The sequence below is a fragment of the Camelus dromedarius genome, chromosome 6 (assembly GCF_036321535.1).
Source record: "Camelus dromedarius isolate mCamDro1 chromosome 6, mCamDro1.pat, whole genome shotgun sequence".
Classification (NCBI taxonomy): domain Eukaryota; kingdom Metazoa; phylum Chordata; class Mammalia; order Artiodactyla; family Camelidae; genus Camelus; species Camelus dromedarius.
In genome coordinates this window covers 61,147,363-61,435,720 of record NC_087441.1, presented here as the reverse complement: position 1 = coordinate 61,435,720, position 288,358 = coordinate 61,147,363, and the positions used below count along the sequence as shown (strand labels likewise).

Below are 288,358 nucleotides of genomic sequence, written 5' to 3'. Positions count from 1 at the left end.
TCCTTTAAAACTCAGTTTTCAAAATTGACCTGTGTATACTGAAAAAGATCAATAGCAGGAGAAATAATAGCCCAGGGAAATAATGCAATTCAAATATACCAGGTTTTGGTAGAACATGTCTTCATGTGAGGATTGCATACTAGTTGGAGACCAAACATGAAAGAAAAAGCAACAGAAGAAAATTTTATGAGAGAGAATGCTCACAGTTCCACTTCAGTGGACTCTGAATAAAGAAACAATTGTGAGTTCTTTTGAAACATTTCTTGCCTCAAGCCATTATGAAGCATTTACACTATGCCTTTTACAAAAAAGTAGAATTAAATTAGATTTTTCAAAGCTCCACTAACTTTGCTTGACATACAGTTCCTTGGTTACAGATTTAAACACCTCTAAAATTCAGAGTAAACATTCTCACCTACAGGAGAAACACTCAGGATGAAATCACACATTCAAAACATTAGCTTGAAACTCACATAGTAAAATGTGTGAGGAGAGAATATTCTAATGACTAAGGTGAGGAATATAGTCAAGGTGGTGCCTTTATCCTTAAGGAAATGAAGAAATGTGGTAAATGAGAGTGAAAACACAGATATCATTTATAAAGCTGTGAATTGTTTGCTTCGACTTTCTGTGAATTAAATAAACTTACAGGCAAGCATTGGATGTCATTGAATCTTTAGAGGAAAACTATTGATATGTTATTCTACTCAGTTTTTCAGCTAATCTATCAGATAGGTGTTGTTACAAATGTCTCTCAAACAACTAATAATAATAATGATCAATTTAACACACTAAGCTAAGTTTAATATTACTAGTTCCTTATGAAAGCAAACATTTTTCCAGAAGTACAGCAAATAGGTTGGACTAAGTCAGTGTTTCTCAAACTGAAATCCACAGATGTATCCTCAAGGGAATGCCCAAGTACTATGAGAAAGTTATTATCGTCTTTCTATTTTAGTGATAATCTTTTTTTTAAAGTATATGAGTCATCTGGATAACTGCCTTACTACCAAGACTGCCCTATAATGCAATATTGTGTTTGTGTTTGCATTTGCAATCCTGTGGTGCCCAAGGAACACCTGTAATCATGGTATTTATTATTATGCACATGTCAGGCAACAAGTGTGACCACCTTTCTATTGGCATATTCTAACATCAAAATGACTACATTTCAAGGAGAGGGTAATAGCTCAGTGGTAGAGCACATGTTTAGCATGCAGGAGGTCCTGGGTTCAATCCCCAGTACCTCCATTAAAAACAAATAAAAATAAATGACTACATTTGCTTTTGTTTACCAGTCATAGATTAAAGAAATTTTTTTCTCTTTTACAATTTAAAGACATTTTTATAAAGTAGACTTCATTTCCTTAATTTACATATTAAATTGAAATTGATCTAATATTATTTTTAAACTGTAGTAAAGCAGAATGATGTGGTTCTTGCCACAGGCTAATGGGAAGAAAATAGATATAAATGTAATAAATAAATGATTCAGTTTGTACCAAGTTAAGTTACATGGTACCACAGCGGCAGTGTGCAATGAAGGGTTCAGAGTGGTTTGAACAGAGAATAGAGGTGCTAGGATTCAGGTATCACAACGCAGACTGAACGCACCAAACTAAAAACAAAGCAAATGACAATAAAAACAATGTGGCAGGCAGAGTCAAATGCACTTTGCTTACAAACATATTGCTCATCTATACCAATTGTTAGGATACATGTAGCAGCCAAAACTCAGAGAAGTGTTTTGGTTGAAAGAAAAGTTCTGTATCTCCAATGTTGGGATGTACCATAAATTTATAGGACCATTCAATAGATCGGTGCTTTCATGTGAGATCATTTTCTAAAAGGCAGAATCAATATCAATTGTAATAAAGGCTCAAATGATGGTCCAGATCAAAAAATCAGATCAACAAATGAGATACAAAACCAGAACACTTTTTGTATTTTTATATTAAATTCAAAGTTATAAATTTGTTTTACCAAATAGTATGTCATACTGAATTGATAACTAGTCTTTGCCTGGGTTTTATAAATGTACCTATTTAACTATCATCATAATAGAGTTTAAGTCAACACCGAAAACGGAAAGAATTTTTCCTTTAAAGGAGGCCATGCTTTAATCCAGTTTGAGAAACCCTGCATAGATGAAATCTAAAATGTTTTCCAGCTATACTTTTCTACATCGCTAGCTTTTTATCCTCATGACCATGGACCCCACTGCCAGCTGGGTATCTTGCACAAGCAAGCTGATGATGACCATGAGCTAAAAAGAGAATGAGGCTCAAAAAAATCAATCTGTCATCACAACTGAGATACTATCACAAAGAGACTGATGCCAAGACGCTCGGGTCTCTTTCAGATAAAAAAGACAATGTGCATACATGTTGGATATCATCAAATTCATCTCCTTCCTTCAACATGTATTATCCTAAAAAGAATTATTTTTATCAATAAAAATGAACAAAGCAAGTTCCCCTGAAATGAAAGTGAGTGGAAAGTTAATGAATACAGCCTGTTCATGATTCCACACTGTTTATCAAAGATCCGCCGCTAGGAAAAAAAAAATTATCCAGATCTCTCTTATCAAAAATTTTCAGGGAGCACAAGGGAAGTGGCAGGCAGCATTCTGGCCTTGCTGGGCATGAGTGTTCATGCCGGCTCTATTTTTCTCCTTGTTATCAGAGCTGGCAGTCAGTCATAATGAAATTCACATTTCCAGTGCTTCTACCTGAGATCCTCTTTGAGGAGAGTTGAAATTATTGCTTATTGCTTGTAAGTCTCAATATTTGACTATCTTTGGTGATTCTTATTAGGTTTTCTTTTTAAATTTTTAATTCCTATTAATGCCAATTAATAACCAAACATATCAAGTTTTTAGCGGTTAGGACTATATATAAACCATATAAACAACTAATTTCTACTGTGTAGCACAGGGAATGATATTTAATGTCTTGTAGTAACCTGTAATGAAAAAGAATATGAAAAGGAATATATGTATGTGTGTGTATGACTGAAACATTATGTTGTACACCAGAAATTGATGCAACATTGTAAACTGACTGTACTTCAATTTTTTTTTAAGTAAAAAAAGAAAAAAAAGGTTCTGGCAGTTAGGAAGCACTTGCAGGACCTCTCATGTCCTACTGAAGTTAAATGGAAACATCGTGCAGAGAAGGTGATATTTACTACCAAGATGATTGAATTCAGGGTGAATTGGCTTGTTTGCAACTTCTAGCTTTTACTAAACCAACCCAACAACAAAACCCAAAACAAAAGCTTTGTGAACTCCTAAGGTTGGGCTTGTTGTCTGGCTGGGTGCTGAGAGTAAGAAGCACTGCACACAGAAATAAATGATAAGGAAAACGGACCTGGATTCTATAACTATCTTAGTCTGGGTTTTATGAATGTACCTATTTAACTATTATCATAATAGAGTTTAAGTCAACACCGAAAGCTGAAAGAATTTTGCCTTTAAAATTCTTTGCTGTGAGGCCAGGGTCTGCAGCACAGTGAGGTTTTCTGTTTCTCCACCGGGATTTTGAGAGGATTATAATGCATGGTGTTTATGAAACATCTGCTACAGACAAAGCACTCAGTATAAGCTTTCCTGGGGAAGGTGTATCTCCTAGTGGAAGAGTACATGATCAGTATGCATGAGGTTCTGGGTTCAATCCCCAGTACCTCCATTAAAAAATAAAAAATAAAAATAAGTAACTAAATAAATAAACCTAATTTCCTTCCCCTCAATAAAACAAACAAAAAAACCAAGAAATATAAAAAAGATTAATCTCAAACATAAGAGAACAGATTCTAAGATAGGTAGGTAAAATATGTATATATAGGTTGTCTTTATTTTTCAATACTATTATTATTACTGTAATTATTATTAACACAGTACCTGGCACTGAGTCATTTCTGAATAAATGTAAATTCTCATCCCTATGGCTCAGGTTACAAGAATCATTCCTCTGAAATTTAGTACATGGCACTCAGTAGACCAAAGATGAGCTCCGGCATTTCTCACCCTTACTGCATCCCCCCTGCCTAGCCTGGGCCCTCTCAATGCAAATTAAACTCATGTTGTCTGGAAATATCAGCTCCCCTAGAAGTCCTTGAAGACCTTGTGTCTCTCCCCTCCACTCATCCTTCTCCCTGCATCAAGATTAATGTAATTATAGGAGGAAGGGATAGCTCTGTGATAGAGTGCCTGTCTAGCTTGCACGAGGTCCTGGGTTCAATCCCCAGTGCCTCCACTTAAAAAACAAGAATAAATAATCCTAACTACCTCCCCCTCTAAAAAGAAAAAAATGGAGGAAAGATTAAAGTAAACTACACTTGCATGACTCTTTACAATTTAAAAAATGCATTCACCTACATTACTGCATTTACTTCTTTTAATAGCTCTTATTTTATGTCCACTTTACAGATGAGAAAAATTAAGGTTCAAAGAAATTATAACAATAATAATAGTAAGTAACATTTGTCCCTAGCACTGTGCCAAGTACTTTACATCACTCAGCAAGTCCTTAAAGCAAGTCTAGTAGTGTGTGGGCACCATTCTGGGACGAACCTAAGACCCTGGCCTCACCCTTTTCCTTGTGCATACATACCCTGTACAACCCTTGCTACTGTGAATCTGATGGTTTTCTTTTTTTTTTTTAAGCTTAACATTTTCTATTGAGTTATAGTCATTTTACAATGTTGTCTGATGGTTTTCTCATTGAAGTAATTAAAAGCGGAGCTGGTAACCTCTTTTCATAAATAGCCATTGTCCTAGCCCTTTCCTCTGCCCCCTACCCTCCCATCTCCTCAAAATTCAAGCACTGAAGAATTAACCGCTGGCACAGCACACCCAGAAGGCACTCCTGAAGGGCTGATGACTGCGCCTTTACCATTGATAAATGTTTTTGATATTAACTCTGATGAGAAAGGCTCCCTGAACGTCCCTGATGTCCTGATGTCCACCTGTGTCCTTTGTGCGAAATGTATCCTTTGGATTTATCTCAGTAAAACATAACTTGCATATGGTTCACATCCTATCTGCCGAACCTCTCTGGGATTATATCAGGTGCATGATGAGGTGGTTGTAAGTGGCAGAACCCTGCAGGCTGTGTTCAGAGCCCTGGCTTTTGGCAGAGCACCATTCGGTTTTCAGACTACAAGGCTTCTGATTTTTCTCTGTTTCTTCCCATGATATCAAACCGTTGTCTGCTATTCCGTGTAGAAGTTAGTGTCACACAGCAGAGGGAATGACGGCTTTAACCTATAATGACACATTTTAGGGTGAGTTAAACATGGAGAACAGAACTGAAAATGGCACTTCAGGACAGAGTAACATAGCTCTGTCCCATACTCCAAACATAGTTAAAAACAAGGAAGTTAAAAAGTGACTATGTAATATCACTTACGTGTGGAATTAAAAAAAAAAAAAGGATACAAATTCTATTTACAAACCAAAAATAATTTCACGGACATAGAAAACAAAGTACGATTACAAAAAGGGAAGGGGTGGGGAGGGATAAATTAGGATTAACAGACACACACTGCTATATATAAAATAAACGACAAGGACCTACTGTATAGCACAGGGAACTGTATTCAATAGCTTGTAATAACACATAATGGAAAAGAATCTGAAAAGAAAATGCATATATGTATGTATATGTGTAACTGAATTGCTTTGCTGTACAACTGAAACTAATATTGTAAATCAACTACATTTCAATAACAATTTTTATATAAATAAAAAAATAAAAAGTGCCTATGTAGCCAATCTTGATACATCATCGTTCATTTACTACAGTTTTTGCTCTGTCTTGAAGAAAAGACTCCTGCTCTTTTCTCTGTCTACTTACTCTTCTTTCCTGCAAAGCTCTACCAAATGTACAATCTACATTCTAAATCCTCAACAGTTAGAAGCAGGATACAGGCTGACACACTCACTTCCTCAGGAATAGCAGTCTGCAGGTTGATATCGTGGGAAGAAACATAAAAATCAGGAGCCTAGTTGTCTGAAAACATTTACTCTAAAGACAAAAAAACAACAACAACAACAACAACAACAACAAAAAAAACCCTGCACATCTCAATAGCCCCTAAAGTATCATTAAATCAGAACAAATTATAATGAAAGAATTTTCATTATAATTTATTTATTCGTTTATATATTCAAGAAGAGTTAACTCAGCATCTAGTATGTATCAGGAAGTGGACTAGTTGTTTGAGATACAACCATGAATGAGACAAAGTTCCAGTTCATTAAGGTTACATCTAAATAAGGACACATAGTATTTTGTTTTGTTTTGTTTTGTTTTTGTTTTTTTACTTCCTTCTTTTTTTAAATTTTACTTATTTATTTTTTTATTGAAGTGCTATCAGTTGTAATGTGTCAGTTTCTGGTGTACAGCACAAAGTTCCAGCCATGCATATACACACATATATTCATTTTCATATTTCTTTCATTAAAAGTAATTACAAGATATGGAACACAGTACCCTGTGCTATACAGCAGAAACTTTTTTAAAATCTATTTTTATACATAGTGGCTAACATTTGTAAATCTCCAAACTCCCAAATTTATCCCTTCCCACCCCCTTCCCCCGGTAACCATAAGATTATTTATTATGTCTGCAAGTCTATTTCTGTTTTATAGATGAGTTCATGGTGGGTTTTTTTTTCTTTTTTTTTTTTTTTTAGATGCTACATATGAGTGGTATCATATGGTATTTTTCTTTTTCTCTCTCACTTACTTCACTTAGCATGACCATCTCTAGGACTGTCCATGTTGCTGCAAATGGCATTAGTTTACTCTTTTTATGGCTGAGTAGTATTCCATTGTATAAATATACCACAACTTCTTTATCCAGTCATCTGTTAATGGACATTTAGGTTGTTTCCATATCTTGGCTATTGTAAATAGTGCTGCTATGAACATTGGTGTGAATGTATCTTTTTGAATTACGGTTCCCTCTGGATATGTGCCCAGGAGTGGGATTGCTGGGACCTATGGTAAGTCTATTTTTAGTTTTTTGAGGAATCTCCATACTGTTTTCCATAATGGCTGCACCAAACTACATTCCCACCAGCAGAGGACACAGTATTTTAATACAATACAGTTGATTACAATAGAATAACAGAGAAAGGCAAAGAGTGCTACAGCTTCACCAAGGCCAGGAACACAACATAGCAGAGGAAGCTCAGGAGAGGCTTCCCAGAGAAACTGGGGCCCACCAGAGGGCCTGAGTGATGAGTAGGAGTTAGCAGGGAAAGTGGAGGCTCGAGGAAGACTATTCCAAGCATCAAGAATAGTATGTGCATCTGCAAGTCCCAAACTCCCATATCCCTCACCCCCCTCCCCTGTACCCCACCACAGCCAGTAACCATAAATTTGCTTTCTACATCTGTCTGTCTCTGCTTTGTAAATAAGTTCATCTGTGCTATTTTTTTAGACTCCACATATAAGTGATATCATATTTGTGTTTGAAACTAACACAACATTGTAAGTCAACTATACTTCAAGATAGATAGATAGATAGATAGATAGGAATAGTATGTGCAAAGGTCCACAGGAAAATAACAGCCCAGGCCCAGCTTTATGAGCACACAGCTTGTCCACAGGCCCCCATGCTCAGAAGCCACATACATACACACACACACACCAGATTTTTTTAATATTCTGCTCTCACTGCCTTGAAATTCTTAATGATTTTATCTCTGAACTTGTGTTTTTGTAAGTGAAGTCCAATAAGACAATGAAGCATGTGTGTGAGCAGAGGACATACGATACATGCCGCCGCCACCCCAGCTGCTCCGTTTGCCTGTAGCATCATCTGACACACAGAATTCCAGCAGACCCACAATAGGTGAAGCTCAAAGAGACTCCATCACTCCCAAGTTGGGATGACCTCGGGCATGTCGCTTCATCTTCATGTCCATTCTTCTGTTTGATATAAAGGCCTAGATAGAAAAGATGATCCATAATGGTGCTGTTGTGATTCTTAATTTCACAACAGCCAGCTAAATTCCTGAAGCTACCCCCCAAAATGTTGATTAAGGGTCCTGGAGAGGACCCTTACGCATTATGGCCTTTGCTGGCCCTGTCCTATCCAACATGTTTATCGATAGCTTGAGACAGAGATGAAATTTCTAGGCGGCACAAAAGTAGACCAGATGACTAAAATACTGAAGTGGACCCCAACAACACCGGGACCAAAGCCAATAAAGGGAAATTTGATGTGACTGAAAGGAAGACCCAGGCTTTATCTTCCTGACATCTGCCATTGAGACCCCACGAGCAGCAAGCCTTGCCTAAAACACCCCCGTGGCTTTGAGTGTGATATGAGCTAACAGAGCGTGAGGGCCCTAGAATTCAGGTGACCTGAGTTCAGAGCAGTGTCCCAAAGAGAGCGGCAGAGGAGATGACAGAGCCCGCCCAGGCTGCAGGAGGCGGAAAAGGCAGCTCTCTCCTCATTAGAATCCGGTTACCTTCTGAGCCCCTCAGGATGTGGTGGGAACATGCAGACTTGGATTTCATACCAACCCAGTTTTAAACTACTAAAATCTCAATTTCCATAACAGCCTCAGGAAGTAGGTACTATAAACATCACAAAAGGTTTTTTTAAAAAAACACATGGTAGCAACAATATAACAAAATGGCACGAAATAACTAAAGAAACAAAAGCAAGAAGAGAGAAAAGGTCAGGATAACCGTCACGGTGATTGCGTGACCTGGTCATTCTCCTGCTTCTGATGCACCAGTTACTCAAGTTCCTTTAAAAGAAATCAATTTTTTTAAGGTTTTAGCTACACATTGCCACTGGGTGGCGCTCAAGGTCTACAGGAACATCTTGGAATTGCCGGGAGCCAGTCAATAAAAAGCGGGCAGCCACTGACTGCTTCTCAGACATACTCAGAAAACATTTAAAATATTTTCCCTCTGGTGTTGACGCATAAAGAAGCACAAACACCGAAGGAAAGGAAGTGGCCATCTTTAGGAAGAAAGAAAGCATCTCTGCGACTGAAACAAAACAAAACAGACCAGCTAGGAAAGAGGCAGCCGAAGCAGATTTCAGATCAATAAGGCGCGATCTCCTTTGGCTGAGAGTGTGATGGGCGGCTTACAATAATGACAGAATTGAAGTCCTTGCACAGAGGGTTGTTGGTTTTTTTAATCAGCTTTTCTAGTTGCACAGAGGCGCTTGCCTCTTCTGCAGCTATATTTTGCATGTGTACACTGCGTGGACGTGTGCGACTTAGGAACATAGTTAAACAGGTTTCTATAAAGAAGGCCGGGGACTGCCCCTGGGGCCCAGACAGTCTGTCTGGCTCCAGCAACTCTCCCCTTGGGAAAATCAAATACAAAATGCCGCTCAAACAACCAATTATTGCACTGTTTTAGATAAGGCAGCTTGCACTTTCCCCCTTTGTCAAACTCCTGAAAGGAAGGGTTGCGGACCAGAAAAGGAAAGAATAATGAGCTTTTCATGATCTATAGGGCCTGTGCTGAAAGGTCCTTTGACAAAGAGAAGATGGGAATCAAGTGAGTCCTGACTGGCTCTAGCATTTTCTTTCTTAGCTATACTAACATTTTTCCAATGTTCGGTTTCCTTTTATCGTACTGATTTACCTACTACATGTTTAACAAAATGTAGTTGGGAAATACCAAAATAGCTGGTGGTGCCGGACAATTAAAAAAAAAAAAATAGCTGACACTTAATGAGGTTTTATTGCACGGCAGGTGCCAAGCAATCTACCTCCTCGCTCCTTTTAACACTCACAGCAACCCTCTAAGGAAGGAATTTGTATCATCTCCACTTTGCAAATGTGAGAAAGAGGCCCCAGCGAGGTTAAGCAACTTGCACAAGGACACACAGCTAGGACACGGCAGTACTTAGCTCAGACGCATCTCTGCACCAAAGCACACCCTCTTCCTTTCCCATAAGCACATTTCACTGAGATTTCAGGATGCCCCAGTTAAGGAACTCAGCCTGTGGGAAGGTGTCCTCATTAGGAGCTATCTTGCTGGCCCTGCCCGGTCGGCCCCTCAGTCCCACAGAGCAGCGCTGCCATCTGAGGATGAAGGAAATTCGGAATATGACCTATGTTTTCTACTGAGTGTGTATTTTCTTTTAGGTGAACTAGAGAAACTGGTGCTTCGAAAGCCAGAATGTGACCAGGTCATTGCAGTCCCCTTGGCTGTTATCCTCACCATCTGTATATTAATTTCTGTAGCTAAAGGTCCTCAGCTTGGCCTGGGAGATGTTCTGCGGGAATTTTTCACAAGAACAAAGCTGGAGAGAAGTCCTCTTCCAGCCTACCAGGAATCTGTATTTGTGGTCCTGAGAGGCTGGAAATTTAAGTGGAAGGATCTAAGAAGATGGAGGGGTCAGTCCTAGATTTCTTGGGGTGGTGAGGTATGGTTAGAATTGCCAAAGGGGGAAAACAGCCGCCTCACTGGCACCAAGCTCTGAGCAGGTGGATCTTCCCTGAAGGCTCTAGCCAAAAAAACACGCCAGCAGCCTCTTAGGATGCAAGGGAGACTCCTATTACCAAGAAATATTAGGAATGATCAAGAAAGAATATACCATATACATATTATTTAAATGGTTTTAACATTCTTGACTAAGGAGCTAGACTCTAATTAAGTACCAGGGTCCTCTGGCCAAAAAGTTTGTAGAATAAAATATGTGCTTGCTTTCATTAGCAACTCATTGCTCTTCCAAACATTGATCACGCTGAAGAAAAACATAGCAAGGGAGCCCAATCTTGCAGTGTTTTCAAATACCCCATGATGCCTGTATTGGTCCTTCCGGGTAGGCAATACTGCAGAAGCCCAACAGAACAAAGATGAATTTTTTCCCTCATGCTGCGTGTCCACTCCCATGCTGCAGGTGGGGAGCCCTACTGCACAGAGTCTCTCAGGGACCCAGGCGCAGAGAGGCTCCACTGTCTGGAACATCACCCTGAAACAGTGCCTGTGGGAGGCAAAGAGAATTCACCTCAACCTGGAAGTGACAAGTCACCCTTTCACTCGCAACTCATTGGCCAGAAGTGGTCCCACAGCCCTACCTACCTGTAAGGGAGAAAGTCTATCCAAAATGTCTTAGACACACTGCCCTGTGTCTCTGCTATGGGCAGACATCAGTGTCCACTGCTTCTGGGAAAGGTATAGGGACTCAATAATGTACTTAAATAAGTCACACGTGGGAAGAATAGAAAGCCCAGGTGGATGACTTCAGTGTGTTTAATTCCTGGATCAGAAATTAAATTCCTCCTGAGCCATATCAACATCTGTCTCTCTGGGTTAAAATACACATGGAGGCCTTCTTTGATGTTTTGATTCATGGAATGATTACAGAATGTGACTCAGTGGAACCTTTTCTCTACTTTCTGAATAAAGAATGGTCAGACAATAAACACTGGAATTTGTTTGGCCAAGAGTCAAGTTAAAGACCTAACATTTTCATTTATGTTGTGACTTCATGGAGTTGTTATTTGTGGTGGTAGTGATTTTTTTTTTGATCACCTATGTCCTAAAAGAAAGAAAATGCATTAATAAGAACTCCATAACCAGCTTTCTTCACATAAAACATGTGAAGTGACAAATGAATCTCCCGGGAAATTCCTCTCGTTTGAGTGAAGCCAAAACCCCTGAGACTAAAGGCCATAGTCCTTGCTGCTTTCTCGTGCTGCTGCTTAGCTCAAGATGTTTATTCAAGAGAGTTAAGGGAGAAGAAATGCAAAATATAAGATTTTCAAGCAGTGCTTTGCAATTACAAGTAACACCCTTAGGGAAACGGATTTCAAAAGGAAGAATGGATGACACTAGTCCTCATTCTTATTTGAGTCCTTATAGCAAACTGAAGAGGACTTTTATCATCACCGGGAGCAGCATTTTTCAATCAAGGATGCACATAAGAAATATCTGTGGAGCCTTAAAGGGTACATATACTTGGACTGAAGCATCAGGGATTCTGATTCAGTGGTCCTGGGGTTGGGCACAAACAGCTGTAATGTAATTTTTAAATTCTTAGATGATTTTTTTTTTGTAATTAGGAAGCAAAGTTTTAAAAGTATGATCTCTATTATCTAAAGGAAAGTGGAATTCTGCCTTTTCTTTCCCTGTGGAATTTACAGTCACTAATAATACATCCTCCATTTATTCAAACAGGAAAACTGAGTCAGACGACCAAGGCCCCACCACCACAGAGTCATTATTGGAGCTGAAATTACACCCAGGATTTTCTCAACCCATAATCATGCCCGATTATTTGCAGCCATATAAGTGATCATTAAATCCTGCTTATCAAAGTGACTCTCTGATTGTGTCCGTTCTTTATCTGGCTCTGAGCAGACTGTCAGTGTGTGACAGCAGAACAATTAGTGTTTACCTTCTTTTTGTATTTGGGGCAAAAGCAAATCCGGTGTGACACAGCCCCTGCCTACCTTCACTCAGTCCAGCCACACCAGCCAGCATTTTCTGCCTCAACATGTCAGCTGGTCTCTAGACGGGACAGACCTGGATGGGCAGGAGCGTGGACTACACGGCCCTTAGCATGGAGCAGCATGGCAGGGATGCAGTGGTGGGCTTTGGAGCCACTGGACGAGCCTGTGCTCCACTCAGGGGTGGCTGGTCCGTGTCAGGGAGGTCCACCACTGAGTAAGGAGGGCAGGTGGCACCTGGTCACCGGGAATTCAGAAGTAATTGAAATCTGGAGAGCCACTCCAGCTAGACTTTCAGAGTCTAGAAAGGCATTGAATTCAGCCCCACATCTGGTTCTGAGTCTCCTTAAAACTAAGGCAAAAGGACAACAAGCTGACTTTAAGATTCATCTTCTGCTCTAATAAATACGGAAAATTATCTTACATAAATGTTTAATGAGTTGAAAGGTAGGAGGAATCTGTGACAGGAGTCATTGGTTAAGAAACATTTAAGTAGTTTAATTGACTTCATTAATTTTTTTTAATGAAAACATGGATATGTCTTTCACTGACCTTCTTATTTTTTTATACCTCCATATTTTATTCATATTTTCTTAATATTTACATAATGTCCTTTCTTCTGTATATATATATTTTTATTGAAGTATAGTCCGTTTACAATGTTGTGTCAATTTCTGATGTACAACATAATGCTTCAGTCATACATGAACATACATATATTCGTTTTCATATTCATTTTCACCATAAGTTACTACAGAATATTGAATATAGTTCCCTGTGCTAAACAGTATAAACTTGTTATTTATCTATTATATATATATTAGTATGTGCAAATCTTGAACTCCCAATTTAACCCTTCCCACCTCCTTCCCCTCTGGTAACCATGTTTGTTTTCTATGTCTGTGAGTCTGTTTCTGTTTTGTAAATAAGTTTGTTTGTCTTTTTTTTTTTTTTTTTTTTTTTAGATTCCACATATAAGTGATACCATATGGTATTTTCTTTCTTTTTCTGGCTCACTGACCCTCATATAGATTGAGAGCAAAACTTTCCCAAGAGGCAGACCAGCCCCTTCGTCATCTGGGCCTCACCTACACATGGCCATGGGCCCCCACATTTCACAGCCCACAGCACTGAGCACCCTGCCTGAGGCTGGAGCATGTCCTCACTCACACTCACAGGAGGCTGTGTCCTGCCTCAGAGCATGAGGACAAGGCATTGCTTCTGGCCAAAAGGTCCTTGGTCCTCCTGTTCTGCCTTGTGAAGACATGTTTATGGGTCAAAGCTCGGCTTAGACATTATCACCTGTCAAAAGTGTTCCCTGGGGGAGGGTATGGCCCAATGGTAAAGTGCATGCCTAGCATTTATGAGGTCCTGGGTTCAATCCCCTAGTACCTCCATTAAAAAAGTAAATAAACCTAATTACTACACCTCCAAAAAAAAATTTAAAAAAAGAAAGAAAGAAAGAAAGTGGTCCCTGCCCCAGGCTGAGCCGATTCCCCACCTCTCTGCGCCTTGTTGCTAGTCCACCTCAGGGCACACTCGGGGCAGCCAAGGTTGAAAATCAATGTCTTAGAACTATTATTGATTACACATTTATTTGAAATTCAACAATTCTATCTTTTTCAACTCCAATAGGCTGAATCCAAGTGAAAGAAAATGTAATGGTTTTTATTAAACAGAAATATACAGTGTATCATGTTGGTCTGCGTGTTTATCCTTCTCTAGGTGTATCTGTTTCAATATCTGATTATGCTGATCGTTTCTGAGTCATGGGATTATGAGTAATTTTTGCACTTTTTTATGAAGTTACTTTATAAAATTCAATCATTCTATAAAATGAATAGTTGTTTTTAAAGAGGCCTTCTGACTCTCCCATCTAAAACTGAGCACCCACCTCCATGCCATTACCCTCTACCACTGCATGTGATGGATTTTCCCCATAGCCCCTCACCAACAATTTGTAATTCTATACTTACTTACTCATTTGTTTGTTTTCTGTATCTGCCTGTTAACTATAAATTCCAGGGAAGGACTTATTTTTATGTTATTTGACTCACCAAAGTACACTCAAAATCTAGCTCAGTGCCTGGCACAGAGCAGCTGCTCAAAAATCTTTGTCACTTAATGAATGGGTGGACATATGAATACGTAATATAATAGAAGGGAGTCCAGCATGCCTTGGAGAAAAAAAAAAAGAACAGGAATAAAGTTAGAGAGGATCCCAGAAGGCATCAAAGAGAAGAAGACACATGAACTGAGTCTGGAACAATTAAATAATTTTCCTGAGCAGTGAAGAAGGAAAGCTTATAAAAATAAATACAAATTAAAAAAAAAAATATATATATATATAGTGATACATTTTTAAAGAAGATAAGCTTTCCAGGCAGTGAGAATACCCAGGACAGGTATACAGAGGACAAAAGTTGGCTGTGGCCAGAAGATTGGCAGGGTTATAAGAGGAAACAAGGCTGAACAGATGGATTGGAGCTCATTTTAAAAAGCTTTAGAAGTAGTGGGGATTTTAACTTACAAAGAAGACAACCTGAGAGCAAATAGACAGAAAAAAAGGAGGGCGAAGGGCGAAACTCCCGGAAATACCTTCGTAAGAGAAGTAGAAAGAAAATGGGTTCAAACAGAAGAGTCAGAGAGAAGGAAAACCAAGGGAGGAAAGTGTAATGAGAGGCAGGGAGAAGATTTTAAGGAAGAAGAGGCCAAGAGTGTCAGATGCTGCAAAGAGGCAAAAGCACTAGAATTTGACAAATAAACAGATTGATCATGACCATAAGGAGACTCAACACAGTAGAGTAGGGGATGCAGAAATCAGATTAGAAGGAGGATGTTTGTTAACTTTTTACTTTGTTTTGGTTTGGTTTTGGTTTTTTGGTGGGGGGAGGTAATTAGGTTTATTTATTTATTCTTGGAGGAGGTACTGGGGATTGAACCCAGGACCTTATGCATGCTAACCATATGCTCTACTACTTGAGCTATACCCTCCTCCCTAACTTTTCACTTCGAAATAGTTTTAGAATTGCAGAAAAGTAATAGTAAGTAATAAATTATAACTTTGGAGACATAGAGAAAGCTGGCAGTCCCCGCCTTCACCAAGCAATCACAATGAACATCCCCAGTAACAAGGTGTTATCAACATCACAAGCTCCTCAGAATGGTGTGCTGAGGACCAAAAATGCACAGCCTCAATCTGATCATGAGGAAGCATCAGGCAAACCTAAATTGAGGGCCAGTCAACAGAATAGCGGGCCAGATCTCTTTGAAAGTTTCCAAGTCATGACAGATGAGGGAAGATGAGCTGTCACAGATGGGAAGAGACACAAGAGACACCACAACAAAATGCAAAGTAGGATTCTTGGATTGGATCCCAGAATAGAAAAAGAACTGTAGTGGAAAAACTGGTGAAATCCAAATAAAACACATGAGTAAATGAGCCTACAGATACGAAGAAAAAAAAAGATATTACCTAGTGGCCCTTTTCCCAATCACAGGAGAGAAAAATGGACTTGGCGGAATGAACCTATGAAAATGCTTATAAATATCCTCATGTTCACTAATGTGGAACAATACAGACAGCAATCCAGATGAGGAGAAGTTTAATGCCATGTCACACATCTTAAATTAGTAATAGCATGGACTATGCAACTAATTCTATTTTCCGTTCTTAGTTTGCTAAACATTCTTCAGGATCTCCCTTTTCTGAGTGTTCTATAGATGCTTTGGGATATGCTTTGCTTTGTTACAAATGGCAACCAAACACAGCCTTTTTTTTAATCTGGTCATCATCCCACTGTTTCCCAACTTTTCATTTCATGGCACGGGAGAATTAGGGAAATGATGGGGTGAACTGGAGGGTACTTGGGGATGCCCAAATGGGGCTTGGTTAAAAAAAAAAGAATAACTATAGTTATTAGTGAGTATTGAGAAATCTACAAAGTAGCTAAATAGTATAAAACTTTCAAATAAAATATTTTCAGATATTTTAATGAGAAATGTGAGCTTATTTCTTTCTCACTTTTTGTCAAGTTTTACATTTGAAATGACCACATGAACTTCATCATCAAACTTTTTAATGACACTCTTCAAATTTTTCATAGTCACTGCTGACAAAAACTGTGCATGGAAGGAACAAAAAAATTCTTAAAGTCATTATTTCACAACCATTTAAAACTTTATAATAGTTTAAATTATATGTAAAGGACTTAATAGCTTTTCCTTTTCTTTCATTAGCGAATGTCATGTTGAAATCTGTGCAATAATGTCAATGCATTTGAGCTTATCAAAAATTTTTTGAAGTATAGTCAATTACAATGTTTCAATTTCTGGTGTACGATGTAATGTTTCAGTCATAATTATATATACATATATTCATTTTCATATTCTTTTTCATTATAGGTTACTACAAGATATTGAATATAGTTTCCTGTGCTATACAGTAGGGCCTTGTTTGTTTTATATATAATAGTTAATATTTGAAAATCTCGAACTCGCAATTTAATCCCATCCCACCCTCTCCCCCCTAGTAACCATAATTGGATATTTTTAAATAATGAAGCTATAATTTGCCAAGTGCCCACGCATTGGAGCTTTCACCCTGCAGCTAGTTGGATGCCACTAAAAAGGGCACAGCAGAGGCAAGTGAACAGAAGGATCCCATCCATATGAAGACAGTAGTCAGCTGGACCCATCTTGCCAAGCATCCTGGAAAAGCACACCTGCTCCCCTGCCCCAACCCCTGCCCAAGCCCCAGTCCCAGCCCAATCCACATCCCCGTGTTCAAAAGTGCAATACACCACTTGTCCACCAGGGGCAGCAGTGCCTCTGCAGCTGCCTGATGGGATGGAGGAGTTGGCAGTTGGGGAGAGGGCCACTCTCTGGCTGCACGGAGTTTTGCAGTGCTGGGGTGAGCTCTTGCGTCTTCAGCTTTAGGAACCACGGGGCACACCCAGAGCTCACTCTGCCCATGCAAAGGGTGACTACGTCCCTGATGTTCTGACTCTTCCACATCAGAGAGCGTTCCAGAGACATATAGTCACTAGAAAGAACCAGAATTTAATTTTTTTGAATTGAAGTGTAGTCTACAATGTGTCAATCTCTGGTGTACATTATAATGTTCCAGTCATACATATAACACATATATTCCCTTTCATATTCTTTTTCATTATAGGTTACAAGACATTAGATATAGTTCCCTGTGCTACACAGAAGAAAGTTGCTTATCTATTTTATATATAGTAGTTAATCTTTGCAAATCTCAAACTCCCAATTAACCCCTTCCCACCCCCTTTTCCCCAGTAACCATAAGTTTGTTTTCTATGTCTGTGAGTCTATTTCTGTTTTGTCGATAAGTTCATTTCTGACTTCTTTTTTCTGTTTTTAGATTCCACATATGATTGATATCATATGGTATTTTCTCTTTCTGGCTTACTTCACTTAGAATGACAATCTCCAGGTCCATCCATGTTGTTGCAAATGGCATTATTTTATTTTTTTAATGGACATTTAGGTTGTTTCTCATAATTTAATTTAGATAGTCAATACATTCTCCCCCTAATACCCAAGGTTAAGGGTTTAGTTCATCCTACCATGACATCAACCCAAGCATCCGCCAGCGGATCCTTGTATGCACACCCTTTCCCCTTCCTCCATCTTGTCAAAGCTGGGTGCTTTTCCAGGTCAAGGCCAAGTTTCCTTTCTTCCCCTTCCTTCATTCCCCTGAAGCCATCTTGGGCAAACCTCTACTTCTGCTCTGCCTCCCAATTCCTCTCCATTTCCTAGGCCTGGCCCTAATGCTGGCTTTTTCTAATAGCTCCAACATGAGTTGCAATTGAGAAAAAGATGTGTAGAAAGAATTTCACACATTCTGAGATTCTACTGACTGTCAACTTTGTTGGGACTCAATTACTGTTCACAGACAATTTACAACTGAATAAGTAACTGTAATTCAAACACACTTTCTGATCAAGAGCATTTGGAGAAAACTGATGCAGTTTTTTTGTGCTTCCCTACTTTTTGCAAACATTCCATTAATGAAAATGACTTTAAAGCAACAGAATGTCTTCTTTGAAAACATTCTTACAGATTCTCAATCATGTGCCAAGCTTTCAGCCACTTCTTCAGAATGTCCTACCTGACCCCATTTCCCTCACTCTCTTTCCAAAACCTCAGCTTTCAAGTCCTTCAGACGAGTAAGCCCTGGATGTCAGGTTCAGTAAGAAAGTACTTTTTGGAATACATACTCTTCGGAGGGTCAAAAGAAGAATTCATTAAAAAAGATCCAGCAGTTATTCCTTTTTATATCTCCCGTTTTGAAGTTTGATGCAATAATTAACTTCTCTCTTTGCTCCAAAAAACCTCAAACCTGGCTTCAGTTCTTTGTGAAAACAGTGTTTAATATTTACAATTCCATAGGCTGTGCAGGTTTGAACAGGAGAATGTGGAAATCCTACTTAGCTTTCAGAACAGAGAAGTCTCTTTGTGTTCTCCTAATTAAGTTCAAAAAGGAAGTGTCTGAAGGAGTTGTTGAGTGAATCAAGAGAAACTATAAAGGTGAAGTTGAAGTCCACACTTCTAGATAGAACCTCAGTGGACAAGTCACACAGTTCAGGCTTCAATTTCTTTTAATGTGGTGGCTTCTCACCCGGGGAAAACCTCCAAGAGCGTTCTCCTCTTCATTACCCAGGGAGAAATAGGTCCTTTGTAGGTAAAGCAAAAATTTTATACCTTGAGAAAACATTGGCATTTGAAAGAAGCATCACAAAGCTGGAGCCGGGCAAAGCCAGGTGCTGGGCTGCACCGCGCAGCCCTGCAAGCCCTGTCCTCGCCCGGCTTCAAGAGTGAATAAAGAGCTGGAGTGAGAGACAGAAGGCATCAGTGGTTTCATGAATGGTGAAATCTTACATGTCTGAATCAAAGTTCTGGAGTGACACTCCACTGTGTGCAGCATACAGCAGGTGAGACGAGGTGACAGTCTTCACCCCCAGGAAGGGAGAGGGGTCACCAGTTATAGGGAAACTTTTGTCAAGTTTGCTCATCAGTTACTTGGGAAACTAGCAGAGAGTCACGCCCCTCACTGCCCCTTTGATAAGCTACCCTGGTGGAGATTTTCTGATCTAAAGGTCAGAGCAATCACTAGCTGGGATGGGGGCAAGTACGTAGGAAGGTCAGTCATGTGAGGAGGGTATAGGTGAAGCAGGGACTGGTGGGGCAGGGATGTCTGGAGAGCAAGAGAACAGCCACCCTGAGTGGTTGGTCCTACACCAGGGTCCCATGCATTCTCAGTCATATAGCCCCAAAGCTTTTTGTGCCCCTGTTTAGCTGGTTGTCAAATAGGGATGGTACCACTTGTCCCAACTTGCAGTCCACTAGGGGCTGAGTGAGACTGATTGAGGCATCAACTCAGAGGTTTCTGAGAAAGTTAAAGTGCTGTACTAAATTAAGGTGGTTTGATGTCGATTTATTTTTTATCAAACAAGCAGGCCTCTCTGGACCTCTTGAGGTTTGCAGTTCTAACCAGCCTCTTCTTGTCAGCTTCATGGTCATTTACACATGGATTCTTTGATTTTTCCTTCCTATTGGACCAGATTATGGGCAATTCTTTTAGTTCCCTCATAGATGGCCAGGGCAAAAGAAAACAACCTGGGGCAGTATTTCCTCCAGAAGCTTCCCAACAGTGTAAGGATAATAAAGACATAAATATTTGGACTCTAAGATGTCAACTAAGATTCTCACCAATTTAAGACATCATCTCTCCAAAATGCACCAATAGTCATAGTAGGATGATGAGATTATGGGCAGGGCTTGTAAGATTGCACAGTGTGGGCACTGCACACAGGTGCCCAGCCTGGGGTGAGGGCGGCCTGATATCCACTTTTCTGTGCCATTTAATTATGAAGCCATTTACTCAAGATGCTCTGCCTGCCCAGACAGACATCTTTTTCCGTTTATACAAAGGCTTTCTACAGGCTAGACGGCCTGACTATGGGTAATTACTTAGATTCCGTCGGTAGTTGGGAGCAATAGAAACAAGCAGAGTCAAAGCTTTTTCCTTCTGCTTTAATCCAGTCCAGCCACGACTGAGGCTCCAGACTCCTCTTGTGGCCCTTTTTGCCTCCCCTACTTCCCTCTCACACATTTTCCTTCCCCCAACTTGTCATGCCTGCCTCATGCTTCTTTTCTTCCCTTCCCTCGATCTCTTTCCCTCCCATCTTTTCCCGCCCTTTTCTCTCATTCCCAGGAGACAGACAGGAACCATCCCTGATTTCCTGACCTCCTCCTTGAGCCCTGGTCAACAGTGACACCCCTGCCATCACTTAGGAGTTTCTACCCGTGGTCAATTCTCAACACAACTACAAAGTAGAAGAAATCTTGCTTCTTTATTTGATCCCTCGACCGTCCTGCCTGACACCCCTCCCTCCCTGGTAGACAGGATCCAGGACCCGCAGTGCAGACAGACCTGGTGGTCTGTTTAACTCATCTTGTGGTGTTAATGGCCAGCTGTATTTCCCCAGTCAGAGGTGCTGTCATTTAAGAGGAAGGTGCGTGGGATCCCATGTTTTAGCCATAAAGAAGGAATCTGAAAGCGGAGAGTCTGGGGCAGCTCTCTGGCTGAGGTGAATCATGGAGCAGTTTTTTGCAAAGAAGCGCCCCTCAAGCACGTGCTTACCCTGTGGCACCACTTTTAGGCATTTTTCACAGGGAGGCTTAAAACAAAATTTCCAGCCTCCACGCCCTCTCTCTTCCTCCTCAGGCTTATATATCTGAGACTGTCATCTTTTCTCCAGAGGGCTCCTATCAGAACTTCCTAACTGACTGTCCCAAAACACATCACACCCGCTTTCTCAGCCGGGCTGGTCCAGAATCTATCCTTGGTGGTCCGGCATCTCTTCCTCACACCCTCACACCCTCCAGAGCAATCCTAGCCACCCCTGTGGTGTTGATGCCACTGGCCATGGGTGACCCTCAAGCCCACACCTCCAGGCTGGAGGCCTTTCCTAAGCTCTGTGTCTGTCACTGTACACGCTGCCTGTTAGACACGTGCACCTGGTACCCCCAAGACACCCCAACTCAGCGGGTCCCAAACTGAACTGTCATGTCCCCACTCTGATGCTACAAAAACCTTTTCCAATTCCCAAGTTTGGGGCACAGTCATCCAGCAGCTGCCCCCTAAAAGCAGGAGGCACACTCACAGTCATCTCTTTGACTCCTCCTAGTTCCTCCCAAATCCACCCCTTCCTCTTAACCTCACCCTCGCTGCCACAGGGCACCACCATCTCTTGCCAAGACTATTTTCCAAAGGCCCCAACTCCTGAGCCCATGTCCAGCCTCTCACCTTCTCAAATCACACTTGACTTGCTGCCACAAAGATTTCTCCAAAGTGCAAAGCGGAGAGTGTTACTCCTTAAATAGCACCTCTCAAACTCCTCCACGTAAGTACTCCTAACGCAGGAAGAGGGAACCCGCTCCCAGGAGTTTGGGGACAGTCAGAGAGCAGGATCCAGAAGGCTCCACCCACAACAAGAAGTTTCTTTTTAAGTCACAATTTTTTACCCCATTTTGGCAATTTTCTACTTTATAACGTATGTGTTTCTGTTTTGAAATTAAGATAACATTGCTTCCAAATCTTCCATCCAAATTGATCCTACAGAAATCTGCATGTTTATCCTGTAGCTTCAGGAACCTTCAGGCCCACTAGTTTGAGAAGCGAGGGTCCGAGCTGGAATGCACACTACTTTGCATGTTATACAAGGACCTTCTTGGCGGCGGCAGCCCTCCAACCAGCTCCCTGCAGTCCAGGCACACTGAACTGCTTGTGATTCTGTGACCATCGGACTAGTTCCCATCTCAGAATATTTACCTCTGCTGTTTCCTCTCCCTATTGAACCCCTCCCCAATCTATCTACTTATCTTCTAGACTCAGGTATCACCTATCCTGTGCAGCTCTCCATGACGAACCCCAGAAGATGGACTTAACCATCCTTCTCCAAAATCCGTACCTCTCCCATAGTGTATCTCTCAATAGATCTTAGTTCTTTGGTTATGGCTTTTTCCCACCAAACTGTGGGTTGCTTCAGGGCAGCATCTGTGTCTTATTCATCTTGGCTTTCCCAAGACCAGCGCCATGGCCGGAACGCAGTTAGATGAGAGGTCAGTCTGGCCAAGACATTTCACCCGAGTGCTCACTAGGTAGATCTGACGGATCTGAACGACCTTGGGGATGTCCTCTTCCTCTCTCATTACTCCCTCCATCCCCTCTATCAAATGGGGTGATCCCAGATGGACAAAGGCATTACAGTCAAGGAGGTATCGTTAGCTTTCCTCTCCCGCTGATTCCTCCTACAGGCTCACAAGACCTGACACATAGTAGATTCTCCATGAATATCTGTTAAATGTGTGAATGAACAGATGAGTAGCACTATTGCTTTCTCGAATTAAGGTGCATTATAGTTTCTCAATCTTATCTTCCATAAAATCCTGAGATCTCTGAACCCCATGATCTAACAATGTGCCAGGACTTATTAGACATTAAATAAATATGTAATAAATGAATGAATAAGTTAAGAAATGGGTTTGTGTGCATTACAGTTTCTTTAAGAGTACATGCCCTCATTTTGATTTTTCACCCTAACATCTGGTGTGTCTACCAATCTGTTAGGAATTGGTTTTTCACTCAGAAATGGAATCTTGACAAATTGATGATAACTGAATTTTTTTTTTGAAAGCCCAATCTGTGACCAGTGTGATTTTTTTTTTTTTAATTTCAGGCTCCTTTAGGAGTTGAGCTTTGGCGTGGCTTTGATCTCTACCATAGCTAATATAATTTAATGGGTAAAAACCATGGTCCTCAAAGCAGGGACTATCTCTGTTTTTAAGTATAAATGCTCAATAAATGTGACTTTGAAGCATGACCCTGCTCTTAAGCATTTGGACAAAACTAAATGAAACTGACTGATCCTCTTCCTAGCCAACAGTGGGTGCCCATTGAATTCTTTGCTTATCGTTTTTTCATACCCATCTGGACCTGGATGTGGAATATAAGAGGATGCTATCCCTGCCTTAGCCACCATTCGGTTACAACCTGGCTGCCAGGGACTAATAAGATGTGCTTTTTTTTTTTTTTTTTCTTGCCAGATATAAGCCAAGTTGATAGGAACTTCAGCCTGGGGAGGATTTTTGTCTTTACCAAACCCTAGAGCAGCATTCTTCTTCTTCTTCTTCTTTTTTTTTCTGACTGAAAACTTCTACCAGTGAAAAAGTTTCTGACCAAACATCCCCAATACATGCCTAATTATTTCTTTATAAATTTTATACAAGCATGACCATACTAATGTATCTGTACTTTTATAAAACTCATGAAAAGGGGCATCTTAAGGAGTGATGTAGAAATGAATATTCTAGAAATAAAAGTTTTATTTTCTTCCTTCACCCCAATTGATCGTGTCATCACCCCCTGGCTGAAGGACTCACAGCTTGCTCTGGAAGGCGTGGTGGGAACAAGGGTCTTCAGGGTCAGGTCACAGAGTACATAAGGGCCTGGCCAACCCACTGGCTCCCTCCCTTCAATTAATCCTATCAAAAACAACTGGCTTGAAACTTTTCAGAAAAAAAAATTAGAATTCAATGATAGTATGATGATTTAAAAGACTTTATTTCCAGTGGAACCAGCTTTTTATGGTCATGCTAAATGCTGTAGTTCATTACAACTAAAAAGAGCTAGACTGCTGATTATACCGCAGGATAAAGAGAAAGGCAATAAAGCTGCAATCTAGTCTGAAAGCGCGTAAAAATGGTATGGTAAGGAAAAGGGAGGTTTTATCTCGCAAAGCCATAAACCCTGAACAAATTAATTTTCCATTCCAGGGAATGGGCAGTCATCAACACAGCCCTTTGCGAAACATTTAAGATTTGTGATAATAACAAGTACTGCAGTGGCACTCCGTGTGGTTCTCCACCCTGGCGTTGCCCAGGACTGTGGCCTAAAGGGGAAGGGAAGGGGGAAAAAAGATAGATGACAGCTAGATACATATAGATAGGTAGGTAAGCAAAATTGAAAACTGTTAAATAAAATTGTCTGTAGCCAGCTGAACTAAACAGATGCTTGCCGTATTTGCATACTCGTCTTTTCAGCTGGCATCTTCGCTCTGAAAGGTTAGGTCTGCACTGTGCTAATCTTCTATGCTGTCTCCCAGCCTGTCCCTCATCACCTCGCCCCTATTCTCTTCATTCTGAATAAACCCAGCCTCTGCCCACAAGCTTGCTGACTCTTCTGATTAAGGTGGCCAATTGCAGCCCTTCCCTCTCCAGATACCCAACCAAGGATGGGTCACTAGATACCTCTGGCATTAAGCCCCACAAATGGGCTCTGGGGACATTTCTCTGGTAGAACTGTTAGAAAGTTTCTGGGGCCCTTTAAGTTCCCACCTTGGTAAATGCTTTGGCCACACAGCATGTGGCTTCTGAGGTGATGTTCTTTGGGACCAACATTGTCTTCTTGGATCTTGCTGGAGTCGGATACGCTCTGGAGAAGCAGCAGCCCATGCACTGATAGACGGGGGCACCCAGCTTAGAAAAGTATTTGTTTTCCTTTAGCTTGCATTCTGGGCAGACTATCACAAAAAAAAAAAAACAAAAAACACAAAGAGTAAAATACTCCAAAATTTTTTTAAAGGAACTATGAATTTTTCCTTATTATGGGGTGATAAATATTCCTTTTTCTATTGGAAATAAAAAGAGATTGAATAAATAAATAAATAAATGGTTTGGGGCTGTATGTTAACCTTCATGCACAGTATCTATCGCGCTGATTACAGTTATCTTCATGGGAAAACAATTTTTGCAGCTATGCATGGGAAGTCTCAATAAGAGTCGTTTTTCTTTCTTTAAGCATGACTTCTTGATCTCAGTGCTAACAGTATGCCTATAGGGAATGCAAACGTGACAAGATGAAAACACCAGGTTCATCTGAAAGGAGAATTTTGCCCAGAGGCAAAATGTTTTCCCCTTTAGAACCTGCTATTGTTTTTTCCCCCACAGAAACTCCAAATACCAACAAAGGAAAAATATGTTGGACTTAAGAAAGCTTGGTGAGTGGGACAGCCTGATATTAGATCAGGCATCTGCATTTGGAAACTAGAATTAAAATATTACCACTTGTCTAGAGAAAAAACATCACCAATAGTAGCTCACAATTTCACAGCAGATGGAATTATATTGGCTACTATATGAGATTTTTCAGAAAATACAGCAAAACAAATTTACTGCATAAAATGGTTTTGTTTTCTCACTTGTTAACTGATATGAAAATTCATCGACAAAGGCAAATCTTCTGGGAGAAATGTAAAAAACAAAAATGAACTAAGCTAAATAAGGAGCATTTTCTGCTTGTAAAACTCAGATAAAGAATAATCAGGATTCTGTTTCAGATGAAAATGTACAGACTGCTGTTTAAAATGGACATGTAAGATATCATTTCCACTGTACATTTTTGGAACCTAATTTAATTTTATGTTCACAATATAAAAGTGCCTAGATATATATCCAGCAGCAAAGATTTATCACATTTGAAAAGGAGGTGGAAATATAATTAATAGAGTTATTGATGTACATCTAGAAATGTGTGCTTTTCTTATTACTGCAAACCCAAGTTTGGTCACACACCCTGCATTGTAAACTCTCCATCAGGAAAGGAATGGAGAATTTGCAGAAACACAGACAATACGGCCAGAATGACAGCTGCGTACTTTCCGTAGTAATCCATGGCTCTTCTGCAAAACAGATATGGGGGGAAAAAGTTACTCTAAAATTGGCTTACCAAGAACAACAACCAGTAGTTTGCACATTACTACTACGAAGTCATCAGTGTCTTGACCCCTCTGTTTACAGCTTCCAACACACTCTAAAGCCATGTATAAAAAAGCAATTTCTCTTTAGGAAAGAGATAGATAATTGAACCTTCCCATTTCTCGCATCAACCAGTAAAATTGGGTTTCATGATAACAATAATCAATTCTCTTTTTTTAATCTTAACATCCTCTTAAGAAGCCTCAATGTTCTTATTTATAAAGCATGAAACTTCAACATGGATGGATAGATAGATAGATGAATGAGCTTATATGTGATTTATAAAATATACAAGCTTTTGAGGACTTCCTTCCCACCACCACATTGCCAGGTGGGAGAACAGAAGGAAAGGACAATGTCTCTCCTGCTTTTTATTCACTAGTGGTAGGTGAACTGTAAGGCTAATTATCAGTGTGCAAAGTAAATGCTAACCCAGTAATGTGGCAAGAGTAGACAGCGGAGAGTATTAATCAAAGCCTTTCTAAATGCTTTTCCTGACTTGTTGTAGATACGGCTTTACCTCAGCATTCTGAGTGCATGAGAGCAGGCTATGCAAGGTCAGCCGAGTGATCGACCATATCCAGGCATTGACCTCACTGCATCTGAGAACTAGGTTGTATCCCTACATGTTATAGAAGAATCTTGAGTAAGATAAAAGGGGCAGGTTTTTTAATCCCCATTTGTAGTGAAAATGTTATAGATTGCTTATGTTCAAACCATGGAAGATAAGAAAGACAGAGAATCATTACTAATACAAAGAAAATTCAGAACATTTAAAGAATTAACACCAATCTTACAGAATCACTTTCAAAAAAAAAAATAGAAGAGGGAACAGTTCCCAACTCATTTTATGAGACCAGGATTACCCTGACACCAAAACCAGACAAATATAGAACAAAACAAGAAAACAAGAGACCGGTATATCTCGTGAAATTAGATTAAAAAATCCTAAACAAAATAATAGCGAATTCAACCCAGAAATGAATAAGAAGAGTTATTCAACACAGCCAACTGGAAATAATTCACAATATGCAAGGCTGGTTCAATATTTGAAAATCATTTAATATAATTCACCACATCAATAGAATAAAGAAGAAAAATCATTTGATTATATCAATTGATACAGAAAACCATTTGACAACATCCGATACTTCTACCTGATGTCTATAGTTATACACAAGTCATTATGAATTTTATGTATCTTCAACCATAATTAACATGGAGTAAATATTGCTCTAAGTTGGTGGTTTTCAAAGCGTGATCTGAGGACCCTAAATACTTTTAGTGGGTTTGTGAGATCAAAATAATTTTCATAATAATACTAAGATGCTATTTGGGTTTTTCACTCTCATTCCCTCGTAAGTGTTCAGAGAAATTTTCTAGAGGCTATATGGCATATGAAATTTCAACAGATTGAAGAAAGAAGTGCGTGATGGGGGAGAGTATAGCTCAGAGGTAGAGTGCATGCTGCACAAGGTCTTGGGTTCAATTCCCAGTACCTCCATTAAAAAAAAAAAAAAACCTAATTACCCCCCCGAAAAAAAAGAAGAGACAAGTAAACAATAAATAAATATAAAATTTTTTTAAAAAGAAGAGCATGAGAATGTAGCATGTCCTAGTAGCCCAGCGCTTTTACAATTTTTTCAAAAAGATGAGACAGTGCCATTCTTCTCACTGAATTTTTGTTTTGGAAATGTCATTTTTTAAATAAATATATGTTTGTGTTAACATGTGATGGCTTTAAAGTTGTTGCTTTTAAATGCATAAATATTTAAAAAAATTTTTCCAACATAATTCTGAATCAGTAAATACTGATAAATATAATTTCATTTAAAAAAAAAAGTTCTTTGGGCGCTTCAATAGTTTTTAAAAGCATACACAAGTTCTGAGACCCAAAAGTTTAAGAACCACTGCTCAAGTGATATACAAAGCCACAAGGAAAATTTCAGAATTGAAACTGGTTTCCTTTTTAAACTAGTATCATTTTTGTGCTTTGATATTGCAGCCCATATATTATGAAAATTCAGCATTATGCAGTGAACAATTATATCAGAATGAATTCAGAGAGAAGTGCTTATAACAAGATCACAGAACGTGAGCTCTCAAAGCCAATGCATATGTTAGGATTTTCTTTATGATAAAGTGAAGAGAAGACTGAAAAAGCAGAACTGCAGTCACCATTGCTTCAGCTTTAATAACAGAAATGGCTTTGTCTTTATTTCAAAAGGAGATGAGATTAACCAAGCAGAAAAGGATTAACCCTCAAATTCTAGGTGTTTTTGAAAACATTTTAATAAATGTTTTCATCATCCTAATCACCTTTAAGTCTTTCTGTTTTGGAATTTGGAAGAAAAACATTAAGATCTGGGACAGGAACAATAATTATGTTCAGCTGGGATTTATGCTATTTTGCAAAACATGCTCCATCTAAATCAGATGTACTAATCTCAGCCTCTTGCTATTCCGAGTTAGTATCTTGCAGGCATCACAGACTCTGTATAACCAACCCTGCAATGCATTTCCAACACCCACTCAGCAAGCTCCACCTCCTGCCACCTGCCACCTGCCACATCAGAATGACATGAGGCCAAGAAAATGTGTGTGTTCTCAACTTGACCCGTAAGGCCTTTCTCCCCCTTCTCAGCCCACCCACTCAGTCTTTTAAGGAGATGCCCAGCCTCCAGCTTCTCTGTGAAAGTTTTATCCAATCCCAAAGTAAGAATAAATAACTTCCACTGCATTTACCTATCACTGTGCTTATAATTTCTAGATGAAGTTCCACAGTCCGTCCTGAACACTAGGCAGTTATGTACATGTTTGTCTTTTCCATCCCTTCTTAAGGGTGGAAACTGCCCCCTCTCTCCTACCACTACCCTAGCACCAGCCCTCGTGAAGGGTGGATGCAGTTATGTTGCATTGGGACTTTAGAACAGCAATAAAAATATCAATCAAAAGTTGCTTGTATAGAGCTGTCATTCATACTGAGGAACAAGATAACTCTTGAATGACAACTTAGAATAAATGTTTAATAAAATAAAATATTTTCAGATAATAAATTCATTGGAGACAATGGTATTCTCACTTAGCTGTAGAATTCGTAGCTGGCTAATATATGAATCTCTAAGTGTTAAATATGCCAAAAGTAGGAGTCATTTTATGCTAATATTTAAAAATGATAAGAATTCAAAAGAAAGCTGTAATAAAAAGCATATATAAAATCTTCAGGGTTTCAATTGAGTGTCTCTTAGTTTGTATCAAACTATGTATGTACACAAATTTAGATTCTTAGTATCATATGACTCCATGAGATTAAAAAAGTGTTCTTGAAATTATGAAATATTATTGCCATAATGTACTATTATTTAACATGTTTACATAATATTATATGTTGTGATTATATATAATTAATGTATTAAGTGATTTATAAAATATGTAAATCCCACTGTACCATACACACACATATATAGACATCATTATATATCTGTATATATCTCTCTATATGTATTGACTCACCAAGTACCATACACATACATGCCAACCCCGTGTAGGAAATGGGGTACAAAGATAGACACACTATTTTATGATGTGGGAGTGGCAAAGTCATACTGCAGAGGGAGTTTAGATTGAGAGATATTTTTGCAGCCACCCTTGATAAGTACACCTGACATAGCAGTGAAAACTTAGAGGCAAAGAACAATAAGGCAGCTTCCCTTTGCAGCTCTTCTGCTGTTTTTATCACAGAAAAAAAAGTATTTATAAAGTAAGGTGCCAAGACTGAGAAATCTGTAATCCCAGCCTGTCTACCCTAGTATTGAAAGGCTTCAAGGCAAATTAAATATATATATGTGTGTGTGTATATATGTGTACATGTATGTATGTACACACACACATATATATGTACATATATATATATATATAAGATTGTTCCAAGAAGATGACAAACACTTGGTACAGTGTGACATCCTGTCCTTCATTTGTTTGCAGAGATGCTGCCATTGCTCCCCCACTGCCAGAGTGAGGTTTTCGATTTTTCTAATGATGGTGGTGATAAATGGGGTGACTCATTCATGCTCCCCACACCAGGAAGCCTAGCTGACTCATAGCACAGTTTTGAGATGACTGGCTGAAAGTAGAGGCATAGATCTTTGTTAACAAAACAGACTAAATCTAACCGATTTCTAGAGGGTTAACCTAAGCCTTCACCTCATTAGCCCCATCCAGCCCAGCTAACCACCAAGGACCAGAAAAGCAGGCTGCCTTCAGTGAACAATCGCTAATGAAAGAGACCCTTGAAAGCAAAGCCTTTAATCCTCGGCGCACTGCCTGGCATGAGATAGGAGTTCAAGAATTGTTTGTTAAACAGAGGAGAGGTCTGTAAGTTTTAGCATCTTGCCTGGTCCAGCAAAGATACCAGTAGTTTAGCCTGCATGAAAGATCTGGTGGAGAGTCACAAGCGTAAGTGGAATGTTCGGAATCCTTCATCCCGCCAACTCCCACGGACAGGTCCCTGGACAGGCTCACCTCTACCTCCTACCGAGTGACCACCTCTTGTCTCCTGGTGGACGAATTTAAAGAGTCTGGAGTCAGTGGTCAGGAAACTCAGCTTGGAGTGGCCTTGCCTACTAGTGTTCTCTCTTTGTTTGCTCTAGTTGCATTAAGTGGGTTTTTACCCTGTTCTTGTAACATATTTTGAACCGCAGGTCTGGCAGCAAGTGTCTTCTATGAACCCATGCTCCAGCCCCCAACCTCGATAATCCTCCAGTTTCCCAGTTCTTCCAAGGAGACGTTCAAATATTGCTCCCAGGCACTAGAGAGACCTTGAGACCCATTAACACATTCACTGATCATTTACTCTAAAGGTAGTGACAAAGGATGGCTAAGAGATTAGGGGGATGGACGAAGAGAAGCTGGTTAATACTCTCATGATCTGCCTCAAAACCCCTCATCCATTCTTTGGTATAGATAATTAATGTTTTCTTTATTTTATGAAAAGATGCATTTTGGATAATTTGACAGTTCAACATTGTGAAGTGCAAAATATAAGGTCCAGATTGAACATCTGAAAGATTTAAAGACTTTGAATAAGTACCTGCTACATGCCAGGCACTGTGCCAAGTAGGGATGACACAAATATGAATAAGTTTCTTGCTCTCTGACCCAGATACAAAGGCAAATAACTACGAGTTAGAGTGATGTGAATGCTGTAATAAAAGCATTTGTAGACGTTGAAATTGATTGACTGGGGACTGGAAGATGGAGAGGTGAAAAACTAATAAGAATAAAGAACCCGTACTTCACAGGGAGAAAAAACATGACAGTAGTAAATACGTATTTTACTGTTTTGACATTTGTTCAAGAGTTTCAGGTATTCAGTAGTCCTCATAATTTCCCCAGCCTAATCACAGAGGTTGCAAATAGTGTATCCCCAAAGTGCCCCAGTATCCAGAGGAAACTAAGTCACAGAGTTCAGCAGCAGTATTTGGGGTGGAATTTCTGTTTATCAATCACTTAACAGTGTTTTGTGGCTTCACAAAATTTTTAAAGGGAGCCACCTTGTTTTCCAGATGAAACAGAGAGAAAAAGAGTGAAAAAGGGGTCTCAGAGACCAGAGTTATATAAAACACAGCTTGTATAGCTATGCTTTGCAAAAGGAAGAAAAAGGGGGGAGGGTTCCATAAAAAAGAACAAAAAAAAGATGACCTTTAAATATTTATTCAAAAAAAGAAAAAGAAAAAGAAAAAGAGTAGGCAGTATTTAGAAGGAAATTGAAGTGCTCACAGAATTATAAAAATTTCAATTTCTTGAAGACCATTCTTGTAACAATCATATTTTGAGAAGTTTCTTTTCTTAATTGACTAAATTTAAGAGGCTTATAATAAGATGTACACTTTCTACTTTAATTGTTATTTAAAAGCACTTTACGATGTTAACATAATATGTAGTTAGAATCTTAGTTCTTCTATTACCCTTCTAGTTTTTCTAGCACATCAGCATTTTTTAAACTGTCTGCATGCTAAATCAACAAGAAATTTTGATAGGACAAACTCTGTGCATTGTAAAATATTGTTTTAAATGAGAAATTCAAATATTTGTTGTTCAAAAATAACCATTTTTTTAAAATTAACATTATTGCAGGAAGAAATGCTATCAGGAACAAAACATTGAATAGTATCAATTTATCACTCAGAAAAGTGAAACATCCAAAGGCCAGAAAAGTTTTATATGCAGCATTATTATATCACTATAAGAAACTTTCTTGTAACTTTTACGATTTGTGCATTATGTTTTGCTATGCTTATTTCGGCAATTTGCATACAATCTTTTGACACACCAAGCATCATTCCCATTTGAAAGCACTAAAGCACAGAAACATATTTAATTCACCTTATAGTCTTTCCATAATAGGATAGACAGGCTAGGATTATAGATTTCTCAATCCTGGCACTTTACTTTATAAGCATTTGTTTTTCTGTGATTAAAAACAGAGCAGACCTGCAAAGAGAAGCCTCCTTATTGTTCATTGCCCCTAAGTTTTCTCTGCTATGGCAGGTGTACTTTACAAAGACAGCCACAAAAATATCTCAGCCTACATTCCCTTTGCAGTATGACCTTGCCCCTTCCGCATCAACAAGTGGTGTGTCTATCTTTGCATCCCATTGATCTAGACGGGACCTATGACTACTCACACCAATGTAATAAGGCAGGAGCAACACTGGGCCAGTTGTGGGGATATCCCTGCGTGGACCAGGCAGTTCCTGCTTCCTGCATCTTAGAAGCCAACTGCCTTGTAAGAAGTACTACTACTGTGAGACCACCATAAGAAAAGAAAGCTAAGATACATGGAGAGGCCCTGGAGAATGAGAGGCCACATGGAGAGAGAGAGAGGGGCCAAGAAGGAATGAGTGAAGAAGCCATCTGGACGACTAGCCCTGGCGAGCCTTCAGGTGACTCCAGCCCCAGCTACTATCTGATCACAAATGAATGAGAAACCCAAGTTAAGAGCTGCCCAGCAGAGCCCAATATACCTACAGAACCCTGAGAGATAATAATCACTTGCGTGAGGAGCGGGGTGTGTATAGCTCAGTGGTGGAGGGTGTGATCATCAAGCACAAGGTCCTGGGTTCAACCCCCACTGCCTCCATTAAACATAAATAAACAAATAAGCCTAATTACCTCCTTCCCCCCAAAAATAAATAAATAAAAAGAAAGAAACTGCCACCTTAAAAAATAAAAAAAACAAAAGTTTCAAAATTGAAATAAGTACCCAAAAAAGCCTTAAAAAATAACTTTTGTTTTATCTGCTGTTTTTCAGTACTTTGATGCACAGCAATACTGGAACAACTGCTCTCTCTTACAATAAAAATTTCTCCTCCAGGGTCTGAGATAGGGGACTCCAGTCTTTTCTCTCCACTGTCTCCTGGTACTTTTCCTCCATGGGGGTTATTTATATGACACATATTCAGTTCATCTATTAAGGGAAATCTAACAAAGTGTGAGGAAAATTTTGGAGTTAGCATTCTACACAGTTTCTGCCATATTGAATTTGGTAATAATAATAACTTCTACTCGAAAAAAGAATGCCTACCGTTAATTGAGCACCTGCGTGTTCTCGGTACTCTTTTGAGCTCCTTGAATACACAAATAGATTCAATACTCATGACAACCCTGTGAGGTATTATTCTCGTTTTGGCAGATAAAGAAATTCCAGAGGTGAAGTAACCTATACAAAGTCACAAGATCCATCACTGGCGGGGCCAAGATTTTAGAATGTATCTTTCCAATTCCAGACTCCAAGCTCTGAACCACACTTCATTATGCTGCCTTCAAGTCTTTCTGTTTCACAAAGAACTTCTTAAATGTTTTGTTTTTCAGGTGGTACATTCCTAAATAAAATGTTGACGTCTTTTTTTAGAGCAGCATTTTGTGGTGCTAGCTCAAGTATAACTCACTGACGTAGTTTTTATTTTGCATATTTGCTGACAATACCTTCTTTAGAACAGCTTTAAGAAAGACATTTCATTTGGATAAAGAGGCATCTGACACCCAATCAAGTTACGAGGACTAGCATTTGACTGGTGGGGAGTGGGAAAGCTGGTAGAAGCATTGGCTTTCATATCCATTCCCTTGTTTGGTTCTCTTTTTATGTTTCTCTGGAGAAAGTATTATTATGGCACCTATTTTATAGACTAGGAATCTATGCTTCTGAGAAGTAAAAGGATGTGCCAAAGTCACCTGGAAAGTGATCTGATGGCATGATAGTCCCCTTACTACCCTAGCCTAGAAGTACACAGTTAATCCATTTCCTCTCTTAGGACATGGATTGTGCTGTTACTGTTGTCTTTTCAAATTCAATTCAATCCAAATTCAATTCAATTCAAATTCAATTCAAGTGGGAGTGATTCAACTCCCACTCCAGCCTAAGCACGCGCTCTCTCTCTCTCTCTCCCCCCCTCTCAGTCCCCAGTGTATTAAGGATGCTGGAGCATTTCTATGATGTTATTGCTGAGTTTGATGAAGCAAGAAATTACTGGATTACTTTGTGCAACATTACAATGCTGAAATGTTCCACACCAAAACCAGAACTTGCAAGGATCATAAGTTGATAGCAAACTACTCTAAGATTCACAGTCTATAAAAATGGAAGTTTGGTGCTGTAGGTCACACTGTTCTCAGTGGAAATATTAATTGATTCCTGTATATTTTCTCTTTGTGAAAGCAGATTATCTTGATCTACTTTTGAACAAAATGCACTTGTTACCTTCTAATTTTACTATTTCTATTTCCCAAATCTTACTATGAGTTTTCATGGAAACGTGAGTCCCACCTTAAAAAGAAATACACAATGAAAATGAGAGTCTGATCTGGAACATAATCAATGGCTTTTCTAACATTGTTCACCTGCTACCCTTTCCAGCAGGAAATGGTGAGAAATATGACTCAAAACTTCAAGTTAAACCAAAACCAAAGTTAAAGTTGAAACGAAAACACATATATTTTCCATAAATGATAATTGTTCTTTTCTTTTTAAAATAATTCAATAGGAAACTATTACAATCTGTGTGACTGATATTTTGAATAATTAAACTGGTGTTAAGTCAAGTTATTATTTAAAGACGTCTTCAGAAACTTAAAAATATTCCTCTATTCTAATATAAAGTATCTTACATTTGAGTGGGGAAAAGACTGTAGAGCTTAGGAAACAAAAATTCCTATAAAAGTGAAATGGAGCTCCTGTATTCTTAAGGGATCCACATAGTGTCAGCCCATAATTCTTCCATGTGCCCAAATCCTGATCCTCAATGCTAGTAAGAAGGGACAAAAGGAAATTTTTATTTTCTAGTCTCAATTGCTCAACCAGCTGCCCCTTCAAGTAGTACTAATACAAATATAATTAAGATTAGCAAACATTTCTAGAAACTCTCATCAGAACAAACCAGTTAGACTTAGCCAAGTGATTTAGAATCACAAGGTCCATCAGCAATAGTGAAAAATACTACCAACTCTTATTTTTGTAGCATTTTATGAAAGAAGAAAAAGGAAATGATGATGTTCAAGAGATTTTGATGTTATAATTCAATTTTACCCAAGAACATCTATTCAAAAAGATATCAAAAGCTATGGTCATTGGGATGAACAGGTGAGCTGTGTTACCACTGGCCAGCTGCAAGATACAGTTGTGCATCGTTTAAAAACTGATGATAAAACAATATCAGCAACTTATGTAAAGTCTACTCCCCCTCTGCCTGACCCCCAGAAGCCACTCAAAAGAATGCCTTTCAAATGACATCCAGTATTTCTTGAAGAAAATTTTTAGGTACTGATAGGCACTCACACAACTCAGCAGGAGAGAGTTGGTTTCTAGCTTCTGTTAGATAAAATCTTAGCCTGTGATCACAGACCTCAATTTTGCAGACTTCCTCCCAGTTCAATCATGAGTGCTGAAAAGAGAATGTGTAAATGCCTGCTTCTCTTCTTACTAAGATTTATGCACAACCAGCTCCCTTGTATTCACAAATATTTTACTCCTCAGTTAAAATCCCCCAATTTTTTCATTCATATTACCTTCCTCTGGATTTTTTGCAGGATGTATTCAGGGCAGTTGATTGTGGATCTGAAGAGGGATTTTTAGCTTCGTCTTGTGATTTCTCAGTAACTGCAGCAGTTAATAAAGTCCTCACCTGTCTTTTATACCAGCAGAGTAATAAAAGCTGCATGTTCCCACTCACATCTAAGTCCAGGGAACAACAGTAAATTCCATCCAATGATTGAATGGTACTTTGTGTAATTACCATGACATCAATTTGATCTTATCTTGTTTCAACCCTTGGATCATTTTTTGTTTTGAGCCATTTTCAGGTGGTGTTGACTGCAAGGTCAGCCTATGAAATGAGAGTACCCTGTTATTTGTTCCATAATTTTATCAAGACTTAACACACAACATCCTGAAAGTTGACACTTTCCTATAAACAAGGCCCTACAAGTATCACATTTAATTAGCTAAGTACCTGCTGTTTACTTAAAACAGAGCTGTAAATTTCAGATAATAGACAGAGAGCATTCTAGGCTTACAACATTATTCCGGTAGAAAACAGGCAAATAAAACACATACCTATTTAAAGACTTCTAAAATTAAACGTGCACCTGGATTTAATAAGGATGCATGGAGAAGGTATGAGGCAATGCTGAGAAGGACTGGTTCTCAATATTTGTGCCTTTCCCCCCGCCCTCATTTCACTGTTATAAAGCTCAGTTTCTTCCTAAAGCAGAAAATACATGTGTTACAGCTTGCCAGCCATGGGACATTTAGCCCCAAGGTTCCCAGGACAATGTCTTTCTAAAATCTACCAAGTGCCTCAGGCTACGGCTGTGGCTGCTTTTATCCTCCGTTTAGGATTAAGCTCCTGACAAAGTTTTCTGTCTTCATCTACTCTGCTCAATGCCATTTCTGTAGGAACTGACTTAGACACAAACTACCAAATACCTCCCCAGGGTGGAGTTTAGAAGGTCCCCGGAACACAAAAAGGAACTCTTATTTAACATAAACTGTTAGAGCTGGTGAGAAATCCAGTCCACTCATTCATTTAGAGTTACCTCCCAGGTGCTAGAATTTGGAGTGCTCATTACCCACAAGGCAGACTGGCTAAAGACACTGGGATGACAAGGCAAATAGCCACATTTACCAGGCAAAGTCCCGAAAGCATGTCATGGCACAGAGGGAATGTCAGGAACTTCTTCGCACAGCAGTAGGACACCGTGGGGTACCTACAGGCTATGCTAAATGCGTGAATTTTTTACTAATGAAGTTTTGCCATTTAATACACTGAATTTTTAAGAAATAATCCCTTTTGTAAATGTTTCATAGGCTTAGTTGATTTGTTTTATAAAACATAATTTGATCTTTCTAATACCAAAATACGATGATCACAAACACTATGCCATAATCAGAACCGCTGAGGTGTGTGACATCCTAGCTTTTCCAAGTGGCTTTTCCTTCCATAATTTAAAAGATCCATTACATGATTTTAAAATTTCAAGCAATACAGAAGTATATACAATGAAAAATAAGTCTTCCTCTTACCTCAGAGTCCTCTCTCCCATTCCCAAAGGTATCCATTTTTAACAACTTCTTAATGTTTCCTCAGATGTTCTATGTATATAAACAGGTTTTCAGGGGTGTTGCTGTATGCACATAGAAACATAATATAAGCACTTAGTGCCCTGATTTCTCTCTTCTTTTTAAATCTAATAGTGTATCTTGGTGGTTTTTTTCCTCCATATCCAAATATACAGCTCTAATCATACTTTTTAAATAATACAAAGTATTATGAATCATTAATTACTTAACCAGCCCTCTAAATGATTATTTGGATTATTTCCAGGCTTTTAACTATTACAAACAGTGCTATAATTATCATCCTTGTTCTCATGTACAATTATAGTTCTAAGGTACACTTTTATTAGTGGAATTGCTGGATCAAAGAATATGAGTATTTTAAACTTATATAGTAATTGCTTAAGTACCTTTCTCCGCCTCTCCTTAAAGCTGATGTCATGAAACACATTATTTTTTGTGAATAGATGATAAGAGTGTCTTATTTTCATTTATGTTTATATAATTTTGAGCAAGGTTGAACATCATTTCATAAACTAGGTCATTTATGGATTTTTTTCTGTAACTGCCTACTCAAAAATCATTCTCAAGTTTTTAATTTTATCTTTAATTTTCAGCTTGAGTTTTGACTCTTTTATGAAGTTTCACCAGACAATAATTCTTAGGTAGTCAAATATGTCTATCTTTAACTTTTTGACTTGTTGGTTTTATGCAATGCCAAGACACTAAAAAGAAGTACTTGTATGTTATTCTCGAGTGGATACAACTTTATTTATTTTCAGTTTAGATCTTTAATTCATCTGTAATTTATTTGAGGTTGAGAAGTGAAGTAGAAATTCAGCCTCTTTTTAAAGCTAAATGGCAAACCAGTTGTTAAAATACCAGGCAGGAACTAATCAATCTTTTTTTTTTTCTCAATTAATATGAAATGCTACTAAATTCCCAAATATTTGGGGGTCTAGTTTTGGGTTCTCTATTACGATTCATATTAATAAAAATGTTCAACAAAGGATAAGTATTTTAAATTTATTAAGATCATTAAGCATTAGATTTACTTAGTGTGTATCCACCAAGTGTACCAACCTAAGTGTATCACCAAAGAGAAATTAGACATAAATCATATCCTTAAATTGCTAACAATCTGGTGCTATAAATTTAAAATATTGGGATTTTTTCCCCCTGAATATTCTCTTTGACTTGTCCTGAGGCTACTAAGACAAAACTCTGATTTCCTAACTTCCACTCAATTCTTTAATGTGTATATAGCTCCATCTCTGGTAGTCTGTCCCATGTTTCGTCTCAATCCAATTGATCAGTCTGTTTGTTTAAAAGACAGATTCCTGGGTCCCATCTGGGACCTACTGGATCAAAATCTCTGCCTGCTGAGTGGAGGTATTTGCAATTTACATACCAAAGCCTGCGAACCGTGATGGTGCAGCATTGTTTAGTAAGCCAGCAGTGTTGTTAAGGAGCAATATGGTGTGTTTTCATCTTCCGCTGCCCCTGTAGCACAACTAAATTGAAAATGGTGAAGTCATTTGTTCAGCTCTGTGAGCTTCCACTTCGTACAAACAGCTGGGACCCCTGGCTACAGGGAATCTGCAATAAAGATAAGCCCGGAGCACGGAGCAACTCTCCTATGGCCACAGGAACAAACTCAAGCAGGAGACAGTTTCTTGGTGGAGATAAGGTTTTTAATCAGCAGCAGCAGGTACAATGACTGACAGCCTGAAAGGACAACCTGAGACGTGATGTCTAACACATGTGGCGGCAGCATTCTCTACCCAGAAGTGATGGACAAGATGCACACCAACTTGACACATGCAAATCAGCCGAGAATACTCTCTGCTGTTTCCGTCAAAACAGCGTGGCCTGATCAATAATGCAAACGTCTTGTTTCTCAGGCTAACAGCCTCTGTCATTTGAACCCTTGGAGAGATTTAAAAAACAAAAAACAAAAAACTGTCGATACATTTATGCCAGTAATCTTCCTCGAGTCTGAAATGTCAATAGACTAGGCAAATAATGCTGAAGATGAAGGGAGGAGAATCTCACAGGTGAAAAGTAATTTGTTTAACATTTTCCCATTTCTTTCTGCTTTGCACATATCTCCTCCCACTTCCATTTCAGAAAGCTTTCGGTAACAGACTATAATGAAAGACTTCACAGGAGAAATCGGTTTTGTGCAAAAATTTAAAAATAAGCAATTGTATTGATAGAGCAGTTTGGTTATATTCACAGGGCAGTAGGAGAGAGGAGAGTGAAGCCCAAAGGCCCTCTGTACCTCGCTTTGCAGGAGAAGTCTTAGGAGACATTAGATATGATACAGGGTTTGTCTAAAGCATCTCCATCCTAAAGGGCCCAGCTATTTTGCTGTGAGAGGTAAGGGTGCTACATTCAGAAAACTGTATTTTCCCTCTGCGTCTGTATAAATGGCCATGTGCAACTTTAGAGACAGTGAAGAATTTGGTGGGAGGGAATCCCAGCTACTTTTATTAAGTAAAAGAGATTTCCTTTGGACGAAGCTTTGCTGTGGGTCACAGGAGCCCTGTGATTCCTTCAAGAAGGAGCCCATGGTGCCAGCTGTCCCGGACTAAAGTCTTGGCTGCTATTCAAGGAAAAATATGTTTAAAGGGAAAGAGGGAGACCTTGTCACAAACATTATCCTGACACTCTCTCATCACATAACCAACCATCCCTACCCCGAGCTCTAGCTGAATTGGAGGGTGGAAGGATTCTGTCTAATCTCAGCGTCTAAAAGCTGCCTAAGCCTCATTTGGGCTGATAAGTCCCAGTCACTGTTCAGATAGTGGGAGACTGCTTCTCACCAAGATGCCTCTGTATTTCTCCAGACTTGTAGAGGTAGTAGGAATCCGCCATCACCCTCCAGCCCTCTCCATCCTCATCTATTTCCCACACTCACTTCTCCAGGAAAACCGTACTCTCTGGGATCTGGGGGCCAAGTAGGAATAAGGGAACAAGCTGCCCCCAATTCATTGTTCCTCTCTATGCCTGAGCAGATTCCACGGGAGTTGTTTTAACTGTGTCTCTCTGTGAAACACTAAAGGTGGGATCTGAGGTGGGGGGAAGGGGGAGAAAGAAGAGGAAGAGTGGAATATAAGGAAGTTGTATTTACCTGAAAATTGCCAAATGAATAGAACACCATAAAATACTGCAAGAGGGTAGAGATGGAGGGAAACCAGCATGGAAGGTGCAGTCTAGAGCTCAGAAAATGGGGAGAGCACAATTGTTATCTGAGTACGTGACCCCCGCTCCCGACCACCCCCCCTCCAAATACAATATTTTTATTTAATTTTGTTTTGAAAATTATTTATATCCTTTGAGATAGAGATATTCTGGATATGGTCCCAGAAATAGGATTGGAAGCTGTGGCCTCAAGCACAAAGCATTCAAAACTCACCCTCTCTCATAGTTTCACACAAAATCTCTGTTCCAGACCTGCCATCTCCCTTGAGCGTCATGCCAGCATCTTTGTTCAGTGTACTAACTATCTATTGCCCAAACTTAACAGCTTAAAACAACAAACATTTATTATCTCACAGAGTTTCTGAGGGTCGGAAACATGGGAACATCTTAGTCAGGTGGTTCTGATTCAAGATCTCTCCTGAGATTGCAGCCAAGCTGTCAGATGAGGCTGTGGTCATCTCAAGGCACAGTTAGGGCAGGGAGCCCACTCCCAAACTCACTCACTCGGTTGCTGGCAAGCTTCAGTTCCTTACTAGCCAGGGTGGACAGGATAGTTACCAGGTGAACCTCTCCGTAGGACTGCTAAGAACATAGCAACAAGGTAGCTGGTGAGGGTGGGGGGAGAGGGAAGAAGCATCCCAAACAGCCACTGGAACTCTCATAAATTATTAGTGGGAATACAAGTGATATTGTCACTTTAGAAAACAATTTGGCAGCCTCTTGAAACAATAAATATATATTTATGTTATGATCCAGCAATCTCTCTCCTAAGTATTTCTCCAAGAGAAATTAAAACTTGTCCATACAAAGACCTGTATGTGAAAGTTGACAGTAGCTTTAAGCAGAATAGCCAAAAACTAAAAATAATTCTATTGTTCTTCAACTGGTGAAGATATATACAAAGTCTGGCACAGCCATACGACAAAATGCTATTCAGTAATAAAAAGAAACAAACTGCTGGTATTTGCAACACACAAATGAATCTCAAAATCCTCATGCTAAGTAAGGAAGTCAAGCACAAAGAGCTAGACACAGTATGATTCCATCTATATGACATTCTGGAAAAGGCAAAACTATAGGGAAAGAGATCAGATTAGAGTTTTGGAGATGAGGCGAGGGGTTTTTACTCTAAAGAGACACAGGGAAAATGCTCTGTTTGAGTGTAGTGGTAGTCACATGACCATATACTGTTGTTGATACTCGTACCATACATCTGGAAAGGATGGATTTTACTGTGTGTTGATTATACATCACTAAGGCAGACTTTAAGAATAATAAAAAATAAAGGTGGGAAGGACAAGAGAAAAGGCATGGAAGTATGACATATGGTGCACACTAGAAAGAGACTACAACAGTTCAAGGTCACAAGAGCATAACATTCAAAGAGAGGAGTAGCAAGCAACAGAGTCCTGAGCTTTTCACTTACGTGTCCAGCTTGCACCTCAAACTCAATATAACCAGCACTAAAGCCTCCACCTGTCTCCCCTGGAAAAGTACCATCTTGCCTGTTAATAATGTCATTTTCCCAGTCACCAAAACTGTAAAGCTAGAGTCATTCTCAACTTCTCCCTTCACCTGTCTCACCAAATCCATGCTACTCTCTTGCAATGCCATGGTTTTTGTGGTTTTGGTGTTGGCAGCAGTGGTACAATGATGACAGTCAGGGTGTTTCATTTCTCTCATGTACCATTTTTTTTTCTTACCCCCATTGCTCTCATATAGTTCAGGCTTTTAGTTCTTCTCACCAAGATTGGAACATGGCAGCCCTCTAACTAGTCTCCGTGCATCCAGTAACTCTCTCTTCTTGCCAGACAAGTCTTCTGAAAATACCAACCTCATCCTACCACATCCTAATCAATTTTGATTGAAGCTTCAATGTTGGTTATATTGAGTTTGAGGCAAAAGCTGGTCAAGGTCAACGAAAAAGACTCTACTTGATCCTAATCTACTTTTCAAGTTGATTCCTCAATACACTCAGGTCAACAACCGGCTTCAGAGCCAGCCAGCTTGATGTGTCATTCCCACCTATATGCATTTTCTGCAGAATAGACCTTACAGCTCTGTCTGAGTTGCCCTCTCCTGCCCTCTCCATGTGTTTAAATCCTCCTCTTCCACCATGACTCAGCCCAAGTCCTACCTTCCCACTGTCACCTCTCTCTCTCAGTAGAATTCTTCAAGTCACACTGGCTTCCTTCTCAGAACTCTGCAACCCTGATTCTCCCACCCGGCTTGGGTTTAGTGGTCATATTGATCATGGTATTTCTACAGCCCTCAAAAGATTTCAAAGCACCTTCCTATTTACCATCTGATTTGAGGTCTTCTCAACAAATCTAGGAAATTACTCCTGTTTCAAAGATAAAACATTTGAGGCTCCATAATGCACAGGGATTTGCCGAAGGGCACACAGCTAAGGAGAAGATTTTCAATACATTTTTCAAATGAACAAATGAAGACAGAGCCAGAAAATTAACTTAGCAATCAAGAGGAAGAGGCAGGATTGTTGTTTGTTTGTTGTTGTTTGTTTGTTTTAAAATCCCTATAGGCACAACCATAAGGTCTTTGAGAAAGGATATCTAGTTTATTTATTTTTTAACACCTTTACTGTGGTATGATTCCTGTACAGTAAACAACACATATTTCAGATGTACAATTTGATGGATTTCGATAGATGTGTACACCAATGAATCCACCACCACAGTCAAGATAGCTAACATTTCCATCACTCCCCAAGAGGGAAGCAAGACTGTTTTTAATGGAGAAAAACTATTTAAAGTCAGAAAAAGATTATGAAAGTCAGAATTTGACCGTGATTGCATTCAAGTAGAGCACACGGTCTGCTGGGCTTTTGCGAGATTGGTTAAGAGACAGTAAAGGGCAGAACTTAACCTAAACAGTTCAAAAGATGAATTTTTAGTAAGCTTAAAACTGGAGAACTATACCCTCAGCAAGCACTTATTTCTGCCTTTGTGCCCGTTGGAGCTGGCTGTGTGGGAGAGTTAAGTGCTGCGTAAAATGTGGGATTAAAATTAAAAAGTTCTGAAGTATATTTTTAGAGAACAGAAACAATTAAAATTAAATGTAACTCCAAATTCAGTAAGTAGAGTTGGCATTTAAATTGGCTGTTTAATTAGCAAAATTCTATATGATTAAAGTAGTCACTTGAAAATGGCTTTCAAAGTAAAGCGTTTTAACATGCTCCAATATTTAGATGATCCACATCACTTGATCTTTGTGTTCCCCTCTGGAATTGACTTGTTCTGCAGTTTGAGTTAAGGAGCTCCTGGACTCGTGTTTTAGAAAGGAGCTTATCAGAATGAAAGCAGAAAGTGAGTCTTATTTGACACTAAAATATACCAGGCCTTGAGATGCTATTAGCATCCTCATTGTAGAAAGGAGTATAGGGAGAAATCTTTTTCTTCATATTGAAGGTTTGGACCCTTATCTCACATTCCATCTGAGGTACTGAGTTGGGGATTAGCTTTGAGGGCACTGTTGAATCAGAATTCTTGAGGTTATGCTTTTGACCTAAAACATTTTTTAAACAAAGGGCACATTTTTTTAAAATCCCTATATGCACAACCATAAGGGTCTTTGAGAAAGGATGTCTAATTTATTCAATTTTTTTTTCATTTAAGCTACACCAAAACCACAACTTCTTTATTCATTCATTTGTTGATGGACACTTAGGTTGCTTCCATGTCTTGGCTATTGTAAATAGTGCTGCTATGAACAGTGGGGTGCATGTCTCTTTTCAAAAATAGGTAAACAACAAGGTTCTACTGTATAGCCAGGGAACTCTATTCAGTATCTTATAGTAACCTATATTGAAAAGAGTATGAAAAGGAATACACATGTGTGTGTGTGTGTGTAATTGAATCACTATGCTGTATACCAGAGACTAACACAACATGTAAATCGACTATACATCAAAAAATAAATAAAATAAAATATCCTTTAAAAAACGAAAAACAAAAAAACCATGACCAGCAGAAAAGAATCCAGTTTTTTAAATTCCCCATGGCAGAGAACACCTAGATATTCACCAAATACATTTCCTCTTCCTGTGCACCCCAATAAACCACACTTCCCAACTCCCTTGCACTTAGAAGGGACCATGTGCTTAGTCCTTGTGAATGACATGTGAGAGAGATGTGCCCTGGCCCTGCGAAGGCAGTTAAGAGGGATGCGCCTTCCCCATGTGCTCCCTCCTCCCCTGTGTGCTACCTGGATGACACCAGGTTGCCTTTGAGCTGACATGTTGAAGATGGCAGAGCCACAGCATGGAAGGAGCCTGATCCTTAACAGACTGTGTGCAGACTGCCCCCCATACACACACACTGATGCACAGTCCCACACCCTCCCATCTCCCACCAGTGACCGCACTGATCTTCGAGGTGACCAAGAAGTAAATTATTATGATAAGGCACCGGGGTTTAGGGGACTGTTTATTAGACCACCAGGTGTTGGTCCACCTGCTAGCTCTACACTCCCCCCAGAAGAACTGTCTGCCACTCTCACCCACCATACAGTGTCTAAACAATGCTGTTTCATGGCCTTTTGTTCTAGTTGCTGTGCTAGAAGCCAGTGGGTCTTAACCTTCTTGAAGCCGAGGACTTTTTCAAACCTGATAAAAATGCAAAACCCCTATCCTTAGGAAAATAAACAACTGCACTCATGCACAAAATGTTGCCTAAAACTTCAAGATATTTTCAGAATCCCAAGCTCATCAACAGACCCCTCGGGCTAGGATCCCCGCTGTTAGCAGGGAGTGCGTTAGGAATGTGGAGGTGCCCTGAGTAAGTATTAAGCTTATATTATTTTCAGTCTTCCCACCTTTACTTGTCATCACCTTCGTATACAGCTGCCCAGTCATACCCATGTCTCTGATCTTTGAATTTTAAAAATGCAGAAAATTTAGTCCTTCAACATTGATTTTTCCCTCCCAGAGCAAAGATGTCAGTGTAACAGTCCCAAAGCCAAACATCGATTCCGTGACCAGGCCTTTGGATTTCTGTATCGATTGTGAGCAGTCTCTGCGTCAGAACCATTAGCGATGTGACAGTCAATATTTTCTGCCAGGCGCTGTGCAATTGCTTTTGGAAACAGAACCTTAACTCCCTAGCATGAGCCTTGAGACCTTTTCAGTTTTGCACTGTCAAGCTCTCTAACCTCATTTCTCCTCAGTCTCCTGCGTAAACTTTTTGTTCTTAAAAAATCACACTGCTCATGGTGCACTGAATCTGTGGCTTTTCTTCATGCCTCTGTGACTTTGCCTGGAATGTTCTCCCTTGACTGTCCCCAAACTCCTATTGTCTTCTAAGATTCAGCTCATGCACCACCTTTCTGGTCATCACCCCTGGCCTCAGTACCCATCACACACAGTGAAGATTTGCTCCTCTACCTCTCATGAGACCGTTAGCTCCTTTCAGGAAAAGATTATATTTTATTGAATACGCTTTACATAGTGTAGGACCTGACATGCATCGAAGCATGCCATGTTCTCCAGGAAGTCAGCTTTGAGGCAGATAGTTAGGGACACATGAAGAAAATCAACCCAATGTAACATCCCATGGTTTAGTACTAGGGGAACACACAAGATGGAATAATTCGTTCTGGAGGAGTGGAAGGTGATAAGAAAAAAGGGAGGGAAGGAAAGAAACAAGGAAGGTTTCACAGGGGGAGGGATTTTTGAGTTGGGTCTTGAGAACTGAGTTAGAGTTTACTAGAGAGAAGTCAGGAGGGCTTTGTTCTGGATCTCCCACTGGGACCCCATATGGGGAGGAGCTCTACCTCATTCTTGTAGAACCTGATCTTTCCTAGGCTTGCCTGGTTCTCAGTCATCTCAATCCTTTGTCAGCTCCACTCTCCCCAGGGTTCATCCTTGAATATCTTCCTGGTTTATCTGAAATGCTGACCACCCTGGACCAGGAGTGTGGCCCAGGAGGCCTGTCTTCTCTGTGAACGTGGCAGACATGTGCAAATTTGATTTCTATGACCTTGGCTTGGAAGAACTGAAGTGAGTTGTCCCACCTGTAGCAAGAGCGTAACTGAATTCTAAGTGTGATTCATTAGGTCTTCTTGGGTTGTAAGTGTTAGAAAGCCATTCAAATTAGTTGAGGCAAAAGGTAGAAATTTTGGAGACTGTGCTGACTCTTGTAACCTAACTGTAAGAGGCAAAAGTACACCTCGGTCTCCACCCTCTGCTTCCGTTTTAGTCTCCCTTCCAGGGGGCTCCATTCTTTTTCCTTTATGCCAGCCTCTTCTGCACCTCAAGAAATATGATACTCCTGATGGGTCCTACACCTCACATGTCCATCACCATGGGTGATTTTTCTCAAGTTCCGAGGCAAAAAAAAAGAAAAAATCCAGAAGGACGCTGGCCTGACTTAAGGTCAGATTCTTACTCCTGGACCAATTATGATAGGGTAAATCATGGTCCTCTCGAAGATGCCCACATCCTAATCCCCAGAACTTGCCTTACATGGTAAAAGGGATCTTGTAGTTGTGATTAGGTTAAGGATCTTGGAAGAAAAAAGATTATCTTGGATTATCTAGGTGTAATCACAGTATACTCACAAGGGTCCTTATAATAGGGAGGCAAGAGGATCAGAGAGAAACAGAGAGATGTAAAGACAGAAGCAGAGGTCATGGAGGAGAGAAGATGCCACACTGCTGGCTTTGAAGATGGGGGAAGGGATCACAAGGCAAGGAATGCAAGAAGCCTTTGGAAGACACAAAAGGCAAGGAAAACACATTCTCCCCTAGAGCCTCCAGAAGGAATGCAGATCTGCTGGTACCAGTTTTTTCGAACGATTTTGGACTTCTGACCTCCAGAACTGTAAGATAATAAATTCATTTTGTTTTAAGCCAGTAAGTTTGTGGTACTATGTTACAGCAGCAGTAGGAAACTGATATACCAATCAAATACACCCGGGCAGCTGGCTAAGATTCGTCCACCTTGAGTTGGATCCTACCTCACATTGATCTCCTACGACCAATACCATCCATTAATAGTGTCTGCTTCTGGGCTACATCGGAAATCCAACAGATACGGAGTTATCTTTTTTATTTAAGCTATTAAACTTCCTTGACTATTCTCAATGTCTAAAATTTCTTCACTGTAACATGACCAATAAGGGGAATTAAAGCTAAGGATTCTAGTATCTTGACTTCTGAGTCATGTTTTTATTACTTTATTTTTTATTTATTTATTTATTTATTTTCTTGGTAGGGGGTAGATAATTAGGTTTCTCTCTTTTTCAATGAAGGTGCTGGGGATTGAACCCAGGACCTCATACATACTAGGCATGCACCCTACCACTGAGCTATACCTTCCCCCTCGAGTAATTTTAATATATACATTCTAAAAAGAATTAAATGTTATAACACATATATTATATGATGATATAACATTATAAGATTTAACTCTCTGTTCAGTCACTATAATTGATGGCCTCTCATGGACCAGACACCGTCCACCCAGATGCTGGTGATTATAAACAAAAATTTATATGTGAACAAATATGATCTCTGCTTTCAGTGTGTGTATTTTGAATAGGAGAGTAAACACTAAATAAACATACATAAATATATAATTACAAATTATAATAATGTTCTGAAGGCAAAGAGGAGACAAAACATGAAATAAAATTTAAAGGGAACAAAATTTAGCTGGGAAACAAGTCCAAGAACTTTTAGAGTTTTTACTAGTTCAAGATAAAAAAAAAACCATCAGAAATAAAGGTGAATTAGCCACACTTACCTCGTTTATCCTTTGGTAAATGTAACACTTACATTTCCTGAATAAAAGGCCACTCTAAATTTTGAACATATAGCTTCTCTTTTATGTTGTTGTATTTTTTGTTTATTCTAAATAGCCCACTAAGGATTGGTGGTGACTTCCTGTGAAGCCTTATCTTAAGCTTTCGGGTGAGCCAATCTTTATGATAGAATATATTTATCTAAAAGGAAAAGTTCTCTGTTAATACGTTGGAGCACAGAGTCTGTGTGTGCTGAAAGTCAGCAAGTGAGAGGAATCTAGACAGAGCTCTGGCTCTCCTTCTACCTTGGATGTAGTCACAGATGATACCGTATTTATTTCCTCCCTGTTTTCTCTCAAATTAAATGTTTGGACTAAAGTTATTATTTTTACCTTTTAAAAATTTCTTTCCACGGTTTACCAAGAAGCCATTTACACTTGGGGTTGGTAAAAATTAAGGCCGTGGGAAGGGTAAAGGGATCAGGAGTCTTCCTGATTTTGTGGCTGGCTTCTTGCTCAACGATGACTTCTAAAATTCAGCTCTTCTGCTTCAGAAGCAAGCTTGCTCCTCTAGCCTCCTATCAGTGGATTGCTGACCCCATACACATTGCTGCCTCTCAGCAGACGGGGCTCTCTCCTAGCAAGGAGTTTGATAAAGATTACAGGAGTCAAAAAAGCCACAATTAGTAAGACATCTGAAACAAGCTGGAAGATGCTGCTGGCTCCTTATTCCCTACACATGGTTAATCTCCTTAGTGATTTTTAAAATGGGAGAAAGAAATCACACACACATACACACACACACACACACACACACACACACACACACACACACACACACCCCATCTTGGATTACAATACAGTCTGAATTTAACCATCAGATCACATCTTATAATGAGGGCAAGCTCTGGGGCCAAGTAAATTTGTAAATTAAGCTATGGAATCTCAGATCTTTGTCAATGAAACCATCATCATTTTCATCACATTATGAGTGATTTCTGAAGGCCAGAATCCAGACTAAGAAGTTAATATGCGTGATATTGCCATAACCATTTCTCACAACAACTCTGAAAGATCAAAACCTTTATCCCCATTTTACAAGTGAGTGAAAAGACACTTAGAAAACTATAGAACGATGGAGCCAACATTAAAGCCCAAACCCTAACTTTCCACATCCCAGGATGCTCTCTGACTGCATATTACTATTATTTTCATTGTTTACTGACTTTAAAAGCTCAACCAAAATAAATAATAGTACACTATTTTCTGACTCTAGATTGTTAAGCCTTAAACACTGTTTTGAATGTAGCCAAATTGTTTTCCTTCATTAACTCTACACATGTAAGCCTGTCATTTTAGATCCCAACACTAGTTTAATCTTCTTTGTCAAAGAACAGTACTTTACCCTACTGATTTACTATGTCTTCCATCCAATGTGTATGCCACTTCTGTGTTTTTTAAACTAATGCTGGCTTTCTCAAACCAATATTCATTGTGAAAAGAAGGAATTCTTTAGAGAAAGCCATTTCACTATTAACGTTTTTAAACTCTCCTTTTACCTTGTGGAGAAAATCTATTACAAAAATGCATCCTTTTTTTTTTAAAGACATAAACATGAAAGATTGGAAAAGGAAAAATGCATTAGTTGACATATACTGGGTTATACTGTGATAAAAATTAATCCTGAATTCTCAGTGGCTTAACACAATGAAGATTTATTTCTTGCTCATACTACATGTCCATCACAGGTTAGCAAGAATCTCTGCTCCAGGATGGGAGGGTATAGCTCAGTGGTAAAGCATGTGCTTAACATGCAGGAGGTCCTGGGTTCAATCCTCAGTACCTCCGTTAAAAAATAGTCTCTGCTCCATTCAGGAACCCAGGCTGCCCAAGACCCACCAACTTGTAGGTGCTCCATGTGGAACACATAGCTTCCTCATTTGGGAAAGATGAGAAGCGGAAAATTACATATAGGCTTTTGATTGCTTCAGTCTGAAGATCACTTTTGCTCCCATTTCATTGGCCAAAACTAGTGCCATAGGCTCACAAACTACAAGGGGGCTGAGAAACGTAGGAGAGTAAGTGGGACATTTGGTAAGCATTGCTGTGTCTGCCACCAATGATACAATAATCCTCTCATCCTTTATTCGTCTTTCTCGTCCTTTGAGAACAGTGTAAATTATTGGCCAAGCGGCAGGAACTCAAATAGAAATCCTTTTTAAATTGTGCTGTTTTATCTTTTATGCTCATTTAAAATCTGTATCTATTTGAACTAGCCTATGAATTAGAGCTTGAAAAAGAAGAGTGGTTTCTTGGCATGCCAGCTAACAGTTTCCATTGAGGCAAAGCAGGCATCTGCAATGCACCTCCCCTTTTATATTTTCACCCTTGTGATTTGACAGCACTTTTCCATGATCTGGGTGCATGACCCCACCATGAAGAAAAGAAAGGTAAACACTCTCATCTGTAGATGACATGTCTATTCAAACACTCCAAGAATGGCTTTAAGATAGAATCAACTTTCGTATCACATTACTTCCCTCAGAAGTCTAGACAGCAAGTATTCTAGAATTAAAGTCAGTATTTTTGTTCATTATCACCCAACATTGCATGAGTTCATAATTTTAAACTCCATAAATCCATTTATTGATATTTTACAATCAGTTTAACTTAATATGTTCACCAAGAAATTCTATTTCTTAAATGTATACATTCTCTGGCTCCTTTACCAAAATAGTTTTACAGCCAAGGCCATTGCTTAGTTATAGCTGCTCTGAAGTTTTTCCAGAATGAAGTAATTGTGTACATGATTAGAGTGAAGAACTTTAACCTTCTGAGAGCTCGTTTGTCTGTGTTTTAGAGCTCACTATTATTACTTTTTGAGAAGAATCTTGCCCTGCCTAAAGATGCCATCACAGCTATCTCTGTGCAGAGGTGAGCTGACTGCCTTTTGAGACCCCTAAATTGTGCTCCCAGCCAGTTTGGTGTTAAAAGTTGAGGCTTGTGGCTTTACACATTGAATAATTGCTGCTCTCCAGACATTTGTCAGGGAGTATAACCTCAAACCCACTGCTGGCCCATCCCTATCCAAACTCCCAGAAAGGAAAGCAATATTCATGAACGGCTACCCTAAGAACGTGCGGGCTATCCCTTCATCTCTCTTATTACTCAGAGTGTGATCCCAAAACCAGAAGCATCTCCATCACCTGAGAGCTTGTTAGATTTGCAAAAACTGAGGCCCCCAACTCAGACCTAGAAAATTAAAATCTGCCTTTGAACAAGATTCCTATGCACAGTAAAATTTAACAAGCACTACTGTAAACCACACTCCTAACCATGAGTATATAGTTCCTTGGATGGGCCTCAGGAAGACTGTGAATTCCTTGACACTGTATTTAAGGGTTGTGCATGTGCACTTGTGCATTTTCTGTGGAGATATTGCATGAATGTCTTCAGATTCTCAAAAGCGTTTGCTTCAGACATATTCACATAAGGTTAAAACCCCTAACTGTGGATTTTCTAAAATAAATTTCTTTGGTCTTGACTAAAGCATCAGAGCAGTTTGTACCTTTATCATTGCTCTTAGTTATCTGTTGCCACCTAACAGATTACTCCTAAATTGCGTGGTTTAAAATCACAAGCATGTATTAAATCACAGCTTCGTTCAGGAACCTGGGAGTGGCTTAGCTGCATGCTTTGGCTCAGCATCTCTCAGAGGATGAAGCCATATGAAGACTTGACTAGGGCTGGAGAATCCACTTCCGAGCTCCCCTGCCATAGCTATTGGCAAGAGGCCTCAGTTCCTTACTGGCTGTTGGCTGGAGAACTCAGTCCCTCACTTGATTTAGTCCCTCCATAACCCACCTGAGTGTTCTCTCAAACAACAGCTGGCTTTCCCCAGAGTGAGTGAACCAAGAGAGAGACAGAGTGAGACAGGAAGCCACAGTGCCTTTTAAGACCTGTCTCCAAATCACACACCATCATTTTAGCCTTACTTATTCCATCGCACAACGTTTTTGCGAGGATTGGATGACATAAGGCATGTAAATAAATATCTTAGGTATTTCTCACATGGTAATTACTTAGTAGATGTACCTATTGCATTGAAGGCTACTGTAAGGAGAAGTCCTATGAAGATCACTGTTACATAAACTGTAACAGTCTCGTTGAGGACACTGTCCACTATGCTTCACAGCAATGTCTTCACCAAAAAAGCCATGGGAGGATTTCTATTTGGCCTCAGTGAAATGAATGGATAATCATTGCTTGGATATTTTGAGTCAGATGCTTGTGGATTTCTTGTGTTGACTGCTAGAAAGCACATAACCACATTCATGGTCTGATCATAACAAGGAAATGGAGACCCCTTTAACAAGCATTTTGGGTTCCAATCTTGCTCTTGCTTTATGATACTTTCCTATCCTATATTCCAACTACTTTGATTCTCTTACATGTCTAAAATAATGTTTTATTTTGTTTCATTATATGTAATTTTACAAGCTATTAAAAACCTCTTTGGAACCATGCAAGATATAAAGCAATCTTTTTAATTTCGCTAATAAGAAAGCAGGCATTAGTTATAGGAAATCTGACCTAGCATACTCGCTTCATAAGTGGAGAGATATGGAATCTAAACTTTTTTTAGTAATAGTCACTTACTGATGAAAACTGTGAAAGTCCCCCACCCCTGCCCATGCATAAACACACAGAATTTTTAGCACAATTTTAGGGGGCTTTTGTAGCACACTGGAGCGCATCCACAAGTCCCGGTTGAGAACCAGTCTCTGTGGAGTGTCTCTGATATTTAATTCAGAGGATTCATCTTCCCTCTTCCAAAGCACAGCCTTCAAATGGGGTCTGCATGCCCCTGGGGTTACTCTAAGACTTTTCAAGGGATAAAGTGGCATGACTAGTTTTTGGACCATCAATTTCCAAATCCTCAGATTCCACAGGCATTATTTTCTAAATTTGATCTGCCTGGGAACATGCCACATTCAAGACATGATGCCTGTTTTCCTTTCCCACCTACTTTCCTTTCCCACCTACTTTCCTTCACCTTTCATAACAGCATTTCCCCATATTACAAAATAAAGACATGCTTCTCATGCATTCAAAACTTCCTATATTTTACTGCCCTGAGAGTAAAAGCCACAGAGTGAAAACATAGGGGGAATTCAAAATATCTGTGTTGATGAAGCTATCTTTAATCAGGATACTGTTACTGAATTTGTCAATTGGACCCATGCCAGTGTCAGGGCCCAGGCCGAGACCCCTTGTCTCTGCCAGGAAGTCTATTTTTCTGCTCAGATTCACAGAGCCAGTAACAAAACTGAAGCTGAGGCTGGACCAGCACAAGCTTTATTCAGTAACAGAAGAATGGAGAAGCAGGAACTCAGTTTGCAAATCTTCTCAACCCCATTTGGGCAAAGACACCAAATGTAAAGAAGGGTTGAGGTCAAAGGGAAGGAATTGGAAAGAGTGGGAGGAATTTTCATAACTTATCCAAGAACAGGGTTGTGGTTTGGCCCCAGCACTGATGCAATCCCCCTTTTCAGTCCTTGCATGGGCTCGTCTGGTTGTTGTCATGGCAACTGTCAACTGTCATGGTGTCCGTGGGTGTGTCTTTTTGCATGCTAATGTATTACAATGGACGTATAGTGAGGCTCAAGGTTTACTGCAGGTCAGATCTTCTATCTTGGCCTAGTCCGTTTTAACCAGTTCTTGTTTTTAATCTTTGCAACTTCATCCTGAAACTTAGAAGAGAGTAACTGGTTTCCATTCAAGGGAGGGGCACAGGTATGACTGTGGGGCAACGGCCTTGGTAACAATACCTTAAACCCAAATAGACCTTAGCACACTTCTCTATCTTAAATCTGTATCTATTAAGAGTGAAGCAAGGTCTTAGATATCTCTGTTGGGATGTTTCAGTTTTAGATGTATGGTGTAGTGGAGCAGCAGAAGTCATGGCAATTTTTTGCTCAACAACCTCAACCCTTCCATTTTTTATCTATTTTACAAAACGCATTGCCCCTGAAGATAGAGTCTTCTGAGAACAAAGCAAAAGCGTCTCAGTAAGACAAAAGTAGCAGTCTCTTATTTCATTTAGTAACAAACTCCTGGCAAAGCTCCATGACTTATCTAAATACGTTAGCATTAGAATTAGAAAGGAATAATTGGTGGGATACAGACTAACTCTTATATTTGATTTGAAAATGAAACCATATTTCTTCTGATGGAAAGTAAATGTGATTGGGCTCATTGGTTTGACAAAAGGGCTGGTTTGGCTAATCATTTTACATGTCAGATATTTTCCACAGATTGAATAAACTAAATGTAAATATCCAAGGATGTAAGAAAAAATAACCAAGTCACATGTAAGATAAAATATTGTATTTGCAAAATAAAATAAAACTATGCCAAAAGATAAAAAATATATTTCCAAAGGGGAATTGACATTAACCATTTTTCAATTTTCCCAACCCTTTCTGAGTATGTCAAGATGCCTCTAAGTTATCGAGTAAGAATAACAAATACTCATCTGATAACTCTGACTGAGGTCCCTTGGGGTATTCCCAGAAATGAGAAGACTCTAATGACTGAGTAACAAACACTTTGCAAGTTAGGAGGTTTCTAATTCTGTGCTTTTGACAAAATTGAAAAAGCACCAAGCAGAGTTGTCAGTTACAGTATTTTTAGCACTTGAAAACTTGAAAGAGATTTTAAAAATTGAGTAATACTGCCAAATAAAACTTCTTCCATTCCCATTACTTAGGGGAATAAAGATTTCTCAGAGATGACATCATTAAAATTTTTTAAAAATTGAATACAATTGATTCTGAAAAATCCATCTTCTATTAATAAGTAATAGTTATTCATAGATGCATGTAAAATGTGAGTGGTAAGAATCACCACATCAAAGGATTGCCGTGAACAGTAAATAAACTAACACAAAAAGAATGTAGACTATGCGTGGCAAAAAATTAGCAGAAATATTTGTTAGTTATTATTATTATTATTATTATTATTATTATCATTATTATTATCATTATTACCCTTGTGCTTTGCATAGAAGTGACAATCATATGAATTACAGCAATCTCCACATGCATTTCCAAAATGCTTTATGCTAATAATAATTTATCAAACCATAATATATGTATGTTGTTTTGATACATTGACCCTAAAAATAGTTTTTGTGGCAGAGAAGTATGTTAGGATTGAAACTGAGCGGAACTCTGTGGGGCCCTTCTGGGTACAAAGTCCTTCATGTCCTCCATTTCTTGTTTGTAGGAATCAAGGAAGGAAGGGAATGCAGGGACATGGAAGAAATAGTCAGGAAACAATAGTGCAGCTCTGGGGCAAGGTCCTGGTTCCTCCAGAAGGAACATACATAACAATATCTTTGAGTTCTTCTGCGGGAACTAAGGCCCCACCCGTTGGATGATGGTAACCTCAGGCTGAGCACCAGATTCCTGGAACACCACCCTGTGACCTTACCACCAACCAGTCAGAAGAAAGTCACACACCTTGCAGTCCTCACCCCAAATTTTGCCTATAAAAACATCTCTTGGAAGACTACCGGGGAGGTCAGGGTGATTTCTGAGCACAAGCCACCTGTTCTTGCTTGGCCCTGCGATCAACCTTTCTCTGCTCCAAACTTCAACATTTCGGTTTATTTGGCCTCACTGTGCATTGGGCACAGGAACTTGTATTCAGAAACAGGATTACCCACCAAAGATTTTCCAAAATTAAAATACATTATGTTAGGATAAAATTATGTGGGGAAGTGCAATAGAAATAAGTTTGAAAGGAAAAGGTGACAATGTAAAATTCCTATGTCAAAGAAGATGTTCATATTTTTTAAATGGCTTATGATAGACAGCAAAGCGGTATAGCGTTTGGATTCCATGTGATAAATTTATAAGAGTGATGTAACCATTTTAATGTAAAATATCATATTTACTGGTGATCATTTTGTAACGTTTAACAGTTTTGTGCCTAGAACTAACGCAGTGTTGTAGGTCAATGACACTTCAATTTTTAAAATAAAATAAATGAATATATCAAACTTAGAATATGCAGGAAATCACACACTTTGCAACTACTTAAACTTGATGAGAAATTTTCATTACCTAAAAAATGTATGGACTGGGCGCATCTATTAAGTGCTATGAAGACCATTGCCCTGGAGGTCTGTCTGGCTTTCCACTCAATTCTGTCTCCTCTGCTTACATTGTTCAATTAGCTTCTCTATCATCAGCATTAACTGTTAAAGGAAGAGCCCCCAAGCAGACATCTCCCTCCCTCAAGCTTGCATTTTAGTTTGTATTTCCAAATGCTTGTGGAACGTCTCCAGTTACTGTTCTGCTATCGACCTCAAACACAACTTGCTCAAACTGAACTTATTTCTCTTCCAAATTCTGCTTTTTTATTCTATATTTATTAGTGCATTTTTTAAATTTACAAAGAACCTAATACAAATGGAGTTAACCTTAAAAGGGGATTTATTGGCTCATACAAATGACACTTCCAGTGAGAGGGATAGATGGAGCATGGCTGGCTTTAGGACTCTTTTTCTTTGAAGCCCAGCCTCCTTCTGCAGCCCCTGCCACTCTGCTCCCTTCTACCTTGCAGGCATCAGTCACATGTTCTGTGTAATAGCAGATGGCTGCCACAGCCCTGGACTTAACCATCTCTGAATTCTAACTTGGCAATCAAAAGCATCTGCCTCTCTCCCAAAAACCTCAACAACAGACTCCTAGTGTCTTACAGCCTCCCTCGGGGGATCGGTCACTTGTTGGTAAACCAATCACTGGGGCCAAGGGAATGGAAGCCCAAAGACAGCATCATCTGGATCACCTACTCCATGTCCCAGAGCTGGATGGAATCCAATGCATGAGAGGTACACAGACTGAGACTCTGAGAGGAGATTCCAAACCAAAACATGAGGGCTGCATCTACAACCAAGGCGTGTGGATGTCGGGACACAGCTCAGATGTGCACTCTACAGCCTCACTTCGACTGCAGCTTCGTTCTCCATTTTTCTGATAATATCACCACTTTTCTTGGAACTTCTTTTGACTTTTCCTCTTTTGATCCCCACACTTATGTGGTCACCGGTATATGGTAGTGGTTAAGAATGAAGACTGTCTGGGCTTAACGCCCACCTCTACTCTTTCCTAGCTCCACTCTTGCCTTAGTCTCTTCATCTATAAAATGTGGGTAGTAATAGTACTGTCGACTGAAAAAAATACACAACCTAAAAGTTGAGAATTATGTTTTATTTGGCAGGCTTTCTGAGGACTTCAAGCCCAGGAGACAGCCTCTTAGATAACTCTAAGGGACTGCTTCAGAGAGATAAGGGAGGAGCCAGGATATATAGGAATTATTGCAACGAAGACCAGATAATCAGAACATCAAAAGATTACTGTTAATTAAAGAAAACCAGATATCTCAAGTTTAAGGAATTTAGTGCTTTTTTTGTGTATGGGAAGATGCAAGAGTCTGGGCTCATTGAAATCATCCCTTGGATGTGCACCTGGCTATCTATCCAGGGCCAGTAGACTGTGCTTTCCCATCCTGAGTCTCCTCAGGGTGCACTGTTAGGGGTGGCTGCAGGGGCTGAGGGCTTGATGGTGGGCATCCTGTTTGCATCCTGAGTTCCCTCAGGGCTCACCTTTGGGGCAGCTACAATGTGATGGCTTGATGGCTGCAACATCCTTCATTTACTGATGTGGCAGGCAATATTTTTCATTCACAGTACCTACCCTCTTCATGGGGTTGCTGTAAGATGTGAATAAGCCAATTCACATAAGGCATTTAGACAAAGACATAAAAACTGCTCTATCCATATCAGCTATTCTTCTTCTTCTTATGTGTAGACTTGGCACAGAGGTTACAAAGATCAATAATAGGGGCACGTCAGCACAAGCATACCAGCTCCTCCCTGGTCCCACACTGTTTTTCCAGTTTTATCTTGTTAGGATCAAACATGAAATTACTCTGGGAGCCTCTTACCTACTTTTCCGTATATTCTTTGTATTTCCTATTTTCTGCTTCTCCATTCTGTTCAGTTTACTCATTTTTCCTGAAGTGCCCCTGCTTTGTATGTCTGGGTTTGCCATGGTTTGGTGTTGGTTTATAGTTCTTTTGCTCTGTTATAGAGGCATGCTAAAATACTTGCAGGCTGGGTTACTGCGACCTCATCAAATACAAAGACATTTGATAAAATTGTGAAAATTTTGGGCATGTCCTTCTGACCAGCATCACAGGGCAAGACAGTCCCAGTGGCTCTGTGCAGGCCTGGTCACCATGAGGAGATGCCTCCCTAGGCAGCTGTAAGCGGGGAGGCCCTATCAGCTTGTCCGCATGCGATACTTTGTACAGCCCAGATCCTATGACATCCATTGTCATGGAGAAAGGATAATTTGGCACAACTCTATAGTTCTTAATCAAAACTAAGTTTGGGGTTTTTTTTAAAGTAATATAAATTCATAATCCCACAGCTCTACATCTGAAATCTAAAAATCTCTTAAAACTGAGATTTTATTCATTACTCATTTGGCAGTAAAACCCGACCCAGCTCAGACTCATTTGGCAGTAAATCCTGGCCCAAACTGAGGAGATCATTTATAACCTTTATTTTACTTTGTGTCAATATTTATGTTTTGCTGAGAATTATTGGAGTGCTTGATTACTTGGTTACGAGTTACTTTCCTAGAGGAGATATACTATGTGTGTGTATATATATATAGAGAGAATTTGTATATAAATACTTACATATATTTATACATATAATATAATATGTATACAGAGAATATATATTATATATAACTATTATATTCTCTCTCTATGTCTAGTTATGGCTTTTGGTGGAGTTTAGGAAAGTAAACTCATAATCAAGTAATCAAGCACTCTAATATTTTTTCAGCAAAACATATATATGTGTGTGTATATACATAGATAGATAGATAGGTAAAATTTTTCTAAAATTAATACTTAAAAATACTTTGAATGCTGAAACACATCTGTCCCCAAGAGTTGCAGATATGGGCTTGTGAAACTGAACAGATATAAAAAAATCTATCAAACACAGTCTTCCTTCCAAATTTCCAGTCATAAATGAGTCATGGGGATGTCATATACAGCATAATGACTATAGTTAGTAATACTGTATTTCGGGGAAGGGTATAGCTCAAGTGGTAGAGCGTATGCTTAGCATGCATGAGATCCTGGGTTCAAGTCCTAATACCTCCATTAAAAAACTAACTAAATAAACTTAATTACCTCCTCCACCAAAAAAAAAAAATACTGTATTGCATATTTGAAAGTTGCTAAGAGAGTAAATCTTAAAAGTTCTCATCACAAGAAAAAAAATTCTGTAACTATGTATGGTGATGGGTGTTAACTAGACTCATTGGGGTGGTCATTTGAAATTTGTTTAAATATCAAATTTTTATGTTGTACAGCTGAGATTAATATAATGTATGTCAATTATACCACAATAAAAATTTTTTTAAATACAAAAAAAATACAGTCTTCCTTTCATCATGCATTTGACCTACTAGATAGGCCCTGGGGTTGAGGCTGGGTCTAGAAACATTTTAAATGAGTAATAATGGGCAACATACAACTAATTTCCATTCACCATTTCCTGTTTGCTGGAAACTTTTTAGAATCTCCTTCACGTGTAATCTCAAGGAAATGCTAGTGAACTTGTTTGACTTTTCTGGAGATAATACATGCACCAGCTCTTACACTTTTCTTGTGCCTGCTTCTTTAGTCGAATGTTAAAGCCTTTCTGCTTTTATTACTCAGGGCTCTTACTGATACCCCGGAATCCCACTGTAGGCCTGAAGGGTGTTTCTGATTCACTTGCCCTTTTAGAGGCATTTCACTGTCCTTTGTTCGAACAGCTATAACAGGCTGTTTCCAACATTTGGATTTTTTGTTGTTTTCATCTTTGGTTCTCTAGCTCAGGCTTTCTAAAATCCTATTTTTCTAATCTGCCATCAATACTTGTCATTTTCCTTTTTTTTTTTTTTTTTGATTTCTAATTCTCTCTCTTTCCTTAATTGACCCCTAAATAATCATTTACATATTTTGGAAATAAATTTCTCACGATTATCAAAATGCACATGAAAATGAAATTGAGTGTATTAGAATGTCCTGTAAAGGGAAGTTGTCCTTAGAGAAGGATTGCTGGCTTTACAATATAATTTGAATATAATTTCCAGCCATTACTTTCATGCAGACAGTCCCTGATTTTATATATATGCAGCACAGTCATAATAGTTTATGAGATATGTGACTTTTCCCAAAAGATGAGACTGAGCATTTCTGTTCCTGGCTTATGAGCAGCTTTGATAACTTAAATAGTTTATCTCCTGCACATGCCCTCACACCCAGTGCAAGCCATTGTCCAATCTGGAATTAATTTTATCTTTTAGTCTGATCAGTCTTTTAGTCTGATCATCCTGAAGGTTCTCGACACTATGCTTTGGAAGAAGGCTTTGCTACAGAGTCTGGCATTTGCTGTGGTAGATGGTTCAAATCGTGTTAGATTCTGCCTTTTTTTTTTTTTAGGTTTATGCTGATTCAACTAGACATACACATCCTTCAAGCAAAAAAAATCATGAGTTCTGTGTAAGCGACAATAATTAGGGGTACAAGATTATTTTTTTCCGCAAGACTGGCAGAGGAAGTTTGTGATCTATACAAATTGCAAAAGCATGACCCCAGGAGAGGAAGATATGAGACTCGACCCCTGAGGTAACCTTCGGGGCTCCTCTGTCATTCGTGCATAGTTCTCTTCTCTCAGCAAATACTCTCTTAAGTAAGTAACAATTGGTGTCTCTTTGCCGCTGGTATTTTAAGATTCGACCCAGTTCCAGCCCTGATATGATGATGCGTAACAGGTAAGAAGCCAAAGTTTATGTTCATCACAATGTATTCCTGTAAAGTAAATAATCAATTGACATTCAGGAAACATCTTCGTGCTGGTAAGTCCAATGCTTCAGTCTCCTCCGGCTGCCACAACTAAATACTGTAGACTATGGGGCTTAAACAACAGAAATTTCTTTTCTCACAGTTCTGAAGGCTGGAAGTCTGGGATCGGGGTGCCAGTGTGGTCGGGTTCTGTCTGAGGAGGATCCTCTCTCTGGCTTGCAGACGGCCACCTTCTTGCTGTGTCCCCACACGGCAGATAGGACAGGGCCAGCTGTGGCATCTCTCCCTAAAGGTCACTAAATGCATCACAAGGTTCTCAGCCTGATGACCTCATCTAAACCTAATTTACCTCCCAAGGGTCCTATCTCCAAATACCATGACAATGGGAGTTAGGGCTTAAACATGTTAATTGATGGGGAGAAGGGGGCAGGGTACACAATTCAGTCCTTAACAGCTTCACAATACCTTTTCCAAGCAAGCGACAAAATAGTTATGCAGAGGCTAATTCCTATGGGACAAGCACCCAGAAAGGAGTGATGTAGCAATAGAGGTACAGGTGCAAAGGCTTTATTGTGAACGCTGTACACACACACACGCACACACACACACACACACACAAGCACGCACAAATGCACACATGATTTCACAACATGGCATCTGAGAAATTTCCCAAAACTTTAGTGCTTAGTTCTTTTTTTTTAAGCTTTATTTTTTAAATTTAATTTAATTTAATTTGGTGGGGGGAAGTAATTAGGCTTATTTATTTTTTTAGAAAAGGTACTGGGGATTGAATCCAGGACCTCGTGCCTGCTTAGCATGAGCTCTACCACTTGAGCTATACCCTCCTCCCCTAGTGCTTGGTTCTTAACATAAGCAGCAATACACTCTCCTGTTTGTTGATTTCATTAGAGAAATTTACATTTCAGAATCATTTTTGCTGGTTTTTGATGATTCCGCCTGAAGACTAGCCAGAGAAACAAAAATAAGGTACATTCTCCCCTGGCTGTTTTGCCTGTTGAAGTGAAGTCTCCTTGTATTATCTACACCCACAGCTGAGCCTTCAGAAAGACCACGGTTTTCTCACAATGGTCTTTGCCCATTACTGGGTTGAACCAGTTAAGGGAAAATGAGTTATTATCATTTATCGTTAGTTCTTAGTTCTTTTTGGTTTCGGCATGTGATCACGCTTCAGTGGTTGGTTTAGCCTAGAGAGAATTCCAGAAATAAAAAGATTATCCTTTTGAAGACCTATTTTTTCTTTGCTTGTTTTTTGTGTTTTGAGTTTATTTTTACTAATAATCAATATGTCTCCTCCTTCTACCCCAAACCTATCACCTCCATAAATCTTATTTCATTGAACTCTGAATTTTTCTTTTTCTCTGGCTCTTAAAACATGTACTGTATGGGCTATACAATAATTTCCTCAATAGCTCCCTAAGGCAGTCACACAGAGCAGTCAGTAAATATTGGATTGATTCATGGATACTCTTTATAAATATTTCTAGTCTGTTAATTATGAATCTGTTACACAGTTTTTAAAAAGAGAGACAGAACAGGAGAGAAACAATTTGTATGCTTCTTCCTGGAAGCTTCTTTATTGTTTATACCACTCAAAGCATCTCATCTGACCCACAGGGCTACCTGGCAGAAAGCAGGATACCAGACACAGTGACTCCTGGATGCCCGACTTGACCTGGAGAGTCTATCAACATCATCCCTCTCCCAACCCAGACTTTTGTTTGGAGAGGTGAGACCTCCTTTCAAGGAACCACTCATCAACATTTACTCTTATTTTCTTTCCACTGTACCCTTCCTCTCCCAGTGTAAGATGAAAAAATAATTTTTTTTAAAATTTGCTCTCAGATAGGAATGAAAGGTCAGGGCAGAGTGGAACTCCTTTATCAAGTATCCTTTCCAGTCTTTCTGCTTTATACTTGGTCCTGGAGAGTCAAACTTTAAAAGCAAGCAAAGAAATGAACAAGAAGTTGCTGCCTTAGTTCTCTGGTTCCATTATCCTCGGGGCAATGGTGGTCCAACATCACACAGCACAATTGGGGCAGGGTTAGGGGAACAAAAGAAAATGCAGGGGACCACATCCATTACTACTTTGAAACATCCTTCAGGTGCAGATTATGGTGATTTGGTTCAATATCAAAGGTCATCTAATAATTATTGAAATTATTATTAAAATAATACTTTAGAGAAACAGAATTTAATAATACATTTAAATAATACTTTTAAAAGAATCATAAAATTATCTTTGTCCTAGATTCCTTCAGGTTTCTCCAATTCTTAGCTCAGGCAACAACTACCCTATCAACAACTTTTTTTTTTCCTTTGGAAGTCCATTAACAATGTATATCTATAAAGTGTGGTTTTGATCATTTGGTTGCTGTGAAGAGCAGTAGTTTGCTTTCAGCAAAGGTGACATTTTGCCCCTAATCAAGCAAGAGAATAGCTGTGTGAGGAGCTGTTATCTTGGTGTTAAAAATGGAGACTGTTCCTCTAACAAAGAATGTATTTGCAAGTTGTTGATCTCAGGGGAGATTTAGAGGAGGAAGTTAATATTTTCTTGCTAAATTCTCTTTTACCATAATACTATAGATTAAAGGGCATAAATAATGCAAAGGTTTGTAGGAGTGAAAATTATCTACATACAAAGAGCTGCAGGAAAGTAAATTTAGCTGCTGAAAGATACATGTTATAATGTTTTTTATTGAGAAGTGGTTAATATTACATTCTTCTCCCAATATTTCTACATTCTTATAAAGCTACTCAACTATGTTACAACAGGAATTTATTACATTCATTGTATTCCCATTAATCTTTTAAAAATAAATATTATATTGCTTTTCATTTTATTTCACCGCTATTGTTTTTCTGCTAAGCAATGATTTTTACCGTGAGGCTGAAATCAATAGAAATTTAACAAGTGCTGTACATAGGTTTATCATCAGTCAGAAACCCCAAGGACCTAACAAAGCACTTACTAAAATTGAATTTGAATTCATCCTCGCTATTGTATATTGTGAAACCTCTCTTAGAGGCTCTGGTTTATTTTACCCAGAAAATGATGCAGTTCTCAATAATAATTGACAAGAGATTTAAGGAAATGTAATTCAGAAAAAAAAATTTACTGCACATAGCTGGAAAATGAAAATGTGGAACCCTTTGCTTCCACACTCATTCTGCCTTGGTAATATAATAGAGAAGGATATTCTGAGACCACTTTGGTTTTATGTAACTTTTACATAGAAAACCTTGATTTAAAAAGGAGGTTGGAGATAGAGTATCTGCTTTTCAGGAAGGCAAAACCAAACTAACATTTTTTAGAAAGATGCAGAGATGACAAAGGTGAGTTGGATAAAACATGAAGTTGCCTTTGGTTGTCTGATTATGCTGCCTATCCCTCAGTCAAGAAACTGAAACAGGACAAGCCAAAAACTTAAAGGTCAAATTATTAAAACAATTGCAGCACTTTAGAATTAGAATATGGCACTAATCACTACTAGGAGTGGAAGGGAAAACATATAGTTAAAACTCAAGAAAGTTGAAAATATGGCTATAGATAGACCTATGGATCAAGCAAATCTAGCAAACAGTGAGGGCTCCTGGTGCTGACAACCAGAAGACTCCAGGTATAAAGATGCAGAGATGCCAGAGGTGAGCTGTTATGCCAGGACTTCAGATTTTTCATCCATCAGTTTCCTTGTATAATCTTCCGTAATCTGGTGCCCTCTTCGTTTACCATAGCCCGTCACAGTCCAGCTTGCCGTGCTTCCTTGGGTTCTGGAACCCACCTGCAGGTTTCTCCCACCTGCCGGGAAGAATTTTACGGCTGAGTGTTTACCAAGGAATAATTCTCACTTACATGAACACAGCACAGCGTCAACAGTGCTAGAAGCACTTTCCTTTCACTTAAAGAAACTTGCAGCAATTATTATTACACATTACCCGTACTAACTTGAACTTGATATTGTTTGAAATGGCAATGCTGCGTGTATGTGCATATGTACAGTTATAAAGGAAACTTCTCAGGGAATGTTTTGACAGTAGGGAAAAGGAAAAGAAAGGAAGGGAAAAAACACTTTGTAGAGAATAAAACTTAGCAGCTAGAAATAAATCTCTGCAAGAAACGGGGAATTTTGTAGGCCTACCCGTAAAACCTCTGGGCTCACAAACCCTTCTGTAGTCAACCTGTCTTCTCCATAAAAGTTCTCAGAGGGCTATCCCTCCTCCTTCTCCTGCCTTTGGGTTTATAAATTAGAGTCAGGGGTATTTTGTTGAAAAGGACCAACAAACCAAAAGGGGAGAAGGCCCATTTAAAATGTGCAGTTTATGAAAAATCATGGTCTCTGGTCAGGGTCAGAGAATTCTTGCTTCGCTAAGGCTAATATTACTTTTGCAGAATATGATACAACTTAAATATGTGGTAATCTATAAAATGTTAGAAGAAAAATCAGGGTAACAATCATCACTCCAAGTTTACTTGGTATTTCTTGAGAATAGGGTGATTTTTCAGAGCCTTAAATGCTTACAACTGAAAACAGCTTATATGAATAAGAATAAGGTAGATTCTTACCAGATCAATAACTTGTTTTCAGGGGGCCAAGTTCTCATTCTATGTAACTATGGAAATCAGCTTACACAGGAAGGCAATCATCCCCAGAGAGAACTGGTTACAGGTGAACTTTCTGATACTGCTAGTGAAATTAAAATTCTAAATCCAGCTATATTGATTGAATTCAACACACTCTAATGGGCGTATGCATCCATTTTGTAGGCTTTATTTTAGTAAAGGGAAACAAAGCACAAATAATATGACTGAAAGACTTATTTGGTTTCTAAATATAATGCCACTGAACAAATGCAGAAACGTCTGGTGCATCAAGAATCTGGTTTAATGTAATATCCTTCAGCTACCTCCAGCAGTAATGCATTAGCAGTTGGTTTTGATAAATTATTATCTGAGTCAAATTATTGATATTTTTTCTAACGTCTATCTTAAACATATCTATTTTAAAGTTTCAGGTTGTTCCTAATTATACTAAAATTTGTCAGTTTAAAGACAATCTTCCTTCCTTATATGATGTTAACATTTGCATTAGCTTCCTGTGACTACTGTAATAAGTTATCACAAACTTAGTAGCTTAGAACAATACCAATTTGTTTCCTTATAGTCCAGGAGTTCAAAAGTCCTAAAGGGGTCTTACTTTGCGAAAATCAAGGTTTTGGCAGGGCTACATTCCTTTGGGAGGCTCTAAGGAAAGAATCCATTTTCTTGCCTTTTCCAGTTAGTAGAAGCTGCCGCATCCCCTGGCTGGCGGCTCCCTTTCATCTTCAAAGCCAGCAATGGCTAATCAAGCCTTTCTCACATCAACTCATTCTGACCTTCTCTTCGGCCTGAATCTTCCACATGTAAAGGATACTTGTGATTACACTGAGCTCTCTCTGAGAACAATCACTTTATCTTAAAGTCAGATTAGCCACTGTAATTCCCTTTGCGACCCTAATTCTCCCTTGCCATGTAACCTGACATAGTCACTGGTTATAGGGATTAAGACATAGACATAGACATCGGCATAATTCTGACTATTGTTATCAAACCAAATTTGGGTCCATTTACCCACATGCAGGAAACATGTACACACTGGGTTCTAATGAAGAAAAGTGCAGCATTTATTGCAGGTGCCAAATAATGAGTACGAGCGGCTAGCGCTCAAAAGGTCTGAACTCCCCAGTGATTTTCAGGAAAATGTTTTCAAAGACAGGGTGATGGAGAGGATTGTGGGGTATGCGATCAGCTCCTGGACATTCTTCTGATTGGTTGCTGGTGAGGTAATCAGGCGTCAACGTCATCAACCTTCTGGTCGGACCTTCTGAGTCTGTAGTCTACGTCCTTGAGGTCAGCATACTGTTAACTTCTTTCACCTGGTGGGGGTTTCATTTATCTGCAAAACAGCTCAAAGGATATGGCTCAGAATCTTATCTATAGCCCTTGAGGAGAAGCTAAAGTCCTTGACTTTGTTTAATGGCCAAACTATTACTATTTTGTCCTGCTTGACTATTTTCCTTTGTTTCTGCATTTTCTCACTTTTCTCATTAAATTTATTCGTTGAAACTCAGGGAAGGCCTAGAAAGCTAAAGCTTTTCCACAAACAAGAGGCAGGCAGAGGACGTAGGTGTAAGGGTAGGAGCCTGCCCTGGGAAGGCCCCATAGGGTCCTGCTCAGTTACAACTATCAATACACTCCAGTATTTATTGTAATTTATCACATCATCACAGACTCATTTTTAGACTAAAATATATTTTAACTTTAAAAGATCTTTGTAGGTCACACTCTGTTATGGGTTGGATTGTGTCCTTCAAAAAGATATGTTGAAGTCCTAACCCCTGGTACCTGGGAATTTGACCTTCTTTGGAAATAAGAGTCCTTGCAGATATAATCCAGTAGATGAAATTGTTGTGGGGAGGGGTGCTAGTCCAATATGATTAGTGTTCTTAAAAGAAGCAGAAAATGACATGTGACACATAGATACATAGGCAAAACGTCATGTAGACACACAGGGAAAAGGCTATGTGATGACAGAGGTGGAGATTGGAGTGACGTTGTTTTCAGCAACAAAGTGACATGATAGTAATGACTATTACCATCTGTTGGATGCTAATAAAGTGCCAGGGATAAGTGTTTTCTGAGCATATTTTCATGCAGTTGCCACAATTACAGATTGTAGGAATTATTATTATCCACAATACAAATAAGAAATAGAGAATAAAAGAGAAAGTGGCTTACCTAATTCTCCACCCTTAGCTCACTGCAGATTTGGGGGCTCAACTCTTCTAGATTATGTTGCCTTAAAGTCAGAATTATCCTCAGAAAAACAGCTCTAGCCAGAAATTCTTAGCACAAAATAGAAGCAGCAGCAGAGGTAAAGAGGCTAATTAAGAAACCCTTTCCTAGAGAGATTTCTGAGAGCCACTGAGGGCTGACTTTGAGAAGGGAGAAGAGGTGATACAAAGATTTATTTGGCAAGTTTGATTGCACATAAGGAAAGGGGAAGCAAAAAGTCAAAGCTGAAGTAAAGATTTGGAACCTAAGTCTTGGAAGGGCAGTAATGCCCTAAACAGAAGTAGGATAACAGGAGAAAGCTTATCCTGGGTGAAAGCAAGGGTGGGAGGGGAACTTATGGGTTCATTTTGGGATTGAGATACCAGAAAAACATAGGTGATGCTGTCCATCAGGCAGATGGAGATGAGAAGCTGAAATCAGGGAAATGTTCAGATGGGAGATACTGATTTGGTAGTCACGTTCATAAAAATAAGAATTAAAGCCATGAAAATGGATGAGATTGCCACAGCAGAGGACATAATGAGAAGGCTGATGGCAGAAACTTAGAAAAACATTTAGCAGCCTGAAGGAGTTTCTAGTGAGATCAAAGAGTCAATGTAACAGAACCACGTTATGTCGCTGGAGGCAAAAACAAAGAAAATAATTAATCACTTAATATCGAGAGCAACTAAGACAAGTTCAAGTCTTAAGGATTTTAGAAGATATGCCTCCCCCTCCCCCCATAGAAACTCAACAGTGGTAAATGTGTCAAAGGGAGTTATTTTCTGAAATAATTGTACAGAAAACGGCTTTATGAGATCAGAGGTGGAAATGAAGAGCTTAGGTTTCAATTCATGAAGGTCTTCACTACAGATATTCTGGGCATCCTTCTTCACACACTGCAAGGCACAAGTATGAACCTGCAGTCATCTTCAACGGAACAAGGGGCTTTACTTTTACTATGTTTGGAAGGGAAAGTATTTGGAGTAACCGTGAAAATTCTTAGTGAAAAAACCTTATATAGGAAAGTAATGGTGAAGCAGGTACCCTTTTAAAACTAGCCTTTTGCTTCCTATATATATAGCTCAGTATATGAAAGATACAAAATACTCCAAAATCTTGCTCATCATAAAGCTAGTTTTTCATAGTTACAGCATTAGAACCTCAAATGAGTATGTACAGAGCAGTTTCTAATAATTCTGTGAGGAGCAATGCTGATCATTTGGAAGTTGAAAAATAATGTTTGACTTTAATCTTGAAAATGTATTTGAAGCACGTTTGATTCATTTTTAAGTCCTGGTTTTACGCATTTGACAGGAAACCCAAGCAAAGAGAAACCATGAGAAATTCAGCTTTACTCCCCAGGTGTGTTGTACCAGTCAGCGCTCAGTGAGAAATGATTCTTACTCTCTAAATGATGCACCAAAGCTGCAGACAGTTGAGTGCTTGTAGGTGTTCAGTTACTTTCTACACTTGAAATAGGGCAGAGCACCAAAGAAGGAAATCCTACAGTGGGATGAAAATGAAAGCAGGACTTGAGCATATCCTGAAGCAAAGGTAAACAAAGTTACCTCCTTGGTTCACTGAATATTTCATATAAAATAAATAACTCTTACTAGAAATCAAGTCATTTACTTTCTGTCACTAATACAAAAGGGGAATAGTATACCGGAAAGTCATTCTTTTGGCTGAAATATTAAATAAGAAAAAAAAATGAGCTGTGTTTCAATTTTCCTTTATTGATATAAGAGAATAAGTTTTCCCCTGAAAGGTGTATTTTAACATCTAAGTTAATAAGCAATTTCAAGCATAGTATATTCATGAAATTTTATATTCATATTATACAGAGTTAACAATTGCTTAAAATATTGTCTCTTAAGTGAATAAACAAAATAGGAAATGAAAGAGGAGAAATAAAAACCAATACCAAAAAGATGCAAAAAATCATAAGAGAATACTAGGAATTGTTACATGCCAATAAACTGGACAATCTACAAGAAACAGACAAATTTCTAGAAACATACAGCCTGCCAAGATTGAGCCAAGAAGAAACAAACAAATTGAACAGACTGATTACTAGGAGTGAAATAGAATCTGTAATTTAAGGAAGAAAAAAAAACCTTGCAAACAAAAGTCCAGGGATGGATGGCTTCATTGGGAAATTCTATCAAACATATAAAGAAGAACTTATACCTATCCTTCTCAAACTATTCCAAAAAACTGAAGAGGAGGAAACACTCCCAAATTCATTCTACAAGGCCACCATTGCCCTGATTCCAAAATCAGACAAAGACTACCAAAAAAAGAAAATGACAGGTCAATATCTTTGATGAATATAGATGCAAAATCCTAAACAAAATATTAGCCAACTGAATCCAACAATACATAAAAAGGATCACACACCATAATGAAGTCGGATTTATTTCAGGGCACAAGGATTGTTCAACATATGTAAATCAATCAATGTGCTACACAACATTAACAAAAAGGAAAGACATAAATCATATGATCATCTCAATAGAAGCAGAAGCATTTGACAAAATTCAACATCTATTCATGATAAAAACTCTCATCTAAGTGGGTATAGAGGGAACATATCTCAACATAATGAAGGCCATTTATAACAAACTCACAGACAAGATAATACTTAATGGTGAAAAGCTGAACACCTTCTCACTAAATTTAGGAACAAGACAAGGATTCCCATTCTCACTGCTTCTATTTAACATAGTATTAGAAGTCCAACCCCAGCATTCAGACAAGAAAGAGAAATAAAAAAAGTCCAAATTAGAAGGCAAGAGGTGAAACTGTCACTATTTGCAGATGACGTGATAGTCTATATGGAGAACCCTGAAGTCTCTACCTAAAAACTATTAGAACTAATAAGTAAACTCAACAAAGTTGTAGGATACAAGATTAACAGACAGAAATCTGTTGTGCTTCTATATACCAATAATGAAATATCAGAGATAGAAAGTGAAATCTTATTTTAAATCACATAAAAATACCTAGGAATAAACTTAACTAAGAAGGTGAAAGATCTACACACTGAAAATTATAAAACACTAATGGAGAAAACTGAAGATGATTTGAAGAAATGGAAAGATATTCCATGCTCTTGGATTGGAAGAAGCAATATTATTAAAATGGCCATATTACCCAAACAAATCTACAGATTTAATGCAATCTCTATCAAAAGACCCAGGAAATTTTTCACAGAATTAGAACAAATAATCCTAAAATTTATACAGAAACCACAAAACCCAGAATTACCAAAGCAATCCTGAGGAAAAAACAAATCTAGAGACATAACCCTCCCAGACTTCAGACAATACTACAAAGCTACAATAATAAAAACAGCATAATATTGGCACAAAAATAGATATATAAATCAATCGGACAGAATAGAGAGCCCAGAAATAAACCCATACACCTATGGTCAATTAATCTACGACAAAGGAGGCAAGAATATACAATGAAGAAAATACAGGCTCTTCGAAAACTGGTGCTGGGAAACCTGGACAGCCCCATTAAAACAATGAAATTAGAACATTCTCTCTACATAAAAATAAACTCAAATGGTTTAAAGACCTAAATGTAAGACATAACACCATAAAAATTCTAGAAGAGGACAGAGGTGAAACACCCTTGACGTAAATCAGAGAAATATTTTCTTGGATCAGTTTCCCAAGGTGAAAGAAATAAAAGCAAAAATAAACAAATAGGACCTAATTAAATTTAAATACTTTTGCACAGCAAAGGAAACCATCAACAAAATGAAAAGACAACCTATGAAATAGGAGAAAATATTAGCAAATTATGCAACTGACTAGGGGTTAATATACAAAATACACAAATAGCTCATACAACTCAAAATTTTAAAAATGAACAATCCAATCAAAAAAATGGGAAGAAGACTTAAACAGACATTGTTTATAAAGAAGACATACAGATGGCTAACAGGCACATGAAAAGATGTTTAACATTGTTAATTATTAGAGAAATGCAAATCAAAAACCACAAGAGATATCACCTCACACTTGTCAGAATGGCTATCATCAAAAAGTCTACAATTAACAAATGCTAGGGAGGATGTGGAGGAAAGGGAACTCTTTCACACTATTGTTGAGAACGTAAATTGGTGCAGCCACTATGGAAAACAATATGGAGATTCCTTGAAAAACTAATAATAGAACTACCATATGGTCCAGCAAACCACTTCTGGATATATATCCCAAAAACACTAATTTGAAAAGACACATGCACCCCAACATTCATAGCAGCACTATTTACAATAGCTAAGACATGGAAGCAACACAAATGCCCATCAACAGATGGTTGGCTTAAGAATATGTTATACATATATTTATGACAGAGTAACATTCCATTATATATATAATATATAATGTTATATAAATGAAAGCCAATATATGCATGTTCATATATGACTGAAGCATTATGCTGTACACCAGAAACTGACACAACATTGTAAACTGACTATACTTCAGTAAAAATACGTATACAAAAAAAGAGGAACTCCCTCCCCCCCAAAATTCTGTTTCTTAAAATGTTTCTTAAAAATGTCATTCTTAACTATATATATAGATATGTAAAATAAGCTTTTTATAAAAGGTCATAATAAAAATAGCTCTTTTCTTTGAGGAAAAAAGATGCTCAATTTGACTCAAAATTTAAGAAATGCTCATCAAAATGAGATATGATTTTGAAACTATGAAATTTTTTTTAATTGAAGCATAGTCAGTTTACAATGTGTCAACTTCTGGTGTACAGCACAATGTTTCAGTTATACATATACATACATGTATTCCTTTTCATATTCTTTTCCATTACAGGTTACTACAAGATATTGAACATAGTTCCCTGTGCTATACAGTAGAAACTTGTTGTTTATCTGTTTTATATATAGTAGTTAGCATCTGCAAATCTTGAACTCCCAATTTATCCTTTCTACTCCCATCCCCCCATATCATAAGTTTTAAACTATGAAATTATTTTATAGGCTTAACAAAACATAGTCAATTCTACTAAGAATTCCTGGAAACTAAATTCTTTCACACATTGTTGATGGGACTATAAGTTGGTCCAACATTTTGGAAGGGCAATTTGGCAACATCTGACTAAATTAAAATCACAAATTGCTTTGATTCAATAATTCCTCATTGAGCAATTTATCTCATAGATATTTCCTTGCTCAAATAATCAGATATGTGCACCAGGAAGACCCCTGAAACAATTTTATAGTTAAAAAAAGAAAAGAGAAAATAACTTAATTGCTTATCAATGAAATAATTAATTAAATTACCTTCATTCATACCATGGACTATCATCTGGCCATTAAAAAGAATGCTGATATGGAAAATTTATAAATGAATTATTAAGAGAAAAAGATGAAGTGGAAAACTGCCCAAATGAGTCGTATGAGTAGATTTGTTAAGAAAGTAGAGTGGTAATAAGCACACAAACGCTTACATATGCAGAAAAAAGTTCTGAAGAATAAACAAACTATCGCTGAGTCAAGTAACAGGGTGGAACTCTATTCTCCAGGACAGGAGTGAAGAAAGATGTTTATTTTTTATTTTATGTCTTTCTTTACTATTTGAAAATTTTACCCAAACATGAATTATGTTTATAATTTAAAACTTTATGGCACCTAGTTAGCAATTACAAGAAATCTAAGGACCATGGATAATGGAATTCACAAATCCAATTTTACATTAATTCTTTCTTCCCTGTCCACTTACCCTTATACATATGGAAAAATGCATTTTATTAAGACTGATAAATACAGGGAAATTTTTGAACTCTCTTCTCCAGTCCTTTCATACCTCTTCTGATAGGGCTGTTAAGAAGTAATCATGTTGTTCTCCTCAACCAGTAGTCTTGCTAAAGAATGCATGAGGAGGAGGTTGAGAAATGCATGTCTATGGAGAACGCACTTCCTGTGTGCCAAACATTAAAATGGCGGTTTAGAAGTCAGATGATTCACAAAACAAAGGCTTTGGATAATTAGACTGATTAGAACAAATAATGAAGAGTTGGCTACAACTTTTTAAAAGGTGGTTTGTGCTTGCTGGTGGATGGAGCAAGAATGAGGGTGTCCAGGCTTTTTTTTTTTTTTTTTTTAATACTAAATTGGTACCAGCCCCATGAGTTAGAGGGAAGGAAGGGAAAGCAGAAATTGGACAACTTCGGGTCTGGAACAGTATGAATAGAAGGATCCTGAAGTGATGGTTAGAAATGCAGGTTTCTAGGACCCAACCCCAGTCTACTTAATCAGACTTCCTAGAGTTGCAGCTTGCAAATCTGCATTTAAGTCAAAATATTTGAGTGATCTGTATGTACACCAAAGCTTTAGAGATTCTGCTGTAAGAGAATTCAGATCCTGAAGCATAAGCCCTACCTGAAATCAGAGACAATCTTCTTACATTTATTTTCTCCTTAGATTCCCTAGGAAGGTAGTAAGGTCCCATATTAAGCAGTGCACTAGGTATTAGTGGGTAAACTCATGGTGAAGAAATTGAGAAAAGATTCAGTTATGTTAAGAAAACAATTGGATTGAAAATTTGGAATCTCTTGAGAAGATGACAAGAAAAAAATCAATGTGATAAAACGTAAGAGCAAAGACAAAATTAAATTAGATCTAAAGCACAGATTAAGTTTATGAAAGAGGATAGAGCCAGCATTTCTGCAGTTCATCTGATACAGTGTAACAACTGAGCATCTATCTTGTCTTCGTTTGATTCTACTTGCTATAACATTTGATTACAGATACTTTGGTTGATAAAACACAGATGCTCCAAATATTAGAAAGCCAGCTGTAAACAAGCTCCTAAATTTAGAGAGCATCATTGCTCTTCCTGTAGAGTCTAGGAGATTTTAGATAACAATGAGAATTAGTACAAATTCATATCCGTGACTGCCAAAAGTAAACTGAATTGAATTTAGTTCAATGGGCATTTATTGAATACTTTTTAAAAAATGGGGGTAATTTGGTTTGTTTGTTTGTTTATTAGAGAAGATAAAAGGGGATTGAACCCAGGACCTCCTGAATGCTAAACATGCGCTTTACCAATTCAGCTATACTTTCCCCCTTAAATACTCATTTTTACCTTGAAATGTGCCATAGGGTATTCAAGAAGGAAGCCTGGATATAAGACACAGTCTCTGCCCTCAAAGGGCTTACAGGCTTGTGAGTGTGGCTCATCTATAACAAGAATAACTGTCATAAAAGACAAGATAACAGATTTCAAGTCAAAATGCAGTAAGTGGTAGATCAAAGCTACATGAATTTTAAAGGGTGGTTGTTTTTGTATGGGAAATAGGGCTAAAGGAAAGCAGAACAAATCAATCAACTTAACTCTGGTGACAGATGTGTCCAGACTTCACTCCACCAGGAAGACAAAGGAAGAGTTCACAGAGGAGCTCTGGTTAGAGAGGAAGTCAAGAGGTTGAAGATGTGCAGAGAGGAATAGTGAGTAAGAGAGCATTTTTGTAAAAGTGTGATAGAGGGTAAGTGATTGGTGGGACTGATCCTGGTCCAGTGTATGAAGAGAACATGAAATACTCAAATTGATACTAACTGAATTATTATTTTTGTTGTTATATGGAAGAATATGTCTATAAGAATCACAGAAATCAGGGCACAGAAATTGGGTCCTTCCTACGAACAAATATCCTACAGGAGTCCCCCTGCACCACCACATTGCTGTTGGGCAGGACTGGTGGGACAGGGCTCAATACCGGAAGAAAAGCAGTAGTACTTAGTGGGAGAATTTGCCACCTAGAACCTGTTTGGTCCATGCATGGGTGGGCCATGTTTTATAGGCATAAAGGCTTTGAACCTCTTTTCAAGGGAAAAAAGAGAGAGATTGTATATGCCATTCTATAGTATGGAAGTTATTTATTTACTTATTTATTTAAACTTTTTATTGGAGGGAGGTAATTAGCTTTATTTATTTACTTTTAGAGAAGGTACTGGGGATTGAACCCAGAACCTCATGCATGCTACATGCACTCTACCACTTGAGCTATACCCTCTCCCCTACCCCAAAGATTTTTAGACCAATGGAAACACTTTGTATGACATTTTAACAATGGATATCTGTCATTATACTTTTGTCCAAACTAAGGTGAACTGTGGACTTTGGTGATTATGATGTGTCAGTGTATGTTCATCCTTAGTTTAGAAAAAAAGTACCACTCTGGTAAATAAAAGTAACATCTATGCATGTGTGTGGAGAGGAGGTATATGGAAATTTCTGTACCTTCCTGTCGATTTTGTTGTAAACCTAAAACTGCTAAAAAAAAAAAAATCTTAAAAACCAGAAAACTCAGGGTAGACATTTTTGACAAAACTTTGATTCCAGTTATATACATATATTACATGTGTATGATTGTTGAATTGTGATGTAAAATGTATTTTTTAGGTCAAAAAAGTTTGCGAGCCACTGTAGCTAAGTTACACAGGCAAATAAAAGCAAAAATTAACCTCAAAAAACTGAAAAAGAATCACAGAAATCAGCAAAACTCCTAGGAAGAGAGACCCATGCATTTGCAAGTTCATCGTACTTTGACATTCCTGCTCTTAAAAATTCAGATACCACATAAGTGATATTCTCTGATGGATTTCCAATGAGGTAAATGAGATACAGTGACTAAAACTTAGAAATATAAGAAAAGAGTCACTTTCTATATATCTCTCTTTGCTTCTTCGGAGAGATACTGTGAATCAATGCAAAGATTCTCTGCAGAGACAGTGTGTATCACATTTACACCTCCAAGATTTCATTATGCTTTGTTTTGCAGTTATTTTCACCTTGGTTAATTTGTGCTTGAACAATTCAGGCTCTAATAAAAGCATTTTCCTTAGAATGCTTTCTTATTTGCACTTGGTTGTTACTCATGGAAAGAAAAAAACCTAAAACAATCCAAATAAGCAATACAAATATCCTTCCTCATTTAGTTACCTGTTCATTTAAATATATATGCTCTCTTTCTGGGAAGAACTCAAGGACTAGAATTAATCCTTTTAAATGTGGGCCCAGTGTTTCTGGTGCCTTTGGAATCATTTCCATATGTGGCACTGCACCTGCCTCATGTCTTCAACATTGATTGGACTCCCTTCGCTGTTTCTCTCATGAAAAATGTCTTCCTCGGAAAAATGTGGTGTGTTTTTAACCGATTCCAGTAGACCTTCAATCCATGCTCCCTCTGTGTGTCTGTGGGCACAGGAGTGGTCCCCAGACTCTGGGGGGTACTTTCTAACGGGACCGATCCCCAGACAGACTCCGGCCCTCACCTCAGGAGGCGGCCTGGCTGGCGCAGGCGGCCAGCCCCTCGGAAGAGAGCAGGTAGAGCCTGCCGGGACCAGCAGCCGTACCCGCGTCGCGGCCTCCGCAGGACAGACTCTAGCATCGCTGCCCGGTCGGTTTCCGGAGCCCCGGCGCCCCGCCGCGCCCTGGAGAGGCTCCAGCATCCCTCGGCCTGGAGGCCCCGGGAGGCGGCGGCTCCCGTGCCAGGAGCCACAGCCGCTGTGCGGCCTTGATCTGCAGCGCTGGGTGGAAAAGCCGCGGCGGCTGATGTCGGGGCTGCGGCTGCAGAGCGCCGGCCCCCGGACGGAGGACCAGAGCACCCGTGCGGCTGCCAGGCGAGCGAGCTCCGGGCTGTGCCCCGGGAGCCCCGTCCGGCCTTGGCCAAATGGGGACCCGAGAATAGGGTCAGTCGAGCCGATCGGAGCCAGTCTCCGCCCGGCTCCAGCCCTGCGCCGCTTCCCGGTCGCGGTGGCCAGGGAGAGAGCCGGGGAAGGGAGAAAGAGCGGCGGGAGGGCAGCATGCTCTCGGCTCCGCGCTCTCTCCCCGGGAGCGGGGCGGGGGCCGGGCCGTGGGGTTGCTCTCCGCCCGGGGTCGGAAGGACCTGCCGCGCCTCAGCCCTGAGCCGTCCGCCGCGCCGGCTGCATCCCTGGCGCGGCCCTCTGGCTCTGTTAGCCGGCACGACTCGGCTCTCTTCCTGACCCCAGGCCCTGCTATTTCAAGAATTTTAGGGAAAAAAATGTGCACCGGCGAGGTGGGGGCCGGGGCCGTCCGGGGAACTCGTGAAGCAGGTAGGCAGGCGCGGCCTGGACGCAGAGACATCTGTCCCCTAAGGGTCTCCCCAGCTTTACTGATCGCAGGGGTGGAGTAGTGTCTATTTCTGTCTCCCTGATTTACACTGAAATCGGTTCTCTTGGGAGTAAAAGTCCATATGATTGTATCACGTCCGTAGCAGTCGTGCTGTGTCCAAAATGGGCACGGGCAATCGCGGCGCAGGCACTGAGTCCCCCAGAGACGCGGAGTTTCTTGGCCCCGGGGCTTATGCTTGTTTTCTCGATGGAATGGGCCTCCGAATTCCCCCAGGAACGTCTCAGTAAGTAGGGGTCTGTGTGTGCGTGTGTGTAATGATTCCCATGAAGACAGACTTAGGTATTTAAAGAACAAATCGACCTAGGTACCATAAGCCATGTGTACTTGTTGATATATTTATTTTTTTAATGGATAAGAGTGAAATTTTTGAGATCGCCAAGAGAAGGTTGACTTGTCAAGGGATATAGTATTTCCAGTCCTCATTTAACTAAAACCCCTGCACTTCCGTAGAGATTAGGTGGACATTCCAGTCAGCACCTTAGACTACTCTGGTGTTCTGAGTTGAATCTACATGCATTTTCTTAATTGAACACTTGCCTCATGTACTGCCATTGCACGTCACTCTTCCACAAAACTGTAAGCTTCTCCAGGGATAGTTTTCACTCACCTTTGACTTTCCCTATATCAAGCAGTGCCTGCACTGAAGTACTCAATAAATGACTGTTAAGTAACTACACCACTCACTCCTAGTCCTTACATTTCCTGTAGGCTCTAACAGAGGAATGGAGGAAGGGGGAGGCAGGGATGAAAGATACCAAATAAAGGTGAAGGACCTAGTTGTTCATGCTGAGGGACATTAGCCAGACAGTGATAATGCTCGGAATCAGTTTGCTAATCAAGTCTTTGATTTTAGGGCTATCATGGGCAGGAAATGGGAATGACCTACGTTCTCCAGCTTTTTTTTTTTTTTTAAATCAGTATGTGGATACATTACTCTTTAGATATATTTTCCTTTCTTTCCTCCTCCCTTTTTCCCCTTCTTTCTTTCTATAGATTAGGTCTTGGGGTAAGCGATTATACTTGAAGTGAAAATGTGCCTTGCTAGCCTTTGATAACTTGGATGTCCTTGGATTTACTGGGATATGTGGCTAATCTCATATTTTCCATTTTTTAAATGTTTTTCACTGGCATCCTAAAATAACAAACTGGAGGAACCTGGTTTGGATATCTAAAATACTTCACTTGGGAAACTGAGCTGCAAATATTAAAATCCATTAACTTTCTTAACTGTTGCTTTTTAAGCTCTCGGCGATACTTTTGTATCTTTGTTTTTGAGACTTTGAGTGTATTCCCCAGCCTCTTCCATGAGTAAATATTTGAAGAACCTGTATTGCTAATGTGTATTATCAGCACACATATACTATACTATTATTTTAGCTGATGCTGGTTTTCATGAAGGGTTCATTTGTGCAGACTCACCTTAAATAATGGCACTTATTATTCATCGTCATCACTGATGCATTACAAAACATTAATTCTGGATAACATACTGTCTAGAGCATTTTCCACTAACACTAGAAATCTCTTGAAGAAGATGCTACACACGATAGGGATTCTTTTTATCTTAAATGCTTGTACTAGAGAAATACACTTCACTTGGAATATGATAGTGAAAAGCCTAGGTGCCTCATCACTACCCTTGTTTCTGAATTTCCGAAGACCCATTCGGTTGTAAGAAAGATAAGCCTTTTTGTCTAATTTTCGGCTACTAACAAAACATTTGTTTCATTCTGAAATTTAGGCTTAAGCACTTGAATTTCTGTAGTACTTGTAGTGTTTTGTTCAAGTGCCAAGGGTTCATTCTTCCCAGGTTGTAAATAAAATATGGTTCAGAATGGCACCTCTACTTGCAGCACCAGGAAAAAATGCTGTTTAATTTATAATAACTCTCCATAACCTTGTTCTTTTATTTTAGCAATTTCCCCTCCTCCGTTGTGATTTTTAATGGAGTCCTTATTCCTGGTTTCTTTCTTTCTTTCTTTCTTTCTTTTTTCTTGACCTACTTTCTTTTCAAGAGCTTTCATATATAGCATGTTTTCAGTGGTGGTGATTTCTGTAGCGTGTAGGAGAGTCCTAAATCACGGTGAAACAGATTAGTTGGCTATCGCTTATTCTAGAAATGTTTCCGTGATTTAAAAATCATCTGATTCCAACGTCCACAATTTCATGGTCTGAAATCTCGTTAAGCTATGCTTTTCTTAAGTTTGCTCCGTTCTCCAGACTTAAGATTTGAACTTCATTCCGCTGTGCTCCAACTGTTATTTTTCTTTGTTGCCTCCACCCCCTAGAGATTGTTTCCCAGGGAGAGGCGTTCTTGGGGCTGGAGAGGAGAGTAGAGCGGGACGAGATCTGGTACCACAGGCACTAGATCACTCCTCCCCCTCCTGGTGAGAAGTCAGACAATTTTGACAGTTCACAGCCCTGCTTTGGCTCTCACGTTTGTGGGCCATGGGTGGGCTTTACCTTCTCCCTCTTCCCCTGCCTCTGGCCTGCCTTCAGGCCAACCGCACATGCGGCCATTACCCCAGCCCACCCAGAGCTCTCCTGCACCGGTCCTCTTGGGGAACTGGGGCGTGTGTCCGTAGAAGTCTTCGGGGGACTGGGAAAGCTACGGCGGGATCCGGACGCTCGAAAGGACAGCCACTCCCCAGGCTTTTCCCCGCGTCGCGGCTCCCACGTGACCGAGAACAGGCCTCCACCGGCCCGCCCCTTTCGTCCACGGCTGCCCACTTCCCGCTCGGGGTAAGTAAACCGCGGTTTTCCGCACCGCCCAACCCCGCCCGCCTCCGTTCTCCTTCTCTTCACCTCCCTCCGGCCCCCTCGCGCCACTCTCCCCGCCCCCCATCCTCCCCACCGGGCCCTTTGTACGTGCTCGGCGGCGTGCGAGCGCGGCCGGCACGTGACCCCGCCGAACGTGGCATTGTGTTATCACGTGACCCAGGTGCGTACGCGACGGAGCGGGGTGTGAAGATGGCGGACGAGGAGGCCGAGCAGGAGAGGTTGAGTCGCGGCGGAGGCGGCTGCGCCGCGGAGCTGCAGCGCCTGGGCGAGCGGCTCCAGGAGCTGGAGCGCCAGCTGCGGGAGAGCCGGGTGCAGGCCGTGGAGGCGGCCACGGAGTACTGTCAGCAGCTGTGCCAGGTGAGGGCGCCTGGGGTCCCCTCCCCCTTTCCCCAGGCTGGAGAGGGAAGAGGGCGAGTGAGCGCCTGGCGGCCGAGCGGTGGTCGTCGCTGCCGTGGCATCGTCGGCGCCGCCGCCCGGGCGGGAGCGGGGAGTACGAGGAAGGCGCCTTTGTGTGGCTGCCGTTGAGGCGGTTGTTGTCGGCGGCTCTCGGCTGGGGGAAGGGAGTTGTGGTCAGGGCGGAAAATCCCCCCTCCTCTTTCCTTCCCCGAAGTCGGGACTGTGCGGTCCCTGAGGCCGAGAGATGTAGACGGCGAGGACGAGGGTCCGCTCCACCGCAGGGAGAGGAAAAGGGGGGAATGAAGGCCAGGCCCCTTTCTCCTCCTCTTATTGTGCTCTGGGGATTACCGCGCCCCCCGCCTCTGCGCCCCTGTTTCCCACTCCGACGGGCCTCCGCCCCCAGTGGTTTCATTTCTTTGCCTCTCCCTGCTTTCATCCGTCCCGCCCCGGCCCCGTTCTCGCTGTCTCCGGGCCTTTGTTGTTCGAGTTTCGCCTTAAGACTGAAGGGGCCTTTGTTGATGTTCCGAGGAGCAGTCCCCGCCGACCCCTTCTAGCTAGGCGAGACGTTCGTGGATGAGGGGCGCGGAGGTGTCCGTTCCTGCCTTTGCTTGCTAGGTGCACCGCTTCCAAGGTAAAGGTTGCTCTCGTCGGTGGAGAGAAGCTGTCCCTGTATGTGTATCCTAGGGTCGAATGTCTCTGTGGAGTAGCTTTTCCATGAGTCCGCTTCTCTTGCTTACACCTTTGGAGGCGTATGGTTTTCTCTGTTCCTCCCCCGGCTACACACCCCCTCTGTTACTTGGACTCTTCCCTGTTTGGCCTCTTGGTCAAACGGAGAAGACTGAGGCCCATGTCGACCCGTGCTCTGGTCAGTTTCAGGCCTTTCCTTCCCTTTCTTGCACAAGGACAGTGATTTCCAGTAACTGCGTTCTAACCAGGATTTGGAATGTTAATAACACTGTTTGCTTGATAGAAATCGGAGCGTTTGGGTCTACATTTGCGCTTGATTACATACCCTCCAGTTTCGTTTGCAATTTCAAGGTGCTGCTGTTGGCTATGGTGAAGATTTTGGTTAGATTACCCTCTTGAGGGGGGAAGAAGAATTTATACGGGTCACATTTAGAGTTAGCTTGTGAACGTATCGTTACAGAGAAGTTGTTTTGGAAAGATACTGAACTTAAGGTCGAACAATCTTGGACCATTTTAGCATTTCAAAGTAGATACATTTTCACTTAGTTTTTACCCTCCAAGTTCTGAAACTTTTCTTTATAAGATTAGGGAAACTTGATCCCATACCAAGAAATCTCCATTGCTGTATGCGCTTTATTGTCACAAATTATTTGATGGTTGTTCATTGTCTTAAAAAAACCACTTTTTGAAATTGGTGACTTGTCTAGGAGTATATGCAATGTGAAAGCCCCCCACTTAGGTAATGTAGGTCTAGTGAATACCTATGGCAATATTAGAGATTCTTCATTCCTTTGAGTCTTAGTTTTAAAGAATTGTTGAAATTTACCTACTTCACTACCATGGCCATACCCACTTTTTCTTAATTGATCTTTTAAATTAAAATATTTATTTTAGGTATTTTTAAAAAGTTAGTAAGGTACCATAAAAGGAATTCTTTTATTTGTAAGTGAAATGAGCTTTTTAAAAAGTCAGTGAGAAGTAAAGTCTAGCTTTGCTGAAAGACATTTTTCAGGTAACAGTTTCCACTGATGGATTTAACGGTAATTACTGTAAATACTGTTGACCAGCAGTATTCATAAGTAGGATTAATAATTCTGGGAAACAGGAATCTCATGCACGTTGGACTTAATTTTGAGGGTGTGCAGCATCATAAATTTATCACTTTAAAATTGTGATGTATGAAACAACTTTTTTTGTCAGCATGAAAGTAATTTCCTGTATTAGCTTTAGGTGATCAGTCTAACAGCACGTGAATTGTTTTTACTGACCAGTGCTGCATGAAACAGTAATAAAACATGCTGGGTTTGTGGATTTCAAAAATAATGAAATATTTCAAGCACTAAAATCCCACAATAATGTAAATTCATTTAAAAGTGATCTTCATTATTTGAAGAGTAGAGTGTATCTGATGTTTGAGATCCCCTGTAGAACATTTTTCTATGTATTATTTTTAAAGTTTGCTTCTTGTTTCAGTGATCTTGCCAGATAGGAAGTAACTTGAAACATAATTGTTTCTTTAAAATTGTATCCTAGCCATTATTAACATTTTGATACAAGTTGAGCAAAGCAGTGGTTAACAATTACAGAATTCATTGGAGTCTAAAAACAATGCTAGAAGTACTAGGAGCTAGAAATTATAGCTTCGTTTCTATCCTTGAGATTATCATTTAACTTTTTCTATCTAAGCTTTTCCTGTAAAACTGGGATATTCACATGCTTCAAGAAGGAAAAGATGAATAAATACTTGCCAGAGTTAGTGGGCTTCAGAGTTAGTATTCTATAAGTGTTGATGCTTAGTGCTTGTGCAATCCCTGTTCTTGCATTTATTTTCAACATGAATTAGTTTATATTCTGAATTTTTTACCTCAACAAAAGGTGAATTTCTGAAGAATATAGGAAACCTGCAGGAATAGAAGTTGCTTACTCTTTCTTGTTTATAGATTTTTTTTTCTTTTTGAATGAGGTAGAATAGTAACAGATTTCTTAAGTTCTGAAAAGTAAAATAGAAATGAAAAACATTAAGGTTTTCTTATTGTTAACAGTATTGTTTTGCTCTTTATATTAGGTTGCTTCCTGGAAGCATGCCCCACTTTTACATGAACATTTGCTTAAAGCTTGAGTGGGAGGAGGGGAAGGTGGTAGAGGATGGGCATATGGGAGTGCCTGTCAAAAATCTTAGATTTCCTTATATCTTTACAAGGTAGCTGTAATCTGGGTAATGTAGTTGACTTACGAGTTTTCTTAAAATCAACTTAGAAAAAGAATATATTATAACTAGGAATAATTTCTTGCATTTATTTATTTCAGTATCATTATTATATATAAAAACTGATTATAGTTGGAACTTACTGGACAGTTTATTCTATTAGACTAGGCCAGTATTCACTCACTCATTCAGCATTGTTATTGTACCTACAGTAGGGTCCAGGCAATTATGATCATGGTCCCTGGCTACAAGGAGCCTGCAGTCTGGAGGAAGGTAGACAAGTAATTGTAGTAAATTGTGATTTATATCTTTTATTTCTGAGATGAGTATAGTACAGTAGCAGGTTATTTGGGAGTTTAAATAGAAGCATTCTAAAAGAATAATTGATTATTGAAATGATTATATATTTTAAAATGAAATGATTATATATTTTAAAAGTTATGATTATATATTTTAAAAGTTAAGCCATTGTAATAATTGATGAATGATTTGTTGGAGCATGATGTTTGTTGACAGCATTGCACACTGGACTGGATGACCGGTTGATTGATTTATGAGTTGTGACTATTTTTGGTTGTTTATCATCTGGTGACTGATAATTGTTTTAAAAGGTTGGATTGCAGTTGTGGTATCATACACACACACGCGTGCGCGCGCGCGCGCACACACACACACACACACACACACACACACTTCATACATTGGTTCATATAAGCAGTTCTTCTCAACTGGGCAGAGTACTTTTTCCCACTGCAGTTCTCCCCTCAAGGGCATTTGAAAATATGCAGGGTCAGTTTTTTGGTTATTGAAGTGACTAGGGATGTGACAAGTGGTATTAAGTGCCCATGGTTCATGGATGCTACATTTTCTGAAGTGATCAGGACTGTCCCATCCCATGGAAATTTATCCCTCTACCTAAATACCCACAGTGCCCTTTTGAGAAACGCTGAAGAGAAAGAAAAAGAATATGTTAAGGTTCCCCCCCCCCCCGGTCATTATGCTCTTTTCATGTTAATATAGTTATATTAAGAAATGTAGTTAATCTGGAAGAGATCCAGGTCAGTGCTCTTCAACCATATATAAATGCACACTGAGCTGGAGTGCACATTGCACTTGAAATTTTCTAATTTTTAGAAATTATGAGCAATTGTGTAAGCAATTACTAAAACAATTCACTTTTACTAGGTTAAAGAGGTAGCAAATTCAGCATAGTTAGTTGTCGTTATTAAAGCAGACCTTTTGATATAATTGAAATTCTGTTTTTAAGAAAGCATTTATTGCAAGGACCAGGGTTAAATGTTAGTGGATAGAAGATGCAGGAGATTCTAGTAGGGTATAAACTAATAGGGTATTTGAATATCACTTCAGGATGACAAGTGAGATGTCAAAAAGCTGTGTATCGTTAACAAATTTGTTTTATTCTCTTTTTTATTCTTTTTTTTTTTTTAAATCGAATATGTGATACATTGAAATGTATAGAAGAATGCAAGAACTGAGAAAGGGCATACAATGAGAACTTGATCTCCTTCCCACCCTAGGCCTTCAGTCACCTTCCGCAAAGACAATCCCCAATAGTATTTTATGCATATTTCCAGAAATACTGTTCACTCTTTTTAAAAAGAATAAAAATGAGGACATACTGTACATTGCATCTTGCTTTTTTCACCATGAAAGATATCTTCAAGATCATTCCATAGCTGCACATGTAAACCTATGGCTTTCTGTTTTAAACTGTACAATAATAATTCTAATCCATGGCTGTGTCTAATTAATGAGTTAATTATTGGTGGTTATTTGGAGGAATAAGTTAATTTTATGTATAGTAATTTCAATAAAGAGTTTAAAGAAGGTAGTAAACACTTCAGGCTAGGGTATCAGAGAAGGCTTTACTGAAGAGGTAGGATTTGATCTAGACCTTAATACCTTTATTAACTATGTTTAATGCCTTATTGGTATAAGAAACAAAAATCAAATTAAAACTTTAGGAGAGCTACTGAGTATTAAAATTGTGTAGTTACAGTATATACTTGTATATTTTTGTTTTATCTGTTTAATACAAGTTGATTCTTTTATTGGCATATTTTGCTTAGCTTTGGTTATAGTGGCAAGAATTTTGAAAATGCTTAAACATTTTCCTTTAGAAACTAGACTTTCTTCTGATTATTAGAGGATATCTTAAGCTAATTTGTAGGACACTTCAAATCCTTCAGAAAGAAAAGATGGCTTACTTGTTAATTAGTGATAATTACTTTAGGTATTGAGGGAGTAATAAGTCATTTAAACTTTAAAAGTTTAGGTAATTCTCAGGAGAAATAATTTTTTAAATGTTCCTAATTAGTATGCATACTAGAGATATTCAGTTCCACTTTCCAGAATATACTTATACTAATTTTAGCAAAGGAAAGCTTTACCAAATTTTACTTGCCTCCTTCTTGACACTTCTTCTTGGTCCTAAATTAAAATGTGGAGTGGAGAGAAGATGTATTCTGCTATTGCCGTTCATGAAAATTTATATGGATAACTTGCAAAACCAAGGATTTTTGAAAATATATGGTCTTAACTATATGAACTGCTGTTGTACTTACTTTCCTTGAGATTCTGTCGATGTTGAGAAATTACCTTATTTTTCCCAACTCTCAGACATAAATTCAGTTCATGAAATTAACCAATCAGTATGTGAGTAATTCATTTATAAAATGGAGAGTTTACTTTCATTGATGTGTTTGTCACATACCCACTGTAACTTGTAACTATATGTTGTTTTCCAGGAGAGCCTCTTGATTCATTGTTTCTCTTTTGGCATTTAGAGTCGCACAGTGTACCTCATTCCTTTTTCCCCTTTTACTTACATTTAGCGAAGATGATTTGTTGAGATTTAACCAGTTATACATGTCTTTTCTTAGTTTATTTTAATCAGATATTAAAATTTCTCTTTATGTGAGAGCACTAAGGGAGCTATGGAGAATAATGGTGTGGATAGAGCTTACAAAATCTGGTGCATATATTAATAGTTAAGCAACTAATACTACTTGGTAGTAAAGTGTCTTGTGGTAAATACAAAAAGTGGAGTATGAATTAACAGAATTAGAGCATTCTGAAGATACATAATTTAGCTAAAAATTGAACAGGAAACGAAAACACTGTTGTCATGGGTCTTGAATGTGGATAACCGAAGTGGGATGGATGGGAGTAAACCTTAGAGGAATAGAACAACTGTTCAAACTGGCATCTTGGAGAAAAATGTCAGGGGTTGGGATGAGAAATAGGATAGAAAGGGTAGATTAGAACCAGACTAAGGGTTTAGCATCCAAACCAAGGAATTTTAATTAATCTTGTAAGTGTAGATAATGTACGGTTACATATCCTAAAGACTTAGCCTTCCAAGTTTGAGGCATTGAAATAAATTTTTTTAAAAGATCAGAATGTTACAATCTTTGGTTTTTCTTGAAGTGTCCTGTGTCAGTTATTGCCGTATAACAAACTGCCCCAAAACATAGTGACTTCAAAAGAACAGCCATTTTTATTACTGTTTTCAAGGCTGTGGGTCTGTTGGGGGGGTCTGCAGTCAGCTGGTCAGTTGTCTGCCATTCCAGATGGTCTTACTCATGTGTCTGGTGGGTTGGTTGAGGGGCCTCAGTTAGGTTGGCTCATCTCTGCTCCACTTTCACCCTGGAGCTCTTTACATTGCAGCCAGAGAGCAAGTTCTGTAGCACAACTGTTTTTCAAGCTTCTGCTTGTGTCATGTTCAGCATCATCCCATTGGCTCAACAAGTAGTCAAACCCAACCTCTTTGTGGATACATGGAGATGTGATTCTTCAGGGACCAATTTTATAACAATCTACCACTTATCCCGTATCCCTTTATTCTCCAGTGCAATTCCAAGCACTTCTATGGGTCAAATTTAAATTTTTCGTCTCTATAGCCCTCCCTCTGCTTTCTGTCTTGTCACCCATATTCTATCATTGAAGCACATCCAGTTGGCCCTTTAGGGTTGGCAGAAGGTATTTCCATTTCTATTTTCTAATCTCAATCTCCAGATAGAAGGGCATCCCACTCCATCATGGTAACTTTGGGAAATTTGTGGAACCACCTCTTATTTGCCATGGTTCTTTACCTTAATGTTATACCTAGTCTGTATTTTGTGTTTTGTGTTGTCTCTACCCTGTACAATCTAATGATAATATCCTAGCTCTTGTCCTGTATTTGAACTTCTTTTTTCTTAACTGGAGAACTTGCTTTTAGCCTTCAATTCAGTCTGTGAAATTCCCCAACACCCTGCTTTTATCCTTCTACCTTAGAGGCAGTCCAATACTCCTAACAGTGTTTCTCAAATTTGAGCTTATAGAAACCTAAGAGTGAGCCTGTAGATTTTAGAGTTACAAGTTTTTGACCTCAGCTCATAATAAGATGTAACTTTCTTTCTTTCCTTTCCTTTTTTCCCCCTACTTCCACCGCTTAGTTGTCACATTGAAACAAAGTTGTCACGGAACAATACTTATCTTTACTATGTGTGATGCATTCCACTTTGATTTACTATTATTGTTTTTTAAAAGCTGCTCTTGATTTTATGGTCCAGTAATAATAGGTCATAGCCAACAAATTGGAAAACACTGCTTATTGAGAATCACTGGGCTCAATTCAGTAATAAACAGAAACATATACAGTCCTAAGATAAAAGCTGGCCCTCTAAGTCTAGTTGATTCAGAACATTTTTATATTTTATTTACGAGGAGCATCAAAGTTAAAATAGTTTTAAATTTCTTACAATGAATGCTAAAAACACAGCATTATGTCCACGGAACTGTTTGAGAAATAATGGTACATAGGATCGAATCCAGATTTTAGCTTGAGTCCAGTGCTCTTCCTGCTGTATTGTTTGCTTTTTTTCATGTTTTCACTGTTCAGCAGGAACTTTCTGCTCCTTGTAAACTATTCATTCCTCACAAGTACACCTGTTCATTTTACTGGCTTTGTAACTTTGTTCAGAGTAGTAGTATTATGCAGTGAAAAGTCAAATGGTTTTGAGGTCAAATAGAAGCTACCCCACAAGCTGCACAAGGCTTTGTTTAGCTCATGCTTTCTTTGTCTGAAGTGAGGGTGAAGCTTGAAGTTAAGAGTCTAGACCAAAGAGATTGAAGAGGAAGAGAATTCATGTTCAAAACAGGCACTGTGTTAGATGCTTTACTAACAATGAATTGTTTAATCCAAAGACCTGTGAGATAGTAGGATTAAAAACCATTTAGCCTGTTTAAATGTCTCAGTTTAACCCAAATTGTCTCCTAGCACCTCTTCATTGCTATATACTACTTGATAGTGTGACACTGAATCCTCAGAAGATGTTCAGTTTTATTAGGCATTTGAACTGAGATGTATGGTTAAATGGCTAAAATGAAGCAGTTCTTTAAAAAATGAATTTGAAATATATGGGTAATGTATTCATGAGGAACTTTTGGCATCCTTTTTGATGACTAACATAAAGGAAATATTGTGTTTTAAGTTCATAACTCCTAGATACATAACTCCTACGTTTTATATTTAGAAAGAGGTAATCTAAATTTAAAAGTAGTAATTAATAATTCACTTGATCTCCTTCACAGTCAGTTTTATGGGGATATTAGAAAGCTATCATATCAAATATTTAAATTGTCCTGTAGTATTTTAATTGAAACAGATATTTGTGATTTTGAGAGAAATTTATTTCCAATAAGTCAAGATGATTTTACTACTTCTTTTAGATGAGCCATAATCATCAAAGGTAGGCATTTAGAATTTCTATTTATACAAAATAAATAGCTTACATTTTGTATTTTCTAGATGAACATGTACATATTCTTTATATTTTCCTAAGTTTTGCAAGTATGATAAATCCCAGTCAACATAAACTTGAAACATTACACATCTAATTCAGAAGAATGAACATTTCTTCAATTTATATTCTGAAAAATACAATTTTACTTTCTGAACAAAACTTTTACAGGATTATATTTCAAAAGAATAAAACAAAGTTTAATGAAATACCTATTAAAATAGATACTTAAGTAGTTTAAATCTGTGACTTTCTATGACTTACCCAGTCCATATTTGTATAACTTTATTTTTAAACTTCTATTAGGGAAAATTAGGAAAAAAATTGCCTAAAATGAGATACTGCACATAACAAATATTGTGAATAAAATTTATATCTTCAAAGAAATTGATCATGAAGGTTATCATCAGCTTGAAGATATTTTATAGGAAACATTTCTGAATGCTTGTGTCATAACTACTGCTTCTTTAGTAATTAAGAATTTAACCCTAGTATGTAAAATTGAATATGTTGGCAAGAAATGAGTCAGACTTAGTATATTTCAATATTGTGCCCTATTTAGTATTTCTGAAAAAGCAACCTGATGTGGCAAATGCTGTCTAGAGAGAAAGGGACATTATTTTTAACACAAAAAGACCTTTGAGGATTTACCTATTGATTGAAAAAACATTTGTGGTGTTTGACCCCACCCCCCACAATCATCTTTTATAGACATTGTTTTACCAGATGAAAAAACCTACTCTATGAATTCTGTCTTTCATATATACTTTGCTTGGCAGCCCATTAGATACTGTGCATTAAAATATTGGAATTCTAAGGACAGCGGTTTTAATTTTCACAGAATTGTGTGTTGTGACCCTTGGCGTGCTACTTCTAACTTTTCTGTTTCATTATCCTTGCAATAGAGACCTTACAGACCATTGTTATAAGAATTGATCAGAGGCATGGTTAAAATATTTTAAATGATTGTTGTCAGACAAAGTAACATTTTCATTTACATTTAGAAATTACTTTGGAAACACCTTTGATTTTTTTAAATGATAATGACCTAGCATAATCTTATAACATTAATAATTCCGTAATTTTAAAGTCATCTGTTACCATTTTGAAAATAGTACTAGGTTATTGGTTTATCAACTTATTTGAAGCCTACATTTTAGAGAAGACAGGATTATATTTTATAATAATTCAAGAACGATCTTTTTGTCATTGGGGGTGGGGTGGCAGATTACTCGATGTGTGTGAATGTGCCAGGAGAAGATCATCAGCTTTGCAATTAAAATCTTCTCCTTTGTCCAAAATTTTAAACCTGGATTTGAGAGGCTAGAATGAGAGAAGCTAGTATTATATAGTAACAAAAAGTATAGATTTTGAGCTGTTTGAATTCTGACTCCCTTATTTCTGTGGGACTTTAGGCTTGGTTTTGTGTCTAGGTCTTCATCTCTAGACTAGAGGAAGTAATAATATCTGCCTTAAAGCTGTTGTGATTAAGGTAGAATGTTTGCTGAGCCCTTTGTGTATTATGATGCTGAAAGTAGACAGTAAGTGTTAGCTATTAATGTATTTATAAGGACTAGATCTGAAATTTTCCTCACAAAACATTAATCTTAGGGTTTGTAAAATACTCTTTAGTTGCTTATCATACAGGTAGGGGCTTTCAAACTTAAAAAAAATAAAATGAGGGGAACTCCCTTTTCCTCCTGCCCCCAGAGTCTTACTTGATATCTTGATGTATAAAACAGAAAAGTTACCTCTGCAAACAGTTTGACAAGTGCAGTACTAATCTAGAAAATAACGTCATTTATTTATGCTCCTGCCAGGGCTTGTGAAGGGAGTTCAAGTGTAGTCCTCTTCTGACAGTACTTTCTTCTCAAATTTTTTTTCTTATTTTTCCTTATTCTGCTGCTTCTCTACACTCTTCCAAAGATAATGAATGTTTTTGTGTTAGACGCATAATAAAGCCGTTACTGAAGATTTTAATATATTTAATTTAGTTGTTAAAGACTTTTGCTTAGTCTTGTCTGACATAATAGGGCACATTAAAAAAAACTCAGTTTTTGGTACCTAAGATTTAATATAAGTTTACTTCCTCTATTCATATATTTATTCTATTTTATATATTTATTTATATATTTATATTTACTTTATATTTATTTATTGCCTTCATTTCTTACCTTCTGTTGCTGTTTGGATTCTGCCCCTCACCACACCAAAGGAAATGCTCTTTTGAAAGTCACTTGCTTGACATATTTGTTGTACTTTAACAACTGTAGACCCAAGTAGCAATCCAGCAGTTCAGGCTATTTTATATGCCTGCACATTGTTTTTAAGAACATTTAATTGGCAGCATTTTAAAAATCATAAGCCTTCATGTTGAAATGAGGATGTTCAGCTTCTCTTTGGAAATCAGATCTGGCAATATTTGGACTCATTCATGGCTACAGGCTGAAGTGACTGCCTGCTCAGTCTCTGTTGGACTTTTAAAATGTTTGTGACCTCGTCTTATGTTCATCTCTCTTCAATTTATTTACACTACTCTCCTGATTCTCCTACCTTTGTGACTCCTCCTTTGTCGCCTTCACTGACTCTTCCTTTCATCTGCTGGGAATGCATGGTAATTGTTAGCTGGTATTAGTATATTTAAGAGAACTAGATCCAGCATTTCAGTATTTTTTGTGGCATTTCCTCAATGTTCTTTTCTTCTCTTTTGCTCTTCATTAGTGACCCTCAGCCATTTTCCCCACCTCATCATCATGTCTGAGACAGGACTCTAGTCAGAAAGTGGTTCATGAGCCCTGGTTGATGACCCATACTTCACATACTAATCTTCAGTAGGCATCCACTGTGACAGCATCTCCTGTAACTCTGGTAGGATTTCCAGACGTTTATTCATTTAGGCCTCACCACTCTTCTTAGCTTTTGGTTCCTATTTCCAACTGCCTGTGGAACTCTTCCTTGTAGAGTTCAGTAGGTAATTCTAATTAAATAGGTCTGAAATTGAACTCAGCCACTCTGCTTTTCACTACCTGCCCCTCACCCAAAAGAAAGCCTGTTGCTATTGGTGACATTCTTCCCCTTCCCCTCCCCCTCAAACTTAGGTTTTGAAACTTTGAGTCATTTTTAGCCCCTTCTTTCACCTCTATAGCCCAGTCACCAAGTTCTGTCAGTTTTATTCATGCACTGTTTCCTATATCCTCTGGTTAGATCTGATGTTATTAATGGCTGCTTAGTTTCTTGTAACAAAAAATTTAACAAAGTGTTTTATGAAGCTATTTTTCTGTCTTTCGTTTTCTAATCTATCTTCTTCTATATTGTCACTAAGATTATGCCATCTTTTCAAAGCATGTTTATTGTATTTTTTCCTTAAAGACTTAAAAGGCAGCACGATGTGGAAGAGTTGAGATTCTGTGTTGGACACCATGAGTTGAAATCTCAGGTTTACTAGTTATGGTCCCAGTTTCTTAACCTATTAAATGAGGATAATGGTACCTACTTCATAGGTTTGTGAGGTAAATGGGGCATCAGCACAGCACCCATCACATCAGTGAGCACCACATAAAATGCTAATCCATGAAAAATAAAATTCAAGCTCCTTAGCTTTTTTCATGACCTGGCACCTAGCATGCCAGCCTGGCTAATTGGTAGCCATATCTCTTATGTCTTTTTAAGCAAAGCCTTATGGATTTGTAGTCTGTCTTATACTACAGTTCACATAACCCCTCTCACCTCTGTGCTTTGGCTTTAACGTTCCTCTTTTATGTTTACTTCTTTTACCAACTCCTTTGCTCCATATTTCTTTCCCTCAACTTGTGATAGGATTATTAGATTTTACTACATTTTTCTTGAGGCTTTCCTATACTCCTAAATTGATTTAAAAACATATTCCCCATCCTTTTTATTGGACTGCATAAGCTTTCTTGGCTTTTATCATATTTTTTCTGTTTTAAGATTGTGATTGGAGCTTCTTAAAAGCAGGGCCGTGCCTTATTTTACTGAATCATAAGTGATTAAATCTTGTTGAATGATTGTGTCCTCTGTTTTGCTTAAATAGGCTGATTTTAATTGTGGGGTGAGTTTTGTGCTACTTACTGAAATTAGGTTTCTTCTGACCACTCTTATCTCAGTTCTGACATTGGGTATCTATGTTCAGGGCAAGGATTCAGTTTGATCAAGTATGTATATAGTTTTTATAAAGCAAATGTGGTTGTATGATAAGTAGTTGCCATCTTAATAGCTTATTTATTAAGGGCTGACTGTGTACCAGAAACTGTTAAGTGTGTATATGTGTGTGTGTGTGTTTGAGAGAGGGAGGGAGATTGAGAGAGACGGGCTCATTGTAGTCCGCAACAACCCTCTGAGGTAGAGAGAGGTACTATGCCTATTTATGTGAGACTGCTGAGGCTCAGAGAAATAAAGCAACTAGCACAAGTCAGGTAATTCAGACTTAATTTTTAAAAAACAAGCAACAAAAGCAGAACTGAAACTAAGTAAACCATTTCTGGGGAGGGGAGTAATATGTAGGTGTTGATTGTTAAAATTAGTTTTAGGGTACAAAGGGAATTTATAGTAGTAAACTTTAATCACTTGAGACTAAACTTCAGGAATGCAGAGCAATGAATGGAATTTGAGTAATAGCATTTTTAAGAATGTGTTAATGTTCTTTGTTTAGTAGTAGTGAGAATTTTATTAGTTTTTGAATTTCTTTGAGTAATGTATGGATCTTTTAAGGGTAACCAATACATATTTATAAATTACAATGAGAGCAACTTGTTGAAGAAGTCAGTTTCTAATCTCCAAGTATAACTAAGATCAATATTTTATTGGATTAAGGGGAAAAAAAACCCCTGCATTTGTGATATGTTTGGCCTCTCTGTATGGTACAATGAAGTACCTAAAATCCATGGGGAAAAAGTAGGTCATCAATGATCTTTAAGCTGCTTTTAACTGGGTATCCTATAGGTAAACATTTGGATATGAAACCTTAATATAGGACTATCTAATTACAAATCACATGTAACATACTATTTCAGCTTGTATGGTTGAGTCTGTTTATTAAATAATAATGTTTATATTTTAGATCAGTTACATAAGATGGCCAGTGTTAAAAATAAAGATTCTAATGGCAGCAAGAGAAAATCAGAGTTAGTTACAAGGGAGCCCCTATAAGGGTCTCAGCTGATTTCTCTGCACAAACACTGCTGGCCAGAAGGGAGTGGCAAGATATATTCAAAGTCTTGAATGAGAAGAATCTGTAGACCAGAATACTCTACCCAGCAAGACTATCCTTTAGAGTAGGAGAGAGGAAGAATTTCTCAGACAAGTAAAAACTAAAAGAATTTAGTAATACTAAACCTATCCTAAAAGAAATACTGGAAGGTCTTATTTAAATAGAAAAGAAGGAGGAAGCTATAGAAAAGAGAAAACCATAATTGGAAATGTAACTACAATGAGCTACAAGAGAATAAACATGAAGATGTAAAAGAGGACATCAAAATCACAAAATTTGGGAGATGGGAGTGAGAAAATGTAGATTTTCTTTTCGTTTTTCATAGGATGTGTTTGAGCCTATATGACACCATTCTAAAGCAGACAGATATAGTAAATGGGTTAACATACTTGAAAACAGGGTAACCACAAATAATAGAGTCACAAAACCCGAAAAGAAACCAAGCAAATGCAAAAGAAAATTATCAATCCACAAGAAGAAGAAAAAAGAAAGAAAGAAAGAAAGACCAAATCAACAGGAAAACAAATTTTAAAGTGGCAGTAAACACACATCTATCAATAATCACCATAAATGTCAATGGACTAAATGCCGCAGTCAAAAGACATAGAGTGGCATATTGGACAATTTCATAGAAAAAGTTTTTTTCCCCTTCTTCTGTCTTTCATTTTATACTCTATTTGGAAACCATTGGTTTATAGTTCTATGAGTAGCTGAGTTTCTGAGATATATTATTAAATAACTGCTGGATTTATTTTCCCCATTTTTGTAGTGTACTGGAGAAACGACAGTAGTGACCTAATAAGAAATTTTTTTCATACTGTCTTTTAGTCAAATTTAAAATAATGTGTATTTCCAGTTTATTGTTTCTGTCATGCTTTACCGTTTGTAATGATCCCTGAGTACTCAGTGTGCCAGCTTTCAGTTTCCCTCTCAGCTCTGAATCAACTCTATTACTTGCTCTGTGATATTAGAGCTTGACCCTTTAAGCAGTTCTCCATTGATTGATGTTAAGCTTCATCAGTAGAGAATGCTGAAATGACACAAAGAAAGAGCTTCTGTTTTTGTTTCTTGCTCCTACTGCTTGGCCACTCTCATGGCACGGATATGGGGACATCCAGTGGTCCTCTGCCCCAGGTGAATGCCCAGAATGTATAGCCTCTTGGTGAACTCACAGCCCCAACTTTGTGACCACCTCATCACAGTTCTCCTGACACGGACATGGCACACCCCAGCAGCCAACACCCCACCTTCCCCTGCATGTCTGCTTGCACCATAGAAGGTTGTTTTTCTTGGTCCTTCCTATGCAGGCACTGCTGGTAAGCAGGTTCTCAGTGTCTTGGCTCCCTTTGTCTGCTCACCTGCCAGCCACTTAGGCCCAGAAAACCCAAACTGGGAAACCTCTTTGCCATCCAGTAGTCTGTAGCCATACCTTCTCCAACACGGTCCAGACCCTGGGTTTGGGAAGGGCCATCTTCCAGCTTTGTTTCTTCCTTTGGTACTCTCTCAGCCCTCGGGTATTCTTTAGAGTTCTCTTATATGTGTTTATATGCGTTGCTCTCTTGTTACTAATTTTTTATGTGAAACTTTCCCTCTTTAAATTATTCTGTAGTCCCCAGTTTTTTGGTTTGACCCTATTTGATGCAGTGGGCTAAAATGAGATAAATTATGTACTATACTTGTGCACAAAAATCGTAGGTTAGTAACCAATACTTTCCCCTTCATACATAGTGCATATTTGGGTTACCTGGTGGTCCATGGAAAGCAGTTTTGGTATTAGAAAATAAAATACCATGGTTGTAAATTCAGTTTCTCATTCTAGTGGGATTATAATTATGCAGAATTGGTCCTTAAAAGTTACTGGTCCCAAAAATTGTTGAGAGGAGGAAATGGAATAATTATGTAAGTGTGCTCATACTTTATAAACAGTCAGGAAACACCAAGTGAGAACTTTTCAGTCCTGGTATTAGTATATTTGTTGCTCAGAAAATTTCCTCCTGGTTATTTCTTTTTGAATAAATTAGAAAGTGACAGGCATGAGATACCTTTAAAAAAAAATTCCCCAAGTAGGAGGTTGGGGTAAAAGAAAAGCACACCCACACTCCCAGAAGATGTGGGGCTGGTGAGGCAAGGAGACACAGAAGAAGAGCTATTTTGACTAATTTAATACTAGTACTAACTTGGTAAGTGGTTTATTTGTAGACATCTCAATTTGATTCTATTTAACATTTTCATATTTGAGTTTTCTTCTGGATATTTAAAATCAGTATCTTTGCTAATTTTAAGATCCTTGTCATATCTTTAATAACATTTACTACATGTCTGCAGTTACTTATATACAGTTGACTGAAGTGTTCTATTATAGTACATTCATTCCCAGGAATTTTTTCACAATTCACTGGTTACTGGATTTCTGACTTATACTTTGGCTTTTGTGCACCCTAGTTCTAGCTTTTTCTTTGAAGCTGTGCTATATATTTAAAATGGATGACAATAGTGTTTCCATAAATCATAGGAGAAAAGAATAACAGTAACTTAATGATCATATTGTTGATTCTATAACAAAACTTGTCAAGTTTGCTATGTCCAATAGCCTTTATGCTTGTATAGAAGTAATGAATCTGCATATTGTATTAAATAAATTATATATTTTTAAAAAACCAATTAAATAGTAGGACACCAGAATCCTATTTGAGGTGCTTCTTACCTCCTGGTCCTACTGCTTTAATTTCACGGTTTGTGACAACTTTGGGTAGAGATATCATTGAAGATAAATAAAACTGATGGCCCTGACTCTGTAGATGATGGTCTTCCCAATGTAACATTCAGCCAGTTAATTTTTTAAGTAAAGTTTTAAAAGCAAATGATGTTTCCTATAAAGGAGCCAATTTTGTTTTTAACTTTGCTTATAATTACTATGTATACAGTGAATTTTTTGGAAAAGAAAAAAATGTGCATTTTAATACAGTTACCAATAGGAATATTTATCCCTGCAGTGAAAAGAATTCTACTCTAAGTCTTGACATGTGAGATTCAGTAAGGGTGTGATGTGCTAGAGAATGAATATAATTACAAGGAGATGAATCTGATTATCTTAAAGGAAAACAATTCCTTGCAACAGTAAAAGTAATAGGATGAAAAGTAATTTATAATATGTGTTGCTGTCAAATGATTTTTTTCTTGCAGGCTGGCCCCTGCAAGAAAATACAATATGAAATTGAAGTATGTGGTATATATTGTATCTTATTAAAATGAAATTCAAGTATATTGTGCATATTGTAACTTAGTAACAAACTACTTTAAAAACAAAAGCCCCTTCAGTTGACACAATATGGCAATTTATTTAATAGTAATAATTTAAATTTTGTTGGTGTACTCTTTGTGTTCTTTTAAAACTTTAAGCATATTTTTCTGTGTTATTAATGAAGGTAAAATTACCAGGCTAATCACAAGTCTTTTTATTCAGAGTGTGCTTTAATGTTGTTTTGTGTTCTAGGAACAGGATGTAATGCAGGAAAGAAGGGTTTCCTACTATTTTTTTTTGAGTATTAGGCAAGCTTACTGTCCAATTTAGAAATAATAGTTACTTTTTTTTTCCCCTTAACACTTCATTTTCGTTCCTTCTCCCTTCCTCTGTCCTCTTTCCCAAATAGCCATTGTTCTCGTATTTTGTGAGCCCCACTCTGCATCCTCTCTCAAACCCCCTGTTTCATTAGTATTGGAGAATTCAACTAGCTGTTAAGGAACTTCTAAACTAATTTATGATAACATGTGAGTGTATCTTAGGTAGATAAGATTACAACTAGATAATAAAAATAGGGAAATATGGGTAATTTGGGGAAGGATAATTTGGAATGGAAGGGTTTTCAAAGAGACAGACTACCCTTGTTGCTGTTATCTGACTGAGTTCAGTTTTTTTTTTTAAAAGAGTTGTTTCTGTACTCCTGAATTCAGAGTTTCTCTGAAAACTTGAACTCAAAACTTTCCTCCAGCTACTCCCATTGCATTATAGCCAGGGTTCATGGGGTAGATGAATAGGGTAAGGCTGGATGGAACCTTTGGTATGTGTGGTTTTGTAAACTTAGGATTCTGGTTATGTCACCATCACTCTAGTATTTTCCAGTTATTACATGAGTTAATAAATTACTTTTATTTTCCCACTTAAGTGACATTGTGTTGAATTGAATCTAATTCTAATACAAATAATAATCCAAATTTTTAGGGAAAAATTAACTACAAAAATATAACAAGTTGTCAGTCTTCTCGACTTAAGTACATAAAATATGTACATAATTATGGGTCCAAATAAATCATGGTAAGTATCAGTGAACTTTTAAAAAATCATCTTGTCCAATAACTTACTTGACCTAATTTTTGGATTCCAAGGCCTGGCCACTTAGTACCAGAAAATACACATGTCTGTAGCCAGATCTTTAGCTGAAGGGTGGCTGGATAAACCTATTCTGTGGACAGATGTTTGATATTTACTGATGACCTAATGTAGTTCGGTGTTGCTGAGTTAAAAACTGCTTTCACTACTTGACCCTGTGCCAGTAGTGACAACATTAAGTGCCTGTAAACCCCAGGAATGTAAAGTAAATGAATGACTTGGGTAGGGAAAGAGCAGTGCTGGAGAGCTCCTACCGCGATTCCCCAAGTGCTGTCTGCCTGCCTGCTTATTACTGCTGTGCAGGATTCCTGACCCAGTGTTGCTAAATCATCTGATGTTTCAAGTAGAACTAGAAATCCAGATTTTTATGTGCAGTGTCCCAATTTTGAAATACTGGCATCTAATTCAAAATGTCTGGGGGAAAAGCCCCAAAACACTATGTGAGCCAAACAAAACATGTCTGGGGAATTTAAATTTATTCTTGGATATTTTGAGTAGTGTGTAGTTTGCCAGAAATAGAACATGAAAAAAACTCCTCCCCCAGAGTGAGATTTGGTTCTTTATGATTTCATCACAGTCAGTGTATTTCCCTTCTTCATTTGAATCTCCGGAAATTGTAGTCTCTTGAATGCATCTGGAAAGAGGTGTGTACAAATGGCCAATATGGTAAGAGGAGGGAAATAACTTGAAATGCTTTGGTGCCTTCTTTAGAATAGAGAGCTCTCTGAGTAAAGATTCCCATTAGCAGATACCTAAGAAATCTCTTACTGTCCTTGTGGTTTTGTATTTCTGCTATAGGACTCTGTACATTGTTTAATTTATCCTGAGACCTGACAGATTTCCAAACAGTATTCTAAGTTTCTGGAACTATGTAAACATTTATATACCCAAGGGTGATTGTATGAGTTTATCAGTGGAAAGACAGAGGAAAACAAGTCAGATAATACCAAGTTGCAACCATGTTAATTTGAAACTTAGGTGATTTATTTAAAGAGTTAAAATATGTTTATATTAAAATTAGGTTTTAGAATGTCAATATTCTTGCCTAATTTTTTGCATTACCTAAGAAAAATTCTTCAGTTTAGATTAATACATGGCCAACTGTATTTTTTTATTATTTAAGAAAGTTTAGTTCACTTGTTCTGTTTCAAATAAAAATAGCCAAATACTAGCCATTTCAAGTTTGAAAATGAGCATCATAATGAAAGATTTTTAAAAATTAAAAAAAAATTTTTAATAAATTTTTTAATTTGAAGAGTTTTAGATTTACAGAAACATTGTGAAGACAGTACAGTGAATTGCCATATACTCTATGTTCAGTTGCCCAGATTAGTCACATCTTGCATTCATGTGGCACATTTGTCATGATTAATGAATGTATAGTGATACAGTATCATTAACTAAAGTCCATACTTTATTCAGATTTCCTTAGTTTTTTAGCTTAATGTTTTTCTATTCCAAGATTCCATCCAGAATACCGTGTTACATTTAGTTGTCATACCTCTTTAGGCTCCTGTGTACTGTGATGATTTCTCAGACTTTTCTTGTTTCTTAAGTTTTGAGGAGTACTGGTCAGGTTTTGTGTAGAATATCCCTCCACTGGAATTTGTCTAATGTTTTTCTCTTGATTAGACCAGGGTTATGGTTTTTTGGCAGGAAGACCACACAGGTAAAGTGCCATTGTCATCACAATCACATAAAGGGTATATATTAACAATGTGACCTAACACTGTTGATGTTAACTTGATCACCTCAGTAGTGTTTGGAGGTTTCGCCACTATAAGGTTACTCTTTTTATACCCTTTCCATGCTGTACTGTTTGGAAGGAAGTCACTGCACTTAAGAGGTGGGAAGTTATTCTCTACCTCCTTGAGGGTGGAATCTAGATAAATTATTCATAATTCTTTTGCATGAGAGGTTTGTCTCTTTTCCCACATTTATTTATTTGGTCATTTATTTACATCAGTATGGACCCATAGATATTTGTTTTATACTTTGGGCTATGATTAATACTGTTTTGTTGCTCAGATTGTTCCAGTTTTGATCATTGGGAGCTCTTTCAGTTGACTCATATTCCTTTGAATTCCCCCACGCCCCCACCTCCATTTCTGTGTGTGTGAGTGGTGTGTGTGTGTGTGTGTTTTAGCTCAGTCTTTTGATCTAGAAGAAAAAATTTTGATTAGAGGTTAAGTTATATATACAGATAATCCTTCCATTTTTTACACTCTTGCTAACCCTAAGACCCCATAATAACTTAACAAAATTCACTCATTATCGTTATGGGCTACTCTCAGCAATCTTTATTTAAGTACTTTCAGAGGCATTGATGAACATTATCTGGGAAGTGAACATTGTCAAGATAGAAGGTCCTGGAAGATGTTGAAGTTCTTGAAGCAGTGAAGAATGTCTATGCTTGCTGCAGGGAAATTTACCAGAAAATGGAGTTCTTAGGCCAGTGGATATATATACAGAGAAATTCCTGCAAAGGAATATTTAAATAGCTAATAAACATCTTTGAAACATGTTTATTTTACTTTTGATCAACTTTAATATTTTTTGATGATCAGACTCATTTCCAGAAATGAGACTGTAATATATAATCTGGCTGTAGAATTTGATATGCTAGGAGCCAGTGAAGTCATTGGTTAGGGAGGGGTCACTGGTGTTAGTATATCCATAGAAATGTAATAGTTATCAGCATGCTCTGAAAGTCAGTGCTAACAGTTTTCTAGGTAGTGGAAATATTCTTTAAGTTAGATAGATAAAACACTTTTATGTGATAAGTTTTTCTTAACTCCTCAGTATGTAGTACTTGTAATCTCTTTCCTTTTTTTTTTTTTTTTTACTGTTTTCTTTTTTAAGTTATAGAAATAACAATCTTGTTATTTAAAAATCCAAGCAGTACAAAACTGTTATCCTCCCTGTTCTGTTCCACTCTTCACTCCAGAGGTTACAAAATTGAGTATCTTTTTAGACATTTTCCTGTGCATTCACAGAAATTAATTCATTTATATTTATATGTTCATATTTAAATAGCAAGATCATCTGATACATACTGTTCTGTGCTGCACATTTTTTTTTTCACCTGATAGTCTATCCTGGTCATCATTCCATGTCAGTAATTCAGACTACTTCATTCCTTTTAAATAAAATATTTCATAGTATCCACATACCCTAATTTATTAAACAATGTTCTGTCAGCGACTTTTAGATTGTTTCCAATATTTTGGATTACAGAAAGTGTCAAATATCCTGGTCTTTACATGTATGTGGCAGTATGTGGTTAGGATTGTTTTGTGGAACCAGAATTTTTGGTTCAACGATATGCCCATATGAAGTGTTTGTATTGCCAGATTGACCTCCAAAAGACTGTACTAGTAAACATTCTGCAGCACTGGTTGTTTATAAGGTTTTATAATTTTTGCCATCTTTGCTTTTAATTTTATATTCCTGGCAGCTGGGGATGTTTGAAAATTTCTTTTTCATAGACATATGTTTTGCAAAGGAGAAGAAGCCTTTCAGTTTTTGTTTTCCATCTCTGATTCTGGGTTATGAGGATGCTACAGTTAAAGTGGTTTTCAGATAATTTACATTTTAGGAGTATTTTTTGAACCTTTATGTCAGGTACCCCTGAATTGTAGTTAATTTTTTCCGGAAAAAGAAGTATGATCTTGAACCATTAATGTTTTAAGTAATGTTTGATATATATTGATCAGTATTTTCTTTCTCATTAGTTTCAAATTGATTCTATAAATCTGGTGAGTTAAATCAGGAAATTCAGACAGCTAGAGGTCTACATCTTAAATGTCACTAATTTGCTTAAAATTTAAATTCTAATATAATCAAGTCGCTTACAATTATGTGCTTCATGTTCAGTCACTTTAAAAAATATTAAAATAAGAACTAATTTGTAGTTGGGAAATGGATGATGCTTAATATAGGTTATTGTAAGATATAAAATACTTAAGTGTATTAGAAGAGCTTGGGAAGGTTATTCTTGTGAATTCACAATTCTTATCTGAAACCACTGAGGTCAGTTGCAGTTCAGATTTCAGAATTTTATGGGTTTCAGAAAAGTAACACAGTGCATATACTGTATATTACACTATACCTTCAGAGGGCTTTGGGTCACATCCTATAAACACACAGCAAAATATATGAATATTCTCACTAAATGAAATAAGAGCTATGAAGTACTTCATTCCTTTTCATTCTTTTTATTGGATAATATTCAGCCGTATGGACATGATATGTTTTATTTATCCAACCACACCATTTGATGGACATTTGGCTTATTCCCAGCTAGTGTTTCTATGAACATTCATCTTTTTTTTTTTTTTTTTTTTTGTCGGCATGTTTTTATTTGTTTCTGGTGCTTTGCTAGTTGAATTGCTGTTTTGGATAGTAAATTTGTTTAACTTTTTATGAAACTGTCAGATTATTTTTCCAAAATGGCTGTATATACCATTTTACATTCCTCCCAGCAATGCATGAGGGGTCCAGTTTTTTTTTTTAAGTATTCTCACCAAAACTTGGTACTGTCTCTCTCTTTAATTACAGACATTCTAGTGGATATGTAGTGGTGTCATGTGGTTTAATTTGCATATCCCTAATGACTGGTGATATTTAGCATCTTTTCATGTGCTTTTTAAACCATTTGTTATCTCTGATAAACTGTCCATGTAAAACTTTTGCCCATTTTGAGGGGAGGTCATTTGTCTTTTTATATATTTCTTTATGTATTTTGGATACAAGTCCTTTATCAGATATATTATTTGCAAACATTTGTCACAGCCTAAGCCTTGTCTTTTCATTTTCTTTTTTTTATAGATGCTTTTAATTTTTTCCCAGATCTGTTGAGATGTAATTGACAAAATTCTGTATATTTAAGGTGCAAGATGATGATTTGATATACATATACATAATGAAATGACTAGAATCAAGTTAACTTAGCATATCCATTACCTCACATAGTTACCATTTGTGTGTGTGTGGTGAGAACACTTAAAATTTACTCTCTTAGCAAATTTGAAATATCTAATACAGTATTAACTCTAGTCACCATAGTATACACTAAGTCCATAGAAACTGTTCATCTTATAACTGAAAGTTTATAGCCTTTGGCTAGCATGTCTTCATTTCCCCCACCACCCAGTCTCTAGCAACACCATTCTACTCTTTGTTTTTGAGTTTGACTTTTTAATTTATTTTATTTTATTAAGATTCCACATATGAATGAGATCATGTAGTGTCTTCCTCTGGCTTATTTCTCTTAGCATAATGTCTTCCAGATTCATCCAAGTTGTAGCAAATAGTAGGATTTATTTTTCTTTTTTATGGCTAAACAATATTCATTGTGTATATATCCAACATTTTCATTAGCCATTCATCTGTCAGTGGACAGTTAGATTCTTTCCATATCTTGGCCATTGTGAAAAATGCTTCATGAACATGGGAGTACAGATACCTTTTCAAGGTACTGATTTCATTTCCTTTGGATATATATCCAGAAGTAGAGTTCCTGGATCATATGGTAGTTCCATTTTTAAGTTTTTGGGGGATCCTCCATACTGTTTTCTGTAATGACTGTACCACTTACACTCTCGCCAATGGTGCACAAGGATTCCCGTTTCTCCACACCCTCACCAACACTTACCTGGTCTTTTTGATAATACTTATGCTAAAAGGTCTGAGGTGATAGCTTATTATAGTTTTGATTTGCATTTCCCTGATGATTAGTGATGATGAGCACCTTTTCATATCCTTGTTGGCCATTTGTATGTTGTCTTTAGCAAAATGTCTGTCCAGGGCCTTTGTTCATTTAAAACATTTTTTTTCTATTGAGTTATGTTGAGTTCCTTATATATTTCAGATACTAACCAACCCCTTATCAGATATGGGCTGCCCTTTTTTTTTGGTTGATTGTTTCCTTTGTTATACAGAAGCTTTTTAGTCTGATGTAGTCCTACTTGTCTATTTTTGCTTTTATTGTCTATGCTTTTGGTGTCATAGCCAAAAAATCATTGCCAAGACCACTGTCTGGGAGCTTTTTTCCTATATTTTCTTCTAGGAGTTTTATGGTTCCATGTTTTCCTTACATTTAAGTCTTTGATCTATTTTGAGTTAATTTTTGTGAGTGGTTTAAGATGGAGTTTAATTTTGCACGTGGATATCCAGTTTCCCCAACAGCATTTATTGAAGAGACTATCTTTCCCTGTTGTGTGTTCTTAGCATCCTTGTTAGAGATTAGTTGACCATATATATATGGGTTTATTCTGGGCTCTCTTCTGTTCTGTTTATCTATGTCTTTTTATGCCAGTACTATACTATTTTGATTACTGTAGTTTTGTGATATAGTTTGAAGGCAGGAAGTGTGATACATCCAGCTTTGTTCTTTCTCAAGATTGCTTTGGCTACTGGGATCTTTTGTGGTTTTGTACAAATTTTTGTCTCTATTGTGAAAAAATGCCATTGCAATTTTGACAGGGATTGCATTGAATCTGTAGATCACTTTGGGTAGTTATGGATATTTTAACAGTATTTTTCCAATCCATGAACATGGAATATCTTTCCATTTATTTGTGGTTTCTGCAACAGTGTTGTAGTTTCCAGTGTATAGGTCTCTACATCCTTGGTTAAATTTACTCCTTTTTTTAAAAATTGTTTTTGATGCTTTTGTAAATAGAATTGTTTTCTTAATTCCTCTTATAGTTTGTTTTCTTATAGACACAGTTTGTTCTCATAGTTTCTTAATTCTCTTATGGTTTGTTCTCATAGTTTTTTGGTAGTGTACAAAAATAGAATGATTTTTCTGTTTTGATTTTGTATCTTGCAACTTTACTGAATTTGTATTTTTTTCAGTATTTAATGAAGTCTTTAGAAGTGCAAAAGCTTTTAATTTTGATGGAGTTCCAATTTATCAACTTTTTCTTTTCATAGATCACGCTTTTAGTATTGTATCTAAGAACTCTTACCCTAATTCAGCTTCATTAAGATTTCTTATGTATTCTTCTAGAAGTTTTATAGGTTTAGCTGCTTATTTAAGTATGGTCCTTTTTGAGTTAATTTTTGTGTATGGTGTAAGGTAAATGTCTTATTTCATTTTTATACATGTAAATATCCAATTGTACCAGTAGCATTTGTTATGTTGAGAATGGATTATAACCCATCATAGTTTAGCCTATATTGGTTAACATTTTTTCTAGAAAAAGAAGTAATTTTTTCATTTGTTTTTAATAAAAGCTCTTTGTAGATCAGTGGATATAAATGACTAAGGAAAAACTAGTTTTCATTGAATTTTATTACCATCCAAGATAATTATCATAAATTATAGAAAGGGAACTGATCACCTTTTAAGCTGGGCTTTCTCTGCTAGTGTATTTCATGTTCTAAAGTAGATGTATTAGTCCATTTGGGCTACTACAATAAATATAAACTGGATGACTTATACACAATAGAAATTCATTTCTCACAGCTCTGGAGGCTGGGGAGTCCAAGACCAAGACACCAGCAGAGTCTGGTCTCGTGAGAGCCCACATTCTGATTCATAGACAGCACCTTTTCATCGGGTCTCACGTGCTGGAAGAGGCAAGGGAGCTCTCTTGGGTCTCTTTTATAAGGGCATTAATCCCATTCATGAGGGCTCTGCCCTCCTGACCTGATCACCTCTTACAGGCTCCACCTTCTAAAACTGTCACCTTAGGAGTTATTATTTCAACTTATGAATTTTGAGAGGACACAGATATTTAGTCCATGGCAGTAGGCATGTCATATATGTGGCAATTGGCCCAAGATAGAGAGACACGCCCAGTAGACTACAGTACCCTTTCTGGCTAAGCCGTAACAAGTTGAGATTAAAACTCATGCTGCTAAGAAAAAAAAAAAACAAAAAACCCTCACGCTGCTGTTATTACTGGCAGCTTGACTATGCTTAGTATGATTTGAGTATGATTACACATGTATACTGTGCTTGTGGGTCCCTGGAGACACCAAGGTTATATTCTATGTAGGTTTTCCTCTCTGGGATTATGGATCTCCCATGCGGTATTTAGTTGTATGTTGGAATAAAATTATCACTATGAACTTGAGTCATACGTTTACTTTTGCTGTGACTGCTTCACTGTTGGAGTCATAATGTAAAGGTACAGGGCAACCAGACATATGCTACCATGATTCTTGGAGTATAAATACAAAGGTTGGAAATATTACGGAGACTAAACTGAAGTCAGAATTGTCACTTTTAGAGTGTCCTGGTGCTCACTTCAGCAGCACGTGTACTTTTAGAGTGTCCTGTATGCAGAAACAGTTATATAATGTTTTGAGAATTAGTTCAGTGGACGGAATCTTAGGTTATATACTAAATAATCTCTAGGTTATGTACTAAACATTGTTCTTTTTTTTTTTTTTTAATCTCTACTCCATTACATAAGGTGTTTTAGGAAATTAGAGTCATTTGTGGGCATTGTGAACAGGTTAGTGTCAAACGTGTTCATGTTAGTCCAAGACTGAGACCCACTACTCCAAGAAACTGATCTAGTCGCTTTTGTAAAGCTTGCCTATAACAAAGGATATACTACAAGAGCTAGAGGAATTAATGGGCCACACCGTGTCAAGGTAGGGAATAGGAAATGTTGGGATTATGGTATTCATGCCACCAAAATGCTGCAAAGAAAATAAGCCTTGGGATCTGAAAAATTATGGAGAGTGTTTATAGCATCCATACTGGAGATTATTTAGAATTTAAAGCTATCAGAAGATTGGTTTCTGAATGATTACCTCATATCCTGAAATGAGTGTATGGGAGTGAGTTATGTCAAATTCATAATTGATTTCCTTTGAAAATGCTCAAGTGCTACTGAAATAACTACAGCAGTGGGCCGTTTGCCAAGAACTGTAGACTAAAGTATGGGGAACAGGTAGCTGGACCAGAATAATGTGGAAGTAAGATTATGAAGTAACCTTGGCTTTCATCACAAGTAAGAGAGACTCCTGAATTCTCACTGTGTAAGAGAAAGATGATAGAAAAGCAGCACTCTCGTAAGAAAATACTGTGATGGATAAGCTCAAACCTGAGATGCTGAGGCAGAGTTGGGAGGTGGAAATGATGCAATTGAACATCAGTTCTTTGAAGTCATGCTTCTGACAAGTTTGGTAGTTAGGAGTACCTTCCTTTACCAGTTCTAGTCAGGGGAACCTTTTATTATTAATATGTTAATATGTATTCTTGGGAATATGGGTTACAGATATTTTTTCCCAATTTGTAGCTTTTCATTAGGTTTTATGTGGGGTTTCAGTGAACCAAATTTTAAGTTCTAATGGAGGTGTAGTTGTCATTGTCTTCCTTTATGGTTGTGTGCTTTGTGTCTTCTTTAAGAAATCCTTCACTGTCCCTCGAGATAATCTCAAAATCTTGAGATATTCTCTTCTTGTGTTCTTAAAGTTTTAAAGTATTGCTTTTCACATTTAGTTATTTCATCCATGTGGGATATGATTTTGTTGTATGCTGGGAATAGTTGTAATTCTTTTCCGCTGAATAACTGGTTGTTTCAGCATTGTTTATGGAATGGCCTGTGCTTTTTTCATTGATTACTAATGACACATCTGTTATATACCTACGTTCTCAGAAATACCTAACAGTTTTAAACCTCTAGTTCTCTCATCCATGCCTGTACCAATATCACGTTCTCTTAATTTCCATCTCTTTTAAGTCTTGTTATCTGATTAGGGCAGATACTCCCACCTGGCTCTTTCAGAATTAGTTTGGCCTTTTGTGTGAATTTTATAATCGACTTGTCAAGTTATATGAAAAGTCCTATGGGGAATTTCTTTGGCATTGCTTTGACTTTATACATTAAATTTGGGTCATATTGCTGTTTTAAAATTTTGTCTTCCAACATCTATGAATGCATTATTAACATTAATGCAAGCCTTTTTTATGCCTTTAAATGAAGTTTCATAATTTTTTTTTAACATTTATGTTTTCTACTTGTTTGCTTATGAATAGAATTGATTTTTTTTGTATTGGTTTCATATCCTGTGACTAATCTGAATTCTCTTGAACTTCTTATATATGCATTTTCTGCAGTAATGACATTTTAATTTTTCCTTTTCAGCCTTTATTATGTTCATTTCTTTTTCTCATTGCGCTGATTAGGCCTACAGTGTTGAATGGAAGCAGTGATAGCAGGCATTTTTATTTTGTTTCTGACTATAAAGGAAAATGCTTTTAACATTTCACCCTTAAGTATGAGGTTTGCTGTGGGTTTTATTGAATACATTTTGTCAAGTTAAGAAGCTTTCCTTCTATTCATTGTTGCAAAAAGGTTTTATTTTGTTTTGTTTTCTTTACCTTGAATGTGTTGTATTTTTATCATGTTCTTTTTTGGGTGATAATTGAGATAATCAGATAGCCTCCCTTTTAAATCTGTTACTATGATAAGTTAGTTTAAAATTAAAGAAATCTATACTGTCTTCATATTGCTAGAATAGATGCTCCTAGTCCAAAATATTTTTTAAAAATACATTGCAGCCCTCCCTCCTTCCTTCCTGAATTCATTTTGTGGGGAGGAGCAAAGTAGATGTCTAGGGGTGGGAGCAGGGGTGTGCTACATTGGTCCAGAATGAGTGTCAGAGCCCAGACTGGGTGACTAGCAGCGCTGTCGGGCAGGAGTTAGAGCTCAATTAGGACGAGGAGAGCTCCATACAAAGTTGGCAGGTGTGGCTGTGTGTCGGGATTTTTAGAGCTCAAGTGAGATGAATAGGTCATCCATGGAGAGGGGAGGGTGTATCCTGAGCCAGAGAAGGGTAAGGGAGGTTATTTCCATAGAGGGCAACCTGGCAGAGGATGTCAGAGACTATGCAGAGGGAGAAGAGGGAACTACTTAGAGACAGCCAGTTCCAACATGCTGAGCCCAAGCAGAGTGAGAAAGGCAGATCCTAACTTAAGTGATCAAAATGAACATCATCCATCATGGGACAAACTGGAATCATGTACTGCTTGATAGGATGCAGTGAGCAGAAATCATCATCGCTCCTGTGGTATTCCTGCCAAAACACATTACATGGATAAAATTATGAGAAAACACCAAACCCAGATTGAGGGATATTCTACAAAATAACTGGCATGTAATCTTTGATAGTGTGAGGGTCCTAAATGAGCCTGTAAGTTTCACTTAGGACTTAGAGACTGAAGGGACAGCTAAGAGCAAAGCATGGTTCTGAACTGTTCTTTTCTGTAGAAGACATCATTGGGGCCATTGGCACACTTGAATGGTGTCTGAGGATTAAGTGGTAGTAATGTATCAGTATTTCCTGATTCTCGTGGTCATACTCTAATTATGTAGGAAGTTCTTGTTTGTAGGAAATACACGCTAAAATATTTGAAGGCAGTGGCATCGTTGGCAAGTAACTCTCAAATGGTTCAGGAAAAAATTTTCTCTGTACTGTATTTTCAACATTCTATAACTGATCATTTCAAAATTTTTTTTTACAGTTTTAAAAGTTTATTGGAGGATTTGGTTTGGTGATATTTGGGATTTTAAAATGAGTTTGTTAAGTGAGATTGGCCTGTGATTTTCCTTTCTTATATCACATATACCGAGTTTCCAAGTTTATAGTAGCCTCAAACAATGAATTGGGGAAATGTTCCCCACCTTTCCCCTTTCCTTTTTTCCAAGTTTTTATAGTAATGAAACAGTCTGTTTCTTAGAGGATTTGCTGGGTTTTCCTCTAAAAACCATTTCGATTCCTTTTTTAAAAAAATAATTGGATTTAATTTCTTTAGTGGGTAAAAGACTTCCTATTTCTTCTTGAGGTAGTTTTAGTAACTTTTTCTGAAATACTTTCTGTTTCATTCAGATTTTGAAGCTATTTCATTAAAAAACAAGTTAAAAAAAAAAAGATTGTAAAGCTATGTAGGAATAAGGTTGTTCAGTGTATTACCATGGGATTTTTAGAAAATCTGGTTTGCTCCTGTAGCTGTGTTCCCTTTCTCATTCCTAATTATATTTGTTTGTGCCTTCTCTTTTTTTCTTGGTCATTTTTGCCAAAGGATTCTTTTGTTTGTTTGTTTGTTTTTGTTTTAAGTCTTTTCCAATGACCAGTGTTTGGTTCTAGTAATCCTCTCTGTTATATCTTTATTTTCTGTTTCATTTATTTCTGCTCTTACTTTTACTACTTTTAAATTTTTGTGGTTTCTTTGAATTTATTCTCTTTGTCTAAGTTAAGGTAGCTACTTAATTCAATTGTTTTCACAAAATTCTGCATAGTAACCACAAAACCCCTAGTGATATATAATAGTAAGTATGTATTGCGTATTCATCTGAGGTCAGGACATGGTTGGCTGGGAAATTTGCTGGTATTGTCTGGAGTAATATACAGGTTTGAGGTTGACTGGATGTTGATTGATAACAGGGTGACAGCTGGAGCAACGGGGATGACATCTACTTCTCATCTTCCTAGGAACAGCAGGCTAATCTGGACATATCTTCTTTTGATGATAGAAGCATAAGAGGGAGCAAGATTCTTAAACTCATAGATGATCTATCATCACTTCTGCCCCATTCTTTTGGTCTAAACAAGTCACATGGGGTAGAAAAATACTCTCTACCATTAGGAGAAGTATTCCAAAGTCATGTGAAAAGGGTCTGGATACAAGAAAGAATGAAGAATTCAGTCTGCCACACTTGCCATCCTCAATATTTTGCTTTTCCAAACTTTTTATTATAGAAGCAGTGTGAAAATAATGCACTGAATACTCATATACCTTTCACAGGATTTCACCAGTTGTTAATATTTGCTATATTTGCTTTATTTCATTCTTTATTTCTTTTCTCTCTTTTTTTCCCCTAAATCCTTTAAGAGTTAGGCATCATGACATTGCTCCCCTTGTTATTTATCTCCTAAGTCCAAAAACACAATTGTCACATTCAGGAAATTTAACATTGATTCAATAATATTATCTAATTACAATATATATTCAGATTTCTCTGTTTGTCCTAATAATATCCTCTGACTGTTTTTCATTTATCTTTTCTAATGCAGCCAGTTTTGCCTTATCACAACATATGTATTCCTAGCAATCACCTTGCTGTGCAGAATTGCACAACAAAAATCATAAGGCTTATGGCGTAAATGAGGTTAGAGGCACAACACTCAAGAACTTCATCAGTGTCACACACACACACACAGAACCTTACAAAAACAATAGTACAATTTTATACCCATTTAGTGGTTATGACATACGTTAAGTACTAAAATAAGTGTAGTGCTTTACCTTGTAAAAGACCTGAAGTTTATAAAAGTGGGTGTCGGCAACGATGCAGTTTGGGAGTTACTGTGTGATGGTGGAAGGCAAGTTCTGAAATTGGACAGAAAGTTGTAACACCATGTGCAGATGGATGTGTCTCATCCCACACCTGATGAACTGACATAGCTGGTACATGTTTGAGTTGTGTGCATTTTGTATATTCCTACACAGCTTCATTCATCTGAGTATGTTTTACTGCTTTCACCTCATGTTTCTCCCTGAAAAAGATCACACATAAGGAAATTGAAGATTAATGTTTTGCTTATACTAAGTTGGAACAAATTCAACTTTTTTAAAGTTATAGTAGAACTTGAAGTTTAAACATTTGCATCTGTAACTTTCCAAATTTAGATTGCTCTAGTTGCATCCTAGAAATTTTGATTTGTTTTTGCAGTAGTTCAAGTCTAAGTATTCTTTGATTTCTCTTATGGTTTCTTCCACCTATGATTTAGAAGTACATTTAAAAAATTTTAACTTTATAGTTTTCTTTGTAGGAGTATTCTTTTGTTAATAGTTTCTAACTGTTAGTAGTTTGAACTGTGTTCAAAGAGTTTGAAATGTATGATACTAATTCTTTGTTATTTCTTGTGATAGTGTGGCCTAGTTTGTGGTCAGTTTTTGTAAATGTTTTGTGCTTTTAAAGGATATGCATTCTCTGTTGAGTGCAGGTTAATATAGGCTTAAACTTTCCTTAGCTGAGTTTTCTATGTGTACATAACTAATTCAATCCAAACTCTCCCTCAGTTGTGTAAGTCTCCTCTCAGCTTATTTCGGCACATTAGATAGTTTGTCAGGTTCGCCTTGAAGAAACTTGTCCTTGAGCCATCTGGTATGCTACAGTTATTCTTCAGGGCCGTTACACAGCTGTCTTCTTGGGATCTTTCTTCATCACTTCTTTCTTGTATAAGATCCCCTTTTTTCTAGATATCATTTTTACTCCTTTCCTGATTTATTCCCTCATTTTGGTGAAATTCCCCTTTCCGTAGCATCCTGAAAAAAAATATGCCTAGAAGTTGAAGTTTTTGAGAACTTTCATGTCTGAAAATGATTTTTCTGTCTTAATGCTTATGAAGGTTGGACAAAAATAATTTCCCCTCAGTTTTTAATGCAGTGCTTCATTTTCCTTTGGCTCCAGGGTTGCTGTTGAGAAGTCTACTGTCCCCCTTTCCCCCTAAGCTTGTTGTGATCCTCTGTCCCTGAACTCTGAAATTTTATGAAGAAGTGCTTTGGTATAGGTCTAATATGAGTAATTGTGCTGGGCACTCAGAGGGTCTTTCCATTCTTAAAATTCATATCCTTAGATTCTAGAAAATTAACTTGAATTAGTTCTTTGATTCCCCCCCCCTTCTCTGTTCTAATTTCCCAGAATTCCTGGTGTCAATTATGGGACCTCTGGCACTGTTCTTTGCATTTTCTTATCTTTTCTTTACTATCCCTTTTACTTTAATTTTTGGGGAGGTTTCCTCAAGTTATCTTCCAAATCATTTCTGCTATTATATTTTTAATTAAAATTTAAAAATAAACATTTCTAATGATGTGGTGTTTTTTCATAGGCCTAATACAGTCTCACTCATAGGATATTAATGACAGTTTTCTTGGAATTTCTTGTCTTCTCCCTGTATAGTCTCTGTGTGCTCCAAGTTTCCCTCCCCCCTTTTTTAAACTAATTTGTTTTGATCTCTCACTTACTAGATGCTGTCCTCAGATGTCAAGCGAGCAGTCCTTGGCTGTTCATATTTAAAGTTATAAAATTGAAAAACTGACTGAGAGCTTCAGGCCCCTAAGTAGGATGTGTTATAGTCCTCACCGTAACGGGACCTAGCTGTTTTCTGTTCCCGGGGAAGGCCTGGTATCAGATCTTTGGTCTTTTCTCTTGAATTCCCAGAGCAGGACTCAGCTAAGGACTCAGTGGAGGAAGTTCTGGCAATGATTAGGGGAAAAGGACTTGAGAAGAGACATCTAGAGTCAGTATGTAAAGCTGACTTAATGCTTCCCTTAAACTCTGGCAGACACCTTTTTTTAATGTTTCTCTCCAGAATAAACTGCTGGAGATAGAAAGGAGTATCTAGGCTGGGTCATCTGGCTGTGGACAGGAATGAGGAAGCAAGAGAGGCCAACTGCTGAAATAGACTATCAGCCAGTGCTCTCAGTCTTGGTCTCCCCTGTGCCCCATTTCCAGAAGCGTCTAGTGCTCCCTAGTTCTTGAGCCCTTTGGTGATTCTGCAGAATTAGGTCTTTCCAAAGCCTACTTAGGAGTCACTTTTCCTAGAGTGCCAGTCTTCCATATGCTTTCCAGCGTTTAAAATTTTGTTTCTCTTTATTCCTCTGTGTGTGTGTGTGTGTGTGTGTATATACACACTTTTTTTTTTTGTCCTTGTGGGTTTATGCCACTTAAAAAGTTACTGTTGTTTTAGTGAGGCTTGGAGAGAGCAAGGTGCAAAATGTGTGTGTCCAATCTACCATTTTCACACAAAACTTTCAAATGAGTATTACATGCTCACGAAGGCTCAGTGGATACAAAAGGTCAAAACTATAAGATGTTATTTGCCTTCTTCATTCTTGTACAGTGGAGTTTTTCCAAAGGTTACATAATGTGTGATGTTGCAGCAGATTAAATGCAGAGATAGATATGAGAATCTTGCTCTTTTCTATTAAGCCAAACATTGAAGAGATTTGAAAGATAAAAAAAAATGCCACTCTTCTCACTAATTGTTTTGGAAACATTTTTTTCATTAAAAATACCTATTTACAGTAACATGTTATGGGTTTATTGTTATCTTAAATCCATTTATAAGTATATAATTGAACATTTCAGTTTTCATTTCTAATGTGGTGAATATAAATAGTTATAACCCACATAAACAAACGCTTTGGAATTCTCAGTAATTTTTAAGAAAGTAAAGGGTCATGAGATCAAAACTTTTGAGAATTTCTTCTCTAGAGAATCCTAAATTGGAACTGGAAGATGAATATAACAGTATAAACATAACCAACACTCCACTAGTCTTATCTTTACATAGGACAATAATGAAATTTAATCCTCATGTTCATTAAATTTAAAACCCCTGTGGTTTTCTTCCTCTTTTGTTTTCGCTCCTAGTAATCCTTAGAGGAACTGAAGGAAGCTGCTGGAAGTTAATCTATACTATCTTTCTCCCTAGAGTATATATGTTCTAGTCTCTGCTGATTTAGATAATGAGAAATCAGCTTAACAGCCAGAATATTAAACATGCAGTTTTGTTCCCAACGGGGTGAAATTTGGCTCTTAGGAGAGGGAAAAAAAAACAAAACAAAACTTAGATATCATAATAGCTTGTGGCCCATAAACAGATATATAGTACATCTATAATATTAAAATTTCATTAGGGGTGGGGGACAGGGAAAAAAGTTCAGAAGTTTCCTTAGGTGGGAATGATAGTGAAAAAGAGGTTGAGAAACACTGGGTTAGAGATCCTGTTGGAATATGATCCTTTAACCTTTTTTTGCTCATGTTTCTCCAATCCCATTGCTCCATAATACACACTATAGAATAGAAGTGGTGACCACAAATACCATGTAAGTGTCCAATAGGTCCCTTAATGGGGAAGGCAGCTAGGCGAGGCTTCTAGCAACCAGAGAGCCCACTCAGCTCCAGCCAGTTGTTGCAGTGCTGGAATACGGCCCCAGGTTGCCAGATTTCCCAAATTAAAAAAGAAAAAAGAAAAGCCAGAAATCCAAGTTTTATGAAAAACTTACGGTTTTTAAGTGTTAGAAACTAATTAAAATAATTTTTAAACAATATGCCCACCATTCAGAACTTCTGTGAGCCACCAGTTTAGGGACCCCTCCCCGACCCCCAGTACACATAAACTAGCATAGTCGCTTCTGGTGTGATGAACTGTGTCTCCTCTGCAGCATTCTGAACTCAGAGTCACCTGCTTCTGCCTGAATTAACTTTGGTAGTAGGTTCTCCTATCCCAGGAGGCCAACCTGCCCTATTTTTGGTTAACTTTTGATTGTTCGATGGTTAGCTTCAGGAAACAAATGTATCTCCTTGAAACTTTAACCTGATGGTCCTGGTTTGTCCCGTGAGACCTCGGAGAATAAGACTAACTCTTCTTTTATGTAACAAGTCTTCAAATTTGTTAATTTGGCTGTGAATCAAATTTTCATTTCTCTAAAAATGTAGAGTATAGTAGTTAAGAACTCAGACTCTGAAGTCAGACTATTAAGGTTTGAATCTTCTCTCTGTTTCTTAACTAGCTCTGGGATCTTGGGGGTTATTACTTTAACTGTTTTATGCCTCCGTTTGTCCATTTTAGTATAAGCATATTACTATAATTTACCTAATTGCTAATAGGTAATACATGTAAAACTTGCAGAACAGTGCCTAGCATATAGTAAATATTCAGTATGTGTTACTTATTGTCTTGATTAAGCATCCCATCCTTCCGTAGTTCCATCAGTCATTCTTCATATAACACAGCTTTAAATTTTCTTACCATACTTAGTTTACAGTTTACTCATTAGTGGAAGCAGTCTGGTGCCTCGTAGGAAGACTTCTAGGTGTCTTCCCTCATTATCCTGTGTACCATCTACTCCCATGCCCCTCTCCAAACCAGGTCAGAATGACTTTTATTTTTGTTCATATGTGTGTGTGTATATAAACATAAACACACACACACACAATGACTTACTCATTCTTGAATGCACGTGGGAATAAAAACATTGGTGAGACAACCAAAGTGTGAGACGTAGGCCCCTCCCCCGCTTTCCTAATAGAACCCTGATTTTATTCACACATTTTCCTTTCTCCACATGGCTTTGTGCTTCAGAGAAGCAGGCCCTGTCTTCCAGCTTAGAGAGGTGAGATCTAATTAGTTTAAAAGTCAACTATGAAATTCCTTTATGGCTGCATGATTTTTGACATAGGTGTCTGATGGAATTCTGGCCATTGAGACCTGGGGAGAAATCTGCTGATAGAAATTGGGTTTGAGGTTTCTGGGAAAGGTTTCTTGTTCCTAAAAGAGGTGCACATGAAGAGGAGGTCTCACATTTTCTTCTGGTTATTGCTGAGACCTGGAGATTGGGTGGGAGGACCACCTGAGAATGACAGGGTGAAGACAGAGGAAGGTCCTTGAAGACATTGTTGAGTTACTAAACCAACAAATCCTGGAACCTACCCTTCCTTTTAATTTCTTATTATGTGGGAAACCTTTCTTACTGTTTCTGCTTTCAGTTTGATCTTACTTTCAGCTAAAATAAGTTCAACCAATAAGTCAAATTATTTATTTCTACTATGGCTGACAAATTGGATAGATTGTATACAACCTCATAGAGTTATGAGGAGTAATTGAAATAATAAAGTAATTAGAGATTTATAGTTCTGTGACATTATCACAAACAGTATTTGTAGTGGACAGAATGTTTCAAAGAGATTGTGGCTGCCTGGCTTTGCTAATTACCAATTCAATTAATACTTCAATTACTACTCTTTAAAACAGAATTAAGTGATCTTTAAAGTGTCTTCTGATTCTGTGTGAAGAATATGAGTCTGATTATTCTGGAGTTACCACCTGAAAGCCCTTTTTAATTAATTATTAACATTATTAATGTTGGGGATGCTTCCAATTTCATAATGGTTCTAGCGATCTTAGTGTCTTGAGAAACAAGGGAAGCTCTCCTGTCAATAAACTTAATGGTTATGAATATCAACTCATAGCTTTATACAAATACATATTTGCTTTTTAATCTAACTTTTTAACTTATTCTCCTATGTGTAATCAGTATGAATATGTCTTTAGTTTTCTTTTCATACCATCTCTCATAATCTGCTGTCATCCTTTTCTTCTACCCTCTCCCTAGTTACATTATTCCCAAACTGTAAAAAAAAAATCACCTAAATGGTTTGCTTTTCACCAGAATCTGCTTCCTCTCCCTCTTTCCTCATCTATAAAACAAGGTGAAAGGATATAATCTTTAAGATGATTTGTGGTTCTAACATTCTGTGATTTGCCAATTATTTTTCTCATCAGTTCGGTCTCTCATAACCAAAAGAACTCATCTTTGGTTACAATTAGAGTTAAGTTTAAAACTTTGTTCACCTGAGGACAGTAGAACTCAGTTATATACAGGAAAGAAGTCATGTATAAGTACCTTTTGCAGAGCTAGATGTATCAAGAAGTGTAGGGCTTGGGCAAAATGAAGATATATGTACATGCATGTAGATATATATAATTTTTAAGGTTTTTTTTTTGAGGGTTGAGAAACAAAACAAAGAAGCTTATCATTTCAAAGCTTTTGGAAAATCAGTGAGATATATTTTCTCTTCCAGCAAAAGTTAAAGCTATTACAGGAAATTGATTCATTACTTCAAGAGGACTAATGGGGAAACCTAAGTGTTTGATTGAATCCATGTTAGATTGGGAGCTTTTGCCAGACATGAAATTCCCTAGACATCTAACCTTTTTCCAGAAAAAGGAAAATATTATTTAATAACTTTATGTAGAAAGACAGATGTTAGCTAAAGAATTATATGCATAGTTGGTATTAATTCTGAAAACCCTGAAGATGAGAATGACCTCTTTCATCATATCACCATAAAATACCCAAGGAAAATGTTAAAACCAACCATGCCAGCATTTGTGTGTGTAACATTTTTTTAGACACAGATCATACTCAAGTTTTATTCCTCAAAATGGAGAGATAATCACAAAAGAGTTCCAGTATATAATTTTCCCTTCAAATGGTAGGTTTTGTTTAGATTTTTAAAGTCCTGTTGAGAGATATTTTTATTGCTGACACCTAATACATGGTGTCTTTTCCAGTACCACTTCTCAAGCTCTCCAACACCAAATAGATGTCCTACAATTCAATTCAATTCAATTCAATTAGCATCCAACTCCTCACGTTAAAGGGCTCAGTCCCACAAGACTGCCCTCACTTCGCATGCCAGTTGCAAGTACTCGGTCTTCAGGTGACCTACCTTCTGTCCAGCTTGGAGAGGGACAGGGTCCATGGATATATGACTACTCAGAAAGTGAGTTGTTACTGTGTTACTCTTTAATTCACCAGGTTACCTTTTCTAGTCTTCCTTTCTTATTCTGTCTTTACTTACTACTTCTACTAGTTAAGATGTTAGTAAGAGGACAAGGTAGTGTTTTCTTTTGAGTGTTTGATAGTAGAGTTTAATCCCTTCCTCCCTTCCACCTGCCTGCCTGCATGTTTTTTAAAAGCTGCTTCTGTATGCCAGAGGATACAAACAATCCCTCATGAAGTTTTCCTTCAGGATACTCTCTTTTCTAGGAAATAACATCTGAATTGCCTCATGTTGATGAGTCTTAAACCTAGAAGTGTGAGAGAACTAATTGTGGCAATCTTCCTTATTATGAAATATGTAATTAGAGTTCTGTTTCATTTAACATAATTGTAGAACCTTTTAGATAGTTTTTAGTAACTCAAGATTTTAATAGTTGTAGAACATGTGGGTGTCTAACTTCTGCCAGTTTCTTCCATCTCTGTATTCTGTAGGATGAATAGCATTTTTGTTTTTCCTTTTGGTAATTCTGATAAAAGTGTATTTGAAATACTTCATTAAAGGGTGAGGAGTGTTTTTTATTTTTAAAAAACAACCACCTTATAAAATTTTCTTGCCCTTATAATCATCCTTTAATATCTTTAATTCTGATCTTATACATGTTGAACATCTTTAGATGATTTTTCAATGATAAAACTTATCATGAGAAACAGTAATATGCTGTGTACTATTATTTTTTATTAACTGAAAAATTACGTGTCTTTTCTGACCATATGCAGTTGATTTATTGCTAGGTTGATTTTTATGCTCTTTGTATGAAAAATAGAAAACATAAATATTTGAAATTCTTTACTGCATGCCTTGTCAAGTGTTACTTGCCCACGTGTCTTCTTTTTAAAATTACTTTTAAATCTTATAATTTGGGAGTGGAAGTTGGCATTTTTGACTAGAGAAGAGAGGAGATAATGCTTGCACTATTTAAAACCAGCCTGTGTGAAATGACGCTATTGTTAGATGATTTAACACTAAACTTTTCTCCTACAGAGAGCTGCTGGAAATGACTATGGCTTTATTACTTTTCATATTTTAATTGGTATAAGTACCTTTTGTTCTTATAAATAGAAGTTATTTTTCAAAATTTCTCAGGGAGGAAAGAAAAACAGTTGATTAGTCAGTGTGTTCCTTGATTTACATTGAATACTTTTTATTATCCCTTCCAAAACAGACACTCCTTGAATATGCAGAGAAATGGAAAACTTCAGAAGATCCTTTACCTTTATTGGAGGTATACACAGTGGCTATCCAAAGTTATGTTAAAGCCCGACCTTATCTTACCTCTGAATGTGAAAATGTAGCATTGGTTCTGGAACGCTTGGCATTGTGAGTAGACCTTTGAGTAAATAAAAAATTAGATTTAGTTTTTCTGTTTTAACTCTGTATATCAGGTCTTATGACAGTGTAATTTTTAAATGGATTTAGCTATGGGGAGTTTACTGATACTAGAATTACTCATTTCATTTTATTTTACTTTAAATTTTAATAATCATTTGTATTCTTACCAACTTTGTTTTTTTAGAAGCTGTGTTGAACTTTTACTGTGTCTACCTGTCGAATTATCAGATAAACAGTGGGAACAATTTCAGACACTGGTGCAGGTGAGAATATTTACCTACTAGACTTAATATAGGTATATTTTATGCCGATTTTATTATTAATAAATTATTTGGTTAAACTTTAAAACATCTAAACATTAATTGCTGTTCTTATTAACACTAGTGTCTTGCCTACAGTAGACGCTCAGTAAATATTTGCTAAGTGACTATATACATTTAAATAGATTGGCTGAATATTGCACTTTTAGATCAAATAGGACTTTGCCAGAGCAGTAAGGGAACACAAAAGAAAATGCCCTCATTTGTATTTAGAAACAGTTTAACTAGTTGCTGAAAATTGCAGTATGCTTTATAAGAATGAACATATTTCATTTAATCCTTATGAAAACTTTGTGGGGGTAGGTATATTTTTTCCACTTTAAAGGTGAGGAAACTGAGGCTCAACTCTAAAATATATATCTGCCCAAACTTACACAGCTAATATCACAGACTAGTTATTTGAACAAAGGTTCCTTATTCCCTAGCCCATACTTTTTCTTCTGTATCTAAAACACATGCTTTGTCTCTCATCTAGTGCTGTTATTCTACTTATAAAAGTATTGCACAGCTTAGCATTTAGTTATTTTAGTATTTTCAAGAATGTTAAATTTTGTTTAAGCACTAGATTGTGCTGGATATATTTTAGCTTCGAGTAAATTTTGATTAATTGGTTAGTTAAAGAGAATGATCCTGCCAGCTAGTCTCAAAAAATATAGCTGTCTCTGTTCATCTAGCCAGAGTTCTTAAAATATCTTTTGGCCTTACCTTTTTCTGTAGAAGAGATATTAAAAGAGGGTTAGTCTCAAATTTTAGAAGCATGTGAAATAAACTGTAGTTAGGCAGAGAAATTAACTTTCTATTTTAATAATTAAACGTTAAAATCTACATCAAGTGCAAAATTCTCAAGGTAGGATTCATGTCTTTATACCATAGGATTCTATGTGTAGTTTTACACATAGTAGATAATAACTGTTTGTTGAAATGAAATTGTCTTGTCCTGTTTGTCACATTGCAACTAACTTTTTGATCATGCAATTTCTACTTCAGCGTATCAGTAACTTGTATCTCAGGTTTTTTCCCAGCAAGTGTTTATTTCTAGGTAAATGATTACTTAAGAACTTTTTTCATTATTTGGCATTCAGATACACTGCCACAGAATTAATTAAGTTGTTTATAAACAGGTATACTGAATTCCTCATACTGTTTACTTTGTTTGTCAATATAAGGTAAACTTTTATCCTTTTTGAAACAATAGCACTAGATGATAATTCTTCATATGGGTTAATGAGAAGGAAATTAACTCTTTAAATCCCAGTATGGTAGCTCTCAGTAGTTGGTCCAAGAAAATTTCTTAATGAACTTGAACTTATTGCAGTTAGAAGGTTTTTAGGTTTTGAGGAATAGACTTTTTATATAAACATAGTATGCAGCTTTAAGAATTTCCATGACACTTTGCTTTCATTTCAGAGCTTCCTTGGGTTTATTTTTATACCTGCTTAACAGAATTTGTTTTATTTTGCCTGTGTTTAAACATTTCTTTACCCCACTAGAAGATAAGCTCCATAAACATAGGTTCTGGTTGCCCTCTTCCCTAGTACTTTGCCCATAGAAATTCTCAAACATTTTCTGAATTGCATAAGAATTGTTGGTCTTTGTGGCCTAAAGAATAACACTTGCATGAACACTTGGAAACAACAAGTAAGCAAAGTTCATGTCAGCTTTAATAAGATATCGCTAAGGCCATGTAATGAATAAATAGAAAATCATGCATTTAGTTATTTTCTTTTCAGAAGTCCCTTTTAATGAAATACTTGGAAGTTGTCACTTAGGCCTTGATGTACATTTGTCATTTGTTAATGGTAGAAGTTTTGGGGGAAAATTTTTTTTTTACTAACACAGAGGATGTAAAATGTTTTAAGGTCTTTCATGCTATGGATATTCTGATAGCTTCCTTGAGAAATAACTGCTCTTGGTTTAGGTTTTGGGGAAATAAATAATATGGACTTATTTCTAACAATACATTATATTTATTTAAAATTTATAATTAATTTAATTCTTATCCTTGAGACTCAGCTTTAAAAATCAGAAGTAAAGGATTCAGCACTTTGTATTGTGACAAGAAAAATTTAAGATAAAAGTCTTATTTTTCAAAAGTTTAGTATTATATTTAAAGCCTGATAAGCTTGCTTTTAAAAATCTGTTGTAATTCTTTGGATGTTTATTTAATATTTATAGGTAGCTCATGAAAAGCTGATGGAGAATGGCAGCTGTGAATTGCATTTTTTAGCTACTCTAGCTCAAGAGACTGGGGTGTGGAAAAACCCGGTACTGTGCACTATTCTTTCCCAGGAACCATTGGATAAGGATAAAGGTAAATTTTCTAGAGAGAGAGAGAAAAAGAGAATCATTAGACTAGAAAAAATAAGTACTTAAAATTGTCTTGATATTATTCATCTCAAGCTATTCCAAGAAGGACCGTTTAATTAAATTTTATATGAGGTACTTGAGGCCCTTCACCTTTATTTTATAGGGGGAAGATGTATTTATAGAATTACACAATCTGAGAGTAACAGAGAAACTCAATTTTTTTCCCAACATCATTTTATCAGAGGAATTCCCTCTGCAACATCCTGACAGGTGGCAATCTAGCTTGTATTTGATAACTAACTTATTTGACAGATGGAGAAGCAGGAATAGGGTAGTGAAATGATTTTCCTCAAAACAGAATGAGAAATTAACCCTAGAACTCTCAAGTCTTCTGTCTCTAAGATTAGTACTCTTTCTCAAACAGCTTATTGCCCAGACTTATTTTACCCTGCTTTGTTGTTACTGTATGAACTTAGGCAATAAAGATCCCAGTTAAACTCAAACTGGCAGGTATCCTATTAGAAGTAGATGGATGGCTAAATCACTAATATGTATAACACTTAATGTTCAGAGTTCAAAAATTGTATGTGCCACAAAGAAGCACAGTTATTATCTGATAATTTTCTTGAGATTATTTACAAAATTGCCCAGATTTCACCCCAAGCTTTCCCAAGGTATTTAACTAGAGAAGTAAATAAGCTACTTCCATTGTTTATTGATGTTTTTTCTTGTTGATTGATGGCAAACTCTAGGTATTTTGCTATGTGATAGGAATTTTTGAAGGCGCAGAGAAGGGAATGTAAGCTCATTGTTTAACTCTTCTGGTACTCTGGTATTTACCAGGAGGCTTCCCAGCAAATCTCCAAACTTCTCTTCAACCTGGTTGTTCCTCTCTGACTCCCCTCTTAACATTTCTCCATACCTTCTGGATAGTTCTAGCAGTGTTATCTGTTTCTTAGTTTTCACAAGTTTATTTTTAGTACCCCCCCTTCCTTTGTGGGTATCTACAGATTAGCTCCATTGTTCTCAGACCTCAGAGAAATGGTCACTCATTATTTAAAATAATAATAATAAGAAGAAGATTTAAAAGTACAGAATCTTAGGAGTTTATTTGTCTTTGACATACCAGTTTTATTCCCAGTGTATTAATACCACCATGTTTTTACTCCTATAACCAAATTATACTTTTTAGTCTTCTCAGCTTTGGAAATGTTGGATGTAATATATTAATAATATCAAATTACATAGTATAGTTCCTAACAGTTTGAAATGTGCTTTTATATGCATGTTTTCATTTAACCTTCACAGTGGGTCTGTGAAAAAAGTTAGGATCTTCATTGCCCATATTTTACAGATGAAAAAAATAGAGGCTCAGAAAGATTAGTTGTCTTTTCTACATCACATTGTCAGTGATGTGAAGTAGAGCCAGGGATTGAAGTGAGGTCCCCACCCTCTCTCCTTTTTATATTATGCTATGTCGCACCTAGCCTAATAAAATAACATCACATCTAGCTTAAATAAAGAATTAACTCCTTTTTTCTATTGTCAGTTTCTGAAGAATGTCTTTGCCAAACTCACACATTATGCTATGGAACCCTTACCATAGAAGAGATTTAAAGTTTATTTTAAAAGAATATGTACTAAATTTCCTTACTTCTTTAAATGTGCCTAACATTGTTTCTGTTAACAAATGTCTCTGTCTGTCTCTGTGCTGCTTTATTTCTTGGTCTTCACCTGGCATAGCTACTGGAATAATTTGGACTATTAAGGCAAGAGGAATTTCTACAATAGTAGACAGATTATAGGTAGCCAGATTTTAATGCAATTTGTGAAGCAACCAGAGAGATGTTATATTACTGAGAGACTTTGCAGCCATAATCTTTACTTTGTCCTCTAGTATTTAGAATACCTCCTTGAAGGGAGCTAATTTATAGATTATCACATAAACCAGAACTGTATGTTTATTTCCTCTTTTGAAAAAGTTGAAGGAATTAACATTATACACATACATACTAATTTGTTTACATTTTCAAATTTCATGGTTCTACAACATTGTGGAACTTTTAGCTTTTTATATGATACATCCTGCCCCTTAGTTTAACTTACACTAACCTATAGCAAGTTTGATAGGAAGAGCTGGAGCTCAGATAATAATTAGTACACCTTAATAGGCTGGGTTTATTAGTTTGTTTTAGTGAAGCCTTTGAAGATTTGACGTAGTATTTGAACAGTAGATAATCCAGCTAATCCTGATTTGTTCTAAATAATTAATTAAATTTTTTAATGACTAATTTGGGAACTACTAAAACCCAGCTAAACCAAGAAATGCTGTTTGATTTGGGGGTTCAGGTTGGTGGGACCCAATTAAAAATGCTGGTTTCACTTGAAGGCCTTAGCATCCTAGAATAAGGTAACTCTAATAATAAACCAGCGAAATTCAAGTCAATGTCCTTTGAATAACACAGGAGCTTTAGGCTTATATATTACTTGTGCCATGCTTTAGTTACAATCTCAGAATTGGAAAGGCATTGAAAGCTTATTTATTTTTTACCCAGTTTTAACTTCCTTCTAAAACATACTGATAAATAATTGGGCCTTTGCTTGAACACCTCTAGAGAATGGTAACTGTGTAATTCAGCCCTTCTTAGCCTGCTATTAGAAAATCTTCATTGTGTAAATTGTGAAAACTCTATTCTTAGAGTTTCCATCTTTTGGACCTAGTCCTACCCCTAAAGCCATACCTAACAAAGTATAAATACCTCTTTCATCCCATAGCAATGGGAATACTTAAGGATCACTATCATGTTTACACTTAACTCATCTTTTTCCTAAAGACTAAAAGCCACCCTGATGTGGCATGGTTTTAAATCTACAATCATGATTTTTGACTTTTTAGTGTATTTTGCTTGTAGTTCTCTCATGGTAATTCTCAGAACTTAATGTGTACCCCAGATATGATCTGGCTGGCTCTGGGGTCGTGGGTACTCTCATCCCCTTCATCCTAACAATTTGTATTTAAGCTAGTATGACTTAAGAGATGACATTACCTTTTTGAGTAGCCTTACGATTCTCACAACTCAATGAGGTTACTAAAATCAGAAAAAAAAGTTTTAAAATACATGCTTCTCTTAAATTAACTGCATTTTTATCCTTTGTATATTGGCACACAAGGTAATCTTTTTTTCTTTTTTAATTTTACTGTGTTAGATCCATTCTATCTCTGCAGTGAGTGTATCAGTATCATTTTAAATCTTGATTTTGTTATTCAAGGTTTTTGTCTTTCCCAATTTAAGCAAATCTTATTAAGCATGCAGTCTGTTGACATCCAGGTCCTTGATAATAACCATTAAAAAGATCATATGCAGAAGCCTAGCCTCTGGGATACTTACAGAAATCTTCTTGTTTGCATTCAGTCTTTTAATCAATACCTTTTGATTATGGTTCATCAAATATGCCTATTTTCCTTATGTCTGATACATGGTTCTCCTTTTTGTCTATAAGGATTTGAGGAAAGACTGAAAGACATTTGGCTGGAGTTGTTTTACATAAGACTGTTTAATATTGAGGCTAGTCTGACCCAATTAATTTTAAATGAACTTTTTATTTTAGAATAGCTTTAGATTTGCAGAAAAATTGTAAAGAGTTTCCAAATACTCAACAATTAGTATTTCCTTAATATTAATATTACGTTAGTTATGATACAGTTGTCACAACTAATAAACCAGTATCAATACTTTGTTATCTAAAGTCCATACCTTACTCAGATTTCTTTAGTTTTTACTTAATGTCCTTTTTCTGTTCCAGGATGCCTTCTGGGACACGACATTACATTTAGTCATCATATTTCCTTAGGCTCCTCTTGGCTGTGACAGTTTTTCAGACTTTCCTTGTTTTTGATGATCTTGACAGTTTTGAGGAATACTGGTCAGGCATTTTGTAGAATATCCCTCAACTGGAATTTGTCTAATGTTGTTCTTATGATTAGAACAGGGCTTATAGGTTTTGGGGGAGGAAGATCTCAGAGGTAAAGGGCCGTTGTTACCACATCATACCAAAGGTCCATGTCATCAGCATGGCTTCTCACTGTTGATGTTATCCTTGATCACCTGGCTGAGGTAGTGGCTCAGGTTTCTCCACTGTTAAATCATTCTTTTTTTCCCCCTTTCCATGCTGTACTCTTTGGAAAGAAGTTATTATTTGCAGCCCACACTTAAAAGGTGGAGAGTTAAGCTCTACTCCTTGAAGGGGCAGTATCTACACAGATTATTTGAAGTTCTCCACAGGAGGTTTGTCTTTTCTTCCCTCTTTATTTATTTGTCATTCATTTATCATTTATATCAGTATAGACTCGTGGATATTTATTTTATTCTTTTTAAATTTTTTATTTATTAATTTTTTAATGGAGGTACTGGGAATTGAATCCAAGCACTCACTCTATCATTGAGCTATCCCCCTCACCCTGGGGATATTTATTTTACACTATGGTCATAATCCAGTACTTCTTTATTTTGCCACTCAAACTGTTTCAACTTTGGCCACTGGGACCTCTTTGAAATAAATTTCTCTGTTCTTTTGACATACCCCTATCATTGTGGGTTGTGTTTTTTGTTTGAGTACTTCCTTCCTTTCTGTCACTACAAGATGCTCCAGGCTTATCTTGCATATTCCTGCCCTAATCCTAGAATCGGCTATTTCTCCAAAGAACCCTGGTTCCTTTTGCTGGCAAATAGTATTAGAATCCAAGGCCTGGTAACTGGTGTGCTTGATGCTACTGGGGTGTCTTTGCTTCTAGCAGACAAAGCAAGAAAATACATGTAGGTATAACTAGTCTGTGTATATACACGTATCTATAAGTGTTTCTGTATGTAGCCATCTGTATCTATATTAAACTAAATGTGAGAGTTTATACTGATATCACAAACTCTAATCACATGGATCATTCTAGCCTTCTCTTGCTTATCTATAGTGTTTCACTTCAAAAGAATGTCATATAATTGGAATAATAGTATGAAGCCTTTTCAGATTTGCTTCTCGCACCATTGTCCGTCCATATACTTAGTGAGTCCCAACATACAGGTATAGGGGGTTTCAGAACTGATAACCTGTACCCCCATGGAAAACAACTTTATTGATTAGAGTACAGTGCTTATGTACAATTCTCTTTCAATTGTATTTACTGACTCCATTCATCCAAAGTTAGTTAGGTGAGCACCTTGTTCCTCCACCTCTTCCTGTGAAGTTCTTTCATTACATATGTAAGACAGATTCTTTTGCCATATTCTGCATTCTATCCTGGACTTCCCAACCTCCTAAATAATTCTTTTAAATTAGCATACTTTAAGATTGCTTCTTCACTATTAAAAGTTCTCCGGTTTTTGACAAATGCATAGTACCATGTATCCACCATTACAGGATTATACAGAATAGTTTCACTGCCCTAAAAAAATAACTGTGCTACACCTATTCACCCTTCTCCTGAACACCTGACAACTACTGATACATTTACCATCTCTATAGTATTGCATTTTCGAGACTGTCATATAATTATAGACTTTCAGTCTAGCTTCTTTTACTTAGTAATATGCATGTAACTTAATCTGTCTTTGAGTGGCTTAGTAGCTCATTCCTTTTTATTGCTGAATAGTATTCCATTGTATGAAGGTACCACAGATTGTTTATCCATTCACCTATTAAAGGACATCTTGTTTGCTACCAGCTTTTGGCATTATGAGAATTCCTGTTGCTCTAGATTCTCACTGGCAATTGCTATTGTCTATTTTGGGAATTTATCCATTTTAATAAGTATGTGGTGATACCACATTATTGTTTCAGTATATGTGCTGCTGAAGTGAGCACCACATGATTGTTTTAATTTGTGTTTCTGACAAATGATATTGAGCATCTTTTCATGCGCACATTTGCCATCTTTATCCCTTCTTGGGTGAGGCATCTGTTTAGATTTTTTGCCTATTTTTTAATCGAGTTATTTGTTTTTTTTATTGTTGAATAACAGTTGTTTGTATATTTTGGTGCAAGTTCTTCAGCAGATAGGAGTTTTACAGATACTTTCTTTACTCTGTGGATTGTCCTTTATCTTTACAGTGTCTTTCATAGAGGAGAAGTTTTAAGTTTTAATAAAGTCCAACTTACCAAACCAGTTTTTTTTCTTTCATGGATTGTGCTTTTGGTGTTTTATCTAAAAATACATTACCAAACTCAAGGTCCTATAGAATTTTCTTCTGTTTTCTCCTAGAAGTTTTATAGTTTTGCATTTTACATTTAGGTCTTTGTTACATTTTGAGATAACTTTTGTGAATGTATCACCTAATTTATGTTTAGTGAATCTGTCTTGGCTATCAATAATCACATTTTTTTTTCTGAACACTCACAAGCCATGTTTTTAATATAATTAGTTTTGAGACTCTTACACAGGAATGTATCTATTCCTGTAGTCTACAGTTTGCAAAATGGACCTTCAGCCCCATTTTGAAAGTTACATTTTCCCATCTGTTTCAATTTGCTCCATTGTTTGTTCTGCCCTTTTCAATCTAAAGCTTATTTTCAAAACTACCATAAGAATAAAGGAATTCTTTTCTCTGTAGTCCTAAATAATGCATAAACCCAAGGAGCTGGCCTTTTTCAAGAAGTTACTCACCTTCCCCAAGTGGATAATTCTCAACTTTTTTTGGTGAGCTAAGGGTCATCTTGGGTTTTAGCTTTGCTAACAGTTTGCATGGATTAGTACCATGTCTCTGATACCCATGGTGCTTGCATCCTTGGTCTTGGGCCTACTTTTCCTTCTTTGGTATATATCATTATTAAAAAGTCTAAACTTTGAAAGAGCCCCCTACTAATAGTCACATTGAATTCCTTCAGCCCTTTCCCTTCTACTTCTATACTGGAATAATTTACAGTTGCATAAATTATATTCTTACCAGCTTGACAGTTCTTTCTTGAATCTTAGAGCCCTGTGGTTCTCTTTCCCCCACCCTCTGAACTCATTTTGAAAGGAAATTTCTAAAGCTTAAGCTTCTCCACAGTATTTATAAATTCTTCAGAACTTTGTGAGAAAATAAGTCTTTGTTTCAGAAATAAATTTTGCATTTTAAAGTGAACATGGAAAAAGTGCTGCCTGATTTACCAGATACTAGCATACTTAAGATGTAATATTTTAAAGAGAGAGGTGATGGGAGAAGAGAGAAAGTGAGAACCAGTACTTTCCAAGTAAATAGGGTAAGGCCAGATCTGATTATGTGCAGTGAAATTACGTGCTTTTGGAAGTAAATTTCCAGTTCTTTCACTTGTTAATACATTTGGTATTTTTTTATGTGTATATATCTTTACCTGCCTATGTAGAAAATATCAAAGGGGGTGATAATGAGACCTAGACTTAAACCTATTGAAAGTTTTCTTGTGTTAGGGCATTTCTTGAACAGAAAGTCGCTAGAAAGAACACCTTAATACCTTACAGACTGTGTTAAGTACTCTTAGAAATACAGTTTTCTTAACCTGTTTCTATTTGGCTGTCTTTTTGGTTTTTTATTTGTTTTTTGTTTGTTTTGCTTCCTTTGCTCTTAACTGACCTTGTCTTGATATAAAAGCTAAGTAAAGAATGAAGTTGGGCACTGTCTTACACCATATATAAAAATTAACTCAAAATGGATCAACAAGCTAAATACAGTATCTAAAATCACAAAACTCCTAGAGGAAAACATAAAGGTAAATCTTCATGATCTTGGATTTGGCAGTGGTTTTACAGATATGACACCAAAAGTACAATAAAAAAAAAAAAGTAAATGGAGCATTTTAGATTTTATTTTTAAAGATCACTGCTAAATTAGATTGCCTTTTACTTGTGTATAACCCTGAGATCATTGAGGATCAGTGACTATGGATAGAATTAAGCTGATAGAACTTAATTGCAGTAAGCTTATAAAAGTATTCACCCTCCTACTTCAGGCTGATGATTTGTTATTTTGTTAACATTAGTAATATTCTACTATTGCATGATTTAATATAATGGCCACCAAATTCTTATTTTTGCTAAAAGTGATTTTAAAACACACATTCGTTGGCTTTTCTAAACTTCCTAGAAAAATTCATTGTTTCTGTTCTGATGAGTATATTTCATAATACTGTTACATGGATAAAAATGTCAGAATTTAATTAAATGTAATAGTAATAATTAAATCTTATTTCACACAAACATTTTAGGGTTGCATACTTACGAGGTTCATCTGCAGCATGGAATCTTAAAATTTTTAAAAATTCTGTTTTATATCAGTCATGTAAAAAAATCAGTTATGATCATAAAATTTCAGACTTAATGAAAAAGCAAGCAACATGATTTAAGAAATTCTGAAATCTTCAAGTGAAAATTCTGTTTCTTGGAAATGTAACATATTCCCTCAGGAAAGAGTGAAAGGTGGGGTGAAGATTAAGACTGTCCCCAACTGGTAATTTGGACACTGGAATCTAGTTACCTAGAGCAGTGGTTCTTTATCCTGGCAGGGCTTTAATTGTCTGGAGAGTTTTTAGACATATCAGTGCTGGAGGCCTACCTCGAACCAATTAAATTAGAGTCTGCGTTTGAGCCCCAGGCATTAGTACTTTTTAGAAGTCAAGATAATTGTACAGCCAGGGTTAAGAACCACTGATGTAGAGCTTAAAGTGTTATGTTTTTATTAAATTTCTGAATTTGGACTTTTTGACTAACAATGTTGAATTTTTAAAATTTTTTAAATTAAAAATTTTTTTTTATTTTTTAGTTAATTGATTTTTAATGCAGTTTTTTTTAACTTAATGCAGTTCTTAATTGTGGTAAAAGACAACATAAAATGTACTGTTTAATCGTTTTTAAGGGTACAGTTCAGTAGTGAGTATATTTATATTGTTTTGAAACAGATCTCTAGAACTTTTCCATCTTGCAAAATTAAACCTTGTTTTAAACAGCTCCCTTTCCCCACCCTCCACTCCCAGCCCCTGGTTAACCAAAATTCTTTTTGTTTCTAAGATTTTTGACTACTTCAGGTACCTCATATAGGTGGAATCATACCATATTTACCTTTTTGTGACTGGTTTATTTTACTTAGCATAATGTCCTCAAGTTTTATCTGTATTGTAGCATGTGACAGAATTTCCTTTTTTTTTTCACATTATCTTTATGGATGTATAAATGTGTGTATGTGTTTGTTGCTGGGGGGTGGGAGTTAGGTTTATTTATTTAATGTATTTTTAATGGAGATACTAGGGATTGAACCCAGGACCTCGTGCATGCTAAGCATATGCTCTACCACTGAATTATACCTTCCCCTCCAGAATTTTCTTCTTTTTAAAAAGTGAATAATACTGCATTATTATTCATATATATATAAAATACACCCCATTTATTTATTCATATATATATATATATATATATAATACACCCCATTTATTTATCCATTCATCTGTTGATGGACATTTGGATTGCTTCCATTTCTTGGCCCTTCTGAATAGTGCTGCTTCATGAACATGGAAGTGCAGATATCTCTTTGAGACCCTCCATTTACTTCTTTTGTGTACATACCCAAAAGTAGGGTAGCTGGATCATATCATATGGTAGTTCTGTTTTTAATCTTTTGAGGAACTTCTAGACTGTTTTCCATAGAGGTTGCACCATTTTATAGTACCATCAGCAGTGTACAAAAGTTTCAATTTCTCCACATAGTTGCCAACACTTATTTTCTGTTTTGTTGTTTTTTTTTAAATAACCATTCTAAAGGGTGTGGTGATACTTCATTGTGGTTTTGACTTGTACTTCTCTGATAATTAGTGATGTTGAGTGTTTTTTCATATTCTTGTTGGCCACTTGTGTATCATTTTTAGAGAAAATCCTTTGCCTGTTTTCAATTGGATTATTTGATTTGTTGTTGTTGAGGTGTAGGAGTTCTTTATATATTCTGGACATTAACCCCTTATCAGATGTATGATTTGCAAGTATTTTCTCCCATTCTGTAAGTTACCTTTTTACTCTGTTATTTCTATCCTTTGGTATGTAAAAGTTAACTATGATGTAGTCTCAATTGTTTATTTCATTTTTGTTGCTTATGCCTTGGTGTCATATCCAGTAAACCATTGCCAAGTCCGGTATCTTGAAGCTTTACCCCCATTGTTTTCTTCTGGGAGTTTTATAGTTTTGTGTCTTACATTTAGATCTTTAATTCATTTTGAGTTTATTTTTTATATGATATAAAATAAGAGTCCAGCTCATTTTTTGGCATGTGGATATCCAGTTTTCCCAGCACCATTTTTTGAAAAGACTCTCCTTTTCCTATTGAGTGGTCTTGGCATCTTATTGAAGATCATTTGATTGTGTATGTGAGGGTTTCTTTCTGAACTTTTTCTATTCTGTTGCATTGCCTATATGCCTGTCTATATGCCAGTTTTGATTATTATAGCTTTGTAATATATTTGAAGTGACCTCCCACTTTGTTCTTTTTCAAAATTGTTTTGACTATTTGGGGTCCCTTGAGATTCCATAAGAATTTTAGGATAAATTTTTCAATCTCTACAAAATAGCCATTGCAATTTTGGTGGGATTACATTGAATCTGTAGATTGCTTTGGGTAGTTAGACATCTTAACAGTATTAAATTTTCCAATCTGTGAACATGAGGATCTTTCCATTTACTTATGTCTCCTTTAATTTCTTCCCGCAGTATTTTGTAGGTTTTAGTGTACAAGTCTTTCACTTCCTTGGTTAGATTTATTCCTAAGTATTTTATTCTTTTTGTTGCTATTGTAAATGGAATTGTTTTCTGAATTTCCTTTCCAGATTGTTCATTGTTAGTGTATAGAAACGCACATTTTTTTGTTTTGATTTTTGTATCCTGCAACTTTACTAAATTCATTTATTAGTTCATATATATATATATATATATATATATATAGTGTGTTGGGGGGGGAATTTTTAGGGTTTTCTACCTTTAAGATTATGCCATCTGCAATCAGATGATTTTATTTCTTCCTTTCCAATTTAGATACCTTTTATTTCTTGCCCAAATATTGAATTGATTTTAAGAGGAAATATAAATTGTATTTTTTTAAAGGAATAAATGATGCAGATTCATGTAAGCCATGATGAGAATTTTGGTATTTATCCTTTGAAGGCAAAGGAGAACCACTGGGGGGTTTACCTGGGAGAAGACAATCAAGAGTGTCCTTAAAAAAAAAGAAAAGCACCCTGGATCCTAGTGGAGATGTGATGTGAGAGTGAATGCAGACTAACAGAGTGCAGCAAGAAATGGTCTGGTAGATTAATGATTTGGGTTGGGAGGAGCGAGGGAGTGGTAGGCATAGAGATGGAGAAAAGTGAATGGGATTGAGTACTTAGGAGTTAGAAATGACAGAATTAGATAGTGGATAGTTAAGGATGGGAAGGAGGCAGGAGAGAGCTTTTTTGTAAAGTATAATTTCCATTTTATTATTTTCTTCAGAGAATAGTATTTCTTCAGTCTTTAAGGACTTAGCTCCTTATATGGGCTTTGGTGGAGGTCGTGGGGCAGCACTCGCAGATCTAAATCGGGGTGAAGGTGTTCGGTCCTTCCGGGCTTCATAAGAACGATTTCTGACTACCTTGCTGTAAATGGCACAATTCATGCAGTGATGTAGTTTCACATACACCTTGGGAAGCACATAGGTGTTGGAAACACTTGCTTCGGAAATATCCCTAATGGCCACAACCTCTACTATTTTTCGAATGATGAACTTCTTAATGGCTTTGTCCTCAGGCATACATTAGAGACAGTGCAGTGAAAAAGTTGTGCGTGGCCACAGCCCTTTATGACATGACCATTGTTCCTTCTTTTTTTGGTCATCTTGGAAGCAAGGATGGAAGAAGAGAGAGCATTTTTAATGCCAACTCTTAGGTTTTTGGTGTGAACACAACTAAGTGGACTGAGGTAACATGTACTGTGGTATGGTGATTTTTGTATGCAGAGTTTGAAATGTTTGTGAAACAGCTCATTGGAGATCTGCAGAGGGAATTGTGTGTGAATCTGAGCATGGAGATACACTGCCAGTAAACAAGTTGACTCCACTTTGGCGGGGAATCCAGGACCTGGTCTTAAGTTTTGGTTATGGTACATGCTCAGTTAATATTTGTGTAAAGATTTAGCACAAATACTCAGTTATCTAATGTCATATATTTAAAGTTAATTATCTTTCATGTCTTTCTTTTTTACTATTATGTAAGTGGCATTTTAAGGGAGGAGGCCATTATGTCTTTCTTTCTTTCTTTTTTAAAAACATTTTTTTCCTACAATGAAACATATGTCAAAGATTTGCTGCATCTTGCCTAAGTTTGAAAAGACTTATTTTTTTTAATTGAGGTATAGTCAGTTTACAATATTGTGTCAATTTCTGGTGTACAGCACAATTCTTCAGTCATTTATGAATATACATATATTCATTTTCATTTTCTTTTTCACCATGAGCTACTACAAGATACTGAATTTATTTCCCTGTGCTATACGGTATAAACTTGTTTGTCTATTTTATATATACCAGTCAGGATCTGCAAATCTCGAACTCCCAGTTTATCCCTTCCTACCCTGTCTCCATTATTACTTTCTTAACTGAACTGGCTGAATGTCATTCATTTACATTGCCATTTTATGTCCTCCAGCTCTCCTCATGGGCTCAAATGTAGTAAAACTTGCCCTTTTTTTTTTCAAGTACATAAATACTGAGGAAATAAATTAAAAGCCTATGGAAGGAAAAAATAAGATTTTTTACTTTTTTAGGATGGGAGCTGGTAAAGTAGGCTATGGAGTGAAAATTGATATGACTAGCAAAATTCTTTTCATAAGTATAGTAGTCTTTGATGTGATATTATAACTCTATAAGGAAAAATATGTCCTGGATTAGAGAGAAATAGAGAAAGATACAGAGGAATGGGCGAAAGGAAAAGAAAATGGAGAAAAGGGGGAGGGAGAGGGAAGTAAGCTTTCAATAGGTTCTGAATTGAGTGTAGAATGTAATCTACTTTTCATCCATTTGAACCATGAGCTTTAGAATACTTACTTACCTTTAAAAGCTAATGATATTTCACAGCTCTTTACTACTATTCTAATAAGAAGTAGACACACTACTTACATGAGAATATTTTTTTTCTCATTGCACCACTGTGCTAAGCTGAAAGTTGCAAGACCCCGTTATTCTGGTCCTGGTTCTGTCATTAACTGGCTTTATGACCCTAGGAAGTCACTTGCCTTCTGTGAGCCTCAGTTTACTCATCTGCCAAATGATGGAGCTGGACAAAATGATCTATGAAGTCCCTTCTCCTCTAGTATTCTGTACTTCTTTGAAATCAGTGTGTGATTCCCCTGTGTGTGGCAATGGTTTGTTTCCCATTGTTTAAAAAAGCAGGCCTACAAGTATGTTTTTGAAATGTGTAATATTAACATATATTCTCCTACACACTGAGTTAGTACAGAAATTGTTTTGTACAATTTGTCATTCTAAATTACATGCTGCTCTTTGAAATTTTAGGAAGTATTTGAAATTCTCCTATTAAAATTCTCATTAGTTTTGTTAAAAACTTGCCCCCTTTAAATAATTTTTTTGCCATGGTCTTCAGAGTTTGTTGATGATGAATTCTTTTGGGAGTATTTGAAATAATTTCCAGAGTTTGTATTGCTGGAGTTTCCTAGACATTCAAGCTGTTTTTTTAAGTCTATGATTTATTTATAGCCAGAAAAACTTTATTTTAACTTTATTTACTTAACGTTTTAATTGAAAATCTTGACAGATTTTGTTTTGGCCATTGAACTAAACCGTGAAAAGATAGTTGCAATATAATTGTCCTAATAGGATCAGGATCATGTGATATTTAAAAAAAAAGTAATGCCCTATCTAGGTCAGACATATTGTGAGAGACAGCAGAGAATTATGCACGTAGTTTATTTATCTGTGTTCAGTCTTTATACTTTTTGGCTTAGTTTAATAGGAAAAATAGAGAGTAGCAGGTACAAAGGTCTAGACTTCAAGAAAAGAATGAAATTTGGGATCCTGTGTTAAATTGCTTATATCTTCATGGTTTTAATACTGAGGAGCTGTGATCATACTATTTTAGAGAAGAGTTTTTTCATATGGTGGAGTACAGTCAGATCTAAAAAATAAAGATGTTAGAGGGTAGCAAAGGATATTTAAAGAAGGGAAGAACGTCTCTTATTTTCCATCTTCTAATCTATAAATTACTTACTAGACATGTCTTCCAGTCTGTTCACAAGTGGAGAAACTGTGTTTTATTTATAGGGCATCTGAAGTTTTATTACTGAAAGCTTTCCAAAAGTTTCAGGCTAACAACCACCAAGTAAAATAAACATGATTTTCATCCTGGTAAAGGGAATTTAGGGAAAAGTTTAAATTTGCGTATGTTATAATTTAAATTCTTCATAAGTTAAAAAAAAGTTAAACTTGTATTTGTAGTTGATGAAATAAGCACTGGGAAATTCAAAGATTTGAGCAGAATAGAAATTTATTATGCATTAGTGGGTCTTAAGCAAGTGTTGAGGTTTATTGATTGTTTTAAAAATAACAAACCCACAGAACTTTCAGCAGACTACCCCCACCCCCTTATTTGTTTTTCTGTAGATACTTAAATTTGTTCTGAAACACCTGTTGAAGCAAGATAGACTTAACCTTTGTAAAATGAAAAATACGTCCATTAGTATTGAACACAATGTTAGGTGAATTTCATCTTCTAGAATATCCAAACATCCTTTTATGGTTATCTATTTAAGTGTCTAATGGCCTACCCTTGCAAATTTCTAGAGATGCTAAACTCTGGTATTCAAGACTAAATGCTGTGAGAAAAAGAATTTAGCTTAATTTTAACAATCCTATTAGAATTTAATGGAGAATTATTTTTATCATCAAGAATTTAATGCACCTCTTTCTAAATGGTACTTTAAGGAGCAAAAATATTTAATGCAACTTTAAAAAGTTAGCAGTATAATCTACTTTTGCTTATAAGGTCAAATATTTTGTTTTAGCCTGAAAGTAATAGAAAATTGCAAAAAACCAGTTTTATTTTCTGTGCTTTAAAAAAATATATTCCTTATAAGTATTTGTGTAATAAATGAACCATTACAAAATGTTAATAATCTGTTATGTCTTGTTTTTTAAAGTGAATGAATTTTTAGCTTTTGAGGGTCCCATCTTGTTGGATATGAGAATTAAACATCTAATCAAAACAAATCAGTTAAGTCAAGCAACTGCTCTAGCAAAGCTGTGTTCTGACCATCCAGAGATTGGTACAAAAGGTAGTTTTAAGCAAACTTACCTTGTCTGTCTTTGTACATCATCACCAAATGAAAAGTTAATCGAAGAGGTGAGTATGTTTTCTTTTGTTAGTAATTATTTTTTAAAGTGAAGAAAATTATTTTTAATTAGATTAGGATGTCTTTGATTTCCTTTTCTCTTAGATAGTGAGGGTCCATTGTCAGTCTTAAATTTTTGGTAAGCTCTTGCATAGTGAGTCTAAGCAGCCTTCAGAATTATCTGTAAACTGATTTCACCTAGCTTCTATTTTAAATAATTTAGATATTTTAATTACTTTGACTAACTTATGGGAAACATGGTTGTAACTTAATTTAGTTAGGATGTTTATATTTGTTAGTATATGGGCTTTAATTTCAGTTTTACCTGATTTTAAGATACTTGCAGATATTTTTTAATTGGCTAATTTTTCAATAACTTAAAAAATTTATATGACTCCCCTCTAAGAATACTTTCTCTGTATATGTGTGTCTATATCTCTAACTATGTGTATAATCTCTTTCTGTCTTCTGTATCTGTATCTATGTAACAGATAAAGTATTCCTAGGAGGGAGTCACATGTATAGATAGATATCCAGAGATGGATATTTACCTATATCTATATCTATATATAAAGAAATTTTTATTTACATATTTAAGGTAAAACTTTATTGTAAGACAGGTGATTCTATTTTTTTGCTTTTGACATAAAGCATAGTATTCAAGTATTTGTGTTTTTTATACTACAGAATTCTGAGAGTAGAATCATGGTCCAGATGGGAATTTTGCATTTTGGAGGGCTCATAATTACCAAATGAAATCAGAGACAGGATAGGAGAATTAAAAGTTGTTTATCAAGAAACAAGGAATATGTATATAAAGAGTTTCGATAAAACTATATGTTGGACAGTGTTGTATGAGCATTTAATGTGTGTAAGTGTCTTGTACCTCTAATGTAAGTATCCTTCGACTCCAGAGCAATAGAGATTGGAGAACAAAGGGATTGTGGGACAGATTTTAGGATATGTAAAGGGAAAAGTTGAGATAAAAGACAAGAGAGGAAAGTGATCAGAGAATGCATGATCCCCTGGGTAGATAGAGATTGTAATCAGAGCCCAGAAGGAGGATAGCCTCAGACAGAAAGCTGAATGCCCTCATGAGGTTAGCAGTTGTAATTACAATGGTGATTGTGTGATTTTTCTTAAAAATAGATAATAAAGAGGAAGATGATAGCTTAAACCATGATTAGAAAGAAAGCATGCTGTGTATCTTGAGGATAATGAGAGTACTGGAAAGAGTCAGGCAATTTCTAGGCTGGGTAGAGCAGGCCAGGGCTCTAGCCTAGGAAATATCATTAGTTTGGACATTAAGTAAATTTTTTTTCTTTAATATTTCTCTTAATCTCAAGTAATGGGTTTTTCAGTCACTGTATAACAGATCAAAATAGAAGATTGAAGTTAATTAGTTCAGAATAACTTTGTAGACAAGTTCATTGGCAGATGTATAAAGTTTCTTAAGACGGTCTTTGAAATGTAACTTTTTTTATAGTCCTTAAATAAATTGTGCTGCTACATCTTAGATATTTTTCAGGTCTACTGAAGTTTTCATTATCAGTTCAGTCCCTGCCCTTAAGTCAGTCTGTCCATCTGTCCATCCTTCCTTCAGCAGATTTTTATTGAGTGAATGATGCGTGCTGTATAAACACTGGGGGAGTCAAAAGTCAGTGAGGAGTAGGCCCTATCCTAAAGAATACCTTCTAGTAGGAAACTGTCTAAACATAGGGTGGTTGGGTTCACTTTGAAAGATCTGTTTGAAGCTGAAGACTGAATTTGTAATCGCCAGGAAAACTCTATTTCTAGCTATCTTGAGTAATCAAAAGATCTTGCAATACTGAACCTTAATTCCCTTTTGGTTTAATTATCCAGAGTTAAGTAACAGCAGCCCAGCCTGCTTTGGGAGATCCTCAAGAAAATTCTCTCGGAGGACCCTGGGTATCTCTGATGTCATATGAAATCATTTTTTTTCCTTCTCATGTTAAGCAGATGAAATTAAAGAATTTCATGTTTTTTAAGCAGAGTTCACTAAAGTCTGTTCTCTACCCCAGAACAAAACTAGATCACATAATACAGAACAGGACAGGATATGTGTAAGGGTACACATTCCTTGTTCTTTTGTTTTTTTTCTTTTCATATTCCTTGTTAAAAACCCCTTTTTGCTTAGAGATTGATAACTCTTATTTCTGTTACAAACACAGAGAACATAGAGAAACTTGTTCTTCATTGTTCCATTGGAAGTAAATTATCTTATTATTTCTGCCCCAAGGGAAGGTAGTCACTTGGGAGTAATTGTCCGGACATTGCCCTCTTTGCACGAGGTCTGCTCTCTCTCTCTCTCACATGACTCACTTCAAACATTTACTTTAGCTGTCTGGTTCTTGTAAGCATTTGAGGTTTTTACACATTCCTTAGAGTAGGTGGGAATAGATATTGGAAAGAGTCAACCATGGCCTGGATCTATGGTCCTTTTGAGGAAATCCTTATCCAAGTGAGCCAGTAGGTAAGACTTTCCCGGGACGCTTTCAATGTGATAGAAGTAGCAGCTAGCCCTGGTAGGTGGCAGAGGAGTGGGGCTGAGAGAGATGAGTGTTTAATCTGGCTTCTCTGGAAGGAATGGACTTTGGGCTGGATTCTTGGTATAGGTATAAAAACAATGTTAGCAATGTTTTTATGTATATACATATATATATGTTTATGTATATATCTTTAGTTTTTCTATTGATTTTGTCATTAAAATACTCATAGCAGTTAAAAAAATAAGATCTTCTATCGTGTCTCTCTCTAACCATAATTTCCCCATTTAATGCTCCCCAGGTAACTGTTAAGTGTGAAATTTGCTGCTGTTTCTGATATTTTATGCACACACACACAAAACATACATACACATTGTGGCTGCTAGTCCTTTTCCCTCCTTAGTATGGACATCTTTCCATATTTTGTATAGATCAACCTCATTCTTTCTCATGGCTGCATAATTCCATAGTATAGATTTGTAATATCTTAAACCAAACTGGGGGACAGTTTGTTGCCTTGTACATACATTTGTTGGGAATATTAGTAGAGTAAATTTCTAGAAGTGGAATTGCTGGGTCAAAGAATTTACACATTTTAAATTAATAGGGCCATACTACCATCCAAAAAAAAAAAAATGATGCCAGTTTATACTCCCCTAAACAGTATATGAAGTTTTTTTCAAACACTAAATATTATTTCTCTTTTAAAGCTAGCTGAGATTTTTGCTGCCCTGAGAGTTGGAAAATACTAAGTATTTTAGTGCGACAGGTTTACCATTTCAGTTTTTTTCTAGATGGGAAGCAATTTTATTTTGATAAGCAAAAGACTATTCCTGAAATGTGATTACAGCAATACATTTAAAAAGTATACTGGGTAAATGTATGTGAAACATATGAAGTGTTCTGTATTTTTTTTGAACACCTGGCATAAAGATCCATATTAAAACAAAAATCATGTCACATTTTTGAAATGATTTTTCTGCTTTACAAAAGGATTTAGCATAGTATATCTGTAACAAACAGATTGTCCTAAATGGCTTTAAATGTTTTATTCATTTCTAAATTTTCTGATACTGAAAATTTTGCTCGTTTTTCAAAGCAATACAGAATAGATATCGGTAATGTATAAATAAATTGTCCCTATATAGGTAATGATATTGGTAATCTAATCCCTACTTTATCTGCCTTGGATTATTAAAATAATTCTTGTTCATTGATAGCTATATTTAACCTGTATTTCACTTTCATAATTTTGATTCAGCCATTCATCAGTTTAAATATTGTTTCACTTTCTCGTCTTATTTTTTTCGAGTGGGCCATCTAGTGGCAAATCAGGGAAATGAAAGCTGTCAAGTGCACAGTAAAAATTGTAGGTAGTCATACCTATAAAAAGTAAGGTTTTCCATATTGAATGTAACATTTCAGTTGGTATCTTGTGTATATAAGTATGAATAAATATATAGAGGCTATATTACATACATACAAATACATATTTTTAATTTTTAAGTATAAGCTAATGTAGGTAATATCATTGAGAAAATAAATTTCTTTCCTTATATATAATGTATACATTTTGCATCATTTGAGCATTCAGCAGGAAGAATGGCTTAGGTTTTAGAAGAATAAAAAAATTTACTTCATTCAAAATAAATCAGACTTTCAAGATACAGGAATTTTTGTTAAACCTGAAAGTATAAAAACCAATATTTAGCAATGAAGAGCCTCAGTATGCTTGTGCATGTAAAATTCTGGAAAGAGCCTAGACTTTGAAGCTGGACCTGGGTTGAAATCTTGATTCTGCTAGTTAAGCATGTAAACTTTGAGTAAATAACCTCTCTGAGCCTCATCTCTAAAAAGAAGTAGTAGTATTTACCAGGCAAGCTATTGTGCTGATTAGCAATGCTATTTCTGAAGAATCTGGCACAAATAAATGAATAGTAGCTGCTATTATTGTTATTATTAACATCTTAAGGAAAAGTAAACAAAACAAAACTCAGGTTTATTTCCTAACATTTGTCTGCATGGGTGTGGCAGGATAATTGTTAAAAGTTAACATAACTTTTAGTAAAAAATAATGGGATTAAATGGAAAGAGTATGTAGGACTTTGATGTCCATCAGATATCATTTGATTTGTGGTCCTACCACATAACTTTCATAACTTGGGTGAATTACATAATTTCTTTGAACCCCACATTCCTTATGTATAAAATGTTAGGCATAAATCTACCTAGTAAAAAAAAAGGGTTAAATGGTAATTATATTTATAACATCTGAAATGCATTTAACTTATTGCACATACTTGAAAATATTAATTGTATAAATATGTATTTTTCAACCTTTTTTTGGTTTTGTTTACATGGGATCACTTAAAGATTTGTAAAAAAAAAAGAGGCAGGCAGAGAAGTAATGGAGAGAGCATTGTGCTAGACTAAGGTTTCAGTCTTTTATTCTGCCACTAACTTCATACTTCCTTTTAAGAAACCATTGTTGTTAAACACATAGACTCAGAATTGGGTTTTTTTTGTGTGTGTGTGTCTTGGTGTTTTCTAGCTCAATTTAATGTATAAAATGGAACCTCTGAATCTATCTGCATGCAGTCTTTATCCTCAGTACAAAAGATCAACTTCAGGATTACCTGTATCCCCATTTAGACATTTGTTTAATCATAAAGATACTACATTTTACACACACACACACACACACACAGTTTTCCTATACTCAAAAATTAATGAGGAGACATAGAAGATCAATAAGGAGGGGCATAGTTACCTCTGTGGTACATGAGTGCCGATGGTCTGTATTGGTCTTCAGTTCTTTTTGCCTTTTGTCATTACCATGTTGGAATTAATCTTTCTGATTCTGTAGAACATCAGTGATCTGTGATTGCATGCTGTTTGTCACATCCTTGTCATATAGCAAATGCTTGTAGAGATTATAGGTAAATTGTTTTATGTAGTAAATCATTGTAATGAGATAGTAAATTTTAATTTTTTTAAAAATTAGCAATAGATATAAGTGCATAATTAAGTAAAGCAAGTTGCCTTCATCTAGGTTATACTTATGCATGCATGACTGTTGACAGGCTTTGAGATGGAATGAATTTATATGAAAAGAAAAATAATGGAGATTTATAGAAAACTGAGGTGAGCTTCATTATAAGTGTTATAACTACATAAAATGTTTTATATTATACCTTTTTCCCTCAGACGAATAGACAGTATTAGTCTGTTTCCAGTAGACCTTTCTATATCTTTTTGCTGATTCTGATGCTTTTTAATAAACATAAAGGGGAAAAATACAAGTACTGCAGCTTTTCTTTCTCAGTAACTGATTTAATGAGTAAAACTTGCTTATAATTAGTATTAGTTATTTACATATAAACGAGTACTTGTAAAGGTCTTGAAAATAGTTCTCTGATTTGAAGAAAGATAATTTCTTTAAACTGTAGCCCAGTAATGACAAATTATGAATTCATAGTGTATGAGTTAATCAGATTTACTGATGAAATTGACCTGTAAATGTCTAATAAAAAATTTAAAGTATATTACTGTATAGTCTAATATACAACCATTTTATGGCATATTTCTATACCCTTTCTCTAGATTTCAGAAGTTGATTGCAAAGATGCCCTAGAAATGATCTGTAACTTAGAATCTGAGGGTGATGAGAAAAGTGCTCTTGTCTTATGTACTGCATTTTTATCACGTCAGCTTCAACAAGGAGATATGTACTGTGCTTGGTGAGTTGATTTTCTTTTGTAAAATTAGATTACAAAATAAGAAATGTTTATTAGATAAGATTACAAGATAGGTTGTGAGAATTCAGATAGCTTTCAGAACATTTAAAAAAAATCTTTGTAGTCTTATCAAGACAAAGAACTTATTTTCAGATATTACATACTCTGCAAACTGGTTATCAAGTAGTTCATATTATAACTTTAAAAACTTTTTATATTAAAGACCACACAACTCCTAGGTATACCAGTAATGATCAATAATGATCAGGAAATTTTTATTGTTGGAAGATGAAAGGCTTATTTTTATCTAATGCTTCAATAAACATTTTTTTTTCAGATATTTAAGCAACCTGTGATTTAATGTGTGTATTTTTCCCCTGCATATTGCGTACTTTTTACTGTATAACTAGATGCTAGTTATTTATGTATAGAAATAAAGTTTACTTACCATCTATGTATGAGATATCATTCTACTTCACTAACTTCTTTAATATACTTTTCTTTATATGGTACATTTCCTAGTGGGCAGACCTGTTATAATCCTTTGGGAGAATAATAACAGAGATACTGACTTTAGTTAACTCAAAAAAACTTAAGATCAGCTGTCTTAAATTAGTGTTAGCTAAAACTAACAATTCATCTGGTTAGTCAACAGCATTATTAGTCTTTAGTTGTTATTATGGAAAAACAAAAGAAAATTTAGTTTACAACATTCTGACGTTTAAGAATATATGCCAAGCGACACATGGCTTACAAAGGAATATAGAACTAAGTAAATGGTTGTATAATCAAAAAGAGTAAAGTTCATAGTTACAAAAGTTTTTTGAACAACTGAGCTTTGTTATGAAGGAAAAGTTGTACATGCAATACAGAAAGAATTGATAGATATAAAAGGCAGGTAGATTCTGAAGGGAGAATAAATAACATTTATTGAGGGCAAGTAGATTTTCTATATAATAAGTATCAGTGATTACAAAGATATTAATGTGTTATATGGGTTTAAAAAAGACATAAAAGTCTGGATTTCATATGAAAAACAAATACATTGTATTTTAAGCCCTTAGTAGAAGGAGCAAAATATAAGTTTATGCTTAAGAAATACTGTTCAAGACAAGCAGTTGAGAATGCATGCCTGCACACTGAGGGCCAGTTGGGGGCAAGAAGGGACAGGGCAGAAGTTGAGTTGAGACAGGAAGATAGCTAGAAAGCTAGTAAATAGTCCAGCTGGGAAGTTATGAAGGCTTCCTGTGGATGTCAGATGGGGTGGGGGATTGTTGACGATAATAGTCTTGATCAAAAACAGAGGCTGATAGACAGGTTTAGTGATAATGATACATTAAATTAGAAAGATGGTGGACTAGAAAGGATGTTAATCATCTTTTTCATATATTAAGTTTCAGGTCTCAAAAAAGATCAAAGTGAGGAAATCTTATAAAGAACTAGAGAGGTGAAAGTGGTCAAGACTGGAGAGACAGATTTTGAGGTCCTCAATATGTAGGTTAAAATTCAGTAAATGAGCAGATTATGCAAGTAGATGGTGGAAAGGGCAGCTTTTCTAGGAGTGGAAACTAAGGAGAATACTTGGGGGAGAGGTTGGAGCAGGGAAGAAGATTTTTGTGAAAGTGAACTATGGAGGAAAGAAGAGAAAAAAGGATGATAAGTCAAAGGGAGGAAAATTAATCGCTTTAGTAGGATTATTTTCTATAGAAAATACAGCATAATTGCATTTGAAATAAATTTCAATATCTTTTTTGAAATTTCTTTTGTTTCACTGCTGTGGCACATACTAGTTACTTCTGGGTTCTGTGTCATCATTGATTCTTAATAATAATAAATTTTAAATGTAATTGGCCAGTTAAATTGGTCAATTTTAAATTTAAGTTAGAAGATAACAGAAGTTTCCATTTGTGTAACTTGTTTAAATGTCAGGTGCTTTCCTCGTGAAAGATAGCGAGGGCTTCTCCATCTAAGACTGAAAACTCATAATCAATAAAACGATAAATTATATCCTGATTTTATTTAGTAAGTGTCTAGAAAATTGAGGGTTTTTTCTTTTGAGCCTAATTCCACGTATACAATTAAAGTCTAAAACCAGTTTTAATTTCAAATATAGTGAAGACTGACATAGTTCATGATTTTCCATTACGTCTCCAACTTATTTTTTGCTTTTTTTTTTTTTTTTTTTTTTTTTTTTAGGGAACTCACTCTTTTTTGGAGTAAATTACAGCAAAGAGTAGAACCATCTATACAAGTGTACCTAGAAAGATGTCGTCAACTTTCTTTGTTAACCAAGACAGTGTATCACATTTTCTTCTTGATTAAAGTTATTAACTCAGAGGTAAGAAAGATCAAGGTATCTTAGTTTCAAATATATAAATTATCTCTAATAAAAATCTTTAACTTTATTATTTTGCCACCTCTTCCAGTGAGTTTTGTTTATTCATTTAGTGCTTTGAACATTTTCTTATTAGACCTTTGAGACACTTGGTACGGAGAAACTTACAGGTACAAATGAGAGCCTGGGGCTTGCTCTTAGCCCGAAGAAAAGTAATATACATCATTTTTCTATTTAAGCATTCCACAAGTTTTACTCTTAGATGTTACACTGTTTTGATAATTTGGCTCCAGAAATTTAGAAAGTGTAAAGAGGAATATAGAGATGGTTTCCTTTGCTAGCAGTCCTGGCAGATTACATTATCGAAAACTCCTTCTGCAAAACACCCAGAAATACTTGATAAAATGAAACAAACTTTTTTTTTTAATGTGTAGCAGCTGAGATTGCAAGAATATTGGGGAAATCCCTAGGCTCAGAATGAAGAGGAACCTAAAAGCTGGAGCAGAAATCTTGAGCTGATGCTGGGGCTCTCCTAACCTGGTGGGGATTAGGGTATGTTACTACTTGCAGTGACTTGGGGGTTTAAGTTTTAATATCCACACAGGGGGTAGGAGATAAAATCTTAGGCCCTCACAAATTGGGGAGTTAGAACTAAGCTCTGTGTCCCCCCACACCCTTTCTCCCCACCAGTGTGTGAGGTACTATAATTTCACTGAAAAGTAGACTAGAAAAATGTTACTCTGTAGCACAGATGGATGATAGGAAACCATGTGCAAGTCAGACTGGACTGTGGGTCAGAGGAGGAAAATGTTTTCCCTAGGAAATTGTAACCATCGGTCTGTCCTCACACAGATTTGGCGGTCCACATTTACCCTATCTATATATCCAGGAATTCCCATGCTAAGTGTCAGGAAGGAAGAAATTTTCCTCTCCCTTTCCTTAGGTCTCCTGGCTGGTCTAAGAATTAAATTGACATGGAACAGATTAACAGGAGAAAATTAAGCAAAAGTTTGATAACATGTATACATGGGTGAGACCTAGGGAAACTGAGTAACTTGCCAAGATGACCAAACCCTCGCCTTAAATTTGGGGGTAGTGCTTTGGGACTTCTAAGGAGGGGAAGGCAGTTCACATGGAGATGGGAAAGCAAATGTTTATTGGGCAATACAGAGACAATGGGGCACAGTTGACTGATCTCCAAGCCCTGTGGCGTTCCGCCTGCCTCCCACCCCCCATATTCTTTGCAGAGAACTCTGGTAATAACTCTTTTCCAGGAACAGGCCCTTTAACTAAATCCTTTTAGGCAGTTAAGGAGGGGCTGGATGTAACAAGGTAAATTTCCTTAGTCTTCTGTTTCTTTAAAATAATCAGCCTAAAATAATAAAATAACCCTCATGCCAAAGAGACACATTTTGGGGTAGCAAATTTTACTCCATTATGTAGGTAAGTCATATTTAAGAGGGTAAGGATGGAGTCCTGGACTGGTAATACCTGGGATGCCTGGCAGGAGTAAATACAGAACTGCTTAGAAGAGACAGACACTCAATACAGGATTCTCAGATAATTCCTTCTTAAGTAGAGTTCACCATCAAATCAGTTTACAAATCATGGAACAGTCTGCCATGAGGGAATTTTAGCAGAGAGAAATAACAATAGGATTAAACATGCAAGCATTAAAAACTCTAAATTACGTATATTTAAAGACATAAATAAATTAGCCATCAAGATTTATTAGACATGTGAAAAAAATCTGATGTGAATGAATTTCAGTAGACAGAAAGAATTGTTTGCCTAATACTTTTAATACAATTATGGATAAATCTGTAAAATACATATATTTAAAGACATGGAGTGTTAAAGTATGAGAAAGGAAAGTCCTACAACATGATGAAGCCGATTTTAAAAAGAGTCAGAAGAACTTTTAGGAATACAAAAACATAGTCTTTGAAATGAAAACAGTTGATAGATGGGTTAAACAGTAGACAAGACACAACTGGAAAGGGAAGTGATGAACAGAGATTGGGTATGTGTTCCCTTATTTACTAACAAAATTGGAATCCGAGTTTTATCAAATTATTTTTTTGTAGTAACCCTTGTAAGAATGCACTTGGTTTTCACTTTAAATTGCAAAGAAGACACTTTCCAAAGGTGCTACCATTGCATAGAATGGGATGCCACATACTTTTTAGGAATCCTTGGAAACCTGGATGTAGCATGATAAGAAGTATTTTTAAACTAATTTATCATTTCTTTTTGAAAGGAGGGACTAAAAGATACTCTTATCCTTTTTTAAAAGTATCCTTTAAGATCTGTGGTTGATCAGCAAATCTTACATGTATCTTTATTTTTTCCTCCTGAAGTAATTTCTCTTCATTTTTCAGGAATAAAGAACAGGAATGAATCCTTCTGCTTTCCAGTTTTTCTCTGTCAACCATGTTAACTCATCCTGTTCTTTGATTTTATGTGTTGTAGTACTGCGGTTAAAAAATAAACTGAACAGTAAATTTCTTAGGAAATTACTATGTATTTTAAAATACATAGTATTTTACAGGTTGTGCCACTAGTTGATACCTAACTTAAAGAAAGCAGCATGGCAAAATAGATGGAGCTTGGAACTAGAAGTCAGACGAACTGAATGTAAATCTTAGCTTGCTGTTGACCACCTGGTAACCTTAACCACTTTGGATTTCATTTCTTAATCAGATGAATTGAGGAGGTTAGGTAAAAATGATTCTCTTCCCTCAGCCTTACACCCCACTCACAAGGAGACCTTGTTGGAGAGGGGGGAGAATCTTGGACAAGTGGTACACTGTTCATTATGGTAGCGATTAGCCTCTTGTGGCTATTGAAGTAGAATATAGAACCTTCTTCTTCAAGTACAGTAGCCACATTTTAGGTGCTCCTATGTGACAAATGACTGCCAGTTTGTACAACCCAGATAAAGGGCATTTTCATCATCACAGACAGTTCTGCTCGAGTAGTGCTTTTCTGGAGAGACTTTGGGTTCAAAAGTAAAGCATATGAGAAAGCACATAAAGCATGAATAGCTTGAGGAAGTTTGGCCAGGGGAGTAGACTTACTGACAAAGATAATGTGCAACATGGAATTGCTCTGCCCCCAAAATCTTGTTTCCCATTGAATAAGATTTTTCCCTTTGTTTTTTACTTTCTGAAATCTGATCAAACAGATTTTATCTTAAAACTGGAATGATAGATTATTATTGTTTTAGGACTGAATGAAACCTTTAGGTTATGTTGTCGTGGCTGTGTTTTGGTGTGTCTCCTCATTTTTACATGATGAAATTTAGCCTCAAGGTTAATGATTTGGACTAACTGGTGCGCCTCCTCTTGGTTCCCCAAAACTCCAGTTGTTGTTGAAAATTATTGCCCAGCTACTCACATATTAACTTAAAATAGTTGTTTCCTCCTTAAACTCTAATTGAGATCTGTAAAGGAAATGAAACAGATAGCTTGATTCATCTTTTTATTCATGCTTCTTGCTAGACTTCTGACGTTAAAGAGGAGAAGAAAATAGCCCTGCCTTTAAGGATTTCATAATCTGTCAATGGAGACACACTAACAGCTGCAGTGTAATATGGGTCTTTCTGTTATAGTGGAACATCAAGACTCCTGTGAGGACACATTGCTTAATACAGTGTTGATATAAAGTAGATACTGAATGAATAAAAGAAGTGGGCCGTCTAACCCATTTGTCTGTTTTGACTCTAAAATAGTGATGGCCAAACAAAGCAGGAACAAGAGAGTGTTCCTAGTAACAGAAAAAGCATGAAAAGTGGTGTAAAGAAAAAACTGTGTTCTCTATTCCCTACTTACTGAATACTTCTGGTCACCAAATCTGTGGGGGATTTTTTTCCACACCAATCAATCCTCTGATTCTCCAGATACCAGCTGGGTGTCCTCAGTTTAATTCAGTCCTGACACTGTTTACCTGGAGAGAGCACAGATTCCACAGGTTAAGGGCTCAGTCCTGCAAGACTGTCATTCTCCCCCAACTTCAGCTACCAACCTCAAGTCCAGATTGTCACTGGTGCTTCTGACTAACTGGCTCTAAATCAGAGGTTTCCATGACTTTCTCCCCAGATTCAGTTAGTTTACTAGAGTGGCTCACAGAACTCCAGAAAATAGTTTATCTACTAGATTACTGTTTATTATAGGAGAATACAACTCAGGAAGAGCCGGATGGAAGAGATGCATAGGGCAAGGTATGGGGGAAGGGGTGAGCTGCCCTTCCCAATCGCTGCTTGTTCACAAACCTGGGAGTTCCCTGAACCCAGTTCCTGGGTTTTTATGGAGGCTTCATTGGCCATTGGTGGTAGATTTAGCCTCCACCGTCTCTCCCATCCTTGGAAGTAGGGCTGTGGGACTGAAAGTTGCAACCCCCTCTGATCACAGGTTGGTTCCACTGGCAGCCAGCCCCCATCTTGTGGTTATCTAGGAGTTTTACAAAAATCCTCCCATTAACAAATTCCAGTGTGATTGAAAAGGCCCTTCCTGTGAATAACCAGAAAAAAAGCCAAACCGAAACAAAACAGAAACCCCACTCATTTCACTTTTGAGGCCGGAGCTATTTCAGAAGCTGGAAACAAATCATGCCCTTATAACTGTTAGCACTTAAGGAAATTACAAAGGTTGTAGGAGCTATGCTGGTAACTGTGGGTAAAGAGCAAAATACGTATTTTTTATCCGTGTATTACAGTGTCACAAGTGGTACCAAGATGAATGAGAGAAGGGCATACTTAAGGGAAGTACAGTTAGCCAGGTTGCCTGGAATATAGGCTGTTGGGTGTCGAGAAGGTAGAAGATGAAGCTAGACCAGGTGAGGCACAGGTCAGATTGTGAGCACCCTTTTGTATTCCACACTAAGAAGTTTAATTCTGAAAGACACAGATAACAACTTAAGATTTTTTTTTCAGTTTTATTGGGTAGAATTGTTACAATTTGACTGCACATATACAATATATTGCATGTAGATACATATACACAATATACTGCACATATTTTTAAATTTACTTATATGTACTGTTAATTGTTTCTAAGAAGTTTAGAGCTTTAGCTTTTTAATAGTTATCGAAGGAATAAAGGCAACCACAAAATAAGAATTAATTTAAAAAGATACATACACCCCGCTATTAATAGTAATACCCTGTTATTAATAGCAGCAGTATTTATAATGGCCAAGATATGGAAGCATCCTAAGTGCACATCAATAGGTGGATGGATGAAGAAGATGCAGCATATATATGTAACGGAATACAAGTCACCCATAAGAAAGAAGGGTATTTTGCCATTTGTGGCCCTTCATTCACTTTTTTTTTCCACTTCAAAAACCAGAATTTTGTAACTGGCATAAACATTTCCCTTGCATCAAAAACAACAAAATACCTGAAAATAAACTTAACCAAAGAGATTACCTATACTCTGAAAACTATAAAACATTGTTGAAGGAAATTGAAGATGATACAAAGAAATGGAAAGATGTCTTGTGCTCTTGGATTGGAAGAATCAGTGTTATCAAAAATGGCCATACTACCCAAAGCAATCTACAGATCCAATGCAAGCCCTGTCAAAGTACTCATGACATTCTTTACAGAACTAGAACAAACAATTCTGAAATTTATATAGAACCATAAAAGGCCCCGAAGTGCCAATCTTTTGTATGTCCTTTTTTTTTCTTTTCTCTTTCGTCTTTTGTTCTCTTTTCTTACGATCTGATGACTAGAGAAGTTCCTTTAACATTTGTTGTAAAACTGGTTTACTGGTGCTGAATTCTTTCAGCTTTTGTTTATCTGTGAAGTTTTTGATTTCTCCATCAAATCCAAATGAGAACCTTGCTGGATAGAGTATTCTTTTTTTTTTTAACATTTTTTTATTGAATAACAGTCATTTTACAATGTTCTGTCAAATTCCAGTGTAGAGCACAATTTTTCAGTTATACATGAACATATATATATTCATTGTCACATTCTCCTTCGGTGTGAGCCACCACAAGATCCTGTATACGCTTCCCTGTGCTACACAGTACAATCCCATCCATCTGTTCTGCATTTTAAAATCCCAGTCTGTCCCTTCCTACCCCCTGCCCTCTTGGCAACCACAAGTTTGTATTCTGTGTCTATGAGTCTGTTTCTGTTTTGTATTTATGTTTTGTTTTGGGGTTTGTTTTTTTTCAGATTCCTCCTATAAGCGATCTCATATGGTATTTTTCTTTCTCTTCCTGGCTTCACTTAGAATGACATTCTCCAGGAACATCCATGTTGCTGCAAATGGTGTTACATTGTCGTTTTTATGGCTGAATAGTATTCTGTTGTATAAATATACCATATCTTCTTTATCCAGTCATCTGTTGATGGACATTACGGCTGTTTCCATGTCTTGGCTTTTGTAAATAGTGCTGCTATGAACATTGAGGTGCAGGTGTCATTTTGAAGTAGGGATCATTCTGGATATATGCCCAGGAGCGGGATTCCTGGGTCATATGGTAAGTCTATTCCTAGTCTTTTGAGGAATCTCCACACTGTTTTCCACAGTGGCTGTACCAAACTGCATTCCCACTAGCAGTGTAGGAGGGTTCTCTTTTCTCCACAGCCTCTCCAGCATTTGTCATTTGTGGACTTTTGAATGATGGCCATTCTGACTGGTGTGAGATGATACCTCATTGTAGTTTTGATTTGCATTTCTCTGATAATTAGTGATATTGAGCATTTTTTTATGTGCCTATTGATCATTTGTATTTCTTCCTTGGAGAATTGCTTGTTTAGGTCTTCTGCCCATTTTTTGATTGGGCTGTTTGTTTTTTTCTTATTAAACCATATAAGCTGCTTATGTATTCTGGAGATTAAGCCTGTGTCGGTTTCATTTGCAAAAATTTTTCCCATTCCATAGGTTGTCGTTTTGTTTTATTTCTGGTTTCCTTTGCTGTGCAGAAGCTTGTAAGTTTCATTAGGTCCCATTTGTTTATTCTTTTTTTTGTTTCTATTGCTTGGGTAGGCTGCCCTAGGAGAACATTTTTGAGATGTATGTCAGATAATGTTTTGCCTATGTTTTCTTCTAGGAGGTTTATTGTATCTTGTCTTATGTTGAAGTCTTTGATCCATTTTGAGTGTATTTTTGTGTATGGTGTAAGGGAGTGTTCTAGCTTCATTGATTTACATGCTGCTGTCCAGTTTTCCCAACACCACTTGCTGAAGAGACTGTCTTTATTCCATTGTATATTCTTGCCTCCTTTGTCAAAGATTAGTTAACCAAAAGTTTGTGGGTTCATTTCTGGGCTCTCTATTCTGTTCCATTGGTCTATATGTCTGTTTTTGTACCAATACCATGCTGTCTTGATGACTGTAGCTCTGTAGTATTGTCTGAAGTCTGGGAGAGTTATTCCTCCAGCCTCTTTCTTTTTCTTCAGTAATGCTTTGGCAATTCTAGGTCTTTTGTGGTTGTATACAAATTTTATTATGATTTGTTCTAGTTCTGTGAACAGTTTGGGTATTCTTTGTATTTTCCAACTTTTTGCTAAAAACTTCACTCTGTGCATCTATACTCCTCTTGAATTCTCTGAACATCTTCACCATCATTATTTTAAACTCTTCCTCAGATAAATTGCCCATCTCCTCATCACTTATTTCTTCTTCTGGGATTTTATCTTGTGCCTTCGCCTGGGAGATACTCCTCTGCTGCTTCATATTGTCTATCTTTCTATTTGTATTTTTAGGTAGGTTAGTTTTGTTTCTCGACCTTGGTGAGGTGGTCCTCTGTGGGAGACATCCTGTGCATCCCAGCAGCACACTCCTCTCTTGTCACCCAAGGGCTAGGGTCCAGCTGGTTCCAGTGTAGAGTGTGGACTGTATGGAATCCTTCCACAAGCTTTGGGATTTTTGTTTTATTTCTGGTATCTGCCCCTGGTGGATGAGGCTGGGCCAGAGGCTTATGCAGGTTTCCTGGAAGTAGGAGCCAGTGCCTGCCCACTGCTGGCTGGAGCTGGGTCCTGGACCTCTGGTGGGTAGAGCTGTGTCTAGAGGCCTTTGTGGCTTAGGAAGTCTGCTTTTGGATGGGGCTAGGTTTTGGTGCTAAAGGTCAAATCAAGATGTCAGCCTCCAGGAAAGCTCATGTTGATGAACACTCCCGGAATGTCTGCCACCATCTTTTATGTCCCCTGGGTGAGCTGCAGCAGCCCCTCACTTTCCCAGGAGACCTTCCAAAACCAGCAGGCAGTCCTTGCCCAGGTTCCTATGAAATCACTGCCTCTGCCCTTGGACTTGGCGCATGTGAGATTCTGTGTATGTTCCCAAGAGAATGAAGTCTCTCTTTCCCCAATCCTGTGGGACTCCTGGAGCCAAGCACTTCTGGTCTTCTAATGTCCTGGAGTCTCCTCCTCCTCCCAGTGCTGGAACCCTGGGCTGGGGAACCCGACATGGGGCCCAGAACTCTCGCTTCTGTGGGAGGGCCTCTACGACCCAGTTATTCCTTGGCTTGTGGGCTGCCCACCCTGGGGATATGGGGCCCAATTATATTGAGAGCACATCCTTCCTACTGTCTAGCTGTGGTTCCCTCTTTATGTTTCCAGTTGAAGGAGATTTTTTTTTTTTTTTTGCTAGGTTCCAGTCTTTTTGATGGCTGTTGAGCAGTCAGTTGTGGTTTCATTGTAATCGCGAGGAAAGGCAAGCTCATGGTCCCGTCACTCTGCCATCCTAATGGGAAATCTAACTGTTTAAGAATTTTAAAGCAGGGTGAGCCAAGATGCTATGGGTGGATAGGGAAGGGCTGAATGGGATGTTTATGGGGAACTAACATCAGCATTTAAGCCTTGGGTAGCTTTGGACCAAGGATACTAGGCAGCCAGGGAAAAGGAACAGAAAAGGTGGGTGCCAGTGTCAGAAAGGGGATGAGTCTTTTCCTCCTCTGAATTGACATCACTTCAGTTTCTTTCCTGTGACTCATAAATTCAGGCTGGTGCTACCAGTATTTTTATTAACTGATGTTATTAAGTAGATTTTTATGGGTTAATTACTTGTTTAATCACGTTGTATTTATGGGACATTGTGAATTCAAACTCAACTCTAGAACACACTTGTTATATAACCAGTTCATGACTTGAGTATTACCTGCAACTTAATTTTCAATCACACACACACACAGAAGGATTGAAAACTCAGAAGAATAAAAATTTTGATACAATTTGTTTTGTTGGCCTTATTTGTTAAGATTACAAATTTATTTACAACATTAAGATGTTCTCAAACAAATATATTCAAAGCTGTTTGTCTTTAATGAGTTGAAATGAACCCTTGAATCCAGTAGCAGGCTGTATTAGAAATGTCGGTTGAGTTCCTCTCAAATAATTTTAGTTGCATTTTTTAAGCAGTAAGTAGAATTTTTGAATCAGCTTTTGTCATTTCTGGAGAAAGGGCTCAACATTCATAAGACAGAAAATAGTTACAGTACCTTCCTCATGGCAGGTATCCTTCATCCACAAATCCTTTGTTTCCCGAGTCTTTTCTTGGTCATTTCTTTCTCCAGCATTTCCTAAATTTTCTAAATAATTACAGACTTTTTCAGAGTTCTTGCCCTCTACATACTCACCAGTCCTTCTGACATGGGCCTTCGTTGTTACTTTCAATCATCTTTACAGTTGACTTGGCCTTTAATTCCTCTAAGACTTCCTTCTTCAAACACTCTTCTCTCTAATACACAACTTCACTCACTGTTCACTCATCTTTTTCTTACAAATTATAACAGAGGAGTGGCCTATTTGTCCACTATTATTAGTAAACCCTGAGGCATATAACAGACACTCAGATATTTTACTGTAAAATCTTTCTGGCTCACGTCTATCTCAAAATAGTATAAAGTAACTGTGCAAGTTTATGTGAACTCTTTCCAAGTTGTCTTTTCTTCTCTGTCACTTTTCAGTGGGTCTCATATCAATTATTCTTGTCTGTTTGCTTATTGGTCTTCGTGCCCTTGCTTTTCCTAAAATCAAGACCAGTTCAGTATCTCAATCTCCTTAATTCAGTCTCCTTTTGACCCACAAATCTAAACTTCCTTTTCAGTAAAGTATTTAATTTCCTTCTTAACCTGTAAAAATACAGAGCCTATCGGCTTTTTTAGACTTCTTTTCTTTCTTGCCTTTCAATCTTACATCACACAGATTCCATTCTCATGAATGTGGCCACATCTTGTGGCTGGCTTATTTCTCATATATTTGTTCCCTTTTAGCCTTTTAAAACCCATTGTTATCTCTTCATTACATGTATCTTTCAAATGACGCTTACCTTTACTACTGCTATCTTATAATATTACTTCAAGATGCTAATTCAGAAGGAAAAAAGCCTATTGTGTCTCCTGCCACTCCTAATTCTTAAGATGGTCCAGCCGTGAGGTAGGTGATTCAGCATTCGGTTTTATAACAGAACTAGAATCCCTAGTATCAAGGATCAAATAACTTTATTCTCTTAAAAGTGAAAATCTCCTTTCGTTATTACTTAGGAAAGATGGAAACAAATCTGTTTTGTAATTAGGCTAAGAGAGTTTTGTTTCAGAAGGATTACAAATACAAACTTAGGAAATGAAATTTGTGATAAAGTTAATGACATTTATTGATCACTTACTATATGCCAGACATGATATTAAACTATACCACCTACTTTAGGTACATAATACCCATTAATGCTCACAGTAGTTTTATGAAGTTTAGGTGCTGTTTTGATCTCTGTAATGGGATATGAAAGGTCTGAGAAGTTAAGTTTAACTTCCAAGTTGGTCTAGCTATTAGATCATTTTATACTCATCTTAGCTCCCAATGCTGAGGCTTTTTCTGCTATTCTGTGCAGTTCATTTCACACACACCCACCCAGGCTGAGCTGCAGTGCTTTAGAAGTGGTATCTTCATACACTGGCTATTGCAAAATTTGAGAAAAACAAACCTCAGTTTTAAAATTAGTAATTCACAAGTATTCTGTAAACTGTATTGATTAGTATAAATTAACATTTCTTACTTGCTTTTTCACAGACTGAAGGGGCTGGACTTGCCACTTGTATAGAACTGTGCGTAAAAGCACTCCGCCTGGAATCTACAGAAAATACTGAAGTGAAAATATCTATTTGCAAGACCATTTCGTGCTTGTTGCCTGAAGATCTGGAAGTTAAACGTGCTTGTCAACTGAGTGAATTTCTTATTGAGCCTACAGTAGATGCATATTATGCTGTGGAAATGTTGTATAACCAGCCAGACCAGAAATATGATGAAGAGAATCTTCCGATACCAAATTCTCTACGCTGTGAGCTCTTACTTGTATTGAAAACTCAGTGGCCCTTTGATCCAGAATTCTGGGATTGGAAAACCTTAAAACGACAGTGTCTTGCACTGATGGGGGAAGAAGCATCCATTGTGTCTTCAATAGATGAACTAAATGACAGCGAAGTTTATGAGAAAGTAGCAGACTACCAGGAAGAGAGTAAAGAAACTTCTGTGAATGGCCTTTCTGGTGGAATTGGTACTAATTCTGGCCTTCTTAGGGACATTTGTGATGAAAAGCAGAAGAAGAGAGAGATAAAACAATTAAGAGAGAGGGGATTTATATCTGCCAGGTTTCGAAATTGGCAAGCCTACATGCAGTATTGTGTGCTATGTGACAAAGAATTCCTTGGTCATCGAATAGTTCGGCATGCTCAAAAACATTACAAAGATGGGGTTTACAGTTGCCCCATTTGTGCAAAGAACTTCAATTCTAAAGAAACTTTTGTCCCTCATGTCACATTGCACGTTAAACAATCTAGTAAAGAGAGACTAGCAGCTATGAAGCCATTAAGAAGGTTGGGAAGGCCTCCTAAGATCACAACTACCATCGAGAATCAGAAGACTAATGCTGTGGCCAAGCAGGAGCAGCGGCCTATCAAAAAGAATAGTCTCTATTCAACAGACTTCATAGTGTTTAATGACAATGATGGTTCAGATGATGAAAATGAGGACAAAGATAAATCTTATGAGCCAGAGGTGATCCCAGTCCAGAAACCAGTACCTGTTAATGAATTCAATTGCCCTGTAACTTTTTGTAAAAAGGGCTTTAAGTACTTTAAAAATTTAATTGCTCATGTAAAAGGACATAAGGATAATGAAGATGCCAAGCGCTTTCTTGAAATGCAAAGCAAGAAAGTTATCTGCCAGTACTGTAGACGGCATTTTGTAAGTGTTACTCATCTCAATGATCACTTACAAATGCACTGTGGCAGTAAGCCATATATCTGTATACAAATGAAATGTAAGGCCGGTTTTAATAGTTATGCGGAGCTCTTAACCCACCGAAAGGAACATCAAGTCTTTAGAGCAAGGTGCATGTTTCCTAAATGTGGCAGAATTTTTTCAGAAGCTTATTTACTGTATGATCATGAAGCACAGCATTATAATACCTATACTTGTAAGATCACAGGTTGTGGTAAGGTTTATCGTTCTCAGAGTGAGCTTGAAAAGCATCTGGATGACCACAGTATTCCTGAAAAAGTGCTGCCTCCTGAAGACCAACTTAATTCATCTGGAGATCCTATTCAGCCTCCCAGAGTGAGTCAGAGCATTGAAGGGAACACTGAGGAAGAAAGATCTATGCTTCCTTTAGGAAATAATGTTGACAACACTTTACCAGAAGATAGAAGTGATGCTTGGGATAAGAGCAAGGCAGAGTCTCCTGTGACCAAACAAGAACAGACTTCTGCCTCGGAGCTCAGGCAGGCTGACGGACTGTTGCCAAATGGTTTGGAAAACCCTGCTGCTACTTCTCTGCTTCAGGCCAGCGAAGTAGCCGTGTCCATCAAGGTGTCCCTCAATCAGGGGATTGAGGGTAACTTTGGAAAGCAAGAAAACTCAGCTGTGGAAGGCACTGGTGACTCACTGGTCACAAACTTACATACACCAGTTGGAGATACGTGTAATGATTTGTGTCATACAGGTTTCCAAGAAGGAAAAGAACAGGATTGTTTTAACGAAGCCCAGATTACTCAGAATCCTTTGGTAGATTCAGAAACCCTCAAAATAGATGACCTTACTCCACAAAACTTGGAAAGACAAGTGAACAACCTGATGACCTTTTCTGTGCAAAACCAGGCAGGATTTCAAAACAGTTTACCAACTTCCAAGTTTGACTGTGGAGCTAGTGTTAAACCATCACCCAATCTGTATAATTTACCTCTGAAGACATTAGAAAGTATCACATTTATTCCACCACAGCCCAACCTAAGTAATTCTTTAGGAACTCCATCAGTGCCTCCAAAAGCGCCAGTTCAGAAATTCAGCTGCCAGGTTGAGGGATGTACTCGAACCTATAATTCTTCACAGAGCATTGGGAAACACATGAAGACTGCACACCCTGACCAGTATGCAGCATTTAAAATGCAGCGCAAAAGCAAAAAGGGGCAGAAATCTAACAACTTAAATACACCAAATAATGGAAAGTTTGTTTATTTTTTGCCATCACAGATGAGCAACTCTAATAATGCATTTTTCACACCACAGACCAAAGCCAATGGGACTCCTACGTGTTCTACCCAGTTGCAGCATGTCTCACCTTCCATTTTTCCAGCTCATTTAACAAGTGTGTCAGCTCCACTATTGCCCTCTGTGGAAAGTGTCATAAGTCCAAATATACCTACTCAGGATAAGAATGAGCAAAGTGGTGGTATGTTATGTCCCCAGATGGAAAATCTGTCTAATACTGCCTTGCCAGCACAAATGGAAGATCTCACCAAAACAGTTTTGCCTTTGAATATTGACAGCGGCTCAGATCCTTTCCTTCCTTTACCTGCAGAAAGTAGCTCAATGTCTCTCTTCCCTTCACCAGCAGATAGTGGGACTAATTCTGCTTTTTCCCAACTGGAAAATAGTACAAATCATTTTTCCTCACAGATTGAAGGAAACACTAATTCCTCCTTTCTAAAGGGAGGTAATGGTGAAAATGCAGTTTTTCCCTCACAAGTCAGTGTTGCAAATGACTTCAGTAGCACTAGTGCCCAACAGTCTGCACCAGAAAAAGTTAAAAAAGACCGTGGGCGAGGCCCAAATGGGAAGGAAAGAAAACCCAAGCACAACAAAAGGGCTAAGTGGCCAGCAATTATCAGAGATGGGAAATTTATCTGTAGCAGGTGTTACAGGGCTTTTACCAATCCCAGATCTCTGGGCGGACACTTGTCTAAGCGATCTTACTGTAAACCACTGGATGGAGCAGAAATTGCTCAAGAACTTCTGCAGAATAATGGACAGCCTTCTCTCCTTGCTAGCATGATTCTCTCCACAAATGCAGTAAACCTGCAGCAGCCGCAGCAGCCTGCTACCTTCAGTCCAGAGGCATGCTTCAAAGATCCATCATTCCTGCAACTTCTTGCTGCTGAAAGTCGCTCAGCAACATTTTTACCAAATACATTTCCTCGGACTGGTGTGACTAACTTTAGTACAAGTGTTAGTCAGGAAGGAAGTGAAATTATTAAGCAGGCTTTGGAAACTGCTGGCATTCCCAGTACGTTTGAGGGTGCCGAAATGCTCTCTCTCCCAGCAGGTTGTGTCTCAGATGCAGCACAAGTGACTGCAACAGTGATGCCAAGTCCACCTGTGCCAGCCCTGCTACAGACCGTGTGCCACCCAGCACCCCTGCTGACAGACCAGAATAGGACCCCAGACCCCAAAGCCCCCTCCATTGAAGAATGCAGCAGTTTGCCTGTTTTTCCAACAAATGACTTACTACTGAAGACTGTTGAAAATGGTTTGTGCTCTGGTTCGTTCCCTAATTCTAGTGGGCCATCACAAAATTTTACCGGTAACAGCTCACGTGTTTCAGTTATAAGTGGTCCTCAGAACACACGGTCTACTCATTTAAATAAAAAGGGAAACAGTGCTTCTAAGAGAAGAAAGAAAGTTGCTCCTCCACTAATTGCACCTAATGCTTCCCAAAACTTGGTCACAAGTGACTTATCGACAATGGGACTTATAGCAAAGAGTATTGAGATACCAACTACTAACCTTCATTCAAATGTAATTCCCAATTGTGAACCTCAGGGTTTGGTGGAAAATCTAACACAGAAATTAAATAATGTTGACAATCAGTTGTTTATGACTGATGTGAAAGGAAACTTTAAGACCAATCTTGAGTCCCATACAGTGTTAGCTCCCTTACCATTAAAAACTGAAAATGGTGATTCCCAAATGATGGCTTTGAATTCATGCACAACTTCAATAAATTCTGATTTACAGATTTCTGAAGACAATGTTATACAAAACTTTGAAAAAACTCTTGAAATTATTAAAAGTGCTATGAATTCTCAAATACTTGAGGTAAAAAGTGGATCTCAGGGTGTTGGTGAAACATCGCAGAATGCTCAGATAAATTATAACATTCAGCTTCCTTCACTAAACACTGTTCAAAATAACAAATTACCTGATGCTTCTCAGTTTTCCTCCTTCATAGGTGTCATGCCGACAAAAAGTAACATTCCTCAGTCTCAAGTACTACATAAGGAAGATCAAATACAGGAGATTTTAGAAGGCTTACAGAAACTGAAATTAGAAAATGACCTATCCACTCCAATATCCCAGTGTGTACTGATAAACCCGTCAGTGACCCTGACTCCCACTCCTGTTAAATCGGTTCCAAATGTCACAGTTGTTCAGCCAGTTTCTGAAATGATAAGCAACATTCAGTTTAGTGACAGAGTTAATAAACCCTTTGTGTGTCAAAACCAAGGCTGTAATTACAGTGCTATGACAAAGGATGCACTATTCAAGCACTATGGTAAGATTCATCAGTACACTCCAGAGATGATTCTTGAAATTAAGAAGACTCAGTTGAAATTTGCTCCGTTTAAATGTGTGGTACCTACATGTACAAAAACATTTACAAGAAATTCTAATCTGCGGGCACACTGTCAGTTGGTACACCATTTTACAACAGAAGAAATGGTAAAACTAAAAATAAAAAGGCCTTATGGAAGAAAATCTCAGACTGAAAATTCGTCAGCCTCACGAATTCCTCAAGTAAAAAGACAGCTAACTGTCACAGAGGAAAATAAAAGGGAATTCCAGCCTGCTTTAGAATTGGGAGTGATGAAGGAAAACGCCCTCAGTAATATAGCAGTGATCCCAGAAAAACAACTTACAGAAAAAAAAAGTCCTGAGAAAACAGAAGGCTCTTCACAGCTGGTTGCAGTTACTTCAGAACAGTGTAATACAAATTCTCTCATAAACATTCAAACCAAAGGACGGAAAGTTAGGAGACATAAAAAAGAAAAGGAGGAGAAAAAACGCAAGAAGCCAGTTTCTCAGTGTCCCGAGTTTCCAACAAGATACAGCCCCTACAGACCGTATCGATGTGTCCACCAGGGTTGCTTTGCCGCCTTTACCATACAGCAAAACTTAATTCTGCATTACCAGGCCGTGCACAAGTCAGATCTGCCTGCGTTTTCTGCAGAGGTTGAAGAGGAAAGCGAAGCTGGTAAAGAAAGTGAAGAAATTGAAACTAAGCCAACTGTGAAGGAATTTCGATGTCAGGTGAGTGACTGTTCTCGAATTTTCCAAGCAATTACTGGCCTCATACAGCACTACATGAAACTTCATGAAATGTCTCCTGAGGAAATTGAAAGTATGACCGCTTCTGTGGATGTTGGGAAATTTCCATGTGATCAGTCAGAGTGTAAATCTTCGTTTACCACGTATTTGAATTATGTTGTCCATCTTGAGGCAGACCATGGAATTGGGGTGAAGGGAAATAAAACTGAAGAAGATGGCATATACAAGTGTGACTGTGAAGGCTGTGACCGAGTATATGCGACTCGGTCTAATCTCCTCCGACACATTTTTAATAAGCATAATGACAAACATAAAGCTCATTTGATTCGGCCAAGAAGATTAACGCCTGGTCAGGAAAATATATCAAGCAAGGCAAACCAAGAAAAGACGAAGTCTAAACATCGGGGGACAAAATACAGATCTGGAAAGGAAGGGATCAAAATGCCTAAGACTAAACGAAAGAAGAAAAATAATTTGGAAAACAAGACTGCAAAGATTGTACAGATTGAAGAAAATAAGCCTTATTCTCTGAAACGGGGAAAGCACGTATACTCTATAAAGGCTCGGAACGATGCCTTATCTGAGTGTACAAGCAGGTTTGTAACCCAGTATCCTTGTATGATAAAGGGGTGTACATCAGTTGTTACAAGTGAAAGCAATATAATTAGACATTATAAATGCCATAAATTATCTAAGGCATTTACATCACAACACCGCAATCTTCTCATTGTCTTCAAACGGTGTTGCAACTCACAACTAAAGGAAACCTCTGAGCAAGAAGTTGAAAAGAGTGATGTGAAAGATTCTGACACGGGTTTATCAGAGAGCAATGATAACTCAAGGACAACTACAGTTCCTCAGAAGGAAATTGAAAAAAATGAAAAAGATGAAATGGATGAGCTAACAGAATTATTTATTACCAAATTAATAAATGAAGACAACACAAGTGTGGAGACCCAAGCTCAGACCTCTTCAAATGTAAGTAATGATTTCCAGGAAAGTAACCCCTGCCTGTCAGAAAAACAAAAAGCAGGTAATTTGAAGAGAGTTAATAAAGAAAAAAATACCTCCCAAAATAAAAAAAGGAAAGTTGAAAAAGTTGAACCAGCATCGGCAGTTGAGCTAAGTAGTGTGCATAAAGAGGAAGAAACTGCGGTTGCAATTCAAACCACTGAGGATCATCCTGCATCTTTTGACTGGAGCTCATTTAAACCAATGGGATTCGAAGTATCGTTTCTGAAGTTTCTTGAGGAGTCTGCAGTGAAGCAGAAGAAAAATACTGACAAAGACCATCCAAATAGTGGGAATAAAAAAGGGTCCCATTCAAATTCAAGAAAAAATATTGACAAGACTGCTGTGACTGGTGGAAATCACATATGTTCTTGTAAAGAAAGTGAAACCTTTGTACAGTTTGCCAATCCATCACAGCTTCAGTGCAGTGATAATGTAAAAATTGTTTTAGACAAGACTCTAAAAGATTGCACTGAGCTTGTCTTAAAGCAACTTCAGGAAATGAAACCTACCGTCAGTCTGAAAAAACTTGAAGTACATTCAAATGACCCAGATGTGTCTGTTCTGAAAGAAATCAGTATGGGTAAAGCCACGGGGAGAGGGCAGTACTGATGACTAATGTACTATAAATACATTAATTATAGTTTTATTTTAAATAGGAAGCCATCAAGCATGCTAGAATTGTGAAACTCTTTCATTTTTTGTTGTTGCTGACATGAATTAACCTGGCCAAAAAAAGAAAAGGAAAAAAAAAAACATGACATTTGTCATGTAAAACTTTTTTTTTTCATCCCTATGGGACTTGAGGAACAGAATCAATACTTTAGTACTGTAAATAGCTGAGCTAAACCTCAAATTTCTATCAACCAGTTGCCCTTTCCATGAACTAGGCTGAACTATCTGTGTGATTGACATGTCTCACCAGGTCACTGCTCATGTATAACAGTACTACTCTTTGTAGATACCTTTTTTGTATATATTTATTATTGTAAATCATTTGCTGCCACCAGCGGTGTGTAAGTCTAAACTATTAAATGACACATTTATATTTCGAATTTTAATTTTTAACTAAGTGATCAAGTTTTTAAAACTTCTTTTATTGATTTAAATTAAGAATTTTTTGAACTAAAACTAGAAACTCTGCCATAGTTCATTTTTTTTTTTACATAAGACATTTATTTACAAGATGATCTCAAAAAAAATTAATTTTCACAAAGTAGGCACATTATATCAACACTCTGCTCTGCTTTGTAAATTTACCCTCCAGGATTTTTGGGTGGTACTCGTGAAATTAAAGCAGATTCTTTAGCAGTTTCCTATAGCTACAGTTTTTTCTCAATGCTTCTAATTGGATATAGTTACTATGATTCCATGAAATATAATGGAAATGTGAATAAAGAATTTACTACATCAAAGATTTTAAACATTTGGTATTAAAAAAAAATCCTTTGTGAATGTGATAGAAACTAGTAGTGTGGAGCAGTGTAAATATTTGAGGTGGTGATTTGTGAAGTAGCCCAGTATTGCCTTAAATAAAATCACATTTCATTTCTTGTTTTATACATGTGATCTTATAAAGGTTTTTTTTTTTTTTCATTTTCTGAGATTTATAGATTGGTGTATAGCTTTAAACTGTATAAACTTTTGTGGAAAGATTTTTTTAAACATTTTTATAAATCTTAAAATTGGTATCATCAAAGTGAGCCCATCTTGTGTTTATAAAATGCAAGAGTCCTTAAACATTTATAATTACATAGATGAAACACTTTCTATAAGGAAGTTGGATGTTTTGATTTTACTGTTTATAGATGTTAGATTGTACAGATTTGTCTGTATTTTCCTGCCATATCTAATGATACTTTTTTCATTAGATTGGTCTTCCAGAGCAGTATTAGTTGTTATAATTATTTTGGTTATTCAGTATATAGTTAGCTCTTATAGTTTAGCTTTATTCACCATATTTATACTGTGGATTTATGGCCAGAGATAGAAGTTATTTCAGGAGCATTTATGACCTTCGTTTGGTTTGAAGTCCAACTAAAATCAGTACTGGAAACAAAAGAAAACATTCTTTAGATTTACTTTTGTTTCTGTTTGCCATAAATAGTAGCATTGATTTTTGACTTTGTGTTTGTTATAAACCAGTTGCGTTCACAATATTATTAGCTTGATACATTGATGATATTGTGATATGAAAATGTGTATATGCCCTGTACAACATCAGACTTGCAGGAAAAATGAAGCACTTAACAGTAACTGAAATTGCTGGTACTCTGAATAAATAAGCATGGTCAAGGAGTGAATTATTTTCTTTTGGAAAATATTTTTTTAAGTTTTATTATTAAAGTATTATAGTTTTATTTTTAGGGCCAAATGGGTTATATTGAATAGTTGGTTTCACCTCCTTAAGGTTTATTACCAATATGCATAAAACTTGACACATTAAAATCCCTACCCTTTGGTAAGCCCACTGTTATTTATTAAAATAAAAGTTCTTATGGGTGATGAATACATGGTTCTTTTCCTAAATTAATAATAACTCTGAGTCATTTTAATATTAAATTTTTGTTAATGACAATGTTTTCGTACAGTTTTCTTAGAAGTTGACCTAGCTCTTAAAGATAGGCATCTGGCAAACTGCCCTATATAGTGCAGTAGCAAGTAGGTTTATTTCTGATAAACGTAGTGATGGACCTGTTAAGTGAAAATGCCATTGTAGTGTATTGGGGCTTTTTTTTTCTCATTAGCTTAATTGACCACTAGACATTTCTGCAGTTGTTCCCCTGCATGTCAGGGGAAAAGCTTTGCCAACATTGATTTAAATTTTTTATATTCCAATTACTGTATGCCAAAAGTAATTACGGAATAGTGGGCTTTTTGCATGGAACAGAAATCAAATTATGGTATAAAATAAATAATGAATTTATAGAACAGCATGTTGGTAACATTTGATACGGAATGTAATGCCGAAGTATTAAAAAAAAAGGATCAAAAAGTATATTTTTTTCATGGTATACTTTTCCTCAGTCTGTTGTCTTTTGGATATTTTCTTCCTACAGCATAAATTTGCCTAAGGTTTCATCTTTAAGAAATGGATTTTTCCCCCTTCTTCTAAACCCAAAGAATTTGAGTCTTACAGATCAGAACATGTTATTCAAAATACATTATTGTGTTAAGTGAAATGCAAGTTTGGGAAATTTTCAGAAATTCAGCATAATTAAATTATTATTTTAACCTCCCAGAGGTAGAGTTTTAACAAAGCAAATTTTGATCATCAGGTAAGCTCACACAGTTGCTGTAGCTGTTAAGATAAAAGTATGTAGATATTACAGCTAGAGACATCAAGGGGGGAATGCTTTATTTTTCAGGGAAAAGAAGGTGGGTGGTTATGAGTGTTGATGGAGCTGAGTCTTGAAAGATTGAATGAGTGGTCCTCGGATAGTCGGTGGGGAGAAAGGGAATTCTAGGCATGAGGTATGAGGCAACATAGTGCGTTTGCCATATTGCAGGTTGTCAGTGTGGAAAGAGGGAGTTGGAGGAGCCAAAGCTGAAGCAGCAGGTGGCCTGGGTCATGAAGGTTCTTGTGTGCCATGTTTAGTCTTTACCATGTTTTGCTTTGTTTTTAAAGCAAAAACGTGGTTACTGAATGCATTTAATTTGAACAATTTAACCAGGTACCGATTTTAGAAAGATAATTATCAGTATATAGAGGATGGGTTGAAAAAGTTGAAGGTTAAGAAAGCAGGAAGACTTGCAATAGTCCAGGCAAAAATTGATGGGTACCAGAAGAAAGAATGTTGATGGGGTTGAGAAAGAGACCAGTGGATTTGAGAGGTGTAAAAAAGTGGAGCAGTAAGGCAGCTTTTTGAAAATGCTTATTGTAGAGTGACACCAGTGGGTTGGAAGGTGACTTCTGTGATCAGAGAAGTTTTCTAAGCTGCTTGTCATAGCTCCCCTTAAAGAATCCAGTACTTATTAGCATATTGAAGATTGAAAAGTCCTGCTGTACAGAAAAGATGTTAACTGTTAATGTGGAAACTTTCCAGATTTAAGTGACCATGTAAAAAATTTTAATGTTAATACTGAAGTATATCCCACTAAATTAGTGTTTTAAGGAGCACACTTTGGGAAATAGCCGTCTAAAATGTCATTCATTCAACCAGGGTTGATGATCCACAGGTGTGCACAAGTGCACCTGTATCCACTGTTTACAAACAGTAGTTACTCTGATTCATCAATTTATCCATTCCAATTGATTGATCCCTCCTGTATTGGTTCTTAATGTTTCATCATCCTGCATCCAAATAATGTTTACTGAACATTGGGTGCACTTTGATTAAAATCCAGTCTCCTTGCTCCAAGCCCCTGCCAGTCTCTCCAAAGACTCTTACCCTACTTCTCATTTCCTGATGCTTCCATCTCCTTGAACAAATACCAAGCTTCCCCACCACTGCTGCCACCCTAAGGCCTTTACACATATTTTTTCCCCTGTCTGGAATGCTTACGCGTCTATTGTGGCTGAGCTTAAATGTCAACTCATCAGAGAGACACCCAGATCACTCTATAATGAAGTTCCACGTGTTCATTCTCCATACCAGTGTTTTAATTTTTGTATTTGTTGTTTATTATCTGTGCCTCCGAACACTACTTTTCATTGAACAAAATTATGGTATCTTTTATTTCCCAACAACCTTGCTCGTTAGAGGTGCCTCTTATCAGTGATCTCCCCATGAATGGGAGCCCCACACTTTTGACATATTCATAACCTGTATCACTTCCAGATCGAGTTCAGATCCCCTTTTTCCAGCCACAGACTTTTTCCAGCTCACCTGATTGAGATGTCTTCTCTAAAAACTATTTCTGCCTCATCACAACTAACAGTTAATCCCACCGCTTGCTCACCATTCATCAGTTCACTCCCGTCCTCAACTTGTCTGGCTTAGAGAGTAGATCCCACCGTTAAACAAACTACTTTGCAGATAAACTCAGGCCATTCCCCTGCACCTCTCTATGGTCATGATCTGGAAAAATTGTGGAATTTTCTGTCTACCCTTGAGCAGTTGAATGGGAGAAAAATTTTTCAACAGGTAGGTTTATAATCTCAAAACTTAAATAGGCTCAAAACTGCCTGGCAAGTTTCTGCAGTTTTATTGTAACAACTTAGTTCCATAAACTTAAATGATTTATATACTCCTCTTCAAAAAATTTTTCTGCTCCCCTCATCTCATCTTTTAAATCATGTTTTGCTGAGAAAACAAAAACTTGACAAGAACCTTCTCAACTTTTCATCACCAAATTTACAAACCCTTCTCTATCTGCACTCTTAGACCTATCGAAAGCCAATTCCTCTTCACCTTCCCAAAGGCTTTTGAATTAACTACTCTCTTGTTTAATTAGCCTTTCTTTTACTAAATCCTTTCCAACAACTCATAGTATGTCCTTATGAACTACTATTCTTGAAAGAAATGGTTAGGGGAGAGTGGTGACTTGATTCCATCCAGCTATAACCCCTTTTATTTGGTTCCCATGGTAGCTAATCTGAGTTGCCTACTCAAACCCTGCTGTTTTCTTCATTTTTCATTTACTGCCACTTTTTATGTCCCTACGACTTCCATGAAATTGCTTTCATCAGGATCACCAGTCTATTCCATGTTGTCATATCTGCTGGTTCTTTTTCTCCCCTCATTTGCTGCTTCAGAAGCATTCAGTAGGGTTGATGGCTTCCTATCTGAAGTATTCCCTCTTGGTTTTCTCCTTACCCTTTCTGGCTACTCCATCATGGACCCCAACCCTAATACCTCTCCCAGGACCTGACTTTTGTCACATATGTGTGTCTCCATAGAGTTTAGTATTAATCAGTGTGCCTGTCACACTTAAACTCATAACCCTAAGACCAGACTTACAGTTCCAGGCTTATATGTTCAACCGCCTACCTCATAGTTAATCATATCACATCTAAAATCATCATTTTCCACCACTGCACCTTCAACTCGTTCCTCTCCCAATACTCTTATCTGAAGTTACTACCTAGGTTTCTCAAGTTAGGTTCTCTAGTCCCATGACCAGTTACTCCATGACAGCACTCAACTTCCTTGAGGGCATTCATCTCGTTGTAATTGCTTTTCTTCTGCCTTGCTTAAATCTCACTCCACCACCAAACTGAACTACAGGTTGCACAAGGGCAGAATTCTTTCTAGTTAGCTCACCTATCACTTTATGACAATTACCTAGCCCAGCACCTTGAGCATAATAGGTACTTAACCATTGTAAAAATTTATTGAATGCTTAAATGGAAGATAAAGAGAAAGATTCAGACTCCTGGAACTCAGAGTCTACACAATTACTGTAATTCTAGTTCTAAGGGTACTGTAGGAATATATATAAGGTTGAGAATATGATTCTGTATGATCTGCAGTGAGGGAAAGCAAAGACTTCACCAAAGAAGGACTTACTAGGGGAAGGAAGGCAGAGAAAGCTCCAGGCTCGGGGGGAATGGTTGGAAAGCTCTGACAGGAATAGCTCTTGAGGGAATGGTAGAAAGCTGACAGTTGAAGTGAGTAAGGGAAGGTTAGCAAGGGCCACATCACATAGCTTCTTAGACTTAATTGTATTGGACTTTATCCTGGGTTCACACTTGTGTTTTAAGCAAAAGAATGAGATTCTTGCTTGCTTTTAAAGTTTTTAAGTTTCACTCAGATGAGGGAGCATTCTAGTGGGGAATTCAAGTAGACCAGGCCGGAAGGCTGTCCAAGTCATCCAGGGAAGAGAGGTTACTGTCTTGGTGTGGAGTGGCAATGGCCGAAGGAGAACAATGAAATGACTTGGGAGGTCTAGAATGTTTGACAGGACTTGATCATTATGGGTAATGGGAAAGGAGGAAGAGGGTAGAAGTAGAGAAAACTTCTAGGGTTTGGGGCTTGAATAGGTGATTGAAGATACACGATTTATTCAGGCACGTGAGACTAGATGAGCAGTTTTGCAAATGCATGATAGGCTAGGGGAAAGTGCACAGAAAAAGAAAGCAGGGCTGGACACTGAGGAACTCAGCATTTAAAAGTAGGTTAAGAGAAATAGGAAAATCTTGAGACCAACAGGATGGAAACTATTCTTTAGATTTAGTGGTAAGAAAGTAATTAGTGATCCTTTACAGTTACATAGTTTGAGTGGAAACCAGTTTGAGGAGTGTAGTGAGCAAGTGTTAACACCTATTTTTGGGAAGTTTGGTTGTGAAGGAAGGAAGATAGAATGGTAGCTGGTGAGTATTACAGAATCCAACTAGTTTTTACAAATAGAGCATATTCATGTGCCTATGAGAAGGATTTGGTAGAGAGAGGTTAAGTTGTGAGAAATAGCATATATTATAAAGTTCTGAAGTTTCTGGCTTGGGTAATTGTGACTGATGATGCTGTTCACCAAGATAGTACACTGGCACACTTCAGGCATACTGTGGGTTCAGTTCCAGACCACCAGAACAAAGCAAATATTGAATAAAGTGAGTCACACAAACTTTCTGGTTTCCCAGTGCATATAGAAGTTATGTTTATACTATACTATAGTCTGTTTAAGTGTGCAATAGCATTATGTCAAAAAATTTACATAATTTAAACATACTTTATTACTAAAAAACGCTAACCATCATCTGAGCCTTCAGTGAGTTGAAATCTTTTTGCAAGAGTAACATCAAAGATCATTGACCACAGACCACTATGACAAATAGAATAATAATGTTTGAATTATTGCAGTTACCAAAATGTGACTCAGAGACATGAAGTGATCAAGTGCTGTTGGAAAAACGGCACCCATAGACTTTCTCAATACAGGGTTGCCACAGAAACCTTCAGTTTGTAAAAAAAAACAGCACCTGTGAAGCACAATAAAGTGAAAAGCAATTAAACATATGCTTATAGAAAGAATATAGGATTGAAGGAAATGTTAATACTGAGTTTGAGTTTCTTGTAGGTAATTAAGGCAGAGTATAGTGATAATCCTTTATAGGGGTCTGAAACTACAGCTCTGGACTTGAAATCTCTTGAGGACAAGTGTACTGTCTTTGTCTTCTATCTCCTGGGCATTTAGCCGATAACTTGAGGTATAGTAAGCACTTAATACATTTTGCTGGAATTGAAAGAAGAAGCAAGCATGTAGGAAAAAATAGGTCACCAAGGAGAGAACCCTGAGGAACACCAACACTTAGCAGAAGGAAAGAAACTAGCAAAGGCAACTTGGGGAGGAAGGGTTAGGTGGGAGCCAGGAAAGGAGATAAGAGGTATGGAGCATTAAGGAAGCCAGGAAAGAGAAAATAGTAAAGGAAATTAGCCAGTAGCTGGCTTTATTTGAAGGCCTTTAAGGTAAGATAGTGTACTATCTTAAATATATATGGATTCTGAGAAGGTACCCATTAAAGAGGTAGAAATTGAAGCAGAGGAGTAGATAGAACCTGGTCCCAAGAGCACAGCGGGAAGAATTAGCATTACAAAAATAGGAAGGGCATCTCTTAGACTAAGTCTTTGAAGTAGGAATGTTGAGCTGCTCATCACAAAGAAAGGAAACAACATTCCTGCCCAACAGCAAGACTAGGAAAGTCAAGTCAACATTTAAAGGAAGTCAACCTTTAAATGTTAATGTTTGGAGTGAAGAATGGAAGAAGCAGCTAAGTAGATATAAAAGGAGTACGGATCAGCATTCAAGGCTGCAGCAGGTTAGGAGAGCATAGTCACGTAGCAGCACTGTGTGCGTGATTGTGCTGTATTGCCAGTAGTGTTCCTCAGCTTGAACGGAGTACGAAGAGGGAGGAGGTTGCATAGTCCCAGTAGGATATTTCATTAGTGAATTGAACCTGGGGTTAGGGTAGCCGACAAAGCTAAGAGGACAAAAGGAAATGGAGTGGTCAAGGGACTGGAGGTCTTAATGTGCCAAAGAGACGGTACAGTGGGAATAAGGCCTAGAATTAGGTATGAAAGACTATAGAGCGTTGAAATTTAAGGTTGTAAGAGTAATGTAACTTGCAGTGTCTATAAGTGGCCATAGAAGTATATTACTGAAATAGAATGTAGATGAAAGTTGTTGGAGTTGATAAATCGAAACAACTTTCGGTCTAATTTATTGGATAGGCTGTATACAGAAGATGCTGTTAGTAGGAACTGGTGTAAGAAGACTGAGTTGAGGGCTGGAGTCCTAAATAAGGAGTTTCGGAGGGGAGCATGCTTCCACGCTATGTGGCACATGTAAGGAGTTTTGGAAAGGAGCTTTTTTGTGGTGTCCTTTTGGCTCAAAAGTCTTGGGAGATCTGGGTTGAGTTAAGATAAAGTTGCAGCATATACAGATGAGCTTTGAATTTTTTCTTCAAGACCAAGGGTACAGCCTAACAGCAATCTGCTCTATCTTGCTTTCCCAGGCCTAGGTCCCGTGTATCAGATCTGCTGGTGGTAGTAAAATAGTTAATATTATTTGACTATTACTGTGTGCTAGGCACTATGCTAGGAACTTTCCTTGCATTTCTGTTTATTCCTGTATCAACTCTTAGGAGTTTGGTGTTCTTATCTTCATTTTAAGATGAGGAAAGGCTAGGTGTCCTGCCTAAGGGTCACACAGCTAGTATGTGGCAGAGCTGAGAACTGAAATCAGGGCAGACTGACTCAACTGACTCTAGAGTCTGCAGATGCCTTCTCGGTTTGGAGAACGTAGCCAGCCACATGAGGCAGCGGGCTGCTCAGTGTCTTCAGCCGGCATGATGCTGTGAAAGTTGTCCTGGTAGCTGGAGAAGATTCTCCCCAGATGATTAGGAAGCAGTATTAGGAGATGACTTGTAAATGGTATTCTTTTTTTAAGACCCACATTTATTAATTTTTTGTTTATAGTTTACTACTGAGTCCGGAAGGAGGGCGGAAACACTCCTGGAACCCAGTCTAGAGCCACGAAGGAGGTGGCAGTACTCATGAAGGCAGGGGACATAGAGGAGCGAAGGGTGCCCTACTAGAGATTGTCACTGAGGGTGTGAAAGAAAGCAAGGAAGCTGGGAGAGACGGAAGTGAGAAGCAGTTGTGGAGGGTTGAGTGGATTCTGTCCAGCTCTCTGCCTCTAGGCAGTGTGTATTGGGCGCCCTATCACTGAAACTGTGGTCAGAGATTTTGTTTGCTGCCCTCTTAGCTCCCAGATTGTCGTGTTCCCTTTGGATAGCCCTGTGCATGGCAGAAGAGCATGCCCTACATGAGCTACTCCTGCCCAGGCTTTAATGCTCCCAGCCCTAGATGCCCTCAGGGCGGGTGGGGAAGAGGAACGGGACATCAGGGTGGTAACAATAGCCCTCATGTGCCAAGGTCCTGAAGAGCAGTGAGATGTGGAAATCACTGGGCTTTTGGGGACACAGGGTGGGTTTTAGACTATTCAGGAGCAGATCACACCAGGAAGTTCTTCATAGGAATCAGGTACCTACGAGTCATCCTCACAAGGGGAGAGCCCCGCTTCTTGCCAAGTCAAAAGGTGCCCTTTTTGAGGGCATCACAATGTTAACCAACACCCGGACACCAAAGGATGGGAAGGCGGATGGGATTAGTCACTCTCCCTTACGTGTTTCCAAAACACTTCTGCAGCCAACACAACCTAAATGCAAACAACTAAGTCATCTTGGTAATTCTTGCTTGTTGCCTCCAACCTTAAAAAACCACTTAGTTAGCTGGTTAACTCATTACATTTACTTAAAAATTTCAAAAGCATCCTTAATGTATTTACTGAACCTACTTACAGCTACTTAAAACTGGAGCATTACAAAGTTTTTTTCTCAACTATATCTTCCCTCAAAGAAAGTTTTCTAATCCACGATGGCAGTTGGGTGGTGTGCTAATCTGATTTATGCAGTTTAAACTGTAATTCTCAAACAATACCTGCCCCGTGAGAAGAATAGAGTTAGCAACTCTGTTTTATAGATGAAGACAGTGACATACAGGGAAGTTATTTTCATTTTTCAGGTGGGTAGGTAAATAAGTTTACTCATTTTGATGAAGGTCCTAGGGACTGAACCAGCATCCTCATTCATGCTAAGCACACACACTACCACTGAGCTATACCCTCCCCTCGACATATAGGGAAATTAAATGACTCATGACAGCAAAAGTACAGAACAAGCCTCCTGCCCTCTGGTTCAGAAGGCTTTCTCTGTCCTGTTGGCTTAAGGTATTGCCATTTCAAAGCAGAAGAATGAAGGTGGAGGCTGTCAGGGTTATACAGGGAAGGATCTCACTGCGAACGTGGGAAGCAGTGTGGTATACTTATTTTAGTAATAAGGCAAAATTAAGTTCTGTCACATGTCATGGCATACGTTGATGTCTTACACTTTAAAAATAGCTTTTCTTTAAAAAAAAATGTAGTCTACGTATTACTGATATAAAATGTGAAGCTGAAGCATTCTAGTTTCTTCCAACAAAACTTTGATCCCACACCAGCACCCCAGCCAAAGGAAATGAAATATGAAAGGCAACAGCTGCTCTGTTAGAAGTGCGGCAACCAGACAACCTCCAGAATGTTCTATGTGATAATGGCATGTGCCTTTCCAGCAGAAAATAGCGATTGGTTGTGTGTCATCATTGAGCTTTTAGCTTGTATTATTGGTCTCCCTCTCTCTCTCTCTCAGCTTGTATTTCTGACAATGAGAGAAAATTAAATTTTCATTTTAAAACTATGGGCTGGAACCCAGCACTTCTATGACCTGGCTACGTATTCTTTCCCTCTTCTCTGACAAAGCTGTAACATATGCGCAGGCAGCTTTTCTCAGAGGTTCAGCACCGAAGCAAAGGGCAAACCTGCTGCGACAGAGCTTTCAAGCCTTTGGTGCACCGAGTCGGGCACTCAGTGGAGCAGCAGTTATGAAGCGCTAAGTTCCAAGATCCTGGGAGGGAGGCTTGGGAAAGCCAAGACTGAGTCTGGCTCTATCTATCTGATAAGGACAATGGGTAATATTTAATAAGCAATCGTGTCAGACACTGCTCTGAGCTTCCTATACGTCAGCCCATTTCATCACAACCAAACGAATTAGCTGGCATTGGAGGTAACTGTCACAGAGGTTTAATTTGTGTGTCACCCATGATCTGACTCATCTACTCTGAGAGACCCATGTGTTCTTGCTGAGGTTAACAAGCCTAGAATGCTGCGTGAAGGAAGATGTATACAGTCGTCATAATAGTCTGTATGTATGTGTACCTTCAGCAGAGAAAGCAGACATTAGAGGAGATCTTATAATTCTGTCAGAGTGAGAAGAAAGACCTTGTCACCACTTGGATTTGGTGAAAATCTATATTTAAAACCCTGTTATTACCTTGCTTTCCCATCTTTATTGGAGGCCATGTTCTTACTGGCTTCACGGAAAAAGTCCCGTGCACTCCTTTTCAGCAAACATGTATACATGTTCTATTCCACAAATATTTAGATGTTTTTTGATCGCTTGTGTCTCAGTGCATAGTTTTTAACTTGGTGATTCACTTCACTTGTAGCTGCCAGCATCTGCCTCTCTGATTTATGGTTTGTCAGCCTTTGCTGGAATGAAGTTGGTCTGGAAGTGAAGTTTGAGGTGCAGCTAATTTACATGCATATAAAATAAGTTAAAGAGTGGATGTGTGTGTATAAACTCATCAGTTTCAGAGGCCTTACCATATGTGGTGGTCAGACGCTGAGTTGCGCAGGAGTAAGAGGCCACAAGGTGGCAAACTAACACTGGAAATGTGTGTGCATCGCTAGGGTCCAAAAATTGAACCAAAAATTACCTTTTCATTGTTTTTAAATGTATACTATATAAAGGACATGGGTTAATATGAGGTGGTCATTTATATTTTTGAATATTTATAAACTGAACAGTTACTGAAACAGTTTTAAAAATTGGGAGATGACTACATCAGCTGTTGGTTCATTTTAGGATGACTAGACCGCCATTTACGTGGAAACAGACGAAGGTCACCTTGCATGGATTATACCTATTTTTAACTTTCCCCAAAGCACCAGTCAGATAATCTTGTTTTGATAAGAAGGTAGTCACATTTCTACATCTATATGCAAAGGAGACTTGGAAATGTGCCTTTTAAGCTGGCCATGTTGCCACTCCCGACAAAATCAGAATCAGCAAAATCAGAATTGCATCCCTAATAAGGTAAAAAAAAAAAAAAACCAAAAAACAAACCAAAAAAAAGATATAACACAGTTGATCATTACTTAGAATACCAATATTCCAAAGATCTTTGAAACAATTGTGCAGAAAGCTTCTGGAATACTAGACTTGGAGTTTTAAAGAAGTGAACGCTTGCCCTGTCATGTCATTTAACACTAAACCAGTCACTTTATCATTCTGAGCGGTAGTCTGCTCATTTGTAGGTATTTTTAAGATTTCTTCCAATTTCAGAAGACTCTGATTTTTTTAGTTTATACAACGTAGTTATGCTGTAATTTTCATGAATACGTTAATTACTGCCAGCAACTACTGTGGGTTAAGTCCTAAAGGTCTGATGATGAAGGACATGGCTCTTGCCTGCATTCAGTATGCTCATTATCTAGAGGGAGATTAAAAAAAAAAAAAGGACCAGCAGATACTATAGGGAGAAGTGATATAATAAAGCCGGGTAATGAGGGGGGGAGGGGGGCGCAGATCATCGAGGTGGTTTTTATTCATTTCTCCGTATTTTGATGTATTTTACAAGTTTCTTCAAGAAACGTATCTTATATTTACATTCATAAAATAACATTAAAATTCCTAAATATTTAAAAGACTGTTAAATAATTATTCTTGATCATTTGAACCTGAACGTAAGCCAAAAGCTTCCACTAGTTAAGAACAGAAAGCTTTTCAGCATTAAACACATAATAAAATATTCAACAGACATTTTATATGACTTGATCCATTAGTAGCAAGATAATCACATTTTTAGATGTAGAATAACAAAAAATTCTTAAGAAGTTTGCATTTATTTTAAAATTCATGAATTAGTATATTTTAGATTTGGTTTTTAAATCTATTTTTATATATAGTAGTTAATATTTGCAAATCTTGAACTCCCAAATTTATTCCTTCCCACTCCCTTTCCCCCATAACCATAAAATTATTTACTTTGTCTGTGGGTCTGTTTCTGTTTTGTAGTTGAGTTCATTAGTGTCTTCTTTTTTCTTCTTTCAGATTCCACATGTGAGTGATATCATATGGTATTTTTCTTTCTCTTTCTGGCTTACTTCACTTAGAATGATGATCTCCAGGTCCATCCATGTTGCTACAAATGGCATTATTTTATTATTTTTATGGCCGAGTAGTATTCCATTGTATAAATATACCAAACTTCTTTATCCAGTTATCTGTTGATGGACATTTAGTTTGTTTCCATGTCTTGGCTATTGCATATAGTGCTGCTATGAACATTGGGGTGCATGTATCTTTTTGAATTAAGGTTTCCTCTGGATATATGCCCAGGAGTGGGATTGGTGGATCATATGGTAAGTCTGTTTTTAGTTTTTTGTGGAATCTCCATACTATTTTCCATAATGGCTATAAGCTGTGAATTGTTAATTACAATATCTGACATTTTAAAAAGTAACCCCTATGTGCAATGCTTTTCATGGGTCATCTCATTTAATCTGTTCAACAATCTAGGAGATAGGTATTATTTATCCCTATTTTACATCAAAAATTTGGTCTCTGGTAGAAATAGTTGATCCAAGCCTTGAAATGAAATTAGAATTTTCCAAGGTGGAGAAAAGAAGAATGGAGTCATATAAAACATTGATTATTTTTACATGTCACTATAATGCCATGATTTTAAAGAAGATAAATCTTACAACTAGTTCTATGGAACTGCCTAAATTGTTTTAGTGAGCTCTCTTGTCATTGTACATGAAATTTGTTTTTTTAAGGTGATTCTCTATTAATCAGAGACCTTTCTGTGGTATCAGGTTTATATAGTGATATAGCCAATACAAAGTCTCCTTTTTTTGCATACATATTTTTTTTTCACTGAAGTACAGTCAGTTTACAATGTTGTGTCAATTTCTGGAGTACAGCATAATGTTTCAGTCATACATGCACATACATATATTCCTTTTCATATTCTTTGTCATTATAGGTTACTACAAGGTATTGAATAGAGTTCCCTGTGCTAGTCCAGCAATATTCTTGATCATCTCTTTCAGTGTTAGGCATCTCACTGCTTTATCAGGCAATCATGTAATTGTGAGGCAGTTCAAATTAATAGAACATTTCTATATGAGGCAAAAATCTTTATCCCTTTGATGTTCACCCATTGGTCCTGTTTCTGAAATCTTGGCTCATAAGCTATTTGTCTTCCAAGCTTTGGGAAAGTCATCCCATATAGTCTGGACACAAACTGCTAGTGACACAGGATTCAATAAACTTTTTTACATTAGTCTCATACTACACTTTGCTCATGTTCAGGTGATGGACAGCTAAAAGTCCAAGGACTTTATGTCATGAACTAATATCAATCCTGGTCTTATATTAAAATTTAAATCTTGATACAGAATGATTACTTGTTCCGTATCACCTGACTTGGTCTGAACAAAATTCTATTGAACTCATGCTTCACTTTTGCCATTCAATATCCTGAAATGTCTTTTGTCTTCAGTAGATATAAGCATGCCTTCTGTGTCTTCATCCGAATCACTAGGAACTGTTTTTGTCTATAAATAAAAGAGAGTCAATGACTTGCATCAGGTAGAAGTTAAGTTGTCTCTCACATAACAACAAGCCTTGACCTAGAAGCACGCAAGCTAGGTCAGCCCCACTTTTGAATTCTCCCCAAAGCATCAGTCAAAACATCTTGTTGTTTTGACAGAGTTTTCACACTGCTACCTCTACATGCAAAGGAGACTTGGAAATGTACTTTTTTAAAAGCTGGGCGCATTGCCACCCCCAACAAAAGTCAGAACTTTCATGTAGGGAGGAATAAATATTGGGTAGATGGAAGAGGTGAGAGGAACACAAAGATATTTTTCCCCAGAAACACTGCTCTTCGGTACCAGGGACCCAAGCTGTGGGGCTGCAAGAATGTGAAGAGGTGAGTAAGACAAGATTCTTGACCTTGGCCAGGCAGTAGTTTTAATGTCATCATCAAATTAATGCGATTAGGGGCAATCTTCTCTAAGAAGATTGGTTTATCAGGTTTGCTAATCTTCCACAGAAGGTCAAGCCTTAAGTTACTGCACTCACTCTGCTTTGAGGTAAATGCTTGTTAAATGAAGGCATTGGCTAACCTAGTGATTGATACTTCTTTCAGGGAATTGATGATCATCAATCTAGTTAATGACATTTTTATAGCAAGACTGTGGACATTGTATTGCTTAATATTTGTCTCCTCTGGCCCCAGTCTACTGCAGAGTTTTAACAGTGACCTTTTCCCACAAGATAGGAATCTGGAATCTACTTCCTCAGCTGCCTGTTACTCTGCACAGACAAATAGATCCATCCCCAATCCTATACCACAGCCATTCTGTCCATCTCTACTCTAACAGGAGGCATTAATGTCTGAAAAAAATAATGAAGATAATAAGGTAACAAATTACGTTTATTATTTTTGTCTGAACAACATTTTTTGTTAATAGAAAAATCTCCACATCTGGGGAAGGATCTGATAACTTCACTCGTACGTAGATGGGAATGTTGTCTCATCTGGGTAACATCCAGAACTCACTTCCCTTTACTTTCAAACAGAATATATGGAACAGAACAGAACAGAATTTTAAAAGATCATCTTCATCTTCTCAGACTAGGAAAGTTGTTTATCAGACTCTCTGGCACAATGGAAACAGACAGGTCTCACAACTCCCCACGGTCACCAATGTCTTTTGCAGCTGAAGGAAGATTTGCTTTGTGAGAAAAGACCCAATTGTATATTAAAGAGCTGTTGGCAGGTCTCTCCCAGAACACCCCCCTGGGGTTTTTATCATCAAAATTCAACTGAACACTGACATTTTTGCCTCCACCTGCCCCACCCCCACTTCCCTTCCTCACCAGTCCACAGATCTGTGAAGTACCCTCTCTTTTGTGCTCTGTGCCACATTAACTGTACAAACAAAATGAAATGTAAACTAGGAATAATTTGGCATCAGTATTTAAGGAAATATGCATGCATGTTACATGCATGTGCTGGGGGATGTGAGCTAGAAAAAGACACAGGGCACTTTGGGGGTTTTATTGCTTTATTTTCTTTATTAAAAATTTAAAAACTAAAGTATATGTGAAACAATGAAAAAGGTTTATAAAGAAAATTTTCTCTCTCCCTCTCTTATTGTAACCAGAGTTGACCTCCCTCCACGTCTTTCCTCCTATTTACACAAACATTCTGTACGTACACATGTGTAAAAGTTAGGATGCTTGAAGCCTGAAAAGGAAAGGCTGATACAAAAGAGGAGTCCTACCTCTTTTTTTCTATTCTACGGGGGAAAATGTATGAAGAACATGATTTTATTAGGACTCTTTCAGTTGCAAAACCCAGAAACCCGATTTAAACCAGCTTAAACAAAAATGAGGAATTAATCTTCCATGTAACTTAACTCCAGAAACTAGGGGTGGAGCCATCGTCAGAGACAGCAGGGGTGAAGAGTGCAAACGTCCTCAGGTCTTTGCCTTTCCCGCTCCCCTCTAGTTGTTGCAGTCTGTCTGTCTGAAGAAAACTGGCTCAGTTTCCTTGGGAAGATTGGAACCATAACCACTTGCTGGCCTCGGTATTCTTTGTCTAGGTACCTGAAAAAAATTTCCCTCCAGCTCCAATCAGAAGAAACCCTGTGGCCAGGGACAAAGTCTGTAACCAGTAAGATCTGGAGGGACAGTGCAAGGGAGTCAAAATAACTGAGTCAGGAATGGCTTGAATGAAATTAGGAAGACATTTGTTCAGTGATCTGGGAAGCCTGGTACGGGGAGAACGTGGTTTCAGGAAGACCAACGGTGATTTTTAATTCTGCTTTTCCTAGACCTATGTCCCAAATTATTCCCCTTCCTATCTAAACAACTCCGTGCATGGCCCTGGCTCCCATTACCTTTCAGTCTCCCCTCCACGCAAGGATGTAGATATCTAACCAATCTGTTTAGCTTGAGCAGAGCTTGCAGTCCTAACTGATGTGAAGAGGCTGAGGTCCCTAGAAATATTTTGGCAGGAAATTCATCCTCAGTCTGAAAAATTCCCTGGAATCCATTCCAGTTCTGGGCACTAAAACCCTGTTTTCTAGATTCCGTGCCATGATCAGGGCCTTCAAAATCTTAAACCTCTTTAACCACCTATTACTGTAGGAAAAAAAACAAAACATATTCCTGTAAGTCTTCACTGGTTATCTGTGTTTGTGAAGGCTGGCTTTTTCACGTCACATGGTGCAGAGCAGTGGACGTAGTGCGTGAGTCCCGCAGTGATCTGCAGTGTAACCGGAGGAAGGGGAAAACCACAAAGTTCACGTCCTCTCTGCTGTCTGGGACACAGTTGCTAAGACAGATTATGACCCCTGTGGGCTGTGTCATGACACAAATCACCTTCATTATGCAGGAACTGAAATGAGACATTTTAGGTTAAAGAGGGCAGACCACGAAAGACATGACATAATTGGTTTTAGTTAAAATTACATTTTTATGTGCTGACTTCTCGTTTAAAAAAATCCCAGTGGGGAAGAATGATTTCAGAGCTATCTTTACCAAGCAGGGTTGCAAATCCTATTCTAAAACTGTCAGAACAAGTTTTATTTCACAGAATAATCATGCCCAGTGCACCCAAGTAACACGGTATCAATGACAGCCAAATAATACCTCAGAACCACTTCATTTTCATCCTGAAGAAGTGTGCATATGTTAGAGAATTAAATCCAAGGAGAATGTACCTGTGGTTTTTTTTTTTTTTTTCAGTAGGAAAGTAAAAGAAAGCCACAGTCTTCAAATCAAGTGATAATAAACATCTTTTTAAACATTTTTTTGCACCAATATGACAGCACAGTACACATCTTATTATCTATTCTAGAGGGAGATATACTAGTAAATTGTAGTCAAACTATGACAAATAGTACATTATGAATTCCTGCTTATTAAAAAGTCCAGTGACACGGAAATTTACAAAGTATGTCAATGTTCTATGGTTAAAGATAAGTGTTCAGTCATTATCAGGTGGGCATATTCTTTTTCTGGGTCCTTCCCCGCTCCTGCTCCCTCCCTATCAATGTGCTTCCTTCTGTGGGTCCTGCCTTCCCTCGTGACTCTGGAGTGACCCTTTCAGATGTCGGCTAGTTTAGGCTTAAGTGGGTATCTCCCAATAATATTGGTATTTCACTTGGAGACCACTAAACGTTGGATTGCATCCCACTTATATCCAGGGACACCTAGGCTGCAAAGGGTCCTGGGCTCTGTGGTCCCTTCCCCAAGCTGGGCCTTCTCACTGAATGTACTTCTGTGTGCCCTGGTTGGCTGCTCTCCTGCCCTCACCGTAGTCTTTCTCTGCAAAGACAGAGTCGGGCTGAGTGAGTGGAGCCTTGGCTGCCACTTTGGAAAGATTGCCAGCACCTCCATTCTTGCTTACAGGCCACACATTTGTCAGAAGTGTCACTTTTTATATTTTCCAATTGACACATCTAAGCACTTAGAAGAATGCTGTTAGTTCGGTTTCTTCAGACTAACTCGCAATTAACTATCCAGACACGACCCATGTATCCACATAAACCCTATAACCAAACAATGAGACCTCTGTCTAGAATGTACAACTGAGCACATGTTGAAAATTTAAGAAATTCCCCCCTAGTGACATTAAGGCTGACATCTTTTGTTTTCCAGAGTCCTAGGTCTTGCTTAAGAAGGAGGCAGGTTTCCTTTGTTTAACCCTCTTGGGTGTCACAGGGCAGCTTAGTTTCAGCCCCCTGGGGTGCGCTCATGGCTGAGTCTGAATGGTGCTTCTGGAGTAGGGGAGGGGCCCCCATCTCACCACATTTAACATGTCTGAGGTTGTGGCACTCACACACTGGGGACTTAAGTCTTTTGTAGTATTTTTGGAGACAGCACTTAAGAAAACATTTGAGAATCAAAAAGCTCAGTTCAGTGACATTCAACACAATGCACAGGCATGAGGTGACGACCAAGAAGAGGATGAACACTGTCTTCTCCGTGGGTTTGGAGATGAAGCAGTCCACCGTGTTGGGGCACGGCTTCAAATCACACTTCACCAGGTAGGGAACCCTGAAGCCATCATACAGCTTGTAAAATAAAACCAGGAAGCCAATTTCGAAACTAGTCTTAACAATGAGGCTGATGAGATAAGTGTACCACAGGCCCCCATCCATGGTGCCAGGGCTGACATAGAGTTTCTTTCGGTGCCTTTTCTCTCTCCCCTTGCGATAGGCCACATGTAGAACCACCAGCAGCGAAGGCGTGGAGACCATGATCAGTTGTAAGGCCCAAAGTCTGACCTGGGAGATGGGGAAGAAGTAGTCGAAGCACACGTTTTCACAGCCGGGCTGTCTAATGTTGCACTCAAATTCTTTCTGTTCATCTTTCCACACGTGTTCTGCTGCCACCATGTAGACCAGCAAACGGGAGATGAACACAACAGCCAGCCAAATCCGTCCGATCCCTGTGGAGTATTTATTTACCCCACTTAGGAGGTCTCTGAGGAACATCCAGCTCATGACTCAGGTTCGAAAGAAGGCAAGATGCTGCAAAAGAAAGCAGTTTCATCATGATTCCTTTACTCCTATTCCACTGATCATTTCCACTGTCTCACTTGTAGATGATGGCATTATGGAAGATCAACTTGAACTCCTGCATTGTTACAACCCTGGATGTTGAGGGCTTTCTAAGAATTCCATAGGATAATCTCACTTTCATACAAGCAGATGACACCACTGGCCCCTGGGACATGAATGATTCCATGCTCGGTTTAATTTGGAGTTTGGTCGGTCATCCCAAACATGCTGTCCCATTTTCAAATAAATCCTTCTAATCTGTTTCTTCTCTCTAAGAATGGTTGGGGCTCTGTGTCTGATCCAGAAAGAATTAGGTATGAATCCCAAGGTGACTTTGGTACCTTGGGATATCCCTCCCATGCCAGCTTCTTCTTTTTTATGCTTTATTATTGTTTCTGAAGTATAGTTGATTTACAATATTGTGTTAATTTCAGGTGTACAGCAAAGTGATTCAGTTATATTTTTTCAGATTATTTTCTATTATAGGTTATTACAAGACACTGCTTAGTTTCCTGTGCTATACAGTAAATCCTTATTGCTTATCCATTTTATAAATAGTAGTATCTGTTCATCTTATACTCCTAATATATCCCTCCCTCCCTTTCCCCTTTGGTAACCATAAGTTTGTTTTCTATGTCTGTGAGTCTGTTTCTGTTTTGTAAATAAATTCATTTGTATTATTTGTTAGATTCCACATACTGAAGCTGTGGTCTCTACTCAACTTTCTCTAAATTGTCATTGCCCCTCCCCAGTCCTTAAAGGTTACTCCCTGCCCCTCCCTCCTCTTATGTCCTGTATCTCGTACCAGCAGCTGGCCTACAATTTGATAGTGAAAAGTGAGGCTCTCCGCTATGAACTTCCTCGAACTCATGCGCTTTCATCCCTCCCGGTCTGCTGACTTCCATGCCCCACTTACTTTCTTTACCCAGTTTGGAGGGAGAGGATGGTCTCTTCTCGCCTTAAAACAATCGTTCCAGCCCTACATCCCGTTCTTGGTCTACCCATTTTCCCTCTTCTGTACTGTATCTTCACATCCACTGTCCCCTTCCTCTAAGCATATAAATGTGCTTACGTGTTGTCTGTTCTTAGTGGGGGAGATCTTCACAGCTTGTCTTTCTGACAGCCTCTATCTTTATCCTCTATTTCCATTTCCTCAACTATTATTCATCTATCATCTCACTGAGTCTAGTTTTTCTTCTCAGCGCTGCACTTAACTTTTCATGCTAAAGTTAGCACTCTCTCAGCTACCAAGCCTTCTGGACACCACGTCTCATTTAATTGTTCAGTGCCATTTGACACTGCCGCCTGCCCTTGTGTTTTCGAAACTCTTTCAGCCTTGACTTTCCCACTACTCTACTGCTCGTTCTGTAATTCTGATCCAGATTACTGTGTCACCTTAGTTTTCTTTGTCCACCTCTGAACAGCTATTTTTGTTCGTTTTTGGTGGCAGTTGTGTTGTTCTTTCAGATGAGAAAGCAGACTCTGAAAAATGAAGCCACTTCCCAAGGTCACAAAGTAAAATGCAGGGCAGGGTTCAAGTCCAGTTTCCATTACTCTTAAACAAAGTTTCCCAACAGTGGCACCAGTGACATTTTGGGCTGGACAATGCTCTGTTCCAGCAGCTGTCCTGTCCATTGTAGGATGTTTAGCAGTGTCCCTGGCCCCTACCAGTTGACAGGTGATGTCAGTAGCATCACCTCCCACCCCATTTGTGACAACCGAAAATGTCTCCAGACGTTTCCAAAAGTACACTGGGGAGATGAAACAAAATCTCTCCAGTTGAAAACCACTGTTCTTTACTCTCTACTATGATCAGAAGATGTGGGCTGAGCGCCACGTCTGCCACTAATATACTTGGTGATTTCTTAGGAGAAAACTGTGCCATTTCAAGTCCTGGCTCCTATTACAAAGATGAATTATTTCTTGTTTTCTCCATAGACTCAGCCAAAGGAGTATCATGGAAATGATGATGTGAGGGGAGCCAGGGGGTTAAGAAAATTGGGATATTGTTATAACAGCATTCCTGTCAGAGCACATCACATTGTCTCTTACAGAGGGAACAATATGTAACAAGCCCACATGCTAGAGCCCTGAGGAGACGTATGAAGGTTAAGAGGTGCTTTCAGAGAAAACAAAGACACACGTATATAATGCCCTATTCAGCAGGGAACAAATACTTCAATGTCCTTGGTTTTCAGAACACAAACAAAATTGTATTAAATAAAAAGCATTCTCAAATCCACCTGAAAGGTTAAGTCTCCATGAATTATTAAAACAAAGCCCCAAAGATTAAAAACAGGGAAAGAAGGTATTATGTGTCCCCATGACATGTGTCATTGGGCATTTGTCCATATTACTTAGGAGGGTGTTTACGTAATGTTACAACACATTTAAAAGCACCCTGTGTGACATTTTGGAGAAGGGAGAAGGGCAAGAGATTATCTTTCTGTTTTTCCAAAAAGAAAAATAGTGAGAAAGTGACTAATGTTTGAATAGAATCAGAAGACTGGGGCCATCAAGTGTGTCAGGACGGTGAATTTCATTTGACTGATAAATGTCCATTTTATTTTGAAATTCTCTGCTAATGGAAAGGCAATGGCTTTTCTCAGAAGGGAGGAGTGTTCTAACATTGGTTCATTTGTAACAGAGGTGCTTCAGCACAGTGAATAAGAGCCTGGGCACAGTGTTGGACTCTGTGGGTTCAAGTCCATAGCAGTACCCACTTCATGGAGCTCAAAAGAGATTGACACGTGGTATGTGCTCAATACACATTATTATTATAATTTTCAATTTTGTCATTAAAAACCTTTTCTTGGTGCTAAAGTGAAGTCTTTCCAATTGCAAGGTAAATTATATATATATATATTATTATTATTTTTTATATATATATATATATTTTTTTTTCCCCTCTAGCTCTGTTCCTGTGAATGTGGATAATAGCTTGGAATCTCCTAATAATATCCCTTGAAGCATTTGAAAGCAGTGAAGTCATCAGCTCATCAGCTCAACATTTTCATCTCTTAATAATATAGATTGTCTCCTTATTTATCAAAAGGGTCTTTAATTGATCCCTTTTCTCAAATCACCAAGGAATAAGCCCAATTTTTAAAGACTTTCCTCTTAACAATTTAATGTTCAGGTTACCCTATGACTTTCTCATTTCTCTTAAGAAGTGGCAGTTACCTGCACAGGAATTTAGTTTGGAAAACTCAAATATTTTCAGAAAGTAAAATATTCAGTATTCCCAGTATCAGGAATAATTTCGGAAATCTCAAATTTTCCTTAAACATTTGATCTAAATTAAAAGTGGGAGTGAGAAGAAAGTGCTGGGACAAGCAGATTTCCACGTGCAAAAGAATGATGCTGGATCCATTTCGCAACACCATTTTAAAAATTAACTAAAAATAGATAGATGACCTAAATATAAGAGCTAAAATCATAGAATTCTTGGAAGAACACATAGGGTAAACTTTTATTGGATTTGATAATGGATTCTTAGACATGACACCAAAAGCAAGAGCAAAAAAGGAAAATAAAATAGATAAATTGGACTTCATCAAAATTAAAAACTTTTGTTCATCAAAGGACATTATCAGGAAAGTGAAAAGACAACTTACAAAATGAGGAAAAATATGTTTAAGTCCTATATCTGGTAAGGGTTTAATACTCAGAATATGTAAAGAACTCCTAAAACTCAGCAACAAAAGACAACTCAATTTAAGAAATGGGCAAAAGACTTGAATAGGTATTTCTCTGAAGAAGCTATACAGAAGGCCAATCCACACATGAAAAGATGCTCAACATCGATTAGTTATTAGGAAAATGCAAATCAAAACTACAGTGAGATACCATTTCACACTTACTAGGATGAGTATAATTGACATGACAAGGATGTGGATAAGGCAAGGATGTTTGCAAGGATGTGGAGAAATTGGAACCCTTATACAAAACTTGTGGGAATGTAAAATGGTGCAGCCACTGCAGAAAACAGTTTGACAGTTCCCCAAAAAACTAAACATAGAATTACCATATAACCCAGCAATTCCACTTTTAGAGATATAGAAAAAAAGTTGAAGACAGGGACTCAAAAACACAAAGAATATCGTGTGCCAATTATTGCATATGCGTTATTCTCAACAGCCACCAAGTGGGAAACAACCCAAGTTACATCAACAGAGGAAAGGATAAACAAAATGTGGTATACACATACAATGGAATAGTATTCAGTCCTATAAAGGAATGAAGTCGTCCTGATATAGGCTACAGCAAGAATGAGCCTTGAAGACATTACAGTAATTGAAATAAATCAGACACAAAAGGACAAATATTGTGTGATTCCACTTACATGAAGTATTTAGAACAGGCAAGTTCATAGAGATACCAGGGACTAGAAGGAAGGGAGAATGGGGATTTATTGCTTAATGATTACAGAATTTCTGTCTGGGGTTGAAAAAGTTTTGGAACTAGATAGTGGCAATGGTTGCACAATACTGATAATGCAGTTAGTGCCAATGAATTGTACACTTAAAACTTATTAAAATGGGAAATTTTATGTTATATGTATTTTACCACATTGAAAAATTGTCCCCAAAAATGTGGGTAGAAGGAAGTTTATTTGGAATATAAGGGAACAATAGGGCTTCCCTTATAAGCTGAACATTTAAAGAGAGCTATTTATATAGGGAGTAGAAATAGGGATACAAGGAAGCATAACAAAATATCGATAATATTGATAATAATATGTATCAGTGAAAAAAGTTCTTAAATGATTTTTAATGATTTCCTGTATTGCCCACATTTTTTACAATAAGAGCCTACAAAATTAAATCTGAAAAAAAAAATAAACCTAATACAGAAACACTGGGAAATCAGAGAGCCACCACTGTTTCATGTGCATATGTTTTTATAACAATTGAAGAAGGCTGTTTCTACAATCAACATTTACAAATCAAGCCAATCAATATACGTCTGGAGGGTTACCATGTGGGAAAATCATGTGGTGAATTCTCTTTGATCTTTCTTGCCTCTACATTACAGGCCAGTGACTCCCCAGATTACCTCCAGTCCAAACCTCTCAGTAAAGATTTCACTCAGAGCTCTGCGTGAAAGAGAGGTGAACAGAAACTGCATAGACCTGCTCAGAGTTTACATAGCTCTCTGCATGGAGAGAACGCTGTAACATGCGGACACCACTCTCTCTTCTGCAACCGAGGATCCTGGATTTTCTGGGACAACCCCTATGGCAAACATGCAAGCTAGTGCCAGAGCTGGTGAAGACGTTTGCAGGTCTTCGGTTCAAACAATGGGTCCCAGTAACCATCTGGAAGGTGCAAAGACAGCTGATGCATCTAGCTTCTCTGCATCTTGGATCAAACATCTGTTGCAGTCATTTGATTCTCACTACTCCAAATTATCAAGCAACTTTCTGAGTAATCATTTTCTTGCCGAGTTTCCTTAAACTGTTCAAGGAAGTTCTCTTGAGATTCGATACAAGAGTTCCAGTCCCTGGAGAGGTGCTTTATAAATCAGGCTCCCCCAGGCTTGGTAAATGTGGATGAGTCCCTTAGCGCTGACTCAACTCGGGATGAACTAACAATACATCTGGCCTTTGAAACTTTGGGCCTGAGAACCAGAGTGCCTGTCCTTTCCTTGTTGCAGGATGCGCCATTGGCACGCCAGTAACTTGTCCCCACACAGGAGGCTTTTTTTTGGGTAAATTGAAGTATAGTTGATTTACAATGTGTTAATTTCTGGTATATGGCATAGTGATTCATTTATATATATACATATATATTTTCCTTTTCCTATTCTTTTTCATTATAGGCCATTACAAGGTATTGAATATAGTTCCCTGTGCTGTATGGTAAGACCTTGTTGTTTATTTTATGTATAGTAGTTAGTATCTGCAAATCCTGAACTCCCAGTTTATCCCTCCCCACCCTCCTTTACCACCCTGTTAACTATAAGTTTGTTTTCTATGTCTGTGAGTCTGTTTTTGTTTTGTATGTAAGTTCATTTGTCTCCCCCCACCTTTTTTTTTTAGATTCCACATATGAGTGATATCATATGGTATTTTTCTTTCTCTTTCTGGCTTTCTTCACTTAGAATGACAATCTCCAAGTCTATCTATGTTGCAGCAAATGGCATTATTTTATTATTTTTTATGGCTGGGTAGTGTTCCATTGTATAAATATACCACAGCTTCTTTATCCAGTCATCTTTTGATGGACATTTAGGTTGCTTCCATGTCTTGGCTATTGTGAATAACGCTGCCATGAACACTGGGGACATGTATATTTTTGATTTAGAGTTTCCTCTGGGTATGTGCCCAGGAGTGGGATTGCTGGGTCACAGGGTAAGTCTGTTTTCAGTTTTTTAAGGAATAGCGGTCTTCACTTCTTGTGTGGTTCAGGCGTCAGCAAACAAGTTCCCTCTGAGTGCTCCAAATGGCCACAAACACTGTCTGAGAAGCCAGGAGCTGGAGACCTGCTCTGTAATTACCAAGAAGTGCTGTTTTGAAACTTGTGTTAATGGGACAATGGATTTCCAATGCCCCACAGACCACCAGTGACAAGCCCTGAAAAAGCCATTAGTCTCCACCCCAGCTCCTTTCACGTCTCAGTGATAACAGCACCTGTGCTCAGGTAGCGCTGGACCACTTTAGAAACATCTCACAGCATCTCACTAGACCCTCACCCCATCCTCTGCCATAGGCACCGGGTGTGGTATGACCCTCAATGCGGTGATGAAGAAATTGAAACTCAGAGAGGGAAGCGGCTTGCCCATGACTCCTAATAATCAGCAGAAAATCCCGCAGAAGGACCGTCCTGCAGGACTGGTGTCCATCTGCCCCTGGGCCTGATCTCTGCCCTACTTGCACACAAATCATCACAAATTATCTTTAACCCCTAAAGAAAAGTTTTCTCTCTCTCTTTTCACCGCTAACACTAGTGAAGTCTTTAACCCCTTGTTCGAATATAAGGCACTTTCATTTTTAGAGAGAGCCTATTTGGGAAATCCCAAAAGCAGAGAATTTCTCAAACCAGGATCTGTGGCCTCTGAGGGTCTGTTGTTAGATTCTCAGGAGTCTTTGAGAAGTTGGTGTGTGTGTTTGTGTGTGTGTTTTTCTGATCTTTAAACAAATAAAAGCAAGGCTGGATGACAAGGGCTGCCCTGAGACTTAGTGCTCGTATTTACCAGAGTTTGGCAAACTACATAGCCTTCAGGCCAAATCCAGTCCACCAGATGTTTTGTAAATAAAGTTTTTTGGGACACAGCCGTGCCCAGTCATTGACTATTGTCTATGGCTGCTTTCACCCCAAAATGGCAGAGTTAAGTAGTTGTAACAGAGACACAACAGCTCTCAAAGCCTAAAATATTTTCTATCAGGCCTTTTGCAGAAAATGTTGTTGACCTCTGATATTTACATCATGTTTAAAATCACCTTGGAACCAAGTTGCAGAACTTCAATCAGCTAGGCCTACGAGTGCCCACACACCATGGGTTGTGCTCAAGAGAAAGCCCTGTGAAGCCACGGGGAGGGCAGCATGAACTAGGCTGCGAGTGGCCAGACCGAAGACCAAGGCTGGAAGAAGCAGCCTGGACCAGCCCTGGTGTGGCAGGCGGGCCCATCACCTGAGCTCTGCAGTCAGAATCTCATTCTCTCAATGAGGAGCAATTTCATTTCAGCAAAGTGACCTCTTTTGTCCACTAAACTTTACTGAATTTTCATTTAATTTATTGGTTTTGTGACGTTTGGTTTTCCTTTTATACATTTAATTGCATAAAAGCCAGAAGTCTAAGGATTAGCCTGTAGATGTAAAATTATTTTAGATCTAATTTTATATTTTACATTGAAAACATGGATGGTCAGTACTGAAGGTCGATGCGCAGTGCTGAGTAGAGCAGTGCCCACCCAGGCTGACGTGTGTACCTACACACCACTGGCCTGGTATTTCAGTTTCCTGTATGAATAAAGAGTGGCGTTTTCAGAGGATTCTCTCTTAGGCACAGTGCAAAGATTGTCCTCAGGCCACACAGAAAGGGCCACTGAAAGGTCCTGACCTGTACCCCCATCACCTCACTTACATCAGCCCACACCCTGTCCTCGGGCCAGGCTCCTGACCTGGCCATGGCCTCCCAAAGCCCTCGTCACTCCCACATTCCAAATGGAGAACTTTTCAGAGCGGCAGCTCATCCAGAAAGGGCACCTGTGATGGGGCACAAAACTGCACAGCAGTATGTCTAGGTTTGTAATAATTAGGACACCTTCTCTGACAGAAGCTTCTTGGAAAGAGGTAATGACTCCCCAATAGCAAAAAATGGCCTTCCCCCGTTAAAGAAACAGATGCGACCGTAAGCGAACGAAAGCTTAACTTACCTCTTGACCCAGACGTGGAGATTAAGAAGAGAGCCAGTCTGTTGCTCAGGCGATTAAAAAAGTCATGAGTTGATTATATTGTTTCCCTGGGAGGGAACTAGTGCTTTAAGCTGAGGAGAATGGAGTCGAGTGGTTTCCAAGGTAGTGTAAGCCAAACAGGTGTAACCTGATCATTTGTTTTGGCTCATAATGTTGATGAGAATTCTTGTGTCCCCACTGTTTACAATATACATTCAAAGAGGACAGAAACTAGGGAAATGAATTCAAAGCCATTCATGTACCCAGAGTTCATTGAACATCCCTTTTCATAAAACTTTGTCATCCTCCATACAGAGAACCTGGGACAATGAGAGAGAGCGTTTCATCTCTTTAATGATTTCCCAAGGTTATTTATCAAAAGCCATCTAGGGGATTAAAAAAAAATAGTAGACAAAAGGACAATTTGAGACAATCTATCTTTAATAAGCTTATTTTAATTTCAGGTGTCCTACTCTTAGAAATTCAGTAAGGAAAAGGCATAGTAAAAATCACTTTTCTAAACTCAGAAAGCGTGGATAACAGACATTTTCTATGTATGTAACAAACGGATGAGAGAGAGAGAAAGAGAAAGGACTATCTTTTTATTGCACCATTTCCAGGCATGAGTTCAGCTGAAATTAAAGACATGTAGAAGGGAAAATGAAGTCCCTTCTCTCTTGGAAGAAGAGCTCAGCAACAGGATTTTACCGTTGGCAATGACAGTGGATGTCATGAAATGTAATGCCTTCATTTTAGAGTTGAGAAAACAGAACCACAGAGAGGGACCTGCCTCAGGTCCCAGAGCCAGTACAGAAAGTGTGGAAACCAAGTGCCAGACTCCCTCACTGTGACAGCCACCCCCTGCTCTCACAGACCGCGTGGATTTCCCTTCTCTCTTACTGCTCTTAACGCATAGAACCTTTAAAATGACTCCATATGTTCATATATTTAATCCAAAATTCACAGAAGAGTGCAGTTTATTTCTGAAAAAGCAGCAATCCACATTATTAATTATATTAAAGCTTTTCCACACCCAGCAAAGCAAATCTTGTTTGGTTTGGTTTGGTTTGGTTTTTACAGAGATCTCAGGATCCCATAATAGTGGCCCAATCTCCAAAGAATTACTCTCACGATAAGGTCCCAAAGTCTTGTCTCTGGGATTGAGCTTCCCTTTTAGTTTCCACCGCTTTGTTTATAAATGAGCACTTATCAAACTTTATCCACGGCCTGAAAAAACATTACCTGTTTGTACTAAAATACATTCTGCCAGTAGGACCGAGGTGGTTTGTTGTTAGGGCAACCATCAGGATGGCCTCAGTGAAACCCCAGCGGGTAATGATTCAGAAGACCCCAGCCTTCCAATAAAGTTAGCACCAACAAACAGAGAGAGCATACGGCAGGGGTGTAATTTTCTAGACCAAGGTCTCTGGCCTCAAGGGTCTTGTATCATCTTACACACAAGCTAGGAGAGGGAGAAATTGCTGGGGGTGAGGGTGGGGACAGTCAGGAGAGGTTCTACGGAAGAGGAGAGGTACGGGTTGGGTCTTTGTGGAGCAAGAGGCAGGAACGTGGGTGTGTGCTGGACACAGCGCCTCTGCTGAATCCCCACCTTCTCCGTGAGACTCATGATGCTTTCCATGTTGTCGACAGAGAGATTTAATTCTTCCCCCTCCGCTGTTTGTTGAAGAAACAAGCATAGTAAGGACAGCGAAAGGAGTGGTGTGTTGTAGTAAATAACATCATCTTGAAGTCAGAAAGCTGAGGATGATGAGAGATCAGAGAAGACAGAGCTGGAAAGAGAATGGAGTGAATGCTGTCAGCCTTGTTCTCTTCTCTTCTCTCCTGCAGGACGTCAGCATGAGCAGAGCCCAGAACAGACTGACACCATACAAGTCAGAGCCTTCAAATGTCCAGCATATCCCCCTGGATGAACCACACAGGAGTGGGGGTGCAGGAAGACCTGCTTGGTGAGCACCGTGTTAAGTAAGGCAGCAGAGCTGTATTGAGTGCAGACCCTGTATGGGAAGAACAGGACCAGGGTCTAAGAGCTAACATCATAGCTGGCTGCAGCGATGGAGGTATAAGCGCTGCGTGCACTGGGGACACTCACGCACATAGCACTGCGCTCTGAATCTGACCTTTACTGTTTCTCAGCATCGTGTCCCTTCCAAGGGAGGTCAGGAGTCTTCCCTACACCCTTTAGACACAGTTGGAGCACTGCATTTTGTTCTGGCGCCAGTAAGACCTTTGACAAACTCAAGCAGGTCTAGAAGACAGTGACCAGGTTAGAGAAGGTGTCTCTAAATATGTCTTAAAAAGATGGATTGGAGGTGCTTGGCCTGGAGGGGCAAGGTTCAAGGAAGTTACTTATCAGAATTTATGTCAATTCTACATCAAGATTTTTTTTTTTTCAATAGTAGAAATTCCATAGACTTGAGTTCAGACAAAGCAGGGAATCCTGGACCTATTTTTCATTTAACTTTGTGAACTTGCTCAAGATGCTTGAGTTTTCCTGGCCTCAGTTTCCTTGTCTGCAAAATGGGAAATGCATTCCCTCCTATAGTTTTCTTCTACTGCTTAAATGAAATAATAAGTGCTCGACAATAGCTGTGGTTATATTTGTCCACTGAAGGCAATGCGGACTTTGGGTTGTGAGAGTTCCTGTCAAGAATGTGGGACTAGAAATGAGAGAAACTTGCATAGACTTGGAAAAAAAACAAAACAAAACTGTCTTTTGTCCTGGGCAGCAAAGCCCTTGTGGGGAGAAGCTGTTTCCACATTTCAGAATAACTGCTTTTCAGTACAACTTATGAACACAGGATTCTACATGAAGAAGTACCTGTCTCTTTTTAATGCAGCAATTCTCAGTCACACCAGGAGCGCAGGGGAGATTGGCAGCAACTAGAACAGCTCCAGGAACACAATATATGCGTATTACTGAATAGTGGTGGATATTAACAGTACCAGGTGCTTCTGCATTTTTGTGTCCTGGGAAGCGTGGGCTGCAGGGCTCTGTGTCTTGAGCCTCTTCCTCTGGTGCCAAAGAAGAATCATCTGACTTCTGACTGATGCAGGAAAGGATTGAGGCAAAAATGCTTCGTGGGTCCACAGTATCTGAGGAGTCCAAAAGGTCACGTGTTAGCACAATTTCTATATCTCAAATGAGTCTTCAACATTTTCCAAATGAAAAAGTGAGCATCATCTCCTGGCTGCAACCACTCCTGAATTGGCCCTGTCTGGACGCAGTGGCGTGAAGACCTCGCCCGCATCAGCAGAGCCTCCGTTCCTGGCCCCATCTAGGCACCACGTCTCCCCCCAGGGCACTGAAAGCACTCCAGGTTCAGTATTTGCACTCAAAGCATCAAATATTTTCTAAGCATTTTCCATGTCCAGGAAATGTTTGAGACACTGTTTTTCCTCAGAAAGAGGAACTCACACATGACCTACGATCAGCCTCTCAAACCTTTCAGGGCTGTACTGGCCTTGAAGTTAACAAGCGCCTGGGCCTCTACCTCTAGTTCATTTTTCTTGTTGTTGAGTCTACAGATCGAAGGCCGTATTTTGTACACCTCTGCTTAAGGAAATAAGTATGTGGTATCAGAAGACGTTTAGATGCAACTGCTATGTTCACAGCACACAGAGAACAACAGCGACTACGCTTGTACGACAGGTAAGCCTAGGTTTTAGCTCTCGTTCCTTATTGTTTGAATCTTCTTTAAGAAAAACAACACTATGAATGGCTTTGTGTGCATATAAATGTTATTGAGATACAGATATTGGAGGGCAAACCACAAATTTCTCTCTTCTCCGCCAACTTTTGCCAAAAACAGTTCCTAATTTAATCACCTGTATGCCTCCCCACCCTTCCAAAAAATAATATTATTTCACTTTTATTTAATTAAAGTAATTAATTAAATTTTTTTAGAGAAGGACGTAGTTAGGTTTATTTTTTAAAATCTTTTAAATAAAAGTACTGGGGATTGAACCCAGGATCTTGTGCAAGCTAAGCATTCACTCTGTCACTGAGCTATACCTACCCCCTCCAAGAATATTATTTTAATAGTTAAATTCTAGATGGGATATGTAAATACAGGCAACAAAATCTCATTTTGTATACAAAAATCTATATAAATCTATAACTGTACCCTGCAGATTAATAATGTGAAATATAAATAAATAAAGACGTGAATAAGGCTCTCCCACTGGAGTGGCCAGAATAGACTCGTTTCAACTGTAACTTCATTATGTGCTTGGGAACTGGTAGCTCTGATGATCCGGCAGCAATGTGCAAGCATTGGGTAACAGTGTCTGACATAGAATAGGCATTAACATTAGTTAAATTTAAGGTTGAAAAGGCAAACTAGTGAATAATAGTTGATGAAACGATTTGAGATTTCCATGTGAAAGGGGACCTCAGTGTGTTAAAAATAGGAGCTGTTTGTTATTCCAATGAAATAGATGGGTAAAAATACTAATATACACATACATGTGTAACTGTAGAAGATGAAATAATTAGGTCAAATGCTTCCTCCAGTGCTTGGTTAAACTAAAAAAAATCGAAAGAAAACAAATCCTAGATAAAAAACTACTTAGACACATTTGATGTGGTTCCGATGAGAAGCACACGCTTCAGCTCCTGTTCGGGGCTCAAGGTCTGTGGATTAGCCACTCTGCATGTTGTCAGAATGGCTCAGCAGATGGTGTTCTGTAAAGTAAACATGGACATAAAATAGCCATCCATTCTTCTAAGTTTTGATGCCTAAGTGTGCTTACGTTTTGCTCCGTGTAGTATAATAAACACAGTTAATTCTGCACACAGCCTGTGTGTGGTTGTACATATAACTAAGACCACAGCATCCGGAGCCACACCCTGAACCCCAGAGACTGCTCAGCGTCTTTAGCTTATTAGAAAAGTTGAGAAGAAACCCCAGCATATGTAATGACCTCTGTCAGGTACTTGAGAGAAAGAAGGATTATTCCAAAGCCCAATTCTAAATCAGCTAACTCTTTTTTGGGGGGGAAGGGGGGGTCTTTAATAATATTTAAATACAAGGCAGATTTACCCTGAAACTAATGCAGCTTAAACCTTAAGGCCTCCAAGGCCCTGGAAAAGACCCTACCAGTGTGTTCTCATAGTGTCATATGTTTCTATACAATTTGCAAATATAAACTATTTTAACTGCTAAGGTAATCAAATCAGGAAGAATAAGTTAGAAAACCCAATAGAAAAACAGGCAAAAGAACAGATATTTTTGCAAAGAGGGTAATACACTAGAGTTATATAGGATGTCATCATCGGTGGAGGAAGTAGGGTAACAGATATGTGGGATCTCTGCATTGTCTCAATTTCTTGTGAGTCTGTCATTGTTTTTTCAAGTTTAAAAATTGGCATCTGAAAAGGGGATAATCATAAAGGAAATACAAATTAAATCACAATGAGCTACCGCTACACACCCACTAAAATGACTAATATTAAAAAGACTGGCAATATTAAGTATTGGTGGGACTGTGTGGCAACTCAAACTCTCATACACTGCTGGTGAGGGTATAAATTAGTGCAACCACTTTGGAAACTATACAACGTAATAAAATTGAACAAACACCCACTGACGACTCAGCAATTCCAATCCGAAGTATGCATCAAAATACACTAATGTTCATAACAGCACTATTCATAGTAGTCTCAAACTGGAAACACCCAAATGCCTATCAACATAAGAATAGTAAGTGAATTATGAAACGTTCATCTTGTCAACCTCCTCCCAAAGACCACCAGAAAACCTATAGGTCAAGCATAGCTTCCAGAGTCCTAGTAGTGTCTCTAAATGGGGAAATTAGAGAACAGTATTTTTAGGGTTTGGGATTCTGGATGCACAAGATTTGTGGCATGTCTTTCAAGGCAGGGAACTGAGGGGAGGGTATAGCTCAAGTGGTAGAGTGTCATGCTTAGCATGCACAGGGTCTTGGGTTCAATCCTCAGTACTGTCTCTAAAAGTGAATAAATAAACTTGATTATCCTCTCCAAAAAAATAAAACCCTAAATTTAAGAAAAAAAAAAAAGATAGGGAATTGGGACTGGATTAAGTTCATGACACAGTATTTTAGAGTTGCTGGTCATAGTAAAGCAAAGGTCTGGAAATGAGTTTTATGAAGAGCAAAACATCATCCCAATAAGTGAGTCGTTAACCCAGATAGGAAAACTGCTTGTAGAAATTGGTTTGCAAAATTTTCCTGATGCAAACAGTAAAGTACTTTATTGATCTGAAAAGGTATCTTCTTTGGTAAGAAATTCCTGGGGAATAGAAGCAGTTTTATTGACACTGGGTTGTCTTGGCAACCTGTACCATCAGTTAAGCCTGTATCGAGGCAGGGATCTCACTTCTCAGCACAATGGAATACTATATAGCAATGAAAACAAACAACTGACTGATAAATGCATCAATATTAATGAATTTTAAAACGTGAAAGTTAAAAAATTTAATATATGTTGATAGAAGTGGAAATAGTGGTTACCAGGGGAGGGGATGGAGAATGATTGAGAGGAAGTGTGATAGGGGTCCTGGGATGTGGTTCTGGGATGTTCTAGTTCCCACTCTGGGTGGTGGTCACTTGAGTGTGTTTGCTTTATGAGAATCCACCAAGCTGTACACTCAGGATTTGTATACTTTAGTTAAACAAATGCTTCAATTAAACAAAAAGATGACTTTAAAAAAGAGAGATGAGTAAAGGAAAGGGCTAATTCTAGCACCAGTTGATATGAAATAATTGCTATAGAAAACAAATGCAACAATAACATTAAAGAAAATTTGAACCAAAGAAAATAATGCCTCATTATTAACCATTTCTGTTACCCTGTTTGCCTTGATTCACTCACAGGTACGGAATTGACTGTGTTGAAACAATAATTGATATTGAGGCTACAAAGGAAAAGAGCTTTGTTAGGAGTCCTAAAAATTGTAATTTGGCAGACATATTTGGGTAAAAACAAGAAAGGCTGTTGTGGGAAAGAGAAAGAGTTAAGGGCTTATAAGGCAAAAGCCACAGGATTTTTCAAGAATTATAATTGACTCTGAGGCAAGAAAGGGAATATTTGTCCTTAAGGGATAAGCTGTAACCAGTTATTCTGGGATAAGGGTCCAATAAGTATCTCAAATTTCTGGAAAGTTGGGCAGATGTTCTAGATGCCCGCTTTAGACAGTGAGAGGTCCAAGGTCAGGTTCCAACCAGGCTGGAGACCAGCATAAGTCACACTTCCCCGATGGCCTTCTGGCTCTGTTTTAGAGAGCTCTCTTAGCACTACCTGCAGGCCTGTCTTGGAAGCTCTTCCCGCCTCTACTAGGCCTTGATTCACCAAGCTGAGCTGTGGGTGTGATGTCTCCCTGACTATCCTTATGGAGGGAGGAGTGAGGCAAAGAAAGGGCAGGGGTAAGAGAGAGGGTCCCAGCCGAAAAGTTTCCGCAGAAGAGTGACATGATTAGATTTGCATTAGAAAAGAGAATGATAGTTTGGAAAGGAGTTTGGTGGCAAAGAAGCCTCTGCGTTCATCTGCTCTCTTCTTGATCATCTCAACTCCCTTAGCTGTCAGTATATTCACCTCCTTGTTCTCACATCATTCTGATCCTTCCTTCTCAAACTCTTTCATGACATCCTCCTGCTCTGTTCACTCCCTAAATCTTGATGTTCCCAGTGTCTTGTCCTGGCCCACTGTTCTTTCTCTGTCACCCCTCCTGACATATTCACATCCACGCTCTTGGTTTTAACTATCATCTTTCTATTGATTCCTAAATCTTTATTTCCCTTGAACTTCAGATGCCTACACTGACTTCCTCATATGTATCTAGATATCCCACAGGTAGCTCAAATTGGACTCTTTTTCTGTCTGCCTACACCTCCCAAACCTGCATTTCCTTCTGTAGCTAAGCTTTTAGCCAGTGGCATCATTGCCCGAGTCAAAGCCCTGATGGTCATCTGTCTGAGACTAAATGCCTTAGCAAGAGGCCCTGAGCTGGAGAATTGTGTGCAGAAGGTTGTCTGGGGAGCACTCTTGGGAGATGCTTGTAAGACACTTGCAAGGAAGTGGAAAGGCAGGATCAGGCAGAGGGAGCAGCTGTCCCACGGGTGGTTATAACTGAGGTCTCAGCAGATCCTGCCGGAGGCTCTGAGGCTAGGACGGCCCGTCAGAGTTCTCTCACACTGAGACGAGGGCTGGGCCTTTCTGTGCCCTCCTCACCAGTCACCGGTCACAGGCCACCCCTGAAAGACGGTGTGAGGCGGTTTCCTGAAGCTGAGGGAATGCCCCGCGAAGGAGCAGCTCTGAGCAGTCGGCAGCAGATCTTTCTGCATCGCCCCAAATCAGGGATCTGGGTGGAGCCCCAGAGGATCCACGACATCCTCCTAGTTTCCTCGTTGTTACCACCTCCTGCCCCCATCTAAATCGGTCACTAGTCTTATTAACTTTCCCTGCTAATGCCACCAAAGTGTGGCCCCTGTTCTCTGTAGTGCCTATCACTGGCCTAATTCAGGCCTTTACGCTCCCTCTCCTGGAGTACCGCATTGGCTTTTCAACTAATTCTGTGCCCTTTAGCCCATCCCGTTCTCACAGAGGTCTTGGGAAACAGAAATTTGACCACGTCGCTCCTGGTTTAATGGCTTCAGATCACTGTCCAAGTATTTTATGATGGGTATGAGCCCTCCTAGGCTAGCCCCTGGTTCCCCAACCTCATTTCTTCCCATTTTCCATTTTATTATTCACTCTCCAGTGACTACTAAACACAGCACATCATGCTACTTGGCTGAACACTTTGAGGCCTGTGTTCATTCTGGTTCCCCTGCCCTAAAACATCCTTCCTAATTTCCTTGCCTTAATTAGCGCTCCAACTCTCAGCTCAGTCATCAGCCCCTCCCAGCCACAAACCTCCAGGCCAAGCCAGGTACCCTTCTCTGAGCTTCCATAAACTCTTGTGCAGATCGTTGTGGTATCACTTACCACATTACACTGCAATGACCTGTTTTCACATCTGTCTCCCTCACAGATCTTTAAGATGCTGAAGGGCAGAGGCTATATGTCAATGTCTGAGCTCCCTCCCAGCGTCCAGTATAGTACCTGTCACGTTGAATGCACCAAAATTGTTTTCACTAAACTGAACCTAACTGCAGTGATAAAAAACTTCTGCTCCTTCATTCTTTAAAAGAACAATTGAGTAAAAAATGTTTTCCCATTTTCTTCTTTTTAAGGTACTTTGAGATTATGAGACTTCAGAAAAATTCATATAGAATAAACATTGTTGATTCTGGTATCTTGAAATGCGATAGAAATAAATATGTAATAACCTGAAAAGTATCAAAAAACAGTTTTGCTAAAAATGCTATATGGAAGCAAAACAGTGATAAGAAATTGTGATCATCGAAATAATAGGTTCCCCCATTCTAATTTTTTTTTACTCATTTGTGTCTCCTATCATTTGATAGATTTTATTTCCTTCCCATAACAGATATTCCTATGATATCAAACCACAAGAAAGTTTTCATAAATAACAAGACCTTGGTTCTTCTGACAGTCCCCACTGGAAACAAAGATTACTCCTCAAGCTTCCAGGCAGATGCTCTTAGATTCCAGGGAATTGACAATGGAGGACATGTGTATCAGTTATCTATTTCTGTAATAATGCTGCCCAACTACCAACAAAATCTCAGTATAACAAAACGACAAGACACATTTAGGCTCAGCTGATCTGGGCAGGTAGCTCTGCTAATCTTGGCTTGCTCACACGTCTGGGGGCAAGCTGACTGATGGCCATTCTAGACTGGCCTCAGTTGGAATGGCTGGGATGACTTGGTTTGGCTCTGCGCGTTTCTCATCTCCAGCAGGCGAGTTAGGGCATACCCACCAGTCCAAGCACTTTTTCAGCCTCTGCTTGGAGCTCATTTGCTAACATCATATTAACCAAAATAGGTCACAAATTCAATTCCAGAGTCAGAGTGGGAGGGTGTGGATAAGGATATGGACACAGGGGTTGCGAGGTGGGAGACAGGGGAGCGAAGAATTGAGATTATTTTTGCATTATACCACAACATGATTAATTTTTTCCAGTTTGTCAGCTAATAATTCACTCAGTGGTGTTAGATATTCCCTGAGCCCACATCAATTATGTCACCTGCTCTGATTTGGCTTGAGGTTAGGGAAAAGAAGCCAGCACTTATATTACAAAAATTACAGCAACAGTAACAAAACAAAGCCTGCCTTTGACAAAACACCAATAAATTAATATGATTTTTATCATATCTTGTAAATCAACTATTGATTCTTGCCTGAAAACAACAAGTACCAGCACACCTGAGATTCCTTTGAGAAGGCGCACAGACCACTAGCATGGTCCCCGGAGCGCACTGTGAGAACTTCTGATTTAAACATGTATCTTTTGTAAATTTGAATGCATTTTCCCCGAGATGAACCTTTGTTCTATGCAGCTGATCCCATCAAATATAAAATCTCCTAATCCTAGCAAATACCAGATCTCCTGTTAAATGTTATTAAATATTGATGGTGCTATTTAAAATGAGGATTATAAAAGCTGTATTCAGACTGGCGTCATTCTTCCAAGTAATGTCTTAAAAGCGTCATAAACTGGAAAGAACTATTGTCTATTCATATCATTTGTGTTGTATTCATATCCATGAAATTGACAAGGCCTTTAGGCTTTTCTGTGTTGTCTTTACCCACAGTTTATGCTCCTTTTTTTTTTTTTTTCAGGTTCTTAGTCCTTATTCTTTTATTTGATCACTTTGGATAATCATGAAGGTAAAAGTGCTTTTGTTTACATAGTAATATTTGGCATTTAACTCATTAGTGAAGAGAACCCTAAGGGATAAGAAGAACATGTGGGTATGTTGATCACATAACACAACAAAGCTTTGCGGCTCTCAGTTGTTCTGTGTTTACTACACAGCCTTCCCACCCCCACCCACTCTTGGAGAGACTTTTGTGTCTGATATGTAGGCCTTTTGGCTGATTTTGTGGGCAACTTCCCCGCAACCCAGCTTTAATGGTGGAATTGACACACAACATTGTGGAAGTTTAAGGTGTACAAGTGTTGATCTGATACACTTATATATTGCAAAATGATTACCATCATAGCATTAGCTAACACTTGCATCACATCACATGATTACTATTTATTTTCTCTGTTAAGAACATTTAAGATTTGCTCTCTTAGCAACTTTCAAGTACACAGTACGGTATTATTAACTCTCATTACTACGGTTACATCCCCAGAACTTACTCATCTTATAACCCGAAGCTTGCACTCTTTGACCAACATCTCCACATTTCCTCTACCCGCTGTCAACCCCTGGTAATCACCATTCTACTCTTCGTTTCTTTGTGTTTCTCTTTTTTAGATTCCACATATAGGTGAGATCATACAGTATTTGTCTTTTCTGGTCTGACTTACTTCACTTAGCATAATGCTCTCAAGGTCCGTCATGTCATCGAAAATGACCTCCTTTTGCATGGCTGAATAGTATATTTATATATGTATATCACGTCTTCTTTATCCATTTAACCATTGAAATACACTTAGGTTGTTTCCATACTTCAGCTATTGTAAAAATGCTGTAATGAACATTATAGGGTACGGGTATCTTTTTGGGACAGTGATTTCACAAACTTTAGCTATATATCCAAAAGTGGGATTGCTGTATCATATGGTAGTTCTATTTTTAATTTCTTGGGGAACCTCCATACAGTTTTCCATAGTGGCCGCACCAATCTACATACCCACCAACTGTGCATGAGGGTTCTCTTTTCTGCACATCCTTGCCAACACTTGTTATCTTGTCTTTTAGATGATAAACATTCTAACAGGTGTGAGGTAATATCTCATTGTGCTTTTGATTTGCATTTTCCTAATGATTAATGATGTCAAACACCTTTTCACACTACAGATTTTTAATTAAAATTTAACTTATTTGTCAGAAGACTGCTTTCTAATACTAGATGTCAATGAACTTTTAAAAATTAAACATCAAATTAAAATTAATTTGTCTTGAGAGAACCAGTTTTAAATTCAAAATCCATTTGCCAAAGCTTTACATAAATCCATGCCAAAATCTGGACACCTGATATTCTGTTTCATTTATTTTAACACAACCTGTATTCCAACAAACTTCAATGTCAGCAAAGTATGCAAACCGGCATCCGTATCTATTCTTATTGCAACCGTAGCCACACAAATCTTGCACATGGAATCTCAAGGCACTAATAGAGTGGCAGAGCATTAACCGTACATCTGACTGTGCCCCTAAAATGGGGCTAGGAGGAGACCAGGTCCAAGCTTTCTTTAGCAAATCAGAAAGCTTCCCTCTTCCACAAAATACATTTATGTAGTTTGAGGTGATGTCTCCTTTCATTTATAGAAAACACACATACGAAACTGGAAAGTAATCTGAACCTAGGAGGCTGAAAATTCAAGGTAAAAAAAAAAGGAGGAAACCAATCACCCCCGCCCCGCTCCTTGTAAACTCCAGCTGGCCAATCCCGCAGGCAGGCAGAAGGGACTGGGAAGTGGAGGAGCGGCGCTGGCCGGGTCCCCGCTGCCTCCGCGCGTCTGCGCCGCGGTCTCCGGGCTGTAGGGGCCGCTGTGGCGCAGAGCCGGCGGGCGCGCTGAGCCGCTCTCTCCTGCTGGAGGAGACGAGGCGGAGCGCCGCGAAGGCGGAGAGAAGGTGACCCCGCGGCGGGTGAGTGGCCGAACAGGGGTGGCGGGGCCGTGGGCCTGCGGGTGGGGACAGGGCGGCTGCCCCACCGCGCGCTTGACTCTTGCCTTGGCGGGCCCGGTTGCCCAAATGCGCCGAACTCGGCGGTGTTCTCTCGGGCCCGAGTCCTGCCACTCTGTGGGCGCCCCGAGCCAGGGCACGGAGGCCTCTGACCCCACGGGGCGCCTTTCCCGCCCCTTGCATCCCAGAGCCTGGTCCTGCCCCATCTATGGGCACCTCCACCCCCAAGAACCCTCCCGTCTCCTGGACGGTTTTTTGGTATCCCATCTCACCAAACTCCTACTTAGGGGAAAATGGTTTTGTAATTGTTTTCACCTGAGATGCCTCTTTCCTTTTTAGCTGTTAACGGACTTGTGTTCCCCCTGCAACACAATGTCTGGAACTTAATTGCGTGCAGTTTCTTTTTTCTGGAGGCTTTTAAAAATCTGTCTGTAAGTAAGCTGTGGGGCAGGTAGCACAATATGGGGAGGGGAGGAGAGCGGACCCAAATAATTCCTTCCAGCCCTCAGATAGTCTGCAACCTCCATTGTCAAATCCTTTCTCCTTTGTTTAGGTACAATACATTCAAGAGATGGAAAGGTACTTTAATAGCTTTTTTTTTTCTTTTTAACATTAAAAACAACAAATGCAGTGGGGAAGGTATAGCTCAAGTGGTGGAGTGCATGCTTAGCATGCAGGAAGTCCTGGGTTCAATCCCCAGTAACTCCTCTAAAAAATAAATAAACGTAATTACACCCCTCAAAATAAATAAAACAACAAATGCAGAATTCATTTTTAAAATTTAAATGATAACAGTTGTATGTTTCTTAAAGCTTGTAATAATTTATATGCCTTATTGATTTAGGAGTAGGGTAGGTTGGAGAGGTGGACTAGGGGCAGGCTGGAAATTGAGAGACCTGGATTAGCTCACTCTCCCATCAGCAAAAACAGACTCTTTGGGTTTAGATTTTTTTGTTTAAAAAAGGAGATTGGCCTCGATGGTGAAGATGACCACCTGAGGAGAATTCAGGAGGGAGAAAAATAGGAAATAGTCTGTGCTCTGGATTCTGGCCCTAGGTAGTTAAGACGCATATCTAAAGAATCATTTCAGTGAGCCCAGACTCTTGCATCTTTCCATACGTGGAAAAGCGCAAAAATAAGTAACTTGAGATGTCTGTTTTTTTGCGATTAGCAGTAATCTTTTGATGCTCAACTAACTACATTTTTTCCCCCAGCAAAAAGTCCTTTATATTCTGGCTCCTTATTTACCTCTTCAGAGCAGTTCCTCGGAGTTGTCTGAGAGGCTGTCTTCCAGGGTGTAGTTCTTAGTAAGGTCCCCAAATAAAATTTACCTCACAACGTTTAGGTTGTGCGTGTTTCTTCAGTCAACAGTTTCAAGAAGTTTGTGCAACATATGGGCATATGAATGGACTGCTGATTCAGCAGAAAACTTTGGATTTTTTTTTTTTTTGGCCAACCTTAGGCATGATAAGTTTCAAACAAGTGTATGCCTGCTGAACAAATTTTAGGCATATTATGGAATTGTTTCAGAAGTTGTCAGTAGTGAAAAAAAAATCACTGTTCCAGCACAGAAAATTAGTGACTTGAATATAGTTGAAATTACAAACAAAAAAGAACAATTCTAGTTACAGCTTGAATGATGTTTTAAATGCTGATGAAATAAGTATTTTACCAGTTGTTACTTCATATACTTTGTGTCCAGGGTAGACTTTGTAAAGGAGGTAAACAGAGATTGACTACTGCTCTGTTGTGCTGTGATGCATGCTTGGAGGGAAAAGATGAGAACGTTGTCATTGGCAAGTCTGCTGACCCCCAGGGCTTCAGAAACCCTCATTTGCTCCCCTGTGATTATGAAGCCAATACACATACCCAGAGGAGGCGAGGTTATTTAATGAAGGGCTGAGAATGGTTGGCCAGGGGATGGAAGGAGTGAAATGCAGTATCCTCTCCCTGAGGGACAGCTGCTCTGCCCACAACACACTCCTGTGCTCAGATAGTGCATATGCTGAGTTTTTCCCATTGAACATTTAGTCTTTTTCAAAAACTTGAAAAAAACTAAACTGATTTTCTCCATAAGAAATAGTGTTACAAAAATAATTGCTTTTATAAAGACTATGTAAAATGGAAGACTTAAAGAATACTTGAATGAACAAAGCCCCAAAGAGTGTTTAAATGTGAGTGTTTGACCTTATCGTACCATAGGGTTCAGCATTTCCCCTGAAGAATTTTATTGTCAATTTCAGCCTTTCTTTGGAAGATTTCTTTCCCCACCTGCTCTCTTCCAACCTTCCCCTCTCTCACACCCCTCCCTAGGAATATGCTTTTGTCTAATAATATCTAGAAGAGAAAAATATTCATAAAATGTTGATACTGCAGCTGGGAGGACCAGAAGCCAAAGACATACTTGGATAGGATAGATTTAGAGTAATTAAGAGAAAGAAGGATATTAGGATTAAGGAGGTAGCAGAGCACTTGTTCCCAGAGTGGCCGACAGGCAAGAGGGGAGTGAGGACAGACAGCTGCTGCCCCTTCCTGCCTGGTTCCAGTGCTGAGGGGGCGGCGGCGGAGTGGGAAGGGGAGGTGAGACAGGAGTGGATCTGTAGGAGAAATTGAGCAAAGGAACGCTCGCACTTCTCTCAGATGGGTGTCCTGGCGGGGCTGTTGGAAGGTGAGGATGGAAAGAATGGAAGGAAATAAAAGTGTGACTAACCCTCTGGCCACTCCCACCCACAGTACCCTCTGCATAGAACAAGACGCATTGTGACTCAGACCAAAAAAACAAGTGTTCCAGGCTCTGGGCGCAGTAGGAAAGCAACATTTGGGTACCTCACTAGCTTGTTCTAAGAGATGAAAAGTAAAAATAACCATTTCCCCCAACAAAACTTAAAGCGCCACTTAGAAGGTTTGTGTTATACAAAGTAATAAAATAATTGACAGTTTCTTTTGGTGTATATCTGGACTGGAATTTTAAAAAGGAATGAATACAGGATTTTTTAAAAACCGTTATCCAAAAAAAAAAATAATAATCTTGAAGGGAAAAAGAGTCTCTTATTTTATTTTTAGGTACTAAATAAATCAAGATGTCTTCGGCACCTGAGCCTCCAGCCTTTAAAAAGGAGACACCCAAGGAGAAAGACTTTGGAAACCCAGGGCTCAGAGGGGTCCGCACCACAACTTTATTTCGAGCTGTGAATCCAGAGCTCTTTATTAAACCTGTAAGAAATACATCCAGGATAAGAATTTATGTGTAATTTAACTAGGCTGTCAGAAATCTTATTTTCCTGTATCATTGGATTTTATAATGGAAACTTTATGTTAACTAAAAGACCTCTTTGTGAATAAAAGGCAGGTGGAAAGAAAATCTTTTATATATATTTTTTAATTGTTGTATTATTTAATTGTTTTATTTTGGTGGGGGTGGGGGAGATAATTAGGTTTATTTATTTTTAGAGGAGGTGCTGGGGATTGAACCCAGGACCTCGCGCATGCTAAGCACACACTCTACCATTTGAGCTATATCCTCCCCCAAGGAAAATCTTAAATACTGTTTAACTAAATATACATGTAAAACTAATTATTTTGAGAGCATTTGAGAATTTTAATGGAAAATGGTTGGATTTTAATGGATCAGCTTCTCAAATACCTGTTTAAAATTTTATTTTAATAGCTGCATTAATTTTAATGAAATTTTTATCATTTCCTCATGTGCTATTGAGTAAACAGGACCTTCCATTGAAACAAAACAATGAAAATCTGAGCATTCTTACAGTCTACAATTCCAGGCTTTATTAATATTTTAACCTATGGGATATTGCAAACATTTCTTGCAAAATTTCAAAACATGCTTTTGTACACTGTTAGGGAGTTACCGATATTTTTGGAGCAAATTATTGAGTATATTTGACTTGACATATTTTATTTTTAAATAAATGTAAATCAAATCAAATCATTATAAAATGTACTTAAATATAATGATTAGAATTTTAGTAACATAGTTGCCAGTATAAACTATTTGTAAGTTAAATAGTTCAATTTAACAATCAAATCATTAAATCAAGGTAGAATGTTTTAAAAACTTTGAACTAATGTGTTCTTTCAATTGCCAAATACATTTCAGGAATTGCAGATTTAAACTGCTCTGTGTTTGTGGCCTTTCTCAGGTGTCCATCCAAGTGAAAAAATTTGACCTTTATTTTTTTGATGATTAAGATCTGAAATAATAGTAATACAACAGGTATGGTGACAGAAGCAAAAAGAAAAAACAGACAAACTTAAAAAGCTTTAAAAAAAAATATTCAAAGCTACATCACTGTACCTCTTAGGGTCTTGGATTTTTCAGCAGCAAATCAAGGTTATCATAACAGCATATCTGTTGTAATCACTAAATTTCTTGAATAGAGTAAGTTCCCAGAGAAGAGTGTATCCGTTTTGCTGTACCTTTTTATGACACAAAAGGCTTTCTGCTAATTATCTGTAACTCAGGTGAGAATAGCATGTATACTTCGTTCCTCACTTCCTAATAAAATTAACTAATTTAAGATTTGCAAATGGGAACCTTGGGTCCAGAGAAATTAAGCAACTTTTCCACATCACACAGATAGCACTGAAAACTGAGCGCTGGACCAATTTCCAGGCCTCTAGTTCCCCCTGTGCTTCTCCCAGGCTCCCCTTCCTGAAGGTGAAGGTGGGAGATGTCCTGGCTGTGGAGAGGAGGGGCAAGAGTCTTGTACGGTCTTTATCAGGAGTCGAATTAATTGAATAGAAAACTGAGTAAATTATTATAAATGAAAATATTGCCATAGGAATGCCAGTGTGGTAATAAAGACATGGCAGATGAACAGGGAACCAAGACAGATACTTGAGTCTCCTCAAATGATTAGTCTTAATGAGGCCTTATCATTTGTTTTCTTTGACAGAACAAACCCGTAATGGCTTTTGGGTTGATAACCCTTTCCCTTTGCGTGGCGTATATTGGTTATCTACATGCAACACAAGAGAATAAGAAGGACCTCTATGAAGCTGTTGACAGTGAGGGGCACAGTTACATGAGGAGGAGAACGTCTAAGTGGGATTAGCAGTGCTGGTGACTGCGGATGGAGCTGCATGGCAGGGCTCTGAAATCTTCCACTCAAGGTTATGCCCGCACAAAAGCATGTTTCTTGTTCCGGGATTTGCTAGTAAGGGAGCAGGGTGGCACTTACAGCCGGACCTCTGGAGTGAGTGTTGTCCTATAGTCGTTACCTCGTTCTTTTTCCACAGAAAGAGCTTCACAATATTTTCTTTTATTAAATCCTCTTATAAAAGTGCCAGGAGAATGGAAGTCATTTTCATGAATTAAATTTGCATAGTATTTTAAGGGGAATTGTGCATTTACAACTGTCTTGAGGGTTTTAGTTTGTTTTGCTATTTGCAAAGACTATTCATTTTACACCTGGCATGGGACCTATATTTGAAGAAGAAATAATGGTAAATTATTGTAAAGCCTTCATTTAAAAGCAAATCGTTTTTACAGGGTCACAAATCATATATATAGTTTGATTTTTCATTTCAGCTAATTTTGGCCCAGAATTTTATTACAATTGAAGAGATGCTGATACTCCCACACACCTGTTAAAGATTAAATGAGCGAATAACCTAAAGTAATTGGAGCTTTTCTTTTTTTTTTTTTTAAGTATGTTATACTGAGGCTTGATGTTTTTATTTGACTACAACTAAATGTTATCTATTTTGGTTTTTGTAAATTAATGTTAAAGTGATATTATAAACATAAGACCAAGAGTTCTTGTAGTTATTTAAAAACTAGAACTACTCAGATAAGAAAAGAAGGTCTCCTTACTGTCCTGGGTTTACCTCATGTAATTTAACTCTTCCTGATGAGGGTTCTAGACCTGTTTCACTTCTAGATATTTGCCCCATTCTCCAAATCATTGGAATTAGAGTTCAGTAATAAATCTCACCTTTGAAGTTTTGTTTCATATATTTTTAACAAGTAATAATAATTGTACAGGCAGAGTTTATCATGATGTAAGTTTTTAATTTCTAGTGCTTTATGGTGGTTTTGCAAGAAACATGAAAATGTAATTATGTCTGATTTGTAGATATAAGAGCTTAGCTAACTGAGTTATCTACATGCAACTAAATTAAATCTTTACTACTGAACCATAAATTTCTTTGCTATGTTTCTCTATATAGTGCACTTCATATAGTTTAAAATGCACTCAGGTGGTATAAAATGCCTTTTAAAATATTATCTTTTGCTGTTGGCTGTTACAGAACTAGAATTCTTCTGTTTTCAACTTGTGCATTTAATGTCACATTGTCATCCTTAGAGTCCTACTAGTCAACAAAATAAGTTGCTATTTGGTGGGGGTAGATTTTAGGGGAACTATCAGAGACTATTGCAGCAAAGAAGGGCAGCAGGAACTGGACAGAGGGCAGCCTTAAGCCACGTGAACACGTGTGACTGGTCCAGGGTAGCAGAAGATTCAGCAGGGCACCCAGCTGTGAAAAATTGCACAGGGGAAGAATCACATTGAATTTTAGAAACAGGTAACCTGACTGTGATACTGTTTATGAGGTGGTTACAAATCACATAGCACAGTCTTCCTGTGTGCAGTGTCACCGGCTGCCTGGCTGTGTGCTGTCTAAAGGAAAAGGCCACTGACAGAGTCAGTTGTCTAAGAAGGGGGTGCTCAGGGCGGGATACTGACAGCATTTTTGGAATCTGGGTTTAAGGGGTAGAAGGAGTGTCTTTCAATGCAAGAATCTGGCTGAAATTGGGCAAATTTAGTAACGTAGTCGATGAGGTCTTGAAGCAAGTTTTGATAAGCAAACTATTGATAAGCAGCAAGTGACCTCTGCCCAGGGAAGTAATCTTTTCTCATAGAAGAGCTATTTTTCTAGAGGAGAAAGCAGGTCAGTAGATAAGTTGGTTTTCAAGAATTTCTTGATGTAAACAGTGAATTTATTTATTGTTATATAGCCTTACCTTCTGTAGGATAACCCACCTATCCCAGGCACCAAGAGGGTTCTTGAGATTTAAAATGGTTCAGGACTTCCCATTTTAAAGCAGGGACAACAAATGAGTTAACTGTGATTTTAAAAACAAAGCTTTGTAATTTTGAGTGTTAGCTTAATGAAAGTAATTTTTCCTTTAAGATACTGTGATATTTCCCAGTTTTATTGCCATGGCACAAAAGCATCACACATATAGATAACTTGAAAAAAATTAAACTCCCTCTTTTCCTGGCCTAAAGGAAATCAATCTGTTAAATAAACCATTTAAAAGAAAGTGTAGTAGGCTGAATAACACTACTCTCTCCCCACACCACCTGGAGACACTTGGCTCCTGATCCCTAGAGCCTGGGAATGTGTTACATTTGATGGCAAGAGGGACTTGAGAGATGTGATAAAGTGATGAATTTTGAGATGGGGAGATTATCCTTTATCTGGGAGAGCCTCATATAATCACAAAGGTCCTTATAAGAGGGTGACAGATGATCAGAGGAAGAAGTGATGTCACCATGAGTGGGAGAAAGGCAACATTGATGGGAGCCCATGGACCAAGGAATGTGAGCAGCCTCTGGAAGCTGGAAAAGGCAAGGAAACAGATTCTCCCCTGAAACCTCCAGAAGGTACCAGTGCTGCATACACCTTAATTTTAGCCCGGTAAGACTCATTTTGGACTTCTGACCTCTCGAACTCCAAGAGAATGAACTTGTATTGTTTTAAATCACTGACTGTGTGGTCATTTGTTAAAGCAGCAATAGGAAACTAATACAGCAAGTGTCTGGGAAATGAACAGCTGTACCATGCTCCCTCTTGTTATTTCTGGTTGCTTTTATGAGCAAAGCTTATCTTGCCTAGCAACAGTTGCTAAGTAAGTTAACAGTGTAATCTAGAGTCTGGGAGGGAGCACCTGCTCAGATCTTCCCAAACCCAGTGCCCACACCTCATATGGCAGAGGCTTTCGGTACCGCTCTCTGATGTTAGGCATGTAACCACTCCCTCGTCATGGAGAATCACTTCATCCTTGTCAGCCTCTAGCATTGTCCTAAAACCTTGAACCTCTTCCAGCTTTCTTAAACTTCTAGCTTTTCTTCAAACTCCTTTTTCTGTTCTTAAGAGTGTTTTAACTGTACATAGTAAAAGATACTTCAAATCTAATTATGATCAGAACTCCGAATTACACAAGCTTTGTTTGCTGTGCTGTTTGTAATAAAATAATTCCACCAGCCCCTTTTGGGGAAACCTTCAAACGGATCCATGAATATAAGCCATTTAAGACACGCTTTTACACTCACAAAGATATACTGGGTAAGTGACTTTGCTGTTTCCCTTTGTTCTAAATTTTCATAGCTTTGTATGTCTTTCTTCCTGTTAGATAGACTTTTATTGGCTCTCCTGATTAAAGCTGCCTGTCCTGCAGGGGTGCCTGTTTGACATGAGAAGGATATGGGTTGAAATCTGGCTTTTCTTACTACTTATGTGCCCTGGACAGGATACTTAGCCTCTTTGCATATGAGTTTCCTTATATGTCAATAAGGATGTTAATACTTATCTTGCAGGTATGTTATGAGGCTTTAATGAAATATTTGTCCCTAGTCTAAAGCCTGGCACATAATAATAACTGGGAGTTGTTTTTGCCCTTGCCCATACACATGGGAGAGGAAATATCTCTAAGTAACACCTTAATAAATGGTTGAAAGAAACTATAGTCTTTATTAGTAGCTGGTGACATGAAAGTAGATAGATACAGATGACATGAGAATAGGTACTATTAGTGCACTTCTAATAAGCAGATCAAGTTGTGATTACACATTTCCTTCTCTCCTCATTCCTGTCAGATATTTTCAGTGTGACTTTAAGCCTTAGAAGTGTTTTCTAAGGACTTTCAAAATGCTTCTCTGATCCTTTCTTCCTCTGCTGTGTTAAATGAGTGGTGATTAAATTTCACTTCTGATCTTTGAAAACATAAGAAGCTAGAGAGTAGAGAACTTTAGTTTTGGAAAAACTAAAATGCAGAGGAGATCAAATTGGGATCTTCCCTTAAAAATATCAGTACCAAAGCTGATTACTGATTTTTAACTTTGAATAGATGCTCAGTATGACTTATTCATTATAACCTCTAAATGAACTTTTTACACCCAGAACAACGGATCTCAATTTTTAGATATACTTCTATCGATTGATTCCTTATGCCTTCTAGGATATCTGAATCCAAACATTAAGTGTGTAAATTAAAGCATATTGTATAAATGCTAACGAGTTTTGCGTAGGGCAATAGTTCTCAACCCAGCAGTGTCCTACAGAGCTTTTAAATCCACAGTCTCATTGGATGTAATACTAATCTAACGCAGACCCACTAAATTAGAATGTTCACAATCAGGCCTCAGCACATGTGTGTGTGTTTTAATTTTTAAATATTTTAAAACGTATTTTAATAGATTTTTATTTGGAAATAGATGAAGGCTGACAAATTTTAAAAATAGAGTTCCCAGGTACCCCTCATCCAGCTTCTCTCATTGACGTCTTACATGACGCTGGTGCATTGTCAAAACCAGGAGACTGGGGTTGGAACAATACTATTAATTCAGGTGCAGACCTTACATGTACTTTTTCTCCTTGGTGTATAGTTTTATGAAATGTATCACATATGTGGATTCAGGTAACTATCACCCACAACCAGAACATAGAAATGTTTCTTCACTATAAAGAAGTTGCCTCATGTTACCTCTTAACGCCCCATAACTCGAAACTCTACTCGGTTCTCCATCACTGTAATTGTAGCCCTTTAAGAATGTCATAGAAATAGAATCCGACAGATGTAACGCTTTGAAACTGTCTTTTTTCACTCGGCATACTACCCTTGAGATCCATCTGTGGTGTTCTTTGTATGCATAGTTTGTTCCTTTTTCAGCGTGTGCATTTTTAGAAAGCTGTGCAGGGATCCTGCTGTACAATCAGGGTTGAGCACAACTAGTATAAAGTAGTGGGACTTCAGTATAAAAAAAAGGTAATAGCAGCCTACACTTGTATCACGTCTTTACGAAGCACAACACGTTGATGGTCCCTGCTTCGTCACATTTCTTCCCAGATCTTTCATAATTATGCCCACACAACTCAGCCTGTGCAATACGTGTCCACCCCTCTCATGGTATTCACTGCCTTATGTTTTTAGACTCATTGATAATCTAGTAGCAAAGACTCTCAGTGGCACCAAGCGTGGACTTTCAGTTGCAGGTGACAAGAACACCACTCAGACTAGATTGTATAAAAGGGAATTTCTCGATCCTTTTAACAGAGAAACCCCAGGGGGACCTGGCACCAGGGCTGTAAATCTGTCCACACCCGCTCTCTTAGTGAGCTGGCTTAATCCTTTACTACTGCGGCCAGGCTTGCTCCAGCAGCTGAGAAAGGAGTAGAAGTAGCTTCCAACAACTCTAATCACCTAACACCTCCAGCTTAGAGACCTTAGAGGAAGAAGAGCCATGTTCTCCTTACAGCCATCTCTAAAATCCTCCAGCATGTGCCCAATCCTGGGTCATTTAATGGGGCCTGGAGGATGGAGATAATGTGCTGGACCAAGCAGGTTGGCTGTTGCAATTGGCAGTCCCAGAGGAGGTGAGAGAGAGTTCTTGAGGAAGATGGGTCCTGTTCCCAGAGGGGCAGAAAAGGTGTTGGTCAAACATGTATGTCCCCAGTGTCTTATCTGTGTTTATTACCAAGTGAGGCACCACGAGAGATGTACTACAGTTTGAGATGTGATTTGTAATTTTAATTTTAGGAAGTTGGTCATCAAGACCTAATCACACAGTTAATAATTCAGTGCATCTAAGATGTGAGCAATGAATGGAGCAAAGACTAATTACTGTCATAGTTTGAATTGGAGATAAAGATCACGGTGTGTGTGATGTCAGCACTCAGAGCCGCCTCTCACAATCCACTCCGGCAGGAGAAGTTGGAGAAAGGCCTGGGCCCAGCTTAGTGAGCTCAGTCCAGCTCTGTCCCCAGCTCTCTGATAGCATGTGGTCTTTGAACCTCCTCAGGCTTTTATTTTCTTGCTTGGGTGGAGAGGATAATATGAGGATATTATTAGCTGGAAATTAAATGATATCATTGCTAAAGAAGTGCTAAACTCCTGCCTCTTAACTCACTCCACAACTGAAGCAGCTAACTCCATGAAGACCTACACACTAAAGAGACACACAGCTTATTAAAGAAAGCATTCTGCTGCTGCCTTCCTGGTGGTGGTTAACACCAGCACCAAGAGTGGAGCAGGGAGAGAGGAGCTGGACTCACCACTCTGTGGGTACAGTATGTACTCCTTTCTGCCACTTTACTCCCCCAGCTGCCTCCATGTGGACCGGAGGTGATGAATCCGGGCCTAACAGTGCCATGAGTTCCTTCCTAACCATTAGGGAAAAGCCTACCCCTCTGCCTGAATCTTTTAAGATTGACATCTCCTAAAGAGTATATCTCAGATGACTCCAATAAAAAAAACCTCAATAACAGTGAAAAGGAAAGCCAAGAAACAGTCTGTGGATATTTATCATTTGTTTTCTTCAAATACACAGATATCGGGACAGATATCCTGAATAAGGAAGAGCAGTTTCAGGAGGCTGTGCTCAAAGAACGTATTGCAAAAGCAGAAGCTGAAATATGGGCTCAGGTAAAAGAGGTTGGAAGTCGACCTAAATGCATCTTTCCAATTTTTTGACTTCAGAGTTGTCAGAAATGGTCAAGTCAGGCAGAACTGACTTTGAATGCTGGCTCTCTGTGGGACCCTGGGAAAGTTCTTCAATTCTGTTGTCTTGGCTTCTTCAAATGTAAAACAGAAACAGTAATACTCACGCTATGGAATTGTTGAGAGGGTTTGATGAAATAACATGCCCACATAGAGCACGTGCTTAAGATGAAGCAGGCATTGTCAGGAGCTTACTTCTGTTTCTTTTTCTTTTCTTTCTTTCTTTTTCTTTTTTTTTTTTGGTTTGTTTATTTGTTTTGAGGGAGGATGTAATTAGGTTTATCTATTTATCTATTTCAATGGAGGCACTGGGGATTGAACCCAGGACTTTGTGCATGCTAGTTATGCACTTTGCCACTGAGCTATACCCTCCCCGCTATGAGCTTCCTTCTAAATTGCCCCTATGTGTGGATGACTCCTGTGCCTTTATTCTCATTGGATTAAAACTTTTCTAAGAAGACATTCTTGTTAATTGTTTATTATTGCTTCATATTTAACATGTAGACCATCCATTTGTGCAGTGTGTAGTACCCTTAACTGCCTGTTGTCCCCAAATGCTGCATCATAGCTGACTCCTTTTCACCCTCTCTCCCTGCTCCCCTTTACTGCAAAGTCCTTTACGCCTGGTCCACATGACTACTGAGGGCCATAAGGCAATTCGAGTGTGTTGGGGCTCATGGTCAGATCCCAGACACTGAAGAGAAGCAGGATCTTCATCCTCCAACCCCTATTTCCTCCAGCCGGAGGGAGAACACCATACATGACTTCCTAAAGAGAATCAGCGTCCCCTGAGAGCAGGGCAAGCCACAGCGCTTAAACATTATTTCTCGGTCTCTCTATAAAATAGACACCATAGCAAAGAGTGTTGGAATTATCTGGTATTAGTCCCAGCAAGAGCTTGGTATGAAAGTACTTTGAAGGTACAAAATGCTCCAAGGCAAAGGGTAATACGTATAAAATCTTAGTAGTCATTTCTCCTTATCAATAATAATAAAATGGAAATTGATTGTGAACTGTTACTTATGTACCCTAATACAATGGAATGCTTTTGTGAATAATCTGCCACTTAAGTATATCGAATGCTTTCTCTTCAAATAAGATAATGAAACGTCTTTCTGAAGACATGGTACAGGGGATCTGGGATGGTACTAAGCCTCCCTTCGCAGCAATTTCTAGCTTTGGCATTTTTCCACTTCTCTGTATTTTCCAGATTTTCTGCAATTAGCATACATTACTTTCATAGTCAATCAAGCAAGAAATAAAGTGCCAAAGAAAAAGACAACCCAGCAGCCTACAGTAAAGCTCTCATTAGCAATTCCTGAAACAGTGATATTAGTCAAGGCTTGGGCTGAGTTACAGCATCTCTGGCCGAGGCAGCCAGTTTGCAAAGGGAGGTTTGAGATGGAATGGAGCCAGTAATCAGGGGATCCACAGTGGTTGTTCATTTTCATTAAACATAAAAAACTTGACATATTAATAAATAAATGGACTCCTCTTTCTTTCCAAGGCTGATGAACGCCAAAGACAAGCAGTGAAGAAAGCCCTCAAAGAAGCAAAGGACATGTACAAAATGAGAATTCAGGTCCTGGAAGAAGAACATCAAAAAGATTTACAGGTTTTTATAGTGGCTTGTTCGTTGTCTTTTTAGACGTGCTTATGATAGTAGAAAGCTCTGGCAGGGGAATGGGAGAAGAAGACAATCATACTTAAAAGTCTAGGTGGGTGTTTTATGGAGGTGGGTTGGGAGGTCTGTGATTTTCATGGAAGAGATGCTGGACTCCATGGTGGCAGTGATACATGGATGCAGGAGAATCCCTTTGACATGATGAACCCAAATCTTTATGAGGTTCCAAGGCACAAAGGAGCCACCTGTACCTGGCGGACCCCACATCTCCTGCCACTGGCTCTTCCCTCTTCTCACCACCCTTCTGGGTCCTCGAACCTGTCCGCACCATACTCTTTCATGCCTTGGGGACTTTGCTGGAATGTTCTTCCTGCATGTCATTAGACATCAAACATCTCTGGTCAAGGGAAGCCTTACCCAACAGCCCTGCCCCCATGCCCTGTCCTTGTCACCTCATCCTCTTTCCTGGCAGTCACCACCCATCACTGGGATCAGTAAATAGACTGGAGGATGACTCATTATATCTGATGGCCACATGCCTGCAGCCTCCAAGAGACGTGTCTGTCTTGCTACCACCCTTGTCCCAGTGCCAGTACGGTGCCTTGAGTTCGTAACTGCAAAAGCAGAGGCTGAACAGAGGAAGCAGGCTCCTCTCTCCCTTCTTCTGGGCTCTCTGATTGTATCCTTTTTCCTAAATTTCCTAAACAGTGCTGAGAGGGACCCCCGAGCTGTTTCTCAAGTATTTCCTGCAGGACCAGAGGTCATCAAATGAGGGGAACATTTTCTAACCTGTAACCTGTTTAAGTACATGGCTCTAGGTAATTAGCAAAATTAGGCCAGGCAGAGGCCCAGGCCTTTGCACAACTGAGTTCAAAATCTCCTCAAAGGAAAAAGATGCAGAACTCTTCACGTGTGGGCCTTGGGAGGGACAGGACAAGACACAGTGCCGGCGTGATGATTCATGGGCAGAAGCTGGAGGGAAAGTGGCAGACGTCTGACCCCATGTTTGGCCTCATTTAATAAGAACATAACTAACAAACAGTTCAGGGACCACAGGCCCATCTGTCCCTTGTTTCAGCCATGAGCACCTGCCATTTCTCAGATCTGTACTAGATGAGATTAAAGGGACTGTCCTTGTCCTCGGAAAACTTGCTGGCAGGAAAGGGAGTCCACCCCAGGGCTCCTACAGGATGGTGGGGCCCTCCCTGCTTGGCTCCAGTGACCATGGTCCCTGAGGGCGGCTGTGGTGTCCCACTGCCCGTCCCTGCTTTCAGTTCCAGATGTGAGGGACATTTACAGCACATTGGACAGGCCTGCCAGTCAGCTAGCAGGTACCAGAATGGCCATTCTGGTTCTTGAATAGTAAAATATTTCTCTATTGGTTCATAAATAACCACTCCCTAAGCCCCCGAACACCTTCGTCACCCTGGACCTCCCCCAACCCAGCACTTTGAAGGGTCATCCGTTTCCATTGGTGTGGGGCTCTGGGACCCTGACCAAAGCTTCAGCCAGAGGTGACACAGTTTGAATGTCACTCCTGTTATTAGCATGTAGTGATACAAGGACAACTTAGATATGATGCCCGTTTCAAGGATGTCACATCCTAGTCTTATTTTAAGTAATTTGACTTACCTCATATAGTCTTTGGGTACAATTGGTGCACGTAGTGTTAAAATAAAAGTCCTAAGAAAATTTAAAGGGGAAAAGTTAGAGAGAAAAGTCTCAGAAACTTTTTCTATGTAGTGGAGTGATTTGTCAAAGATTTGTCAAAGAGGGATGCGTAGGGTTATTTCAGCTGTAGGGTACCAGGACATAGACATGAGTAGTTCCTCAAGGGGTGTCTTGAACCTCCTACCTTAGCATCTACTTAGCTGCAGGTTCCTGGGCCCCACCTGACCTACAGAATCAATGGCAGTGTTTGTAACCAGCAGCCCATGTGATTCTTACACCTGTTAAAATTTGAGATTATAGAGAGCAAAAAGCCAAGTTCTTCTAGAACCAAATAGCATTACACTCTGATACATAGATATCACTAGGCATGGCTCTCCTGTGATGTTAAGAATTTGGGGTAAGTCTCAGGTACTTGCTGTTAAATAAAGTTACAAGGTCTCATCCAGTGGAGAGCTAGTATTTTGAAAAGGTGCTCATATTTTCTTGTTCAAATACGGTAATATAAATAGTAAATGATAAAATGGAATCTAAGGGAAAACTAGAGTAGGAGGTACAATGAAGTCAGATGTGAATCTAAAACTTAAAAATATATGTATACCACAAGGTCCTGTGCAGTTATCATTAGTTGGGCCCTGAGCTTTCTGGCAGTCAGCACAGTAAGGAAAATGCCACGAATCACCACGTCCATAAGGTCAAAACAAATCAGGCACTCAGATGGCCCAGACCTTCCTGCATCTGAGACCTGAGGGAAGCTTCTCCTGAGGGAGACGTTGTGTAGTAAATGCCTATCAAACATCCACACAGTACACACGATGGATTTCCTGAGGCTATCTCTCATTTCAAACTAGGGGCTGATTCACTCAAAATGCATTTCAGTTAAAGTAATTTAACTGGAAGACTTTCCATTGAAGAAGAAAACTGCCAAACAGTAGGTCGTTGAATGATTTCTGTAGCTTTAAATATGTGTTGGACATACTATGTGAGGCAGTAAAGTGATTTCGGTTTTATGGAATCATTACATAAAAGAGGGATTGGGTTTAAGTCTCTGAATCCTAGTTCAGCTGCCAGTCAAATTAAAAGGGCTGGGCTGTCATTTTAAAAATCTGTGATTCAAATAGAAATGTATTATGATAATACTTCATCTATCTAGGGCTCAACCATGTGGCAATCTCAGTTGCTGAAAATGTACTTGAAATAATCTGTAAGAAGTTAAAATACCCACTGAGAAGTTAAGTAACAGCCTCTGACTACAAGATAGGGACTCTGGCTTATTACCCATAGCAGACCCTCTCCTTTCCCCAGTCAGTGATGGTCTCCGGGAGACGGGGAGCAGGTGGGAAGCCGTGAGTCAGGGAAAGAGGGAGGAACCTCACCATACTGTCTTGTAAGATTGTATGGGGTTTCTGGAATGAAAATAAACTGATGGATCTCTGGAAAGACCCTCGCATCACAGCCAGCAATGAAGTGAGAAGCTGGCAGGCGAGAATCCTGCTTTCAGTTCCTGGATCTTTTTTTTTTTTTAATTTTGTTTTATTGCAGTTATAGTTGATTTACAATATTGTGTTAGTTTCAAGCATGTAGCAAAGTGATATATATGTATATTATATGAAATACATATGAAAAATATATATGTTCTTTTTCAGATTCTTCTCTATTATAGTTTATTACAAGCTATTGAATATAGTTCCCTATGCCATTCTTCCTCCATGTGAAATAACTTAGTTTCTTTGTATTCTCCCATTATTTCTAAAATAGAGATACAAATTTACCTTTACATGAGAGTTCTGAAACTCCTGGACGGCATTAATCGCTCCTCCTTTCTGGCACGTGTTTCTGTGGCAGGATTAGGTTGTTGGTCTCCTCCGCTAGGCAGTGGATCCGAAGACAGGGATTCTAGCCTCTTCCTGCTTGTAGCGCTGGTCCGAGCACTGTGCCTGCAAGCCGAGCTGTCAGTGGGCATTTCCAAGGATGCAGGGTATTTTTTGTGAGCCTGTTTCCCTCAAGTCCTGGTTTGACAAGTGCCACCTCTCTTTACTTGGCTGAAGCCTCCACAGGTCCTTATATCCTGGAGTGGTGGAGCCCTGTTCCTGTTGCCTCTGGAAATAAGGAAGGGCCCCTCAACGTGAATGAGCTGGAATGGTCAAGAATGACAGTGGGGACTGGCAGGCAGGCTCCTGTGACTGCAGTCCTGTGCTGCCCGAGCCTCAGGCCCCCTCCTACCCAGGAGACTCTCATGAGGCATAGCCATTATTTTGGCCATCTTCCAGGACTGATTTCCTAAAGCAGCACCATTTTATGTATTTCCAATCACAGATATAATAGAACACTCAAAAATATTTGGGCAATCAAGAAAAAAATACCTGTAACCTAATTCCTTTTCTTCTTGCACATTCCTTTCCAGTAGTATCTGTACTCATACTTAGGCTAGATTGTCTCTGGCTTACCTAGCATCGTCATAAATGAAACCTTTCCATACAGTGTACACTCTTCTTCTTTTTCTTTTCAATAGTCATATAGTATTCCATATTACAGATTTCCATTCCAGTTTTTTTCACATTTTTTTTTGTATTCCTTTACTTTTAAAAAATTAATTTTTTATTGAATGCAGGGTTCTTTAAATTCTATAGTGCTTTACTATTTTCAGAAGTTTCACACACATGATTTCATACGATCCCATAACTCTTTTCCACCCATCTTGTCCCTCTCCCTCCCCTCTCCCCACCAGTAACCCTTCAGGTTTGATCTCTAGATCTGTGAGTCTGCTTTTTTTACACACTCTTTTCAAATCATCAGGCTTAACCAGTGTACCTTCCATCGGGTAGGTTAATTACGACTTGAGTAACCTTTTAGTGTGCTTTTTCAAACCCTCAGAGCTGTAACATCTAAACCTAGTTTGCCTGTTGCTGTAGAAAATGGCAGCTAAGACCAAGATCGAGTTACATCAGAACATGGAGGACGAGCTGCAGCGGGAACACTTGGCTGCCGAGCAGCGCATGGTGCACAGGATCCAGCGGGTCATGATGGAATGCCACTGCGAGAAGGTCCAGGCCGTGCAGGAGGCCCGGGCGGAGGAGAGGCGGGCGGCCCAGGAGGAGATCCAGGCCCAGAGAAGGTACTCGAGGCAGCATGTCTGCAAAGCAGCATCTCTCTCTGTCCAGGTCACCCTGGGGAAAGGCGTAAGATCGAGGCACATAGGTGGATATTTCTCAGTTTTTGTGTTTTTGCATTTTTATTATGGCATATATTAAACATAGAAAACCATATGCAATATGTTGTAGAATGTGTGTATGTGTGTGTGTTTAAAAAAAATAATACTACTAATACTCAAGGATCTCCCAGCCCTCTGAAAGGACAGAAAATTGCTAACCCTTCTGATACGCTGTGTTCATCCTCAATCACAATTCTTTCCTCTTTCTTCTCTCAAGTAATAACTGTTGTCCTCAAAATTGTGTTTTACTCTGTCTCCAGCTTTAGGTGAGGAGAGGAATAAAGAAATATTTTTCCACACACACATAAAAGTTAATCTCCACATGCCGTAACCCATATCGTACACTATTGTGGATGTGTTATTTGGGTCTTTTTCTTATTACACAGTCATAATGCTCTAAATGAAGTTGACATATGGAAACATATACAGTACAAATTGCTAAGTCACTGCTTCCTACCCACTCCCTGCATCTGGAAGACAATCACTTTATTTTTATTATTATTTTTTTAATGGAGGTACTCAGGATTGAACCCAAGACCTCGTGCATGCTAAGTACATGCTGTACCACTGAGCTGTACCCTCCCCCACCAATCACTTTAAATAATGGGGTCTATATCCTTCCATGCCCTGTTGATGTGTTTACAGCCTTATATATGTGCATAATCATAAATAATTTTTACATAAATTGGATCATATTTATATGTGTGTGGGTGAAAAATACCAACCATTTTATATGTGTAATGAACATTTGATGGAATTGGCTAGTTTTAACAGGATGGCAGTCAGGACCCTAGTGATTATCAGGACCAGGAGAAAACCTCAGCTGCCAGTTATGAAGTGAGTGACCTGCCCAAGCTCAGGGAGCTGCTGCAGCAGAGCCCAGACTGAAACCTCTGTGTTGAGCGTCCTGGTCTAGGTCTTGTCTCTTGCTTTGCTGCCTGAGTTAACAAGCAAATCTATTGGTATATAGTTAACAGATAAACTCATCCTCGTCAGAGCTGTTTAGAACAGGGCCAAAGGTAAAATCCTGTAGGAGGTGCGGGTAAATAGGAGTGGGGCCATTTCGGTGGTACCTCCCTTCTTGCACAGGCTGTCAGTCATTGTTGAGGTCAAGGAGAAGGTTCAAGAAGGCAGTAACTCCCTAGTGAGTTGTGGTCCAAAGCAGTACAAGGTGGGACTCCCTCTCCCTCTGCTCCCTACCCTTTGTCTGCAGGAGCTCTGTCCTGAAGGAACCTCTGGGCCCACACACACCTGCAGCCTCCTGCCCCCTCCTTCGCTCTTTTGCTTTTTTCCCCCTTGGGCCCTTCCCTCCATGAGGTTCCAGTTGGAAGATTTTCGGTGGCCACCTTTCACTGAACTGGTTGACTTAAGATTAGGGGGATGCCATGCCTGTTGTTTGAGTTTATCCAACTAGAATGTCCATTTTGTTCATTGTTGTGTCCCTAGTGCCTGGAAGAGAGCCTGGCCCGTGGTAGGCGATCTTTAAATATTTATCAAAGGTTCAAATTTGTTCCAGTCAGCTGAAACCACGCTGCAGCACACCAGATCTCATTTCTAGACATTGCTAGATTTGAGTACTCTTTAGAGCCTTTGCAGAAACTAATATATGGAGAAGGGCCACTGTTTAGAATTCCACTGTTGATCTCTTATTTGGCTATGAACTTTCACTCAAGACTTAAGAATTCAGAACACTGACGTATTATGACACATTTGTTAAATGCTCAGAAAACTTTTTTTGTAGATTGAGGTGATTAAATTCTAAACAGGTTATCTAGGAGACCTTGTACTCTTAAAGTTAAAAAAGAAATGAATTCTTTGCCTGGAAAGGTTCTAAGTGTTTTCTAGCCCAAGGCAGAGGCGTAAGTGGAGTGGGTGCTCAGGAGTTGGTGGTCGTGGCTGTAATTCCTGATGACAGTGACCCTGTATTCAACACCAGCACATGCAAGGCCCTTTGTGTGCTTCCCATTGAGTCCTCACATTGCTTCCTAGGGGATTCAGTCATCCTCCATAGCTTCAGATGAACACTCTGAGTCATAGAGAGAGACTAAGCAACCTGCCCCAAGTTCATGGGGAGAGGAGGTCACAGACCATGTGAACCTTGGTCTGTATGATGCCAAAGCTTGTGACCTTCCATTGTGCTATCCAGTACCCTCTGTGGATGTGGTCCTGAGCTCGAGCACAGAAGAATAAGGCTCTTTTCTCAATGTTATGTGAAGTAACTGAAGCAGGGCAGTCCATGTGAGCAAGGCTAGATGGGTTTGTGCAAAGAACACATGGGGGCTGGAGGAGTTCTCAGTCCTGGGAGGATCAAGCTAAGAGTGTGTGGACTGTGTGGTGAGGTGGGTGTCTTGGAGGAAGTTGGTGTTGGGTTAGATCTTAGAGAGAAGGGTGGAGGTCCCATTTGGGAAAGACTGAAAAGAGTGGGAACAGCATGAGCAAACACATGGAGGGGGAAGGTAGGAGTAGAATGAGGCGGAGCCTGGGGAAGTTGGGTGTGTTAATACCCCTGAGATAAAAATCTGCCGCTGAAGGTTGGCTCCTGGGGATGCTCCCCCCGACCTGTATGACGCCTGCAGCCCCAGCTCAGGGTATCACTGATCCTCCTCCTGTGACCAGGTGCAGTAGGTTCCCAGTGTCTCAGGTAGAACATCAGGATATATTTTCCTTATAAACAAAATGGCTTTAGCTGGTTAAAATAGTGCTAAGTATCCTGTAGTTTGAGTGAAAAACAGATTTGCTCACCAGGCAAACGATTGACTGTGTCCAACGTTGCTCCGAACATTTGATGAATTTGGGGACAGATCCCTTCATAATTTAGGAATCACCCCTGGAGAAATGAAGTGATGATTTTTACTGAACCAACACTGGGGCAGATAACTGGGGAAAATTGGAAAGGACACTCCGAAAAATACCAGATCCTTTTAGCAAGAAGAGATTTTGATAGTAAGGAGTTTCAAGGGGGCTGTCATGGAGGGTGGGAACTGGTCATTCAAGGTACACTTTGTTTGGCAGATGTACCTGAGATCAGCTCCGGTGGGGCCTCCTAGTCAGCCCCCCAGATGGACACCTCTGTGTGGGTCCAGAGAAAGCCAGGCCGCCCTGGAAGGCAGCCCCCACCTGCTGGTGACAGAGCTGTGACTCTAGAGGAGTGTCGCTTCCTCTTTGGGGATTTGGGGCTGCCTCAAGGAAGCTCCTTCCAATTCTTTCTGATCTAAGCCCTGGGGCTCTGATCAATACCTTAACAGTCTCACCAACAGCCTGAAGGTTTTATAAAACATAGGACTGAATCCTAAGACTGTGTGTAGATGCACCTTGTGAACTCTGTCTATGCCTCTGTTCTCCTGTGATGCAGGCTGAGAATTGGGAAGTTGGTTCTGATTCCTCTTCTTTCTGTAGCCCCTAAATCCTGGCATGTGTGACTTTGTACTGTTTCTTGGATTTATTCCTTTCTCTCCCTCTTCCTATCCCTTTCTCTTTCATCATTTAATTTAGACCCTAATCATTGTATGCTCAGAATATTACAAAATTGTACAAATTGATCTCTCTACTTCACCCAACCAACTCAGATTCAGATATTGTCAGAATAACAGTTCTAAAATGTTATTTTCATTGTGTTGCCCTCCTGATAAAAAATGTCTAGTGATCTCTTACACTATTGAAGCAGGTACTGTTTTCTGTTGAAGGGCAGGCACTCTCCCACTTGCTCAGTTGTGTGACATTGAACAAGAACTAAATCCCTAAGCCTCACTGTCCTCACCTGATACATGGGAATAATAAGAGGTAATAAAAAAGAAATAGTACCAGCTTCAGTGGTGAAAATTAAATGAGATAGACTGCATGTGAAGTGCTTAGCACAGTCCCTAAGACACAGTTCATACTCAGCAAATGTTAACCCTTGTTATTAATAGTGGTTATGGCCTAGCTGGTGGGAAGGGGAATGAGGAAAAGCGGCACAGCAGCTGGGGAGGCTAACGACCGATGGTGTTTACCCCAAGGTTGGGGAGGTTTATCGGATTTGAAAGTCAAGTTCAAAGAACCAGAGACAGTCTTGGAGGACAGGCGTGAGGGCAGGTGGTCAGTCTTGGAAAGACCGTATTAGACTAGGGGGCACAGAAAGAAGGATTCTTATAACCATACATACTTGAATTCCACATTTGTAGGTTTTAAATTCTCAAATCTTTAGAGGCTCTGCTCAAACGAGGTTGTCAGGAGACACCCACCAGGCATGTACCCTGGGGCCACGAGCTTTCGCCAGGGACCCAGACTGCCTTGGGTTGTAGTGCTCTACTTGTTCTGCCATTTTTTCTGATTAAGTGGAGCTGAGCTAGTTACTTAACCTCTCTGAGCCTCAGTTTCCTCATCTGTAAAATTGACCTAATAATAGCACTGCCTCATAAACTTGTTTGAGGAATCATTGAGTTAGTATATGCACGGAATCTCATCAGTCTGCCTGGCGCATGGTGAGAATTTACTATGGTTTGCTGCTGTAAATTATATATAATTATATACATTGTAACAGGTCTGTGAATGCAGTGGTTCTCAAAGGATGGTCCTAGAACCCCTCAGAGTCCCTGAGACTCTTTCAGGGGGTCCCCGAAGTCAAAGCTATTTTCTTAATAATAATAAGATGTTATTTGCCTTTTCACTTTCATTATCTCATGAGTATATAGTGGCATTTTCCAGGGTTTTATGATATGTGATAGATAGCTCAACAGATGGAAACGATACAAAAATCTAGCTTTTTTTCCTGTTAAGCCAGACAGTAAAGAGTTTTGCCAAAAATGTAAAATGATGCCACTTTTCTCACCAAAAGTTTTTTTGATTTAGAAAATATAGTTTTCAGAAAAGGTAAGTTTTTTACATTAACATTGAGTAGATTTATTGATACTTCATGTGACTTTACAAGTGTATTTTAAATGTCCGACTTTTTAGTTTCTAAAACTGTTAGGGTCACTAGAAATAACCCATATAAACAAAAGATCTTTGGGTTTCTTGGTCATTTTAAGAGTGAAAAGTGGTTCTTAGACCAAAAAGTTTGAGACTGCTGCTGTCAGAGTATCGCTCAGGTAGAATCAAGATTAGAGTTAAACTCAGCCTGTGAGTAAGGTTTCCTCCCCTCTGGCCAAAGGTAAGTAGCTGTGTTGATATACAGAAATACTTTCTCTAGGGGTTTGGAACCCTGACCCGATTTCTTCATTTTTTAAGAACTGTACATTCATATTCTTCCGACTCAGATCCCTGAAGTTAGCATCAGACACTAGACCAGTGGCCTCACCCTAGCCCACAGTGGGGAAGTCCATGTGCTACTTCCATGCTCTAGAAAGTGTCTTTTTGATTGTTACCGTCTAATCCAAAAGCTCATCTCTGCCAGCCTGACTCAGACTGGTGACTCATATAAACAACGCAGTCATTTCTCATACGTCTGTGGTGAGAGACAAAGTCTTTTTGTTTTCAGCAGCTAATCCATCTAATATTAATTCAACCCATATGGGTTTTTTGTAGAAAGGCCTTGGAGGAGTTTGTGGATACTGGTGTCACGGTTGTTAAGGATCAGAAGAATGTGAGCCAACTGATAAAGCGGAAAGAGCATGAAATGAATGCCTACTACTGCATGGCTCAGAGGCAGGAGCACGAGGAGGTGCAGGCAGTGCTTCAGGAGGCCGAGAAGACACATCAGGCCGCCCTTGGAAACGTGACGGATAAACTGGTCAGCACGCAGGGGGAGCTGCTGTCCATAGCGAAACAGCTGGGAATTATGACAAATTGGAAAGATTTCCTGGAGGAGGAGTTACAGGAAACGAGGGCAGCATTTCAAAAATACATCAATTATACGTTTCCTAAGCTCTCGCCGGGGCATGCAGATTTCCTTCTGCCCGAAAGAAAGAAAACACCTTCCAGTCTTATTCCTCAGGAGAATGAAACAACTCTTTGACTAGAAGTCTTTGTCTGAAATTTCACTACAAAAGGCATTGTTCTAAAGACTAAATAAATTCACTCAAAGACCATTTGTTGACCCCCGGGTTATATACAGGAACTGTTGAGCTGTAAACATTTTGGTGGAAAACCAAAACATTCGAAAGTACATTCCAGGCAACAATGAGTTCCAAGTCTAACTGAGGAGAGATAACAGTGGGGAGGCTGTTTGATTAGGAGGGAGGAAGGGCCCTTGGAAGAAGTTTAAGCAAACTTCCATATCTGGCTTTATTCATGTTTACATCAGACGTAGTTTAGTATTTGTTGCAGTTGAAAACGAGTACAGGGGCATGATCTTAGATTGTTCCCATTGCGGAGAGGTGTGCCAACTTCCAGGACTTCTAGGAATCCAGTCTAGAAATTGTTATTTGGTGAACAGCAATAGCATTGTAGGGAAAAAAGCAATGTTGCTCAAATTTTAATAGGATAAAACTTAAATTCTGGGAACCCTGTATAATATAATTCAGAAAAGGCTCACTTATATTTGCCATCTGTGAAAGAAAAATATGTCTTTAGAAGTCAGGTTCCCTGCCTGAGGGATGGGGAGTCCTCTTGTGTTTATACCCAGGCCTGGGAGTGCTTTGAACTCATCTCCTTTGGGTCAAAATACAGAAAATTGTTATGTACCACAGTGCTCAGGACCAACACATGTCAACATCTACTAAATTAAAATGGAAGAAGACTCAAGTTGTAAAAGACCTCTCCAAAAAATCTATCCACTTTAATGTAGCATCCTTAAATTATTAATCACTTTAAAATTGGCTTTAAAATGAAGTACTTGGGAAGCAGTTTTCACTATATTAAAAAGTGCTGTTCTCAGGTAAGCCTGAGGGAGTTTGTTTACACTGCCAGGTCTGGGGTTTCCTGGTGGGAAGGTCAGCAGTTTGTTTATGGTTGCAGAATGGTCCGCACTCTCTTAGGGTTCCTGGTGCTGCAGGACTGTTGCCATCCATACTCCTCGATTGCCTCTGGGCCGGAAGTAAGAGCACTTAACCCAGTGCTTTACCCTGCTCTTTCCAGTACATTTTTCTCACAGCAGTCAGTGGGAGAGGCAGGGAGGGGTGGTTGTTACTGCATTTTTGACAAATGATAAAAACTACTATGTACTAAAGTGTTTACATGGGTGAAGCACTTTTTTAAAATTGAAGTATAGTTGATTTACAATATTGTATTAGTTTCAGATACACAGTGAAGTCATTCAGTTTTGTGTATATATATAATTTTTTTAGATCATTTTCCAATATAGCTTATTATAAGATATTGAATATAGTTCTCTATATTCTATGCTATACAGTAAATCCTTGCTGTTTATCTGTTTTATAATAGTAGTGTGTATCTGTTAACCTTATACTCCTAATTTATCTCTCCGCCACCCTTCTCCTCTTTGGTAACCATAAATTTGTTTTCAGTGTCTATGAATCTGTTTCTGTTTTGTAAATAGATCCATTTGTATTACTTTTTAGATTCCACTTATAAGTAATGTCATATATTACTTGTCTTTCTCTGTGTGACTGACTTAGGATGATAATCTCTAGGTCCATCCATGGTGCTGCATTATTTCATTCTTTTTTATGGCTGAGTAGTATTCCATTGTGTATGTACACCACATCTTTTTAAGCCAGTCATCTATTGATGGGCACTTGGATTGCTTCCATATCTTGGCTGTTGTAAATAATGCCTTGCTATGAACATTAGGGTGCATATATCTTTTTGAATTAGAGTTTTCTCCGGACATATGCCCAAGAGTGGAGTTGCTGAATCATGTGGTAAGTCTGTTTTTAGTTTTTTAGGGAAGCTCCATACCGTTTGTCATAGTGGCTGCACCAATTTACATTCCCACCAACAGTTTAAGAGAGATCTCTTTTCTCTACACGTGAAGCACTTTAAAAACGTTAATTTTTAATCCTCACAGCACCTTTTGAAAGTTATTATCATTGTCCCCAATTTATGGGGGTGGGAAACCAAGGCTCAGGAAGATTCGATAACTTTCCCCAGGCACACAGAGTCGGAATTCAAAATATTGCAAGGCACGGGCAGTTGGATGCATGAGAGAGACCTGAGTTTTTCAGAATTGAATAGATAAGAATAGCAGCTGACACTGGGGAGTGCTAGCATGTGCCAGGCACACGTACGCAAGTGGACTCAGTCATTTTCACAGCAGTCTGTGAAAGCTAGGAACCATTAACATTGGCACAGACAGGTTAAGTCAGTTTCTCAGTGTCACACAGCAAGTAGGCATCAGAGCCAGTTTCAAATCCAGAGAGTGAGTCTTCAGCCCATGCCTTTCATCATTATTTTGTTCAGCTGGATGTAAAGGCTTTGGTGCCTGGTTTGTTGACTCTGCACGTGTGTGTCTTCATGGGTTCTGTGATGAGGACTGGAGAGACATGGTATGTCCATGTCAAGCATCGTTTTTTTCTCTTGTAGAAGTGGAAGGAAGTTGTATCTAGAATTGTGGTGTCTGAGTTATTGGAGTCGTCCACTACATTCACAGTTGAGCACACAACATATGGGAGCGGAAAGAAACTGCCTTCTGAACAGTTCACTTCCTGGCCACAGTTGAGGTGTTTCTTTTGGCATCAGTGACACAGTGAGTAACAAAAAGGAAGCAGGCAACTTATTTTTGGTTTGGAAAGAGGCACCTAGCTTCTCAGTCTTCAGCCAGATTGGAATCAATTAAATTATGCATGTTTTTAGTATTTTCCTTGTTTGTACTCCACCCTCTGCTCCCACCCTAAACTCAAACAACACCTTCCTTAGGATTTTTAAGGTAATCTGCATGCTTCTGAGAAGGGAAGATTTGGGGATCTTACCACTGTCCTGATCCCAGCTTGACCTCCCCGGAGGGCTCCCTGCCCACCAGAGGGCTCCCCACCCACTCCCCCAACGTGCTAATCAGCCCTCACATTGTAGGGGTGATCACAGGGGATCCTGTGAGGACAGACTGACCTGATCCCAGACCCCCATTGCCTCTCACCTTACAGCCTAGAGTCAGTACCAGCCATGCGGGGAGGGGACTTCTCCAGTCCTCTCTTCTCAGTCAGCTCTACCTGTCCCAAGGCCAAAGTGAAGAAACAGCATCCCTGTTCTTACCCAAATCCTTCACTTTGATCTGATCACCTCAACCCACAGTTCTTTCTAGCTTGAATGTCTCCCAGGTAATGTACCCCTGAGAATTAAAGTTTAAAGTGGATGGATAATTTGCACTAAAGAGTAGAAAAAGCTGATGGTAAACTAAAAATAAGACCTCACTCATATTTCCGGTATCCCATTTATGGAGCCTCTCCACAGTTTCTTGTTCTTTGGCCCTGAGCAAAGATGATCCTTGTGGATAAAAAAAGAAACAATGGAAAGTATAGCAATGACCATTTATTGAGCCTCTGCTATATCTCAGATATTATTCCAAGTTCCTTACTAAACCTTGTCTCATCAAAATCTCACAGCAACCCCATAACATGCCTCCTGTTATCCACATTTTGAGAATTAGAAAACGGACTCAGAGAAGTAAAATCACATGTTGAAAAATCACAAAACCATTTGACTGCGAAGCCTGGGTGTTTTCTACGAGTGCAGCACATCAGCCTAATTTAGTGCCTGTGTAAACACTGAGTAGGTGTCAGGGGTGCACTAACTTTCAAAATATATTGGAATTGTAGCAGGCAATTCTGAATGACTGTGTAGAACACAAGCTCTTCCTGTGGACATGGGCTAGGGGAGCCAAGGATTAATCACCCTTCCCTGAATGTGGCTGAAGGTGCCTCCCCATGTGGAGCCCCAGGGATAAATGTATGGAGCGGCGCCCCTGGAGCTCCCCCTCACCATTCCAGTGTCAAGAAGGACAGACTCCTCCTCAGGGTTTAGGAGAGGGATCAAAAGCCTGTAGCTCAAAGATGAGAATTGAAGAGTCAAGTGAAAATGGAAAGTGAGGTATGTTTTTGAAATCTCAGTGGGACCCTTACTCCAGTTTTTTAGCAAAACCTGTTTGAAACTAAATCAGGCTGTTTTCAAAAAGATTCACTGAGTGAACCAATTTTTAGTATAACTTGACTTGAGAACTCTTAGTAACTCTCCTGGTACCAATTATTTTGAGTACAATACCTGGAGAGGCCACTATGGACCTCAGATACTAAGCCCCATATAAGTTATTAAAATCGTAAACATTTTGGAGAGTTACTTTAAAAAGAGCTTAAAGAGTGCATTTTTCTTGGTTGTCTTAGATGCTCCCTGTACATTGGAGGAGTACATGCAGTTCCCATGGTTTCTGGTATTTAGGAAGCCATGTTAATTCCTACAGGCCATCTGGGAACTTAATTTGAGGACTCTAAGAAATTACTGCAGTTTAAGTTTCTAGAAGTCATCCCACCAAAAAAAGAACCTTGCTTTTAGGGAAAATAGACCTATGGGCTGGGAAAGAGGTGCTGAGCATCCCTAGGAGAGATGAAGAAGCTACCCTCACCCCCACAACAGTCACAAAGCACAGATGTCATGCTATTTAATAATCAGTGGACCTTCACATTGCAAAGGAGTCACTCCAGTATTGTCTTTCTCGGACTTTGATTCCATTTGACCTATTTAAAGCCTCCATATTCTAGCTTTGGGGACCTTGCTTCCACTGAAACCACGTAGACACTGTTTGGCAAAACGTAAGTTTGTTTACAGAACAGAGAATTTTGGCATTTGCTGCCTCTAATAAACTCCTGTCTGCTTGGCTGAGATCACTCAGAGGAGGTAACAAATAACTTGCCATTTGCTGTCTAGTTATCAGAAGCCAGGCAATGTGTGAGCACCTCGCCTGCGTTATTCCTGCCTCACAGCAAGCAGGTAAAGAAACTCAGGCACTTGAGGTTAGGTATTCTCATCAAGTCATTCCGTTTGAAAAGTGCAGACACAATCAACCCATTGCTCTCTGATTCCAAATCAGGATTGAAAATAAGTGTTTTTACTCTAGTTCTAAATAGAAATACTTTCATATTGAATTGAATGAAATTAAAATTTTCCTTCTATACATAGCAAGTGCGTGTTAGGTCCTAAAGTTAGCAAGGATCCAAGTTTATTGGTCTGCTTGTCCTTACTTTTAGCCACATGTGGTATTTCCTATTTTTCATAGCATTTTTTTCCCCCTCTTACCTGCTTTGGATGTCTATTTTCCACTGCTGGACTTTAAGACCATAGAGAACTTTCTCTGCTGCACCCATAACAAACTCCAGGACCAGGTAGTGTCCTTGACATATCACTCTATGCGCAAGTATTTCTCATCCACTCACCCACCAACTCAGTGTTCCAAGGAGGCCTATTTGTTTCATTGGCCCGTTTGAAGAAATCTTATTTAATTACATAATAAAATTATCCATAGAGTTGTACATTTCAACTAGAAGTCTATGCATCTCTAGAAGCTCTACAATCTGCTCTAAAGAACCTGTATCTCTAGAAGTCATAGAGCTATATGGGATATTAATTATTGATTTTGTTTATTCAGCATGCACCAGGAAGCAACCTACTGTGTATCTGCTGCTGTGTCAGATGCTCAGGTTCTTGGTACGTGAAATAGGTAGTGGTCCTTACTCTTAGAAAAGTCAGTGGGTGTAGCTCAGTGGCAGAGTGCATGCTTAGTATGCACGAGGCCCTCGATTCAATCCCCAGTACCTCCATTAAAACGTTAGCGAAGTGAACAGAAAGATAGTGAGTGCATGTGTTAATACTGTCGAGAACTGGAGAAGCAGCAGTAATAGGCTCACAGCTCATTTCCTAATTCATGTTATATTGAACTGCCCTACATGTGCTCCCATTCTAGCTTCTCATGTGTGCATAGTAGCAGCGTTGTGGGCTAAGTCCAGCTTCCTAGAGGGTGAGTCCTAGTCTACCAGTTGATACCTGGCTGGCTTTGGTTTATTCAGCCTCAGATTTTTTTTCATCTAGAAAATGGAGATGATAATTATACCTGGACCATAGGGTCTTGGTGAAGATTCAGTAGAATGCTTAGCCTGGCACCTGAGACAAAGTACTTCAACTGTCAGTTGTTACTATTTTTCATCCCTACAAAAATGAGACAACAAGTCATAAATGGCTCTGTATTTCTCATGCAGATCCTAGAGCCATTGATTGTAATCTTTAGAATGCACCAGTTTCATTAATTTTTATGTCTTCAGTCTTTTTATGGGTTCATATATATATATGGATGTGAAGTATAGTTTATCCACTGCTTATAGATTTTAAAATATATTTAGTCAAAATGGTGGGCAGGACTTTATTTTAGCTTTTAAAAATTTAATTTTATGAGATGCCTGCTGCCATTTATTTTAAAAGTGTTTTATTCAGTTCATTTTTTCTCTTGACACCCCTGTGGAGTATGTTTATTGACTACAGATGTTAAACACTTTGCTGAGGAACAGAAAGCTTCAAGATAGAGTATGTACTTCACCTGAGTGGTTGCATGGAAACCGGTCGTGTGTCTGACTATTTAAGAACTCAAGTGGACAGTATGCTTACAAGTTTAAAGGGCGGGATCACAACTTCAGATTGAATTGGAATGACTGCAAGATTGTTTCAGGATTATAAGACTTTATGTAAAAGAAGTTCATAAAAGACGTATTAAGGTAAGTCCTTGTGATTTCAAACACACTGCTTTAAATTATGCTATAGCATGAACTGGTAAGAAAAAAAAGCACAGGGGGATATCAGGATTGCTGGGGCTCAGAGCCCAGAATAACAGCCCAAGGCCGCCATCAAGATGAAATGATGCTTGCCCCTGCCACCAGAAATTCAGAAAGAATTAGCTTAGAGACAAAACAGGAAAAGACTTTGTTTTTCAGTGATTTCGTTATGCTTAAGGCAATAGCTAAGGTTGGAACTGGAGACTAGGAATGTAATAGGAACCCACAGAGAGACCACAGGTCTGCTGTTACTGTTGTTTTGATCGTGGTGTTAGCATTGTTTGAGAGGGAGTAGCAAGCTGATTCTAAATTTCAGGTGGAAAAATAAGCAGCAAGAATTTTTAGGGAAATTCTGACAATAAATGCAATGATGGGGCACTAACCTTTTCACTGTTTGCCATAAGAAACTTGAAATAGTAGTCCTGGGGCATAAATAAACACAAGAATCAGTGGCACAGAATAGAATTTGAGAATAAAATGTAATAGGGAAAACTTTGGGACACTGTTTCAAAATATAGAATATTCGATACAAATCTCTTTAATGTCACTTACTAATTTAGCACATAGCAAAAATGGCATTTTGAAGTAGTGAAAAAAGATACCTTATTTAATTAATGGTTTGGAGGTAACTAGATAGTCATTAAGGTCAGAAATGATTGAATCCTGTCTTGTAATGTATCAAAATATATTCCAAGTGGATCAAAGGGTTAAAAGTAAAAACGAAAAACAAAACTGCTGAAGTATTAGAAGCCATTTGAGAATGTTTAAATAAATCGGATTGAGGATATCCTTTTATGTTTGCCCCTCAGACTGTGATAAACCTTAAATGAGCACTTAGCTATATTTACGTGTGCCAGGAGCAGGACAGGAGTTGAGAGAGGGTCAGGGAGGGCAGGGGATGTTGAAGAGGAGAGGACAGATTTGGGGGTTTTTAATGCATAACAAATCAGCCAGCTTTTACTCCTAAGCTATATTTCTGAAGATTTAACCAATGAGGCATAGGTACTGAGCTTGAATATTATTGAGACCAGGAACTGAACTTGAGGAATATTACTGAGTACTTAGCCTTCTTTAATCTCAAAGAATAGCATCAGGGACCCTGATTTAGGAATGCTTGCATTCCTGCTTAGTCGCCACTAGGGGCGCTCTCAGGGACATGCTGAGGTTTTCTGCAAAGGAAGATGGGACACATCCCACCCTCCATGAGCCCAGCGCCAAGACCACCTAGCTTGCTTCACTGGTCCCTATTTCACATAGACTTAATATAGTATTTCTGCTACCATATACATTTATTTCTATTTAAATATAGAGTCTTATAAGGAAAAAAAAAAGACTGTCTATTTATAAAAGGTCATCAGGATAGGTTATAAAAATCTTTAAAAGGAAACGTGAAAAATACTGGGTTTTGGGGGAAATTGCTGAACCTGAAAAGAAAAAACACAGTAGCTTTCAGAGAGAATGACTTTCTATTTTAACAAAATTAATTTCTTATGTTGCTAAGAAATCTGAGCCAAAAACATACTTCCTTTCCTTCCTGAGTCAGTGATATCCATCTCTCAAAGGACCATCTGTGGTCATTATGATGTCACCTTGGCAGAAACTTGAAGACATTCGTGGATCAGATGTCTTGAGTCTTACTTAATAAAGCACCCTAGCATTTTTAAATAAACGATTATATAGCCTATTCCTACTTTCTTTGTAGAGAGTGGAGCTTCCAAAAAATATCAACCATATTCTCTTTCAATTATAAATGGATTCGAATGTAATTTTTTCCAGGATGTTAATGTCACATTTTAAGACCCATTGCAGACAAATAAATAATTCAGAGTGTTTTTTGGATTACTAGAATTTAAAAGTAAAGCCAGCTTTGAAGTCATGTAATAGTTTTGCCAAACCTAAAGCCATCTTAAAGGTCAGCATCAGGTTCATAGTCATGTTTGCCTAGTCCTCCTGTGCTTGTGGGGCCTGAAAAAGTGCCTGTGGCAGATGTTTTTATTTTCCCCAGAACTGGGAGTTTAGAGAGAGAAACTCTTAGCAGTGGCATATTGAACTTCATGTCATAATTGCTAAGGTTAAAATTGGGTATTAAATAAAGTGATTTGATTCCCAAATGGAATGAACATATAAATAAACGATTTTTTAATTGAATCTTTTTCAGGTCTTAATAGGGAATTTGGGCTGGACAGAGTAGGTTTGGTCATTCATTAAGTATTCATGGAAAATCTATTGCATGTAGTCATTGTGCTAAGTTTGTGAGGACTACAAAGATGTGTATCAGACAGTAGTGGGAGACGATGGGTTCCTAAACCGTGATACTAACAACACAATTCCAAATCTGGGGAGTGCCCCAATGGAGGCATTGACAAAGGGAGGGTAGGAGTTCAGAGAAATGTAATGGCTAGTTTTTTAAATTTTTATTTATTTTTTAATTGAAGTATAGTCTGTTACAATGTGTCAATTTCTGGTATACAGCATAATGTCCTAGTCATGCATATATGTACATATATTCTTTTTCATTATAGGTTATTACAAGATATTGAATATAGTTCCCTGTGCTATACAGAAAAAATTAGTTTTTTTAAATCTATTTTTATATATAGCGGTTAGCATTTGCAAATCTCAAACTCTCAATTTATTCCTTTTCCCAGTAACTGTAAAATTGTTTACTATGTCTGCAAGTCTGTTTCTTTTGTAGATGAGTTCATTACTGTCCTCTTTTTTTCTTTTTCTTTTTAAGATTCCACATATGAGAGACATCATATGGTATTTTTCTTTTTCTTTCTGTCTTACTTCACTTAGATTGATGATCTCCAGATCCAGCCATGTTGCTGCAAATGGCATTTTATTCTTTTTTTATGGCTGAGTAGTATTCCATTGTATAAATATACCACAACTTCTTTATCCAGTCATCTGTCAATGGACATTTAGGTTGCTTTGTAATGGCTAGTTTTGATATGGGCCTTTATGGGGCAGTCCAATCTCAATTGGCAGATTTTGTGAGAAGTTGGCTAATCTAAGCCTTTATCTAAGAGTGAAGTTTAGGAGGAAAGGTACAGTCAGAAAAACATAATCTCCTATGGTACATGAAGTAGTGGTTGTGAGACATAAGGCTGGAAAGAGAGGCCAGGGTTAATCACGGATGCTCTCTAACACCATACTAGAGAATTCAGAATTTATTTACCATAACCTGATTGTGAACATCTTCAAAATGGATCAGAGAAAGATGTCCACAGTAAAATCAGAAAGTAAAGAGCTAAATCAACCAAGTGATGCTTGAAGCTCACAGTGCAGGAGGCTCTTTTGTTCAGTCAAGAGACACTTTCCTATTTAGAAAAAAGTAGAGGGAAAGCTTTTGCTGTCATTATTCACTTTTGTAACTCAGAATCCTGTTTTCTAATGGGGTTTTGAGAGGACCTAAAGATTAACAAAATAACGCATGTGAAAGGGCTTTGCCAACAATAAAGTTCTATTTATTTAATTTTTTCTTCTCAAGGAACATAGAACAACAATTTACATGAGTGGAAGAGTAATATAACATTGAGGACATGGGCTACAAGTGTTTTTTCATATAAAAACTAGCGATAAATAGCATTCTTCAGACAAAGTGAGAGCGAAGTAAAGACAGGATGGAGTGGGGGTTGGGAGGTGGGAGAAAGAAACAGAGAAGACAGGAGGAGAAAGAAAGCTGAGGAAGAAAAGACAGCAGATTGATGGAGGTAGAGGGTGCTTAGGAGAGAGACACAGTGAGGAGGTAAGTAACACTTAGCTGCACAGATGACAGGAAACTTCAGAAGATCCTTGATCTGTTCACTTCTGTGTGCTGACAGCTTTCTCTCTCCTTCCATTGCTGGCACCCTGTCCAAAGTTTTGAGCTGGGTACTGCTTGCTCCTCTTCAAACCAAGGAATAAAGAGAACCTTAAGGGTTATATTTAGGTCATAGTTCACGTGATGGCAAAACTCTTGATGGCTTGTGAATAGATAATGATCTTAGGAATTGCCTGCTTTCGCAAAAGGTTTCATTGATGTATAATGGTACTGTAAAGACATTAAACTTTTCAAAGCGCCTTTGTATCTCTTATCTCCTTTGAGCTTTCAGTTGTGCCAAACAAGCATTCTCCTCCTTTTACAGACCAGAAGAGGTAAAATGGTCATAGGGGCTTCCTGAATAAGTGATAGCCATCTCCCCAAGACCTTCTGTGGCCATCATAATGTCACTTTGGTAGAAACTCAAGGATATAAGTGGATCAGGTATATGGGAGTGAGTGGAAACCATCTCGAGTCTTGATAAAACATGAGTGACATTTTAAAATCAATGATTATATAACCTTTTTTCTTTGAGGAGGATACAGTTTATTGTAGTGAAAAAGGCACTAGGCTGAACCAGAAGATGATCTGAGTTTTAATAGTAATAATGATATTATTAGCTAAGAAAAATAGCTGTGCTTAGTAAACACTTATGCCAGACACGGTGCTAAACCCATATATGCATTATTTCCTTTCACCTCCACCACAATTATATGAGGTCAGCACAATTTTTTGATAAGTGGTGTAACTAAGGTTTAGCTAGCTTAAATGATTTGGCCAAGTGTCTTAGTTCAGGCTCTGTGTTATTCAAACTGTTTATAACCTCTCTGGGCCTCTGATTTCTTCATCTATGAAGTAAGGTCACAGAGAGGATTTGAGAAAGAATGACGATATAGTTTGTGCATCAGAGTGCCTGTTACACTATGTCAGGGGTTGCTAAAGTTTTTCTGTCAAGGACCAGATATGAATATTTAGGTGTCACAGGCCCTTCCATCTCTGTTGCAATGACTTAAGTCCACTGTCTTAGAGCAAAAGCAGCCTTAGGCAACATGAAGGATGAACGGGGCTATGTTCCAATCAAACTTCATTAGGGACACTGAAATGTGAATTTCACTTAATTTCCCATGTCACAAAATGTTATTGCTCTTTGTTTTTTTCAACTATTTAAGAAAGTCTAAAACTCATTCTTAGCTTACAAGCTGTACAAAGACAGGCAGGGGGATGGACTTGGCCTGTAGCCTGTCATTTGCAGATCTTTATGTGAAGGCTTCACAGGTAACTATGTCTGCAGAAGATTTTCTTAGAAAACAGTTGCATCTTAAAAATAGACATGACTGATAACATTATTTCTACATGATCAGGAAGGAAATGCTTCTCAAGTAGAAGAAACTGTTTCATCTGTTCTCATCAGTGATCGCTGGCTCTGCAGCGCCTTGTGCCCTGGGTATGCTCCATATCAGAGGGAATGACTGGAATGCATGAGCCTCTGTGTGTCTGTTTATCCTGGGGCTAGAAGTGGTGGATTGTAGAGGCAAAGACCAAACTGATGCCAGAGGCAAGCCCCAGAAAAAAAACTTCTAGGTAAAGCATTGTTGCCAGTTTCAGAAATGGTTTTAAGTTGTTTTCTTAAGTAGTGGCTTTTATTTTTTCAGAAGTATAGAAGTATAATTCTTTATCCCTTTTTTTTGCTTCATATTATGACATAAACTTTTCCCCGTGCTATTACCCAGTGTTCTAAATAGGAATTTTAATAACCACATCATGGTATCCCTAGTCAGTGGATTGTATTTTACTTAAACCTTCCCTTACTTTTACGTATAAGTCGCTTCGAATTATTATTGCCATTTTATCTTCTTTATTCTTTTGCATTTTAAATTATAAAAGTAATCACTCTCATGTCCAAAGTTTAAATATGGAGACGTGTAAAGGGAAAAGTCAATATCTTTGTTCCACTATGAAGAGTTTTCTGGGTATCCTTTTAGAATTTTTCTATGCCTATGTAAGCACATTTATATCTATCTTTATGCTTCTTTGTGCAAAAAATTTTTAAAAAGAAGTGGTTGGTTTTAAAAAATAAGAGCATTAAATAAGCACTTAGTGAAATTAACAAATAGCTTTTTGAGCATCTACAATTATGAGTCCCCTTCTCCTCGAGGTAGTCAGGCTCCTGGCAGCAGTGGACACACAGGTTTGGAGGCAGCATCATCAGGAGTGCTCACGAGTGCACTGTGCTTGATTTTGTCTCCACATGCAGTCTTCTTGGTGATCTCCCAGTCATTAGCACCTCAGATTACAGTATCTGGAAGCAAAAACGCACATCACCGCCCCCTAGTCTGTGCTCTTGGGCGCATGTACTCGTGCATACTTGATTATCAGGATGTGCTTCTGGTCCGACTCCATTCATTTTGTTGTCTTCTCTGATCTCTCAGGCGTCCTGTTGTGAGGATTCCTTTCATTTCTAGATACCCTAACCACAGGGGCTGGTTTGTGGCCACCTACGACCATATGCGTATTTATCTTATACAGACGTTAGTTAGATTTGTGATGTTGTCCTGTACAGGCTTAAGAACAAGTCTCGTTCCTGAAGAAGCGGCTGGAGGGGAGGCATCGCCCCAAGAGAGCACTCATCTCCAACGTACATTGTCTGTGGAAAAGGCAGGTCCTCATACAGGAATTAGGAATGCTGAGTTGGGTCTCACCCCACAGGAAGTCCCACCTCCTCCTGGACCCAGCCCTCCAAGGGCCTGACTCTGAAGAGGAGAGGTGCTGGCTGAGTGCTTTTGTGTGGTAGACACAAGAATGGTACCTCTGCAGGAAGGAAGGTCAGGAGTCTCCACTTTGTTCGAGCCTTAGATAGGGGCCACATCTTGTAACCAGATTATGGTCCTCTCTTTCCCTTATGCCCTTTCTTTATTTGTGTTATTACCCTGGACTTTGGTAAATCCTGACTTAAATGTTCCAGCCTTGCTCCAGGGTTGCTGTAGTTTTTAAAAACAAGCATGTAAAAGCTGAGGTGTTAAAAGGGGAGCAGTGCCTCCCTGAGGCCAGCTCAGTGCTGGCAGTAGTAACCAGTGGGATCCCCAGGGGACTGTGCAGTCCTGTGGGGAGATTCTCCCTCCGGCGTCACTACTACGAGGTTAGAGTTGGTGTTCTATGGGGAAGGCCGTCTTCATCACTGTATGTTCTCCACAGTTTCTAAATCTCCTGGCAGATAAGCATTCCTTTACAGTAAGTGTGAGATGATTGCATATAGGTTAGGCACAGGCTGGAGTCTGTGTGACCTCAAGCAAGTTACTTCACCTCTCTGTGCTTGTTTCCTCATTGATAAAATAGGTCTACTAGTACTCCTCTGAAATGACTTATTAAAAGGATTAAATACATTAATATATTTTTAAAAACTTAGCACAGTGTACATCCTCAGTACAAGTTCTTTGTAGTATCTTGTCAGACTTGTTTTAAATCAAGTTGATTAGTAGGACCAAACAATCCTCTTCCTTTGGTCTTCTGACTTCCTGGAAAATTAGTAAACTGTAATAAAACTATAAACACCAGCTCCTAAGATTCTAGCACTAGGCTGAGCACTGTGGGAACTCAAAAAATTTTACAACTGAGTTCTTGTCCTCTGGATGCTCACAAACAAGTTGGGAAAGCAGATTCATCAGTTTAATTGTGGCTCCACTGCTTAATAACCTTGATGATGCTGGAAAAGGTTTTTTTTTTTTTTTAACCTCTCTAGGCTTCAGTTTCCTCTTCTGCAAAATGCAGATTATAATAGTGACTACCTTATAGGGTTAAGGTGAGAACTAATAAATTCATAAAAGAAAAGTGCTTGTAACAGTTCTGACATATGGGAGATGCTAGCTGTTAGTGTATAAAAGCAGAACATGTCTGATGAAGTACCAGTAGGAGTGGTGCTCTGGGATAGAGCAGGGTCCACGCAGCAGAGGCCACTGTGGACTGGAGCTTTTTGGAGGAGGTAGGACTTGAGCTGAGCTTGCAGGTTGGGTAGGATTGGGACAGGCAACAACAAGTTCAGGAAGGAATATTATTACCAAAAATACTCAGAAGGAAATTGGTGGGGACATTTGTTATTACAGAGCGCCTTATTAATTCCTGTATGCCAGCACCCTCTTTGAGAATTGTAATGTGTAATAAATGGATATAAGTGCTTGACAAGTATTTCCTGACTTGCAAAAGAGACAAGGAGGGTACTATGAGTTACTTCTCCCTAAAAGTTATGTCAGCTTCTTAAATTCTATAAAATTCTTGGTCTAGATTACTGGAGCCAAGCATATGCAGTTATGTAGTTGGGAAAAAACGGAAGAATTTGTAGCCATGGGATCCTGTTTTGACAGTAGTTGGCTCCCTTACATATAGGTAAAGAAAAGTGGCACTGGGGTCTATGTAGGAATCATTTAAGTCATTTCATTAGTTGTCACATATTGTGTATGATGGAGGCTGAACTTAAAAGCAGTTCTTTGCATTGATTTTTTTTTTTTTGCATTGATTTTTGTGTGAAAGATGACATTCATGCAGCAGGAGGGAATTTCTTCCTTCTTAGCTATGCTTACCTTGGGGGATTACAATCTGATTATTGTTCTTTCTGGGAATGAAAGTCAGATACTTGGCAATGTACACTCCCTCAGTTCCCTCATTGAGGGAATTCAATAGTACCTTGCTTATACATGCTGTCAGCATCACAAATTTTGACTTCCAAACATTGCAACATTAGACTACAATTTTTGTAACAGCAATAATGACCCACCAGTAACCTTTCATTTCATCACTGCTTGATATTTAGACTCCACAGATCTCAACTTCATCTCACTCAGTATCAGCAGTCATAGTCTTTCTGCCAAGTGGGCCTCCTGACACCCATAGGTGGTACAACCTCAGTTTTACCCCGGTCAGCTTGGCCCATTGCCCCATACCATTTCCCCACTTCAGCCTGAGCTTTGCTACAGTTTTCTGTTCTGGGGTGCTGCTGGAGAAAGTCCACTAATGGAGCAAATCTGGGCCACGGTAGATTTAAGATAACAGAATTACAGGGCTGGGAGGTTACTTAGGACTCCTCCAGCTCATACCCCTCCTCTTATGGTTTTCTAAAATGAGGAAATTAGAAAGGTTACCTCATCTGTCTATTCCACCTTTGCCTCCGTGGGCCAGCCTTAACTGTCCCTTAACAACACACCCTATGGACTATCTGACTTACTGCATTGGCCACACCTAAAGTGTTCTATAAAGGACAGGCTGGGGCAGCAACATACTGGAAGGAGCTGAGGACTTCTCTAAAAGATGCGTTCCCATAGCCCATGGTTGTTTCTACTTACATGTATTTATTGGGGAAGGAGGATGAACCTAAGGCACTGTCCCCAAGCCACACCTTTGTTCCTCTACTGTGCTGTGTTTCTTCGTCCTCCTGCCCAACATGGTACTTGGGAAGTTTGTTTCAATGAGAAGAGGGGAATGCTGTTGAACGGATGTATCCCCGCCACCACACACCCTGTTCTCACCCTCTCAATATTTTAAGGCCTTCTTAGCCTTTACTGAATTATGAAATCCTCTGAGGAGCTGAAGAAACCATGACCCTTCTTTCCAGAGAAAAAATGCCCATGTACACAAAAGTTTGAATAGAGTGTCAGGTTGACACAGCCTTAGAAACTCCTCTGTGTACCTCTGATTAAAAATCTGTTTTAGAGAAAGAGATACTTTTCCTTAAAAACAAAACAAGACAAAACTAAGTGCCCTATTTGATGTGTCACATTCTTTCTCTCTTTATGAGATTTTCTTCTAACAGTAACTGTTAGTACTTGAATGTTGACCTTGTTCCAGGATCTCTCCTAATAGCTTTCTATTTAAGTGATTTAATCATCCCAAGAGCCATATGGTTGGTAGGTACTGTTGTACAAATTAGAAAACCAAGACTCATGGAGTATAAGTAACATTCCCAAGACTGCACATCCAATGAGTCTGTTTATGTCCAAAGCCTAGAGGCTTACCCACTCAATGTTTCTTTTCTCTTGTATTTAACTCGTAGGTTTATATTAACAGATGTTATCTGATAAGTTGTATATTAATTTCCTAGGGCTGCTGTAACAAATCAGTACAAACTAGGTGGCTTAAAGCAACAGGAATTTATTTTCTCATAGCTTCTGGTGGCCTGAAGTCTGAAATAAAAGCTACCATCAGGGCCACACTTCCTCTGGAAGCTCTAGGGGAAAATTTGTTCCTTGCCTCTTACAGCTTCTGGAGTCTCTTGGCATTCCTTGGCTCATAGCTACATCTCTCTCTGCCCCACCTTCACAATGCCTCCCCCTATGTGTGCCTGTGTTACCTCCCTTTGCCCAATAAGGGCACTTGTAATGGCTTTTAGGGCCCACATAGGTGACACTGACAGGTTCCAGTGATAAAAGGCCAGGACTAGATGATAATATATATAAATGGTTTTTAACCAAGTGAATGACTACATGTCAAAAACACCGATAATAGATCAGTGTCAGCCTTGAGAGTAGTGTTTCTGCACTGTGGCTGCATACTATAACCATCTGGGCATCCTGGAAAAATACCAGTGCTCCAGAGCGATGCCAGACCAATTGATTCACAATCTCTGGGAGAAGGGTTTGAGCATCAGTATTATTTTTTCAATGGTTCCCAAATTAATGAAAGATATGCAAGACATCTACACAGACTAGTACAAGGCATTACTGAGGGAAATTAAAAGACTGAGTAAATACAGAGATATACCATGTTGATGGATTTAAGACTCACTATTATGAGGACGTTTAAAAATTAACCTATAGATTCAAATTTATCTATAAATACCAATGAAAATCTAGCAAGTATTTTTGTGGAAAGTAACAAGATGATTTTAAGTTTTATATGGAAAAGCAAAGGGCCAAAAATAACCAATACAATCTTAAGGGAGAACAAAGTTAGAATACTTTGACTTTATCAAGATTTATTACAAAGCTACAATAATTAATACAGTAGTTAATAATAATATGGTATTGATGCAAAGGATGGACTAAAAGAATAGGATATATCATCCAAGCAGGCCAGTAAATTTACACATGCTTGATTTATGACAAAGGAGACACTGCAGTTGATGAGGAAAGAATGTTCTTTTTAATAAGTGATGCTGGGCCAACTGGGTATCCACATGGAAAAAAATAAATAATTGACTTCTACTTCACTCCAAACACCAAAATCAATTCCCAGTATATTGTAGATCTAAATGTGAAAGGCAGAAAAATGAAGCTTCTAGAAGGCAGCTTAGAACACCTTCATGACTTTGGGGGTAAGCAAAGGTTTTTTAAACAGGACAGAGAGTATATTAACCACAAAGTAAAAAAGTGATAAATTAGACTTCATTAAATTTAAATACCTTGAAATTCACTGTTACACTTGCTACCAACTTCGTATAACTAGATTTTTCAGTTCATGTTTTATTCTTGCTTTCCAAATCCCTCACCGTCCACTGTTTTCTCTAATTAACTCTTTCAGATTTTGTTCTTATCACAAGTTTCCTACCTCTGATCAAAACAAATAGTCTCTTCTCATAATTTATTCTTCATATCCTTTTTGTCTGAAGAATTTCTTTAAAGTCAGTGAGTTTCTAATCTGTTTTACTTTATTTGATTTTGAGCCAAATAACTTTTGGGGGGGGGGTAATTAGGTTTATTTATTTATTTTTAATGGAGGTACTGGGGATTTAACCCAGAACCTCCTGCATGGTAAGCATGGGCTCTACTAATGAGCTATACCCTCCCCAAATAACTTTTTTTTTAACTTCATTGAAAATGTGGATTAACTATTTGTGATAAGGAAATTGTGGTATGTGCATACAATGAAGTATTAATCAGCAATAAATGGGAAAGAACTATTGATAAACATAACAACTTGAATGAATCTCAAAATAATTTATGCTCTCTAAAAGACCTAGACCAAAAACTTACATATCATTTGATTCCATTTATAAAATTCTAGAAAATGCAATCTAATCTATTGGGACAGAAAGCAGTCAAAGATTGCCTGGGGATGGGAATGGAAAGGAAGAATGGAAGGGATAGATCACATTGGGACAGGGGAGAACTTTGCAAGGAAGGGGCTGATGACATGTTGATTATCTTGATTGTAGTTATGCTTTCTTTGGTGTGTACTTGTCATAATCAAAGTGCACACTTAAAACGTGCAGTTTAGTATACTGGAAGTCTGCAGCACTTTTAATATTGGTAAAATAAATTATACATATCAATAATTATGGTAACATTTTTGGTTTTTCAAATCATTTTTAGTTACTAAGTCATCAACATAGCTAATCTACTTTTTTTTGAGGGGTAGGAAAAGACATAATGGCCACAGAGGGAAAAAAGTCACTAGAAAGCTTACTTCCTCTCTCTGCTGTTCACCATATGAAGACACAATGAGAAGTCAGTAGTCTGCAATCCAGAACAGGGTTTTCATCAGAACTCAACCATGCTAGCACCCTGATCTTGGGTTCTAGAGCTGTGAGAAATAAATTTATAAGCAAAAAAAGTGTTTGCAAATTCCCATACCAGTAACAGGGAACTTTCTTAACCACTGCCAACCCACCCCCCACCAAAGTAGAGTATTTATTTTCAGCAAACACTATACTTACTGGGATAATATAAGCATTTCTTTTAAAATAATGGCACTCAATATTACCATTACTATGATTCAACATTGACTAGAAGTCCAAATCAGAATAGTAAAAGGTGGAAAATACATGAAAAATAAATGGGAGGATTGACACTATCTGACTTCAAGACAAAGCTACAGTAATCAAGAGAGTGTGGTATTGGCCAAAGAAATACCACAGTAGACAAACAGATCAGTGGAACAGAATAGGGAGACCAGAAATAGACCCACATACATATTGCTCTATTGACAAAAGAGCAAAGGCAATTCATAGGAGAAAGAGTACTCTTTTCAACAAATGGTGCTGGAACAACTGGACATCCAGAAGCAGGAAAAAAAAATCAATACACAGATCTTACACCTTTCACAAAAATTAACTCAAAATGGATCATAACCTAAATGTAAAATACAAAACTATAAGAACTTAGAAGATACATAGGAAAAAATCTAGCTACCATTGAGTTTGGCAATGACTTTTTAAATAAAACACCAAAAGCATAATCCATGAAAGAAAAAATTGATAAATTGGATTTAATTAAAATTAAAAACTCCAGGAGGAGGGTATAGCTCAATGGTAGAGTGCTTACTTAGCAAGCACAAGGTCCTGGGTTCAATCCCCAATACCTCTGTAAAAAAAAAAAATAATAAAACCTAATTACCACCACCCCCCAAAAAGGACACAGTGCTATATATCAACTATGTCTCAATAAAACTTGCAGGGAGGAAAAAAAGAATGATAAAATTGAAAACTATAGTGTGAAAGAACTGGTTAAGAGAATGAAAAGACAAGCCACAGACTGGCTTGAAGTCTTTGCAAAAGACATATCTGATAAAGAACTGTTATCCAATGTATACAAAGAACTCTTAAAACTCAACAGCAAGAAAAAAAACCCCAATTTCTTAAATGGGCCAAAAATCTGAACAGGCACTTCACCAAAGCAGATACGCAGATGACAAGTAGCATTTGAAAAGATGCTTTACATCATAAGTATTAGGGAACTGCCAAATTAAAGCAACAGTGTGATACCACTACACACCTATTAGAATGCCCAAAATCCAGAACACTAATAATACCAAACGCAGGTGAAGATGTGGAGCAAATGGAACTCTTATTCATTGCTAATGGAAATGCAAAATGGTACAGTCACTCTGGAGACAGTTTAGCAGGTTTTGGGTTTTTTTTTTTTTTTACAAGACTAGACATACTCTTACCGTATGATTCAGAAATTGCAATCCTTAGTACTTACCTAAGGGAGTTGAAAACTTATATCTGCACAAAAACCAGTACACAAATGTTTATAGCAGCTTTATTCATAATTGCCAAAACTCAGAGGCAAATAAGATGTCCTTCAGTAGGTGAATGGATAAGCAAACTGGTACATCCAGGCAATGGAATATTATTGTTGATGGAAATAATCAATAAACAATCCATAACAGGAATAGAAAAGAGTTTTATTTGAGCCAAACTGAGGACTACAGTCCAGAAGACAGCCTCCCAGATATCTTTGAGGAATTGCTCTGGAGAAGCATGGTTTTCAGCGTTGTTTTATATTTTGTCAGAACAAAGAACATCAAACAAGTCAGGGATGCATTCTTTCTAGGTTTCAAAAGAACAGATCAGCATGTGAACAGATCAGTTAGTATGGCCTTGGCACCTGGGAAGGAAGTCTTATCATTGAAGGAGTACCAGCATTGGCATCCAAGGAAGGGAGGCATTTAACTTTATTTTTAACGTGGACATTCTTTACTTCTGGTTAATACTCCTTTTCCTTAATAATTAAAATGGATGTACGATGTATTGATAGACTGTTTTAGTTAGCATAAAATTCGAGTTAAATCATGTATGAGCCAAAATGACTTTCTCATACGTCAATATGTGAAAATTTCTTTCATTATTATTCAATGCTAAAAAGAAATCAAACTCTCAAGCCAGGGGAAAAAAAAAAGTGGAAGAAACTTACATGCATATCATTAAGTGAAAGAAGCCAATCTAAGCAGATTCATCCTCGGGGACTCCCAAGGTATTTCTGATATGCTCTCCCTCACTCTCCAGAATTGAGAATCACCGTCACAGGGGCTATAATTCAAAGGCTTTTATGCTTTAAATCCCATTTTCCTCATTAGGACTATATGTATGAAATTTAGCTGCTTTGAAGGAAAATAATTTTAAGAGAGAACCATTATTGCCTTGGCTTTTTTTTTTTTTTTAGAGGCTTGATTTTAACAGAATTGGCTGATTTTTTTCATTTTATGTTCTTGTAATCTCTATTCTCTTGCAATATATTAAAGAGCAGGACCCCAAGCTTGGGTATCTGCAGTAAGTGTTTCAAATACCCACCCCCTGCTCCCCGATCTAGGTTGTGAAAATCTGCTCATAAGGTTTGTTGTTTCCCCACTGGCTGATTCAGGTGATGGAGAAGAAGATGGGAAACAATTCATGCTTTCGCTCACTATTCATCTTACCTTTAAAGATAATTTACAATCATAAAGAAAAGTAGATTTTTAAAGATCAGATTAATGAGCTTAAGAAGTTTGCTATTTTTGTGTCAGGAAACTCAACTCTCTGCTTTTGTGTGTGTGCCTCTTCATATTGTGCCCATGTAACTAACCTCTAAAGAGGCCTCTCTCTAAGGAAGATGATTAAGAAATGATCTTGTGATCTTTTTCACTGAAAGGATGTGGGAAAGTAGACTGAAAATAGCTCATGCTTATTCTAAGAGAAACTGCAAGAAAAGTGACTTGCATTGTCTTGCTTGTCCCACAGTTTCTTTTTCATCATTACCCTAAAAAGTCAGCTTCCCTTTCTACAACCCAGCATTTTTGTGGAGAAGGAAAGTTAAACTGGAAAATAAAATTGTTAGCTAATTCTAAGACACTATGACATCCACGGTTTCAAAATTGATAAACTGTATATATCACATTGATCAACACGTTGGCTGGGTTTAAAAAAAAAGTAGCCAATCATTGCATAGCATGTTGATAATAATAGAGAAGAGTGAGACAGGGTGAAAAGCACAAGATCTGGATTTTTTTTTTAACATTTGAGAATTTTTTTGGAAAATGCGGTTGTAGCTCTATTTTAATGATCTACAACTAAAAAGCAACAAAGTAGAGAAGCTCCACATTGTTGTGCCTTTTCTTTTTTATTATGAAATATAACAAACAGAAAAGGTCAATGTAACATATATGCACCACTGAATAAATAATTATAAAATGAACATCCGTATAACCACTGTCAGGGGCATTACAGACTCTTAATTGAGAGTCTGCTGCCACTTGCATGAGCTTCGGGGATCTGAATTCTCTGAAATCATATGTAAAATTAGAAACCTTACGCGTTTTTCTGGAGGAAAGTCTAGAACTTTTCTTATAACCTTAAAAGAGTCCCCTTCAAATATTAAATACTGATATGAGCAACAGGACTAAGAGAACTGTGTAGTCTTGGGTTGGTCTTTTACACTGATTCTTGAATCCGTAGGATGCAATGCCAATAGTTCACTCTCTGTGAGGCTGCTGTAGGGAACAGCCCCTTTGTTATTATCTATGAAATAACTTTGTAAACTCTAAAGTACTCTTGCAAATGTTCATTATATATCTGTGTTAGTAAATGGAAACTTTCTTAGGAAGGCTTTTACAATATCTAAAGAATTGCTAAATTGCTTTCATTGATCAAGGCTGGCTTAAAAGTCCTGGTCTATCTCTTTCTGGCTTACTTCACTTAGAATGACATTCTCCAGGGCCATCCATGTTGCTGCAAATGGTGTTATATTGTCGGTTTTTATGGCTGAGTAGTATTCCATTGTGTAAATATACCACTTCTTTATCCAGTCATCTGTCGATAGACATTTAGGTTGTTTCCATGTCTTGGCTATTGTATATAGTGCTGCTGTGAAAATTGGGGTGCATGTGTCTTTTCACATTAGAGTTCCTTCTGGATATATGCCTAGGAGTGGGATTGCTGGATCATATGGTAAGTCTACTTTCAGTTTTTTGAGTAATCTCCATACTGTTTTCTATAATGGCTGCACCAAACTACATTCCCACCAACAGTGTCGGAGGGTTCCCTTTTCTCCACAGCCTCTCCAGCATTTATCGTTCATGGACTTCTGAATGACGGCCATTCTGACTGGTGTGAAGTAATACCTCTTTGTAGTTTTGATTTGCATTTCTCTGATAATTAGTGATATTGAGCATTTTTTCATATGTCTATTGGCCATTTTTATGTCTCCATTGGAGAAATGCTTATTTAGGTCTTCTGCCCATTTTTGGATTGGGTTGTTTTTTTGTTATTGAGTTGTATGAGCTGATTATATATTCTGGAAATTAAGCCTTTGTCAGCCACATCATTTGCAAATATTTTCTGCCATTCTGTAGGTTGTTGTTTTGTTTTGCTTATGGTTTCCTTTGCTGTGCAAAAGCTTATGAGTTTAATTAGGTTCCATTTGTCTTTCTTATTTCCATTACTTGGGTAGACTGCTCTAGGAGGATGTTGCTAAGATTTATGTCAGAGAATGTTTTAGCCTATGTTTTCTTCTAGGAGATTTATTCTGTCTTGTCTTATATTTAAGTCTTTAAGCCATTTTGAGTTAATTTTTGTGTACGGATTGAGGGAGTATTCTAACTTAACTGATTTACATGCTGCTGTCCAGTTTTCCCAACACCACTTGCTGAAGAGACTGTCTTTTCTCCACTGTATATTCTTGCTTCCTTTGTCGAAGATTAATTGATCATAAACATCTATTTTTGCACAAGCTTCATCCTCATTCCAGGAAAATCTTCTAGAAGGGGAGGATAAGTAAAATCCTTTTATACTATGACTTGCGTATTTTTGTGTTGATTCATTTGCTAATAATTTGTGAATGTCCTTAAGCAAAGTATATTGGCTATATTTCTTTGCAACTTGAGAAAAATTACTGGCAGTCTGTTTAAAAATGAAACTTTGTTGTTTGATGCTCTGCTTCTAATACTAGTTTAATCCTGCTTCATACTTTCATGTCAGTAGGTGGGCCTAATGAACATTATGGTTAAAGGACAAAACCTCATTATCCCAACTCCAGACTCAGATGTGTCATATGTGCTTCTAGAATGTGGAATTTTCTCTTCTGGCATCTTGGATCATCCTGTTACAGGCTTCCTTTTAACACGAGAACATGAAATTAAGCTGTAATACTTTTTACTTTTTTTTTTTTTAAACTAGACATTAATGAAAAAATTTCACATATTGAGGTATGGGGAAAGTCATCCTGCTTATACGTAATTTAACTCGAATTTTATGCTAACTAAAACAACCTGTTTGTGGCCTATCAAATATACACTGTACATCTGCTTTAGTCATAGAAGAGAAGGGTCCATTGACCAGAAGTAAAAAGACTGTCCATGTTAAAAATAAAGTTCTTTCCTTGGATATCACTGCTGGTACTCCTTCAATGATAAGACTTCCTTCCCAGATGCTGGTGCCACACTGACTGGCTGTGCACATGCTGATCTGTGTTTTTTGAAACCTTAAGGGAATGTATCCCTGACTTGTTTTATATTTGTTCTGACAGAATATAAAACTGTGCTGAAAACCATGTTTCTCCAGAGCAATTCCTCAGAGTTGTCTGAGAGGCTATGTCCAGGACTATAGTCTTCAGATTGGCTCAAATAAAACTCTTTCTATTCCTGTTACAGATAGTTTATTATGTCCAGCAACAATACTTTTATAAGAAATGCCTTTCTCAACAATACAACCCTTCAGTTTTCCCATAGTCTCAGAACTGGCTCCTGTCCCCCGCCCACCTCGTCTCCCACACCACCTCCGTTTTTAACAGGGCATAGGTTTCCAGTTAGCAAGTTAATACTCTTGCTTAAGAAATCTTGTGTTAGACACTCTTAACCTACTGAGGTGTAGTGAACCTGCCCTTTTCTGCCTAGGGTTTGGGTCTTTCTGTATGTTGTTTGCTTTTGTTCTTTAAAGTTATGCTCGCCCATCCTTTGAGGAAAGACTCTTCAGCTTGGATCCCGCCGCGCCTCCCTTCATTGGCCCCACCCACGCCCTGGCCACGCCCCCTTGGGCCTTAGCGTTTGGTTTCCATGGTTACACCGCCGACGCTGGGAAGAATCGGGTGGCCACTGCTCTAGCTCTCCATTCCGGCCGAGGTCAGCCCACTCGAAGACCCGCGCCCTTAAGCCGGGACCAGGACGCTAGCATAGGGCAGCGGGCGGAGGCTGGGCGGCTGTAGCATCCCGTCCATCCCGGTTGAGACTGGACTCTCAGTAAGGACTCCTTTGGGGGCGCCGCCACTGGGCAGAAACAGCGGTCACTTCCGGCTGAGGCGCCCAGGTCGGAGGGTGAGACCTCTAACGGCTACTGGGCCGGCTTCAGGGCCTTCCTGCCGCTGCTCGGGGCCGCTAGCGCCCGCAACGGCCGGAACTCGGGAGATTTAGAGCTTCCGAGAGCGGGGCTGGGGAGCGTACCAAGAGGAGCCGGTAGCGACCCGTGCTCCGTGCCCGATCGCGCGCGCGCACGGCTAACATTGGGCGTAGGTAGTTGTTACAAGCCTCTGAGTTAAGTGCTTACCTTACGCCACGCACTGTTTTAACCACTAAGCACATAGAACTCAATTATTCCACGCGACAACTGTGGGAAAAGGGTAGTAGTTGCATCTATATATTTCAGATGAGAAAACCGCCTCAAAGAGAGGAGAAGCAAATGCCCAAAGGCTCAGCTAGAAAATGGTGGGGTCACGATGGAACCCAGGCAGTCTGGGTCTGCTGGACAAGATGCCAAGTGTTAACCTTAGCTGAACGCTAGTAATGCGAAAAGTTAGCTTTATCTACCCGGGATTGCGTTTATTCTTCTCTGCATGCTGATTTCCCCTATGCTTAGTTACTAATAGGAATCAGAAAACCAGATAACCATTAAGACCTACCACCTTTCTCTGGTTTTTAGTAATTAATAACCAGGAATTCATTTTTTCCCATGATGTATAGCTCTCTTAATATGTTTTACTTTTTTTGCTTTTATGTTTTTAATCAAGAGTCTAAAAGCCAACTTGAATGTGCAAGAAGAATTTAACGATTCGAGCAAGAATTGTTTTCCAAGAGTCTCTTATAATTATGAAAGGTCATTGAGTGACTGTGGTGGAATAAGTATTTCCTCCTTCAAGCTGTACGCGGCCGCCTACACAGATGAGATGGGGTTTCTCATTAATTCTACCTCTCCCCGCCACCAATACTGTTTAACCTTCTTTAAATCTAAAAATACCATGATATAAATGTAGTTTTGGTGACCACCATCATTTAAATAAAGAGGGAATGTTTCAATCATTTGAAGTCCCAGTTGCTCTTTCTGTCATCAACAAAGTCCTTCATTTTTATAAATATAAAACAAACTAATGGAAAACAAGAGGGGCCTAGATGCTAGAAAATACTAACACGTTAATAAATAATATGGCTCTTTACAAATATAATAGTGGAGAAATCGCAAGAGGAAAAAGTAATATATAAATACAATTTTGAAAAAACAATCTCTTTTTATTTAGCCAGAATGCCTCCCACTCAGGCTGAAAGTGTTATAAAGAATATCATTCGAGAAATAGGACAAGAATGTGCAGCCCATGGAGAGATTGTTTCTGAAACTCTGGTTGCATTTATGGTAAGAATAATAATTTTTGTGAATTACTGCTTTGTTAAAAAATGTTTTTAAGTGGTGCTCATTTTCTTCTAAAAACTCTGATGTTTTCCTAAATGTTATTCCATTGAAAACATGTTGAGATCATTGGACAAGGTAGCCAAAAAAAATTTTTTTTAAGTCTGTACAGCATGTTAGTTCTAGATTTTTAGAGACTGATTTAAAGGATCTTGATGAGTTTTAGAAACATCAATAATGTTTTCCTGTGTGGGAGGTTTTTAAGTATGTAGTTTTGTTCACTGTTGTAAAAATTACTCATTGCCTTTGTCTTTCCATTCTTGCTTTTGGTTTAATGATACACAAGAAAAATACGATAAAAAATAATCAAATAATTTCCCAATGTAAAATCTAGCCATTGCTGTCAACCTACTTCTCCACGTTTTCTAACACCACATGCAGATTTAATGTTTATTGTTCCCTTTCTTCAGCCGCTAATGAAGGTGCTGATGAGTTGGGTAATAAGAAAATCAGCCCAATAATCAACCCCTGAGTAATCAAGAGGCAGTTATTTTTAAAATGGGAAAATATTAAACTAATTTTGTAATACTCTGAAATAAATTTAATGGGCTCTTTCCTACTCTTAGGTGAAAGCTGTTGTCCTGGACCCAAGTAATGGCTTTAACACAGATAGAACGCTCCTAAAAAGTGATGTGCAGAAACTTGTTAAGGTGATTATCCAACAGTTCTCAAACTTGGAATTATTTACTTGCAATTCTAAATATAGTGCTTGTGTTGGTCAGTACTGTCTTCAGCTCCATGAAACAAAACCTACCAAATAGTGGTGCAAACATATGAGAGTTTTTTTTCTCATTAAACAAAGTCTGGAGGTCCAGAGGCTGTTTTTCCTGGCTTCCTGAGTCCCCATCATGCATATGCTTTCACCCCATGTCACAAGAGAGCTCGTCCACCTCTAGGCAGATATAAGGTGAGAGGACAAAGGTCAAAATGTATGCAATTGGGTCTGTTACTTTGTTTTTGGAAAATAATAGGCTCTCCCAGAATCCCTCCCATCTATTTGCATTTATTGACTGGAATGATATTGCAGGTGAGCTCGGGACATTGGTCTTTGTTTCTTTCTTTCTTTCCTTTTTTAGCTGAACAGATCTTTGTCTCAATCCAAATTGGGGCTTTGCTATTAAGGAAAATATGACAGGTGCATTAACTGTCAGTATGTTTCATATTCAGGTGATAAAGATTGTTTCCTTTTCTCAATTGAAACTCCTGTGGTTGAGCTAATCTTTGTAAAGTCTGTGCTTGGAGCAGTCCATCTGAACCTGCCTGGAGGGATCAGGTGCACGAGTTCCATAAAGATACAGTGTCCAGGCCTCACTCCTGCTTTCTCTTCTCCCTCCTCCCAGGAAAGCAGGGATCAGTGCTCTGGGAGATGGGGGGAGGGTGAGGCTGTTGATGTGCCCGCCAGGTGCAGACTAAATAAAGCCTAATGGGTGAACTGGGGAAGAGTGGGGTTGAGGGTGGAGAGGAGAGAAGAAATTCAGGTTGATCATCTAATCTAAAGGGGCAAAGCAGAAAAGAGGAATGAGCCATCTATAAATGGGGCAGGGTTGGGGGACGAGGAACAGGAGAAAACAGAACAGAGGAAGAAATGTTGAAACCAAAGACAGCCAGAGAAATCTTGTGAGCAGGGGAGGGTAGCTGCAACAGCTTTTTATAAAATGCACATGACCTCTAGCATCAGCACAAAAAAAAAAAAAAAAAAAAAAAAAAAAGATGTGAAGGCTCAAATAAACAGTAGTGAGGAACTCGGGAAGAGCTCAAGACAGGAGCATAAGCTTCGGGGAACATTTACTCCGACTCAGACGGCAGAGATTAACCGAAAGGGCAAGTTCCTTGCCTCCCACTAGCCTATTAGCCACCTGGGTGTGGTAATGTGGTTAACTCAGGGGAAATAACTTATTACTTAATAAATGTTGTTGGTTAGGTAAACCATAAAGCATGGTTAAGTAAACTATAAGCTATAAAGCATGAACTCCTCAAAGAGAAAACTAATAATAAAAGAAGTTATTGGTGGGGAAATATCAGAAACTATTGCTTTGATGTTTCCCTTTTTTTTGAAAATAACTTTGGAAAATACTTCTGATTGTTTCAGAAAATGTAACTAGAAGCATGGGAATTCTTTTTCAGCTTTGTGTGAGTCGGCTATTGGATAGTAAAAATCCATCCCTGGACACCATAAAGATGCAAGTCTACTTTGATATGAATTATACAAGTCGAGGTAACATACATCTACCTATTTTGATATCCTCTTTAAAAAGATTCATATTGTATTTCAGGTAATAAGGGCTTCATTTGGTTGACCAAGAGCAATTTTACTTTTTCATCTCTCCTTTGAAATTTTTTCTAACTTTGAAGAATATAATAATGTTGGAAAGGCTAAATGAGAGAAACACCAGTGGCCTTTGTGAATGTTAAAAATAAATTCTTATTACTATGCCCATAATAATTAGGCTTCCAAGTCTATTGTGTGTTAACTGTTATACCATGAATACATAATAATTTAAATTAAAACAACCATCCCATTGAAGATAAAAGTTTTTAATTTGCTGATTTTTTTTGTTCCTGGTTTATTTTATTATCTAATAATGCTTACCTCAATTATGTAACTTACCCAGAAATGAAGTCAATGATGGTAAATTTAAGTTTAGAACATATTTCCTTATGTAAGTAGTTCATTACATACATCAAAGACAAACTGGATGCAAGAGAAAAAGGAAAATAAATTTCTCTACAGACTGGACTGCCCCTGCCCCACTGTAAAGCAATCATTATTAACCATTTGGTGATTTTTGTTGTCTTTTCCCCCCTCTATGTATTAAACTTTCATTATGTGACGTGTAAAATCGTACATCCTACTTTTTTGCTTAATAATAGTGAAATAATAGTGAAATTTTTTGCTTAATAGTAGTGGAATTGATGACATAATTCAGATTTTTCTTACTTTGCAAAGTTTGTGGTAAAATTATAGATATAAACTGTGCATGGTTGATATGTTAATTATTGCCCTTATAATAGTAAAATAGGATGTCCTATTGACTTAGTTGCCAGAATTGTGCTGGTGAACTGTGGCTCCTGCCACAGTTAAGCCTAGACCTCATTGTATCACAGGAAGAAGGGAAAGGGATACAGTTCTTCATGCAACATCTTGTTACAGTAATGCTATTCAAAGGAAATTTATCTAGAACTAAAATAGAAATACACATAATTAAAGAGGAATATTCATACTACATATATGGATATTCATATTCTATATGCTTACATACAGTGTACTGCATATACTTACCTATAGCATACATATAGTACATATATTTATACTGTATGTGTTTGTAATATATATTATAAATTGTCTTGTGTACTTTCTGCTTTATTAGGAGGTTTTAGCCCTATTTGCTATTACTCTATGGATTATCTGTTTAAAATCTTAATGTGTTTTGGCAAAGTATGCCATTTAAATTGTTGTAATAAATTTTTCCTGCTAGATTTTTGTTCTGAGGTTACTTGCTGGCCACTGTTTTTTTAATTTTTATTTTATTTTTATTATTATTTTTTTGATTACTACATCTTAAGAAAATACTTGTTTTCCTGTAGTAGAATTGCCATACCAAGCTGTTCTTTTCCTCTGGTCCTACTTTCTCATGTTGGAAGAATTCCAAGTATCAATATATATAACATTGTCCTTTGCCAATTTTAGGGGAATTTCTGGAAGAACATCACCGAGTCATAGAGTCTAGATTAAGTTCTGTTAGCAGAGAAATTACAGATAATCGAGCATGTGTTCGGGAAGAACTGGAAAGCCTCTACCGCAAGATTGTCAGCTATGTGTTACTGCGCTCTGGGCTTGGGTCCCCAACAGATATCAAGATTGTCAGAGAGGCAACAGGTGAAAAATACACAATTTCCATTCCATCCATGAAAATACATGAACATTGTATCCTATAAAATATGTTAAACTAGGGGAGGGTAACAGCTCAGTGGTAGAGCGCAGGCTTAGCATGCATGTGATCCTGGGTTCAATCCCCTGTACCTCCATTAAAAAATATATATATTAAATCACAAGTATTGAAGATTGAATTTTCTTCTTTTACATGAAAAAAATATTAGCACAAATAAGAGATTTAAACTTACCCAGATTCCTGTTACAGGCTGTATCAACTCTAAAACTCAAGTAGCACCTCTGGAAAGTAAATGTTGTTAATCTTAGAGCTGTGTGTGCCTCGGGATCTCTTACTCCTCACTAGAGAAACATTGGCACGATGATTAAGAGTACCAGTCTGACTGCGTAATGGGACTGCTGGAAAAAGATATCTCATATTGATGAAAGGAGCTGAGTCTGTCACCTAAAATGGATGACGGGAAAGGAAATACTTGCCCACTTTCACGCTTTACAGTAAGGAACAGGCAAGATCTCCAGTCTTCCAATGACTTTCTTCCATAATTATTCTAAAGCATCAATTTTTCTACTCAGAGACCAAATTAGAAAGCTTGTTTTAATGCCCATTGCCAACAAATTACTGACAGATGCTTAATTATTGAAAATAGACATAAGGCATTGTTTTCAGTAGCTCACTTTTGATATATGCTAAATTTGCCATGTATTCTGCAATCAGGTATTAGAAACTTAAATAATCATCTAAGGAACTCTATAAAGACAAGCCAACAAGTCCCTTAACTTCCAGCTGAAAGAGACTTGTTTTTTAAGTTCTGAACCTTTATTTTGTTGTTGTTTTTGTGGTTTGTTTTAGCTGCCCTACAGAGTGTGTTTCCTCCGGTTGAGCTGGGGACCTTTCTAACTCTTTCCAAGAAGGACAAAGAACGCCAGCTGAAAGAACTCACCATGATTGTTACTGGAATCCGTTTATTTAACCGAGACTGTGGAAAGGGAGGAGAAGGCATTGATGACTGTAGGTACATCATTAGGTTAATTCTATACGTTTTGCAGGTTTAAAATGTAATGGTACAGAGGGAAATTGCACATAACACACCACTGGCATTCTTAGATGTAAGGTTTGCAGCTTTAACTATACCTCCGGTACAGCTCCTGTTCATAATGTATGGTAACTTTTTATTTTATTGGGGCAAGACCTTAAGTTTTGTGTACCATGAAGCTAGTATGGGAGTGTGAATCAGCAAAAGGGATGAGAGGACCTCCGGGAGGCCAGCCTCCCCGACTCCATGGGCCTTTGTGTTCTTTACTTCAAGTCAAATAACCAAAAGGGAACATCAATATTCAATGTTTTAAAATATAAAAATCACCTTGAAAAGAAAACCATCGCTGATATGGTTAATGGAATGAAATGGTCCAAGAGGAAACGTCTGCAAGCCTGAAAATTCAGGAGCATCTGCTATGCTTTTATATGCTTAATGCGTCCATTATCTCTAAGTTGGAAAGTACTCGTTAAAATATTTGACCAAGGACCTACCTACGGAATGTTTGGTCATAAACAACTTCCTTGTGAATTTGATATACACTTAGGCCCACTGAGAAGTGTCTTTTACCAGATCACTGATCTAGCACAATAGGGTAATTTTTTTGCAATTTCAAACCTGTTCTAAAAAGCCAATTCCCATTCTTCTTAATGGTCCCTCTCTTGTTAGACTATTCTGCTGTTTTTCAGTATCCCAGTGAGTTTAAGTGGTACACTTTTATTTTCCTTGTTTACAGAGAGTGAAGAAAATATACAGAAGGAGAGATATAGTGGCTTTTCTAGAGGCACATGGTTAATAGCACATAACACCAAAGCTTGTCTGTTCTTCCGACTTCTCTGTGTTTTAGTGGCAAAAGCTGATCTGCTTTAACTTTTGTTTATTATTCTGGTGGTGTCTTTTGTTTGGATAGGTTTTTTTTTCTTCTTCTTCTTTGCTTCATGGTGTAGGACCCATGAAATTCATGCCTCAGTATGATTAATTTGGTTAAGGAAAAAAATGAACTCAATATTTGAATAGGACCACTTGCTAGGCTTTTTCTTCTGAATTCTTTTTAGGTTCCTTCAGGTATAATAATCTCTCTTATTATATCTTTAAAAACAGTGCCTGCTATTCTGCAGGAAGCAATCCCAGTCAGCACTCAGCATGTTGATTCCCAGCTCGAGGCTGTCCAGGACCAGGCATACCGCTACACAGCCATCCTCGAGAAAGCAGCGAAGAACCCACTCTTGAGTCAAGAACTTCAGCCGTATATGCTCAAAGAAGCGCTGTACAATGCACGGCAATATGAGATCTTCCTTCAGATCATTTTGGTGAGTTAATGTCACAAGAGGCTGGTCTTTTCCACAGACTGCAACCTCTTTATATGTTATTAGTATCTATTATTAAATATATTTATATCTGTCTGAAACAAAAGCTAGAACCAGGTCATTGATAAAGAAGGCAACCTTGATAACCACTCAGTTTATATTGCCTCTGTAGGATTAAGAACTAAAATAGAAATGGGGAAGTTGCATTTTGAAATTAATGAAAATATGTTGATATTATATGTTGGTTGTCTTTGGTCCTCAGGAGTCTGGTTGCTGCCTGCTGTGGTTAAGCAGTGGTGTGCGCATGTGTATCGGCCGTGCTGCGTTGTTTGTTTTCATTCAAAGCAAGCATCTAACATATTGTTTGGCAGGTTTTTGGCACTCAGATAACTTTTATGTCATTATTTGTTCTACTTGTACAAATTGGTAGAAGATATTTTTTTTCCTGATGTTTTTAGATCTAATGAACAAGCCAAAGACTGTCCCCAAAGAGTTGAAAAATATGGTAAAGTGGTGATTTTAAGCTTTTTAAAAAGCAGCAGAACCCCTTATTTTAGGTGGAAACTTACTTGGAATCCTAAAAATATAAAGTCAGTCTCTGGAAAGGCTTGGAGGACCTTTTCATCAAGGAGCATCCCCGTGCCACCCTAGGGATCCAGGGAACACAGTTTGTTAACTATGTCATGACAGCAAGCTATGTTTCCACCAGCTTTGTTTTGTTTTGTGGGTTTTTTTCTTTCCCCTAGCTTTACTGAAGTATAATTGACAAAGCTGTAGGATATTTAAAGTGTACAATGTGATGACTTGATCTACTTATACATTGTGAAAGGATCCCCTCCACTGAGGTAATTAACACATCCATCTCCCTGGTCACTTTCCACAGCCTCTGCTGTTCAGTAACCATGAGACCTCAGCATCAGCGGGACTGTCCTTTGTGCAAGTGAACACTCATGTCTTCAGGGATAGAGCAGGTCGTGTTCTGGCACTCTCTTCATTTTCCCTTGTATCTTCATAACTTGATGCTACTTTGGATGCACTGGATCTGTCTTTTCTCCTTACTTCCACTATAGAGAATAGAAAAATGAACATTCAGAAGACGTGACTTCATTGCAACATTTAGGAGTGGTCCCCACAACTGACCTACTATCTAATTGCCGTCAGAAGAGACAACCCCAGATCAACTCTTTAACCAAATCATTCTTTAGGGGAGATGCTCCCCTAACATTGACTTGTGGCTCTCAGTCTTGTGTGACTATCAGATACTAAGAGGACTTCACAGTCAGGTTATATTGAAGCACATATAGGTCCACAGGAGCAGAACCTCACATTTACTTTTGCCATTTGTGTTCAGGAGGGATATTATAAGAAGGAACCTTGGGAAACTGTCACACATACTGTAAGGGTGTTGTAGAGGACTTTGTTCATTACATAGTATCTTCTTACAGCTTTGAATCGTGACTCATATTCATCCAACTGATTCACAGTTTTAAATTCTCATTGGTGTTCTTACTCACAGGATAGATAACATAGGACTTGATTTTTCTGATAATGCAAGTAAAGTATTAGGTGGAATTTGTGCTTGTTAAAAAATGTCCATGGAAAAATGTGTGAGAAACATATAAATTAAAAAGTTGGGGAGAGGAAAAAGAATGCTGGGCTCACATGGTTTCCCCAAGCATTTTTTGGCTGCATATGAAAAGAATTTTTTTTAAGTGATAGCATTCCTAGAAGACTAACTTTATTCTTATTTTTTTCCTCCAACAATCTCATTAGAAATATCTTTATGTTCAGATACCATCAAGTTCATAGCAGCAGATACAAGTTTTTCAGAATGTGAATTTTACCACTGGTGACAAAAACTATTGTTTTCTCGAAGTGATGGACTCATTTCATTCACTTTCAAGAAAATATCTGCCAGGGGGAGGGAAATGCTCAGTTGTAGCACTCATGAGTTCCTGGCTTCAATCCCCAGTACTTCCATTAAAAAAAAAAAAAAGAAAAAAGAAAAAAGAAAATATCTGCCAATAGCTAAGACTCAAAAATCATAGTTTGTCAATTGTTCTTTTAGGTAAAAATGATGTTCTACTGGAAGGGAAAAAAGGCTAGTTCAGCTTGCAACTCCGTCATGTAAATGTTTCTCTCAAGAGAACTGTGTATTTTAATGTGCATTAGAAGTCTTCCTATTTGATCACAAATCCTATTTGATTATTAAAAAGCTGTGCACTTAAGGATCAAGATTTAATAAAATTAGTATTTTTTACTGCATCATCATAGATAGCCTTAAGTGAAACCAGTGTTTTTATTGAGATATAATTGACATATGACATTATATTGGTTTCAGATGTAGAACATACTGATTCTATATATGTGTATACTTTGCAAAATGATCACCACAACAAGCCTAGTGAACATTTGTCACCACGCACATATATAGTTTTTTTTCTTGTGATGAGAACTTTTAAGATCCACTCTCTTATCAACTATCAATTGTACAATACAGTGTTATTAACTATAGTCCTAGTCACGATGCTGTACATTACATGCCCATGACTTATTTATCTTATAACTAGAAGTTTGTACCTTTTGACCCCCTTCACCATTTTGTCCCACCCCCACCCTTTTATCTGTAGCAACTGCCTATCTGTTCTCTGTATCTATGAGGTCAGGTTTTTTGTTTTTGTTTTTTAAAGATTCCACATATAAGTGAGATCATATGATGTTTGTCTTTCTCTGTCTGACTTATTTCACTTAGTGTAATTCCTTCAAGTTTCATTCATGTTGCTGCAAATGGCCAGATTTCCTTGTAAATATGCTGTAATGCACATGGGGGGAGGGGGGAGCCTGTATCTTTTTGAATTATTGTTTTTGTTTTGTTCAGATAAATATCCAGAAATGGAACTGTTGGGTCATATGGTAGTTATATTTTTAATTTTTTTGAGGAACCTCCCTACATTTTCCATAGTGGCTGCACCAAGTTATATCCCCACCTGCAGTGCACAAGTGTTCCCTTTTTTCCACACTTTTGCCAACACTTGTTATTTCTTGTCATTTCGATAATAGCCGTTCTGTCAGATGTGAAGTGATATCTCATTGTGGTTTTGATTTGCATTTCCCTGATGTTGAGCACTTTTTCATGTACCTGTTGGCTATCTGTATGTCTTCTTTGGAAAAAATGTCTATTCAGATCCTCTGCCCATTTTAAAATTCTATTGTTTGTTTTTGCTGTTGAGTTGTATGACTTCTTTATGTATTTTATATTTACCCTTTATCAGATATGTGATTTGCAGATATTTTCTCCCATTCCATTGGTTGCTTTTTCATTTTGTTGATAGTTTCCTTTGCTGTGTAGAAGCTTTTTAGTTTGAGACAGTCCGACTTGCTGATTTTTGCTTTTGTTGCCTTTGTTTCGGGTGTCAAATCCAAAAAACTGTCACCAAGACTGAGGTCAAGAACTTACTGCCTATGTTTTTTCCTAGGAGTTTATGGTTTTGGGTATTACGTTCAAGTTCTTAATCTATTTTGAATAGATAGTGCATGATAGAAAACAGTGTTGTAGTTTCATCCTTTGCATGTGGCTGTCCAGTTTTTCCAGCACCATTTATTGAAGAGGTTATCCTTTCCCCATTGTATAGTCTTGGCTCCTCTGTGGTAAATTAATTGACCATATATTGTGGTTTATTTTTAGGCTCTCTGTTCTGTTCCATGGATCTATGTGTCTCTTTTTATGCCAATACCATGCTGTTTTGATTACTGTGATTTTTGTAGTGTAATTTGAAATCAGGATTCATGATGCTTTCAGCTTTGTTCTTCTTTTCCAAGACTGCTTTGGCTATTCGAAGTCTTTTGTGGTTCTATACAAATCTTAGGATTGTTTGTTCTATTTCTTTGAAAAATGCCTTTGGAATTTTGATAGGGATTGCATTGAATCTGTAGGTTGCTTTGGGTAGACATTTTAACAATCTTAATTCTAATCCCTGAGCAGGGAATATCTTTCCCTTTATTTGTGAGGACTCGCTTTACAACTAAAAATTCCACATGGTGTGAACAAATTCTTTTTGGTAAAATGTAAACAGAGTGAGTGTTCTAGGACATTATCAGGAAAAATCAAAAGGTTCTGCATGCCTAGTCTGTGAATGGAGCCTGCAGACAGCTGGGGGGAGTAGGTGTGGAGTAATCTTTACAGGCAGGTTTTGAGAAGTGTCATGTATTCAATGTAACTTTTACTTTGGAGAACACACGCAGATTTATTTCTGTTTCTTCTTGTTTGCGCATATATCTAAAGACTATAAGGAATCCATTTTCATATTTGATTCCTAAAACGAAACCAACAATCAAGGGGAGAACAACACTCCAGGGTAGACAAGAGACCTATTAGACAGGATAAATAATACTGTATGGGAGAAGGAGGCAAGAGGAGAGGAGATGCTTAAAAAGTAATACGGGTAAAATTAAAACAATGCATGTTATATCATGAATTAAAAAATTTGTTACTTGAATACAGTGGTAATTTTTGATATTTCTCATGAAGTAATTATATTTTGTCATTTAAAAATAGTCTAATGAAGCATATAGTTAGGTTTCAAATATCTGAAAACTCAAATGCACTTTTTTTCCCTTCAAGCATGGTCACTCTTTTACACTGTATGTACTCATAAACCCATCCCACTGCCGTTTCTTGTCATGTCTTAGGGTAAGAGCTGGGCCCTGGGCTCAGAAGATCTGGTGTAGGACCATGATTCTACCTCTCATTAGCTATTTATCCTTGGGCAATTTACTTACCTTTCTGTACTTTGGTTTTCTTATTTGTACTTATTTCTTTTTGTACTTACAAGTATTTAATATGGTGCTTAACATATAGTAAGAATAAATGTTAGCAATTATTTCAGATTCAGCATTTAGCACCTGATTTTCAGATTACTATTGTAGTATCAGAAATACATTGTTTTTCTTTCAATGCTGTGATTTTAAAGGTCTTCTGCATTCTTGAATGTAATTTTTAGAAATCTTGGTATTAAAATGGTTTTCAGCGGGGAGGGTATAGCTCAGTGGCAGAATGCATACTTAGCATGAATAAGGTTCGGAGTTCAATCCCCAGGGCCTCCATTAAAATAAACAAACAAACAAACCTAATTACTCCCCCCCCAAAAAAAATGTTTTCAAAGGAGCACCTCATTAATTTTATCTTTGAGGAATGCGAAAATAACAGCTCTGTAAGCTGTCTGCTACTTGGGAATGTGGTTATACTGAGTATCAAAGAGTACCTTTATACATTTGAGAAAAATTGTAGCCATTGTATTTCAAAAGATTCATCCATTCAACAAGTATTTCTGGAGCAGTGTCCATTTGCCAGGAGTGTTCTTGGTGTTGGGGACACCACAGAGAGCAGAACCCTGCTCTCACTGAGCTTACCTTCAGAGATGAGGGGAGCAGATAGGGCTTAAACCACATATAATTTTTGTAGTAAAGTTATAAAAATGTTAATGCAAATCATGTTGTCTTCACAGTCAGATATAATTACTTGTGCTCGAGAAGTGGAAATGATGATAAAGCAGTTAGGAGCCCAACTGGAACAATTAAAAATGACTGTGAAATCAAAGACGGCTGTCCCAACATCACAAGTCTTTGTAAGTATTTGTCCTCAACTTTGACCTTGTTTAAGGGTGAATATACTTTTAAGTCCTATAAAATTAGATCAGAAGTAATTTTACTTATATTTAATTACTAAAAAGATAATATTAGCTTTATACAAGTTGATCCTGTTCTTTTTGGTTATTTTACAGTAATAATCATATAACCTGTATGTTTTAGGTTGGATGAGAGGAGTCCCTTGGTAGATAATTGCAGATGTATGATTATAACCATAATATTAGTATTGTCTGTGGCAACAAAAATAATCCATAGTGTATTGTTGAAAGCGTGTTCACAGTAGCTGGTTGGAAATTACCTTCAGCAAAGAGGTGATGTGACTTGTGACCTTTCTGAAAAGACAGATAATAATCGCTTTGTTTACCAGGCTCGCACTTATTCTGACTTTCTGAGTGTCTGCACCACCTTATGGGTAAATCCAGGAGCCCCAAAGAGGTACAAGATACGTATGCAGCATTTTATAGAGCATTGTGAGCCTCTGATAATTTTCTGAAATCATTCCCAGCATTTGATTTTAAAAACCAAGAAACAAAAGGCTAAGTTGTTTCACTTGTAAGTAGGGACTGATTAATTTTGTATTTGCTCTGTAAGTCAGTGACCTTTAATATGACTGAAAAATATTTTATCTCACTGATGTGAAATCTTTAGCTTGCAGGTCACAAGAAATGTCCAAGATATGTCCCTTAACTTTCTAGGTTCTTTTGAATCATGATTGAGCCACATAAATCTAATTATAATGAGTCATATTTAGCTTTTTTTTTTTTTTAAAGAAGATATTTTCCCCTAGAACTTTTGAGGTGAAGCATCCATAAAGGTTTCTTAGGTGATCACATGTGCTTGGCTCTTTTGAGTCAACTAACTTACTGACAGTCATACCAAAATACAATCCTTTGAAATAAAATACAAGTTTATTCTCTTATAATTTATGAGTCCAATTTCTACCGAGATTCTGTTTTCTAACCCCACAAGACTTGCATTGACTTACGGGAGAATTAATTTCTTTACAAACAAAAATTTGTATTTAGTTTTAAGAGCAGTGTGATTTATAATTTTATTAAATACTGACATTTTGAACATTTTTGACTCTTCCTCAGCCCATCTTCATTGCCCTTTCCAATGTGTGGACCAGCTTTCAGGATGAAACTGTTTTGATTAGCGTCCTCAGTAATTTAATGACTCACCTTGAGCCATTTCTGGGGGCTCATGAACTATTCTTTCCTGAGAAAGTAATGCAAGACCTTCTTGATGGAGTGACAGTGAAAACTGATATGTATAGAATGAAAGAACACATGGGTAATAAATCATCCGTTATTTTCTCTTCTTAAAATTACCTCAAGAATAAAGTTACTCTTGTTTTAAAATTTTCATGTTATATCTTTCTGACAAAGTTTTAAACATCTTTCTTGATTATAAGACTACTAATGTTTATTATAGAAAATGTGAAAATATATAAAGTGAGTATTTTGCTGTCCAGCAATGACCATCCCTAACATTATTGTTAGTGTTTTAGTTAACAATGATTTTCTGTGCTTCTGTGTTTCTGTTGTAGTCTTAGTGACTTTATTATTGATTTCTAGTAGAAAAGGATATTAATCCTTCCTATATTTGTTGCATATAAAGCACCATTTCTTTGGCATGCTATTTGCCATTTATCTACTCCAGATTCAGGTTGATATTTATAAATCAATAAGCATTTTCCCTGTAAAACTGAGCTTATTTTAGGCCTTTTTAGAGATGCATTGATTCTTACAGAAAGGTTGTCTTTATTAATAAACTTCTTTTTACTTTCTTGGTCTGTTCAGTCTTAGCTAAAGACAACTTAAAATTCATGAGAAATGCCAAAATAGAGTCTGAGATTTGAATTGTTGCCTAAGAAAATTTTCCCAGCAAGTAAAATTAGATGATTTACTCTCTAAATTTCCTTTTCAAATTCTATTTTTGTAAAAATGAAAAATAAAAATGTAGTGGTAATTTTCATTCTTAAACTATTAGGATATATAAAATCTGAAAACTAAATCAGAGGGACTCAAAAGCATCCTTCCAGTTAAAGTTTTCCCTACTCATTTCGTTTTATTCAAACAGCATATCTATGCAAATACTAAATGAAATTGAAAAATTGAAGTCACTTCAACAGTGAATATTAAACTCAACCTTATTGGTAAGACATGTCATTTTCTACGATAAATCAAAACTTTTAATTCACTAGAAAACTATTTATCAAGTTACTGCCCCAGTGACTTGGGAGACCCAATGTTCTTCTGAAAGAATTTAATTTACACTTGCCACATCTCATCATTGTTTGAGGCTTTCAGGCGTATCAAGAAAAAAGAGGGAAGAGGGTCTGTTTTCTCCCAAGTGCACATTAACCTCTAGTTGTAGCTCCAGGGTCATTTGTGGTGCCTGCTGTTTGGGTACAGAGCCAGGCCCAGAATGTAAGTATAACTGCAAAAGCTAAGAACCCGGGGGCATACATGTATGTTTTTATTTGTGTGAGAAAAAAAAATTAGCAGCATTAGCAACACTAGGAAGACTTTAAAAGTGAGACGAACAAAAATTACATACCTTGTTATCAAAATTAAGTTACTAAGCGATATCTCCTTGACTCTTTCTGCTTAGAACATTCTCATCTGTTTTGAGAAGTAACAGTCCTAGTATATAAGCATCATATTCAAAGTATTTTGCCACGTTTTTAAATTACTGAGCTACACCATCTTGAATGAAGTTGACTTATCTCCGTTTTAGTCACGTAGCAACCATTCTCTCTTGCTCATTCCCTTGCGTGATTTACTCTTCCCATTGAATAAGGTTTTTCTTGGCCTTTTTCATTTCAGAAGATAGAGTGAATCTGGCAGATTTCAGAAAACTGGAGTGGCTTTTCCCAGAAACAACAGCCAATTTTGATAAATTGTTAATTCAGTATCGGGGATTTTGTCCTTACACATTTGCTACAACAGATGGTCTTCTCCTTCCAGGTACATCATTGGAAATAATACTGTTCCCCCACCCCAGTTTTTTTTTTTTCTTTTGAATGAAGTGCCATCATTGTCACTCCCTTATTCACTTTGTAAAACTTCATGGAATCTATTGGTGAGTTAGGAAAGGAGCTACAAAGATGACGCAAAGTCTTTATCTTTGAAATGCCTGCAGTATGACCTGGTAGACGGACATAAACAAGAAATTATAATACAAGCGATAAGTGATGGAATGTGTATCTGATGAAATATGGATGCTACAAGATCATAACAGGGGGATGACTCGTATGTCAATGAGGGATTCCAGAAATGTTACGTGGCATTACTAAAATGTGTCATCTTCCAAAGTAATTACTTTTAAGAGCTACACTAGCTTGACTGATATGTTTATTAAAAAATATTCTTTGTCACTTTTTGGTTCCATTCCATTAACCTAGATCAGGATTTCTGGATAAGTCAGATCCCTCTATGGAAATGGCCAATATTTTACCAAGTAAAATTTCTCTATTTTATATATATATAAAACTAGAGTTTCTCCAAAACAAAGAGTAAATCAGAAACTGAGATGAAATCATTATCCAAAAGGTGCTGTGTGAACTGGGAATAGAATTATTGCAAAGAATTATTGGGATTGTGTGTACATAGGCTAGAGAATGTACACACTGACTCATTTTTTTTAATGGTAGTGATTTTTTTCATTATGGGAGTAATAAAAGTTTCACCTTGGGGAACTGAGAGAATAATGTTCTGAGGTCCCATGAGGGCCACTGATACTGGGGAGAAATCAGTCAAGAGCCATGAAGTAAAAAGCACTAAGTAAAAAGCAACAGAATGTAGATGGTTTCTTTCTTCTCTTCTCTCTTCTCTTTCCCTTTCCTTTCTCTTCCTTCTTCCCTTCCCCCTCCCTACATCCCTCCCTCTCTTCTCTCTTCACAAATAAGCAGGGAAGGGGGTCATGAGAGACACAAACCCAGAGAAACATGAATGTAGGGTGATGACACAGGTAGCATGATAGGGTTGAAAAAGCTATGGGCAGGGATTAGGAGAGCCTGGTTTCCAGTCTCAGTTGAACCATTAGTAAACTGAGTAACCTTCAGCCATCCTCATGCCTGGTGTGGACCTCAGTTTCCACGTCAGGAAAAGGAGAAGGACCAACAAAGAGGTCTGCTTGGTCCCTTCCAGCTCCCACCAACTATGATTCTCAGAAAGGGGGAGAAAAGCAAAAGGGTTTGTAGGGCTTTGGGTTTTAGAGTCCTCTCTGAGTAAGCTGGTCTTGAGACTTCATTTCTGCCCTCTACATTATTTCTACTTCGTACATTATTTTTCTGGGCAGCAGCCACTTGCCTTGCCTCGGAGGCGTTTTGTAGGACCCCCTCCTTCTTCAGGACTGCAGACCACGTGGCTCAAATCCCCCAGTGATGCTGGGCTTTCCAGTCTGCGTTCTCTTTAGAGGGCGTCCCTCACTTGACTGCCCACCACTCCTGCCCTTGTGCGCTGCTCCAGCCCCACTGGCTTTCTTGCTATTCTTGAATATTCCAAGCCCATTTTCACCCCAGAGCTTTTGCACTTGCTGTTCCTTCTGCCTGGACAGCTCAGTCCCCCATACCTGGATAGCTCTGTACCTGATCACGCAATTTAAAATATCAACCTCACCCTCCTTCCTTTTACTACATGCTTAACCTGCTTTATTTTCTGTTGTTGTTGTTTTCTGTAGCACTGATCACTCTCTGGCCTATGGTATATTTATTGATTTGTTTTCTTCTATATCCTCAGTGCCAAGAACAGGGTCAAGAAATATTTGTTGAAAAGGATAAATAAGACAGTATTATTGTATCCTATATAAGTCATACAAACTTTGTGGATATTTAAAAATCTGTGTTTTATGTAGTATCTCTTCACAGTGGGAAATGCTTTCTAACATGCAAATTTACATTTAGGAATAGGTGTCCCATATTTGTAGTTCATATAGAATTGTTTTTAAAACAATGCTTATAATAGTCAGTTTAGTTTAAGGAGATTTGAAAAGCCTGCCAGATGACTAACTGGCTTCTCATAAAAGATTTTTAAACAACTTATATCCAGATAGTGAAATATTTTTATATAAAATCATAATGTAAATTTTTAAAAAAATATAAAATTAATTTAATTTGAACTTTATATAAAATACAATTTATCAAAATATATAATTTAAAATTGCTAGTTGTAACAATTCAGCTAAATTAAAACATAAGTGGTATGTTAAAAATGGAATGTCTAGGAAATGGTTCTGTGGGTGTATTACAAACATAGAATCACTAAGTATTTCATACTTAATTCAATTCCTCTCTTAATTTCCAGGAAATCCAGCAATTGGAATTTTGAAATATAAAGAAAAGTATTATACTTTCAATACTAGAGATGCTGCATATTCATTTGCAGAAAATCCTGAAAATTATATTGATATAATTAGGGAAAAAGCCAAAAAAAATGCAGAATTAATTCAGCTGCTGGAACTTCATCAACAGTTTGAAACCCTTATTCCATATTCTCAGGTAAGCAGGATTGGTATTGTAAAAATTTATGACATTTAAAAGCATAGTTAATTAAAAAGTTACATTTTGTTGCAGAATGGTTCCCCATTTCAGGCAAAGACAGGGTCAGATGAGGGCCTTTACAGGTTATCTGAAAGGGGTTCACATGTGAAGCTGGAAACTAAGGAAATCCACAAAGAATAAATGGAAAGATAAGGAGTCAAATTGATGAATTAGACTGGAAAAATCCCAAAGAGAAAGACGATGTTTAGATAAATAATTGAAACATTGAAGGAGTTCAGCACAGGTAACACAGGTGATAACTTATGCTCAGGGCTGTAAAGTAACTTAACAGATTTGAGTTGCAGTGGTCTGAAAGATCCAAAATGGATCTGAAGGTGTGTTTCTTTGTGCGTTGGCACCTATGTGTTAATTCATTCAGCAGACATTTACTGAGTGGCTTACTGTGTGCCAGGTACAGTTCTTGGCCCAGTGAATGGAACAGGTGACAATTCCTGCTTCCGTGGGGGTCACATTCTCCTGCTGTAGGTCCTCGTTTTCTTCCTCTTCGTCTCTTATTTTCTGGCTTATTTTTTAGGCTCCCTTTTCTGTTCAATTAATCAATTAAACAATATTCCTGTACCTATGTCTTACTATAGCTTTACAATAAGTCTTAATATCTGATAGAGTAAGTTATCTCTTCCTTTATTCTCTAAGGAGTCTTGGCTATACTTGACGCTTTACAAGGTCCATAAAAAACCTTGAAAGAATTATGAATTTGCATGTCTATAGACAAGAATTATTTGGCCTCGATACCACTTATTTCTAATTTAGGGAGTTGTAAGATAGCACAAAGACAATGAAAGGCTAGAATCAGATGACCAGAAAGGTGTGCTGTATGTAGATACTTTTCCATTAAAGAGTAAGTTTCCTGGGGGAGGGTATAGCTCAAGTGGTAGAGCTGTTGCTTAGCATGCATGAGGTCCAGGGTTCAATCCCCAGTACCTCCATTAAATAAATAAATAAACCTAATTACCCCCCCCCAAAAAAACCTTAAAACAATAATAAATGTAAAAAAAAGAACAAATTTCCCCTACATATCTGATCCTGTTTTTCCCTGTGTATTTAACCCTTCACTGACCTTCAACACCAATGGAAGTGAGTCTTCTCCCTCTGTATCTCAATGCTGTAGTCCTTATTAGTTTTCACTTGCCATTTACTTGTATAACAATGTTAATTATATTTTGAGCATCTTTTAATCTACCTAACTCTATCATAAGATCATTTTGAAGGCAAAAATTGTATCTTCTGCTAAATGGTAGGCACTCAGTGATTATCTGTTCCTTGATTTGAGAAAAGAAATTAATTTCTTCTCCTTCCTCTTTACTATGGCCTGAGTTTCTTAAACCTTTGTCACCCCTTCCAGCAACTTCATTTCCAGAATAATCATAACTTGTTTAACCTGGACTTACTGAACACTTAATATTTTAATAGTGAGCTTCTGGGTGTCTTGGCAGAAAAAATTAACATATTCAACTAAAATGGATAACAATCTGCTATGTATGCATAGTTTGGGTTTAAGATGTATCCCAAAGATGTTCTGATACTTTAAACAAATGTGATTTATATATAATATTTAATAGCTATTCTTGACTTCTGTCCATTTGCAACAAGGTATTACTCATGCTACCAATTGTGAAAGTTGGAGAGGGGCATTTAACTTGGGAACGAGTGATGTTAGGTTGCTTCCTTTTAGAATACACCTCCTACCTTAAGTTCACAAAATCAGGCACAAATCCACAGTGCCCAGGAAAATAATAACATTTGGGTCACTAATTGTGAGCTTTTTGTTTTTCTTCTGTTATTTACAAGTATGTTTCATATTTCAGAAATTCTTGTTTTCCCAAGAAAGGGGAAAAAATTTTTATTTTCCTAATGTTTTTTGTTAGTTTTAATTAAATATTTTTAGTTATCTGTAAATAATGTTTATTTCTGATGAATATTAATGACAAAACTCCATTTTTTTAGATGAAAGATGTGAACAAACATTATACAAAACCAATTACAAAGTGTGAAAGTAGCACCCAGACAGACACACACTTACTGCCGCCAACAATTGTGAGATCATATGAGTGGAATGAATGGGAATTAAGAAGACAAGCTATAAAACTGGTTTGTAATAATATTTTCTAAAATTAGTTCTAGGTTGGGGAATTTTAGTATGTTGTCACTCACAGAGTTGGTAAGCTAAATTAGTGATATAAAATAGTGCATTGTACACAGGGTTTTTTTTTTCTAAAATAAAAATAATGAGCATAATTTATGATTTTCCAGCTTTACATTGTAAGATTGTATTCTAATTGTAAGTATATGTGGAAATACAGAAGCATGAAGCTTCTCTCAAATTATGTCAGCCAGTAACTAGAACAGTGATACTTGCTCTCTCTCTCTCTTTCTCTGTACCTCCCTACTGATCCCAATGTATTGTGCTAACCTATGAGGTGCTAGTATTTAAAACCGACCGGCTTCCTCTAATCATTTAAAGTATACCCTTCTCTTTCTTGGACTTTTTTTGGAGTAGAATGTTACCCCTGTTATATCACAGGTATTGTTCCCTCTTACTGTCAACATGTTCTCTTGGCTCTCTTGTCCTTCTCATTCTCAGTCACCTTAATCACAGTAGGTACCTAACCTTGAAGCCTGTCTTTGAAACTCACATCCATGACTCAGTGGAATTCCCCTCCTCACCCTTTGTATAGTATCTTGTCATTTTAAACAGCAAATATTTGTAACGCGAAGGAACAAACTCTTTTTATATCTGTAGTCTTCTTTTAATATATTTCTTCCATCTCTTTAACTGAAATCAAGTGTGGAGATAAAGGATGAGTACTCACATGAGAACAGAGGCTATTTATTCAGAGCTTGCTGTATTAAGGCAGTCACTTACCAACTCTTGCACTCGGCAGAGACTCAAGGCTGGGGAGAGGAGTGAGAAAGCTTTATAGTGACAAAGGTGAAGGCTTTGGGTAGTCTCTGATTTGAGGTTGTTGACGGGGAACCTGGAGGCAGGCTAACTAGCAGCAGGAAGCATCTTACATGATTGGTTTGGTGAGCATACTTGGCTTTCTCTGATTGGGTCCAGAGCTGGAAGGGGAGGCAGAAAAATAATAGGGCTATTCTGGGCTGATTGCTACAGCTACCAAAGCTGTGGTTTGACTTCCAAGACAGGTTGCTGCAGAGGTTGTGGATCAGAGTTCTACTGTCATGTAAGGTCCAGCCTTTGTCCGTTTGTGTGTTCAGTCTCACTTTTCACTAACCCATCATTTCCATTGCTCCCCTCTCTGGTGGCAACTGTTCAGTCCCGATTTCTTGGGATGAGGAAGGTTCAGCTTCCCGGTATACCTTCCAGAGCATCGTTGCATTAGCTTTCCAGTTACTGTCCTGTAGTTGATGAAGCTCCCATTCCCTGTATTCTTTCCTGTTGTGCATGAGACTCACTTGAGCTCTTCAGACGTATACTGGGTAACATTTATATCCTACCACCTGTTCTTCAGGAACTAAGAGTCTAGCAGGTGACACTGATACGTGAAAAATATTTCAGTTCCTCTTTACAAGTGCTATAATAGAAGTGAAATAAAAATTCTACTACACTGACTTAGGTGGCATTTTAAGTTGGTCTTGAGATACAGATAGGCAAAAGAGAAGTGGGGGGTGATGGTTGGATAGGATATGTGAGATGTAGGTGGCAGATTAGGTCTGGACTGGAAATGTTAGAATAGGGTGTTCAGTGGGACTGACCTTCACACTGATGGGGTTCTCTCTTCTCATTCCTCAATTTCATTCTGAGCCTCACCTTAGACCTAATTATCTCCTAGAACTGCAGCATCTTGAATGCCAGCTCCCCATATATTGCCAACAGGACCTGTTGATAAGACAAAGCAGAGGATGTGGTTTAAAGCCATCAGGAAAACCACTCCCTCAGCAGAGCTTTGCAGTGGCTCATGGGGAGAACAGCACGGTCAGGATTTATTGAGACTTTGAAGTTTGGTTGAAGGCAGGTCTTTCAGTGCCAGGGGTTGGTTGGGGGTTGGGTTGGGGGCTTGAATTGGGTTGGGTAAAGATCATGAAAAAGCAGTCCAGGATTGATGGGAATAGCAAGGTGAATCTTGAGGCAAGAGGTGTGAAGAGTTCTAGGGCTTATTCTGTGTGTTAATGCTCACTTCTGAAGGGTTGATGTACCTTTCAAGATGTTCTGTATTGAACAATCAAGTTATTTGCTTTGGCAGGAGTCTCCTGAATAGCAAAACTATGCTAATAGAGACACAGGAATAGTAAAGGCATGTTCATGTAGAGAGTAAGCTGTGTGGTGGGGGGAAAAGTAGTTTTGGTTTTCAGTCACCTGCAGCATCTCAAACTCTGAATTTCCTCTAATTCCAGGTCTCTCTTAACTCACCTTCTCTAGTACCTTCTGAGTTTTTTCCTTGGACTTGACCACAACCTCAGGAAAACTCTTATCCTCCTTTTTATAAACTCCTCCTTCCTTTCCAGCCTGAGTAACCTATTTAACCTCATGTTTACTAATAATCCATAAAAGGAGTAAGTAAAATGTAGCATAATATAAAATATAACCTGGAAATATCAGAGCTTTTTATATTAAAAGTCTTGGGTGAAGCCCATTTAAGTAAGACAATGGAAATCTTAAATTTTTGTCTTTAAAAAAAAAATAAACCATTCCACCATTCTTGGTGGAAAAAATCCAAGTTGTCTACATCTCAAAGTATACTAATGAATGAATCAGAAGATTATACTAACAAAGAATTGAGTTCACTGTAAGTCTGAATCTGGGGTTAGGGTATAACTCAGTGGTAAAGCGTATACTTAACATGCACAAATGAAATCCTGGCTTCAATTCCCAGTACTCCATTAAAATAAATAAATAAACCTAATTACCACCCCCTCCTCCAAGAAAAAAAAGCCATTAAAAAAGTCTGAATCTGTGTGTTCTCTCTTTGGGTCCATTTTCATGATTTAATCTATTTCCGACTTCTCAGCAAAGGGTATTTATTTTCTATTATGTTCTACATTTTCTAATGTTTTAATGTTTTGCAGAAACATGCTATGTTATAGGACTAATTTCTTTGTGAATTGAGAGGGGGGAAGAAAAAGAAAAGGCAGCTATTAACTGGTACCTGAGAGTATTTTACTTGTTCTTTAGAGAGATGTTAATTCCTGTGTATTCTCTTTCTACTTAGGCCAATTTGCGCCAGAAAGTTACTCACTCGGTGCAAACTGATCTCAGTCACATGAGAAGAGAAAATTGTTCCCAGGTGTACCCTTCAAAGGATGCTAGCACGCAGTCAATGACAGAAGGCAGCAGCCGAGTGCCCAGGCCCCAGATCTACATAGCTGGTCTCCGTGGGGGCAAGACTAAGACCACCCGCGGAGTCAAGGTGAACTTAACCAGAGCTGTGGATGAAACTTAGTTAGAGACCATGTTTTCAACGTATATACCACCAAATTATGAACAATGGCAAATACTTAAAGCAGTTTTGCATCCATGAAAATTTTGTGGGGTTGGCACAGTGGTTGGTTGTATGAATTTTTTGGATTCTCATTTATAGGTACTGTCAAACTGCTACAAAAAATGAAAAATTGTTTTCTGTAATTCATTTTTCATTCTATTAAAATGGAAAAGTAAAACTCTGTCCATTACTTTTTGACTTGTTAGAAAAAATTTGGCAACATTAAGACTGAAATTCTTAGGTACAATTTAGATATGAATATATTATAAGATTATTATGACTTGGCTAGAAGTTTATTTCTAAAATCATACATAAAGTTATTCATTAAAAATTTAAACCATAGTCAATATATTCAGCTTCATTAGCTATTAAATGTTAACATGCATTAAACTGATATATAATAAAAGCTCACTAATTTGAAACAGTTAGAACAAAGGGCCACATGATGTTTTTTAAAATCTGGAAATCTTATATAGAATCTGGATTTCTGGCCCCTTGAAAAGATCAGAACATCCAATGACACTTGGCCAGCAGTCCTGTAAGGAGCAGTGGGGCAAATACTTCCGGTTCTAATCCCTGCAGCCTTCCAGGGCTCCTACTGGACTCCTTTGCCTTGTTTGCCTGATTCCGTGAGCAGTTGTGTTTAGCGGCCCTGTGAATTCCTGACAGCTAAATGTTAGAACTATAGTTTTGTTACTGCCTTAGGTACTTCCAATACCCACACATGGATAAGGAAGGTTCTCAGGTGGGGGGACGGTTAAAACCTGCCTTAGCAGCTGGGGAGGGCATTTATATTTAGCATATTTTTTGGCTTAGGTGACTTTTACCTAAGCCAAAAAATATTCTTTAAGGTGTTTATAATTTTTTTTCTATGTAGGTTAAAAGTTACTTATGAATAAGCTTTAAAATCCATTTTCCACAGATATTATCAAAGTAAACTTTAAGCAGACCTACTTCTAAGTTGTCTTGATCTTCATACCTGTAGTTTAAAATCAGGTTAAAGATTGGCTGGCTGACTGGGTGTGGGAGTGGGGGTGGGAGGGAATCTGTACCTGAAGGTGGTGGGGTGGTTATAGCTACTACTAAACTTGGCAGATTCAGGAATTTGATTTTCCCTGTTCTAATCAACCCTCCTTTGATTCTTTAAGATTCCTAAACACAGAAAAGAATGTCTAATAAGTCCCAATTTGGGGTCATCAAGTTAGGGCTGAAAGTAGAATTGCCAAGTGAATAAAAATATCAAATATAATTTGAAAAGCTAAACTTAATATCAGAAAATCACCTGGTGAGTAGAACAGAATCCGAGTAAAGGGAGCGAGAGCAAATGGTAAACTCATCTTGTCCCAGGACCTCCACTGTCTGCCCAGGCCCATTGCTCTCTAAAGGTTTCCAACCAGATGCTGGACCCTGTGTCATCTGATCACTGCCATTTCAGCAGGTCACAGGCCAGACTTAGTTTCTCTACTGAACTTGTTTCTCCCTCTGTATTTCCTTCTATGGTCAGAGGCATCACCAACTACTCAGTAGCTTAAATTAAAAACTTCTTGATTGCTTTCTCCCACAGCCCCTACATTTAGTTAGTCATCAAGCTCTGTTGATTTGACCTAAACTGTCTTTCAGACCCGTGTCTCCCTGTTCTCACTGCCACTGCTGTAGTTTAGGACTTAGTCCTACTGATTTCATTGGTGGTATAATTTTTCTAACATAGAAATCTGACCAGGTCACCTGGCTCCCTCCCCCCAACCTTTACTTTTCTTGCTTAAAAGAGTTTTCATTATCCAGGGGAAAAAATAAGAACGCCTTCACATATTATGTAAGACTTTTCAAAATACATCCTTTATCTTCCAGGTTCATTTTCTGCCCCCTCAAGCTCTCTCCACATACTGTACATAATAGGCAAGTGGAACCAACACTCTGTGAATACATTAATGGTTTTAATCCCACCACTCTGTGCACTTGCTTTTCACTCTGTCCCTGGAATGGACTCTACAGACACCCCCAGGAAGTCTGTTTGTCCCTAGGAAATCTGTTGATCAGATTTTATTTTTCAGTAAAGGTTTTTCTCCTTCACCTTTGAGGGAATTAATTACTCTTCCTTTGGGTTTTCACTGGGTTTTATTCATACTCTTATTACAGCATTTGAAGTAAAAAGGTCTAGATGTGTCCATCTGCATTCTCCCTGTTAGTGTGTTTGTTTCTTGAAATTTGAACTATGTTTTAATCACTTTTATATCGCTGGTATTTATATATATCTTGTTGGATAAATGAATTGAAAACAAAAAAGGAATGAAAGAAAGACAAACTGGAAGCAGGGTACTAGTTGAGTGACTATTTTAGTAGTCACGGTGGGAGTTCAGTGGCAAAGTAGTTATTGGAAAAGAAGAGAGAAGAAAACAGAAAGGAAAGAGGAGATAATCTTTTGGAAAAGTGGTGGGAAATAAAGTTGGATAAACAGGGTTGGTATAGCTTTTGGAGGACTGAAAGCCAGGCAGAGGAATTTGTTGCCTCCTTGTAGTAGGATATTAGAAAACCATGCAGATTCTTGAGCAGAAGGTCAATTGTGGGAGAGAGATGCTGGAGTTGGGGACATGGCGAGGAAGTTGTTAGAGTTAGGGTGATGGGGGGAGGGTATAGCTCAAGTGGTAGAGCACATGTCTAGTATGTAAGAGGTCCTGGGTTCAATTCCCAGTACCTACCCTAAAATAAACTTAACCTCTGCCAAAATCAACTAATCAAATAATACAATAATAAATAAAATATATATATAAAAAAAGACGGCATTGGGGTAATGGATGACATGAAGGGGCAAATGTGAAATTTAATGAAGAGGGTATAGCATCTCAGGAAGGGAAGGGAAGGGAAAATCAAAGTTTCTACTCTAGGGTTTCAGAGGAGACAGGATAATTGGGAAGAAGAACTTGTTGGTCAAAAAAGATAGTATGTTCAGTATTAGAGAATTTGAGTTTAAGGAATGACAAAGATAGGAAAGCAGAGGTGACTGGAATTTGAGCTGGACAAAGATAATTTTGGGGGTCATCCGCAAGGAGTGGGGATGAAATGAGGAGGAAGAGATAAGAGAGAGGACCAGTCAGAAGAGTAGAAAAAGACATAAAGGAATTGCTGTGGTCATGGAAGTAAAGTCTAGGTCTACTACTTACTAGTGTGTTACTTAATCTCTGCTGCAATTCCTTCATCATAAAAACCGGGGTAATAACAGTTCCCAACTCACTGGGTTATCAAGAGCATTGAGTTAACACAGGTAAAGCTTTGGTACAGTAAGTGCCTTGTCAATGTCAGCCGAGAGGGGAGAGGGTCCCCAGTGTTTTACTTCTGCCGCTCACCCATCCTCATTTCCCCACTTTCTGTTCTCTAGCTCTCAGTGCCTAGAATAATGCTTGGCACATTAGGACTGTCAGTAAATGTCTGATGAACAAACAAAAGAGGATGAAGAACAGAATTGGCAACTGCTCAGCTCTCTTCTAACAGAGTTGGCTTGGGCAGAAATAAGACTGCAGCCAGCTAAGCAGAACGCTGTAGAAATAAGTGCAGACTACTTACCAGTGACTGTCTGGCAGAAAAAGAGAAATGAGATCACGATAACTAAAAAAGGAAGCAGAGGCAAAGGCGAGAGAAGCTCAAATAAGCCATGTTTAGATAGTGATGATGATTATTTGTGTTTAACTCTCTTAGTCCAGACATTGAATTTTCCTTTGTCTTTCTCTCTCTCTTTAAAAAAAATTCTCAATTCTAAAATGCAACAACACTTCTGGCGTGTCTTTAGTGATAGTATACCACAGGAAAGAATTGTTTTAAAATAACAGTAACTTACCAGATTGGTTTTGGATGTTTTCTTAATAATAGAATGAGCATAATATGCTTCAGCTGTCATGGAAACAATCATGTTTAGGTATCTGCATTTATCTACACAGTTCTTTATGGTTAATGATTTACTATACTTTAAACCTTATCACTTTTAATATTCCATTATATAGCTACCATATTTGAATTGAACTACAACTTCCTTAAGCCTTTTGGTATTTGCTTCCTGCACAGTCTCCTTGTTTAATAAGTTCACACTTTTACTTTATTACCAGTGGAGATAGTACCAGGCTTCTTTTCACAATTCATTGAGACCAGGGTAGCTCTGATGCCTGTGCAGAGAGAATTGAGCAGGGTATTGGGACAAATATTGCAGTTTGATAGTGACCATCACGAATATCAACAGGGTCTCAAATAGAAACAGCAACAGCTGCATAAGGTTATTTCATCATGAGGCAACTGAGCTTACGGTTCGCATGTTGGAGATTGCTGCTCCTTGCTCTAACCAAGGTTTGCAGAGAAAGCTAGGCATACATAAAAGAAATACATTAAACTGATTTTTCCCCTCTCCAAACTTAGGATAATTAGGAATGAGAAAGTAAAAGTTAACTTGAATTGAGAATGTAAATATCTGCCTGGCTGTTCATTGGGCTGGGATACCAAACAGAAATGCCAGCTGCAAAGTTAACAGGAAAATAACATTTCTCTCAAATATTTGTTGCAATTGTAGAGTCTAATCACAACCACCCTTTTGAGTGTCTATTTTCTAAATCACTGCAAAATTTTGTTCTCTAAAATCATACACTATTAGAAACTTTGCTGTTGAAATTGTATCAGTAAGAATGAAACACTCCACTCTTGCTTGAATGATGTAAGTAAATTTGACACAAAGAAGCAGCCTCAGTTTGTAACCTAGGTGCAAAGCCGTCATTTAAGGGGCTCCTGAATACAATCGTCCATGTCTATCTGGGACTTTGTAGTTTCCAAGAAACAGGATCCTGAGACTTTTCTGTAGTCCAGATCTGATGTTGGGTTTTTCACACACAGCCCTTTTTAAAAAAAACTGAAGTGTAGTCGGTTTACAATGTTGTGTTAGTTTCTGGTGTATAGCATAGTGATTCAGTTATACATACACACATTCCTTTCATATTCTTTTTCATTATAGGCTCGTATAAGATACGGAATATAGTTCCCTGTGCTATACAGTAGGTCCTTGTTTATCTGTTTTATACATAGTAGTTAGTATCTGCAAACCCCAATCTCCCAATTTATCCCTCCACCCCCACCCTTTCCCCTACTAGTAACAGTAAGTTTGTTTTCACGCACAGCCCTACTTTAAATCTATCACACTGCTTCTTTTAAAATTTCACCTAAGTCCATCCTTCCCCCAGATTCTATAACTTAGTCTTTCCCTTTGTTTCCTGAGACATCCCACAGTCATTCTGGTGTGCAGATTCTCTCACTGGAATGGGTCAATAATCCTGACTCTTATCTGATTATAAGTTTGTCCCTGGTGGTCTTGGGCTGATCAGGTCTTGACAAGAGGCATCAAAATGTATTCAAGGCTGATGCCAATAGAGTAGAAATTCTTCATGGGCTATGGAAATTTACAAGAAAAGTAGGATTCTGCATCATGATATATTACGTGAACCAGAAATGCCACAAAACCAGCCCAACAGCATTTTACCCTAATTATGATATGTGTGTGTGTGTGTGTGTGCGTGCGTGTGTGTAACACTATTCTCCACCAGAAGTAATGATAGTTCCTTGAAGGGTAGTTGATTCCATGGTCTAGGAAAGGGTAAAATCAAGATTGGCCTGGAACCCCACTGCCAGAAATTAAAAAATGTTTCAAAAAGCTTGTACAGACTTGAAGAAAAGATTAGGCTTACAGGGACCATCGTGGTACAATTTTAGTGTCCAAAGGAGAATAATTATAATTAACTGAAGTAAGTTGAAACTATAATGATCCTTCAAAATGGAAAGAGATAAAAACCATACAAGGCAGTAGCTATAAAACAAAAGAAAGAATGTATGGTAAAACATTTAAAATTTTTGTCATTAACTTCAAGTACACATGAGTTCTTGTTTAAGTGTATGTAAAAGAAAATACACAACAAGGAAACGAATAATTCTGTAAGTGAGAACTGTACCAGTTACAGGAAGAGGTGATTAGCACCAGTAAGCACACAAACAACCAGGTAGAGGGAAGATCCACCACCGTTCCAAAGTGAAATTAATTAAATGTCCGACTATATAAACTGTGGTCTCCTAGGAGACCCTTCTAATATTAATGTGATGCTAATAAGGCATGCAAAATTTTCTAATAATATTAATAGACTATGTATATCTATATGTATATTTCATGACAAACAATGGTATATAACCTTAACCACTCAAACCTTTAAAAACATTTTGGGGAAAGATCATGCCACAGAAGGTGCAGGCTGCTGGGCATCTCAGAATCTTGTATCCACGTTCTGTAAGAACCGAAGTACTTTTATAGTATTTCTAACCAATCCACATTATCTTGAAAGCCATTCATTTCCACAGTGAATTATTTCTAGCATCGCTTATGTTAATTAATATGCTCTAGTGA

At 38.2% G+C, this 288,358-nt stretch overlaps 7 protein-coding genes and 1 non-coding gene across 19 annotated transcripts; 4 read left to right on the top strand and 4 right to left on the bottom strand.

Annotated features, from left to right (window-relative positions):
• Positions 1 to 24,028: 24,028 nt before the first annotated feature.
• CGA (glycoprotein hormones, alpha polypeptide) lies at positions 24,029 to 36,465 on the bottom strand. Its single transcript, XM_010987723.3, has 4 exons — positions 36,355 to 36,465; positions 26,110 to 26,216; positions 24,874 to 25,058; positions 24,029 to 24,428 (listed from the first exon to the last, which is right to left on the bottom strand). The coding sequence occupies exons 2-4, from the start codon at positions 26,207 to 26,209 to the stop codon at positions 24,351 to 24,353; spliced, it is 363 nt and encodes a 120-aa protein (XP_010986025.2). The 5' UTR covers positions 26,210 to 26,216; positions 36,355 to 36,465; the 3' UTR covers positions 24,029 to 24,350.
• An 11,908-nt stretch (positions 36,466 to 48,373) lies between these two features.
• Positions 48,374 to 48,445, bottom strand: TRNAT-AGU (transfer RNA threonine (anticodon AGU)). The gene has a single exon. It is a non-coding gene; the product is annotated as a tRNA-Thr (tRNA).
• A 31,689-nt stretch (positions 48,446 to 80,134) lies between these two features.
• On the top strand, positions 80,135 to 168,690 carry ZNF292 (zinc finger protein 292). Of its 10 annotated transcripts, XM_031456012.2 has the most exons (9): positions 80,135 to 81,587; positions 81,787 to 81,983; positions 121,883 to 122,037; positions 122,234 to 122,312; positions 124,545 to 124,680; positions 139,846 to 140,048; positions 146,148 to 146,284; positions 148,478 to 148,619; positions 159,639 to 168,690. In XM_031456012.2, the coding sequence occupies exons 2-9, from the start codon at positions 81,816 to 81,818 to the stop codon at positions 166,791 to 166,793; spliced, it is 8,175 nt and encodes a 2,724-aa protein (XP_031311872.2). In that variant the 5' UTR covers positions 80,135 to 81,587; positions 81,787 to 81,815; the 3' UTR covers positions 166,794 to 168,690. The 10 variants fall into 10 exon arrangements, with proteins under 10 accessions (XP_031311872.2, XP_064342947.1, XP_064342948.1 ...); XM_064486877.1 differs by lacking the exons at positions 80,135 to 81,587; positions 81,787 to 81,983 and adding an exon at positions 120,406 to 120,660; XM_064486878.1 differs by lacking the exons at positions 80,135 to 81,587; positions 81,787 to 81,983; positions 121,883 to 122,037; positions 124,545 to 124,680.
• Positions 136,187 to 136,530, bottom strand: LOC105095551 (small ribosomal subunit protein eS26-like). Its single transcript, XM_064486885.1, is given in 2 exon segments — positions 136,187 to 136,461; positions 136,464 to 136,530. Coding segments are annotated over 2 exon segments (342 nt in total).
• A 16,333-nt stretch (positions 168,691 to 185,023) lies between the features above and the next one.
• Positions 185,024 to 195,495, bottom strand: GJB7 (gap junction protein beta 7). The gene is made up of 2 exons (XM_010987728.3): positions 195,247 to 195,495; positions 185,024 to 186,836 (listed from the first exon to the last, which is right to left on the bottom strand). The coding sequence occupies exon 2, from the start codon at positions 186,807 to 186,809 to the stop codon at positions 186,003 to 186,005; it is 807 nt and encodes a 268-aa protein (XP_010986030.1). The 5' UTR covers positions 186,810 to 186,836; positions 195,247 to 195,495; the 3' UTR covers positions 185,024 to 186,002.
• A 12,440-nt stretch (positions 195,496 to 207,935) lies between these two features.
• Positions 207,936 to 213,999, top strand: SMIM8 (small integral membrane protein 8). The gene is made up of 3 exons (XM_010987718.3): positions 207,936 to 207,999; positions 211,099 to 211,250; positions 212,952 to 213,999. Exons 2-3 carry the CDS (start codon positions 211,116 to 211,118, stop codon positions 213,108 to 213,110), a joined length of 294 nt encoding a protein of 97 aa, XP_010986020.1. The 5' UTR covers positions 207,936 to 207,999; positions 211,099 to 211,115; the 3' UTR covers positions 213,111 to 213,999.
• On the top strand, positions 213,028 to 232,284 carry C6H6orf163 (chromosome 6 C6orf163 homolog). Of its 2 annotated transcripts, none has more exons than XM_064486876.1 (5): positions 213,028 to 213,168; positions 219,612 to 219,706; positions 221,289 to 221,396; positions 225,986 to 226,188; positions 231,787 to 232,284. In XM_064486876.1, the coding sequence occupies exons 1-5, from the start codon at positions 213,129 to 213,131 to the stop codon at positions 232,214 to 232,216; spliced, it is 876 nt and encodes a 291-aa protein (XP_064342946.1). In that variant the 5' UTR covers positions 213,028 to 213,128; the 3' UTR covers positions 232,217 to 232,284. The 2 variants fall into 2 exon arrangements, with proteins under 2 accessions (XP_064342946.1, XP_031311875.1); XM_031456015.2 differs by lacking the exon at positions 213,028 to 213,168 and adding an exon at positions 215,712 to 216,351.
• Positions 232,285 to 238,592: 6,308 nt separating this feature from the next.
• On the top strand, positions 238,593 to 282,100 carry CFAP206 (cilia and flagella associated protein 206). 2 transcript variants are annotated; one of them, XM_010987716.3, is made up of 13 exons: positions 238,593 to 238,850; positions 258,894 to 259,006; positions 259,627 to 259,710; positions 261,185 to 261,275; positions 262,749 to 262,937; positions 263,800 to 263,958; positions 265,085 to 265,293; positions 270,795 to 270,914; positions 272,031 to 272,229; positions 273,768 to 273,908; positions 276,246 to 276,439; positions 278,447 to 278,590; positions 281,671 to 282,100. In XM_010987716.3, the coding sequence occupies exons 2-13, from the start codon at positions 258,899 to 258,901 to the stop codon at positions 281,899 to 281,901; spliced, it is 1,869 nt and encodes a 622-aa protein (XP_010986018.1). In that variant the 5' UTR covers positions 238,593 to 238,850; positions 258,894 to 258,898; the 3' UTR covers positions 281,902 to 282,100. The 2 variants fall into 2 exon arrangements, with proteins under 2 accessions (XP_010986018.1, XP_031311876.1); XM_031456016.2 differs by lacking the exon at positions 238,593 to 238,850 and having other exon boundaries at positions 258,851 to 259,006.
• Positions 282,101 to 288,358: the final 6,258 nt, after the last annotated feature.

Coding starts and splice junctions, on each gene's coding strand:
- ZNF292 (XM_064486877.1), top strand. CDS start 120,481: ATGTCCTACAATTCAATTCAATTCAATTCAATTAGCATCCAACTCCTC. Junction 120,661..121,882: donor GATATATGACTACTCAGAAA/GTGAGTTGTTAC, acceptor CTTCCAAAACAG/ACACTCCTTGAATATGCAGA. Junction 122,038..122,233: donor GTTCTGGAACGCTTGGCATT/GTGAGTAGACCT, acceptor TTGTTTTTTTAG/AAGCTGTGTTGAACTTTTAC.
- SMIM8 (XM_010987718.3), top strand. CDS start 211,116: ATGTCTTCGGCACCTGAGCCTCCAGCCTTTAAAAAGGAGACACCCAAG. Junction 211,251..212,951: donor CAGAGCTCTTTATTAAACCT/GTAAGAAATACA, acceptor TTTCTTTGACAG/AACAAACCCGTAATGGCTTT.
- CFAP206 (XM_010987716.3), top strand. CDS start 258,899: ATGCCTCCCACTCAGGCTGAAAGTGTTATAAAGAATATCATTCGAGAA. Junction 259,711..261,184: donor ATGTGCAGAAACTTGTTAAG/GTGATTATCCAA, acceptor ATTCTTTTTCAG/CTTTGTGTGAGTCGGCTATT. Junction 261,276..262,748: donor TATGAATTATACAAGTCGAG/GTAACATACATC, acceptor TGCCAATTTTAG/GGGAATTTCTGGAAGAACAT.
- GJB7 (XM_010987728.3), bottom strand. CDS start 186,809: ATGAGCTGGATGTTCCTCAGAGACCTCCTAAGTGGGGTAAATAAATAC.
- C6H6orf163 (XM_031456015.2), top strand. CDS start 216,204: ATGATCAGAACTCCGAATTACACAAGCTTTGTTTGCTGTGCTGTTTGT. Junction 219,707..221,288: donor AAGCTGAAATATGGGCTCAG/GTAAAAGAGGTT, acceptor TTTCTTTCCAAG/GCTGATGAACGCCAAAGACA. Junction 226,189..231,786: donor GAGATCCAGGCCCAGAGAAG/GTACTCGAGGCA, acceptor GGTTTTTTGTAG/AAAGGCCTTGGAGGAGTTTG.
- CGA (XM_010987723.3), bottom strand. CDS start 26,209: ATGGATTACTACGGAAAGTACGCAGCTGTCATTCTGGCCGTATTGTCT. Junction 25,059..26,109: donor TGGAGAGTTTACAATGCAGG/GTGTGTGACCAA, acceptor TTTTTGTGATAG/TCTGCCCAGAATGCAAGCTA. Junction 24,429..24,873: donor TGGCCAAAGCATTTACCAAG/GTGGGAACTTAA, acceptor CTTCCCCTTTAG/GCCACAGTCCTGGGCAACGC.